At 31.7% G+C, this 258978-nt stretch overlaps 2 protein-coding genes across 7 annotated transcripts; both read right to left on the reverse strand.

Moving 5' to 3' along the window:
• Positions 1 to 1296: 1296 nt before the first annotated feature.
• On the reverse strand, positions 1297 to 2542 carry LOC108566936 (polyadenylate-binding protein 2-like). Its single transcript, XM_017927072.1, has 2 exons — positions 2456 to 2542; positions 1297 to 2394 (listed from the first exon to the last, which is right to left on the reverse strand). Exon 2 carries the CDS (start codon positions 2263 to 2265, stop codon positions 1309 to 1311), a length of 957 nt encoding a protein of 318 aa, XP_017782561.1. The 5' UTR covers positions 2266 to 2394; positions 2456 to 2542; the 3' UTR covers positions 1297 to 1308.
• Positions 2543 to 18623: 16081 nt separating this feature from the next.
• LOC108566946 (caskin-2) lies at positions 18624 to 228259 on the reverse strand. 6 transcript variants are annotated; one of them, XM_017927098.1, is made up of 10 exons: positions 65371 to 65826; positions 45113 to 45197; positions 24514 to 24684; positions 21505 to 21689; positions 21221 to 21442; positions 20931 to 21143; positions 20630 to 20869; positions 20210 to 20374; positions 19390 to 20082; positions 18624 to 19317 (listed from the first exon to the last, which is right to left on the reverse strand). In XM_017927098.1, the coding sequence occupies exons 2-10, from the start codon at positions 45129 to 45131 to the stop codon at positions 19018 to 19020; spliced, it is 2208 nt and encodes a 735-aa protein (XP_017782587.1). In that variant the 5' UTR covers positions 45132 to 45197; positions 65371 to 65826; the 3' UTR covers positions 18624 to 19017. The 6 variants fall into 6 exon arrangements, with proteins under 6 accessions (XP_017782587.1, XP_017782584.1, XP_017782588.1 ...); XM_017927095.1 differs by lacking the exons at positions 45113 to 45197; positions 65371 to 65826 and adding exons at positions 33257 to 33754; positions 39584 to 39830; XM_017927099.1 differs by lacking the exons at positions 45113 to 45197; positions 65371 to 65826 and adding an exon at positions 227837 to 228259.
• Positions 228260 to 258978: the final 30719 nt, after the last annotated feature.

Raw genomic sequence — 258978 nt, forward strand, 5'->3', positions numbered from 1 at the left:
ATATTTTTATTTTGTTTATTCCTGCTATTTTGTATGTGATATTGCAATGTCCTTTTACGCAGAACACAAAAAAGTATCGTGTAGATTCACTTATTTATGTAGATAGACGAAATAAAAATATACAACTGGTCCTGTTAAATTGCGAAACGAGCAGGTGTTTGTTTGCATGGAATGCGAGCAATTTAAAATTGCTCCGCTCTTTCCGCAAATGGCCAATAATTTAATTGTCCGATCACGAAACGTGCACCCGATACATTTGAATATTGGCCCCATCCGTTTCTTCCCTCGAATTTGAATTTCCGAAATGCCCAGATTAGGTCGTTCCCGTCGAGTTATGTAACGGGCCGCGGAGGTGGTGCTATTAATAACGCCGATGATATAGAATTTAATAACACGGCACATAATTCCGATGGTGTAGTGTAAAGGGCAAAGTTATACGCGCGGAACGATAGTAAATTCTATTAAATGTATAATTTGTGGATAACAATGGCAGTCATATGAGCCGCAGCTTGAGCCTCCTCTGGTGGGAGTTGGTTGATGGTGAGTTTGCTGCGGGGAAGTTTGGTGAGAGCCTCGTCGTGGCGTAACTGAAATATTCGCCAACCCGTCGTGTTGTTATGTAATATCGAGCGGAGGCTCAAGTCGTGGCGCTTCTATCGTCGTGGGAGAAGATCCAGAGAACAAATAGGCAAATTGGATATGTGATGAACATTTGTAGGCAGGGCGCAGCACGACCAAACACGCTTTGAAGTCAACCACTCGGCTGGAAGTTTGACCACTATGGGTTCCCCCCGTTGCGACGTTTCGTACAAATACAAATACTATACGGCAAACATTACACAGTTAGTTAAACTGTTACCAATGTCACGTTCAATTGAAATTTTCTACTCAATGTCCATTCAAATGCACGCTAACGAGTATTTCGTTTTACTTTTCACGTCCATTCGCAACATCTAATAATTAGTCTATGGCCCAAAACATTCCAACTGTTTGATGCTAAAATCTATACTCTATTTTAGTCGTCTGTAAAAATAATATAGACGCATTTAATTTTCCCATATTTCACTTTATGTTCATTTTCATAAACTTTCATCAAAATTAAAATCTCGAATAAAAACGGAAAAATGTTACTATTTTAGGAAGATACTCTTGAAAATCATCAGTGTAAAAAATCTTAATTAATTTACTTCTAAAATTATAATTATATAATAATAATTGAAAAAAAACATGTTAATTTTGTATTATAATTTGTATATATAAATATTATTTATATAAAAATAGTAATAAAATGACATTTACAATATATAATTAACATTTTTTTATATTAGCAGTCTTGGAACCACTGTGATTTTTACAAACATAATTGTCAAGCACTTTGGGTGTTTTTTTGACACATTCTTCATGTATTTTCCTGCTTTTGGAATGCACTGGTTCGAAAGATGTGCGATCGGTTATCGACATTCCAGGTTTATTTGTCCTCTTGTGCTTCACTTGGATCGGCTTACCTCTCAGTACAAAACCATTCATTTCGATGGCCTTCTCCACCGATTGTGACAAATCGAATTCAATGTATGCACAACCCTTAGGTTTTCTACTAATCGTGTTAACTGGAATGTAAATACGTTTTATTTTACCGCATTTAGAGAATATTTTTCCTAGTAACTGTGCGGTAGTCCCATAATCTACATTTCCAACAAACACAGTTCTACTATCTGCTTCAATCTTCTTTTTCAAATTCTCACCAATTTTTGTCAACAAGTTCTTTGTTAACAATTTCTTCATGTTCTCTAAACTTTTAATCTGTTCATCATTATTTTCACTTGAAACCTTAGATTTCCTCACAAGTTTTGTCGTGTTTTTGATAGTCAGCTTGTAAATATTTGTAGTATTAACTATATTACCTTTAGGTGAAAATGTATTATTTCTAATGACTTTGATCTTCTCTCCATTATTTCCATTTAAAACCATATTTTTCTCATTCTTATCGTGGCTTTTCTTCATGTATTTCAAAGTCAACTTAACGATCTTTTTGCCATTACCTGCATTACTTTTTAAAATATTTTTTCTATTATCCTTCTCGTCAATTGAAAATATATCTTTCAATTGTTGTTTTCCGTCCATCACCAGATGTATATTCAGGTTCCCAATAGTCAACTTTTTGAAGTTGGCCATCATTTCCTCAAACTGTAGATCCTCACTTTTATTATCATTTTTCAAAACAGTAATTTTGTTGTTGTTTTTTGTAGATACTTCAATTTCAGACATCGTGTTTAATATATAAAATTTTAATTAAAATTAAATTATAAATTCTAGAAAATCAAACCAACTTTTATTAATTTACAAATAATTCTTGAGATTGTTTTGAGATACTGAAGTGTTAAGACGGCGGTGCACCTTGAACATGGATATCATCACAATATTTTATAGTTAAGAGTAAAATTAATATACAGTATACCTGCATACAGCATAGTTGTAAGACAATCAATTCTTGGTGGGTAAATTCACTGCTGGTAGGCTCAACCGGAATGACAAATTCGGACTGCGAAGAGCACGTTCCATCCGAGCAAGGTGAAAAATGGAAGAGAGCGACAAAAACGAAACAAAAAATATACGCGGCAAAACGCTGCTATTTTGACTAAACTAATACATATTGGTAAGGAGAGTTGCAGCAAAAGTCCAGAATTTTTAAGAAATCTTGCAGAACTGGAAAAAAACAACAAATCCAAGAGATAATAAACTAAATATTAGTGAATAACCCTTATTTATTTCTAGCCAGTCTGCCGGACGGAAGAGTCCCAGCTTAAATACATACCATCTCCAAATTTAACACGAAAAACCATACCAAAAGTATTTCGATACCATCCATAATATCATAAATTGATAGCATACTAATCAAAGATAAAAGTATCCCTTGTCACTGGTACCAAATGAAAAGTGAACACTCATTTAAGATTGTACCTAATGGTCACACTATGAGAAATATAAGCAACATCAGAAGTAGGAAAGAATATCCTTTGAACAACCCATCAAAAGAAGGGAAATATTGCAGTGCGTTCCTTGTCAATGCTATGAACACACCTAGAACTACTGTTCTAAGAAGCCGCGTTACGTAAAATTCGGGCAAATGAATTTCATAGCTAATTGCCGGAGACACCGGAGATAGTAACTCAGAGCTGAGAGTGACTATATGAAGTTTGTTTCTATATTTAGCCTTTAAAGCAGCTACAGCAGAAAAATACATTTTTATAAAGATAAGTGGTGGAGAAAGGTACAGTGCAATTGATTTAATAAGAGAATAATTACAAGACAGTCCAGTCCAAAAAAATGTTGGGATTAGGGTGTTTTGGGTTACTTTCTTTTATATTTTTGTTTTATATTATCTAGGGAGAACAAAATTATTCAAGCAAAAAGTGGGCGCAATACGAAAAATTAAGAATCGCTAGACTAGGGTATCGTTTTAATTTAGTTTGAATTCACTAAATGCATAAAATAATTACAAAATTGTAAGCGTAATCATTTACATAAGATTTTCATGAAAAGTTGGATAGGACCCAACATACACCAGCCATGTATTTGCAAACATTAATAACGTACTTTGTCGGGGTTTCATTGTGGAAACACGTTAATATATATTTTTTATTAATATTACAATGTTGTCCGGGAGCACATCTGCTTTAATACAATTATTTCTATTTAATTATTTGTTTCGCGAAGCCGGAAGAAATGTAGTGTTCTCTCTTTTATTCTTTTTTTTTACCACGCTCAACTCGAGTGAATTTAGTATTTATTGTGAGTTAATTATAAATACTCCATTAACACAGAGCAGGAGGAGTTCAACACGAGAGAATCTAATTTGCGCAATTGTAGAAATAAATTCAGCTGCATATTGTAAGGAAGGTGTAGCATAGTGAGAGAAGGAATGGAGTAGACGATAATTATATTGAATCGGTTAATTTATATAAAGGTCGTGAGGTAATCCAAAAATAAATGAATAGATAACGTGTACACGGGTACAAATCTGCTGCCATATATCTTATACTACGTTTCAGGGTGGTCGTGGGTTTGGATTAGCCGCAAATTTGACCGAACTTATGAATTTTCCTCACTCTACTCAATTGCCGCCCCTCCGGAGGCAGACTCGTATTAATTATAATACATTTCTCTACTACCCTGTACACGTTCCAGGAGGGCGCTCCGAGAGAGCGGAATTCTGAGGGCGCCACTGAGCGTCGCGACGCTCTATCGGCACGGGTACCGACGCAGCTCAAATTGCAAAACATTAATATGAGTGGTATAAAGCGAACTCCTTCAATTACCTGAGACGTCACGATCATGGAATTATTAATGATCGAGTCGACTCGGCAGGAGGAAAAGCATGAGCGGAGCATCATCATCAGGACTAGGTCCTTTGCCCCAATGCTTCCATGAAGTCCTTACCCACCATCTCATCCTCCTCCTTCGCTCGTTCCCTTTTATCCTTAGAGCTATTCGTGAAATTGAGACGTCGCCGTTTCTATCCGTCCACGACGCAGCCACCCTGCATATCGCAGTTCATTATATTTAATGCCTTATTAATCTTTTCATATTTTCGCTAATTACGCCCGTTCGCATTTTATATCCAATCCTCCTTTATATTACCTTCTAATGAATTGCTATTATATAGCCATCTCAAGCATTATCCTTTATATACGCGTCTTATACGCTCAAGGCAATATTAATAAACTCTCATTGTTTGAGCTATCAATTAACACCTGTCAATATCTCAATCAAAAACTAGTAATCTTGGCTTTAAAAAATTGATAGAATAAAATTTAAATTTCTAGAAATCAGTTTTAGTTTTCATGATCATGATAATAATAATAAATTAAAAACATTGGCGTAAATAAATCTTAATAATCTACATTTAATTAATACTAATAAAAAAATATAATATTTACTATTAATCATTTTTTATTATTGAAAATTAGTTTTTCAATTCCTTAGTGCATAGTTTCCGAAACTTTCTTAATAGGTGTTCCGTTGAAACCTGAAATGAAATAATTACTGAATAAGTAATGAATGTTTTTTTTTTAAATTATATTGATTATGTGTTATTACCTGCCCTACAAAATAAACAATGTGTTCTGTGAAAATTTCAGGATTTACAAAGTGTTCCATTGCAGGAAAAGTTTGGTAAACCCTACCTTAGTGCATCGTTTTTATATATAGCAGTATATATTTTTTTTTATTATTATTAATGTGCTACAAAATTTAAAAACTTTGGGAACCCTTGTCCTATTTTTTTTTTTTGCTGAAAAGATTTTGAAGTAAAATATTTTTAAAATAATAAAGAAAGAACATTTTCTTTGTAAAAAAAAATGCACATATACAAGTTTTAAACGTATTTTATTTAGAGTAACCGAGGATGGATACATAAAGTGTTTGTCGTATGAATGCTGGCAGAAAATATACATAATTCAGCAGAGAACAGGACTTGTGTCCTGTCTGCGTCCCATATAATATCCGCAATTCCTCTGACGATTCTTCTTGTTCTCGAAGCTCGCTTCAATTTAAATATTCAATTGGGATTTATTTGTTAGCATAAGTCCCAAACCGGCCATCGCTTGGCAATTGCATTCATCTCCATAGAACGAATGCAACGGCGGTTTTCGATTATTTTACATGAATAAAATCCGGAAGATTCCTTAATACGCCTTCGGCGTCGGGCGTCGTCGCATAAATAATTCAAGCTACACTTCGACTCTTTGTTTTGCTACCAAAGTCTATATATATAGCATTACGCTCGAGTATTCACCACCTCTAATGCAACATTGGTTTATCGAATTTTTCATAAGCCTATAAACAGGTTTGCGACACAATGGGATTCATGCACACTTCAGAAAACTAATAATATTCCACAGTTCGTTTCTCCGTTGAGAATATTGAGAAGAAACGTTATTCGTGAATTTTCAGTTCGATTTTACATGGTCTAGTTTATTTCACGTCCTCTTTTCCTCAGCTGGTCTGCACGGACGGGTTAATTTATAAAGAAGAAAATTGATGTGGTTTTAGGAGGGAAGGAAGTGCGCCACTTTATAGTTGTAATTATACGAGGAACTTTTTAATGAGGATTAATGAAAACCCGCGACGGGGTTTTAAAATAAAATCGTTTTAAGTCTTTGTTGTTTCTTTCTTCTTTTTTATCTTGCATTCTTCTCTTTGTTTTTTTTTCTGTATAAAATTTCGCTTAAACGAAGGATGGAGTGGAGACTATCTGCTCTAAAGTTCTTCGGATCCACGCTGATTTGTAGCTTGCAAAGTTTATTATTCCTAAAGCTAGAGATTATACCTGTACTGCCTAAATTACCCTTATCTCGAATTCAAACTTCATAACACATACACACTCTGCCTTCCTCTCTAGCTACTAAATCTTTCCCAGTTATTATTAATCCCGTGATACCAATGTATCAATATTATTCCTTGTAAAGATATTAGAACTTCATAAGTTGCTTTCATCATGTAGTTATTACATAATCATATAAAATAGTTTCGATTATTCATTCTAAATAAATTATATTAATTAAAGTAATTTTAGATTAAATTGTACTTTTGGGTTATCAAACAAGTTATTCTACCAATTTATACTAAATTAGAGAAATAATATTACAGAAATAATTTTAAAATTTGCTTTTATTATGAAATTTTTATTTTGAACTATACAAAGATAAACCGAAATAAAAGTGACTTATAAATGTTTTACATAATTATTCCAATATGTATCACATTCATCTTGCATTTTTAAATTATTATTTGTGATATAATAGCTGTTGCATTGTAATTACATTAATAGTATAATGAAAGGAAAAAGTTTAATTTAATTAATACGTTCATTTTTTTTAGTTTATTTATTATCAGTCTAATATAAAATGTTTTATATTTATTTATTATTTAAAATATTTATTTTCCGCTAGTTTTATTTTATTGTTATGTACATTTCAAATGTTAAAATATATGCGGAAAGAACTATGATATGGTATTTTTTTATATGAATTTGTTCTATTTTGAAGCTTTGACAGTGAAATGAATGAGGTTCAGCATATGGACCTTCAACCAAGTCGATGGACAATGACAGTGTTAAGGATAGCAGCAGATTCACAATCAAAGGAAATAGTGGAATCGCAGAGCATCAATATACTACTAAAGTTTACCTACAAGACGACAGCCAACCAACAACAAAAACCTTTAACAAAAAAATAACCTTTAACTACTCGCGCACTGAAATTTATAAGAACTACTCGAGTGGTGTATTTTATACACTACATGTATTACAAAGTGCATAAATGATTGTACTACGACAAGAAAAACCTTTTTCAAGTTATCTAATGCATTTTTATTAGATACTTAACTATTTGTAATACATTTATAATAATTTCTGAATCAGAATTGTCATCATCTCGTCTGCTATTACACTAACACTGCAGAGCAAGAACGAACATACACAAAAACAACGTATTTGCATAGATTACGTAAAGTGTCATAAATGGGGGAAAGAAAATATAGACGGGTTATCCTTTCTTAGAAAATTGGTGTACCATTTACACCGGCGCGAATAGTTAAAGTTTAAAATAATTTAATAAATTTACCAAAATACATAAATGGTGGATGTGCGGGGATTCAACTTAGTTGGTACATTTTATGTACTTACTTTCAATTTAATAATTAAAAAAAATAGAAATTATTAAATTAAAATGTAATAAACATTAAAAAAAAGAAACATTTATCTCAAACGGTTATCACATGATCATCATTAATCGAAACTAATTGAATTTGGAACACAAACCCGGGAACCAGGAACAACAGCGATTATTTGTACCGATCCACCGCGTATAATGTCCGCAGATAATTAATGGGTCGAACTTAAATGAAAATGAAAATCTCGCAATTGAAAGTTAAATGATGTGGGTTTAGGGGAGTTTCGGTTCGGGTTTCGAACACGTTCCCCAACCCACGGCCACCCAGGCCACAAATCAGATATGAAAAGGGATGATAATAATCCCTAAACAAATTTATTTACGCATCGTAATTTCCGGTCGTTGCAAGTGAAAGAGGTTTGGAGGATGAGGAGGAAAAAGGATGAGTTGATGTGTTTCGTCTGTCGGTGCGAGCGAAACAAGGCGAAAGAGGGAAGAGCGCGAACACTTTGTGGTTCTTTTCACTGAAGCCGTTGTTGTTCTGGCAACTGTTGAGGGAAGAGTTTCCGAATTAATTGCTCTTTTAATAGTCTCCGACCCGCTTTTGCTCTAATGTTCTGCATTGAATAAATCCAATAAGTTGCATATGCTTTGACTCCGTTTCCGGATTTCGCGAACGGCATCCATTCAGATGAGGAACAAAAACACGGACAATTAAGTTTATGTACGCGTGTTTCAAGTTTTCGTATTGTTCTTTGTTTCATTTTTATTTCACTTCTTTCTTTCATTGTTCTTATTACTATTTTCGTTGCTGTTCTTTTTTTTTTCGCGCTACCGGATTGTATTTTGAATGGTGTTAATGTTGAAAGTTCCTCACGATCTAATTCTAATTTGGATTTTCATTGGGCCACCGGCCGAAGTTATGATTGCCCTAAGAAGCTTCTGCTTTTAGTATTTCACAGCTTCGCCGAATGGGTACTTAAAATAAATGGCACGACTTCATGAAAAAGCGGAACCCTCCGTCCATTGTGTGAGTGCTTACGTTATCTGCCTTGTAAAACTTTTCAAGGATATTTTGTACGTTCCTCCTTACACGTACGAATGACTCTCTCTTGCTGTAATAACACTAACACTTAGACAATGTTAACAGATTATTTTTCTTCTAAATTATAACTTAAGTTATATACTTATATATATAATGATATACAAGTATATACATGTACATATTTATATACATATAAGACTATATATATTAATACACAATTTGTGATTATCAAACCTTACAAAATCTGTTGATCCTAGAATTATTTGAATTTATTGTAATGTTTTTCATCTAAATTAGCAAATTAATCTATATTATAGAAGTTCCACTTTCTTACTTATTATTTAAGTGCTTTTTAGAATATATACTTTTAATTAAAAAGTAAAAGTGTTATATAATATATTTTCTATCCAAAGTATATACATTAATTAAAACAAAAGTCCTATTGTCAAAATTACCTCGATCAACGAATAGTATGCGCTTCACAAAAATACTTTGTTAATCAAAACTTTGTTTTCACAGGTACAGATATTATGATTAGTTTACGTTCTTTCATAAAGTTTTTTGTTTACAAAGAAAAGTGAATTTAAATAAACAGTTAACTTACATACAAAGTAAAATCACATTTTCAAATATGAGTCTACAAGTGATTTTTTGTGCTTTTTTCTTTTAAAATTATAATCATTTTTCGACAGGTTTTAATTTTATCTTCATTTTTATCTTCGTTTTGTCTTAAATTAATTGAACCATCTAGTTAACTTCATTCCTAATCTCGTGGCTATTTTTTTTCTCCATCTACTGCAACTTCGGGCTAGCATCGTTATCAAAAGTAATGTTAACCGAGGTACTCTATGAACAAATGTAAAATATTAGTACAAATATACCAATATTTTTAGTAAATATACAGTGGAACCTCTCTTAGCGACCACCACGCATAACAAGCATTTCGCTTAACGAGCACAATAAATTGTAATAAAAATGACTCCAAAATAGTTAGTTGTTTATATGGGAAAAATTGTTTCACTATACGAGTAAAAATCCTTAACTTTTGGAACGGATTACGCTCTTTAAGCAAGGTTCCACTGTATATATAATATTACATGATTACAAATTTATTATACATGTAAAAATAATGAAGTAAAAACTCTTCTCTCTGTTCACAATAACAATTTAATCAGTGGAATATATTTATCATGTATTAATGTAATAACAATGTTATAATTATATTGTTTGTCCAATTAAATCGATTTAAAAATTTAAACAAAAATTAAGACATTCTCTCATGAACTTTGGATAATTTAGTAGATATATTATTATAAATATACTTTTATCATGATATTCATTATTAAAATAAGTTAGTAAAATAAATAGTTTCAAAAATATATTTTCATGATTGTATTTCAATAGATAAAACACAAATAGTATAAATACATAATATGAGAAGAGATTTTACTAAAATATTTTTACTATGCGGAAATGGTAATATATCATAGCACGTGTAAAATATGTGTTTAAAAATGGGTATTGATTAGCTCTAATGTCGGCTTTAAGTATGATGGAGATGTGGGAGCGACTAGCATTACATGAAAAATTGGCACCGCAGACGACCCTCAATGACACACTGCTGCTACAGTAATCATCTTCGGACATATTTTTAGAAATCTGCGTTATATAACTTAACTAATACTTGCTAATATACTCTTAATTTGTGCAAACTAATTAAAAATATTGAAAATTATATAAATAATTATATTAACACAGTAATTATTGAATAATTATAGACAAAATGTTTGAAATAGAAACTTTATGCAAAATTGTCATTAATATATAATTATCTTATATTTTATACAAATAAAGGTATTCGCAATCCTCTTCAGCAGAATTTATCCATTATCAAGCAGAAAATTTCAAAACTCACGTTCTCACTATCCGTCAGCAAATATTAAATTAATTCTGAATTTCTCACATGCTCCGTTATTTTATAATTCCTCTTTAATAAATTTCTATTAACAAATAGATAAACTATAATTATATTGGTAATTATTTTTATTATAAAATATTTAAATCCTAAAATTTGAAATTAGTAAATTTGTATTAATTTGAATGTTTAGTATAATTTGCAAATATATGAATTATATTTTTTTTTCGATCTATAATTTACTAAAATAAAGAAAGTTTAGGTTATAATACATATACATTGTTTTGACTAAACATGCATCTAATTATTAGAAATTTTACATTCGTTTTATTTACTAAAAAAATAGAAAGTGTTTATTGTAATCACTTACTTTATTTATATTGTACCATGTTATTTTAACTAAGCAAATTATATAAATATATAACATATAACAAATATATTGTAAATCTGTAATGCGATTACACAACCCAGATTAGTTTAGCAGGTGGCGGTTTTCCTGATCCTCGATTTTAGATTTGGGATCGTGGCTATTGGGGGAGAAATTGATTCATTTAATTAACGTCAGATCGGTGAAAATAGATTTATTGTTAAACTAATACAAGTTACATTTGCTACCATCAGTAATAAATCCATCATAAGTAATACTAATCATATAATATTTTTAATAGTTACATTTCATCAAAATAAAAATATATAAAATATTTTTTTTACTAAATGATGCTGTTCTCTGATTATCAGCAGCTTTAATAAACTTTTAATGTGATACTGTAATGACAAGTGTAATATTAAGAACTGAATAGAAAATTGCAGAGAAAATAGAAAACATGTAACATGAATAGCAGATGCATCGTGATTAAAGTACAATTGAATATGGCATCCCACAAAGCATCCGTACTACAATAATTACATAAACAACATGGAGGAACTTGATGTACAATGAGAACAATACATGTATGCGGCTGATACGTGTCCACCACATGTCATTGAGAAAATGAAAAAATAATAATTGTAGTCTTTTGCTTTACATGCAATTGAGTTTATTTCTATAGATTTAATACAACTAATCAAACGAAATCAAATGTAAAAATAAGAATTATTATAAGATTGAAATATTTATATTTAATCAAATAAAACATATAATTCTAGTAAAATAGTAATAACAAAATATATTTATAATTACTCATATTTTAAAGAAATATTAATTATAAATTATTGTGCAGGTTAAAATTTTAAATTAATTAATAAAATAATATATTAATTTTGAAATTACTGCAACGTACTCTTTTACATGTAGCAAATATGCACAAATTGTAATTAAATTAATTAATTTAAAAATTAAAGATAAAAAAAAATGAAAATATTTTTGCTGCTGGACTGTTTGAAATCAAAGACTTTAAAACCACATTAAAATAAACCGCACAAAATACAAAAAAGCAATAGATTTTAGTATTTATTTTTAATTGACCAATTAAACTTTAGTTTTTTTTTTTTAATTTTTTAAACCGGGCAATATTGAATCTGGACTGATAGAAAACGCACCATGCGAAAATATTGCTGTATATAACTTAATTATAGAAATAATAGTATAATATTGTAATGAATTTTTATTTTTTTTTTGTTATAAATTTAATAGGTTTTTATATTAATAATCTTTTGCGAAAACCAAAGAAAAATGAGTTGCAATTGAATTTGATGTAAACATGTATGTTGTAACCGGAGAGAGCAGTTCTCTTCTTTGTTATTGTTTTAATGTGAAACATTAATTCTCGGTGCGACGAAAATATAGTGGAAGAACTTTATTTTATAGCTTTATTATTTTCTTGTGTGATATATAAACCGAGCGAAATCTTACTTTTCCTTTTTGTCCGCTTCTTCCTTCCTCGTTCTATCCCTTTCTTTCGTTTCCTGCATAACAGCAAAAAACTTTTGAAAACTTGCGGAGAGATTTATACATTATTACGACCGTTATTATCAATCTTGGCGAGTTAGCGACGCCGTAAATTTAGTTACTCGTGCAAGCAAGCAAAGAGGGATGGCGAGTGGGTAGGATTGGGGGTTGGTTGGTGCTGCTGGTGGTCTGAAGGAAGGAAGGAAAAAAAAGAGGAGTTTTCCTAGCAGCCGGTCAAGTTACACTTAATCCCCCTAGTCGATTCCTGCGGGGAAATTCGTTGTAATGGGGCGCAATGTGGCAGGCTCCAGGGAGCGGCCTGCATGTATGCGGTGTCAGCAACTGGAGGATAGGAGATTACAGCTTGTCCCGTGGTCTGCTCTGGTCCTCCTTCTCATCCTCCTCCTCATCCACCTCCATCCATATATACCTGCCAGAGCGGCGAAAACCGAGGTCGCCTCGATTGGGCCTTCCACCTATTGTATCTCATCACGTCCAAGCCGTTGTTAATATCCTCAACGAGACTATTGTGTTCCGAGGATAATAAATGTATTATGCTCCATCCAACAGTTTATGGGCCCGCACGCCGGTGCTGGCTTAGTTTTGAATACAAATACAAATTTACCAACTTCAAATCCCTCAACTGCTCCGCACCCCAAACACTCAAAGCTAATATTTTAATACTCCGCATTAAAGTTCGTTTCGCGCCGGGGAAATTCTTATCTCGCATCCATACTGCAATTTATCTCGCATTCCGCTTCCTTGTTTCCTTCGTCCTTCCTCCCTGCATTATTCCTTTACTTCCTTTCTTTTTCTATCCTGTTTCAGTATTGGAACATCAATACACACGCTCACTTGCTCATTCACTCACACGTACACTTTGGAACGGTTGCGCTAAATTGAATGTTGGAACTTTTTAAACGAGGGTAGGAAATCCGCAAACCGCCGAGGCTTAAAGCAGGGCTTAAAACTAAAAGGCCTTTCCGCAGTAAAACCTGCCTTTAGGTTTATGACGGATGGTATTTGCTTAAGAAAGTTCGTGTATCCCATCAGTTGACCACCCGAAAAACGAATACATTTTAATCATGTATGTATCTTTTAAAAGTAAACAACAGACATGTCCAACCATTCTAATTATTTACATTACAAACAATTATAATCAGACATCAATACAATAAAATTTACAAGCATTAAGTATGGAAATCTTGCCTAATTTGAATCGTTAAAAAACATTCACTTCTCTAATAAATATGCAAACATCAACATAAATAAAAATGGTTGGTTCCATTTTGAAAACTGTTCATTATAATAGATAATAATAGATCTATCTATTAGACACATAATCATTAGATACTAATAGTTAAATAGCTTCTAAGATGAACTATCTATTTTCTGATTACAAATACAAATCTTTTGAACTCTTTTTATAATATTGTTGAATTTTGGACATGAAATCTGATTTTCACTTATTAATAAAAAAAAAAAGGACAAGAGACAAAAAAATATGAAAAACACTGTTTTTGTTTTTATAGATTAAAATTTGTATTTTGAAATAAAATTGTATACATTTTATATTAAAAATGTATATAGTGATTCTTATATTATAAAATAATTATATTATAAAAGCATAGCAAATATTTTTCTATTGTGTCGTATAAAAATTTATTTAAAAAGTTCATCCGAAATATGGAACAAATGTAAATTATGTTTCAGTACAAAGTAACGAGCTTCCGCCTTTATTTGTTTAGTTTTCCGCTTTTTTGTGTTTTAACTGTTGTTCGGAGGGAAAGGCTTAGGGTTTTATAAGAACATTCAGGAACAACAACAAAAAAAATGTATACAGCGGACGCAAGTGAGTAGGAGATATATTTATGTGCGAGTTGTGTATAGTACACAAAAGAAAACTGTTTTGCATTCGTACAATGGTTAGCAATTTCTAGGATGTAAGCAGCCCCAGAGAACACTCGACTCGTTTACGGATTGTAAAGTTCATAAACGTATGCTAATAAAGCTGATCAAATTTATGTCTCCTATAAAACTTTACATGAAAAACTTTCTCACCCCAATGGCGAACTCCCGGGACTTTAACACTTTTCCACTTTATTCTTTTCTCGCTATTCCGTTTGCATATTTACTGTTCATTTGGTGCAACCAAGATTGGAAAACGATTTTTCCCTTTCTCTCTCACACGCGTACTCCCGTTGCGGTAGCTGATAAAATTTCATAAAAAAGGAAAGTATTGTGTTATGATAATAAATGTGTCTCCAGTGAAGACAGGCAGAACATCAAAAATGCTTTCGCCTCGGATCCTCCTCATCTTCTTCCTCTTCTCTTTTTTTACGGCAGCATAAAAATGTGTTGAGTAATTTATTTACGAGGTCGAATGGAGAGTGTGTGTTTTCATCCCTTGGGAACAAACAAAAGCCCGTTTTACTTTCTTCCTACGCTAGATTATTATATTTTGCACATACACACTTTATGCAGTGTACGGACCTCATTCAATAACGTACAGCCTTTCTCCCTTTTTACACGCCCACCCTAAGCGTTCACTTTGTTTTGTTCAAAAAGTTGATGGAGTGTTCAAACGCATATCCGTGTACAACTTGTAGTTAGCGACTCAAAGATTAATGGTTTGTATTTGTTGCTAAATTCATATTAAAATTTCGGTTCACGCCGCATTAACTTCTGCCGCATTCGCTGATTCTGCTCCGATGGCCTTTGCAATATTTTCCTACCCCCAGGAAAATCCACCGGAATTTTATGCTTTATACGCCAGCACCAACTTCTAGCAATGCGCAGAAGAGATTTTCCTTCTGGTCGAATAACTATAATCGTTATTATCGCTACTTTCCTAAATATTTATTATCTTCGGATAAAACTCGTGTCATTTATAACTGGAAACTTTCTCAAAAATTGAAAAGATAAAGAAAAATCAAATATATATTTTATATGAACAACTAGTGTATTCTAAACTTTGGTATTTATAAATTGATCTGACCAAACTAATTGATTTCAACAAATAAAGAAATATTCTAACGATAATAAAAGTATCTAATATCTACAATTTTTTACTCATTTACCTTAAACCCTATTTTAACCATCTGCTCTTGCTTATTGTTGGTTAAAGCCTATTATGTACAAGAATCTTCTTATTAGCTTGCATTCACGTAACATAAACGATTAAGAACTATCTGAATTTGCTTATTTATTCTTCACACGTTTATTCAATGACCCGTTTTTAATTAAACTTTAATCAGTTCATATTTATTACATGAGGTCAGTGATGGCTAACCTAGGATACACGTGACAGTGTTGATACTGCGAGACATTTTGGGTAACAGGCCAAAAAAAATGTAGTGTTCATCACACACAAAAAATATTGGAATTCAAACTCTCCGACATCATCTATGTCAGGGTCTACGAAACTATTGCCTACCACACAAAATAAGCAATGCATGCTACATTCCGCCAAACAACGAGTTTTCATATGCATCTCCTGAATCTATTTTATCTATTATAGTTTTCGAGACAATCAATCAAATGTGAAAACACTATTTTTTGGAGTGTTAACTTTGGACGCGAATTGCAACCATTGTATTCATCAGAGATTCCCAAACTATGTTAAGTTAATGTATTCCGTGAAAAACTGGAATGAAATAATTACTAAATAAATATCTAACCCACAAAATTAATTTCAGGATTTACAAAGTGTTCCGTTGCAGGAAAATTTTGGGAAACACTAATCTATGTATCCAAGTGGCACTGCACCCGAGTTATGTTACGTGTTTTTCGAATTTTGATACAAAAAACAAGATACGTTATCTAATAAAACTTTTAATGTATATGGTGTAATTATAAAACTAATTTTTAACAATATATTGAAACTACTATTAGTACATTATTAGAAAAAAAGTAGATAATACTTTGTACAAATTTGTACAAAAGACAAGCTGAGTTTTGTTACAATTACTATAAATTGTAAATGTTTCTAAATAAAATGTATGAATCTTAAGAACATATATTATTAGATTCTACTATATTGAGCAAAAATAATAAGAGCTATAAATAATTTGTGTTTTTACTAACCGTGCAACAGAAGAAAAAAGATAATTAGGTTTTCATAATATACCAACTCAATATCTCTAGAATATGAAATTTATCAATAAATTATAACAATAGAAAATAAAATGCATTAGATTTCATAAATATATTTATATATAAAACATCTTTACAGTAGAATAACATAAGAAAGATTAGAAAAATCAGTCGTAATATGTGTGAATGTACAACAAAAATAATTATTGGCTGAAAGAATCAATTATATGAAAAATGTCAGAAGGTATTAAAAGAAATATACAAAATATATTTTCATTTATTTATTTATTCTATTTTCATAATCATTGTTAACAAATATAATTAAACAAATATAATAGAAATTAAATGGACATTGTAATAACGGCTATGAATGCAGGAAATGTCTTACTTTTAAAAATATATAATATATAATATTAAGTAGTTTTATTAAACAATTAGGCTCCCAATGTTTTGTATGGCTTTTGTTTACTTTTGATTAAGTAGTTTAAATAATGGCTAATCATATTTGCACCAAGCTTCATACTGAAACGCATCATATTCGGCTTGAAGCAAATATTAATTAAATAATAGTAAAAAAATTGTACAAAATAACAACGAATAGGGTATTTATAATATTTTATGTATGTATAATATTAAACATAGTTATCGAAATAAAGTAATAATAAAAGAAAATAAGGACAGAAAACTTAAAATTAATGTTAATAAGCACTCAAAAGATTACCATATATTTTATATAAACAATAATGTCGAACACAGATCTTTAATGCTACGTAACACTTGCTTTAATTATCCCATGTATTTTTTATTTATTTTTTGTGTTTCTTTAATCATTCCATGTATGCACTAAAATATACCACCTTTACTTGTTTATTTATCTAAAAATGTATGTAAAAATTGGCTACACTTTACAAAAGTTTCCTCATACCCTCTTATACCTCATCACTCATGGTTTGCGTTTAATTTCCAATATTTTTTTTCACACCTTCCTCATCTTTATATATATTATATATAAAAAGTTCTTGTTGCATATGGCACAAAAATAAAGTATGAAATAAAAGAAAGCATACATGTCAAATTAGAGTTAAATTTCAGATAAAAAATCCAACTACCAGTCTTTTGTGTTCATTTGTTTTTCCCTATCAAACCAACAAATGACTAAATCTTGTTGCCAAGGCGTCTTCAAACATTCACGAACCAACGAAACGGAAAATTGATTATAAGCGACGACACATATTTCACATATTTATAGAAGAAATGAGACGTTTCTGTAATTAGTTTGGAAAACGGTTTTTTTTGGGCACCGAATGTGATGTATTTTACATATGCTCTAAAACGCCCTAACTAATTCATATTGTTTCCACGTCTTCCTTCTTCTGTATTCCGTATACTAAACTTGGCTTTGTACAAAAATTCATCTGTTATCCGAATATTCCCAATTAGTTTTCTTTCCCTATGCAAAATAATAAAACTAAATTCTACAGAAATTATAAATGTAAAATTAAAATTAGTTGTTTTTTTATTTATAATATATACTCAACCTATATACACGTAGATAACGCTAAAAATGGCCGATATCGTTCTCCCATCTAATAGATACCATTTAAAATTTCCAAACAAAAAATAAAATATATTATATAGAGCCTATCACCTAAAGAATTGCTGCAAACCCTGACTATACATACATAGTTCGAAACGATGATAAGAAACATTTACAAAATAATAGAAATTTTACAGTTTTTTTTTCAGACAAAGATTACAGTATTATTTAAATAGAAAAATCAAAGAGATTTTTTTTCCTATCAATATAATATCATAATCTTTGGTTTAGGCTCAATGTGCAAATCTTCCTAAGTACCCCTAAGCACTTAATTGTAATTAAATAGAAAAGATTTTTATTTCAATTTGAAAACATAAAATAAAATAAGATTAAAAACAATTAAAGGATATCACAAATATGTTTTTCTTTTTCATCAGCAATACGTCTACTTTAACTAATAAAATTTGATTTTTCAGAGATCTATGATAGATAATAAATAAATAGAATTTATCGAAAAATAAACAAAGAAACAATTAATCCAGACATGGACCTTCTCCAGTTGTCAGCCACTCTCTTCAAAACTTACAAAAAGGTTAATGAAGAATTTCCGAAGACAAACGAAAAACAATAAGTAGTTAAGTTACTGGAAAGGCTTAAATTGTTACAAACTATGTTTGTAAATGAAGTTTAATTTCCGTTATCTTTTCCTTTTTTTTTCTTTATATACATATAAAAATAAACGAAATTAAAAGAGAGAATAAAGTGATTTGAACCGAAGTGTCTGTTGAAGAATGTAAAGAGAAGTAGAAAACGGGACCACCAGGACCACGATTTGTTCTTACGTTCCTTTTGTGTTTTGTATCAGTCTTATTCGCAACATGACTGTTGCTGTTGTTCTAATCTCTCTTCCTCCAGCATGGCGTCCAATTCGTGTGTTAAATTGGTGAGCATATTGCCAATGTCGTTGAGCACGTCGACGGACTCCGTTCTTTGAGGGCGGCTGGCGGACGGAGGTTGCCTGTTTGGTGTCGGGGACGGATGTGGAGGCAACCCTGAACGTGGTTTCGCAGGAGAGAATTCGACGCCTCTGCTTCCAGCCCTCGTCCTTATCGTGCCGGCATTTTCATTCGCGAATGGCAGTGAATCTGATTCTGTGCTTGAACTCGACTAAAACCATAAGAAAATAAATAAATTTAGAAAATAAAGAACAAACTTTTGATGATTTTTAGTTTAACATACCTTAAAACTAGCATCAGAGCCGTTTCTGTGCTGCAACGCCAATGTGTTGATAAGCTCCTGTTCTTCAGCGCCCCACGATCTGGAAGAATTCATTTTTGGTGCTCCGGGAGGTGTGCCGGGAGCAGGTGGTGGCGGAAGCGGAAGATCGCCTTGAGCCTCCAAAGATATACTCAGACTATCGGAGCTGGGATAAGCCGGCAACGGTAACGGACTGGAAGTCTGGACGTGGTGGATCTCCACCGTTGTCGTCGTCTCGCCGCCCTCGCTGCACGAATCTAAACGCTTCGGTGGATTCGGTGGCATCTTCTTGCCCATAAGCGGACTTCCGTATTGCATCTGATACTTCGTGCCATCGATTATATCTCGCGCCAATGTTTTATATGGAGATTGCGGGGCCGTGTTAAATTGCGGCTTCTCAAAGTCCGGGAAGGATTCGCGAGCTTTCGCCTGTATTTTCGCTATCGGTCTAGGTCTGATGACACCTCGTGGTCGTGGTAAGGTGCCGCCGCCTTCGTACAACAATCCCGACTCGTTTGTGGGTGTTATATCACCGTCATCGTAGGATCTACGCCACGGCATCGTTTGTGGATAGTACATCTGTTGGGTTTGCGCGTTGTCCACGCTAAATGTGTGATGGGTTCTCTCGGTTGGATCCTCCAGCGACTCTAAAGACTTGCCTCTGCCTGTTCTAATCTGTAACAAACATTTGATATAAATATATAAGCCGGGCAATGAGGAGCAACTTGGACATCGATTACACATTTACACATATAGAGAAGTAGAGTAATAAGTGTAGGTTTAACTAAAGTGTATATTATACCTTGATGGGAACAATGTCAGTGCAAAACTGTATGTAGTGCGTGCCGGCGCCGGCAAGTTGTCGCGTTTGGTCCAATTCCCAAGGTTGGTGGAATGAGCGGAAGGTGCTGTGGACGTTCGGAACACCGGGCGATGACGGACCCAGGGGTGCGTGCACCACGACATCCTTTACAACAACAAACATGCAGCATAAGCGACTAGTCCTTACGTTTTTACATTTCGGTAATAACACTATGAACAGTCTCCGGAGTCTCAATTGCGATTACCACAAAATAATAATAACATAAATCATAAATAGAAAACCATGCGCTTCGGGGAGCGTGGGTGGAGATATACAAATAGATAAATACATAGATAGATAGAGAGACAGAGACAGAGAAAGGTAGATGATGAATATAATGTAAATCTAGTTTTGGTTTACCTGTTGAGTGTAAGATCTGTTCATTTCCGCCGTATTGAAACGTTTTCCCGCCCGAATGTCCTTAATCCTCTTAATCGCCAATATGATTTTTTTCTGATGGCCCAACTTCACTATACCAAACTCCTCCAAATCCTCCCATGTAAGCTGTGCTACATCGTCAACAGTGTGGTAGCCTTGATCCAAAAATGCAGGCTGATACTCCTCTAATCGCAACAATCTCAACCATTCTTCCAATGATCCCTGTAAACAGAAAAGAGTCAATTACGATATCGAACCAACGAATATTAATTGAACTACATACTGGTATATAATCGGGTAAATTGTCCGGCAAGTTGAGAGTCGCAATCTCGGACTTTAGGCGCTTGCGATGGTTAGGTTTCTTGATACCTATCGCCGTTAAATCCTCCGGAGTCATCCTGCCAATGGTGGGAAGATCGTAGCCAGCCTGTAGAAACAGCTGGATATATTCCTCGAACTGCAGCTCGACCAGCCAAGCGTGGATTATTTCTTGATCCTATCGTGGAACATCACCAAAAGCAAAACGTAATCAGCATATTGTCTAAATATTCAATCGAACGAGCGCTAACTTACCGAAACACCTTGCAGAATCATCCGTTCGATCCGACCCTGATCGGAACCAATCGAACACGAACTTAATGAGCACCTGGGGCTATTGGCCGATCCTATCGTGCTGCGCCCAGCCGTACTCAAAGGGTGGTAAGATGCCCTTCCGCTGTCCAAAGACGCCGTGCTATGTCTCGATCCCGAACCTGCACTGCCACTCGATGATCCGGGACTATCTCTTCCTGGAGACTGAAGAAGTACAAGTCATATTAGCATAACTATATTAAAAATACCACAGGCTAGTCTCTTACTTGGGTCATATCAATTCCTTGGTCTTCTTGGAGACTAAGCTGGTGGTGATAGTAGACTGCTGCCTTGTGGGTGAGGACAGCTCCCGAATGCGTTGTCGGAAAGGTGAACGAAGGCGGTGGGAAGACCGGTCCCGGAGATTTTCCGGTGCTTCCACTAACTGTGCTCCCATAATCCGAGTGATCATCTGTAAATAACCGTAAATACCATTTATAAAATGCAAAATATTTAGATTAGATTTGTTATTTTTCTAAAATCCAAATCGAGCTTTGACTACGCCCATCAATGGTAAATTTATGGTAGCTCAATCGATGACCGAATCATTTATGGTGAACAGACCCGTGAGAAACATGAGAATTCCTCGAATTATCGATCGCAACAACATAGGAGTAAAAGTTGAATAAATGTGCAGGTTAAATAACCTTCGATTTTCAATTATATCGTGAGAGTGAAAGCAGAGGAAATTGGCATTTCGTTAACCTTAATTAGGAAATGATGGGACATTAGCAAAATAGTTCGCATAACCAGGAAGCGAAGTCAAGAGAACAAAGGAGATGGGGCGAGCATGAATAAGCAAAGACTGCAAAACCGATGGTAAGGGATTTCATAAAAATACCTAACCGTCGTCTTCTCGTTGTCAACATTTAACAGCGCATCCAGAAATGGCAAAGTCAAGTCGAGGTTGCTATTGCCTTTCGCGGCGCCGTACAACTAAAACCATCCGCAAGAAGAATGCCGGCATTTATTTCTTTCGCTTTTTTTTTTCATTCCCTCTTCTGCTTCTTATTGCAATTCGTTCCTTTTTCATTCTGATCGCATCAAGTATTGCTCCGCTTCACTAAGGTCAGTGATGCAATAATTTCAGTGAATTGTAACGCGATACGCAATTACCACTCATCCATCAATTCATCTTGAGTTGGATATTTTTCTTTCTTTAGGAAATGCGAAAGATAGTGAGAAGTTAATCATCTTAATCAAAGACGCAGCTGAATGGATAAGGAAATTTCTAGTTATTTCTGAGGCTCTCCCGACCAAAAGACACGAACACACAAAGTTAGTAATTTAAGGAAAGTATGAGCTCGGATGATGAATGCGCGCCGCCTCGCAGTGACACTAATAAATTAAAATATGCAGATATCCGCCGCAGAGCGAAAACATGAAGAAGTCGTTTGAAATGATGAAGTGTTAAATGTAAATATGTATTGCAGTTGCCGTAAGTAAAGTGTGTGCTATGTACCAGAGCGAAAGAAAGAGAGACGAAGAGAGGAGAGATCGATTGAATGGGAGTGATTGAACTCCTAAAATTCCAATCAATAAATATATAACGAACGAACCAGTTTGACGCGTCTGCTGTAAGCGGCCATCTCCATACTTGGAAGGTCGTACCGTTAACATCTTTTTAACAATACAAAGAGTGCACCTGATTTCATTCACTCCCCTCTGAAAACCACCGCCTCATGTGTGTTGTAATTTGCGAAATTAACATCAAGCCATTTTTCGTCAGATTTACTACTCCTATAAATCAGAAGGAAATTAATTTTGAAAAAAAAACAAGGAAACAAAGTGACCATCCTTAAGAGGCAAACACTGAACGAGCATGCAAAATAAATCTTCTTATTATTGAAATTGCAAAATTAAAGGGTAGAAAGAACATTCTCTTTTCACAAAAATACGAGCGGAAAATAAATTGGCTGTAAATTTGCGATTGCAATAAATTTCCCTCGAAGAGTGCTTTTTTTCCTGGTGAACGGTAGCGTGACCATTAAGTCGCTTTAAACACGTCCTCCTTAACGAAACGAGAGAAAGAGTTTTGCCCTGCGGAAAGAGGAAAGTTCGCAACCTTGATTGGTTGAAGAAGAACACGAATGAAGGGGTCTCCATTCTTAATGAACACATCTATTAAAAATATTGATTTATTTTTATAGTGTCTGAAAGCTCGGAGCGACGCCGGAATACTAGAAAGCAAGGTAAATAATGAGCACTAAACGTTATCTCTACACGAAATCGATTCGATCGGAGTAAACATAAAATTTCAATTTCATCATCGGGTTAGGAGATAGTGGATTCGAGCCCACCGATCAAAGTGTCACAAATAAAAAAAATTCCTAACGATTGTCATTTTCGTCCCTTTCCTAGTCTCTCTTTTCTCTCCTTCGACATACTCACTGGTATTTTTTTATATTCAGGCGCCAAGGAAGATGCTTTATCTCCTTTTGGAATCACGTACTTGTGCGATTTTTTATTCTCAGACGTAGACGGTGTTATTAATTATTGAGCAGTCTCCGGGAAAATCATTTATTTTTCATCGCACAAGGGAAGGGAGTGCGAGGGCAGTGAACAGAAGACGATCAACCTTTTCAGGATTAGACAAATAGCCCAGTATCGCAGGCCATCGCTCTTTCACACTGCAATGGTGATTGATAATCGACCATTTCCATCGGACGTGTTGTTAGTTGAGCAGCAGCAGCAAAAGCACAGGCAGTCAGCCATCCAATCCAGGCAGGCCAGTTGCTTGCTTTCCACAAAATCTATTTACGAGCTTAAAGCCAGACTGACTGAATGCAGTGCACATTTTTTTAAATCAAGTGCGCACACACTCCGCCACCAAATAAATCACGTTCGAAGGAGGAGACGGGAATTCCTCCTCGATGTTTCAAATCTCTATCAATTCGAGACGATGAAATAAACCAATTGCATTAAACGCTTCTTCTTTTTTGCTGTATATACTTAACATTTTTTCAACATTACAACTACACTTATAAATCGTTGAAAGCAATTTAGTTTTTTTTTAAATAATATGTAATATCTTTCTAGTTTATTATATCAATCTTGATATTGATTTATAAGATATAGTAGAAGCTACGCTTGAAATTACTGTTAATACTCATAAGAACATGACTACTAAATATTGATTTGTCTAGAATATTCACGAAACTGAACTAGTGTGATAATCATTGTTCAATTTTTAGTATCGTTTAAATTTATATAAAAAAAATGTTTAATTAACTTACCTCTTGGCACTCCTGGTGGTTCAGAGGGAGCGAGGAATCCTGCGTCCTCTGAGGAAGCGTAACCAGCAGATCCGAAGGAACTTCCGGAATGCCTGAACTCGTGGGGTACGGCCGGCGGTGCGACCTTCTTGGCTGTAGCCGCCGGCTTAGGGGGCCGCGACATGCCGCCAACTGTAAAGATAGGAAAGAAACAAAGAACATTATTCACGTGCAACGATAATAGTGCAATTCATCGTACTTTATCCGCACCAAATTGCAGATCTTAGTCTTAGCAGCACCGAATGACTGATGGAAATACCCTCCCAAAAACATTCGAACAAACATATACGCAAAGCCAGCCCCAGGATAAGGTAATTCTGGGGCGTTGCTCGCCGTTCGCTCACACTCATACATTCGATCAATCATTCCGCATTTAAGCGATCAGGCGTGCATTTAAACCGGATTTGTTTATGTTTTGACTGCGCCTTGACACATTCCCGTCGAGTAAAATAAACCCCGAATTGTTATGGTTTAAGGTTCAAAACCTTACATTGTGTATTTATTTTTCGGGCACAATCCGAATTCATATATGCGAATATATCTGAATTATCGCAAGATATTACAAACAAAACGCGAAATCCATAAAAGAATTATCTAAATTTTAATAGATTGTGATTATTACAAGGGGCCATCAATCAAGTTTTGTATTGTTTGAATGTACATGAACTAGATATTCTAGCAAATCGTCTACGATCAACAAGTGTACCATACAAGTTGATGAAATCATAACATTTCATGCAGATATGACGTCTGGATTGTTGCAAGTGACAGGACATGAGAACTCGTTGGAATCCTTCGAGGAAGTAGCCAACAGGCGCTAATTAATGCGGGTTCGAGTTGAAAAAGTGCAGGTAATGGTGAGTGCAGTTCGGTAAACAAATTTATGAGCAATTGCGCGACAATTCCCCTGCGGTGCAATAAAGTCCAAGTGTCTTTTCGGTACACACAATGGGATAATTGCGAGAGGCGCCAGACACCGGTCTTAGATTTATTTACCTTTCACCGTCAGGTGTTAAGAGTGTCGGAATTTTCAATTTGACGGTCGCAGCAGCAACAGCAACGTCTGGTGCACGTGACGCAAGAGATGCTCGCCCACATTTGGTGGCTGGCGCCAATTTTACTTTCGATTTTGCTGGAAAAACTCGGCTCACGCTCACCAAGAGACTCGAGCATAAATAATACGCGTTGCATATCCATTATGAATATGTAACACGAAAAAATGCACAATGTGTGTGCATGTGTCTGTGCGCGAATCAGGTACGTGTGTTATGTATTTGTTTTAAAATGAAAGGTTGATGTCCATTTGCATATTATCGAACATATGGTTTTGAAATAATTCACTTCCTTTTTTGCTCTGTCCTTCTCTTCCAGCCCGGATCAGGTATAGCCCACACACACGGTAAGCCCAGAATTTACGTTCCCTTAAGCGCGCTGATAAAAATCCAACTTGATTACGATAACCGAATAACGAACATGTTGCATACAAGTCACTTGACTATTGCCTCTCTAAAACAAACTGCTTATGGTGTTGCAATTCCTGAGAGCAGATGAGAGTAACAGGAGCGTAGGTTGAGGATGTTTTCGGTCCGAGATTACTGCCAATAAAAGTCCTCATTAATTTAAGAAGGAAATTACCGATTTTATAAATTCTCAGCGTAGCTCGGTGGGCGTAAACGCTAAATTTACATATTTAATTAGAGCCACGTCTGCAGCGACAAATAAAAATAAAGGGTGGCCTCCTTACAGGAATATTAAATCCTTATGGTCGTCGTCGAAGGAAGAAATCCAAGGCAAGTACTTCGAATAAATCAATTAGACGAAACGCCATCCACCCACCCAAAAGCCTGCCAATCAACGGGATTACCTTGTTTAAACAATTAAAAACAGAGCGTCGCGACAAAAACGAAATTAATAAAGTTTTTAATTGCACTTATATACATATTTTTTTTATTGTATTACAAAGTCTCAAGTCGAAGGGGTTTTACGAAATTTAATTTCGGCGAGTTATGAACTGTGAACTAACTAAAATTTACAGTTAAAAAAGTAATTGATTTTATGGTAAAGTTGTTGGAACTTTACAACGAAGGACTCCAGGCGTCAATATAAATTATTAACTTTTTCAAAGCTTTATTGCCAATCCGTACAGCCATCAAAAGCTTTATTTTCTTGCATTCAATTTATACACTATGTTGTTTACGCAACAGCAACTCTAACGGATCATAAAATATTGAAGATTAATAATAGTTAATAGACATCTCCAAGAGATGGACATTCCTCTTGAAAATATAAAATAAGTCAGACCTATTAATTTACTATTACGTTTACAACTATATTTAAATATAATAATTATTTGTGATAATAATATTGAATATTATGTCGGATATAATGATAAAGGGACACGGATATAATGATTAATGCAATTTATATCAATTTATATTAACAACGGTCTGAAACATAAATATTAAATAAATATGAACATGGATAAAATGATTTAACTAATAATCCATTTTAAATTGTAATGAAAATTTATAAATCGGTATAAATGCATGGTTTTAATTATTGAATGGGTAAATGTTTGCATTTATATATAACAAAACTAATTTCAGCAATTAATATGGCTTTTAAACAATTGTTGTAATAGTATTTTTAATATATACTTATTTATTCTTGGTAGAACAAAATTTCAAAATATAAAATTTGGTGTGTTTGAACTACATTCACACCTTTAAACCAGGTAATCAATTTAAAGTGATATCATTAAAATATTGAATGTGTAATTAATACGATTTACTGATGAATTATGTAGTGCGTTATCTATTGATATGAGTAGCATTGAATATCAGGGTTTTTTTTTGAAAGAGTGATCATAATGTGTATATTGGCACGGTGAGCATTGTCGGAGGTAATTTATGTCCGGCAGTCGACCGAACAAGGAAGCCGTTCGCAGTTTCTTTCACCTCTCTTCTTTTATTTTCGTTCCAGTCCAAACTGGGGACCGCGTATAATATATTAATTAAATCTGGCTCCCTCTCGAAACCGTCATACCGGAATGATTAATTAGAGTAGCTGAACATGTAAATTGTTCCCTCTTATCGGTACATGCCTGCACGTATTCATTACAGCCGCTAACACCTCCGTGTACGCATTCCAGCAATTGACTCCTGCGGCTGGAGAAGCCAACCATGGCGCGATACCATACATTATGCAAATCCCATAACCCATTCCAGCTGAAAAAGTAAGAAGTGCCATATTGATTTATCTATGCGCATGCCATATTGGTGCATGTATGCTCAATAAATAGCATGATCATATTTCTATGCTCTCTCTATCTCTCTCCTGTTGCGCCACGGATAATATTCGGGAATTTGTTTGGAATGAGAATGGCAACAAGGATGCGTGTCTGCAATATGTCTTAAACACATGTCAGAAACAAATGGGAATTAATTAAAATGTTTAATGCAAGAAGGGAGGAGGTCGTGACTGTAATTCCATTAATGTAGGTGGGCGCCCGTTGATGCAGAGAGCAACAGAAGTACAAAACATAAACATGGCATAATCGCAGAAACAACGTTTCTCGATGAATATGCATTATTGCTAATAGCCCCTTCTTCCCCAGCTCGAGCCTAATTTGAATCCGTAACGATCGCAACGACCCCGAAAATGAACAAAACTCAAGCGAGACACGCACACACCTCCAATAATCGTTTAAAACGAAAATAATTCGCTCTCGGATGGAATTTAATCTCGATTCGAGAGGGGCCCAAATCCCTGCGCGCCCAACTAAATTCAGCTTATGTAACTGCTAATTACCCGGCGCAATAATACTAAAAACCAATTGACTTGTTCCTTCCCTCCGCCTACTATGAGAAACAGAAAAGTGTTGAAAATACCAAAGAGAAAACGGAAAAAATGAAAACGAATACAAACGGACAAGGTAAAAATTGCGCAAGCTATAAATACTCGGTCAGGGATCTACAGTGGGCCGATGCCTGACTAGATAGGAGGCATTGGTGCCTACGTTATATTTCCTTAATAGTAGACCATTTCATTAGCATTTCATTCATAAATAAGTTTATTGATAAAACGCATTTATATGTATCCCAGCCTCATTCCATTCAGTCTGAGCGCTAGAAAAGTGAGCAGCTAAAGGAAAGGGTAATAACGAAAATGAATGAGATGGGCGCCTCTCGCGTTTCTTCAGAAATCCAGACTAATTACATTTTTTAAAAAACAAAACCGGTATTCCTCATGTGAATCCATTACATATTCGGACACACACACAAAACGTTTACAGAAAATAATTGCCACAATTAAATGGGTTATTTATTTGTTTACGTCATGTCCATTTCGCATTACGAACAAAAACATGAACTGGTTTAGAACATAATCACACATGATTGCTCCAATATTAAGTACAAGAAAGACCTCTTTTCATTATTAGTCTCCTCAACAATTCTAAAAACTCTAACAGATAGATACATTAATATAATCAACATCCTCTTAAAGAATATTACATCATTTACTACTAATCGATTACTAAAAATGAAAATATCCGCCAATTAGATAATTAGAAAGTAAACAGATATTCATATTTCTTGGATAAATCAAGCAAAGAGTCGTGATAACCTCTACGAAACAGTTATTCCAAAGTTAACATTTCATTCAATATCTGGAAAGTACGTAAGAAAGTAACAAATACAAAAGAAATAATAGTTGATCATATTTCTAATAATCTCTATCATTTCAATTAAATCGATATTTTAATGTCATATCTACAAAAATAGAATCAACAAAAACAAAATATATTCACTTTCAATATGACCATTTAAAGAATATTACATAATTTGTCAGAAATTATCCGATGACATTTTGAATGTAAACAGAAGTTACAAATGTATTTTTTTTTGTCTAGAAATCGTATAATTTGTCGTTGTGGCCTTTACAATAAAAATAATTATACATAAAATAATTTTCCTCAATTATTCTTAGCTTAACATTTCCCGGAGAAAAATAATAAATGCAATAAAGAAATCTTAATGCCACGTCCACAAAAGTAGAATCAACTCGGATTTCCTGGAACCACAATTCCAGTAAAAGCGAAACATTGCGTGATCACCATTACACCCACAAAACTTTCCAAGATGAATGAACATGAATGTACCCGATTACAATTTTTTGTGTGTATATTTTAATTAGATCTGCACATTGACTTCATCTACAACGTTAATATCTTAGATTTCCCATTAGATGCGCATCGGACTTTATGGTGAAACACCCTCCTTTTGCGAGTTCTAGCGCAATCCGATATATTTTATAGAATCCCAAAAGGATGGTACCCTCGGCCCGTTATTTATTGTTTCATTATGTTTTTATTGTTATGAACCTCCTAAAATCCTTTTTAATCTAAACCATTATATTTTATGGAGGCTCGGTTGATGTCTGTGTTATCAAAAAAAAATGCACGAGTATAAATTTTCTAACAAAAAAAAACGAAGAAACCAAAACTACAAGCTATTAAATATCATATAATGGCTTCGGCCGCAATAAATACTTTGGCCCCCCCATTTAAAAAAAATCGCAGGTATACAACAAAAGAACCTTGGGAAACGTTGGTGGTTTCTTTTAGTTGTATTTTTTTTTTGCTTTTAGGTCTCCGAATTTAGAGAATGAAACCTTATATCCTTATTGAACTTTGAATAATGGTTGGAGCGATATATTGTTTTCGTATTTGTAAACATCATTAGCTGGAGCGCAAAAGCAGGCATTGGTAACAACTCGGTGTTACGCAAGACACACAGCAATGACATAACAAGCTATGATACTAAACTTGACCTATATGCATCGAGCATACATTTAACGTTGCCTCCTGTGTGCGTGTGCTGCAGTGCAGAAACGATAGATTCAGACCATATGGAAATCGAAATCACGATCAAAAGTAGATGGACGGAAAGTAAAAGTTAACGACTACACAAAATTAATCTAATTGTAAAACGAAATTAGTTATTAGTTTATTAACCTCTTCGAAACTTTGTTTTGTTATTTCTGATGCGTCATCGGTAACAAATATTTACGAAATGTAATATTTTGTGCTGACAGGAAATTGCTCAAATTGCCAAGTCATAGATCATACATATATGTGAGAGCCGAATTGTATTGGATCCATTAAGCGACTCCTCTACGTTATTATTTTGTAATAGAGGGATAACTGTGTAGCTGTGCGAAGTGCGAAACGGAACGGTTTTCCATTACGTGGAATCGATAATGGAATCATCATTGGAAAACGAAACGGCGGCGGCGGCGTCGCCCCGTTTTGCAACACATAACCAGTGGAACCATAGCACGAGAGGCGGAGAAGAGCTCTATTCCCTCTTATCCCTTTTTGCATCCGCATCACAATTGTGTTTGTTATCATTCGTGCACACAATAACATCACAATGATGAATGGGATATGGTGTCTAGACTCGTTCACTTTCCCCTGAATGCACGTAAATTCATTAAAATAATACAACACTATTTGCTGACTACGGTATACTCTTATACTACAGCAGACGAAATGAGTAAATCACCATCTCATTCTGCTACCCCAAGTCCATTGTTTACTATTAATTCCGCACCCCCTTGATTTCGTTATTTGCGCACGCAAAATATGTTTTCATCCGCTCCCCTTGCGTTACGAAAAATTTTACGAAGAGCAACGTTTTCCCTAATTAATGAATGGAATATTAATGACATCGAACCGAAGCTCAGTTCCAAAAATACGAACTCATTTTTTCAGAAACCTATTCATCAAGCTGCATATCTTATATCATTCACTAATGATACACAATCTGCATGTTTTTGAAATATCAATTTGAGATGTTGAAAAAAAAACGTCATGTTACTTATTAATCTAACAAGTTTTAAATTCTGAAATGAAAATCTTATATACGCTGTAACTCGATTCATAGTTAATCTAAATTATATAAGTGAATGAAAATTAAATTGATACGTTAAGCATCCTTAATTCTATCCACAGACCTTCTTTTATGGCATTATAAACGCGATCCTTGAATTTCATCGAAGAAGACCTATATAGATGTATGTATGTAGGCAGGGAGTAGTGTATGAAGAAGAAAGTGCAGCTTCGCCAAATCCAATAACTTTATATAGCTTTCCTGTCGAGCGTGCAGAACGCTAACTGAATTCATTTACTGTTCAAGAGCACACCACTTTAAAGAACGATAAAAAGAAAGAACCTCAACTTGCTGCTGCTGCTCGCTTGCTGCAGCACCGCCCATAGCAAACTGAACTCTAATTCTTCAAATGAAGGCCGCCGTAGTATGGGCTTGCAGTCAAGCACCTTGTACGCATATCCATCCATACACACACACACTCCATCCAACTAACTACATATTGTATTATGGAATAGGAAAACAAGAACAGATTGCCCAACAACTCCCAATGCTCTCCTCTACTTCTTCTTGTTCTTTTAATTACAAATACCTGTCGGGTTATTTAAACAACCCAATTAATAATGCATCATTAAAAAAACTTTCGACTATTTGGTTAGCTTCCAATTTAATGACTGCCATCAAAGCGAAGCCATCCAAAGAAGCGTTTGCATTCAAACACCGGTTTTACATTATTTAGCACTCGAGCAAAGGTTTATTTTTTTCGGTGTAAAATTAAAGTTGGAAAGGGACTTTTTAACACAACAATCACGAACATCTCAAGTCAATTTGCTGCTGCTGCGAAGGTGATGTCGGGACATTAACGGTGTTACTTTTCACACACATGCACATTCGTTTTAACACACCACTCTCTTCTCTCCTGCAGACACTAAACTCTCGTTTACCATCCATTCTGTTTATCCAAGTCTCGCATTTGTGCAAGACCGAAGAGGTTTATGTAAAGTTGAATCGTTGCCAATATTATATATTAAGGAACTGGCAAGAAGAGGGTCGTGCACCGGGCAGAACAACACCAGCTGGATGGAAACAATTTTACGATTCCGCTAAAAGACGACAGGACGAGGAGAATGGCGAAAAAATGTTCCATGCAAAGTAATAATTCAGTTTTCTACAGATTGGCTAGATATTATATAAAATACTTAAACAATAACTAGGTATTACGACTAGGTAATGTATCATTAATATTTATTGTTAACAATTATACAAAATGAATATCAATCAGAAATGGTTTCAAGGTAATGATTTAAAAGGCTCGTTTTAAGACAATGCCCAGCCCTGTGCCGCTCTGTAATTATTCTTTCTCGAAGGGTAAGATGATATGTCTTCTAATAACGTCTTGCCATGCTGACATATACCACACGGGATTTATACCCCTTTAACTACTATAATTAATATTTTTGTTAATAGATCTTTTCCAATTACCATATAATTAATTTGGTTGTTTGAAATGGGTTGTGGCTAGAATGAGATCGGTGTCAGCATTAATTTAGACTGCTGGACATCCCAGGAAGTAAGTAAACTACAGTCGCCTGGAAGTGACGGCAATCCTATTATTTCACGAGGAGAAAACGTTTATAATAGTATATAGTACAAACTCTGTATACGGTTTGTCGCATGGGATTTTCTTATCGAAAAAGGCTAATGTATATCGCGAGAACTTTGTACCAGCAACAACGCCTCTTTTACCATAAAGAAAGAGCAATCAATTTGGATTAGCGCGTGACTGAAACAAAAGAGAAATATGTAACACTCACGATTCAGCAGATTTTTCCAGCTTCCGCTGATAACCTTGATGTATCTATTGATGGTCATCGGAGCGTTGGAGTTTATCCTGCCGCTCTTATCCAGATTCCCATCGGAGTGGCTTCGTATCAGAGAAACTTTCCCGTTCCTGCACCTCCGCAAAGAGCCCGTCACCGTTCGCGCACTTTCCTTTGCCTTCCTGCACGGATCTTCCGTTAGCAGGATGACGATCTCGTCCTCAGAAGGATCCCGGAAGCTGTGATAGGTCGACGAAAGCAAACTCTGGCTGTGCTTGCGGTTCCTTTGCTGCTGCGACGCCCCCGACAGCAAAGACTTCTTGTTCGGAGGCAAAGGCGGCGGACCGAAGCAAATTGTCGCCATTGTTTATCTCTAAAACACTCCTCTCTACTTGCTGCCTCTTGACTTTCAGTAATCCAAAAAAGGAAAGGATTTGATTACAGTCTTAGGACATGACACTTTCAGTAACTTTGTTGCTTAACGAAGCGAATCTAAAAGAATACGATTGAGTTGTGTAAGAATTATTTTTGCTTTTTTTTAATTCATCTGCAAGTATTTCCACGTGTGGCTGCGCTTATTAAAAGAAGATTAAGTTATAAACATCCTTTCCGTGCAGTCATTACAGACGCTTCGGGAATTTGTCTTTTTCATACCTAATTTTCTACCAAATTATGATGGACTGCGATTGTCATTTACTGGAACCTCATTAAAATATTACCCTAATGACATTTGAGGGATGAGGTTTAAAATAAAACCGCCCATTTTTAAAATAAATGCTCTTCATCTTCGAAAGTAGTTTCAGTTTCATCTCCTCTATCTTCGTTTACTTTTTTACATCCTTTTTTTGTCCCGTATTTTGACGGAGGCGAAGAGCGGAAAGAGACTATTTTTAATCCACCAGAAAGGTTGGCGGCTGACTTGCCGCATGATGAATATACAATTTATGACAAGCCCATTCCAAAACGAACGTTAATTTGCGATCGAAAACAAATTCCCTGTTCCAATTATCCGCAAAACATCACTCATCCGCAAATTGATAACGAAATAAGCGCTGACCGCATTAATCAACCCAAAAAACCTGCGTGCATTTCGTGTTCACCTCCTGTTTGGGTTTTTATTTATACCAATTGCACAGCAATCGCGCTCGATCAGCAGAAATAACGGTATTTATTGCATCATTGATTCTTCTATTTCCATAAAATCAATTAATAATAGTTTCCATCCAACATTATTTACGATAATCTAGATAATGTCAAAATGACATCCAAACCTATGTTTGATCGAATGACCTAAATAGTTACAATTCTCTCAATGCATATGCGCTTTGAAAAATAATCCATCATTGTTCACAAAGTTGGGTAAGCGCTGTTAGTTTGTGACTCAAGGAAGATGTGAAGTAATATTCGTTTGTTGGGCGGAAATTATGCGAAAATCTCCAACAAGGCTAGGTGATGTTTATGATAATATACACTTGACTACTAATATATTTAGTTCCTCGTACAATTGACAATTTAAATATTCAGCAATCATTGTGTGCCGGCCGGCAAAAGAAAAATCTAAGCATCGACACTTTACCATATTAAATGCTGCGTTTTAAAGCTTAAAAGAAGTAAGAAATTTATAACCATTCTATCATTTCAATATAAGTATATGCGATTATGTAAGCTACCGGTAGTCGGATACCATAAAGTAGAAATTATGAAACACCACATTAAACTATTCAGGCACCATATGTTAACAATATTCGACCATTGATAAATCCATGCATTTCTGTTGTTTTGGTCCGTCTATTTTTACGGGGAAATAAGGGTAAACAGAATACAACAAGGTTTAGCTCTGAAATTACAGGAAGTAAGTGCTCTCTTAAAATATTACTAATTGGTTTCTAAATATATAAGCGGCCGTCTCTAGGAAACATGTGTAGTAATTTACGAGGATGCGCTGTGAAAAGAGAGGATAATGCGTCGGGCGACGTTTTGTGTGGTCTCTTGATGGCACCACCCTCGCACTCGTACTACGCCCAAACATCCCTCAAGTTACTACCTATTGTTCCAGAGGGTTCATTTCTGCCCAATTTCGGTCGTTATCAAATTGTTGATAACGCGCAATACAAGCGCAGTTGTAATTAATATTCACAATTTAAAAGCTGCTGTGTTCGGTCGCAGCAGCAGCAACCACCGCCGCTCCTGCGGCCGCCGCCGCCACTCTTCAACGGCCCACACGCAAACAACGCGTACACAATTTACATCACAATGATACAATGGGGACTCTGAACAAAACACTATTAAATCAGCGTGTAGTTTAATTTATTGCCTGAAATTATTTTAATATTTATTAAAGGAAAGAAATCTATTACCAGATGAACGAAAGAATCGTGGTTAATTGAAATTTCACGGTACAACGTGACCATCCCACGCGTGAAACATCTGTGCTTTATTGATACTAAATGGTAATCTTTGTATTTCGAATCAGAAACAATCGACTTATTTAACAATTTAAAAATAAACTCCTACAATTGTTTTTTTTTAATAATATTGTAGATTTTTGGAAATCTATTAATATAAATGATTATAAAACTTTAGCATAAATTTAAATAGAACTTGAAAATAGAAGAAATATTGAAATTCTCAGTAAATAAAATAGAAATTCTGATTCAATTACAAAGCGTTAACATTCTTGAAACTTAAAGAAAAATAAACTTGTAATCTATTAATTTTAATAATAATTCAATTATGATTATAGTAAAAATGTAATTAGGAATCTCCTTACAAAAACAAACTTAGTTATTATTTTAAGTAGAAACTTTTCATTTACCAGTTAAAAAATAAATAAATAATATGAATTAAATTTCATGGACCACCTTGGAACGCACACGCAGAAGGTTAAGAACCTATAATTTCTTGAAACAGTTCACTTGGATTGTATAATTAAAATGTAATGGTCCATCAAGAATACCCACGTTCGATCTTATTATTTAAGTTTCCAGAGACTTGCATATTTTATTAAATGAAATAATTTAAAAACAAATTTTAATTAAATTATTTACTATATAGAATTGCGTGTGCAGTTGAACTTGAATTCTATTAATACTACTCTTATCTTCCATTTATTGCATCTTCTGTTTATACGAAAATGAAACATTTTGCGTGTTGATTGAATTTTAATGGTTTTAAATTTTACATTTTGGTTGCAATTTACGACCGAAGATATACGAGTTTTCATCAACGCACTAAATTCGTTAACCGTATATCCAGACATAAATTTGTTTTTTTTTTGTAGCAGTTAAGTTGGATACTTAACATTACTGAATCCTGATGATATTAGTTTTTAAATAAATCAAAGGATCTGATATAAATTAAAGAATAGTAGGTCTTACACTGAAACTTGTATTAACACAAGTAGATTATAATAGTATTATTATGAAATTTATTTGTTCAATTATGTTGACGTGATATGGAAATATATAAATATGTCTGTTAGGTGTACAAACTACTACTGTAATTAGTAGTACTGTCAATAATTGTTAATTATAGTTTAAATATAGTAATTTAGTGTAAATGGTAAAACAAAATAATTGTGGGTGGGTTTGCTGATAATGTAATGGCGATTTCACGGGGGTTGGGCGCGTTAATAAATTAAATGGAGAATTTTAACGTCTGGCGCGTGAAGCCGGCGGTGATTTATTGCCTTTTATGATTGATTAAAGGAAAAGACTCCCCGATGGGCGAGCGAGGTGTTCCTGAGCCACCCGCGCCGCCCCTTCGTCTTCTCCACGCAATATCTTGGACGACCCATTTCCGATAGAAACTTTAATCAAGTATAAATAGAGAGGCGGTCTTCCACGGGTGAATTTATTTAAATGCGCAGCAGCCGTCGTTCTCCTCCAAAAGGGCTGGGACCTCTAAATTTAGCGCAGCCACAGCACGTGTTTAAAAGTTCAACAAGGTAAATTAACCAAACCGTCGGCCATTTTTTTTTCGTTTGTTTTCGTTTTGCTCGCTTTGTGTTTTCTTGTTCTGTATGCTTCCTTCGTCCCCTTACCATTGCGGTCTTATATTTCTGGAGATGTTAATGAGCGTTATTTCAACGGCGTCTCTTGAGGCAGACAAATTTATGGTCCGACTGTTTTTTCGTCTCTTTCTCTCGCTTAAGAGCTGGATATCAAAAAGAAAAAACAATATACGAGACACACCTACACTCGAACGAGGGAGAACAATAAAAGGGGCACTTAGGGATCGCACAAGGGTGGCGAAACTTCGCGGTGGGTTTATTGCCGGGGTCGTGCACAGTTTAGGGGTGGTAGGTGGTTGTGATTTTTTGGCGCTCAGGTGCAAATTGGGGTGGAACGTTCATCTGGCGTCGCGGCCGCGACTATTGTAAAATGCGGCCCGAGCCAAGATATGAGTTGGTATCCCGAAACCCACGTGAATTGCAAAGCAACAAGACGAATACTGAAGGAATTCGCCCACCTGTTAACTCTCTCTTGGTTGGGCGCGCGCCTTCATTTCTCTCTCTTCTCTCTCTCCGTCCCAGGAAAATAAGAAAAAAGCCATCACCACCACCGACCACAGCAAGAAAATTAAGTAAAGATTGCGGAGAAGAAAAAAACTTCGGTTCTGCTAATGCTTATTACCATCCAACTTGATTGAAAAGCATTGGGTTTTTTGCGATGGGATGGGAGTCGCGCGAAGCACCCACGCGGACAATCAGGGAGAATAATTATTTAACAAGCCCGACAACACAGTTCACATCAAAACCAGATTGCAAATCGAACAAACTTAAAAATAGCCGCACTTTCATAATCACTCCACTTTCCAGAATCCTTCGATCCGGCAAACCCAGACGCAAGAAGCGCAATTGGGTTGTACAAATACTCTTTATTTTACTATAAAAAAAATTGTTCGCTCTTCGTATAATATTTATAGAATTTAACTGCCTGCGTTTTCGCTATTTACACGAAGCCGAAGTATTTACTTTCTGGGATTTATTTTCAGGCACCTGTGTTTATGTATTGCACAAAACCGCAGCGCCTGAAACCGGAACGTCGAGCTCCTTCCTTTTCTATGCATTTTCGTACGCAACTGCAACAACAATTTACCTCAACTAATGAAATGTAAATCACATGATTCATATAGCCGGAACGCATCATCATGATCCATCGGCTTTCGCACAGTAAAACACAGTGTCAGGTTTATAATCAGAAATATTACTAATCTCCCGGCGACGCCTCTCGCATTAATATGCATGATTTAACAAACGCGATGCATTTTGAAACTTCCTCCCACAATTCCGAATGCGCATTGCGAAAAGCGAAACGTTTCCGTTCATAAATTTCATCCTGCATAACCACCCATACAACATCAACAAACAATAATTACAAAGCGTTTCTTTTCTTTTCTTTTCTTCTCTTCTTAACCCTTCCCAAATCGCGTGTGCAAGCGCACTCCGAAAAAGGCGAAAAGACAATTAAAATCAGCAACGCAGCCTTCTGCTCTGCACCGTTGCATAATGGACCTTCAGTTTAATTAGTCCAATTCGACTGAAATATTTCAATTTCACTTCGAGTGAAAGCCAGCCCGGAATCGAAAGAGAAAATGAAACTGCGCGAAAAAATGCTGATAAAAATAATTACATGTATGTGTAATGTTTACCCTGTGAATAAGGAAATAATTAATTGAAAAGCTCTACTCGTCACGAGTAAATGCAAAATCTAAATTTAAATGACTAACTCTATGAAATCTAATTTTAACTGCAAGCAACGTTTTGGTGCAGAAACTTAGATTTAAAACTTAAAATCTGTGTGTATTATTTCTTAGGAATTATTTTATGTAACGACAATAAATAGCAGCGAAGTACCTAAGGTCGATAACCTATACGAACATGCGTATGAATAGAATTAATTTCATTTATACATTCACATCTTGAATTGCTGTTTATAGTGTTTTTCTATAATTGAATTTATTTTATTACTTTCGTTTGAGAAATAAAATATATTTTATAGTTATTATATTATAAGATAATATTAAGTCATTTATGGTTGAATATATATTTCAAAAATAGTTTATTTAAATGATTCTAGGATTACTGTTTTATGGCTATTGATTTGCAATTGGTATGGAAATATGAAACTTCTTTCATCTGCGTCATAAATTTAATTATTGCTGAGCAGAAATGTATATTATGTTAATTAGGTATTTGGGCAGCCAAATAATTTCCAATTAAAGTTCCACAGCGCACGATGAACTTTAATTGATGTAACAAGATGTGAAACCACACGTGGAAATAACTTAATGTTCTCAGATACTGATGAAAGCAATTACCACGAGTGAAAATTAGCGTTTTCCTTGGGTCTGGGTGGTTGGGAAAAGTACCATTTCAATATTTCCAATGTATCGATGGTACGTATTGATTGGATGCGTTGATTCAAGTTCCGATTTTCAGGTCATCCAGGTGGAAATGCACAGATGTGTGTATACAAATATACAAAGCGCGAGCTACGAAGACGTGAAGCACGAGAGCACCACGCGAAAGGAGAGGCGCGACTGAACTGCTCTTGCTGCACTAAAGTCTCCGCCGTCTCGTTGAAACGCGCACCAAACAAAACGCCAAGAGGCCAGTGCTGCTGGCAATTAAAGGTTACACAATGGCTCTGTATGATTCACACTAGTCGCTCTGCTACTACTTTACTCTTCCAGACGGATTGAGAGTGTCCTGGATGGCAGGGGATTAGGGGAAAAATCTAAGAGTTTGCCATTCGACTGAAACGCTAATCGGTGGGGAGGAAGTTGCCGCATACTGACTGACATGGCGTATTACCATGAATGTATTTCTATATTTACGAGATCACATAAAACTGCATAGATCAATCAAAAACATTACGCGCTCATTTTTATAGGATACAATGAGTCATGCGAGGAAAGAATTGCGTACTTTCACCAATTTCCACGGGAATCAATTTCACCGAATTCAGCGCAAAGACAAAAGAAGACTATTGTGATAGAGTGGTTTTCGGTGTGGGTTGATTGCAATCTTATAAAGAGCCAATTGAGGTGCATGCATCCCATTCCCGCAAAGTAGACAGTAACATCTTTATATGCATATATGTGAGCACTTTCTACAGCGTCCTCTCTTCTTCTGCCTTTTGTGCAATCCCCGAGATTATACCATTAATCAAATAAGATTGCAGCTTACGTATAAATCCTGTAACCTTCGTAGTCTCTCCTCTCCTCTTTCAGCCGTCGTCGTCCTTTTAACCCGAGAGAAATCTACTTTGCTAAATGAAAGCGAAGTATTGAAGAACAGAATAAAATAAAAGGCGAGGACTGAAAGAAAGAAGATGCGACCACCCACAATGATACTTTTTATTTATATGAATATATAACCAATAACTATTGAATGATCAGCGACGTATCAATTTCAAGTTTTGTAATTGAGCGAAAGGAGAAACAAAAAGGCTTTCTCCTCGCTAATTCTTTAGAGACGCAGTAAACGTATCTCACTCCTGGTGTTGCGAATGAAAACGTGTGTATGCGTATTTACCAGTGCGATATATAAATAATATTACGGTGCTCGAAAACTTAAAGGTCATTGCATTGTACACAAACGTTATTTTCCCGGGGCCTTAAATCAACAGAAAGGTCAGAGCCCCTGAAATGATACTGAAAAAAAATATGCTATATATGTCAATTGAAAAGTCAAACGCTCGCTTTTCCTCACTCTACCTGGGGATGGCCTCTCCATGTGGAGGATAGGATAGCACGAGCTGCTCTCCATTCTCGGTAAAGATTCGGTTGTGATATCACAATCTAAATAAAACCGCGCGCGATAAAAGGGAGCGTTTTACGTGCTGCAGGTGAGGTGTACGACAGCCATTTTGTGTGAGATTAGATTCCCGGAAACCTGCATTCGTTTCATCACCCGACTGCGGCGCAGAAGAAGAGATCACTCTTTCTTCTCTCTTTGTTCATTTCGAACGGGCTAAAAAACTGGTTATGAAATGCAACTGAAAAAGAACGCACTAGGCTGGCGTGCATGCCTGCATGTGAAGAGCGGATTGCGCAACCGAAGAACGCTCACTCAAATTTCGATCACGTTCAGGTGTTGTTAATTTGAATAACCAACAACGATGCATTTCTCAAATAGTAGTACCTAGACGGCACGGTGTAGTGTACAGTATGTTACAAACGCTAAGCCGACAAACGGATTCATAAACCACAAAATCTAGCAACAATAAGCAGATGGCGTTTAACGTAAACATATCTCGTTATCTAAAGTAGCAGATATTTCTATATAATCTAGACGTTACACTCATTTAATCTATGTTTATTATGTTCAAATCCATTTGTATTTTAAGTGGACTGTTCTCCAAACATTGATGACAATTTACTAATAATAGAAACATTCAGTTATATGCTACTTAAGCAAAAATAAATTCAGTTCAAGACATTATTTCCAACGAAAATGGTATTCAATCTATGTGAGAAAATCACATTATATATTTTTATTTATATTGAAATGAAATATTTTTAATAATAATATGTAGTAAACATTACAATAGTAAAAACAATAACAATATAATCGGTGACATTTGCAAAAATATATTTTGATATCTACATTATAAAAAATAATTATAATTTCAGGAGAAGAACTACATAAAATAAAACTATTGTATAGTCCTTTTTGGTCGACAAGGGTTCAAGCATATCCCACAGCTGACCCTATTGAAGAGTTATTTATGATGCTGAGTAGGAAGGGTCAGAGAAGGTCCTTCGATATTATAATAAATAGTTGTGCAAAACTCATCTCACAAATACTAATTGGTAAAGCAAACTCGTCTAATTAATCTAGCACATTCGGTCTGTAGTAATATTCAGTTACGACGGAGAAAATACATAAATTAATGATAGAAGTAAAGCAGATGAAGCAATTGTGCCTCAATGCTAATAAAGCGATCATTGATGCATCTCTGATGGTTTCATCAAGGAAGGAAATTAAATTTAATGAATATAATCTATTTGGGGAGCCATATGGCATCCTAACAGGTGCGCGCGACTTCTCGTGAATCTAATTTCCGCGTCTCGTCTCGGTTTCGGATGATATGAAGAAGCTGATATGAACACGTTTAGTGTGTAGAAACACTAAATAACACAATGTCTAACATGTCGAGGAGAAGAAGAGGATGAGAGACCAGGTCCCGTCGTCTCGGTCACGGCATCCAACAAATGCTTGCAAACATGGTCTGCTGACGGATTGCGACGCGAAAACGAGAAATGTCGGAATCCTTCCTCTCCATTGGAACGTGGAGACAAGATGAATAAAAGATGCCCGTGTATTGAAAAGGTGCACACTCGCTCTCATTAAACATTTATTGGAGATAATTGACCGTTTGCAGCGGTTGTTGCACTCTGCGAACGCCGCGATGCAACCGTTTCAAGAAAATCCTAAAATGTCCACAGCTTCTAAACTGCTCGACGCGATGCAATGATGCAAAAACCACTGTTAAAATATTGTCCCCTCCTGTGTAACTGGACTAAATTATGGACGATATGGGGCTTCACCCACTTGAATTTTAACGAGTAATTACGACCATGAAATATGGGGAGACGCGAATATAAATAAAATGTTGAAACGTCGTGACCGTAAATTATATATAATATCACCCATATAATCCGCCAATTACCGATTCCCAGGCGATGCTTTGGTTATTTTTTTTTGATTCGACAAAAAATGGCGGTGCTGGTCCAAATGTAACACCATAAAATATTTTATAGCAATGGGAGTTTAACAATAAACGAGGGACCAGAGCGATGCGAATAACAAATATGTGCAACTAGCATAGAATATTTACAGCCTCTATTATTACAGCCACTCCTCGCTTTACGTACTTTTACTCTTCTTTTTGGTAATACGATTTAAATGCTCTTTTATATATTTTTGTTATTTACATTGAACACATTTGAAACAAATTTAATCTTTAAGATAAATTATAATTAAAGACTCGTCTAATTTAATAACATATTTGCAAATATATTTCATGTTAAGAAGTTAGAAAATACTATAAATCGAAATGTACATTTTAGAATGTCTAATTAAAATTATATAATGTTTAATTTATTGTTGATTTGAGACATATCAACAGAAATATTTAACTTTCTACAAGACTACTATGGATACTCAATAGTCAATTAACAGATTTATATGAAATATTCGATCCGAAGTTAGGGTAGTTTGTTAAAATGAGTTCAGTTGATAACTAAGTGTTATTGAGAGAAAGTCTGAGTGAAACCTGAACGAAATCGAAACCATTTATTGAAACATGAAATTGCTCTGGCTTCCTCTTGAAAGGATTTCTTTGAAATATTAAATTAAACGCGCGCTAAATGTATGGAGGGAGCAGGAGGAGAGGGTATGGCTTAGTATCCGGAGCTTTTCCGGACTTCCGGTGCACGTTTTGACTCGACCCGGAATACGAAATGTTTCCGTGCGAATATGAAATATTCATCGTCGGAGTCGGTGCATGATTTAGCGGCCGCAACCAATCCCCTAATGTGCCGACCAAAAGGAGGGGTGAAACGTCAACAGGAAAAAAAAAGTGTTATGCAAAAGGCTGACCAACCCTTGTAACGAAATTAAAAAAAAACATATATACAAGGACAAGAGAATGTGTTACAAAAATGACCAATACACATTCTTATCGCTTATTCATAATAGCAGGGAGTTAAAAAGAATCCACTTATGAGGGTGGACTAAGTTAGGATCTCGTCATGGTGTATATATTATATGCACGTGCTCGACATCATCGGAGGGGTGGCAAAATGTGCTGAGTGTCGGGTGGATCCTTCAATATTGACGAAGCAGAGCAACGGTTTTCACACCACCCCCCGTAATATCTAATAACCGAGTTAGTAATTTATAATTTACGTCGCTCGTCGATGATATCTTGCTGCTTCCTGGATTTGCGAGATGACTGCCGTCCCATAACCTACCCTCCCATCCCGCAGTACCCCCCTTTGATGTTCGCCTAATGAAAATTTAATAATATTCGATCCGAAACGGGCGACCTCCCCCACCGGATGTTACTTATTCCAAATTAATTTCAATGCTAATTCAACTAACCCGAGAGCCCGAGGCTTGAATATCCCGAAAACCCAAATTACGTTTCCTCCTTCACGCATATTTTTTTTATCTACAGTAAGATACACAAATATTTCAGCGCTGAAATATTCCCCCTTTTTTTATTCTTATTTCGATGTTTGTACGCGAATGTGATATAGTGTTTTCCGCGACAAGAATAATGCCTCTGCCAAAACGGCCGAATCGGTAAATATGTTACTGTCAATTTTGAAATTACACCGGAAACGTCGCCGGAGGAGGATGTCTCGTCACAAGCCGTTTAATAAAGTCCATAAATTTCGAGCGAGACTCAAACAAAAACTTGTCTATTTGCGTCGTCGGAATAATCGTTTCCAATACAAAGCGATCTGTTTCTTCGCGCAGTTCCAGAGATTTAATAATAGGTGGTGGAAACTTTCCCAAACTAAACTTAGGCATCCCATCCCGATTTCCGGCCCATTGTGTCAAACCGAATGCAAACTGTACAGCATCGAGATGGTGAAATAATAATAATAACTGCGGGAAATCCATTTTCCTGTTGAGGGGAAGCAACAAAGTTTCATTGCGCGAATATAAAACTTTTGATGGTGGCTAAAAGCGTAGAAGATAACATAAACACGCAATGTTTTTCATCATAATAAAAAGGGATTGTAAACGGCCGGGTTTATGTATTTACGAAATATCGACCGACTGCAAAATACGAATGGAACAGAAGAAAAAAAGGAAGTTTCACTTACGATTCATGCGGAATTTCATTGTTTACAGGGTGCTCTGCTGAGGGGGTGTTTTTTTGGTGACTTTTGCCAATTATGCTTCACTTACCTAGAACAAAGAGAAAGAAATACATTTAAAGATTTGTTTACTTTTTGTGTCGGAGGGTTGTTTTGAATCCCTTCAGACGCAGAGGAAAAAGATGTTTGCTTTCTTTGTTTCCATTGTATTATTTTAATTAATTTTTGGATAAGAGGTCCTTTTTTACGAGTGCGCGTCTGTTGCGGACGTGCGCTTAATTAAGCCCTCCGTAGCAAATCACCGGAAGGAGCAATAAAAAAGCTGCACTTCCGCAAAGACCACTTCGCAAACTAACTTTTTTTTACAACTTTCCGAACGCAATCCATTTATTTTCGCTCCATCAAAGTATTATTATGTATGCTGTATAATAATGTAATTGAATGTAGGTGCCCGGTCTTGATGTGGGCGAGATGGAGGAGATTTTTTCCGGCTTCCGGTTTGGTACCGTTGATCATAGACAAACACGATCTTGCCGATGGAGATAAATATAAATCTGCCACTAACACCACTCGACACCAATGTGTGTATGATATAGTGACTCTGTCTGCTCCAAACAACCTTATATCCGCCACAATAAATAAGATCTATATATACGTGTAACACTTGACTTAAAATATAACCCCTAGGATTTCCGCTATTACTACTGAAGTAGCTGGAGAAATGGATACCCCCTCGGCTGTGTTTAATGGGTTAAAGTGTATCAAGTCGGCTAGAATGCAGTTCCACTTACGGGCAAAAACTCATGTCGATTATATTGGTAACGACACCTTCCAACTACTCGAACGTACTGAGGCCCAATATTACTGATTATGGGTCAAACCACTCTTCGTCTCTATTTTTTTCCGAGTAATAAATGTGATAAGATTGTTTATTCGGGCTTTCCTCGCTGCATCACACAGTTTTATCTCGCGTTTCACCATACAAAAGCAAACAACTGATACGCACATTATTTACTCGCTTTCTTCTTCCAAAAAGCAAGAAGAAGAAAAAACAACTCAGGAGAACGCGAGCATCCATAAATGAAACTTATTTTTATCCACAATGTGAAACTGTAATCCGCCCGTGCTCTGCTAAAGTACAGCAATTCGGTAGGGCTCTATGTGTATGTGGAAGCAAGAGAAAAGTTATTTCTGCACCGTGGATTTTGATAATCCAACCTTTCAAGATTCCTTCCGAACGCCGATGATCATCGGATTGCTATAAAATTGCTCAGAATGGAAAAGTAATCCGGCCAATTTCCGAATGCATTACGACTGTATCAATTTCACTTCACCCTCCAGAGACTGATATTTCAATGTTCTTTCTCGTCATCGTTACATGGATGATGAGGAACCTCACCAAGTTTCTGGTCTTGGCCTTGGCGCGCGCGTCCATCGACTCTCCTCCGGGGATTTTATGCAAATCCTGCGCAAAAAATAATAACCAGCTCTTCGCATAGGAACAACAGGTTCGTATATTCAATGCCGGCCAATAATTATTAACTCCGATTAGGAGATAATCTATGCCTGTGCAGCAGCACACCATACCACAGAACAACACAACACTGCACCACTCTATTTGTTCCTTCCTTACGAAATCCTCTCGCTCTCCGTGATCACAACTCCTCTCTTTCTATCGCGTATAGACTTAGGCTCTGTTCGTGCAAAATTGAGCGAGTTTCCACAATTCCTTATCTAGCTCACTTCTTTTCCAAGCAGACAGGCTCGTGCATACTCCATGCATCTGCGATAACTAAGGCCGGCCACGCCGCCATGTGCAACCTAGCGTAATAAATACGCCTCTATCTTCGCAATAATCAGACGCATGTACTTATAATTAATTATATTTCAGAGTTCCCCGGCATGGAAAAAAAAATCGCATTTCCCTTTACCTTGCGATTGTCTTCCAAGGTTCTCCTTACATAACATTCGTTCGACGCCTATCAAACGCGATAACAGCATCTTAATTTCTCACGTCATAATGTAGCAAGTAATTGTCCGACAACTATCTAATCTCGTTTCTTCCGATTTGAAAGAATGCTTCACCACGCTTACATCTGTAGAAGCAGTTGATCTCTACGGCATATACACATTTTCATTTCTTTATAAAGTAATTATATTTGTTAAAGATTTTCTCTCAATTTATCTGAAGTCTTCACATAATAATAACTACTGCTTTAATAATTTTGTATATGCAAATTAAGTTTAAAATAGATCGGGTTTTTCATTATGACAAGCTTTCTGTTAGGAAAACATTATGCACAAGTAGTACTAAAATAACTCAAGGGTGGTCTGAAAATGTTACCGAAATGATACCATAAAATTTGCAAAGCGTAGCATTTTCTGAACATATTAACACATCCATTTTCGTTACTTGATACAACCCCGCCTTACGTCGGGCGCCAGATGTAGGAGATCTGTCAGGTTCTATAGCCAGGATAAATGTACAATAGTGGTCAGCGAATTACCGACAACTGCTGCTTTTGACTGTAAATGGATACGACAAGCTTTGAGTTTACTAAGATATTTGATGAATACATTATTTCGATTAATGGTTTATGTGACAATATAGAGACAGTAAATTCTTTGTTAATAAATATATTTTCTGCATGATATGTAAAGAACAAACATAGTGAAACAAGGTAATAAAACATTATAGTTGCTGTTAAGCTTGTTTATTAAATATATCATAATAATGTACTAACAAAGATCAGGAAAATCACGAAATTCTGGTGCCAGTATTACAAATTTCAGGTAGGATCAATAAATTGGGATTTAATATCCGGTAGTAAACCAGATGTTCGTTGTCGTGCATGCGAGTTGCGGTTAATGGAATGATGGCTCAGGATTTCCCGAATATTTCAGGACTTCAGGTGGATCGATTATGAATGCCAGAACAAATATGTATTTTGACGATCATGGATAAAGGTGGGGCTGCTGAAAGATTGGGAATCGCCGCTTCGAAAATCGACGGTGAGTGACCCTATTAGGGTAGCCCTATATAACCTGGTAACTATTAGACGCGCCTATCGGAAATTGCCAATTAGTTGCTCTGCCCGAATACACTTTGTATGTCACGTCTCTATATTGAATGTAAAACTGTCAATATCTCGGCTAGCGTCACTTCTTTACACGAGTATATGTATAGGTCGTATCTATGTATAGCTGTACACATCCACACATGCGAGTGATGTGTATGTGTGTGAACACGTTGCTGTGCGCCAATGGAGGATTTTACGATGTTAGGAATAAATTGCTGCTACTACACAAGAAGCTACTGGCGTCGGGAATTGCTGCAGTCGCTTAAATTGTTGATTCCGCTGTCGACTTTTCCTCTCTATCTCTCGCACAGGCACACTTTTACTTCCTGCAGTATTCGACGTTTACTTCAGCATAAAAACAATAAGATCGAATTCGAAAGCACTACAGCCTCAAAGCTCATTTTCCACATGAAATTTTTACAACGAGCGATTCCTAATATCGCCGATTGAGACACGTAAAGCGCATAAAAATCCGGTCATCAATTATTAATGCCTTTGAGATTGCAACTAAAATTCTTTGAAATGAAACTTTTATTTCATTACAATTGGAAAAGTGAAAATACTAGTGTATATTTTTGAAAGAAAAGATGTTCTATATAATGCCAACGAATTAAATTTATTATATTTATTTCTTACTTTTTAAATTTGTAGTACTCGTTTTCCTTTATCTTTGTCTGTATTTTTCCTATCCGAAAAACTAATATTCCATATCTCTAAAATTGATGCAATCATTGCTTTTCTTTATCTAATTTTCAAATGATTCATTAATAAACCACGTTATAACAAAAAGATAGAAAGTGAAATAATAGCTAAATAATCTTTATATATCCACAACATTAAATCTACAATATCAATACTCTCAAACTAAAAATGACCCTAACGTTGAGTATCAACTAACTTAAGAATTCATACTCTTGTCAGCCGGAAATGTGTAAAATCAAGATTAACATCGTCAAAGTAATTATTTAAGTTATACTGATTTATAAGTAGTTGGACGAAATGAAAAACTGGCATTAACAAAGATGAATATGAATTGTGAAGTTTTTAAGCTTGTAAACTTCACGCTGTAATTCATAAATTACGAAGGGAGGAAAATAACAGAAGAAGAGCTGCAAAAAGAAAAACGAAAAACAGTGGCGAATTTTTCAATTTCTAATTTTCCGCATCCGAACGAGGGGTTGCACTTGCGGGGGTGGCTGGTGAGAAGATTAAAGCCCGGTGGTAGGCGACAGGCCCTTTAATCTTAATATTTCACCAGAGCTTTTGTTCCTCTCCTGTGCGCCAGGAGCACTCTTCCTATTATTATTATTTTTCAAGTGCACTGTTTTGCGGGGCGGACGTACACTGAACCGTAATTCTTAAATACTGGCAGCACTTGAAACTCCCCCACACTCCAGGGGCGGCGGTTCCTCTCACTCTCTCTGTACACAACCTTCTCCACCCCTCATCCTCGTACATTTCCATACGCATTTCCTAATTAATCCCGGACGAGACAGGATTTTTTCATCACAACCATTGTGGATCTCCTTTTTTTGTTGGCCATTAGGGAAAATTCAGAGAAATCCCATAATTAGATCGTATTTTATCAATCGGATGACGCGACGGTTTGGCACGTGGTGGAAATTATGAGCGACGAGGGATGTCGGACGTGATAACCGTAAAGAACTCGCCCCTTCGGTTGTAAAGGATCTCCTCCTCTGCTGCTCGTCTAGGAGGGTTAAAATCGCATGGTTGCAGAGGCGTTAGAGAGCGAAAGCGCGCTTCATTGCATTAGTAGATTTGATCACTCAAAAGCAAATTGAAAAAGTTACAAATTCGATAAATCACATGAAACTTGTTAATAAACAGGCCAAACCGCCCCTACCACCATAGATCCGGGACAATTTTATATTAAATTTCCAATCTGAGCAGGCAAACGTGGCGCGTAACCCTCGCGAGGGATGCGAATAAAGAAAAAGGGAGAAAACTTTTTTGATGAATAAATATATATATATATTTGGAAAAGGTTATCCTTCCTCATTCGTATTCCCTTCAATTTACGGGAAGAATTCAACTTTTACTACCACTTTCACCCAAGGAAATAACTCGATGAGAGGAACTCATCCCTCTTTTCCGTCGAGATATTGCAATTAATAAGGCAAATATTTTGATTCCTCACTACTTGCAGCCTCCTGCTTTTTGCCTTCCATCATCGATTTATAAACTTACCTGCAACAAACAAAAAAGCAAACAATGTAAACACAATCGCTTTTTAACTCGCAGAGATACAGTAAAAGTTTACAGCTCCATTATCTAGGAGAAAACGCAATAAGGGTGAGTAAAAATAGAACGTTAACGATGTTACGAAATCCGAAAGAGTTAATTACAACTGAAGCAAAGCACAAAACAAGAGACATTATTCCACGCGGAAATGATTAAATCTGGAAAACGCTGAATGTATCCAACGTGAGTGTGTTTGTATTTTGGCAACTTGAACAAACGGATATTCGTAGACACTTGAAACTAATTAACACACGGGTATTGGATGTCGGAAATAATTGCAGCAGCACGTTTTTCGCGTTCCCCCTACTTGTGTACTTTTCAACAAAAATTGAATTGTTTCGCTTGATAAATGCGAAAAATGGTAGAATTAAAGCGCTAATGTCAATGTCGGTTGATGTAACTTTTAATTAGAAGTTCGCATGCAGCGGAAAGTGGCAGCGACGTTTATTAATTTTCCTAAAACAATACACGATGTAAATGCGACAGGAGTGGAACGGAACATTGATGAATTACAACTGCTTTTTTTTCTTATTCTCCTCATTCACGAGTTCTTCTTTCTGCCCTTCCTCATTTTCTGAATTGGGGGACAAAATTATTGTTATTTTCTATCATTTTCGCCCTTGTGAACACACAGGTTTCGTTTTTAATTAGTCTGGTGGAGGTGCCGGGTATGCTTTATTCTTGCGACGTAAGGGGAACTCGAACGACTTAGTTTTCACACCATCTGCCGCCGCATGGTTTTGGGTTCTTCCCCTAACAGGAATCAATATTTCCTCTGTTTCTCCATCTCAGGCATCTCTCACATTTTTTCGCTGTTCTTCAGTCGCAAGGGCTTTCTCGCCCGGTGTGTCGAATGATCAAAAGGAAACTATACTGCCGACCACCCTCCTCCTACCCTTTAAGGCTCACCTTGATTGGATTTTTCTCGAAGGCAGTGACTTCAAAAGGAAAAAAATATGTAGAGGGAATATTTTCGCAAGCTGCCTTTAAACTGCGCGACTCGTGTATTCTCCCCGCACAAAAAGACAGAAGGAGAATAAAAGCAGGGAAGAGGTAAATTAAAAACCGGGCAAGTAGTCGAATACAAATGTCGTGCGGCTATGTGCATATAGATTCCTAGCAGCTCTCACCTTGTTATTGTGCGAAAAACATGAATAAAATATCCGGCGGTTTTACAGCTCCAGGATATTTTGTGTCAAAGTGGGTTCGTTCTCGACAGAGGGGCGAAAGAGCGGGTCGGATGTAGTATAATAAGGGTAGTTCGTTCACTTCTTTTTTTCCTTCTTCTTCTTTTATAACCACCGGAGCAGCACAGGTTCTTCTCCCCACACTTTTTTATGCATGAACTGCGCACACCGTGATTTAGAATATATTGCCCGAGGAAATATAAGATAAACGACATTCTCTCTATCAATTTCCATTACAATATGCCACCCCTCAACGCCCGCATTTCATCGCCCAAATATGTTTCCATGAAAATTTAACGATGAACCCACAACATTTTTACTACATTATTTTTTTTAACAACATTTTTTCGAACAAAGAAAAAATTCGATATTTATTAACGTTGTATAATATTTCTAAATTTAATTCATTGAACGTAATTTAAAATATTCCTATAAAATAAAATGACGGTAATTGAATATGAAACGTTAAGTTTACACAACTCATGTCGTTAAATACATATTAGTACTTGTGATATAATTATATATGATCAATGTCAATTTATTGCAAATAGCAACGAATAAAATTAACACATGTTTAAAATAAATCTTACTAATAACATAGCTATCTAATGTAATTTAATTTGAAGTGGTTTTAGGAAGAAGAATATATGTAACGCCACTCAATTGATAGTAAACGTGCCGGAAGATTTATTGATTGAAGTCGGTATGTTTTTATATAGAAATCGAGCGCGTATTTATGTATACGAAACCTAGGAGTGTTTCAACATTCTTTCCATTATCGGTAAGCAGAGAGACAAGTATGAAATAGGTTTTTTCTCTCTGAAATTTATAGACGTAGGAGAACAATTAAGCGATAGCGGCTTTAAAACAGTGCGGGCTGTTGTTGTTGCTGTTATAAAAGCTCTTGGGGTGTGGCAAGTCTCTCGCCTTGTGCGAGCTGCACAAGGATGGGTAGTTGCTTGTTGATTTTCGTTTTAATATAAAAGGACGATAATGAGTTGTTGCATAGGTGTGGAAGTATTGATGTGTATATGGCGTGCATAAATATGGGTCACTTCAAAACACACAACAGTTAACCGACGAACCGTGTTGAACGGCTGAAGAGTGTGACGGAGAAAGAAAGCTCAAGAAACAAAAAGATGTATGTGAGAGCGGCGAGAAATAAGTAGGAGACGAAAAAGCAACAAAGTCAAGGAACGAAATTACAAAATGATGTTGTGTAAATTATACTGTTATATTCAGAAAGAGGAGGCGTGAGCAGGCTTTTCCCAATCGATGCGTTGTGTGGGTCATTAAAAGCCTTTATTTTTACGGTGCAGAGAAGTTTTAATCCAGTCTAGACGCATATACAATCAGCTTTAAATTGGAAATCCATTATCGCTGCTTATTTATATGTATATATAGAAATATACTAACGAACGAAATTGTTGCTGTTACCTTGTACTCTTAATGTTTGCATTTACATTTAGAGGTCCCGCAACTTTCGACCAGACAAGTCGGTGCCCGTGCAATAATTGGCAAACGAAACGAAAATTGTTGATGTTGGTCGGAGTGAGTTGCCAAGAATATCAATAACCAAACCCAACCCCGTCACGTTCTTAGGTAGCGTAGGAGGAGTAGGCATGTATGCTTCAGTCAATATTCCTGCCTACGCGACACCACCCGCGCCTCCATCGTCGTCATCGCCTTCTTCTTCGGCTTCTTCCACCCTCAAAATTGGCAATTGATGCACGTAACGTTCTCTCTTAATATACACCCAGGACATAATATCCTCACGCAATAGGATTATGGGAAGCCACCCATCAGCGCGGCGAAGTAAAAAAATACAACATACATCAAAGGCATTAGCCAAGCTCGAAGAACCAAATTGGACTCCCACTTAATGGATCTGCACATTAGGACTACGCTTCACGTTGCCTTTATACAAATAAACACGCAACATCTTTTTTTCCCAAACCCAAATCCAAAGGAATAAAGAAAAAAGCACACAATCAATAGGCTTCCTTCCCCAACAGATGTGCCACCGAAACATTTGAAACGGTCACAAAATTTAAATATCCATTCAGCGAGAATCATCAGATGTTCCATTCTTCCTTTCCGATTCGTCACAATAGAATTTAACTAAGAATACGAGAAGCACACATATTTCTACCTAATATATATAAGTTGACTCTCGATACGCGTAGATGTTCTGTGTAATTGTAGATAGTTTTATTTGTAACAACATTCCACGTTTCACAAAATTTCATATAACCACTAGGCATTGTACATAATGACTTGAGTATTCTTCAGAATACTAATGTATACTCTTTATCTATAATATACATAAAAAAAGACGTTGCTATGAAAAAAATACATTAGACTGTCATCAGTAAATGGAATGTCTAGCATATAATTTCAATCCTCAAGCAGATTCCATTTGAAGAATGAGTATGTCTGTATAAAGTCGACATGGGAAAGAGGAAGAAGAAAAAAGTGTAATTTGAATCTTCCGAACGGCTTAGGATTGGATTGATAGCGGACTATTTATTTTCGTGAAGTTTTTCGCTCCTTCGTCTTTTGATGGATTTTTATGATGATTACACATAACGAGTCCATTAGGAGGAGCAAAAGCCCTGGACGATAACGACGACACTGTCTGTATACACGCATATGCAACAGTCAATTTAATCCCCCTCCCATGAGGAAGAAACACAAATTTCTGTTTGTTGTGGGAAGAGGGTCGAGATAGGGTGAAAAAAAGAAAACGTGGAATATATATATGAAATATCTCTAGCATTCGTAACAAGCGACGTAACGAGAGAGAGTAGCTGTCAAGAGCAGACCGAGGTCTTGGTTTACGTACCCTCCCTTTTTCCACCCACCCCAAACGTTGTTGCTAGCTACTTTCCACCCTCAAGTTCCGTCGTAGGATGGGTCGACGAAAACGGAGGGAGCTGAATCTCCGAGATCAGGGATTATTTCGCGGATTTGGGCTTCGTCTATCTTTTCATTTAAGTTACGACTACGGTGCGTTTCCATTAGCGAACTTTAATCTTATAAGGATCCAAAGGTAAATGACTTATAAACAAAACTCCCTTTCCCTTTCTAGACCTTCACCGATAACGATCAATTCAGATCCACAAAGTGAAACTTCTTCTGTGCCCTTCACGACAACCAGTGAGAACTCACCCCACGCGCACACCGAAACAGAGAAAGCAGACGCAACATCAAAGAAACATCCTAACGAAATATAATTTGAATGCAAATGTTATTATTTTTCTTTCAGCGAGTCCATCTCGCGAAGGCCGCCCACGCAATCACGGATGATCATAATTCACGATATCCAATTTGCATTTCGTACACCTACATTCGCACTTTGGGGGGTTTGGATATATATACGTGCATGTGTGTAAATGTATGACCCTTAATCCGGAGAGCAGATTTATACACAAAGACCAAATTTCGCGCAAACCGCTACAAAGAGCCGACGGTTTCAAGGGCTCGTGTGATCCCTTATTCATCACTTAAAAGTTAATTAACAAATAATTAAAGCTAGATTGCTCCGAGTAAGCAGCATTGTGTAATAATTTTCGATATCTCGCTACGAATGTATACATTAATTTCATCTGCGTTTCAACAGATCCCAATCCCACTTGGCTCAAGATCAAAGTTCACAAATTAAAATTTCGCAAATTTCCCGTGCATGGGTTCCTCGGGCAACGTAGATCAAAGGTCCTGATGAATAGATTAATTTCATGCTTTTGTTTATGAATACACATTTTTTGAGGGGAAAATCAAATGGATGTTCGTATTACACGTGCGGGTGTTGCGATAAACGTTTGTATGAGTTCATGTATTAAAATTAGCGCATGATATAATCTATGAATTCAATAAGAGAATCGTGTGTAATTGCATCGGTTGATTCAATCGGCAAGGCGAGCACGACTGCATGATGATGATTATGGTGAGGCCGATGATGATGTCAGGGAGATTGGAGATTTTCAAGTTGATTGAGAGGTGCAAATCGCCGAATGGGCCAATTTGGGAGTTGATGACTGTAACGCCCAGGACTTATTGGGCCCGCGGCTTGTCAAGTGGCCCTCTCCGTCGGGGCTGCAAATTGAACATTATTACCAAATTGGATTCGGGAGGGGGAATCCCTGCACGGCACTCGTTTTAGTTCATTTTTTTTTGTAATTCAAACTGTAAACGCTTTAGGTGGGTAAAATTTGAAACGCGCTCTCTACGGATCGATGCGGGCCTTGCGGTGCGTTTCTGTTTGTTTGCATTCGCAGTTTGATGGGAAAAAGTTTTCCCCGACACAAAAATAATATTGTGGAAGTGGTATATTGTGGCCACATGTCTGCGATGCAAATATAAATACACACGTCAAATTTCATAAAAACAGATGTCGTTAGTGGCAGATGTGCCGTGCGTAAACCGCCCTCATGGTGAATGAATCGGACCATGAGGATAAGAGGACATATGTCTCCTCCCAACTTCCTGAACGCCTTCGCCGAAGAAGAGTCGTATTAATAAATGCAAATTGAATAAACCTCGTGGGTAATTATATTTAGCTTGAAACTGTGTGCTACGGTATAATTGAATTACCCGCGCTAATGCATCGAGTCGAGGGAGAAGGTGAAGGAGGAAGGAAAAAGTCGCGAACAGCGAGAGAAGAACAAAAAAAACAGCAGTCTCGTTGCATAATTCAGAAACTAGGACTTGAGTTTTCAGTCTTTTTTTTTTTTGCAGAAATCATTAAAATTATAGTTGCATGTCTCCATCCCTCCGGAGTCTGCACTAATTAAAACTTTCCTACATGTATGCAACCCAAGACAAACATTGTACGGAATTGCCTCCTCCATTATTCACATCCCACCTGATTACAATTTTCTTTATTTCGGTAGAGTACAATTGCTCCCATCCAGAGATTCCATTAGTTGCGCGCAGCCTCGTGTTTCGCTTTCGTACACAATGCTTTCATCAATAGCAGCGCCTCGCCCTAATTTCTAATCAAAAATTCATATCCTCCCTCGACTCTTCGATAATGTAATCTACCCCAGGTGTTTTTCAAAACTCACCAAAACTCCGGCCTGTCCCTCAATAAGTAATAAACGTTCGCAAACTCCCTTATCTCCGTACTGTACATATTAAAAAGGTTACTTTATCATCATGGAACTTTCACAGATAATAGAATACATACAGAGCAGATAATGTCAACGATGTCGCAAAGTATTTTATCCTTCATTAAACACCGTTTGTTATTTTTTCATTGAGAAACACAAACAATTTGAACTCAGGTTTCTCAACTGTGGATGAAATTTAAAAATAGTGTTTTGTACATTCTACTTCATATTAGCCTTTATAAAAAATGGGCTTGGAGAAAAAGAAGCACAAAAAAAAACTAATTTCTAGCCTATAATATAACCAACGATAATTCGGTGGAACGAGGGTTTTGAACTAAAGTAGGCAATTGTGAGAGGGTAAATAATGCTAGGGCTAGTGGTTAAGTTCCGTTAGGGCCGTTCTCATTATTATTTCGAAGGGGGCTGAGCTGTGTGCAAGGCTTCGTATATGGAAAAGGGAGATCAGGGACTTAAGAGTAAATAAAAGATTAACCAAAATTGAGGGTTGATGCCTCGAAGTCCACCAGAAATATGAAAATCAATACTAAATACCTAAGATGATTTTGAGTAGGTTTTCCTTAACCATAAGTAAATAGTGCAATTGTATCGATATTTGAGTAGAAATGAAAAGGAAATACGTAAATAAATAACTAAGAAAAAACAACATTTCCAAAATAATTAACGCAAGAGATATAAGTTAATTATAAGATTTTTCAACTTTTTATCCACGGTGTATAAAAGGACACGTAACTAAACTATTGCACTTAAACTGTATAATCAGCAAGGCTGTATAATGAAGCAGAGAGAAGTACGCAGTTCGTTGCGTTTGTTTGTAGAAATAAAACGAAATGCTGGTGGAACAATAAAACTCGGAGTCCTTGCCTTCTGTGAACCGAAAGAGAACAATGCAAGGCTTAGAGCAACGGTGAGCAAAGCATGTTAAGGAAAGAAGCCAAATGTAAATTACGCTCACCTCGCAATCATTTTATTACACACGGTCTTCGCGATGCAATTTCCCCAGGAATAATTGAATTATTGGGAACACGATAAAAACCGAAACGAAATCTTCTCGTTAAGTGGACACAAAGCCGAGTTACGCAAGGCGCACGCTAATTTCTTCAAACTGTTACACAAACAACGCGCGGCGTGTATTTGCTCGCGTTTTTTTCTATGTATTTATTTATTTTATTTTTACTTGTAGAGCAAACATCGAGTTAAAATAAAACTCGTACAGTGTATTGCTACATATTACTTTTACATACACTCAAGGCAAACGGAAACTTTCCTTTTATCTCGTTTCAAAGAAGAGCGCGTTTGAAAAAAAAAAAGAAAATCAAAGTTACGAAAATCCTATTGAAAATATTAATTAAATTTAACAAACGATCTATAACGCGCAGATCATTAAAATTGTTAGGATTTCGTCAGGATTGAAATTACAGTTGATGGGCAAATGCAGATTCACATCACGATTACAAAAATAAGTGCTTTTTGTGAAGTGCAATTTTTTCTTATAGCTGTTATTTCTTGTTGTTTGCCTGTCCTTCATAATCAACATCATCCAGAAAGCGAGATCAAAAGATTATGCGTATGCAGATGCGGTTTGGACATTTGGAGGGCAGTTTAGTACATGTAATATGTCATCGTGCATGCGAAATGTATATTCGCTCAAATCTCAGCCCCATAAAAGATCCCCCGGGAGAGGAGCGCCACCGTCTGACAAGTCGTTATGGCAACGGCGTCTCCTGGGCGTCTCTAGGCATCTTCAATCCCTCCTTTAAGCCCGAAAACCACACGGATTCCTCGAGCATTACCTACAGCCATATTACATATTCCAGCATATAATCATAATTCGCCATAAAAAGATTCTCCGAATGCCATACACATCTCATCAAATTACATTTTTTTTGTTTGCATGTTTCTCCTTGTTTTATCACCGTGCCTTTTCCTCGTAATATAAAGATCGTTTCTTCACTTTCATAAATACAGCTTTTGCTTCAAAATATATACAAATAAATATTTGTTTATAAATACTATTCAATTTACATATACAAAATAACAAATCAAACATTGTAATCAAATTGTAATCGTTAAGTCAATTAAAATATAAATAATTATATCAAATTTGTTTAGCTTAATATATAATGCTATAATACATATTTGCACTTCTGACATTTATTTCATGATTTATAACACTGTCATAATTACAGCAAAGATTGTTTTACTCAAATCAACGTTACAACATTTCATACATACACGTATTACTAATGTCTTTAATTATATGTATTACATAAACGTTTCCTTCTACTTAGTTTTGATTTTATTTTAACATATTTATTGGTCATAAATTGTCTTTTCGCCCTTTCTATTTAATTTTATGCCATTTCTTAATTGTAATAAAAATTTCGAATTAGTTTCAATAATTATTTTTATTTTCAATAACAAACTAATTTATATATCATTAATATGTTAATGTAATCATTACATAATCAATAAATTCAGTAAATATAAGTATATTAGAAATATATTCTATATCTTATCTTATAATATATTCAATATGTATTTAAATAAATTTGTATTAGTTGCATGAAATTCTTGCTAAAACAACCTATTCAATGGCATCCGCAAACGCGCGTTGCATAACACATGCCGTCTTGTAATTTCGTTAGCAGATCCATAAATAACGAAAACTGGAAATACCGAAAATGACTCAGCCGACCAAAAAGCTGTATCTCTTCTGTAAGCCCGGTTTCTCGCTGCTCGTTCCTCTTTATCCGCCTGTCATAAAATAAATATCCTCTGTTGCATAAAACCGTCTTCTCCAAGAAGAGACAAGGCAAAATTTTTACAACCCATATTTATGGTTTTTGATTGGTTCGGGAAAAGAAACAGATTTTCAACCGGAAATTTCTCAAGATAAATCTCACAGAATAGAGAGAGAAAAAGAATGAACGAAATTTGGCAGTCGTCTGATCGTTACGTCATCTGGGAGGAACGGAGAAGTCAAGGCTTTCGAATCACATTATTCGCGGAATATAAATAAAAAACAGAAACGGGAAAATTGTAAACATACATATTTAATATCAGTCGTTTTGTCAATAAATTAAACCATCTTTATCTAAACACAGGCAGACAAGAGGCGAAGGAACGATAAATCATTCAACCAATATCTCAAGGATTCCTTACGGACGTTTCAATGTATATTATTCGATATTCTTCTCGAGCGCTGAGTTTATATGCTGAAGAAAGATCTTTATTAGAATAAAATGCCGGAGAGTAATTCCGGTTAGTTTTCAAGATAAACGCTGAAATAATAAAGATAAATTTCGAAAGTATTAATTGCTTCTTTAATCTTAACAGCTTCAGAGCTGCACGCACTTTATCATTGACGCGAAGTTCGGGCAATAAAAACTGAGAAAGAAAACCGGAGAGGGTGGAATTGCTTTAAAAAAACTCAAAGAGGAACATAAGTTGAGAAAATGTACGAAAGAAAAAGAGAGAGCGTTTAAAGACATATTCAAATTTGTCGAGGGTCCATCTGGAAGACATCCAATTTGTACGTGATTACGTAACTGCGACGGCGGTTTGTTTTTCTGAAGGTTTTCTCAGAGTAAATTCAGAATTCGTGCATATGACGAATTTGATATTCAGTCAGCGCAGAGAGCGACCAGAAACTGAATTAACATATAAAATAAAATTTAAATGCATTTACAAACAATAGTCCTCTTCTGTATGTGTAATGTTGAAAGTGCATCTTTAAAAAGTCCTAGCAATTGAGCCGAAGAGTAGATGGCTTAGGTGAGAGAAGGAAAGAAACATAACGCAAACACAGCAGTGAATTATTAAATGGTAATTTGATTCCTTAATTGCCACCCAAAAGGATGATAAATATTAAACAGTTTCCATGCACGTACCAAACATAAAACGAATTTGCATTACCAATTTTCATATTAATAACTCGATACTACATCAAATAAAGCACTTGTCTATGACCACATTTCAAAAACTTCACTAGTAGATTAATGTTAACTTAGAAGAAGAACCAAGTTATATTTAAATGATACATATTATTCATTAAATTATAATTCGAAAGTTCCTTACAAAATGGAAAAATGTTTGTACAATTATTAAAAACGGAATAATTTATAACTTATTTCGTTAAACTATAATAAAATTTAAAAATGAATGTCTTCGTGATAGTAACTTCGTAATAAGTACTATTAAAATATTCATTAAACAATATACCATTTCTCAAACTTTACTCGTTGTAACATATAATTGTAATATCATATGTTTTATTTATGTGTCCTAAATCCGGAAATTACTTTTTCACACCTGTAGAGAATCATTCCGTCGCGCTTCGTTGAAAATTAAATATTCAAGGATTTGCACCAATTAGCAACACTAAAAATACATCAAGGTTGACATTTATCAAATTTGATATTAAAAATAAATTGCTTAACTTTGATAGCTATCTAGCTATGACTTTAAAACAAACGAACAGCGTTACTAACTCCTAGTTACCTTATTTAAGCAATGGATGTCGCTACTCGTCTTTAGTAACTTGTTTATATAAGCAATACAGGTATCTGTTCCATAGCTGTTATAGACAATTGTTATTTAGCGATAACTATGCGACCTTTCCTGGAACGAATATACGATAACTTCAAAATCGTGTCAGCAAAAAGAGGATTATCGTAATTGCAATTATTTTTTAGCAATGCAAAGTTGTTTGCTAAAAAAATATAATAATAACAAACTAGTTCTATTGTTTATTCAGTGAATGGGAACTGCACTTCAACCTTGACTTAGAAAGTGAATCGAATGTTACGTTGATCCCGCGCATTCTATATTTTTCTCCCCGTCGATCGCAGTTTCATTCCTCTCACACAGCATTCGTCCTGTTGCATGATTACGCAACGACGAACGAAAGTAACTTCCTCCGTGCCATAATTCTCTCGCACTCACCATAGGTGCGCGTCATTGCTCGTGTTACGTAACCACGTTGTATATTTATGTTAATCCGCGTGGAGCCATATCCATTTTTATTGTCATAAGAACACGGGTCTGGAGCGCGCGTCTCTAGGATTTATTCGGTGTGCCCTGCGTATTAGCATAATCTAAATTTCTAATGCCCTCAACATACACCAAATCATTTACGAATCTATTAGAGGATTTGAAATTTAAATGAATACCCCCTAGTTGCGCCACAGAACAGAGATGTACCAACACTAGAACGGAGGATGAGGATGATGTTTCGATCCGGGGTTGATGGCTTTAATTTTTATTAATCGTAAAAAGTGTAGATATGTAAACAATCTTTCAATGTTTGTACAGATGTTAGCGTGGCTTCCCGATTCCCACAAAAGGAGGAGGACCAAACAAGTCATAATAAGTACGCACCATACTTTTCGGCCCCGATTCCAAATATTTGTTTACAATAAGCGAGAATTACGTGAGCGTTCTCGAAAGACGCAATCCAGAGAGAGCGGAGATATCAACCAGAAAAGGTTATCACTCGTTGACTAACGGAACGAAGGCGGAGAGAAAAAAATATGAGATAACATGTAAATATTATGTTTTCAGAGTTATAATCACCCGACAAGCGAATGGTAATATAAACAAACATTCAGTAATTAAACTTTTCAACTTGTCATCAATTTATATTATTTTCGTTTCGCGCGGATATCCATTAAATCTACAAAAATCCATAATAATATAGATGCGATATTCTCACGACACACTTACTAAGAAGGTATTTAAAATGCATTATAAGATTATAACTGTTCAAGTCAAAGTCGATCTCGTCCTCTTCATATACACATGGATTTATTCGCTTTTACAATGTGATTTTCATTCACGTGTGCGCCTTTTATCTATAATGGGTTTTTGGATCTCGCCTCTAAACTTATTACATTTACCTATTGTTATTGCCGAAACCTAATTATCCAAAAGAAGAGAGATTTTACAAATTGCTACGAGCAGAGCAGAATGAAAACTTTCGCTAAATAAATTCGGTAAATAAAAATATTTATCTTCCGAGTCCAATTATCGTTAATTAACAGTGCCGCACGGAGGACCGTCATAAACTTAGCTCCGATCAGACCATTAAAACAAACTACACACAGCAAGTCGGTCGGTCAATTATGTAGCCTTTGTGAAAATTAGAACTTGGCCTCAAAACTGGAATTGAAACGTCGCCTCGTTCGAAGTATAACAAGGAATCCGTATTAATAATATTTGGAAACTCTAGAGATTCACCTTTATCGTCAACACGTCGGACCCATCCAAATTTATTGACCATTATTTTAATAAGATTCACTCACATAAAAATCGTTTATGTTTTATTTAAATGCATCGATGATAAATTCCAAGGAATATGTTTATTTGGTGTTATATAATCCCAGTTGCATGAGCTACGGCAGTATCTGTTTATTACCTGCAGCGTTTATTTTTAAGTAGTATTTCTACCCTATATAAAAAAACTTTACACCCTGGTATAAACATCTCAAACTGCTCAATTTGAAGTTTAACTAGACATACAAAAACTTTCCTCTAAAAAATGTATTTGGAAGAATTAAATTGCAAATATAAGATTCATGAATATTTAATGAGAGAAATAAAGTAAATAGAAATTTTTATAAATAAATGTGGAGACGACACATCACACAATTCGATTCTAGGCCATCGTTTTTAATCTGAAACGGGAAAGTTAAAAAGGAAACGATTTGTTCGACGAATAGTTACAAATATGTTATCCGAACATCCTGTTCCCATCGACCAATAAAAGATTACCGAATTCCTAATGCGATATCCAATATGTTCCAATCATTCTAAGATTAAGAGGTGCTCCCTGCGTCTTCTCCCGGTATTTACGTTGCATCCAATTTACATATTCAAAACAAGCTCTCTGCATACGCGATTGAACTAAAGACCATTAGCCTAAAACCATCATCAATAATCGAAATTCAATTAACGCGAGATTTTATTATTTGTAAAATTATCTAAATTCAATTATAACATACTTCTTCGAATGCATGTTTATTAAAGAAATAATCCATGATATGCGTGTCAATCAATCACATCCATGTAACCATAAGTTAAGTCGATATGATAAATGTACTTTTCTTCGATTTTTTTATTTATTCTTATTATGATTTCCTTTTTTTTTCCACTGAAAGATTAGAATCTATTTGAATAGAAACGTCTCTATCGGAACGCAACCTGAATAAATATTAGATATTTATTCTGTTTAAAGTCTAATCTGAATCAAAGGTAAACCGTTTTGAAGCATGAACGTGCGAAGTGAAAGAAGAAGAAATTATGAAACGCGTCCCATTTGTATCTCCCATTTTTTTCGTATTTATTTGAAAGCTTTTCCTGTTTGTGGGAATGAGGAAGCGAGTAGTTTTTTTTTCACGCTCTCCGTATTTCTAGAACATCTGCACGAACACCCCAGTACGTTACAATTCTATCCATTCAACCGTTTTTTTATTCTGCCCTCCTTTCCAAAATATTATACAAAAACTCGAACAAATGTTTACCACAGGAAAAGGGTAGTTCCGTAACCCAACACTCCTGTGGAACGTTTGCAGCAATTATAGTATTTAAACCAGAATACCTTAATGCTACTTTCGCAAAGAAATCCGGTATTCTGACTATCTTTATAATTTCACTCAAGGTGCAAATGTAAAATGTGAATAAATATTATGCACAATGAATATGAATGAAAAATTGTAGTTTATGAAAATTATATTTATTAATAACAGCAAACTATATTACTCCAACGATATAAGATAAAATAAGCCAGATAACAAAATCAATAAAATATAATTAAAAATGTTAGATATGACTACTCTACGATACATGAAGTTAATATACAATACGTAAAATCAATGGAATTATATTCTAGAACATGTATTCTGATCAATTGTTAGTATAAATATTGCTTATATTGCATTTATTTGATAATACATGTTATTTGATGAGAGTATATATAAAGCTTCAAACTAAGAATATATTCAATGATTTGCATAGATTTTAAATACAATGTGTTAACTTTAAATTTATATACAATCAAAATGTAATTATAAATCAAATTGTATTATATTGAATAGGTTTCTTATGATTTGTATGCATATCTTCAATTTAATGTGGCGTGGTTCTATATCCATGTTTCTGAAATATAACATAATTCGCAAAAAGTCATAAATGCTGAAGTATGAAAACGTAGGTTGAACATGTAGTTTGTGACAGGAACAAACATTTACAAGACGCGTACAGAACTAGGCGAGCGATTAAAAAGAAACCATCAGGCTGTATTTGATAGCCTTTAGCAACAGTTGCAATCGTGAATAAAATGCTATTGTTGAAATGTTAGTAGAAAACTGTATATATAATAACGCATCTGAGGACGAAGCAGAAGAAACTGCCAACGAGTTGTAATTAAATAATTCCACTTCCTGTCTGCACGTTTCGCTTACTTGGATATTTTGTGTGTAATGTACAATTATATTTAACTCGATGTAATGATTTAATGTGTATACATGATTCGAAAAAGTGCGGTCATGCGGGTTTCAAAGTACTACCAATAAATAAATGCACGTAGATATGTATAATATACTAACCATGCTTGGCTAAAAGCACCATTCGAGCACCACAAACAAGAACACAGTTAGTTTAAACAAATTTTCGAAGTATCTGCAGATCAATCACTGGACTTTTTCTCTTTTTATCCCAAGTCACTGAAAAGCACTTCGCTAAATCATTATTTAGTGTATAACTGAAGCTGGTAAACAAAAATCACTGGTGGGTATATATCTGCAGCACAGGATGGATGGAATCCAGGCTGATAAAACCTTTATCAAAATATGTGTAAACAACACCCACAAGCACCCACGAGTTGATAGTAGTACGCGCGTTTTATTTTATTATTTTCTCTTCCTTTTTGCTCCTTTTATTTATGCGACGACTGTACGAAGGAGAGAGTAGAGTATGGTATAGTATGCGTCTCCGTTGTACACGTGTACAGACGATCCAAGTATGGCGGCTGGTGGTAGCGAACTAACCGGAGGATCAGAGTAGGCTGACTCGGCCGAGCAACTCGCCGGCCGTGGAGTAGAGGGAGAGAGCGAAAACGAGCGAGAGAGGATTGAACTCCTGCCGACTGGATAAGGTAACTAAACCGTATCCTCGGAAGGTCGTCGGACGGGCCTTAGGTAGAAAAAGCATCAGAAGAGGCCTCCGGGGACTTCAGATTAGGCTCTCTCTTCGCCGACTCCTCTTGCACACAACTCAGTTTTAAATTCACATAACGATCAATTTTTATGTTTTAGGCCTTATCGATTACACGCGGACAGCCCGGACAATCTGCTTTCCATATCTCGCCTTTCGGACCCAGAAAACCAAACAGCGGACAGTGGAGTGTGAAAAAAGGATGGTGTATACGAAATTCTCGTGTAAATGATAGCATTAAAATCACATCTTACCAACTCCTCGCAGTATCCGATTACCATGAGAGATAGGCACAGGACATTCCAGCTTTTCGCTTTTTCCAAATGAATAACTTAATTGGCTAATTAACAGAATTATCTAAAGGACTAACCTAAATTGGACCAACAACTAAAATGTCTTTGGTCTGGTTTGTTCGTCTCACACTTTTTGTGAAATACCTATCATATTTTATATTTTGAATCCTTAATTGGATAAGAAACCGAGATAACCTAAATTTGATCAAAAACAGAATTATCTGGTGCTCCGATTATTTCAACTTTCATTCCCCGAGAAAAACTAATAATATTTGACAATGTAATATATGTAATGAAATAAATCAAATATAATATAATTTATATTAATGTTTTCATATTAAAAATTTATCATTTTCATTCATATTGTAAATAAATAAAGAAATACATTAAGATATTTTTAGTGTTAAATTACGTAATACTGGTCTGCCCTACTCCATAGAATATATTTACCACTCAAATGGTATAAGTAACTATATTTACATATATGATGCCACAAGTACTTGTACAAGCTTTCAAATAAATGTACTTTGTAACTTATACAAGTAATTACAATGTGAGACAATGTAAATACTCGCCATGTCATCCAGTTTGACAATTTACAGTTTAATTAATCATCCAACAATGAAGATTATCATTTGTATTATATAGAAACTATTTTAATTATTTACTTTATCTATAATAAAATAATGTGTGTAATAAACTATGGTGCTTAGATAACAATACGCTTTTATATGAATGACCTATATTAACTTCCAGTTCAGCTAGACGTAAATAATAGTTTATAATTTCAACATTTAATAAAAATAATCTTATTTTTTACTGTTCTTGAGAACTTTAAACACCTAAAACTGTCAAGGTCACACATAATTGGTTATATAAGAGAAATAATAAAAAAATGGTTATTTTAATTATTCGCTTATTAAAAACATCTCCATAATTGAAAATACTTTATTCAATAAAACAGTTGTATGTGGAAAGACTTTGGAACTTGTATATTTTTATTTAATGACTTACGTATGATAATTGTTTTTCAACACAATTATTTCTATAATAGTTGTATAATTAAATTGAATTACCTTTCATATTTCTACTTTATTCTTTTTTTAGCAGTATTAATAATTATTCTATTATTTTCAAATATAAAATAAAATCGGTCACTCAAATGTTGCTTAACTATATAATATCTATTAATACGGTTTCACATATCATAAATCGATCGCCGTTTTGTAAACTTATTATTTTGAGTATTTTATGTAAAACAACTTTCATGGATAAAATACTTTTTTTAACAAGAATCTACATTATTCTTCTAAAACTTTTCATATGCGCTGACACTTTCTAGTTGTTAAATGTCTATATTTGACTGGAGTGCCATTCTATTGGATAGTAAACAGGAATGGGTACAGGTGGTGACTGGTGGCATTTGAGTAATATATCGATACGTTTTATGTAACTTTTGCAACCTATTCAATACAATCTATTTTTATCACTAAATGAATTAAAACGGTCGATTCCAATCACAATGGATAATAAATAAAGCCAGATTGTTGTCAATAGAAATGAAAACTAATATTCTGATAAATATATACAAAAACTTAATGAACTTATTAATCAATTTAACAAAGCAATTAAAAATATAATGTGGAAAATAATTAGTAACTCAGTTACATAATCTTTTTAATATTTATATTATTTATAGTAAAATGATGAATATTTAATTGATTATCATATTTATTTCCTGTGTTTTCGTTTTACTAATTTGAAGAATAACTTTTGTATTGAATGAACTCTCATTCACTCATTAAAAAGAATGGCATTATAAATATGTCATTCAGCTATTCAGACATTATGGTATAAATATAAATACACAATCTATTTGTTTTAGAATATGTAAAATTTATTTAAAATTGTTATAGAAATAACTACAATTAGTAGAAACATTTATTTTCATTAATAACAAATAAGCACGTATCTCGTTTATTTACATTTAGTTTGTTATGTTTTTATAATTGTATTTATGTCTAGCAATAAAATCTTGTATATTTTTTTTTGTATTTATACTCACGCGATATTTTCATATAATGGTACCATATATAATAAGGTTCACAATTTGGCCATAAAAGCATTAATCCAGATTTTCATATAAAAATATTTTTTTGGTTCTGTTACATAAAAAAATCAATTTAGACAGATAAACAACAACCTTAAAACAATGGGTTGTCTTTCTTATAGATTCGTTTTAATTTAAAAGCCGTAAATGGAAGTCAATTATTTTTGGAAATAGAACAGATAAAAAGGTAGTTTTAATACGAGAATATACCAAATTTAATTGCATCTAACCCGCTGGCGTTTCACGCAGTAAATAAACCACCTATCAGAATCACTTATGCATCTTCTCCTAAACATGTTAATCTCTAAGATTTTTTCATCTCCAATTTACTGAAGTGAAAAACGACGTTCCGAGCGTTTACTTTCCTAGAAACCAGTTGCAGCCCTATTACATCTAATACCTAATATTCCCCTTCGAGAAATTAAAATCTTCGAACGATAAAGACCTTTAACACACTCCGCTTTTTTTTCTTCTTTCTCTGCTTACATGTGGTGGCATATACGGTTCAGCCGTTAAATATAAAATACCTCGTGTCACGATATGAATCAGTCTTCAATTAAGAGCCGTCTAGGTTTTGGATAAGGCGATCACAACAACGGCGACACAAGTGCCATAGGGAGGAGAGAGCAGAAAGAATGGCTAAAGAAAAGAGTAGAATAACATAATACATATATATTGAAGACTCAATTGGTTGTTGGCTGCTAGTGTTGTTCGGTTTTCAATTTCAGTTAATCCATTGTGTCCGACTATCGAGGCCGATCCAGATATATATGAAGCCCGGCGCGTTGTTTGGCTTAATTAAATTCTATTTAGCAAATTGTTATTTTCATTAATTCCAAAAACCGGTATTATTAGTGTGTAATGCTAATGAACACACATAGAAACATCGTCTAGCCCCAAAACGCAGATTGATTGAATTTTAGCCTGAATTAAATTTTGCAATAATGAAGGCCGTATAGCCCCAAGTTCCTTCAACTCGTCTCCAATCGCGTGTCAGTTGATTGAATACTGCTATCCTATGCCAATGGACGTTTTATTCTACAGTCCATTACCTTCATCATTACATGCGTTTCATTTAGCGAAAAACTTCCACGCAAATAGGAAACGCGAAACGAACAAAAAGCAGAGCACAACTGAGATGTATAATTTGTACAAGCTAATAGTGAAATTTGCATCCGGTGTATTCCCACCAAATGTTTCTCAGCATGAAACGTATGTATTCCTATTTTGTTTCTTCACTAATAATCTTCTCGAATTATTTCAATAGGGTTTAAAAACCGGTATTTTTTTTGGACAAATTAATAAAATTCTAAAACCGGTTTTGACACTTACATAAAAACAAACTAAAACTAAGAAATATAATATCTAGAAAGAAGGTAATTTGCATACATAGTCTTCTCATCAATAACTTCTCAATATGAAACTTATTTATTCATATTTTTTTTATTTTTCTCTAATAATCTTCTTGCATTATTTGTAATAAAGTTTATCGGTTTTTAAGAACCGGAATTTTTGAACAAATATTTAAAATTCCAAAAACATTTTCTGTAGTAATCTTCATGCAATGTTTCTATAGGATTTTTATAAATTTATAAAATTTGGTTTTTAACATTTACAAAAAAATAAATAAAAAACAGATCACAACTAAAAATGAAATTGGCATCAAAATAATTTTTTGTTGTTGATCTTCGCAGTACGAAACATTATTTATTCATATATATATTTTTTAATAATCTTCTTGAATTCTTTCCACATCCTTTTCTGATGCACTAAAATCGCGATTTGCATACTTATTACATTCATTCCGATAGACCATCAATCATTTTTTTTACAACTTCAGATGCTGTAATATATGATCACATACGAATGGGATGGTCGCTTTTGTTTTGCAAATCTCGTCCTCCGCCCCCGAACGTCGGTCGCCAGGTAGGAATTTCCTGTGGAATATTTTCACAGGTGCCCCTGATGAATATAGAAGGGTCTCCAATCTCTCCCCTTTTCCCACATCCTAAAACCTCGTGTAGGTTTTCGATTCAAGAAAAATGTTAGTCTACGAAATTTTATGAAAATATTTATTTAATTCCACATGTCCTTTGCATTTTCTTCAGAAACTCGAGGAAAAATATATATAAGCGATGACTTTGATTTTATTTGCTTTTCTTTATATTGCAGACGTGTACAGCACTCTTTACAGTTGTATTAATAGACATCGACATGTTTTCACTGCCAATGGAAATATCTATCATTGTTTCTCCAATCGAAGATTCAATCTTAAGATTAATCGATACTGCAATTGTAAATTATTGGACTGGATAGAATCTACAAATTAGTTACTATTGTACTAAACATATTTCCAACTAATTGTAATAAATAAACTATACAATAAATTATAAAATAATATTTTATTTTTATTTAAGAAGTACATAATAATACTTTTGATATCTATAATTATATAACCACTACTAATAAATGTTGTTCAAACTAAAATTAAAGTATTTTCATAGTAATGACAATATTAGAATTATTAGTAATTACCTAGTGTCCCCTAATTTTCCTATTTCATATGGTTGATTGGAACATACGCAAAGGGGTTTGTGGTTGGATAACAGATCAGCAATTAGTATACCCCTCCATGCATTGCAGCAGAGAACCCTCTGATATTATCGGACAGTTGAGTCTTGGTGTTATTAAATGGTAATATCATGAACATAACTTTTTGTAATTTCATATTGTAACCAACATAACATGAAAATATAACTAGAAAATGAAGGAAATATTGAATTCAGTTAATGTTAAAAGAAATTTGTAATGCAATTTGATTCCTCAAGAATAAGACGCTCCCATATATTAGACGCACCTAAAGCGCAAAATGCAAGTAGAAAATCACTGTATAAGACGTACGAAAGTGTACCTCTTATTAAAACAATGTATAGTAGGGATTGATAATTGAATCTCTTAACATATTCATGTTTCTGTTCGAATTGTAATTATTTTGAATGAAATTCAATAAATAATTTAAAGAAACATAAGAAATTGAAAAATCTGAAGTACTATGGTAGATAGGTTTAAAGAGTTGATTACTATTTCCATGAAAGTGTAGTTCATAGCCTAGTGTTGCATTTAAAAAATACTTATACTTATTAGTGCTTAACAACATATTGAATTCTGCACAATGGTAGTAATTTATAATGGAAAAAATGCCAGCAGCAACTTGAATAATGAACGCGATAAAATAAACATCAGGTTACAGAAGTGAGTTCAAACGTTTCGATTAAGCAATCAGTATTTGAATAAGGAGAAGGAGAAGGAGAGAGATCCCAGTAATTCGGGCAATAAATTAGCTCGTGGTAAAATCGAATAACTCCCGTATAATAACGGGACGACTCATAACTCCGTGAAGGTAAATTCAACTTTCGGTCCAATTAGAGTTAGTTGTGCATCCGAAGGGATATCAAATTTGTCACGAGAGGTTGAGTTTTAGCGTCGGGTCGAATGTGTGTGTGTATGTCTGTGCGTATTGTGTAATACATACAAACACTCACACACACCAAAACACGTGCAAGAGCGTCGACGTGTATGTATACTAACGTTGATTATCTCATTCTGAATTTAATAGGATCTCCGTAGGTTAATTTCAAAATTGGGTTGCTATCCTCCCTTTCTGTCTCTACCACCCCAAGCCATTTTATGAGCGTGCAAATAAAGCTTTAATTTATTCCGCAAGAGACGCATCTCTCTCACTCTTACTCATGCACTCATCGCGTTTGTCCAAGCACTGGGAGATAGATAGATTATTCTCCCATCAATCCCATCCAATCTTCTAGTAAAAATAAAATGAAATTAGATAACACAAGGATTGTCTCAGACATCAATCATTATTTGTAATAAACGAGAATACTGGTACTGCATACGGGCAAAGAAGTAAACGATACAATCAAATTATCTCTAGACTCGCAATTCTTGAAATATTAGGGAAACTGGGTTTTCCTTAAATTATTCTCTCAATATATTAAATTTATATGTAATTGATAATTTTCTTTAGAATTCAATGCTACAGGAAAAACTGCGGTCAATAGCTCAAATAGCATTGTAGATTATTATTTTGTTGAAACTTCAAAACTTAAATATTGCTGTTATTGTTATTCATATATATTCTTCATCTCATGTTCTAAAATCCTATTTGAGTGATTTTTTAAATGAATACGTGAGGACACTTGTAACTCTCATACATACAATTATTATTATAAAATTAATGAGATTGTTGTGTTATATTCATATTTATTTTACAGGTATTCTCTATATGCAACATCATTGCTTTTATTACATCTCACTTTAATTAAACGGGAACCTGACATTTTCGTTAATTGTTAATTAATTGAATCGTGGTCGTTCTTTCCAACCTCCTGCATAAACCATATCTCTCTATCTGCATGCTTCCGTCCTTGTCTTTCCCAGAAAGGCAATTACAATTGCAACTATTCCAAACCCGTTCCAAGCGCAGCGAATTATATTTGAAACTTGAAACTTGAGCATTTAATATGCACGGAGGAATGCTTTTCTCTCGCTCCACCTCACTCTCGAAACTCTCTTCTTCAGCAGCCTCTGCTCATATTTTTCGTGCGTCTCTTCTCCTTCATTTCATTTTTTTCGCTCATTCTCCTCGTTCCTCCGTTTTACGAAAGATAAAAAGAATGTTTATGTTTGTACTGTTTATCATTCCGACGTTTCGTGAATTGTAAACTTTGAAGAGCTTTTCCTGTTCCTCCCGTGTGTTTGTGCGGACGTATGCATGCGTTTCAGGTAACTCGAGCATCTTCTTTTTTTTTTCTCTAACGTCTTGCAATTGTAATCCTTTAAGCCATAGCACATAGTTTCGCGCAATTTCTATTTACTTTGCAGAATGTTTGCATTGCACAAAAGTCGAGATGTAATTGTATTTGAGGGCGGCGTAATCCTGTAATCCCGTACACGCCCATAACTTCCGAAAGTCTACGGGGGTGGGACATACATTTTAACTTATTCAAATATTTGTGATGGCGCTTTATCTGCGAAATTATTCGAACCCCGCTGCTTCGTGCTTTTTTTTATGCTTTTTTGTGTGGTTGTTGTTGCTTTTCCCTTATCACTTTACATGCTTTTACTTTCAAGCTGGGTGCAATTACTCGTTGATATCTTTATTACATTTCCCGCAACAAAAACCAAGTTAATTTGTTTATGTTTAATTTTTGTGAGTTTTTTGTTTAACAAGTGATTACTTACTTCTATGTGTTATCTACTATTGACGTCAATACACTTCATTAACTAACACTTGATAAGGTATAATAATAATTGATTATCGGAGTCGAATGACAATGAAACAAATTTTGCAGATATCGCCATTTGGTACAACAACAAAAATGTCACTATATTTAGTTACTGTTGTTTTCCTAACCATTATTAACTTTATCGTTCAAATTGGAAAATATTTGTTTCGTCTTTAAATATAATATAAATTTAAATTATAAATACTCAAATTTAGATATAAAATTATATCTAAATTATTATTTATTATCCTTGGAACTTTGTGCTTCTCTGTTGTAAAGAAATGATGATTTAGATTTCTTATTTTTTGTTTGTTAAATTAATACAGTTACAATTTTCGAGAGAGTTATGTAATCATCGCGAATAAGTGTGTATTTAAAATAAATTGTTTATTGTTCGCAGTGCAAATGATACCGAGACGTGGAGGCAGCAATTTGCGAGGATCGGAGTGGATTGTAATTACGGTTACGGTTTGTGCAATTTTTTATAACAGCTTTTCGCTTTTAGAGCTCGCACACTTATTATTCGCACTTATAATTTGCGCGGTGGAAGAGGCATTGGTTGGCCGGCCGAGTAGGATGGAGGTTGCCAAGGGTTTTGTGTGCGATGAGGGTGCTCCAGGCTACATTGTTTTAACTCGAGAATTCTGCACTGCAAAGCACATCTGATACACCAAGTTTCCGCTACTCAAACATCAAAAACACACATAGTAGCTTATACATGTAGCTTCTTCAGTGAGTTGTTCGGAGTCGAGGAAAGTAAAGAAATGAAGCCAACAACAGCACCAACAATAACAAAAATATATATATAATCATAATAAGTTATTATAAAAGGACAGGGTATAATAATTTCCAGAGTCGTCTTCATTCCGAATATTTACACGGTCGTAAAGTGCGCCCCGTCTGGAAGCTGCCGCTGCGTATTGCGTAAGGCCTACCTCCGATCATTATTCAGAATAAGAGGAAGAAAAAAAAGTTGTACACGAGGAGATAGAGAATTATCCATTGTCCTGGTATGGAACGATCGTAAAGAAAATATTTATATGTGCCATCATTTCAAACGGAGTAATTTTACGTCCGTAAAAATGATGAGTTACGAGGCAAGAGTCACGGAAGATGGAGGAGAGCGAAGGACGGTTGGAGAGGAAAAGGAAGAGAAGAGATGAGGAGAAGCAAGCACATTCTGCTTGTTCTTAAACGCCATTATAAATATGATTTATTCCATTATTGCAAGCGCATACGTTTCGATTTCCCGAATACCATTCATTCTAATATGCCTTTCGATAATTTGGTTAAATTACTCTCGAATTTTCGAATTTAATATCAACAAACTTAAAACCAAAAGTTTTAGAATTTTACTATGTCAAAAAAATATAAAGTCTTCGATTAGAACGGTTTCAATTACCAATTACCCGCACTATGCGAGGTATTGCTACTTCATAATAATAATAATAATTTATAAATTATTGTTGCATTTGTAAATTTGAGTTAAAAAATTAAAAATAAAGTAGCTTTATTATAGATGCAAAAAAAAATGTAACTCTTTGAAGAGTGAGAATTTAGGAATATCTGGGTAATTCCTAAATTTCTAGACCCAGTATATTTCTAGACAACTACGTCAACTGAATCAAAATCGGATGGTATGGCCAATCAAGATTCATCCTTTGAAATACCAACCAAATTAAAGTATAATTCCTCTTTCCTGGACATTTCCTAGAAAATTATAATAATACCTCACTAGGCATGTTCAAAAGGCGGTAAGTTGTCTGTATCAAAGAGTTAAGCAACTAAACTATTAACATTGATGGCAAATCTATGACAAGTGTGTCATTGGTGACACGGCGATACATTTTGGGTGACACGTCAAAAAATATTATAAGTATCTAAAACCGGTTTTCGGTTAATGCAAAATTATATTTAAAAAACGGTTATTAAACATCAAGACATCACCAATAAAAGTATGAGCAAATAAATCGTTTCGCAAGGCGCACTTGACCTCCGTTTAGATACGATAAAATACTATAAAACCGCAAATACAATATTTGATAAAAAAAAAGCGCGTAATGTGCGCAGTATGTACATGGACTTGGTCACGTATAGCGAAATTGTTGGGTTTCGTAAGTCGTAACTGGACGTCGTCAGCAATGAATAGGTGTAATTTAATATGAAATTGTATTAAATTCGCACCGAGTGTAATAATAATACTCAAGTATTTCCGTATAAATCAATAATGACCAATTAACGTCGGCTGAAATTCGATGCCTTAATGCCTTATCCCCCCCCCTGTGATGTAATGGAATGGTAATTATTGACGCGTTTCGGATCGACATCTCACGAAGTCCAACTTTTCTGCTGGAGGTGGTCCCGAGGCCTAATTGCATTCTATATTATTAACAGATTCCATAGTCATAACAAAACCATCCTCATCATTCCTGACTTCCTCACATTCTTTTTTATTGATAAACGGCGACGATTCGCATAATCGTTAAACCGAATAATTTACAATTAAATTAATTGAGCAAAATTGCAATCGACCGGATTTTCTTGGGCATTCAAAATCACCTATAAAGTATTCCTATTAATAAAACTTTATTACTTTAAAGCAACGATTTAAGATTCTTAATTTCAGAGAACAAGACTACAAAGAAGATGATATACAGCTTCTCTGAACTCGTTGCTTCTGCTGCTGCAGCAACTTAGCACTTACTAATTTCAGCCATAATTCAATACTTCTGAAATATTGGGCGCATGTTCTAGCAATTAGAGAGATTTAATCGATCGTTTATTTGCAAGAACAACGTCGGAAATTACAGGAAAACAGTAATTTCCGGAGACGATCCTAGTTACATAAATATATGTATAAGTTTTCGTATTACATGTTTTCAATGCAATGATTCAATTTTATCATTACTTTTTCCCTTTAATGATTTTCAACTATCAGGATGATTCATTACAAATTATTTCTTAAATACTGACTTTTGTGCTTTCCCACAATTTTCTTTGAACAATTTGATTACGTAACTTTCATACAAATGTCTTTAAAATCTTATAACTACTTTCAATCTCCAAGTGCTTGTAAAATATTTATAGTTATTTGTCAATGATATATACATATATAGAGAAGACACAATTAGTTTTAAGGTGGAATAAATGAATGACGTGGGTAATTACAAACAGTAATCAATTATTTAAGTAGCGAAGAACGTTAAACAATTCTCATATATTCTGAAAGGCAATTATCTTTTCTCACATAAAATCGCAATTAACATTAACGTAATTAATGTTAGCTCACAAGAAAAGTGACTTAAATAAGTAAATATAATTACTATTTCAGTTCAAAATGCAGTTTTTTAAACCTTCTTTTCATATTTATTTCTCTGTAAAATCTGTACTGAATCTTTAATTGCAAAAAATATACCAAATTAATGAATTATGTTAAGTGTATTTTTTTTATTATGAAAAAAATAATTACTTAATTTAGTTTTACCAATTATATTTAAAGCTAGATTAAATGATACAAATACGGAAACTTTCATATATCATATACATTTAAAAAAGTAATAAAAACTACTTTCCTCAGATTACTTAAAATTACAAAATGTGCTTAAAAACAACTGTTTAGTAGCTCAAATATCCCAAACAAATTACTTCCTGATACTTTTACTTTCACCTTTAAAACCACTTTTTCTCTATAAATTCATCATCATTAATTTCTACCTGAATATTTTGACGTCCTGAGGAGACAAATGACCGTGACCATTTATATTTATTTTGTCACTGTACGTGCCCCCAAAAAAAGAAAGAAAATAAACGATTTGTGACACTAACTAATTACAGACCCTAAACAGTTTAACTTCTACTAATCCATCTCAGTTTATTGCATTTAAATTATGTTTGTTTTTTCTTTCTAGACGAGCTTTAGCATTTCCATGAACTCAGGTAATAATGAAAATAAAACGAAAAACGTTTCAATTCGAAACACGTGAGAGCATCGGCTCCGAATTGAAATACAAGATTAATTTGGTATTGTTTAGGATGAGAACGGAGCTGTTGTTTATAGACGAAACTGTTTCGTGATTCGACCCTCCTCCAACTCCAAGAACTTTTTATTACTTCTACCTTTTCTGTTGCTGCAGTCTGCTCTTTTCGTGGTATTTATTAAGACCGCAATTTTCTGATTAATATCAATCAAAATCGATTCGATTGTAATTGGTCGTCGGGGGAGACGTTAAAAAAGGGACAAGTTTAGTGGGTTTCTCGGAAAACGGTAGACGTAATGGTTAATGTAAAACACACCGTCCGATCTCGGTGGTCGTAAAATTAGAGTTGCGTAGGTGTGTTTTACGTGCAGTAAAGTTGCAACCATCAACATTGAAATTCAATTTAGAATTGAACTTAATATTGATAACATAATTATATCATGAGCCTTCACTTCAACGATTTACAACACAGATTCTGACACGGACATTTGCATGTCCTCCTCCTTCTGTTTATGGTATCACTATCGCATGTAAATAGAGTCGTTCCAACAGAGTCGTCGTATTCAATCCATATAGTATTATGGTAGGGTCAATTTCGCGCTGGAATCCAGAATTCTATTTATTGGAAAAGCAAAGTGAGAATCTAGGTTACAAGCTCATGATTAATCAGCAGCGGGACCGTCTGATCATCAAACGTGACTTTACACATTAAGTATTACTTATTGACGAAAGTCAATTCCTCTCGATATTTATGCTCCTTTTTATGGATGGAGAAGAAGATGCAAAAACGAAGGTATGCACATTACACGCGCATAATTTTATCCAAAGGTTAATTGGTACCTTAATATTTATTGCCGTACAGCAAACCTACCTTCATTAACATAAAGAAGTTGCACATATAATAATACGTCTGCCCGATGCGACTATAACGTTTAAACGCTTATCTCAATATCTTTACGTCTACATCAAAAATGATATCGTTATGTTCAACTCTAAACATGTAGACAGATTTTTTTTCTCCAGTTGAGTTTGATTCATTCTACTTATCCCAGACGTCTCAAACTGGATCTTCTGTCATCCGGAAAACAATTAAATTCTCTCGCATCGCATCCTACAACCAAGCTATATCTTACCTAACAATGTAAACAATATATACAACTCCAAACACAATATGTACCTGACACTTGATAAACATGTACCAGTTATTAGTCTATGGCTTAAAAACTCAACTACACATTACGATAAGCCCTCCATTGTTTGTTATAAAAGCATATTTACAATGTAGTATAATACAGTACAAAAATTAATGAAAGGCCAATATGAATAAATCAGAGCTGAAATATTACCTTTGAATATTTTAAATATAAGTACTGTAATCATCTTATATAAACGAAATAATTGAAACATAAAATAATTATTAATACTTCTCTTTCAAAATATTAACAAATATATATGAGAGCATTGAAACCTAAAACATTTTTTTTTTAAATTATTAATTAAGATGGCGTAATGATCTATGATTAACTTTTATTATGACTTCATAAATATTAATAATTATATATTTATCAAAACTGTTAACATTAATAATTATAATATTGAGTTTGTTCATAACATACTTTTTACTTGTCAAATATTGTGTTATTACTTCGGTATGTACATAATCTACATGAACACATTAAGCATAAGTACTTGTAAAGTTACTGATAAAAAAAACGCATAACAATGAATAATATAAATGTAGACATAATTAATTAAAATATTCGTAAAGTGATTCGTACCATGATTTTATTTAGAATGTAAAGTGATTAACAATGTTTCTTTCAAATATTCAATTGAGTTGGTCGACGCTTTTTTGCCGGTCTTTAAACCATTTTCCCTGGGGTGTGCAAATGCGAAACTCTCACAGCTCTGACCATTCTATTATCAATGTTAAATGAGGCAAGGAATCAAATATTCAGGTGGAAAAAAGGGTCTCTACACATTCGAACGCATGCGGCGAAAGTGAAACGATCTTTTGACAGATCGAGACGAAAAGGTACAAATCGTTTTATTCGGTCCATGTTTGAGGGTGAATAAGTCCATTACAATAGTGATAATTGAATATATTATATTCATGATCGATTTAATATAAAAAGAAAATATTTGTATATTATAATACTATTTTTAAACTTATTCTTTAATTTCCAATTTTGTATTAAGAACACATATATTTTATACTTCTATAACTTTCTGAATTAGTTATATCCTAAAGTATTTTCATGCAAATTCCAAATATTAGTTTTAAACAAAATATTCCTTATTTTCATATCCTTAATTCCTTATTTCCAATTTATTAGATTTTTAAATTAAAGTGTATCTAAAGTCATTACAAATTAAGGTATATAAATGTAAATGTATATACTAACATATTTGTTACATAATTATCCCAGACTGATTTGATTTGACTTAATAAAGGAAACATATCAAATTAAAAAAAAAATATATTTTGCTGAAATTACTTTTAGTTTGTTTTGAAATTTTCAAACTAAGTTTCTTAGCTTTGAGCAGTCCCTTTACACTATACTTCTGTTTGATTTGTTGCTGCATTTGTAATTAACTTTTAAAATTGTTGTTACGTTTTTTATGTGGGGAAATAAATATGTTTTTTAATGAAAACATTAATTTAATTTAACGTTAATATTTGCAGGCAAAATTTAATATAAAATAATATGCTGTATCAATTTTTCGTCCGGAGGCTCGACGTGTGTATTAGATAATAAAACCTGGTCACAATTACTATAAATTCGGGAAAATAATTTCCCCAGGGGGCCCACGAGCCCTCGGTAATTTCATCCCTTCGCCTGTCGCATAGCCTTTCCACATACCCCACACGCTCGCATTGAAGCAAAAAAAAAAACCACACACACACAACTCTTGCATAACTTATCGGAAAGCCCGATTGAAACTGAATGTTCGAGCGCAACAACAAATATTTCTATCGGACCCCATAAATTTACTACATTCCTTTTAGAAATATTTATAGTCACAGATCGTTTCCGATATGGAAAGAGTGAATGAAAAAAAAAAGCAGATACACGTTACAAAAAAAAAGTGTAGAACCCTTCCATGCATTAGCCTTTTATAGGGATTAATTAATAGTGTTGGGGAGGACGAGAGGAAAACACAGGGAGCAAAAGGAGGGCTTTTCGATAGTCCAGTGATTAATTAAAAGCAAACAAGGAAGGGTTGATAATTTTAATGAACTGTTATTTACTGCATGTACGTGTTGCGCCGCGTCAGTATCCTGAGTTTAATGAAATTAAAGCCCCAGATGAGACAATGGAAGAAGAAAGGGATCCGTTTCTATCTTTCTTTCCTCCTTCATTACCTCCGGTCTCGAATGTGTGTATGTATGTATATATATATATATGGCCGTGGGCAATTATTTAAATTGGGTCGAGTTATTCGACTTGTCTCGCATCCAGCCTCTGCCCACCGGATATTTCTATTTTTCTTATCGTTCTTAATTGTATAAATAAACAATACGTAATTAGTTTCGTTTCGGCAAAAGGAAACGTGAGCCTGCCAATGCAATGATCATTAATAAAAGCAGAGAGAAAGTATTCACGTATGTGTACCGAATCGTGGGTATTGTGATATTAATAATAAGATATCTGCGGTTAAAGTGATCCACCAATTATCTGTTCGAACTCGAACAACGATTAATTATAATTATGTTTCAATAGTTATGTTTTCATTTATTAGTTCTTATTAATATATCGTACTACTTGTGGATAGCAATAGATTGTTTAAAAGTAATTTTTAATGCACGGAATTGTGGGTGGATTGCCTTCCGTTTTCGTTTTCTATTTATGATATACAACATAACATGAAAGTTTAATTGCTATAAATACAAGTTTCGATATAACGTAGACTATAAACTATACTAATTTGTGTAACTTTTTAGACCATATATTTGGTTGCGATTGCGTATTTTAAATAAGAAGGAAAATTACAAATTTTTGCCAAGCTATTTTAATTTTTTTTGTATGCATGTTTGCAATACATTGAGCTGTAATCTCATACGTTGTGCTATGACTATCTGAATCGATAGTGGCCTTGATATAGGTCTCATCAACTTCAACTGAACTGCGCATTATTCAGTGAAAAATAACCAGAACGAAATTTGTCAAACCTATTTTGACACTGCCTTTCTTTCAAGGCAAATAATACAATAAAATATGTTTGAAATGCGCGTCTTGTTCAAAATCCGCAATCACCTAGTTGCCAACCCAATATATACAACTTATTAGGTACATTTTATTACAATATATAGCATTTGTTATGAAAATTATACCTTTAATTAATGATAGAACATATAGGCTTCATTATTACTATACATATACTGATAACAATATTTCAAAAATTTAATAGCCTGAAAAGTTTACCAATCATGCAAGCAGCTGTGTTAAAGCAAAACTTTGTTCTGTTTTGATCTGGAAGTTATATTAATGAGTTTAATCCTCCTGCAGACGTTGGCGTCTCAAAGTCGAGACGAAGAAATCGAAGCAATTGTCTAAAGATTCAATTACAGTTTATGACTAAACAAAATTAATTAAAAAAAACAAAAACAACATTTTGCTGCAACAATAAATAACTAGGCACGATCGTTTTGTTTCAAAGATAACAAACACAAGCGATTTTATTTATTGGTTAAAGATCGGAATGAAATCATCACGCCCTTTCATCAAGGCGTAGGCGATCGCAATTTGCGGTGCTCGGTAAAATTACTATATTTTTTTACGCTCGTTTTTTTTTGTATTTCGATATTGGGGGCTCGACTAATTGATTACCTTTTGATTTAGGGCCCTGCGTAAAAAAGGGTATATCGGAATCGGTAATAAAATACGGAAAGCATTAATACGAAAGGTTGCAATCGACGTGATTGGAGCGAACGTAACTAAAAGTGAAACAAACACAAAGGAACGAAAGCAAAAATAAAATTAAATGGCCCGCGGTTATTTTCAGATCGGGCATTATTTGTGGCCCCCATTGTGTGTTCACTCGTTTAGTTTTTTTTTTCCAATTTTATTCGCCGGCCTTTGTATATTATTCGTACCACCCCGATTCACGAAATGCTACTGTTATACACTGATACATTTCCAGTGAAATTTGTTTGCGATTCTTTTGTTCCAGTTTGATTAAGCACCTCTAAATACAGTAGTCCCACTTGGGAAAACAATGTTATGACTATAAACTGCATTTGCAGTGCGGAAATAATTATATACCTTATCCTTTTGAAGTTCTCGCAAAAGCTTTTGAGAAAACGTATAGAAAGTTGTAATAACATATTAAATAGATAGGATATTTTGTTGCATAAATATATACATTACATCTCAAGAAAATACCTGAAATGTACGTGAATCTATTATATTTGCTTTATCAACATGGTACAATAATACTACAAACCTATTTTTTCTTAGATAAACTTAGAACTAATTTTTACATATTTTTTGTTTAGAATCTAATTTTGTTAATTAAAAGATCATTTTATTATTTATTTGTAATATGGAAACATAATTAACAGAAATATTTTTTTTAAAAAAAGTTCAGAAGTACAGCGGAATTAATAAGTTGGACTAAGCGATAGATTTATATAGAATGCAACACTAATATCCTCGTATAATAATTTAGAAACGTCTATGCGAATCTAGTTATGTAGAATACTGGATCACGCGAATTTATACTGAACAAACCAAATCATCTTATGACAACTTAATGATGAAGAAAAAGACGTGCCCTACTTTATTAGTAATAGGTAAATAAATATGACAGACATATAATGTTATTTATGTAGGCATTCATCTCACTTAGAAATATATCAAGTCAAATGTAAAGTTAGTCAACATTCTGTATTGGTTGCTAGAATAAACTGCTTAGAAATGCTTTATTGACCATTTCTAAAATGGTACTTACCAAGTAACTTGTCAAATAATGCGTAGTACTTATACTTGTATAAAAAAACACAGTTGTTTTTTTTTTCATGACCTTTTATATTTATTGGCAAATCCACATGTTATTGTCTCATTGTTTTAATTCACAATTGCATTTGCAATACTCACAGTATTATTGTTTATCTTTCAACTAACATATTTCATGGGACTTACATAATAATGCATTCACTATTTGCGCAACAAAATAATTGTGTGTTTCTGGAAGTAATCTGTAATTAATCGCTACTGTACACTTCTCTCATGCAAATATAATTATTTTTAATTAAATGAAAAGGCTAAAAACTGTGTGTGGGTATTTTTTAAATTCCAATTTGAAATAATAAAAAAAAACGAAATTGTATAACGGAAAGAAGAAAAAGGCATTTTTTCAAACTGTCGCCGTCGGCAATTTACATTTTCTAAGTATTCTGAAATAAAATTTATTAAAAAAGTTATCCGGTGTGGCATTTCCTCGAGAGCTTACAAGCCTCAGTCTAATATGCATAAAAGAGAAGAGAACTAAGAGGATTTTCGGGAAGGGAGAATATCCGAAAATTATTTATGAAACAGCTCACTTATTCTTTTTGATTTCGGTAAGGCAAAGTGGTTTTGGAATAACTGTGTATCGTGGAGATTAGGGCACCTGTTTTGTGAATATCCTTTATACAGACTCGCCTTTGTCACCTAATTTATAGTTTTCACACATCTATCTGATTCTGGTGGAGGGAATGAATAAGGATAAAAAGAGCCCCTTTTGATTTTCGATAAAAAAATAAATAAATCGAAGGCCCCACACACAATGGGCGCTCAGGATTTAAGGAGGCAACGCGAATACCCCCGAAGGTATATTCCATGCTAAATCCAATTCCCGTCAAACGGCCTTTCATATTTACGACAGTTCCATTTTAGCCCCGGTCTCAGTTGAGGCAAAAGACGTGATTAATAATGAAGGAATTATGCATAAGTTCCATGGGTTAATTAATTTGCCCGCTTCGAAAAGTGAACGATGAGCGCCCTTGGTGCATTTCACACACGTATATTCACATTCCGTTACTTAATTGCAAATCGTGGACCTGTTGAAATACAGTCGAAGGAACTAATTTGATTAGCCGCTTTGGTGCACAGGTCTATGTCTGATTTGAATTAGTTCCGATAGGCTGTATCCAGTGCGCGCGGTAATGGCAGACAGTTACCGACAATTTCTGATGACGCAATTGCAATTAAATGGGCCGAAATCAATGAGAGTCGAAATGCGCCGCATCGCCTGTTATTAAATTCGTAATTTATGTGGCCTCGTTTTTTTCTGTGCTCTCGTTATTATTGTTATTATTTTCTTTGGCATAATTAAGATAAGCGTCGAAGAAGAAAAACGACGATGCTCACAGACTTATCAGCTCGCATGTAGGGATCTTCAGCCGAGACCGATTGATCTTCGACCTATGAAATTCACAGGTCAAATGTAAATGAATTCCGAATGTATTCATCGCACCAAATTCAATTTTAGTCAAGTCAATTTAATATTTTCCATTTCAAAACATTAATTGGATTACTTTTGGGATTATATATAATTAATTTGTCTACTTCGCTTTTATTATAAATTTAATAAAATTGTCCTATTGTAGCCTTCAACTAAAATTGTAATATATAGAAGACATATAATAGAGCCTCAAGGTACACCAATGTAGAAGTACTTTTTTAAACTCAAATTTTAATAATTCATTCTAACAAATACTTTTATTTGAGAAGTACTATGAGAATTTACAAAATGAAGCTATGCTATTATTTAATTTTCAGTAGTTACATAGATTTAATATTCAATTAAAATAATATAAATAGACTTATTAGTATTATTTTTTATGTTGTATAAGAGCCAGTTAACTCATTTAATTAAATATTTTAACATACATAATTAAAGTAAACATTAACACATTAATGCATGCTAAATAAAAACATACTCGAGGCAGAAACTAGAATCCATAAGACATAAGATCAATAAATATTAGTTGAGTTTGTATTTGTTTGATAAATTTTAAAGATTAAAATGTTTTGAAATTAAGATTTTAGGTAAGAAAAGGTTTAACAAAGTAAAAAACTAATGTAATACAATGTGGAACAGAAATATATAAATCGAATCCGTATTTATTGAATCCGCACAGGAAGATCCGAAGAAGAGGATCTTATCGAAAGGATTTTTATGCTTTTTCAATAAAATACGTGTCCCGGTTGCGTCGATCACGGAACGGACGTTTTTCATTGTCCATAAACATTTTATTACGTATCCTATGTAGTGTGCGGGAGGCAGCGACGATAAAGCGAGGGTAAAACTAAATAATAAAATCGATCCCTGTCGAAGACAAATAAAAACCGGAAAAAGGCACTTGATTTACTGCGGGAATTACTTCTCGTCTTACTTGCTTTGTTTTGGTCTTTCCTTGTTTCCTCTTCTTGTTTTTTATTTATTTATTTTTGTTTCGGTTTATTTTAGTTGATAAGTTTATACCGTCTGCGAGAGATATCTATAACACGGACGCCACTGGGCGAATGACTTTTTATAATCCACCTCTTGTTTTGCCATCCACAGAATGGTTGTATTGTTGGAACGCAGCGTGAGCACCTCCAGTTCCGAGAAGGCTCTTAAATACCCTGCAGCCAGGTAAAAAAAAGTGGAGAAGGATTTCGTCCATTGGAGAGAGGAGCGAGGGACACTCACACGTACAGAGAGTTATGTAAAACCGTGAGTGTGTGTGCATCGAAATGAAGAAACACCCACCGCATAGAGGCTTCTTCTTTGACAAAGAGAAATACCCGTGGCAAGTGGAGAATAAGGGAACGATGTGGGGGTGGATAGAGGGAGGAGGTTTTCGGGATAATTTTACCTATTATGGCTTTCGAATGGGACTGCACGCGGAGTTGACGCTAATAACTTTCAGTACTTTACAGCTTGACAAAAAACTTTTGCGCCTCTCGACGGTCGACGAAAAGATATGTGCGAGAAGAGGACGAACCATCGAGATATCGACGCAAAGATAAGCGTTCAAAAAAGAACCCGTTTTCAAAATTTATTTGAATACGGCGAGAAGAGGTAGATCTACGTTTCGCATCGCAAATGGGTTTAATTAGATTCATGAATTCCTATAGTTCGTGTTCCAAAGCCCCAGGTCTTGAAATCAAGCCAATTTTTCGGGATCCATTGTCCTCCGGTGGTTGTGTGAATGCGGAGGACAATACTATCGGTGGTAGGTGGTTCTATGGTAATGAGGCAGTTTCATTTTAGGTGGAAGCTTTTTCCACGCTATTGGGTTTTCGTTGTTGTATATAGGTGGGAGCTTTACGATGGGACTCTCTCCTCCGTCGTCCTTTTGCCCGTATGTTTCCAACGGGGAATAATTGAAAATAAATCAGGACCGTGCGCTGGAGCTCGCAGAGTGGTAATTTACGGGGGTCATTCTGGTAATGACCCCCAGAGCCCCGGCTCTCGACTCCGAGTTAATTAACCCACAATACCGGCCTCCCTCGCCATTATACATATCACTCACTCTTTTAACTAATCACTAATACCGAATGAACAAAAAAAAAACGAATAGGCAACAGGAAAATAAATAACCTATTATACTCTTTTCTTTTAATTACGTGTTTTAAGTAACAGTAAATAAAAAGCGTATACTGGTACATGGAAACTAATTCTCTACTACTTCTATGAACATAATTAGTTGTAGTAGAAACCCAACAATTAAACATATACATACACCTCAATAAACGTACATAGTATAATAGTAAGAATAATTACGAAACAAAAAATAGTATGTTTCCTTCTAATGTCTTCATTACAATTTTTATTAGTTATCCTAAACTATAATTAGTGTGTGTACCATCTAGTACTTGAATATTCATTGTCTTTCATTACTTGATAAAATGGTATAACATTTTTTATTTCAATTTGTCCACAATTATTTATCTAATTTCATTGTTGTTTAATTAATTTTATTATTATTAAGATATAATTAAAAATACCATTATTTATTTCAAAAATATACATCAATTTTTACAATTCTACTTTTTCATCAGTATTTTTGCCAGTAAAATAAAATTTATAGTTAAATTTAATAAAATATAGATTATTTTACACAGCAACATAATACAATTAATGAAAAATATAAGATAATATAATAAAAATAAACTTTTCACATTGGATTGTATTGAATTGATTTAGTATTTGAATGAATAATTTGCAAAATATAAGTATATAAATATTAAAAACACGTTAATAAAGATAAATGGTACATAAACATTGATTGCTTAGGAAGTACTTAAAGCACATTTGTTAAGAAGTTAATATAAGGTGTTTATGGTAATTGCATTTAAGTGAGTATTATTATAAATTATATAGTTTATATGTACAAATAATAACTTGCTACAAAAATAATAGTAACTACTTCTTAACATATTTATGATTGGATTACAATGAAGATGCAACAATGTATTAATTGTTGCTTCTTCGTTGTCATATTTATATTTTGTTTGAACTAATTAAGTAGTTGTTTTTTTTATTTCTAAGAAAGGGTATGAGAAATCAAAAAATAACTTGTAATTAAATTTTAATTTAATTCTTATTCTGACTTCATCTGACTTTCCATTATTGATATACATATAAAATATGGAAACAAAATATAGAACTATATTAAAATTATATGGTACGCCACTGATATGGATTCTCGATCTTTTTGTAGGAAGACCTCTGGTAGTATGGATATTAATATGGATGAGCTGATCTGGTTCCTTTTCTCACTACTTTTCCATTATATATATTTTTTCGTTGAATTGTGACAATAAAACATGTCATGTAAATTCCAAAGAAGTCCACGTTAATGGAAAAGGGTTAACTTATTTAAAAAAAGGTGAAGTATTTCTTCACAAAATGCAGTGGTAATATTACTAATACACGGTCAAAGTTTAGAATGTGAAAGTTGTTTTTTTCTTCTTCATTCGTTTACATTCAGCGTTTTGATGGGAGCGTAAGGTAGTCATGATATGGACAAATGGGAGCCTCGTCTGCTGAGCAAACATTAAATATTTCACATCGCACAGAAGCACCTGCCTAAATTACAGTTACACTACTTCACGTGGACCTCCTCTTGTGGACGGGAGACGGAAGAGAGCTCTGCTTAATATTTATCAAGCCTCTCGGTCTCTCCCTTCTAGTAATAAAATTGCATTAAAAGGGTTGAAACTGAAAATGCACTCGGACGATAGCATCGGACCCATTTCCACAAACAATGGACCAGCGCCACCACTACCACTACCATTTAGACCCTCCTCTCGTTTTTAGTTTTATTGGGGAGCTTTATGTGACCGTGGTCCTGCGTGGCTACGCATACATTTATGGTTTGCTACTCTCCGGAGACCGCAGACCATGAACAATGGACACACATATATACACGCGAGCATGGAACGACCTCGCAGCAAATCAACATTATGTCCACTCAATCAAACACCCCGAAAATCACAGACAACTTCATTCAAAACGGGAACGATATCCATCATCAATCTGAAAAATCATCAATCCCGATATGGACGATAATCCTGGGTGGTCGGTAAAGCGTAACCGATAACCATAACACAACACTCGCATTCAGTTATATACAGTAATACCTTGCTTAGCACGATTTTTAACTTTATATATTTAGCTACATCATTTTTTGATAATAATACGCACTTTTACAAAGGAAAATCGACTTCAAATTAGCGTGTCTTTAAAAAAAAATGGGAAGCGGCTTATTGTCTAGTGCATTCTCATATTAATATTGCTCTTAAAAGACCAGAGAATCCAAATCCATAAATTGTTTTACAAAATAGTTAATCAGTAAAAAACATGTAATACGTGTGAAAGTATACGAGCATATAAATAAAATACAAAAGTAAAGTGTATGGATGGAATGTGTGTATATAATGGCTGTCATGTAGAAACAAAAGCCGTCACCAGTTGAAAGCCAAAGCAATTTCGACTTTGATCATTTTAAATCTGACAGCTCTTCTGATAGAGAAGAAAATCAAAATGTAACGGATTAATATCATATTTTGTATTAGATAATAATTTCTTCTGGTATAACATCTAGATAATATTAAAGTTGTTTACAAACAAAACAAGATCAATGAGTTATTTTTTGACAATGAATTTGCGAATGTATTTATACAGTTTTGTACTTGAAATACTTCATATAATAAAAATAGCAGTTTTTTTTTTAGTTTGAGGAATAAATTTTATTTCTGCATTATTTGTTTAAGTTTCGAATTTACTACACTATTAAATTTGTATTGTTAATTATAAATTTTCTCATAGATGGCGTCCTTAATTTTTGAATAATTTACTTTTTTAGAATGCTTTATCTTTGTGGCTATTATTTCTAGAGTCAGCTGGTGTTACAGAATTAATCCATATTCACACACACGCAATCTCCATTGAAGTGACTATTCCATTTCTCCATTTGAAGTGAAATGGGAAAAGTTTGACTGAACTGAATTGGAGAAGTACAATTTGGCAGAGGTAACGTGTAGCTAGCTGGTGGAGAGACAGGCAGCATAAAGAGGAATAGGGGAAGAGAGAAAACGAGAAAGGAAAACAACATGTAATCATGAAAGTAGGAAGAACTTATTTCGAAGGGAAAATATTCCAAAGGTGCGCAAAGGCGTGTATGAATATTTAGCAGAATTCGAGTGTACGGGCATGAGTGTGTGTATGATATGCAGACACAAAAAGCGACCGTGGATAAAAAATGTAATGGCGTGGCCGTATTCCCCAGCACATTTGTCATCCAATACCGGGGCCCGGAAAAAAGGAAGCCCGAAAGATAACACAGTGTCTGGTAAAAAGTTTTTAAAAACATTTTCCTCCCCTTCGCACAACGAGAACGCGAACGCAAGGAGGAGCAAACGTGAGCGAGATGCAAGGAGTGTTGAACCAACAGCGGAGGTGGCGGTAATATTTATATTTCGTCTGGTTTTCCGTCTACCTCTCGGAGGTGCAATTTATAACGCGGTTCCTATAATGCAAAGCGTTTGCTATTAATAAATTGTCCGGTCCACGCGACTGCATCCAAATAGAAAGATCTCAGGTGGAAAATCTCTCAAAGATCTTCTCATAAATGTGCATGACTCAGCAGAAATGTCTCCATCTAATAATGAATGATCTCCTTTAGATTTCTGTTGGAAAAGGACAAAAATAAATATCGAAGATATAAATTCGTGGTAGCGACATGTGATGATCTAACTGATAAAGAACTGTTAGCCTTATAATTGAATTAAGTGACTACCAAAATTAATCATTTGATAACTAGCTACGCCTTAACACAACATTTTTTTATAAATGGAAGAACTATGTACACCCCTATTTCTGCCCCAAACTGAGGCTTTTATCGTCCCAACAACGAAATGTCAGACAATTTCATTTTATTATTAATAATACGTTAAAAAGAATCTAACTAATAAGCAGACTATGTTAAGATTTAAAACATTTACGTTTGTGTAACATATTATTAATAACAAAGTTGAGTTTGAAAACATAACAATTTATAGATTAAGTTATGTGATAAATGACAAAAAATGACTCTTGGAAAAAAGTAAAAACTTTGGGACTTTTAATAGACTATTGCAAATATTTATATAAATTGATAATATCAATAATAAAAATTATCCATTTTATATCTAATTATATAAACGTAATGAAGTTTTAGTTTGTGAGTTCGCAGTTGCCATGTAAAATGTAAAACAGAGTTTCTCTTGTTCTCGGCGTTAAAATTAGATCGATGTCAATTCTATCGGTTATTCTTGGTAAGAAAGAAAGTGTGTATTTCGCTAAGCACTTAATAGAGAGGCGTCTTTCTGTCTTTTGCAAATAAAGGCACTGAAATAAATCTGCCTGAAACCTTATCGCTTAATTACCATAAATCCATATCGAGAGTAAGAACGGAGTGGAACCGGGGCGACGATTTATCAATTGAGTCGGTAGGCAAGAAACAGTGGTGGCGGCGGTGGCGACTGAGATGGAGGAGGGCGAACGTGGGGCGGCGGAAAGCCGAGGGCGGAGGCTGAGACGGTGGCCCCACGCGACACCTCGAACTCAGACCGCCGCTACCGATGCCCGTCGATAAGTTAATATCCCGCCGTCAGACGCAGAACTTCGAGCTGTCTGATAACACATGGGGTTGGGTAGATCAACGGGGCGTTAAACCTACGGTGCCCATGACACGTGCAATAATAATATTGGATCCCGATTTGCATCTCGGTTATAAATTTCTTGCCATTTGCGAAAACACATATTGACAAATTCGAGAACAACCTACACACTCGAATACCGAACAGAGAGAACCAGTCTCTCGGCTGCCATTCCTTCTACATTGCCCAAATTTATTAATTAAATATATGGTTTGGAATGTTCGCGATAATAAAAAGCAAATATTAAGTGCATATGAATGAACCATTACGTTGGCTAAATTATTGACGAAATATGATTAACATTTTTATTTCATGCTGTAAAAATTATGGATATATTATACAGTTACCACTTTACGAATAGTATACATTATACTTGTATTTTTACTTTACGAACGCAAAAAAACTACTTGAAATATAGAAAAAAAACTGCTGTCGTATATTCGAATAGTTAATTTCAATCAAGGGAAAATAAAATAATTTAATCAAATTATATAAAATAGTAATAATTTATGTTAGTAACAAAATGTATTTTAATGTTGTAGTTAAATGTGGCTAATGTTTTCCAAGAAATTTCAATTGTAATAAAAATCAACAATTTTAATGTTTTAACTATAACTACGATAATGGAACCATAATCAACCTTCTGAAAGATAACTTTTATGAAGTTTTGGACTTAGGGATTCCTGTCTACAAACATTTTTAAAAGCTTTTACTCTCTCTCTCTCTATTTCTTTCTTTACGTTTCTATTTCGATCTGTTGTTTACCAATTCGATGGGAAACTTATTCTTTATTAGATAAGCTTCTATTGGTTCTTCAATTAGTTTTGTCAATATATCTTGTAAAACACGCTTCAATTATACTCGACCGATTGAAAAGGTTGTATAAATATTGAAATCCTGCAACGCCTAGCAAAAAGAAATGCATATATAAATATAAGAAAAATAAAAAAGCTGTTTATGAATGCGTTCACACGATGCGCAAATACCCAATTTCTCGGAAAAGAAAAGGAAGCAGTGAAATAGAGAAAAAACAAACGTAATCTGTTACGAAGGTTGAGGTAAAGGTCGACACGTGAATTACACGAGATGACAAAAGCAGTCTTGTCAATAAATCCTGCAAACCTGCATAAACAAACCAAAAAAAAGGAGAATAGAAGGATGAACGCAGTGGGGGCTGCGGCAAGTGCAGCTCGTTTTAATGCCGCCAATATATTATCAACCCCTTTTACTTTTCGCGCATATATTTTTCCACCCGCTCCCTGTTTTCATCAATTTTCATTATAGTCGGAAACAAAAGGGAGAGTTCCAAGGTGAAACGAAAAATAATAGAATCCTCGGGGAAGAAATAAATAAAAAAAAAAAAACAAAATGAAAAAAAAACATGCGAACAACGCCGCAATTATCTCCTATTAAAACAAAATGCTCACGCAATTATTCAGCGCTTTTAGTATTGCAATTACCAAACGAATGGATGAGGTGTGCTACTAAGAGAGAGAGAGAGGCAACACTTGAAGTTTTGCCAGGCATACACAATTTATATTATTTGCCTGTTGGTTCTTGTTCTCGCGATCTCGAATAATTGGTCTCGCTTCTGCCTTTGTGTATGTACCAAACGCAACACGATGAAGACCTTTTCGGCCGTGCTCATGGTTCCAGGTTTTAATTAAGTCCAGATAATACGCTTCCTGTATTTTAACAATTTACAAGACCCCCTTCGCCGCCATTCCAGTTCATCCAACCAACCCCCTCCCACCGCAAATGATAATCGCTCCAATTACACATCCTTGAGCGTGGTCTCCCTCGTTCTATCTGTCTGGTCATAAAGGAATATTAATTCGGACACAACGTGCATAGCAAATTATACAAATTCAAGCCGAAACGATCAATATAACTCGAGCAGCGGGTGGGTCCTAATCATAGGATCTTCCTCTACTAGAGGATTGAGTCTATTCAATGACATTAACTTGTTATGTTTGTCAGACTTCCAAAGATTTTGAACGCATTTTAAATAATTTCTTGTGTCTTTTAATAATTATATTGTTTTTTTTATAATTTGATGTATTTAATTAATACCATTGTGTAAAAAATTAAATAGGCTTTTTAATCCTAGGCAGACATTGAAGATAAATCTCTATCAAATACGTTTTTACGGTATGTTGGTAAGAAACTGTCCTTGCATGAAAAATCAATTTGTTTTGGTGTGTATGATATAGTAATTAATTTACATTTTCATTTTATAAAATGGAAATATGAACTCATAATAAAGAAACTTTTTGAATAAATTAAGCAACTCGCTACTTGTGAGGAAAAACTTCGTGTAATATGACACCGTGTCCAAGGATGGTGAAAACAAAAGAACAAGTTTGGGGTAGCAGCGCCGGAGCACCCCCCGCCTACGCCATCGCATTTTCACCGTCTACTGATGCACCGTTTAAGGCTACTGCACTTTACACCCCCAACCGAGTGGGTCAAGGAACAACTACAACAAATTCTTTCCACGTAGAGACTATAAAAACGAGTCATATGTAAAATAATCCTCGCCTTAAAATTTGGATCGCAACCATCCTTGTAATTAAATCTCCCTTCCAAATTTGTAGATGTAGAATGAGCTGTGATATTTTTCCATCTTTCCCTCTTTCGGTATTTTTTTAGGGCGCTCGTTGTTGAAGGGGGACATACATATTTATCGTCGTACCGAATTAGCCTTTAATCCTGGCGCGTTCACTGATTAAGTCCTTTAGTCATCCGAGACTTGACCCTTTTAAATATGCATGCATCTATTTACATACTTCTGTAGAATCTCAGATTAGTCGCACGCGGGTCCGAGCTGTACAAAACGAAAAAGCACACCCCGGTGAATACAAAACACTTGTCCCGCTCGTATTGTTCTTCTGCTTATTTTCATTTTGTACATCTCCTTTCTCACTTCCAGTATTCCACCTCTAAATTGTGATAGGGCTTGAATAATTAACGTTCGACTCGTTTTTGGGACAATTGAATATTAATTGTCCCGAGGTGGATTTCGTGGATTTCGGGCAAACAATGGGAAGGTGATCACGCCATGTTCTTAGGTGGATGGACGATGCACAATGATAAATAAATCTTGCGAGAGGAGCGAAGTATTTAAAGGGGACGTCTATTAACACGAAAATCATTGTGGCGGTCATTAATTTCGTCGATGCGAGATGCCCGTATGAAAAGCGAATGAATTATGAACGGTGATGGTCCCTCTTTCCCCGAGCGCTGGGGGCCCTCTTCAGGGACCCCATTGTGTGGTACTGATTTGTATCTTTCTGATCCACTAGGACGGAGTGCACGAGAGAGAAAGCGAGGGCGACGGGAGGCAAAAGGGGGGAGGAGGAGTGAGATGGCGTGCCATGGTCGATGGAAAGACGGAATTGTAAATGCACTCGAAGAGGGCTGTAGTCAAAGTTCAAGTGGCCACGGAGAAATGGAGATGAGAGACACTTGTATTGATCTTGCTCCAATGAGCACGGGGAGAAAATACATATGACACTCACCGAAACACAAATAATAACGAGCGAGGGAGGAAGCAGAAGATCTCTCTGCTCTCCCAAAAAACCCATTTCGTGTCTGAAGAATCTTTGAGACACTCACCTGAAATAAGAAACAAAAGGAATACATTAGTCAAGTCAAAAACATCAAAATATCATTGTTATTTTATATCATCCATCCAGTGACTTAACAAGTGTTGTAAGTATTTGTTTTCTTTTACAATGGTATTCATATTTAATTTTTTAAATTTGAATAAAAAAATACCAAAAGTCTACCCTTATTCGACATGTAAAAGAAAAACTATAGTTTTAGTAAATATGAAGAGTTGTGTGATTATTATTGATTTTTATCTTTAATTTGAAAATAATTATATAATCGTTTATGTTGATAACAAACAAATTATAAATAACACAGTTTCAAATTTAAAAAGCACATATTAAGAAAATTCTATTATTTTAAATTGAATCTGTAAAATTAGGTTGGTTGTAAGAAAGTAGCCTCATTAGGCTAACAAAAACTTAATAATAGAGAACGTTATAATCTCACATGGTCAATATGATTTATGGACGTTTACTATATAATTTGCGAAATCTTTGTGTGTTTAATGATATCTGAGATGCCATTTTTCATATAATTTGCTCCGCTAAATATAGCCAATAATAAGGTTTTCGGAGACCATTTTTTTTAATACTATTAATAATTTTCAATTCTAATTTAATTGAATTAAGCATTGAGAGAAAAACATACAAGAAACCTTGACTTTGCTTTTTACATCGCAGTTAATTGATATTTTGCGAATAACAGACGGAATACAAATGTACAAGGTTACACGAAAACACATTAATCCAATTATTTTTTTTACAGACATAAAAGGAATAAAAGTAATCAACATCTGTTGATCTTAAACCAAAATAAATATTAATATAAAATAAGCATAGCTGTTGACACATTTATTACATGAAATGTTTAAAATCAAACAACACTTTCGGTTTCTTAAATTTGTGTAAATTAATGGGGAAAAAAGCTATTTTACTAATTGTAAGTACACATTCTTTAATTTTAAATCTGAACTGAACCGAGGACTAACAAAGATAGGTGTGTTAGAAAATAACGATCGAATTCAGTGTGGCTCAAAGTAATTGGCTTTCGGAATTGATGTAAACTGAATACAACTTTGGAATATTATTCTTCTTTTTTTCTTCTCTCTCTCTTTCTATCTTCTCTCTTGGTTTATCTTTCACAAAACCGTAGCCGTCAGAATGTTTGTTGATTATTCGTGTGGGTTTCGGTTCGTTAGGAGTGCATGTATTTGTTAGTAAACTAAAATAATAAATTCTTGGTATTTGAGTTTGTATGTGTATGCATTCGATACGAGTCGTACAAGATGTAAACTAGCCTAATATGCATATTCATGGCGACGTTTGACATGCACTTATGCTCACCGAGTTTAAATAATTAGCCCAACAAACGATCGCTGAGCCGATGCCACGTAGCAGCCATAAACAACATCTTGAGATATCTCACCGACGACTGTATGTTTACCTTTAATAAATAATACCAATTCTTGACTCTTGTGTGTACTCAAATTTCCCGATGCTTTCGAATTGCATTCAGCCATGTGACAGCCCAAAAAGTATTTCAATTGCATTCCGAATTCTTATGTAGTTACGTATAAGAGAAAATTATTTTTAATTAACAGTGTAAAGTACAGAACCTCTCTTAACGAGATTAAAGCGTTTCAAAATTTCCGGAATTTTACTCGTATAGTGAAACATATTCAAAATTACACATAATATGTGTACACAAGTTTTAAAAATGATGTAGCGGGCGCGCAATCCTGGACTTCTTTTCAACGTCACTCGTTATGCGAAACGTACCTCGTTAAGCGAGTCATTTTTCTTAAGCTCGTTAAGCGAAATGTTCGTTATGCAAGGTTCCACTGTAATCACCATAAGGGAAGTCAATAATATAAATGAAATCTAAAATCAATATGCGAGGTGTATTGTCTTTTGATATAATATTATATAATCTGATTGATATAGTCTTTTATAATTTAGATCAGGGGTTCCCAAACTTTTTCAGTTTCCGGCGATCTTAATACATCAGAATTTTTCCGCGGCGCTCAAGTCAAAACATTAGTCTACCTCAGAACAAATTTTATGCTTGGGAACAGTTTGGAAACCCCTGCTTTAGATGATCAAAACCAAAATAATCGTATTTTGTAATTTATGAAATTCAATAGCTTCTGTATCTATATTATGTCTTAAGTATTAAATGTCTGCTAAGTATACCAACTCAGTACATAAAACATCAACACTATCCATAACATATGTGAACCAACTCCGAAGTATTGTACCTGTTTTTTCAACTGACAGTTTGCTTTTACTTTCATCGGTTTTCATAATAACTAAATTTATATATAACGTTAATACAACATATTCAAAATAAATATCCATTATCTTAAACATGAATCTATTTCATAATATTTTTGTATTATATAAATCATATAGCAAAGTTTTTATTCACACAATATTCAAAATTAGATAACAAAGTTTTATATGTGGCATATAAAACATCAAATGAAATGCGAATACTAAAAGGCTGTGAAATAGGTTATAAGTTTAACACGTAGATATAATAATAGCAGGTAATTGTAGGTAAATCCATGTATGGATATTTTTATTTTGATGAACGTTCGGATTAATGTACATCTTCACTCACCGAAAGAAAGATTCCACTCCCACAAAATGAAATGAGATTCATACAGATATGGTTAAAAGTAAGGAGTACCAAAAGCGCATCTACGGATATGTTCATAAATCACGACAAACGTGTCGTTTTTAGTTGAATTCATCATGAGGTCAGATGGTAGCGTCGATTTAGAAATAAGAAGACATAGCAAAAATATGTTCTTTTCTGTGTAATTTTTATATTCTATAATTCATCTAGTTATTTCATATAATAGCAGTTGTTTAAAGTGTGTAATGAAATATCAGTATAGAATAATATTTTCTGTTTATTTCAGCTAAAGTAATTAAAAATTTGAAAGACAAGAAATAGAGACAATAACTAAATCTTTTTTTTGTAATTTGTAAAAATATGAGTTTAACATAATAAAGGATTTGAATTTAAAGTTAGTACAGGTTTTATAATATTTAATAAATATTCACATTAAAGGGATTAGTTAAAATTATTGTTTTTTTTTTCATATTGTAATAATTTTGTCATTTCATGATATTACAATCTGCTTCAATCATAATAAAACTTTGAATTTAACTCGGCTTATAATTTTTAATGAACCTTTAATTTAAAGGGATAATTAAATTTTCTCTAAATTGGCTTTAGTACTGCGTAAGAGATTATTGAGCTTTAAGTATCTAAGGTTGAAAGATTTCCAACCGCAGTTTCTATGATTATATATTTCATGCACCAGTTGTACGACTGGAGGAGTCTGGGGCCCCTGTACAAAGTAAAGTTCGACCATCACAGCCAGCCAGCACAATTCCCATGTGTTTCGGTGATTGCTTTCGACTCGTAAAGTTTGCTTTAAATCTCCAACGTTTGAATCTAAATGGAGTTTTGGGACTTGTTCAATGACTTTCTGTCTTTTGAATATTTGATTTTTCCTCGTGTTTCACCAGAAACTTCCACGGCATACAACATATATATTTTTTTCAGTCCTCGAGGCCGTCGAACTACGAACCTATTGCGTGCATCCAGCACTTTCTTCCTTTCCATCATTTTTCGTCTTTGCGTCACCAATTATTTAATGGAAACGAATTATTTCTGGCACGCGGTTGTTGGATGAAAAAGGGAAAGGAAACCCCGGGATAAATGTAGTGGAAGCGAGATTGCAATTCAAACGGAGCGTAATATTTCCTGCTATTGATTGCCGAACTCCTTCCTTCCTCGTACTTCCCTTACTCTCCTCACTGTGTGTGATGGGAGATGAAGAGAAAGAGGGAAAAAGGTCACCGATAACAATGCGTGATCTATGGGTGGGTGAGCTGATTGCTGGTTGCTGTTCTGAACAGCAGGAGCAAATGATCTACCGTGCCAACGAACTATTTCAAACGGCTCAAGGACCTGGACTTCAGCAACGAGCAGCAAAAGTCCTCCCCCCACCTAATCCTTGCAAGGACACGCACGTACTAGCAACTCGCCCTATGCTCTCTGCTCTTTCGACTAGTGTATAATAAGGACGCCTATTACGACCCACAACGCAATTCAACGTTTATTGCCTGTAAATACCATCCTCAGGATACGCATTAATATTAAAACCGCAACGCTGTGGAAAAAGAATATGAAACGGGAATATAAAAAATAAAATAAATAGAAAAATGATGTGGAAAGAGACTTGACTAATGGACAAACGTACGGAGGACATCTAGCACGCTCTGAAGAGATTCCCTATTCACTTTCATATTCTTGACAACAATTTATCATTTTCTTGCTTTATTTTTACTTATCTTTAATACAGACAACATTAATAATAATTTGTATCACTCACTCAATTATTTGCGTTTATTAAAATAATTCCTACATGAAAATGAGTGTTAACCATCATTTGTTAAAAAAAATACTTCTAAAACATATTTCATGATATATGAACATCGCACTTGTAACAAGTAACATTATTTTAACAACTTATTTAACTTTATGACATCTAATTTTCTTTCCAAAACTTTATTCTAAATAATAATAATAATCTTTATTGCAACAGTTACGTAAAAAAAAAAGATTTCCACTTAATAACAATGAAAAATAAACAAATGAACTGCTGTAAAATGCTATTGACCTTTCCGTCCGTTTTTTCTTTTAACGATTTTTTTTAATGTATAATTTTTATTATATTTTTTTAAATTCAATTAATACGAAATGTACAAATAATACTAGACTATTAATAACGGTTGGATTTAGTAATATGTGTAAGTCTTATTCAATTAATGTTTCCCAATTCCTAATAAAATTAGGTAAAAAACATTCACAAAAAAATGTATCCTTTATAATTAACTAAATTTGTTTAAATTTATGTTGAAGTTGATTCTAGTATATATCACATTTTGAGGTTAAAGACACTTTTGGTATTATTCCTTATAGTTTGATCTAACATACATAATCAATGATGCGTTTTATTTTGAAATTCCTAAAATATATTGTTTGAAGCGATGCTTTCAATAATAATTCTTTCTTAAAATAAACCAACAATTAGTAAGTTTTTATAATCTTTGTCTTCAAAGTTTTATGCTTTATGAATTTATTTAATGAATGCGGTTGAAGTCTTTTTTGCTATAGAGTTTTAGTCTAATGTTATTTTATTGTTATTCTTTAAATTACAGAAAATTTATTTCTATTACATAATACTTGTATTTACTTCTATTATTGTTTTTATATTGTAATATTCAAGAATTAAATAATTGTAAGATAAATCACAAACAATAGTAATAATTCATACCATGAATACATGCATGAGATATGTTTTAACACACCGAGAGAAATAGCTATATCATAAAACATGAATGCTATTTATAGTAGTAAATTATGCATGTTCGAAATGGGTTTAGACCTCACCATACAATTAACTTTTCAACGAGTTTAATATATATATTTTCATTCTCGGAATCATAAAAAAAATATTATATGTATACAAGCATAATATTTTAATCGGGAATCTCTATTAATATATACACATATTTCGAATGGTTCATTTGTTTGTACATATTTTTTCATATAAACATATAATTTGGGGATATTTATTACGGAGGGGAGGAATGAAATTAAAATGTTATTAATGTAAGTTCTGATGTGAGGCGCATACTTTACATGAAAGAGTTCAATGTTCCTCTTCATTAAGGACATTTAACGAAACCAGATGTACGCTTAGACACCGAATATCTGTGGGGATCGGAGAGAATGCTGGAATTTACTCGTGATATATGAAGGTTGCAGACCATTCAAACAACCCATAACCACTTACACGGAACGCACATCCCTAATCCCAAGCAATTAAATCTAAATCCACTTCCATCGATTCGATGCGAATTACTCCTTACATAACGATAATAGCACCTAATACCGATTGTTACTCTATATTCCAAACGATTTGTAACATTGACGTTAAAATTGCAAATAACATGTCGAAACGTTATCAAACCTTCGAATATAAATAATTTCTAGCTACAATAAATCACGAATCGATTTGTAATCACTAATAATATAATAGCCTTAGTTCGCAATAATCTGCAAGTATTATTCACCGTGTATAAATAAATAAAAGTGATTGAACAACAACACAATAAGACGTTAGAAAATATGTGTACACTTGTTGAATGCAGCAAAACGTAACAATCGATAAATAAGCAATTGTTATCGTACAGGATTTAACAATATACCAGTCAATCAATTAAATAATTTAGCGAGCTGTCATTATCAATCACGATCGACTTACGGTACGTCGGAATTAATTTCCATCGTGAACTCGTTTCGTTAATCGGCTACAAGGAAGACGAATAAAGAAAAAATAAAATGGTCAGCTTCACCGAATTCTACGTGTGAGAAAAAAATATCGAACACTAAAAATAAGAGAGACAAAAATAAACAGTTATGTATCCGTCAAAAATAGGTTGGGTTTTGTTCTTTATTCTTTTTTAGCTTGTAATTAATTAATATCCTCTTAATTCGCGGAGAGTTCGTGGATCTTATTGCTCCATTAACCAAGTCGATGCAAATTTATTGCAGCAATTATACCACAGCATGAATCCATCATATGTGAATCGATGTAGCTATACCTAATAATTAATAATCAAGGAAACATTCCGTGCTATTATATTGTGCCCACATTTAGATCTCAAGTGAAACAAACATTCGCAGTTTGTGCAGCAAGAATTTTAATTTATGCATGGACCATTAGCATTTCTTTTTTCCTGGATTGATCGAAAGTAGATTGCACCGAACATTCCAGTGGTAACGATCATTCTCTTTATATATATATATATATAAATAAATATACGTAAATCGACGTAATTTTATCTTTATTATATTGAAAGCAGTTTAAAGCGTTCCAACATAAATACCAGAAAATACGAGCCGTCGATATTGGGAATAGCCATTTTCGATTGTGTTTCGAAAGGCTATTATGACATTTCGTTTTCCCATACGATCATTCCATATGAGATTGATGTGGAGTTCAGGGGAATCGGAAAGTCGTTTTAACTTCGTTGTTTACGTGACTGTTTCTTTTTTATATATATATATATATGAATCCCCCCATCATCGCCCAGGACCACCCATGGTTATTTATTTGAAATTTATATAATAAATTCCTAATTATTATCTGCCCGGACAGCCAATTGCTTGTATCATCTGGTCATTTGAGATTCACTAGAGCTTGAATTATTAGATAGAGTTTTTAACATAACAATATAAAAAATAAAATGGATATTTCCATAAAATTAATTTGACGGAATTTACATAAAACAATAAATGTGTGCAAGAGGAATAAAACCAAATATAATCAGGAAATAATATTGAATTCTTAAAGTGTTAACGGGTTAACAGAAAAGAAATGCACAGAGTCCTGAGGCAAAGTATTCCATGCTTCAACGATTCGATTAACCAAGGTCTGCTTCCGATGGTTTATCCGTTTTTTTTTTCCCTTGAAAAGTGATCTCATAAACGCGCATTTTAAACTTAAATCATAATATAAATAGACTCTATTTTATACAAAATCTAAATGTATCTTTTATTTTTTTCATTGATCAATATTGTCATTGGGAAAGCTATCTCGAATTGCGGGTTTGTGCATTATCTTATAGTGACCAGTTTATCGTCGGACAGTCGCCACATCCGTCACAATATCTACATTTCCATTCCGATACCCGTACGCAATGACCATTGTTCAACTACTATTATCGGTTTGTTATCGCCAGTCTTCGTTAATACTAGGTAGTCTCTGCATATTCCAGTTCTTGTACTTCTACTATTCTCATTATGTATTCTGGACCCTTTTCGGATCCTGACTTTATAATCGCCCTATCTCTTACATTCAAAACCAACCCTATAAAACATTGCTACCTTATTATGCATTCTCGCTGCTTCTTAAAGCGCTTTTAGATTTGTAGACACTGAACAAACCATACAATATGTTCAAGTTATACTCACTAAGTTAAGCACAGTTTAATTACATACAGGGCCGTCTCCTTTATTAGAAACTTGAAGCCTAGGACACAAAAGATTTTTTAAGATCTATGGAAAAATAAATTGGAATTAGGATTCAACATATTTTATTGTAAGTTTTAATTTACAGAGATGTCGAGGGGTGGAAGTTCTGGAGTCTAAAACCTACGCCAATCTTAATAAAGATCGGGGCCACATACATACTTAATTCAATTATTTAAACCCAATTAACATTCAAAATGCCATAACTGAACATGACTTAAAATAGTAATAAAATATAATAAAAAAGTAATTATTCACGTTTAACGACCCATGCTAGTTGGTATATTTCAAGGTTATTTATCTAAGGTAGACATAATAATCTCTGTTTGCGTTATGCATAAGATATACTTGTTTATCATTACGAACATAAATATTTGAAGAATGTAATTTATCTATCTATTTTTCATAAGTGATAAAAAATGAGCTCTTACCAAACACGTAATTATTTATACGATCATACATATTTAAAATTTTTGTATTATTATAAGAAATTTCACATTTTAAATAATAAAAGTATTAAACTTTGTATTTATTCTAATATTAGTACATCAAGAACAAAGATATAAATAAAATGGTATGAAAGTACTAAAGTCCATAATCTCCATCACCACTATAACTTTCTGTACAAATAATAGTACAACATTGGGCAATAATAAACCTTCTCCATACCAAATTTAAGTCTTTTTCTCATTTTTTTCTTCTTCTATATATTTTAAATATTTTATTTCATACTTTTATCTGAAATTATTTATGTGATTGTATGTAATTGCATTTATTAATAAATTAATATTAATAGTATTAAATATATAATTAATTGTAACATTAAAGACAAGTATAGAAACAAATCGAGTAATTGTGATTTCAAATGAAGTAGGTTGAAAGGCAATTTCGAAATCAAACCGATTGCATCTGAGATGCGGCGTTCGACAAGAGCAATTTCAGTAGGTGTAAATGCAATTAACAAATTAGAAAGAATTGATTTGATAAAGAGTTGGGTGGATCGGCTGAAAAGGAAATGTTACATCGCGGATGTACAGACGATTAGTTTCATGTTTCGGAGTATAAACGGCATGTATACGGTGTAATTTAACAAACGGTCGGAGTGAAAGCGTGAATTAAGATGAAATCGATCCGGAGTAATTGAACTATTATTTATCTGTACTAGTTTATTTATTTATCTCTGCGTGTTTGTGTTTATATTTGTATAGGTGTATATGTATGCCTGTGTGTATGTAAATGTGTGTGTCGAGTACGAGTAGAGAGAAAATTTATATTTATGAGAGAAGAGTGATCGATATAAGCTGATGACCATTTCTTCTTGGGCACACCATATTTTTTTCATTACGCGAAATTGTCCGTGGGCGGAGAAGTTCGCGTGTTGTTGAACAACGCGCGGTATAACCTGGCTTAAGAGAGGAGCGAGAAGAGCACGACGACAACGAGAGCCAGTCGCGCAACTTTTAACCTACATTCCAACCATCCACATGCTACTATCGTTTAGGTTTTCCGCCCTTTGCACGATCTCAGAGTGGTTCCGATTACTACCAAAGATCAGGGGCTGCATAAAATTTCATTTTGACGTAGATTAGAAGCCGGATGTCGTCAACGGAAGTGATGGTCCACCTCGCATATGTCACCTGAATGCGCGAGAGATGCACATCGCTGAGAGAAAAGAAAATGCGCTCTGGGGCCCCGCAAAAGGCAGGAAACGATTCCGTACGCCTTCGACTGACCCGATTTACCTATTTCGAAAATACCGTGGGGGGAGACTTTCTGTGTTCTCTTAAACACCACTTTACGAACATTATTGGGTTCCAATTCTCAATGAATTTCTCGAATTAACATTGTCTCTTATCCAATCATCAAATTCCAATAGCCTGGGAATGTAGATGTTTCGACGCACAGATATCAGATCCATCGCTCCTTCTTCCGCCTTCCTCTTTCTTTCACTTCCAGCGATTTGTTTTGACCTTAATTGACGTCATTCATACCACCACTAATTCTCGCATGGATACGCCTTGAATAAATGGCGTTCAAGTAATTCAGGAGTCACGTTTCCTCTTCAAACGCTCAAAGCGGAGTGTCTTCGAACCCACCTCAAAAATCGTACATTAATGATACTTCACTCTCTATTACTTAGCTTCATAATATTACAACATTAACACGTGATATGTACATAAATCATAACGATAATCTCTTACAATTAAATAATCTCAATGTATTTAAAACTTATTTCATATAATTATCCAAAAATCTCCTTATTCACAGCTTCGTCTTTTCTAAAATGCCCATTTTGTTTTCAATTTTTTAAATCGAAATAGTAAATAAGTATTTTTATTACTAAACTTTAACGAGCATCTCTCGTATAACAAACATTTCGCTTAACGAGCAAAATAGATTGTAACAAAACTCGCTTAACGAGTGGCGAGAAGTCTCAGTTTGTGCACCTGCTACATAATTTTCCAAACTTTAGTTCATACATATTATGTGTATTTTGCGTTTAGAGTTTAAATATGTTAATCATCTATGGTACCATATATGGGAAAAAATGTTTCGCTTAGTGAGTAAGGAATCCTGAAATATTGCTCGTTAATAGAGGTTCCACTTTATATATTATTGCATAAATAAGTACAGTCCTTTATTCTACTGTCCTCTCATTTAGATTTATTATTTTGTCATTTTTGTCATTTATTTTACAAATTGATTAAAAAAAGTTATTGCGAAAAATTATCTAAATTATTATTTTTTGAAAATATAATTATTTAAAATTTGTTAATATATTGTAATAATGATTATAAAGCTTTTTAGTAATAACAATTAAAAGTAACCTACTTTTTGTTATTATAAAATAATTTCTGATATTTTCCCTAAAGAAATATGACAGACATAAGCGGTTTTTTATATGTGCATTGCGGTTTTAAATTTCAAGTTTTATTTTTAAAGAGCTTTCGCTATTCAATTTCACATTTCACTTTTTTAACCGCTTTAAGCTCCACTTTTTCATTCGCGGTTTGTATATGTACAATGTAGATACTCTCTCCATTCATAATCAAACCGACGATCATTTCCAGAATTAAGTTATGATCAGCTTTCTGCATTACATTATATCATGTAAAAAAAAATGTAAAATATGTATATATACATGTTTATTACTTTCCTTTCATGCAAAATTACAGTTATTATAATCACTGTACATTATTATTATATCTCAGATTAAGGAAAGAGATTTTATTAACTAATTAATAATTTCCTTAATTATAATTATATACAATTGTAATGAGAGAAGAAAATGAAGAGACATTAAACTAATGAAACGTAAAGAAAACAAATATATCTGAATGTTAGTCAACAATTATTAAAATATTTAGTTATTATTTAGAAGAGGAATACAACTATGTTAATATATTAATAATCCGGTGATCCATAAAGAATTGAAATATTATGCTTTGAGAGTCGCAAGTGGCCCGCGGGCCACTAGTATATACCTCTGGTTTACATAACACATTAATGCGACAGATTATATAAGAAGATACATACAATTATTTAACTTTATTAAGTTGTTTCTTAAAGGATGGCGATGAAATAAATGATTTAATTTGTTAATTATTATAGTATTTATTTAATATTTTATATTAATAGAATTACATTTTATAAGATCATAAAGTGTTCAATATTAATAAAATATGATTATCTATATAACAAAACATTTACCACATAAATTACGAAACGATTATCAATCATTACTAATTTCAAGGTAATCAGAAAAACTAATTGATATAACACTTTGAAGAATTTCTTCTGACGATTACTACAACACCTTCACCACTAGATCCAGTCGTCTTCTGAGATTAATGACGCACACTGCGAAGAGGCCCAAAGGCTTGTTAAAACTTTTTTTTCTACTTTTATCTCAATTCGATTCTATTGTTGGGGTCCTATTAATCTTCGCGTGCGTGCATCAAATATCCGAAACACAAAAATGTTATTTGTAGAATTTACATACAAAAATATATCAAGTTTGGAATGTCCGACAACTACGATTTTTTTTACCACGCTCGTTTATCTATGGAAAAAAACGTACCACAATCTACGTTCATTATGTAAACATGGATTTGCTCCGTACACACAAGTGCATTCGATTCTCGCTTTATCTCTTTGCGTTTACCCAACGCATACACGCATTTATTGATTTCTCTCCAGTTTGATAAAACTCGTTCCATATATATAAATATATATGGAAAAAAAATCAATTATGCTTTGCTCTCCTGTCCCCACGAGTTTGTTTATATGGAGAGTCTCTGAATGTTTGCATTACAACCAATATCTGTTGCTCCTTTCTTTTTTAACGCTCACGATAAATTACCTTTTGCCATATCGGAATTGCTCATTTACAGACGGAGCCGTCGATAGCCGGCAATTTATTAAATCGAATATTTAGAATACTTCGGGATATTTCCAATATTCCATATTTTGCTTGGGTGTGGTCTTATTGCCAATCCGTTATAGCATTCTTCAGTTTCACTAAGATACTTAATATTTAGATACAATCTTCTCGATTTTTTTCCTATTGATATTGTAATAAACGATAACTGAATACCTAGGAACTATTTATATTGAATCCTTGAAGTATTTCAATACAGGATTTGCTGTCTACATTTACCAATTTACATGTTTCCAAGACGACAAGTACAAAACTAATGTAACATTTAGAATATAGTAAAAAGGGAAATTTAGATCTTTTCTTGACTTCGAGTAGACCGCATTATATCGAATCAATGTTAACTAAGCAAGCGTTAAACGATGTACTTACTGTAATTGGATTTATGTCATCATCGGTAGTTTCATGTTGGATCATATTTCGATTTGATTCCCACCATTATTTCGTAGTTGCATAACATTTTTATATATTAAAATATAATATAAACTTAATCTTTACAACTTAACATATAACTTAAGAAACCAATTTGGCCCAAGTCCATTATTTTTAAAACTTAACTTATTGATATTTATGACATAAAAAAATAAAATCTAGTAGTAGTACAATAATTATGACAAGTCGTTTCCATGCAATATGAATATAATAGAGATATCGTAAATTACTTATTTATGATTTTACTATGTGTAATTACATAATATATTGAATAATTTTGATTGAGATTTTAATTAAACATTGATGGGAGCTGACATGCCCAAAAATGGTGAGTGGATTTAATAAATATACCATGAGTATTAAATTATCGATCATAACATTCTTGAAGACGATGAATAATAATGAGACTTTCAATGAAAGTACACTTCATATACACAATTGTTTATCTAAAATACAAATTTCAAATAAATTGTGAATTTATATGTATATAGAAATACAGGTAAATTTACAAAAATACAGGCATCGAGTAAAATGCGTTATATCGAGGTTATAGAAGGTCCTATAGTAAAACATTATGAGCAATATTTTGTTTTCTGAATTATACTAAGAGATATTCAATTAATAGGTGTAAAGTACAAACTTCTTTTTTGTCAATTTTTATTCACAATTTGAACGTTTATCAAATCAGTTCGCTGTTGACATTAGGAAGTTTGTACCCAGTGGCACCATTCCATGACGTTTGTATATAATATTGATTTATTTATTCTTTACTTAAATCTAAATTCAAGATCCAGGGGCTTGAAGAGCTTTAATCTTCTTGTTGTCACGCCGTTGTCGAGAAGGTTGACCGCCATGCGGGTTCGTATGCGAGAAGTCTTTGGCAACATCTTCCACTGCATTTATACCAAAGTCCTGGTGCAGTCTCTTATTGGTGATGTACCATGGTGCACCCGAAATTCTTCTAATACATTTAGATTGGAATACTTGATTTCTTTAATATTAGTTAAGCTTGCTGTTTCCCATAATTGGATACCGTATGTCCAAACTGGTTTTAATATAACTTTGTACACCAGCAACTTGTTCTCCAAAGTCAACTGCGAATTTACGCGCAGCAATCAATACAGCTTTCTGAATTTTATTTCTAGTTATTCGCGCTTTGTCTGAATATAGTATTTCCAAGTTAGCAGTGAGTCTAGGTGCATTCCCAAGTATCTCACCCTTTAAGATGCTGAAACTACCTTTGATGTTGAGTTTGACTGGAGACCAGGTGTCTCGTTTGAAGGAGAAAGTAACATGCACCGATTATCTCGAGCAGATTAAGTTCTTCTTGAAGATGTCGAGATACAATTATGGGACTTTTGTCTGATGTCATGATTGCTGTGTCATCTGCAAATGTTGCTATGTTTGTTTTATCTCTTGTTGGTGTATCTGCAGTGTATATGTGATATAAAATTGGACCCAAGACACTACCTTGTGAAACGCCCGATTCGATGGGACTCAGCTTAGTGTTTCCTCAAATTTAATAAAAAAAAATCGGTCATTTATGTAGGATAAATAAAAATTATGTGGATGTTTCATTTTCATCTTGTAGAGCAAATCTGTATGCTAAACTTTATCGAAAGCCTGTGACATATCAAAGAATAGAGCTGAATATTTGATAAAATTTACTTCACATTCTACAATCATATCTAACTGCTAGTTACTTTTTACTAATATTTGTATTACGAACAAAGCAAGATGTATTTTCTGTAATGCCAACATTTATTTAAATAATAATATGGATAAATAGAATGAAGAAAGTAACTTTTTTAACATAGAAATAAAAATAGTACTTTAATATGAATTGACTTATTATTATATCTTGTAATTGAAATATTACATAAGTAATCATTTGTACTATTTGTTAAAGCAGATTAAATGTGTACATAAGAACATTAATGCAAAGATTATCTGTCCATAACAAGACTATTACATATAAAGAATGCAATGCTCGACATACACATTCTGCTCTGAATAACAATATCGAATTATTATTGAACTAGATTTACAACATAAAATTTATTAAATAAAAATTATCAGTTAATAAGAATTGTGCGCCTTATGAATAACTACTAACGTCAACATCTTTTTCACAGTTAAATCGTAACATAAGAAAATATACTATTCATGCACTAAATATAAATGACTTCATTTAAACAGTCAAACTGATTATACTTTTAAGTAGAAATTAAGTTTTTAGCTCGTTTCATTTGCTGCTTCGAAAATCATTAAAACCCCCAGTACAATTGCAGTTATCTTCCTTGTTACCGATTTTTACGTTACGTTTTCGCATTTTAATGTATTGCAATAATCGTTAAAATCTTACCGCCGCCATTAAAATCTGTTGTAATTATCTAGAATTTTCTAAAATAATTCACGCTTTTATTGATATTAATATTGTTATGATTTTTGCATCTACTTACCAACTGAACTCCTTTACATGATCGTATTCAAAGCTATTAGAGTGAATCATCCTCTAGATTGGTTTCTGTTAGAATACAAAGTATGAAGCGGATGTATAAATAACAATTAGACGGGATCGTGAATATCATATGGAGATCATTAAATATTCTTCATCTACAGTTTAGCTGCGCATAACAGCGTCATTAATATAATTAAAAAATAATAATCATATTAATTGAACACGAAGATTCCTAATTTAAATTGTATCTGTTAGTTTTGACTTGAAAGCAATTTATATCTCACGGTAAGCTTATTAATTATCAACTCGTCAGTCATATTATTATCTCTCTTTTTTTTCGATTAACGTTTAGGTTTCTTTTTTAAATTGCTAATTTCAAATCGCATGTTCACTCCCACCAATTAACGCCTAATTAAAAATTAATAAGCCTATTAGATTTTTTTGTTAATAATAGAAGATCGAGGTTTCGTCGATTATCTAATTTATTAAATTTTTCAATAACATCAATTTGATATGTCGAAAACAAAAGTTCACTTCTAGATGGAAAGAATATAAATCATTAACGTAAAGATATATAAACCATATACAGCACACCTCAATTAACGAATAGGATAAATTTCATATAATTACTTCATTATGCAAAATTTATATTTTAGAGATAAGGGCATAATGGAGATAAGTTAATTTATAAAGAACTTTTTTTCGAACAAAGAAAATTATATTTAACTATCAACTTACATACAAAGTGAAATATTCAAGAACTATCGATATTTTAAAATCCAAATGATTGAACTATCTGGATAACTTTATTTCTGAACAGTACAACTTCTGAAATTTTGTTGCATTTGAATGGTGACTTTATTATAAGAAGTAACGTTATCCGAGGTATTACTGTATTACTAGCAATAACCTTAATTAAATTGTTTCAATAGTTGATAGTTCATCTTCAGTTTTTATTTTGTTCTCTACGTTCAGTGAATGAGCCTGCAGATGTATTTAAGATGTTCCTATGAATAAGCAAATTGATATATAAATTTACTCTGAAGTTACAAACGTGCTACATTTGTTGCAGTGCCATCGCTTTATCAAAGAGACGCATTATCAAAAAAACTATCTTGTATTGCCCATAGGTAGTTGCAGCTAGTTATAGGTATATTGATTGGTTTTGTTTGGAATGTCTAAGGTACTGGCGTTATATAAATCTGCGGTATTTATGTTTGCAATAAACGTGAATAATCGAACGCATTTGTTAAAAGCGAAACGCAAATGACGGCGTACACGGCTTGAACTATCATCGGTAGATGATTAATATCGCAATGTTTAATGAATGAAATAGCTCCAGTGACACGCGGAATAGCGAAACGGACAAGAACAAATCGTGACATACCACTTCGATCGGCTTTGAAGCAGCCACGAATAGTTTTATTATCAGAATACAATGCGACGACAAATAACACACATATCCCAATAAAATAGTAGATTCTTTCCGTCGCCTATGCGAGGAAGAGATCGACGAGGTGTGGTCTCCTGGTTGTATACACAGCACACAGTACTGCAGTCAGTGTTTCGAACAATCATGTTGTGGGACTTTAATCCCACACTCGCCATAAATTAGGATCTAAACATAGAGAGGAAAATATTTCACTTTCTTTAATCGTCGGGCTTCATCGTGCGGTAATTGAAAATACATAAACCAGGAAGTCGTTCTGAGCATACACAATTACGTGTATTCCTTTTGTGCGAATCCAATTCAACTACGAATACTCGTGTATTTAGCATCTATCAAAATGGTACTGCGTTTCTGCACAGCGATGCGAATCACTTGTTGTGGTTTCACCATTTTTGTACAGATCTTCTTGAAAATTACTACCACTTACTGTTGATTCTCATACCAAATTATGAGCTGAACAGCATAGGTTTTACATCTGCGTGCGAGTTAACTCCGCACTACCATCAAATACTACATATGTATAAACGAAAATACTTTTTAAAATCTAAAATAATTATGGAGTTATTAGTAAAGATGCAGATTTAAGTAAGTATAGTATCGTAGATAAAAGATCTTAAACATTTATTTATACATAAATAATCCTACAAATTACCTAATGACTATTCGTAACTGAAGTGACTCGAATGTATCATAAATAAATACTAGGTAATGCAGAAACTTTAAAATTAATATTTGTATCCACTATATTTAATTTGATAATTTTTTTATCGTTGCACTATAAAACTATTTTATCACATTTTTATAAGAAATAAAAATACTTTTAATTTTATATTATAAAATGCTGTTTTTAATAAAAAATTGATACATGTAACATTTTATTTTTATCTCAGTTTTAGTAGTAGTCGGCATATTAAATATAGGTTAAATATAAGTTTATATTTTATAGGTTTAGTTGAATGGAGAATAATAATTTACGATTGTTTTAATAATGAAATTTAAGTATGTCACGTAGAATAATATAAACAAAAATGTGGGTCTCCAAGTTACAGCTATAAATCTCTCGAAAGGACTAAACAACGTATGTACTTATGTCGAATCAGGACGTTAGATCTTCAAGTTAAAGTTTTGTATTTCTATGATATCGCATTGAATTCAAACATCGCCTTCAGAATTCAATTATGTACAAAGAGAGAAAGAGCAGGAGATCAAACGATTGCCATGCAATATATGACCATACTCCTTTTGCATCTTTTTTTCTTCCTGGAGTTCAAACAATTGCGATATAAAATGTTACTAAATACAAGTAAGTTTCGTATTGCGAATTCTAGATTGTCTGTATAAGGGGATAAAAGAACGGGATATATGTTTGTGTGCAGAGACGAGGTATAGGCAATGAGGCGCCCGTCTACCTCACGGCCTAATAAAACATATATAACGGTAGACGAACAGGTATTGAATGGCTCCTATCAAACGTCACCGAGAGAGCTTCCACAAGACATGTCCCATGCAAATGCAAGTGTTGGATAACAACATGATTGCATTCAATTTCCAACCGAATCCGCGCTTCTGCAGATGCATCTTCGCACAGCTACCAACAATTTTGAGCGTATTCCCAAACGATAATTCACGCCACTCCTGACCTTAACATTCCTTACCTTGCCCAGATGCGTTGCAGATTACCCGTTCCTACTTACATAATAGTTCATTACCCTAGTAAAGTTGTTTTATTTATTTCTATAGAAACGTTTAATTTTATAAAATACAATTACCTTTTCTTTTTCGAAATTAAATAAATGCACAACTAAGTTATTCACCGCAACGAATCAACAATGACGCAACTCCATTTGTAATGCATTGACAGATGAGCTTGCTTTCATTCAACAGCTGCAACATGTTATTACGCACACTTTTTCTTTATTTTTTTTTTATTTTTAATTGATGACGGTGAAGTTCAATGGCATTTCCTTTCATTCCTTTTTGCCTTCGCGATTCATTTAAAAGTCATGTAAGTTTCCGTGCGTGGTAATTTGCATGTTCACATTAACAAATCAGCAATAATTAGTAATAATTCTATTATGGACGTGATTTGCATAATTAAGATTAATCTAATTAATTCGACGTTTAGAAGTGCGGAGTGAAACCTAATAATGTCAGGCTTTGTAAATTGTGGACAGTGCGGAAAGTTAGGGCATTATGAAAGGCGTTATTCGAGATTGCAACGTTTTACGGATTTAATTTGTGTTTCATGAAATGGTTTAGCTCTAGTTTTGAAAATATTATACGTGACTTTGATTTATGTATGCTGCAGGATTATATGCGGCGGTAATAAAAATGCAGGTGATAAAATGCGAATGATTATGCAACGCGATCAAATGTGCGAGAATATTAAAAATAATCATTTACGAAGTGAAAAGCAATAAATTATATGTTCTTTCATTCAACTAATAACTTTTTAAATATATTTTTTTATATTATACTGCTTACAAATATTAGGCATAATTATAAAATTAAACTTTTTGACATAAAATTCCAAAAAAATCTATAATAAAATTTAGAACTAATAGAAGCAATATATAACTTTTTTGTACAACATCGAAATTGCAATAATGGAAACCTTTGCGAATACAATGAAATAGTACAATTAAGGGTAGCAATTTATTGACGGGGTGCAGTTATCGGCGATGGCGTTTCCACGTCGGACTGCGGAAATAAAAATCCGGACAATACAATAAAACCGTACAAAGGGGACAAAATGTAAACGATAAAAATTGCTCATGTAAGCGAGTAATTAAACAATTGATTTACGAGTATAACGAAGGGTAGTACAGAATCGTCGTACTTTTTACGATCGCAATTTCGACCATTGGTCATGAGAAGTAGAAAATGGCGTCGGGGATTACGTTCCATTTCGTTTCATTCATTTCGGATGGTTACGGATGGACGTGGAATCGCTTTCCTTGATTAGCATTACTGTTACAAATCTGGTATAAATTCATAAAACGTGATCATGATCTATTGTAATCGGCAATTATAATTGATATATAGCAGTCTACTTCAGTCACGATACTCTCCTAAAGCCAACCTCCATGTATATTTATATTTACACATAGAACAGAGGTCATCATCTGCATTAGATGTATCCTTTTTTACGAACATCTTTTCACCAATGATTAATTCTGTTTACAGCATGCCTTCATTCCAGTTCCTCTTTTCTCACTCATTCTTCTTCCTCTCCTTTTTCCACATTACTTTTCGGTTTCAGCATGTGTATATGTGCATACAAACTTATCTTCAGTATTCGTGAGAAGCGAGCATCCATCAACGACGCTGTTTGTTTTCTTGAATGCATAAGCAATCACTTCTTTTGCGTGCCTTCTTTTAGGTTAATTATTGGCTCACACCCACGACCCAGTTTCACTCGGAAAATGCCAATTAACCAGATTAACCTCTCGATTAAAATGCGGTTGCTCTTACATTTTGCACACCTATGGAATATACAGTGTTTATATCAACATTTATTAATTGCGGATGGCGCTCGGAGCACGGAAGCGTAAATAGCTGGAGGAATTCACTTAAGCCTCAAGTGGACCAGAAGATAGCCTTCAAGTGTTCAATTTTGGATTTACGAGAGTGCGTTATTAGAAACCATTTAGACATTTCTCCTAATCTCTCTATAAGTCCGACGTTTTTTGTCTCCGACAATTCTTCTATTATCTTACTTATGGTGTAACGGTAGTCTTAAGTATCGGGGCGTGTGTTTCTTTTCTGGTAAGGATTTCCACGGATGAGGAGGAGGAGAAAGAAATAAAAAAAAGGTTATGAAATCATCTCGAGTAGAACTATCTGCGATCGCTCTTCGACCGAAATGCACAATTTCTCGAATGCAACTCCTTATTAAATTACAAACCGAGTTTCTACTTAAAATCATTTTCAGAATCAATTATAACTTCAACTCCAGTTTCACGTTACATTATCTCCGCTGTTTATCCGAAGGAGGCTTTACGACCCCAATAAAACTAACAAACGAAACTCGTCGATTGGGAAAACAAATGATAAATTATTGAAATTTAACGGGATACCGATACTCTTCTTTCACATCTCCTTAAATCATAAGTGATAAAACAATTTAATTAGGTTAAGGATTCCTTTGTGCTCGGGGAAACGCGGATGATGGGAGTTTTCGAGGTCTAAATTATCCGGCGTTTAGTGAATACCAAAACAGGTTAGCATGGAGAGTGTTCAATTTAAGAACAAACCGGAGCAATTTAAAGAGTACAACCTCCTTATAAGCAGAGCACGATGCAAATGGAAAATAAATACGAGGACGATATTCGCGAGATGTGCTAAGTGCATTTAGAAATTCACGGAATGGGAAGTGTAGTCCTGAAATTGTTTAGCGACAATTTAACGGCCACAGTTGAAGTGGCTAATGAATGCCATATTCGGACGCATTGTCATTATTTCGACTCGTACACGGCTCACAATTAATTTGTTTCGGTTGCAATTGCAGTTCCCGTTTTGTTTATGGTCCTGTGGTGTTTATTTTATTGCCCCTAATGCTTTGGCGGTCATAAAATGGCGAACGCATTTATTATTAGATAAAGTCGTTCTAGCATTGTCGATCAATTTAAAAAAAAAAACTATATCCCGCATAGATAGGATTTCTATGAATTCTAAAAATAAAACGAATACCAATTCATTAACAATTAGAATACTTTCCATTGACAATTAATTAAAATAACATATACAGTAGCAAAATCAGTTCCAAAATTTCCGGATTTTTACTCGTATAGTGAAACAATTTTCCCCATATAAACTAATGTCATTTTTCTTAGTAATTATTTCGCTCGTTAAGCGAGGTTCTACTATACTATTACAAATATTAAATAAATAATATACAATTCCATAGATAATGCATATTTTTTAATACCTTAAAAATCACATCTTTTTTTAATTGGAACAAATTCGGGCCAATCAAAATTAGTAAATAAATCACAAAATTAGTTTTATTTACTAATTTTGATTGGCCCTAATTTGTACCAAAGTTACGACCAGAGACTTTTCCCTCAATTTTTTATTATTTACAATATATAATAGAAGTAATTTAAGGCATCAGATATAAAAACCCCACCTCCCCCAAGATTCCATTACTTAACTTAACAACAAAATATTTATTCTTGAATCTGATTCTAGCATTTTTTTCGTGATCCCAAAAAATTATCTTAGGCCTAATATACAAAGAAATAAATATACAAATATATAAATAATATATATCGTCCAAATAAAAATAAATAGAGTCTTAAATACTATAGAATTAGACGAAAATGGTCATTTGTATACTAAATACAAACGCCATAAATTTAAATTACAGATTTAAGTACCATCAAGTATAATTAACACACAACTCTTTTTCTGTTGACATTGTCTGTTTCAAGGACAGTGTAGAAAGAATACATAAAATATATTAACAAAAAATAGAAGAAATAAAATAAAGTTGAAACGACAAATTTATGATACTCTTTCTTTTCAAAGTCACTAAATTGGTAATACAAAATATATAATATAAGAACTAGATATATGCAACAGGATCGACTTCTCTAATAGCTAATACGCCAAAGTGGCTAGGACCCACCAGGTTTTTAGGGACCCACGTAACTTTTTCTGGATCCCGAAAAATAGTTGAATTAAAATTCAAGAATACTTATTTTGTTATTATGCTACTAATATATGGATATTTTGTTTCATGGGCCACAATAAGCAATTCAAAATTTATTATATGGGCATTTTTGTATATATAATTAAAAAGGAAATATTATTTTTTTTTTGTTGCTAAAATTATTATGTAAAGTATCTATTAACTTGTTTTGTGCAAATGAACTATGTAAAATATTTTAAAGTAATAATAGTTCAGGAAATTGGTAAAGGAAACCATTGATATAGCAGGGAGCAGCCTCCGATAGATTCTAACAAACTGTAACTTTGTAGTTAAATTTGCTGCTTACTGAAACATCCGGTCTCGGAAACTTTATGGTGCACTCAAAACCATACACAACAAACTGAAACTGGCTTAATTGGAGATGTTACTGCATGTACGGTTGTTTAGCTCCAGTAGAGACGCTCATCGAGAGATCATTCCTAGTTAATAAATTGTTAGTTTCATTTGCCAGAATTTGTATTAACTTATTGTTATTATTATTATTTCGTCCATGCGGAATTTGCATTCCCGCAATAAAACCACATCAATTTATTAATATTAATTTGCTTATCTGCGTATGGCAGGTTGTGCAAGCGGCTCAAAACTATTGAAAGTAGAACTTACGAAGCCGATGATTTATGACTACTCTATATATAGAGGAGAGCTTTCGAGAGCTTACTTTTGTAGACCACTCCAGACGCATTCTTGAGAAACTTAATTTACTACCCCGCATTTTGCATTGTATCCATTGGCAAATAACACTTCCAGCGCGGTGAATATTAAAGGTTTTGATTCATCCAGTTGGATTTTCCAATACGAGTAGCTTTCAACGAAAAGCCATACCAAAAAGAAGAACACAACCGAAGAGTTTCCAGCAGAGGTGGAATTCCCAGGAGAACTATAAACTTGTCGGAAACTTACCTGAAAATAAAGAAAACAAACGTTATTAGTTATTTAACACCGGAGAACGCAAACAAGAGATGGGGCAAAAAAAAGTGGAGACTCGTTAGCGTATTTGCATAGTGAGCAATTGAGAAAAATCCGTGGATTTTCAGCGAGCGATAAAATGGGTGGAAATAAGTAAACGGGAAGTGCAGTGGATGGAGGTAGAACAAAAAGAAAATGCGAAGAGGAAGTCGCAAAAGGAAAATCGATCTTTAATCCGTGCATGCAACGTCGAAAGAGAGTGTATTTGCACATTTATATGCATAACGATCGTTCGCCCCATTGAAAAGTATCAATTAAGCTGCAATCATACTAAATCATACAAAAGCAGGCCATAAATTCATCTCATTATCGGCGCTTTATAAATCGCGAAGCCAGAACGACGCACGGTTACATATTTGTACATATATTATATATGTATATATTTGTACGTTTATATTTACTATTAAAGGCGTTTATCAATCGATTCAATTCATGTCATTGCTTTTCAAGTGACAAACATTAACAAGTAATATTTTACTACAATAGACAAAAAAAACTTCTAAATTACTTCTTTTGTAATTTTTAGAACAATGGAAAAAATCAGAATCTCATGTGTTGATAAAACATTGCTTTATGATGGGAAAAAATACCGTACAAGTAAAGCAATGGCTTGATAAGTGTTATGAGGAGACTTCTCCGTCGAGACAAATGGTAGAGAAGTGATTTGCTGATTTTAAACGAAGTCGTACAGATACAAATGATGTAAAACGCTTTGGTCGCCTAAATTCGGCAATTGTTGCACAAAACATAAAAGAAGTCCACAAAATGTGTTTGGCCGATAGTAAATTGAAGTTACGTGAGTTTGTTGACACCCTGAAGATATCAGAAGGTAGTGTATTTACAATTTTGTATAAACATTTGATCATGAGAAAGCGTTGGAATGAAGGAATCACTCTTGACAGAGACTATGTTGACGAATAAAGTCGAATATTGAACAAATGTTGTTGTTTTATTAGTACGAACGTATTGAGTAAGGTGTTGTATAAAAATATTTCAAATTATAACACAAAATACTTAATTTTACTACAAATAAAAAATCTTTTTGTTTATATTATACTGTTAGATGTACTGATTGTAAAATTACTTGCTTCCGTGTTTTCTAAATTTAAATATTTAAACGATCAAGAATTTTAGATTATTTTGTTTTTAATTGAATAGAGAAAAATGTAAACAACTGTAAACACAATAATATCGTGTGGTCTTTATGGTTGTTAATAGCTATAATTAAATTATAAATTATAGTGTCTGTTTTTTATTGCATATCAAAATATTGCCGACTAAACGTACAATACATAAACTATAGAAAATACGTTTTTTATATTATTTTGCTAAATTAATTACAATCTCTAATAATAGAATAACTTAGGTTTCATTTCTTGTTATTTTCAATAAAATGATAGCATCTAATTGGAAATTCAATTTAGATTGTTTTGACATTGATTCTTCAAAGCACTTGACCTATTTTTCGGGGCCGTGTGACAAAATTTACCATCAAACATGACTTCTTTAAATACTATATAATTTGTAACATTCATGTTAAAAATACAAATACTATTCGTGTTACCGTTAATAATTAAGTATTGTTAAAATTCCAATTCGATACAAAACATATTATTTATTATTACTATAAAAAATAATAATATTTAATGCAATAATTATAAAATTAAGTAAATAATTATAAATAAAAAACATTAATGATTATTGTTTTCGAGTAACAAAATTAAGATAATATCTTTATCTGATATAAGTAAATATATGTAATTTCAAGATTTCAAAAGTTTAATTTCTTATTACTAATTATACATGGAAGCAACAAGAAGTAAGTAATGTTAAAGATGATTCAGAGAAGTACTTCCAAGAAAGACCGAACATCCATCACGCTATAAAACGTGTATTTTCCACCGCTCCAGGCGTCGGTATTAATTTTATATTATTTCCTAAAATGAAACAATCATAGTATTATTATTATACTCGGAAAAGCAGCACCTGTCTATAAAAATACAATTATAAACCGCGTACAAAAGATTTCCATTAAAGCAACAACTGAAAGGTAAACGAAAAAAAAAAACGTACATAATACTAGACAACATAAATATAACTATTCAAGTTCTAAATTAAGACTTTTCTAAGAATCATCTTCATGTTGATTGTAACAAATTTATAATTTTCTTAAAACTATATTCCAATATTGTAATATTTCATCGACTCCAATAGAAAACGCTGACAATATTATTAAATCGCCATGTTAAGAACTGTTTGTTCTTAGCAATGAAGGTAAAATAAGGAAAATTGTGAATCAAACTTTAGTTATAAATAATTTTAATTTTCTTGTTATTCAATAATTAACAAGGAGGTAAACTATAATTGAGTAAATAACTTGATAAATATCTAAAGCTCTACATTATGTTGTTTGCACAAGACTTTAATCATTTAAATTGTGAAATGAGAAACAATCAACACCGAGAAAATGCACACACACACACACATTTTATCTCCTCTTTCCACACACCGTTTTTGCATAAAAATTTCTGTATCGGGAATGCTGTTGAAATGTGCACAATGTTAAAATTATATGTTCCGAGAGTTACACAGCATTTTTATGCAATAAATAAAATTGTTATCGTTTTATCAATGCATATAAACTGCAATAACCTTTAATGTAAACTTGCATTGAAGTGGTATAGAGAGATATGGAGAAGGTGCACTACACCACTATACACTATGTGGAAAAGAGTTTATGCATACAGCAAATATTTTTATTCGCCGTATAAATACGAATTGCACGAGCGTAAATTGCTGCGTATCTGAAGGTACGGAAAGTGCATTTTTTGGACAAACTTTGATGTTCTTGATGAAGGTCGATGTTACGTTCACCAAAACAAAATCTTTAAGATAAATATTATGCTAATTATTAAAATGCACTGGATTATTTCCAAAAACAAATTTCGAGTTGTAAATATTTATGAAACACTTAAATACATCTCTTTAGTCAATTTCAAAATACTTCGGTAAAAATTTTTAACACATTTTACAGTTTTCTGCATTTTTATGGAAATTTACTGAATTTTCTTATTCAAGGGTTTATTCTAGTGGTTTCAAAGTTTTCAATCTTTAATTTATGAATTGTTGTAGATAATAATGTAGAAATGCACAGAATGATTTTAACACTACTATGTTTTCTGTTTTTGACTTTATGAGTTTTAGAATTCGATGTTATCTTATTGCAATATTATTTTGGTGGTCACTGGTGGTGGTCCTTTTTAATTATGAATATGATATAGTTTAATAAATCCCAATACACAACCATTTGAGTAATTACTATATTAAATTTAGAATTTTTAATTCACTTATAGGACGTATTATGGTTGTACCATTAGCAATTATACTTTTAATGATTAAAAAAAATATATTTATCAATATTTTGTTGAAAATTAAGTCTCAGCTATTTTTTTTTCTTTTGATGTAAAACTATTTAGTTGAAATTTATATTTTCAGTTTAGAATAATTTAATAAAAAAAGCAATATTAATTTCCACAAATTATGTAAAAGTGATTTTTTGGGGGTAATGAGGAGGTTCAGCAATTAAAATTCTATATATTCATGAAAAAATATTGGAATTCATCATCAATGTCCATGAAAAATATTGGTATTCAAAGTAATATCCCGACTTAATGGTGTAATGCATCGTAAATGAATATATTTTGGGGTTATAGGTAAAAAAGTTTCCCAACACTATAGCCGTTTGGCTTACATAGGACATGATTATTAAAAATGTATGTACAGTATAACCTCGCTTAATGAACGTTCCAAAATTTCTGGATTTTTACTCGTATAGTGAAACAATTTTCCCCATATAAACTAATGTAAAATAAAACAATGCGTTTCATTTTTTGAGTCATTTTTCTTACAATTTATTTTGCTCGTTAAGCGAAATGCTCATAATGCGAAGTTCCACTGTATTTAGAGATCAAACTTTTTCAATTATATATTATACTTTTTCTAAAAATTATTAAAAAAAAAACAAAGTGTGATGCAAACACGTTGTACAGTAACTGTTGTATTTATGATACTTTTAATTTTTTTTTGTTTTATAGGATAAATGTAAACCACGAGTTGGTAAAATCTGGGAAAACTGTGTCTAGATTGCACAAGCTAAATTGAAGCAAAGTAGTGGAAATAAAAAGTATTATGGCAATTTCCTGCGGTTGTGCTAGAGCCAAATGTCTTTTTTATAGGAAGAAAACTTATATAATTGTTGCATAATATATGCGTTTTAACAGAAAACTTATTTATAAATCAGAAGAAAACATTTGTTAAGAAATAATCAGAATCAACTTTAATAGATGATTTGAACGAAAATAAAAAATAAATAAAAATAACACTTGAGTTAAGAGTAATTGCATATCATAATTGTGAACATGGATTGATGGATGCTGGCACCGTGGACGTTCTAAAAGCGGATACAATACAGTACATTTCCTGTCTGCATTGCTGTATTTTTATTACATCCTCCATCTCTCTTCTTCTGTCTTCTTCCTTTCGCTCGGCCCCTCCGTCGCCGGTCCCATTACAATCTATTCCTCCCAAGTATCGAATATCAATTATATTTGACAAGTCTGCAATAAGTCTTGAGTTACCTGTTTTTTTTTGCAAGCATTATTAGAAAGACCACCAACCCTCGATGTAGAAGAAAACAGTAATTGCACAGACGATTGGAACAGTCTTCAGTAAAGTCTAATAATAGATTTCATTATTTTTCCCTCGAAATCACGTTCATTTGCAATTCGTTTGCTCCGCTCGTTAACCGAACAATAAATATTATTTTTAACAATTTACCTCTGCTCCAGGCCAGACGTTTTTCAGAGTAAATCTATTTAAGATTTACTGTTAATATATTATAACACCGTATAATGCACGGAACCCTTTTCCTCTGTGTCGTGTGAGATTTAATAACGCATTAATCGTTTATTCGTTACGCTATCGCCGCATAACAAAGAGGAGAAGGAGCCGAAGTGTAGTGTAGGATAATGCGAGGACGAAAAAAAGAAGAAGGATGGTTAGAACGCTGCAACAATTTCAATTTCAAGAAAAAGGCCTCTAAGCTCCTTTCTTTACTGCCACGAAGAGCGAGCACCGTTAGGACTTCGTTAATATTGTGTTACGTGAGTAAATTAGATCAGCAGAATGACGAGAAAAAGTAGGTGAGCTTCCATTAAAATTCATCGGAGCGGACCCCTTCTTCCTGCAGGTTTAGGGATTTATCCTAATTGACTGTTAATTATTGCCGTTTAATTAAAAGCGCTGCGAGCGGTGATAACTTATGTCTGTTAGTTTAATCAATTGATTCTGGAGTTTTTTTTTGTTTGTTACAGTTTGTTTTTCTCTTTTACTTTTCGTTTCACTATTACGGATTGGAGTTACATGCTGTTTCGATTACTAAATGATTGCACAAACAGCAGAACCTAATTACGTTTAATAATAAATGTTGACTTTGTAACGCAGGTCTGACTTCCTATTTACCTGAAATCCAATACCTTGCATTGAAATTCAAATGGTGTACTAAGAATTGTTTTATACAGTTGTAACTACATTCACTTTTATTAAAATAAGTAAAGCAATATCCGCACTATAGATTCAATTAGTTCGGTTTGAAAATATCAAAATACTTTAGTTAATTATTTTATAGCAAACATTATTATGAGAATGTAATGTAATTTAAAAAAATATATGTGTTTTTTAAAAATTTATTTCTACAATTTTGAAGCAATTGAATGAGTTATTAATTTATTAAATAATAATTATTGCAAATAAACAGATACAATAGAAATGTGTAAATAAATAATAATTATTGAAAATATTCATCTGTCAAGTATAACTTCAACAACAAAAAAAACAATAGTATGACCTTGATTTTCAACGTCATTTATGCGTCCATCCATGAAACTTTCATAATATGAGATTCCTGGAGAACTATGCAACCATTTACATATCCAGACCAAGGGCGTTTTATGAAATACTCTTGCACGAACTATTTTTTCACCTCATTTCTTTCCCATTCAAATAATCCCTAGTATTGCTTACATGTCTCACCTATATTGCATAATTAACTAATATGGAGACGCAGCTTATTTTATTGGCAATATACACAAACAATATATCAAGTAGGATATACATATTAAAGCAATTAATTATATTTTATATCTAATTATAAATAAATTATATTGTAATATAATTTGCACAATTATTTAAACTTTTGTACGAATTTCTAAATTATATTTTCTATTGTGCAATTTTTGTATTATTGCAAATATAAGTAAAGAATTTTGAGATAATTATAACATTAAATGGCTTTGTTCTGTAAGGTAATTCGATATAACAGGCCAATGCGAGCGAAAATAACCAATTTTCCACAAATTATCCAGCTTTCAAAAACGTTTATTCCCTTCACTTCTGAAAACCTAATATTACACGTTATTTTTCCCCATAATTTTCTATTGTTGTATACCGACAACATGTCTATTCCGGCACACTATTTTACTCCAAAAAAAAAACTCTCAGACATACACAGCATTTTGCAATTTATGTAATTTTAAAAGCCGGTGGGCGAAGGCTCTTGCAAGTGGTTTAATTACACAATACGTCGAATAGTCCTATACACTGCATGGCCAATTCGATTCAATAAAGTTTGTGGATAATTCTTTGGAAATAATTGGAGTACAATTATTTCAATCACACTTAACGCCAACAACAAAGTAACGACTGACACATCGAACGCGCGTGTGTGTGTATGCTTGAAATTTGTGTCAAGGGAAAGGAATTATTGATATTCGTTTTTAAAAGAAACGCGAAACGATTAACAATGGCCATTTACCCATGGATTTCTGATACGATCTCTCGCTGAGCACAGTTAAACAATATTATTAACGAGCTCGATCGTGGACATTTTATCTTTCACGCACGTATAAACCTCGCATTAACACCCCTCGTTTTCCAAACAAACAGCGTTGGAAAACGCTAATAGGAAGCTGGAAAATGTATTTATTGCCCATTAGATCAATCGGATTAGGATTAGAATGTTACCGGTTTTTTCGAAGATTGTCGTTAACTATTGCACAGTTTCTTCAGCACGGAGGTGTACTTCAAATTCGTTTAATTAAACAGTGCAAAATGTAGGATTCAAATTACAGCTCGATTTATTTCAGGAATGTTTTTAAACGCACCAAATCATACGGATTAGTTACGAATCGATCAAACACAGCAGTGAATTATGGTGTAATTGATGGAGGAGTTTAAATGTTTTCTTGGAAATCGGGTAATTTGCACCGTTTTAATTGTACTTAATTTTGAAGTACTCGCGCGATTTTCTATGCAATCACCGCTGCGAGGAACGCTTGCGTAATCGCTACTCCATTCTATGCGAATTGCTTCATTTTTAAAAGGAACTTGCATCTAAATGTATGAACGCCTGAACGTTTGCAATAGTTCAATAGGAGGTTCTTACAGAATTTAGTTAAATATCGCTGCTTATATAAACTTATCTTTCACTTATTGGAAAAGTGTTTAGAATAAACTATATTATTATTGAATAGTTCAACTAACTCACTTTCCAACTAATTTAATGCTAAATCCACAATATGCGTAAAGCAAGTTCTCTCAGGTGTACCAACTAGTATTGATTATGATATCAAATTATATTGAAACTGTCATAGTTGGTACACCTGACAGATATCTATATTTTATGTCATGCAAAGTAAATGCTATATATGTTTTTTTTTATGTCGTGTAATTTTATTCACAATCTGTTCATCAATGCGAACATTGAGCAATTTTAAGATCGCGGTAGGTAATCTTTCCCGGTGGACAGTTACCATTATGATGATTTTTTATTTTCGTCTTTTAGGTTAACTTCAGTACTATATTGATGCTCTGCGATTCCACTAATCATTTGTGTTGCCATATGGACATATATTTGCATTGTTATTTGATTTTTAAAATGCTCTGACATCTGCAGCTAAATGTTAACTTCATGATGAATATAACTAAAAACGGCACGTCTGTCGTGATTTATGAACATATATGTAGATACATTTTTGTGTACTCCGTACTTCTAACCATATCTGTTAGAATCTCATTACATTTTGTGGGAGTAGAATTTTTCTTTCGGCGAATGAAGATGAACGTTCATCAAAATAAAAATAACCATACTTGGATTTTCCTTATATATGTCTACTATTGTAATCTCTACGTGCAAAGCTAACAACCTATTTTCCACATCATTAAATTCTATTTAGTAGAAGAATTTTATTTGATGAAATTAGGCCAATAGGTTTCATCCACTATGATTTAAAATAAATGATATGATATAAACAAAATTATCTGATGAAATTACCATGTAATGGAAGAAATAAAAATAAATTAAAGAAATAGAAAGTTGACTTAAAATACACTCAGTACTTAAATATTGATTATCATGGAAATGGATGACAATGATATTGAATTGGAACCTACACTGTGCTATAATGTATTGATTGGTAATTCTGACGTACACTTACATTTCATATCATGCATAGTGTGTATGCAACAATATATAAAACTATAGAGATAATTAGTTTTGATAGTTTTCTTTGAGAAACATGAAATTCTTAACAAGGATGCGAGTTAATTGAATATAAGAAGCAGAACAAGTTTATAGTATTAAAAACGTTGATTTACCGAGCTTATACATAAAGATATCTTTTTTGTGAATGTGTGCATGTATGTGTCTGCTTTTTAAGCAACCGTAACTCTCGTTGCATAACTGAATATCACGCTCGTCCTTGGCTGGTACAGAAAATAATTGTCGAGGAAAATAAAAGAGGAGCAATAAATAAATCCACGTGATGCAATAACTCATATCTGCTATGCGGTTATCATAATTATCATCTACATAGCACAATGGTGAAAAGAATTGGATGAAGTATGCGTGTCGCAGGCAAATAGTTATTTCAGGAAAATAGCCTTTTTAACTAGATTAATAATATATACACTTGGGCAAATAACTGTAAGTATTAATTAATTTATAATTGACTATGCTAATAGTAATTAACACAAAATTTATATAAATAAATCGCTTGCAAAAACTTTATATCGACGCGCTTGACATAATAGGGTTAAATAAAATTTGAGTACAATGGAATTCCAAAAACTGTACGAAAACCAACTGCTTTCCAATTTGTCTGCTAAAGAATCAAACATTAATTCTGAAATAGTTAAGTATGGGTTGGTTTTAAGTTCGGGAACTGAATTATTCAAGAAGGAAGATGTACAAGTACCGAGGTTCCATTATATTAGAAAGTTATTTACTCAGGCATGTACTATTTGAATGGTAATACGATATTTTCTCAAATAATTATTTGCTTATGAAATTCTCCTGATTCTAGATATTATAAATAGTTGAAAGAAAAGAATTTAAAAAATTCAAACGGAAATACACATGCCAACTATGCTTTGCAACGGAGCAGAGAGGCCAATTACAGAATCAATTAAAGCAAATGAAATTACACGTTATAGCCTTCGAATTAATTGTGATTGATTCCAATCAACATCGGTTTAGAGCAAATCGTCCAACACTCCGGGCCAATCCGTCCATGCATAAATGCATACATGTGCAGGGGTAGACTGAGGTATTACAGAGGACAAGTTCGAAATAAATCATGCGATTGATCCGCTAGAACAATGCAATTACACTAAATGTCCTGTTGGTGAACAACAACCGAGGCGGTTGCATTCGCGGAACAATCGCCGTGGTACTACTACCATTCAAAGGAGGCTCTGAACATAATACATACGCATACACACATACATACACAAACACAGGCCAGTAATCATTGCCCTCCTCGCTAATAATAATACCAGTGAGCAGCTCTTGTATACGAGCAGGCTCGTTCTGCTGGTCCGAGTTTCTGTAATGAAATTCCTTTTCCTGTGTTGTTCGTGAAGGACGGGCTGCCCAGGATATCATTCTTACACGCGCTGCTGTTCTGCTTTTTTTATTCTTCTTAAAATTTTAATTAAGCCTCTCTCATCTTTATTAATGACCGTCATTAAAGCAGGTCAACTAATTACAATTATTCTAAATAATGGAATCATGTTTGTGCTATTCAAGCAATGTAACAAACATGTTTTGTATTTTGGAATAAGAATAATGTATTGAGTTAATTACAAATTATCTAATCAACAGAATCCCGCATATTTCTAAATCTTTATTACAGTTTCATATATTTGTAAAAAAAAAATCATCTTTATTGACAAACTAATTTACAGAATATTCTGTATATCTTTCATTAACTTTATAATATGAAAATAACCATCAACATTTTATTTCTTATATTACAAAAATGATATAGCTGACGTGTACAATTTCTAAAGTTTCTTTTTGTATTTTTTATCAATGTTTTCATTGTGTATTAAAATTCAGTATTTGTGACGTTCAGATAAATTTTTCCATTCGCATTATTTTACTACACGTTGTGACTTTGAAAAACGAATTCTCGACGTGATGCGAAGTTTGAGAGCTATTGTTCATATTATTGAATATTCGAATATCTTTAAAACGTTAAAATTTTGTATTTAATCAAATAAAATATTATATGACTAATAATTATATGTTTCTTGTTGTTGATTAAATATGATGAATGCGTTTCATTCCCAAATGCAACAATACTTCAAGTTTTAATGTTACATGATCTACCCGGAATTACTTGGTTATAATATAGTAAAAGTTATAACATTGGTATTTCCAAAAGATAAACGGATGATGAAGATGTAGGTTTAGAAAGTTTAAGAATCTTGTTCATTAAATTTGAATAAATAAAACAAATATCATCATAAAATAGAATTAAATTTACTTCGTTATTTTGTTTTTGTAACTTATGGTAAGCTGGATTTCTTTTAACAAATACCATTAAACGAATTCGTGATCCATTATTTACAAAAGAAGTTACGTCATGTTATAGTCACCATCACTATCATTAGGTGTATTCAAATATATTATTTTATAGTTAATTATAAGTAAAATCATTATTTATATGATAATTAAAATTAATTACAGTTTTTTTTCATTTGAACGAATGCAAAAAGTACATAAAAGCACTATGAATGAAAATTAAAGAGATATGTAAAGCGAATTGTGTTGTTTTCGACGCAACTTGCATACAAATTATTTACATTTTTGAATAAAATAACTCTTAAGTCCCCAACAGCAATTTCCATTAATGCCATTCCTACAGCATACATCGATTTTAAGTATAGTGCGTGCAAAAAGAAACAAAGTAAACACGTTTCGATTGTCCAAAGAACATTATTGTCCTTCGTTTCTTATACACTGCGCGATTCGGGTGGTTAAGTAATGTCGTTGTTATGTCTTTAAAATTGTTGTGCAATTCGGGTTCTTAGGAAAAAGTGTTGCTTTCGGGTTCCAAGAAACATCAGCAGTGAATAAAACACACACGGCTGCGTGCAGAAAGTCAAGAAAAATTGTATAGGAATGAGAAGCTTGGTGAAGAGGAAATTCGCTACGCAAGGATCTCAGGGATTTAATACTTCCAGTTTCGACTTTCCGCTAATTGAGAACGGGATTCGTGCGAATTTTGCCGAGACCATGTTTATACTTTCGTGGCCGACTGTTGTTGGCGATGGTCAAGGCCGAGATGACCTGTTGCATCGGATGACATCTTAACACCGAGTCACGTACTTGCTGCAAATGCAATTAAGACTTTTATAAACGTTCTGGTATATACAACTAACATTAATAATAAAGAGAACCGACTTCGGCAAAACAGCGAAAACACCGATTGCATAATTAATGCCAATATTAATGGGCAATATTTATACCAGTTAATGACTTACTTCGAATCGTCCTTATAATCCATGCGATGCATAACCACAGACTAATTAGTAAAATTACATTCGTTATATAAATAACGATTTTTATTATATATTAATAATTATTGAAACATTTATATTATATTAAATAAAATCAGTAAATAAAACAACATAAGCTATACAACCATGGCCAAGCATTCGGTATTTGTATTTATATTAAGAAAAATATAAATAATGTAAAAATAATTACAAGTTATAAAATATTTTAATCATATCAATTTTTACGTAATTCAAATCAAGATTTCCTCGTCCTTTATATATTTTTTTTATCAACAAAAAAAAGTTTCGGATAATTGAAATGTGTCCCGTGCATTTTTTTTTTCCAAAAAATATAGAACATATTTATGAAGTAAATTTATTTCCAATATCTATAAATAAATATTAATAACGTTAATTCTACTTAACTACTATGAACAGATATTAGAGTTTATGACTATGTTGTTAATTGCTTAACTCATCAGTAAAGTAAATAAAGTCGAGTCACTGTTTTCAATGGTTGTCTGGTAGTCAGTAAAAATATTTATAAGTGATGAGCGTCTGAAATTGAAAATTAAATTGAAAAAGAAATCAGTGTCCTTAATAAAAAATCATATTGATGCTTCATGTTTAGTGTTTATTTATGATCCTGGCCAATTTACAGCATTCAGCCTCTAATCAAAACATTCGATTCATAAGCCGTGAGTCGAGAGGCCCGACTCTGAGGTATATGCAAGGAGGCAATCGTGCGATTGCGATTTCATGCCAGTTTATTCTCGAAGTGGCGTTTCGGTTAATTTAACACGTACCAACAATAAACTTTTAGGGATATTCCTTTCCGACTGTTTCTCCTCGTTTTCTACTTCTTCTTCTACAACTAACTCCTTTTACTTCTACGCACGCTTCATTAAAAATGGTAATTAGGCCTATCCGAAAACATTACGAATCCACCCTATATATTTACTTATAACATAAGGCAACGAATACCCCGCAGTCAAACCACAAATCAAGCAACGTCAAAAAACGTACTAAAATTTGATAGGAATCAACGTTACGTTATTAGATTACTTGTGTATATAAATAGAATGCAATGTATAGTTTTGTAGAATTAGACTAATTGGCATTAAATATTGATGATGGTTATGTAATTGATTATTTTTTGTAGATTTATATTACAATTAAATGTAGATTTCTATTAATTAAACTAAATTAGATATAATTAGGCCCAAAGTCGATGATCCTTTAGTTCAAATGGAATAAGAAATATTTACAAATTTAAAAACAAATCAATGAGAAAAGAATTTTTCATCCATTTGATTGGAATTAACTTTGTAATTTATTGAGTAGAAAATAAAAAGATGTATTAATACTTGGGCAAACCTAAAATTAGCAAGGTGCACTAACTCGAAGATTGACTTCCGGCGGGCCAAAAACACTTCAAAGAAACGTCGTTTAAATTTACCACTTAAAACCGCACCCGCCCACATGGATTAAGTCATTACCATCGCGCCGGAACAATTTAATATATAAAATCATTAAGAACGAATCTCTAATAGTTTTCCCTGCCTTTATTTACCTTTGTTCTTTCTTATTCCTCTTCGTTGTTGCACCTTTGCCATTGTCTCATTGTGCGCGCCCGTTGACAGTTCCCTTTTGCGCTGTGTCAATAGTACCCGGATAAAAGTGCAATTGCAATTTGCATTTGCAGAACGCATTACTTATGCAATTTTCTCTGTGTTTCGGTTGTTATTTTGTTTGGCGGCTCCCCTACTCCTTCATTCTTTCTTCCTCCTGCTCACTTTGGTTGTGGTTTCTTTCTTTCTTTAATAAATCGCATGGACATCCATTGTTCACTTAATAAGGTTAACCTTTTGCCGGTCGCCCAGTGTACATTTGTTACGTTCGGCCCGAACAATATGTACCAACCACGCAACTCACAATGCAATTCCTTATTAGCCAACGACAACTATAATACCGATATATTCTGAAATTGTTAGCTGGAAAGACGGAAAAATTAACGGACGAAAAACACGCCATCGTTATATGGAAGAGATAATTTACTGGACATGGCATGCAAATAATAGCACTTGTAACTGCCTTAATGTTCTTTCAGATTGAAAATTAAGAAACGTTAAATAATGACTTGTTCTGTTGATAGCTACAATAATTTATTTACAAGAATCGTGTTTTCCTGAAACGATAACATCATTTTTTATTATTAATGGATGAATATAAAAAATACGGTCTAGAAGTACAGACAGCGCTCAGATAACGTACAGAATTGCAGTACGCTAAGCGAATATACTTTAATCGTGAATTTCCATATAAATGCATCTACTATTTTGTGGTATAAAAGTGTCTGTATCTTAGTTCGCACAAACGTCGAATCATATTAATGCATATCCAACGATTAGTCTGTTTAATATTACTGTACGTTCGTGCGAATATTTGTACATTACTTCGTTTAGAAAGACTAAAATTATCATGTACGTAATATTGAAATATGTAGATATAATAACAATATTAAACTATTTGAAAATAATAAATATAATTTATTACTTATATACTCCATAGGGCAGAATGAGGGTATCATAAGAGGTACATATAATGATTATTATCTTATATATAAAATTAATATATAGTACTCATTCATTTAAATATTTCGAAAAGTAGGATTTTCTAAATTTCTAAAATTTTTGATGTGTATAATACTATTACATGATTTTAATCTACATTATAAAGAAGTTAGTAATTTCAACAAATATTCCGTTTTGGTCTAAAAAAATGTAAGTATTTGTGTATAATCATATAGAGAATCTAAATAGCATTTAAAGTACATTCTTCCAATATCATTAATATTATATGAATAAACAGTTACTTATATGAATAACAAGTTACTAAATCGTAGTATTTCTAAAATATATGTATTTGAGATGTTTTTTATTTACAAAATTGAATTTTCCAATCCAAATTTAAATTGTTGCATTTTTAGCATTGATAGCCATTTGGTTAATTATATAGAATTGTTATTTTTGTATACTTTTTTTATGTTTTAAAGTTTATATATTTTTTGGATTAATTAATAAATTGTTATTTAAATGGATAATAAAAATGTTAATAAAGTAGAAAATGTAAAAAAACAGTTTATAAATTAATTATAGATAAAAATCAAGAAGTGAAATTTGTCTATAAATGATTTTAAGGAAAACCTGTAGAATCTCTAATAATATTAATTCTAAATCAACTGTTAAAATATATCCGGCATAATGGAAAGTGGCCCGTTTTGTAGTAATTCCTAATCCTGGGAAACCTGCAGAAGTAAAATCCCATAGTCCAATCAGTTAATTACATAAAGTTTTCTACGGACACAAATTATCCATATCCTTTTAGAAAATAACATCACAATATGTTATATTAAATTAAAAAAAAATATATAGTCTATAACACTATATTTAACTCAATTTATCTTTTTTAATTATATACATAGTAATTCTATCACCTAATATAATTTGGTTATAAATAAACATGAATGTTATACAATTTTTTTTTTGATATGTAGGACCGAAAATGCTATACACTATTAAATATTGTGAGTTAATACTTTTTTTATTTCATGCTTCTACAAGTTTTACTGTACTAACTATTTTAAGGATTATTGCTTCCGAAGTTTTATGGCTTAATTTAGGTACTTTGTATTTGATATATTAACGTCATTTTTATATCGCCCCTACTAAAATGAATAATCTCAATTTTTATAGCTTGAACCTTATTATAGATACAGTATTTTTAGTTTTTATACGACCCATGTGTACTTCGTCGTATAAAAACAATTTGTATAATTATAGATTTCATAATTAATAAAAACAACTATTTAATTATCTATAACTATATTTCTTTAGTATTTTCTTGAATTAAAATATAGTGAAACTGTATATTTCAAACATTAAAAGAATTAATTTCAATTTTCCATTCCCAATTTATAATAAATGCAAAACGAGTTAACTTTTATTCTTTTGTAAACGTGTCGATTTACGTGATTTAATTGCAAATAAAACGTTAGGCTCTAACGTTAAATCCTATTGGAAAGCAAACAAAGTCGATAACTCAGGATTTGCCGTTTCCTTTTTTTAATGCGTCAATAAAAAACATTCTTAAAATCGAAGAGAAATAAATTTTCCACACTCGTAAATGCCCACATGTATGTACACAAAGGACCACCTGAAAAATAAAATTAAAAAAAAAAAGAAAAGAACGGAAGAGTGAGAGGATAGTAAAAAAAGTGACCGCAGGAACAACGGAGGAATGCCTTGGAGTGTTTTGAACTTTGACACGGAATTATGTAAAGTCTTATTTACTGTTCAGATTATAATACTATTTTCCACGCGAGATATCTGTTCCATTACTATTTTCGGATTGAATGATGTTGTTGAACTAAACGGCGCACAATGGGAATGTATGGGTTTTTAACATAACGAGCGTCTGAAATATGTATGATAGGTGGTTGTTACGGTCAAGGACGGTAACTTCTACTACACTTTTTTTTTGTCTATATACTCTACTTAATAAACACAATAATTAAAAACTAATTCAAATTCATAGATTCAGTTTTCTATTGAATTAAAAACTCTATTGCCGTCACGAGGCGCGAAGAAATTATTAAATGAAATTAAAATTATAAACGCCTAATTATAATAATATTAGCTAAACAATAATAATTCGATTTTAATTTGATCCAAGATTTATCAAGGTAACCAAATACGCTCGTATAGCTTTCGTAGCGCGGTGGTTTATGTAATAACTACGAAAGCTTGTTTTTTTTTTGTATTAAATATTATTTATATCTCTTTTGATCTCTGACTAAGCAAGGTAAGGTAATATAAGTACTTCATTTCCTTTATTTTTATATCGAGTTGAAATAGTACCGAAGCATACGAAAGTAAATTTATTTAATTGTAATTTAAAGTTGAACATTCCTCATGCCATTTGTATTATGAGTAGGAAAAATAAGCACGCGACGTATCTCTAATCTAAAGTATAAGAAATAAATAGAAAGCTCACATGTCTTCTCCTCTTTATCTCGGATAAATAATTCATTATGCATTTTATATAGAGGAAATTCTTGGAATAATCATCTGCACAAATCTAATTAATCGGATTAACAATCTTTTCCCAGTAACTGGCAGCCTAAATAAATCTATCTGATTGTAGAGAATCGAGCAAAACCGCTAATACGGGGTATCTTCATTTTTTTTTTGTTGTAATTCACAAAGAATTCCATGTAGAAATTATTTTAGTGACATTAGAGAAAAACCCGTTGCTTTTCTAGTTAGGAGAGGAACAATTAGATTCTGTATCGATAATTTTCTTTATTGAATTGATCGTTTCTAGATTATGGGATAATCGGATTTATATTATTGCTATATCCTAAGATGTTTGATTGAAATTTAACTGATTTGGTAGATTGCTGTGATTAACTTGATTTGAAGATACATTGATTTACGATGAAATCAACGCTGGTATATATTGATTTATTATTTTTCACTTTGTGAATTTCCAGTCATTCATATTATAAGTAACAATAAATGTAAATATTGCATGTTGATGGAAAAATTGTTTCAGAAAATAAACTAAAATTGAAATAACAACTATCGAATTCTAAATTATTATAAAACCTCGAACAGTTTAGGTATGTTTTCTTAAATTTTTGTTATGTTTAGATTAAATAAAATTTTCTAATACAAGAATATACATGAAGAATAGAAATCAGCAAAAAGATGATTTTATTATTTCCAATAATAATAATCATATTTATTGAAACAAAAAATTACAAAATTAACAACTCAAAACAATAATATAAATATCATAAACCAAAAATGTCAATTGCTTCAAAGGGCTATTGACCATAGGACTTTCCACCCTATTATTTCTATTTGCATAAGATTGTCGTTTAAGCGCAGCAACAGCAGAGAGTCGAATCGAAATTAATTTCGCTCTGATTTACGGTTAAATAAATGTTCATCATTCCAGCCAGCTTCGGTTTCGGTTTGACTAAAAATTTCGCTTCAGTTTCGGTTTTTCAATTGAGCAATTTTACGTTCCGGTTACAGTTCCCGTTCTATTAAAAAATCCGGTTTTCGGTTCAGTTCCGGTTTGACTCTGGTTAACAATGGGAACACTGCGCGTCCTGAAGTTGGCTAGAAAAGGTAGCTTTGGAGAAATAAGAATGGAAAAGAGGATAGTATTAAGTAGTGCATATTAAGATGGTAGTGTAAAGGATTACTTCTAATTCACCAGCGAAACCTGGTCCTTTATCCAAAATAATGGTACTTTTTCAAATATTTTGTTCGTCGGCCCTACAAATTCTTGTGGAACTTAAACAGTGGCTACTGGATAAGACAGATAATCTTCATTCATTGAAGGCTCGACGATTTAATCAGACTGTTGTTAATTAATATAATTGTTTCAATACTACAAACATTCATTATATAAACAAAAAGTGTCCCTGACATCATCATATCAATTGATTTAATTAATTAAATGGAAAATTTTGGACATCCACAAGTAGCTCTTACAAGCGACGATTGTGCAATAAGGATGCCATTGTTTTTAGGACGGAATACTCGGACTGACCTAATGATCTTTAATGCTTTTCTTTATTGATAAAATGATGATTAATACTCAGACTTGAATGAAAAAAAAATGAATAAATAAAACAAGCGACATGGATTATAGAGATTTCTACGCGCGATCCCTTTTGGCGCTAATCATGTTTATTATAATATGAAGCCTAATCTACCAGTCTAAAACAGGGCTCCCCTTAATTTAAGTTCAGTACGAAAGTTACGCTGCTCCACGTAATTGGGTTACAACTTCCAATTCCGGCAGTTTGTTAATAACACGCGATTCGTAACTCAGTAATCCAGAAATACGCTTTCCTTCGTTAATTGTTTCTTTGCGCCTATTTACATTTGTAATCAACACATTTCATTAATTGTATTTACATGTTCTGCATTAATTGAAGGACGCCACTCTGAAAACCGTATTATTATTCCGATTAATTTTCTCGTGTCACTGTTGAAAGAAATAAAACATGGATATCTCTATACTCGGAACTGATTATCCAAGAATCTATACTAATAAACTAGTTTCAATGTATGACATATAATGATGTATTCTATTTATAGACAAATTGCAATGATCAAAGAATAAATTATCACCATACCTCGTTTAGTTCTATTTAGGTAGTTTTATTTTGATTTACTATAATTGATATTGCATCAAATGTAAAATACTAACTCTAATATAAGAATGTTATGAATAGTTCAACTTAGACAACGCAGAGTTATTTGAAATATGTATACCAGAATATATAGTAATAACTCGTATAGTCCGGATAATCGCTTCAACAATTATTTCGGATTGTTTGAAATTGAAAATAAACCGGACCTCTGTAAAGGTAAAAACAAGTAATTTCTTATAAAAGAAATAATTTTGTGAACTATTCTAATCTATTTTTATTTTCATCAATTATAAATTTAGTTTGTCCTGAAAATTTCAAACCGTATTGGCTTGAACCAGACTATGCGAGGTATTGCTTGTATTGATAAACTTTTAGAAGATATTTCAATAAAATATATAACAAAATTTGTTACTACAAAATTATGTAAGAATTATTATTCTGATTAGTTTTCTCACGTCAATGTAAAAAGTAATGCATGACTCATATCTTTATATATTTACTATACTCAGAACTGCTTATACTGGAATTACAGACAAAAGAAATTGTACTATGCGGGGATTTTTTAAAAACTGTAATCCATTTAAACAAATAAATTAGTTTCAATGTAATTATTTCCATGATACAACATTGTATTGCCTGTCATAGCTAAAAAAAAAGCATCAAGTGCATACGTAGCGATCATCGCTATAAATACACGAGACTTTAATTGTTTCAAATCGCTGCATTTGATTGCCATGCATCGATTCGCCGTCGGCGATAAATTACGAAAACTTTATGGCGTACAAACAATTTACATAATGAAAAATTTATTGCTGAATCCAAACTGAAATATTCGTTGGGTGTAAATTTAATGTGTGTTTCCTGCGCATAATCCCATACAGTTTATTTATATACCCGAAATTGAAGGTCTTATGCAACTCGCTTTTGTTTTATGGTCTGTGTATTCATGCATCAATTGATTTATTTTTATTTATTTCATATACTATGCGGGTGGTTCATTTGTATTCAATATTTAGTTACATTGTGCGTTAACAAATAATCTCTTTCATTTAATATACAGGTAGTTTCAGCTTTAACGATTTAATTCGCTACAATTACTATTTTGTAAAATGAAAATTCGTAATATAGATTACAATTTTATTATTTTTATTTTTTTTACTATTTTTTCCAGAAAAATAAGACAATAGGACTAATTTCCAATTTTAATTGGGAGTAATGAGGACGTTCAGCTGTTAAAATTTTATGTATCCATGAAGAAATATTTTATCATCATCTAAGTATCGCTGAAAAATACTCGAATACGACCGCTCTCACGAAAAAATTCAGACGAAAAAAATATATTTTGGAGTAATATGTTAAAAAATTCCTCAACCTCTGTACCAAATAATCAAAAAATTAATTATGTCATTTTCTTAAGATTTTTTTAGTGATTTTCTTTAAAAAAAAATCAAAATTCAAATAAATTTTCTACCTATAGGTTTTCTTCTAACAATTGTGATTTTTTTGTTATTTCGGTAGGAATTTAATTTTAATTTTCTTTTAATGTTTAAATCATCTTACAAAAGTCACGAACTTTTGTTCTACGAGTGATCTAACAAAAGTTCGCTAGGCTGGTATTAATTCATTTGTATTCATTTGATATTTCATATCAAATTTCAAGAAGATCGGTAAGAATTGATAGGAGAAAATGCAAGATTAGTGATGATAGGTTTGTAGAAATTCCACCACCAATACAGCAGAAAATTGTTTTGTCATTCTCTACGAATTACGACGTCACCTTAAGCCTATGCAAACTTTCCAGGAATGCTATGTGGACTATTTCCAAGTGGTTTCAAAAATTTGAGACCGGACATTTTTCTGTGGAGATGAACCTCGTGAAGGTTGCCCGAAATCTTCGATCGATGATACAAATGTAGCCCCGGTGAAGGCAAGAAATGGTAGTTGATGAAATGGACTTGACTTCCATGGCTTTGTCGCAAATATTAAATCATCACTTGCGATTTTTAATTCATTTTTCAAATGGAATTTTGAAAATGGAGAGTTTAGTACCTTTAGGAAAAGCTGATGAATCTTGATTCTATAAGTACACGCAAGCAGCAGTCCATGGTAAGGAGCGCAGAAAACAAAAATCAGCAACAAAAGTGATGATGTCGATTTGCTTTACCAGTGCAAAAGTGGTAGCTGCTATCTGGAAATTAGTCAAACTGTAACTGCTAAATAATACACAGAAACTAGCTTATCACAAGTCACAAGTCAAAAAAAACGGGAACTTTGTCGCAACTTTTTACATCACAATCATGCGCCCACACTACTGAAATAACCAACTTTCTTGCGCTCTCTGGCAGTAATATGCTACCAAACAGCGTCTTGTGATTTCAGGCTGTTTTCGAAAATTAAAAAATGAAAGAAAGAGTCTTCAATTCCAATGAAGAGATCATAATGTAAAACTTGTAAAGCTCCAAAAAGCCAATTTTGAGAAATATAGTGGCTCTACTGACTTATGAAATGTAATGAAATTATGTAGAGAAATTACAAAAGGATGAAAATTAAAAATATTAAAATAAAATTGTTTTTATTTTGTTTTTTCCAGCCAACTTAGCGTACTTTTGTTAGACCCTACGTAATATCATATCATATTCAAAATTATTCAAAATTCCAAAGAAAAGAAAGAATAACGAAAACTAACTGAACATTAATAATAGTTTGAACAAAAATTAATCAAATAGTTTCGAAAATGTGATAAAAAAATTATTTTGCATTGCATTCATTATAAATTTCATTAATTAAATTAATAATAATGTAGACTAGACCTCAAGAACATAATGTTTTGATATAATTAAATTATTCTATAAACATTTAGGGCGGATCCTCGGGCAACGGAAATCCAATACCTAAATCGAGCATTAACTAATTTAATTACTTTCAACATTATTTATAATTCACCGTGCAATCTATTTCAGTTTACTCGGAAGTTTGACCCCGATTAGTGGATCATTATTTATTAAAATGATCCGACGATGGCAGCAACCCAAAAGGGAAACTATAATTTAGAAATTTATTAGATGGATCTCACTTCTGGCTAAACCATAAATCATGAAACCGTCAATACATATAGAAAATAATAATAATATACTTAGACATGATTTACGTTTCTCACATCTTCCGAAATATTTGATATCAACGAAATAAAAAATAAAAACATTAAGATGAAATTCTATAGTTGTTAGAAAGTTTCCATTATTGGTTATCGATTACTCTCTCGTATTTTCTATACGTGCATATGTGGTATATAAACTTATTATACTGGCAAATCATTTCCGCTTTACTAGAGTGCTATTCAGTGTTTATTCCAGAAGGTGCATTTGCTACTGCTTGTTTTTTTTTATTATATGAAGCAAGCACTTAACATGTCAGTGCTTCTTATGAAAAATAAAGAGGAGTATACGAATTTATCTTAATTCAAATAGCAAAAGTCAGAAAACATATAGCAGCAATTCTAGTTTAAATCACTTAAAATATTGAGACACTTGGAATTATTTGTAAAAGCATATTTTATTATATTACAAGAAATTTGATAATGTTAAATGCATTTTCTTGTAATAAATATCATACCAATACAATTGCTTCTTCTATTTAATCCTTATATTTTAATGCGAGCTGTAGGATAGTCTATTTCGATAAGTCGGGAATCATTATAATCTGCTTAAAAAACTTCAAAAGATACTAAAATTTAATCCAGAAATATAAAAATGCGTTCTTAATAAATACACAAAATTGTATGATAAATGATATATTTCTCCTCTATACCAGTGGTCGGTTAACCTGTGTAAATTACCCCAAATGGAGTTTGCAGAACGTTTAGCAATTAAAATTATATGTATCTATAAAAAATATTGGAATTCACTTCATTATTTCGTGTATTAATGGGTAATGTAGGGTACTAAATGAAAAAAAAGTTTCTCCACCCCTGCTTTATTCCTTGATTAATTCGGTTTCAAAAAGTCTGCGATATTTGAGGAACCGATTACCCGGACTATTCGAGGTACTGTTTTATCGGATTTTCATTGTATTGACTTGTATTTAGAAAAATAACATATGATCACTTCAAAATGCAATAGGTAATTGGAAATATATTAAACATTTACGTCACGTTACTATAATTGTTGATGCATGAACAGTGATAATTGACGTACGATTACAACGTACATTTTTTTTTATTAATAAACAAACTAGTAATAGTGAATTGACGTAACGTTACTTGTCCGTATCGTGACGTTGACGTTTTTTACAGTGTTAATCGCCCTTCATGTTTAGAAACAATATAACTTTGAAAAATTATTTATAATAGTTACTATAAATAACAATTAACTTACAATCAATTTTTCAAAGATAATAAACTATTACATTTCAAAATTACGAAAAAAAAAAATATATTTCAAAACCTTTTCTCTATTTGTAATACATATTTGTATTGTGTATAGTTTTAGCAGTTTAGGATTGTAATATACTAGAGAACTTTACATGTAACCTACATAGTAATCTATGCAAGCTTCACACGCAGTTAGTTAACAATAACGAATGATACGGAAAGATTTCTAAAACAATTTACATATTCCAATCGAGTGCGCAGTTAAAACATTAATTAATTGTACAATTGTACTCAATCGCAGATACGTTCAATACGATAATAATGGATTGATTAAATTACAAGAGAAAACTTACGGATCCAAACATGGGGATCGCGACTCCGCGCATTATCTCAGCAATGTTCGCAATGGAATTTAATTATTTTACCGAGTGAAAAGAGTCCCGGGAATAACGCGCGCAGAAGGTTAAAGTTCTCCATCGCGCTCTTTTTATTCACCTCCTTCATCATCATCCTCATCTCCATTTGATATTTTTGATTGTTAGTAGGTTGCGCACGGCATTAAGGTCGCATACACATTGTGAGAAAACAATTAACTTTATCGCCGCACGAAATTGTTATAAATCAAGACGGCTAATTTACGAGTCAATTGTTAAAGACGGTGCGAAGACAGCGAAGGGAGGTATATGCCATAACGTAGTAACATTTTCTAGAAATGAATTGTTAGAGATGACATAAAATTTAAACTATAAATTCTCGAGTTTACGCATATATATACAAAGAGTTTATATTATGTAATCTGCATAAAGCTTAGGTTGTATTCATCTTCGATAAAAACATGATTATTTCTATATAACCGAATTAACGTACAATATCCGCACTAACGTACATATATCTATTCTAATACATAATGTTAGACGGTAACATGCTCGGTATATTTATATTGTTTTTGACTTAAGTGTTTACATGCATATGTTTATATTAAGAATTACAGATTTTGCAATCATTATTCGTGAGATAATAAAGATTGTATTATTAAAGTCAACACTTACTTTGTGTTCATTTATACGTTCGATAATACGTACTTGATTATTTACAACCCTATAACAGAATGAACGCATAAATATCCGTTCGAACGTACAATGATGTCTGTCTGATCAGTCGGAAAAGTACATGAAATATTGATATTTAATATATGATCTAGTCAGATTTAGATTTAAGAAAAAAAGTATCATCGTACTTAATTATAATTGAAATTTGTCATACAGTAAAGTGTACGTTCGTATGAACATAAGAATGTAATTTTACGAAAAGAAAATTATAAATGAACATTTCAATAGAAATTCCGGGTTTGATTAACGTAATATTTACGTATTAAAATGGAAATCGATACGCAAATAAGTGGGGTTATAGTGGCTGATATTCCCCAAAATGGTTACATCATAGAAACGTGAGGTTATTCAAAAATAAATATTGTCCTTATTGAAGATACGTTCCTATGAATATCGAGTATGAACAAGTTTAACAAAAAAATCATAAATGCTTGCATTTATATAGAAATTCACCATCTGATTAACAATTAACATTCGTTTAACGTACGCTAATTTGTATATGCACCATGTACGTTAATTGAATACCGACTGTAAAGGTTCACACTTTACAAGCCGTTATTGCGATTCTTCGTTGATTACTTTGGAATAAGTCTTTTCATTATGGAAACGAGACCAATAATATCGAAAGGTTGTTGTCGTGTTTTAGTAATTTTATGGAGTACCGCTTAGAAACCAGCCTCGGCGTAAATTATTCGAGCTCTTTGAGTAGGCGTATGTGACATCTCTTTAACTTGCTTCCAACACGAAGACAGATCCAATCCCGTTTTCCATTTTTTAACCATCTCTAACCGTCTCCTTCCAATTGTTTATGTATTTACGCTCTGCTTTATTGTAATTCACAGATACTCCGTCAATAAGATTCGAATGGTAATTTGAGAATTATATAATAAATTAAAGTTGTTCATCAAGATGGACGATAAAGTTAAGGTGTTGTAAACTGCATGCGTTTACCTTATATTTAGTCTTCTTATTTTCCCTATCACTTCGGTTGTTCTTGCTGTAAATTAGACGACACTTAAGAGATACAGAGATGAGATAATTCCAAAGATAATGGTATGTAGTCCGATCGCTCTGGAATCGGAAGATGCATGTACATAGATAAGGCCCCAAATTAAAACAGAAAAGTAGTTGGGGAACTTCTTTATCCAAACCGAATTCCTCACTTTCACTACTCAACTATAAATTATTAATTATCATATTATTATAATATTTTACATTGACCTTCGGAACATATTAATAGTATAAATATACGTTATTATAAGCGTTGAATATGTATTTTTTTACGCTCCCATTCACTTTGGTAAAAAAGATTAATGAATGAAAATACAAAAAAAAATATAGATGTTAGACTAATATACAAAAACTACTTAGACTAATACATTATGTAATGTATAATAACACATAATAACACCACAAAGAAGTTTTTGTTACAAATTAGTTGTTATTATTATTTTATATTATTTATTGGGCAATTTTTAATTGCTTATATTCAATTGCACATAACTAGTTCTGGAATTTTAATTTTAGTTATTACTGTCAGATGTTACAAGTTTCAAAAATTATGTTCCATGACTGTTATGTTTCCATGACAAAGAAATACCTTTCTCTATTTTCTTCTTCTTCAAATTATTAAAGCTTGGGAATATTAAATGAAGATACTCCAGGTATAGATTAAATTTATATGAAAACAATAGAAATCAACGTAGCGGTATACTAATGACTTAATAGGCCTTAACAACTACACAGAGCAAACTACAGCACATTACGTTTGCTTATGATCTGGTTTCATAATAATTCATGCCGTTTATAAGATCAAAATCACATTTGGTAACCTATGATTTAGTTTTAAGCCTTTGGCTTCTATTATTTTTACTTCAATAAATCGATAAAAGTAATAAAATTACATATTTTTTTCATAGAATATTCAAGATGCTTCGTTCAATTACCTTTACACATATTTTCATTACAAATAGTAATAATTTTATTGACCTACAATAAAATATTTCAAAAATACACAAAGGATTTTAAGGATTTTTGTGTTTTACTTTCAAATGATTATATTCTATTATTTTTATATCTTAAGACAGCAATATCTCACATAGTGCTGCTTCGTTCAGTGCGGATTCATAGTAGTAACTATTGAGAAAAATAAAAATAATTTGCGTCTCTATTTGTGTTGTTTATTTTTATGCGATTTTACAGTCATCGATTAGTCCGCTTTATATAAAATAAGCTTCATTTATTTCATTCTCTATTATTTTACAACTTTCGTATAGAATTTTGTTTATTTTTTCTTATGTAAAACATTATTTAAAAGTAGAATTGTTACTACATAATGATACTTTTTGTTCATTTATTCATTATTATGCAATTATAGGTCTATAACTGTAGTTACAATTTTAATGAGTATTTTACTAACTAAAAGAAATTATAAATGTATAAATGAACATATTTAGTTTATACAGACAGCAATGAAAGTGTTCTTTAAAAAATCTCTTTTAAATATTTAGCTTGGTTGCATATAGAAAATGATGCTTTTCGAGTACGTTTTCAGTACAAGTACTTAGCGTGGTGAATGTAAAAAAATAGTGAAGAGAAACATGTAAGAATACAAAAAGAAGCGATGAAGAAGTAGAGTTTCCATTTTATTTGGGTTTCGGTTTCCGTGTGGAATGGAACAGGAGTGTAAAGGAAAGTGTAATAACTCCCGAGCTCTCCTTCATCTTAATTAAAATCTAGATGCTTGCTTGCCGGGTTCCGTCGGTTGTGTGCAGGCTGCTCATGATTTGAATGGCTTTAGAAAATTTTCGAAAACTATCAATCTCTGCAGACGACAGGATTATTTTCACTAGATACTATGGATAATTAGTAGATAACTTTCGCCGTGTCGTTGGTTGCTGCGGAGAGAAAGAGCATTCTGCGTTGAGCACACAATGAAAGTGCAATTGCACGAGACTCCAATTATAATCCATACGTACTCTCCTGGGTATCCTGCGCATTTGCATACGTACTGTACAGTGTGTTTACCGCTCATTAAAAACAGAGAAAGAACATTTTCGTATCGAATTACTGTAATTATTGCAAAAGCGATCCTTTAGCTATTGTATTAACACTTTTACGTGTGATATTTTATTAACACAATTATTTATTGTTATTAAGCTAACGATTTACCATTAGGGAAATTATTATGCACGAGCTACATTATACAAAATAGGAGAAAGATTTCAATAAGATTATACATTATATGTAAACAATTAGGTGCTAAATATACAGTCTATTCTCGAAACAAAGAGATTTGATCATTATATATGAATTATTTTTTTCATTAACTCTAAAACATTATTTTATTGACATATATATAAGTGTTTCAGCCCCATATATTGAGGGGCTGAAACACCTATGGTCAACAGCATTTTGCAGCAATTGAATTAAATTAAATTTGTATTATTATATTCAGTTTTTTTGTAACTTATGTAAATATTATTATAAATATGTAATTTATGAAACAAATCAATTTTTCGGCAATTTTAGTTTAGAATAAAAATAAAACAGTAGAAGCATTATTAATACATGTGATATTAAATATATCACTTACATTAAATTCTAAAAAAATGAGGTTATCGAGGAATATGAAAATGGTTGTCAATTATCTCAATTATTGCTTGGAAAAAATAATTGTAATTAAACTATTTCTCGTCATCTATTATATATTTCTTTGTTTATTAAAAAAATATTATATAATAAATCCTAGTAGTATCATAAATAATTTTTAAATTTATAAATATTTTGCTAATATAATTTGTATTATAAATTAAGGAATAACAAAATTTTAATCTTATCTGTAAAAAAGAAAAAATTTTGAAATATTAACTGAATATGTTTTCGGCTAAAAAGATTTATGTAGAGATTTACAAAAAATCAATAATAAGCTCATTTTTTTCTGTTAATCTATTAATTAATTACTTAATTAGTTTGTTATTTTTGATGCAATCACAAATAATTCAATCAATTCTGGACATATAGTAATTGAATACAAAAATATTAAAATTTCAATAAAGGTTGCTTTTTGTGAATAAGAAAGCAAATTGTCAACTTTGTACATACAATAAATTATGATAAAATAAAATAAATCATGTATTATGATTTTTCAAACAAGAAAAAACTGTGATCGATTTTCTTGGTCTGTGCTATTTGTAAATCATGTAAAATGAAAGTTGAAAACATAAATCCTGTATTTTCTGAGATAGATGAATTAAAATTTGAATCTACTTAACATATATAACTTTGAACGATCAAGATTCAATTGGATTTTTTTAAAGGTCACATAATTTGTATCCATTTTCATTTATTTTTATATAAATTTCTAAATATTCAAAACTTTCGGTTTATAAAATTGCTTTTCACAAATATATGAATAAATATAAGTAATACAGACAAATTGAAATTTAAAAAAAACTACATAGAAAAATATTCTTAATCTAGTAAATAATTTATAACGTTGAACTTTATAATATAAACTAAATACTAAACCACAGAGTATCCCTATAATAGTCATAACAGTTGATGCCACTTAGGCCTACTTAGGCTAAATTATTCGAAAACTTTAGTAATGCATCCATTAAAACCCATTGCAATACGTGAACAAATAGACTTAGGGTGGGTATAATTTACTAGCAGAATATTAAGATCTTTTAACTTAATCGAAAAATAAGCCAAGATAACAAAAGTCTTGATTAACTATAGTAAATAATTAACAAATACTTATATAAAGAAAAATATATTCAACATTCTATTTCTACATCTAAATTATAGAATACAAACTTATTTGTTGCTGATTTTTTTCCCTATTAACTTAATTCAGTTTTGTAAAGTTCTATAAAAATGTAAATAGGTTAACCAGTAGATAACCCGATTGGTGCAATATTATGTATAAAAATGGTTTAAATCAAATCTTTACTTAACCTGATTCTTGATTTATAAAGTGCAGCACTCAATAAACGTACTAAACTATCGAGGCTAGTCGATATCTTTCTGTTATTTATTTCTATTTAGTTGAAATTTCTATTGAAGCATTGAATCACTGAAGGTATCTAAAATATACAGTAACATTAGTTTCACATGAGAAAATCAATAGTTGCTTGGACATAATTTTATTTATAATTTTAAATCAAATAATTCAAATTACACATATTTACTGCAAAAGTTATATAAAAATAAAATTATACTACAATAAAAAAATAATTATCTGTTATAAAGTCAATTTCTATTTCTATATTATACAATTTTTGTTTACCCATTTTGGACCATTATTTCTACCCAATTTTTGTATATACTCTCTAAATGCAGAGCGCATCTTCAATTTTGAATTTAATCAATACCGATAAATTAGCATTAAAGGAAGAGTAGATTTATAGGCGTAGTTGGAAACGAATCCATTTCCACTCTGAGCCGTTTCGTAATCACATCAAAATGCCAGTGATTAATTACCACCGCATTTGTGAGTGATTAAGGAGTCGACTGAAATTTTGACGAAATCTCGTATGGCTTCATTAATAAAGGAAAACAAAGTGATTCGGTCTGCGCCACAAAAGGCGCTTAAAGAGGAACCCCAAAAGCCTGACATTTCATTAATTTAATCTACATATAAACGCGCAATGGAACCCACTTAAAAACCCTGAGACTAATCGTATGCAGATGATTTCGAAGTATTTAATTACATTTGATAAATCTATCCCAAATCATCAAAGCTCTATTTAATTGTTAAAAGTATTCAACTTGATCATCATTTGAAGTTTCTGAGAGTATATAGTAATAGTAAAGAGTGATTTCATTTAATAGTTGGGCTTATTAAAAAAAACGAGGGATGGTAGAAAATCCTTTCTTTTAATTTTTTTTCTCGGGGCGTCAATTTGTGTGTGAGAGTGTGCAGGTTTAGCCGTTTAGTTCACCAGCCACGTGATAAATAGTTGTGTCAGGTGCACGGAATTACTACGGCTATTTAGAGCTTTATATCTACTTGAAAGGAAACCTCAGAAGGATTTATTGTACTTATGGGACTAGCGAGAACGCATCCTTCCTTTCATACATATAAGAGTTTTATTTATTAAAATATTAAAAATTTAATGCACTGCAATATAATCCTAGCAAAAAATATATATAAAAATGTTTCATGTCAGCATCTTGAATATTATAGTTTCATTCAAAAACATCAAACTATAAGCTGATATGAAGATATAACCATTTCACTGTTATATAATACTAAATATGTTGAGTTAAGTTCCTTAAAACCTAATAATTAAGATAATTAACGACCATCTTATAAATTGAATAATATATAATAATATAGAAATCATAAGTCTTTTCGCACTTTCAGGGCCGGATCCAATAAGTACGAGGCACCATTGAATTTTTTATATTTAAACATTTATTTAAAATAAAATCTAAAATACAATTATAGAAATTAAAAGGTAAACAAATTTCGACATTAAAAACAATGAATATAACTGAATTTTATTGAATATAAACCTATAAAGATATGTTTTATATGTTCCAAAGTTTTTGTTCTGAAAAATCTTCTAAAATAGTATCAAAATCCAACTGGATTGCTTCTTGACTCTCAATAGACATGATCGCTAAACGGTTTAATCATTGTCAATCTAGTTTTAATCTAGAAAATGAACTCTTTCCAGAAACAACGCTCACTGTATTGTTAAATATATTCGAAAAGCAATTTGGAAATGCCGTAGCCCTGTCCTTTTGAGATAAAAATTGAACCATTTTAAATGGATGTACTATTTTTAAATATATAAATTTCGTTATGCTGTGGGCCCCTACAAGCGCCCTTTTTTATAATATTTTTATATAAACTAATACAATTAATTTTACTAGGCCACAAAAAACGTTAAATAATAAGTTTCATTCATAATTGCACATTTCGACTTCATATAAATCTGTAATCATTAGATTCCTATATATGTATTTAAGAAATAATTTAAGTTACGATTTTATAAAATTAATGATAGGTTTACATCTCTAATATCCCGGACTGATTGAAACCGGATTAATCGAGAAACTTAAGATCGCACAAAAAGAAATATAGGAAAAATAGATATTCAGGAATTATCAATTTGCTCAATTAAAATTGAGTTTGTTTTGAACTTATCAAACCGGACTATACTAAATCCAGACTACTAATTGAAGCTGGATTACGCGTAGGTATTTCTGTATTTAAAATGCACTTAGTTTGTACTTGTGTATTAATTTCTGCGTAGCTTTAAAGAAACGTTTAATGTGAATGAGAAGCCGGATGAAAAAGTAGATCCTTATTATGGTATGCTACACACATTTGTTGAACATCCTGTGCCGTGTGTATGTTAATAACCTGTTTAACACGACATCTCCTCATAACACTTCATTCGCTTTAACATTTCGCTATAAATGTTAGTGCATGTTCTACATCGTAAATATTTTATAAAATATTTGACAAAGACGACCTTTCGTAAATGATCTCATAAAATCGTTTGGCCGTAATTCTGTATACATTTTCTAATAAAGTAAAAAAAAAACGAAATAATAATGTATAATAAAAGGGCAAAAGGGAACGAAATAGTTTCCAATTTAGCTTCGAGGAAATAAAAAAAAATGTTATTGCGAGTAATTTACTTAGCAAATGGATTTAGCTTATGATGTATTCGCGTGATAAATGTCCTATAGAAACATGCCAAAAATAAATATATACTGTATATATTATACATATATATCGGGCGATTCGACTACAGTTGAATGCATGTAATTTACAAATGATAAACATCTATTTTACTTTACATAATTTATTTTATAAAATACATAAGCTATTATTTAAATTACATTTGAAGGTTATTCAAAACTAAAATTAGACTTCGCAAAACATCAATTTTAAAATGTATTCAGCTAGTAGAAAAAAAATTAACAAATTCACTTTATAATTTCCATTTAAACAAATAAATTTTACAATATAAAGATAAAATACAAATAATTTTATAAGCAATCAAATTGAACATCTGTATTTTAATTAATATTAACATCTAGAAGTTCTCAAATAGATTTGTTAAAAGACATATAGATAAACTACGTAAACACTTTAAATAAACGAAAAAAAGTGTTAGAATTAATAAGAAAAAAAAGCTAAATGTATAAACTTTATTCTTTTATTTCTGAATTTAAATTAATAGTTAATTGGGAATTAATAGACTGAATATTTAAATTAAACAGATTGCCAATGTAATATATTGCAAGGAGAATTACTTGTTTTTTAGTTGGCTTTTAAATAATTTAATATAACATGAGGTGAACGTGGATAATATTTATACACGTTTTGCGTGTTTGATCCTTTTGCGAATTAGCAATGCTCGAGAGACGAAGTAATTAATTCCGGTGAATTTTGCCTACGGACGCAATGCGAAAATAATAATATTCATTAATAGGCGAACCACACAAAAAATAAATATATAGTAAGAACGACGTATTACATTAATTACACTTACAGAGCGAAACGAATTCACAAACTCGAACACGAGCAAACTAACTCACTTCATATACATTGTATAAGAACAGTTATAAATTATAGCGATTAATTGAAATAGTGGACTGGTTAAATTAAAATATCAAAGGATTAACAATCCCAGTGCTAATAGTAATATAATTGGAATAAAATATGATATTGCATGTCTACTACACTACACAAATATTGCGCAGAGCAAAAACTATTAAATAGATGCATTCTATATAATTAACCTCAATGTTCTTTTGAAACATTAGAGAGAATTTTATAATTCTATCAAAAGTATAATTATATTTCAATTATATTGTCTTCTTGTTATTACAGGCGTTGAAACTTCTACTTTCTATAATTATATTAATTTTGCCTTTTTTAACATTACCTATTTATAGTTTTCATCAACTTATCCAAGATAACTCAAAATTTTATAAATTAATAACTTTGATACCAATTGCTTCTCATATTGCATCAAAAGTTACAATATATTGTTCACTAAACGTACACTATTTTAAATTGGTTCGACAATACGCACATGAATTGATTGATTAACATTAAATATCCGTACACACGTACAATAAAATCAGTTATTTTTTTTGTTTTCAGAAAAAAAAAACATGGTATATTAAAATATGAGCGCATATATAAACAAATGATGCCCTGGCAAAATGTACGTTCCTGCGATTGAAGAGACACATGTGTACCAAAACATCAATTATGCAATTTATGTATTATTTACGTTCTTATATTTACATTTTACAATAAATAAATTACATTAATATATGTATATTACATTTTCTTCTTAAAATGAATATAATAACTTAATATAAATTGCGTGTAATATTATGTCTAAATGAAATTAGTATGAATACAGTGGAAACATTTTCTGAATCTGACTGGCTTCAATTTGCTTAATTAGTGCTTATATGCGAACAGTTAATTTAGAGAACGGAAATTATGTAATAAATTCGTGGTGATTCCTCTCCGTTTGTTTATGCTTCAAAGTGGAATGTACGTACATGCAGACACACACTTGCAAAGTATGTAAAAGGTCTTTGACTTCCACCCAGCAATAACAACAGATGATTGTGTGTGCGATGGAGCGCCTCCTCCTCGTGTGTTCGCTTCAGTTTTCATCCTCCTCCATCTCCAGCTCCTTCCGCGATCATCGTCATCGTTTTACATAACGAAATCGCGCACACATAAATTTTGACGTTGAAAGGGTGGAGTCCTCGGAACAACCGGGGGGAGGGTTTTCCAGATGATGATAATGGGGGGATGTTTGCGCCCGACCGGAAGGTACATTCTGGAATCTGGCAGACAGCCCACGCCATCTTACTCCACCTCCCAAAATCCGAGGCGCGTCGTCGGCTGCAAATTCCACCCTCTTCTTCAACCCGAAAATTCAGAATCTTCACTCTGTGCCGACAAATTTATGATTGCGTATATCTGGGCCGAAGTAACTCTATTATCGCATGCACGGCTGCCCCAATAAAACTTTTGACGTTGTTTCGCGAACTTTTATGTTTCATTTTCTGACACCCTTAGAAGATATAGAGGGATAGATATATAAGTAATATTATTTTCTTACGAATCGGTCCGGAACCGATGGATGCGATTTATGGTGTTATTTACACTTGAATAATTTCCATGTGCGCATTCTCATTACAAAACTGAAAGAGAATTTGTTTTACTTAAGCACGTACAAGTTCCTCATCATCAATAAAGTATTCATAAATTCACTCACATATAACATTGTAAACATTTACAAAAACTGTTTGCAGTAGAAATTTATATAGTATACATCGAACCGTAACTTCTATATACTATTACCTGGAGAAATTTACTTAGAATTGGGTGAGTCTTATGGTCTTTTTAATATTTTTTCTTATAAATTTGGATTATAATCCAGTGCGTGAAATCAACTTTCTTGGAGATTAAGGAATTCTATTTATGCATTGCTCCACCATACAAAGGACAATAAAAAAAATCAACATTTTATTACCTAATTTCTACGACATATTTCCTTTTGTTTCAGATAAACATTAAATTGCGAGACTATTTTTATTGGAACTCAACCAAACCCAATTAATCAATGGTATAAAAATCATTAGAATATAGACTAAAGTTATTTGATATAGAATTACAGATTAAAATAAACTGTTGCAATATAGATTTAAATACATATAAGAATTATTTGTTTCGTTTGTTTTTATATTTGTTAAAATAATTTAAATTAAGTTCATGTGCAAATGAGATTATTAACTTGGAAGTATTTTATGATAATAATTTATCGAAATCAATGTGTTATATAGAAGATATTAGATAATGTACTTCAAAACAATAAATATAAATATGGTATGTTCTTACAGATATTTATGATGGATTTAGTCTTGTCGCCAAGATAGTATGCTTGATGAACGTCCCTCGGTTATGGGTTGTTATTGTAGTAGTTCGCAAAAAAGTAAAACTAGAGCGAAATAAATCGCATATAAAGAATGGAGAAACACTATATGGGGCAATATTTTTCGCAGCGTGGCAATTTGCCAAACAGCATTCCGTTTCTTTCGTCAATTTATTACGGATGTTCCACATACACACAGCGAAGTCAAGAAGCTAAGAAAGATTTGTTTATAACTGCTATTGCACTGCGTATTTCGTGATAATGAAATCTCCTGAGTACGTATACACGACCTTGCATATATTTGTTAACTCGAATGGATACACTAAAGTTTAATATTCTTGGCGCAGCGGAGCGCTCCGCAAAACAATAACATTTAATTTGAACATTGCAGGAAGCGAATTACATAACGATAGTTACAAGGCGGAAATAGTTTTCCTTTTTTGCTTCTTCTTGGGGATGACGGGGACAAAGTCTGTCTTCCTCCTTGATACTTAATTATTTTTAAGTGCTTTAATTCGGAACTAACTCCTCTTACTTTTTTTTCTCTCATCCCTTCGTCCTTTTTATCTTCCCTCTTTTTTTCTTGAGCCGTCCCATCAAGACCATTCTCTTTACGATTGTCGTTTGCAGCAGACATCTCCGACGACCTTTCGACTCGCCCTTAATTTTTTCTCCCACTTTCCCTTTGCGCCCTCCCACGCATTTTCGCCCCCCTTACGGCCGTCTTAATCAGTTTGGATCCATCTCCTTTGTTCATCCGTAACTCGAGAGCCGTCACTTTTCTGTTTCTTTTTTTCTTATTCTTGTTCCTCCTCTTCTTCCTCATCCTTCTTCCTTTTTATTGTTGCGACTGTATGAATTCCCGTAAATTGCAAACGAAACGAATTTTATTACGCGGGCGGAGGGAGGCGGGAATTTACTACCAGGAACCGAGGATTTCTGGGGGAATTGAAATGAATATATGGAGATGACGGGAAAAGTCAATTGGGACAAAGTGTTTCAAAATTTCTGCATAAAAACGTGTATAGAAAAACCCCTCCGCCTACGCTCATATAAAACATTCATGTGAGAAAGAATTCATTTATTCCTTCGTTTATTTCTATTTATTTTCCTCGTTCTCGGCTTTCATAGAATCACATAAAATATAAATTTTCACATAATCTCAATTTGCTTTACATATTTTGTATTTTTATCGACAAATATCATGTATTATGCATTTTTTTTCTATATTATTCATATTCAGATATTTTTAATAAATAACATAACTTCATTTAATTTAATCCTCAATACCTCTTCTAGCTAAAAATATCCAAAATTAAAATAATTACTCAATAAGTCAATTATATCAAATTAATTTAGAAAACTACTAGTGAAATGAATCAATTTCATCCTGAAAATCAATCCTATCTTCGAAATCTTATAAATTATGACAAATTTTGAATAATGCAATGAAATATACTTCCATAAGCAATTAATCATTTGTTTTCCTAAAATAAGAAAAATATTAATATTAATTTTATTATATAAAATGAAATCAACAAAATTTTCTGTTTAGATTTAATAATATAAATAATTGTGAGAAAAGTACTAAACTTAAGACTTAGTTATTAATCTTCAAGATAATAATTGTTTGTAATATTCTCATAGCAAGAGAATGCAAGTAAAAATAAACTTCAGTAATTGAAATAAAGTAATCAATGAATAATTATTACTGCACGCAATAAATAATTAAATTGTACAAATGACGCAATCAAAAATTTAATTTACTATGAAGTAAATACTGATTTGTGCATAATAGAGTTTCTTTGACTAACTAGTTTTTGTCTTAGTAAAATTTTAATGGCAACAATATGATACGAAATTCTTCAGATGTTTTTAAAGATTCGTAGAAATATCTTATTGAAGTATTTCTATAATTAATAATTTTATTAAATAATACTAATAAATAGATGTTGGGGATTATTGATACAATGGAATCTTGCTTGACGAGTTTAATCCGTTCCAAATTTTCCAGACTCGCATACTGAAATACTCGTATAGTGAAACATATTCAAAAATACACATAATATGTGTACACAAGTTTTAATAATGATGTAGTAGGCGTGCATTCCCAGGGACTCCTCTTCTCATCGTCACTCGTTATGCAAAACGTCGTTCGTTAAACGAGTCATTTTTCTTACAATTAATTTTGCTCGTTAATCGAAATGCTCGTTATGCGAGGTGCTCATTAAGCGAGGTTCCACTGTGGAATAATAAATCATAATTTCGGTTTAAAGATATTGAAAAATCGTCATCGAAATTGCTCTAAAACTTTAAATAAAAAAATTTAATTGGTATACTGACAGAAGGCGAATCTAGCTGTATTCAGCATTTTTCCTTTAACGTTTTCAATTAACCAGTTATAGTGTTCGGTTCTATTGTTAGAAATGATCTTTTCTAAGCTCATTAACTAATTAAGGAAAATATGTTTATACTGTTAGATGCTTCATAGAATTTACTAAATACCATAATAACTCGTAGTAAATGTGCTCGGCAACCTAAGAGTGTACAACAATTTTAATTAATCAATTTGATTGGAATTTTAAGATTAGATTCGTCTGAAAGTAAACGTTATAAAGTATTAACATTTTAATTGGATATAGATGAACAAATGTTAGAGTTAATTTATTTATTTATTATTATATTTCAAAATATTATAGAAAATTTATCAAAAGTATAATTAAAAATATTTTCCCAAAAATTCATCAACAAACTAATTTTATTATTTTTATTACAAAAAACATATTAAACTCCAAATTAAGGCAACATTTTCCCTATTACTTGGATCATATTAGTTTACAGAACTAATCCTTGACCAAAAATGGATTTTTTTAACTATTTTCGCCACGAACGTTTCTAATCTTTGGATTAGTAACTTCCTCTGCTACACTTAAATAATGTTCTGATAAAAAAAACATTAAATAAATATATTATCAGATTTCATCAGATTGTAAATATATAAATGAACAAGTGTGCCCATTTATCGTAGTAAAACGTTCCCACAATGAATATTCATGAAAATACAATCGATGGTAATACGAATTCCCATAAAAATGCTCTGCATTAATTCACGTTTAATTAAGAAATCAATTCGTCGATTTCCTCAATCGTAATAAAACTACCAGACACCTTATTTTCCGCATCGTTATAAATAAAACTGTCTGCATTTTATTAGAAAACCATTGTAACCTACATTTTCATCGAAACTATTGATGTAATTATCATTTCAATTTATTTCTTCACAAAAAATATATTGCTCTTATAAATTGTCCATTTATTATTTAATTTGTGTCATGACACTTTAATTTGTCAAGATTACATTCTATTACTTATTGAAACCAAAACATAGTAGTTGGTACACTCGATATACATTTATATCTCTTGTTATGGTTTCTATGAATTAAGCTATACTTTTAGTAAATTTTGTTGTATATAATACAAACCTAATTTTAGAGCGTCAGGTGTATATTTTTGTTATGTAAATATGATCGATTGATTACGTACAAAATAACTTACTTACTAGGTTGATAGTGTTTGTATTACTTATTTAGTTTACATGCTCCGTTATACGATACTTGGATAACAGTCGTATCCATTTGATGCATACTTCAGACCTAATACTGTGGTGATCAATAACATTTCCCTTATTTATTTTGGAGTCAAATTCAGTCACCTATAATATTACATATTCAAACCCAGAATAAAAGCCTACTTTTCAATGCAAGTATCGAATGTAGATTTTCTAATAGAATGAAACACGAATTTTATGTTGGCCTTAGTAACAATTAAAAAATTGTCTATGTATATTAATAAACAACAATAATTGTTGTCTTTAGTTTGCATTTATAGACTTTATATAATAGCGTTTCTTAACCGATGGGACGTGTTAAATTTTTCTTCTTCTTCCTTCCACCAGCCTTCATATTTAGCTTGTGCCGCGCACAATTTCGCCAGTTTCCACCGCGTGATCAGTAGGAACTAAATGTAACATAGGGTGGTAATATAAACAATTTCCATGTTAAATTTTTAATAGGTCACGAAATAAGAACTGTCACTAGCGACGAAGTAGTGAAATACTCTTAATAAATGAGTAGTAGTACAACTACATATAAATATATTGGGTCGTGTAGCAAAAAACGCTGATTTATAATTTATTATTTGTTATGCTTACACCACCTTTTAGAAACTTTCTTCTAGAAACTTTCTAACTTTGACGAGTTCATAAAAATATAACATGCAAAAGAAACAAATTTGTTCATTATAGGTGATTAACATATGAATTTGATTTCTGATAAAAATTTAAGTTAATCAATATCTTGATAGTCTCTAGTACAGCTAAGAGGTAAACCAGGATTAGGTAATAAAGATTATTATTAGTCGTAAATTCGCGGCTTGTAATAATAAATTTATTTAGCGGGGAAGAAACTCAAGCTGGAAAATTCCTCACATCAATAAATTCGAAGATATTATTTCCGGTTCGATGGTACGATTGTTATAAATCTTAATAGAGTTTAGCAGGACCTCGTTAGCAGAGTGGGAGATCCCGAAACGAGGAGTGTCCATTGCGCGACGATTTACTGCGAAATTTACGACGCGCGTTCGCGTTATTAAGATATTAATTGGCATTACATAATTTATACATTATGGTTTATGGCGATATGGCGTATTGTTGCTGCTCAATTAAAGTAATCCCACGTGGTCCTGAGAATCTGAACATACCTCCGATAAACAAAAGCAGATGAACTAAAAATACGTTATTTATATTCAAGTCAGTCAAAAGGGGAACAACCCACGACGACAGAGGAGAAGACCAAACGAAAAATAAAGAATAAGAAGATCAAATGGTGTTTGGTGGTGTACGCGTTGCAGAAGAAGTACATCAAAAGTACCGCCGTTTTACTGTGTTTCTAGATAAAAGTCATTAAAAGACTATTTTTATATACTCCGCAGTTTACAGCGTTATTACTTCCTTATTTATTATTTTTATACGCAGACTGTTTTGAAATAATATTTTTGTTAGTTAAAAAAAAACATTGATTCCTCTTTTTATTGTAATATAAAGAATTTGTAATCTTCCAGAATTTACAATTCTCCAAATATTTCAGTATTATTGACATTGGTTTGGCCGAACGTTTCGCACATTTTTTCTATTATTGATTTTTCTTTATGCTATTTGTTGCATTAGTTTAAATGGCTCAAAAAATGCACACACCTTCATACCGACTTACGGTTTTTGTCGGCATGACTTTACAACTTTATGTAAACGCACCTGCTGTATCTAATTTACTTACATTATGCAGTGTCCACAAAGTACATTATTCTTACCAAAGCCGCGTGTAAAAAGAAAAAAAGATATTTTCTAATTGAATTGACATGCATATAAATTACATTATAAGAATGTCGTTTTTAATTAATTGTCCGTTAATTTAATAAGTTTGCTAATTAATTAATTTAATTATAATACAATCAACCGTAAACATAATTCTTTCATTTTAATTATTACACAATAACAAACTAACTGCAATTATAGTTTACAACATTTCATTAACTAATTTTTTGTTGTACATAGAGAAAGTTCATTTTAACAATGTATACAAGAAATTGTGTTAACCTGGAAAATGCTGCATACAAGAGAAGAGGGAACAACTTGAAATTAAGTTTATGAAACTTTACTGCCTCTTACATGAATACTCGAAAGTTTTGTAGAAAGACAAACTGTTAATAAATAAAGTCATTCTAAAATCTATCTACGACTATGGTATAACATTATAGAGAATCCTAAGACAGGTCATTGCTGTTACGTAATATATCATAAACAAGATGATACACGATGACCTCCAATATCAAAATACTAGAGAAAGCTATTAAAGAAACAGTAGCAGATAATAATATAGGTTTGGAAGCCATAATTTTTAATTTGTTTTTATTGGATCTATTTTATTGTTCAATTTATTATAATTGGATTTAAATTATATTTAATCTTTTCATACATCTAACTTTAACAATTAAATGATAGAAAATAAGTTGAATGTAAATATACTAAATAAATAAACTTTCTAAGGAAAATAATTATTGCAACAATTATACAACATTAACAAATACAAATAAATTATTTGTATATCTTTTTAGATTAGTGTAATATAGACACATTATTTGTTACTATAGATCAGGGGTCGGCAACCCGCGGCTCCAAAGCAGCATGCAACGCTTTTTATAAGAAATTGCGGCTCTCCGCTCTATTAGCTATGATGGCTATGTTAGAAAATTATTTTCACTAGTAAAAATAGTGATAAAAGGGCAGTATCTTAAAAATGACTCTTTATTCCAAAAAGGTTGCAAATTCCTGCTATATTTTGAAGAATATTCTGGATTTACTACTTAATTTAAATAAACTTAATTCAGTAAAATTTTAATTTATACTTTGATTTCTTTGTAAACTACATGCATATAATTAAATAATATATGAGTATATGGGTCGTTTGTAATTAATTTCTTTTGCATTAAGTTTAACTATGTATGAGGAATTGAACACTGATCCATTTGAAAAGCTCTCTGCTAATTACTTAAATTTGGGAATAAAATTTCTCTATGCAAATGAGAGTAAAACTGAATATTAGTAATATATTCACAAATTATATATAATTATCGAAATAAACAAGTCGTCTTTCCAAGCTTTCATTACATAATATTCAAATTGGAAATAATGCATACATGTTATGCAATGAAATACGCGACTCGGCATCGTGCGTATAGAGATAGGACATTAAAATTCGCCCAATAATTCAAATGGTACAAATCGCTATGCGGCAGTAAATAAAAAAAATAGCAAAATGAATTATCGATGTAAATCAAGCGAGTCGTAATTTAACCACTTAATTAAAAGCCCGACGTAAAATTTTCCAATTAAACGGTGCGCCGATAAATTACGTCTGAAGGCCCGGGGAACGGAAAGGAAGAAGAAAAAAAGGGATAAAAACCTAGTTCCAATAATGATAAGTTAATTAAAATCGTGTTGATTTTCATAAAATATCAGCAATTTCCGACCGCCTTTTTCCGTGTAACTTGCTAAGTGATCCTGGCTCCGGAGCTACATTATAACCGCAATATTGACAATGTAATTGCATAATTTGTTGCATGCGCAAGCATTATTAGCGTGGTGTGGATATGGGAACATGCGGAAGGATATTGGGACAAAAAATGCAGTTGTCGGACATGAGGTTTTGTCGATCATTTAAAATAACAAGCAATTAATTTCAATTAAAACGGTTTGCAACCGTCCATTATCTTATTAGAAAATTGAGCGTTGGATATAGATTATGGAGGCCTTTCGGTCTGCGAAACGTTGCATAACATACACGGCGACGTGGCATATTCTTCGGTAAGAAATTGGCGCCAGCCGCGTATGTAAATGGTTATTTGTTTAGAAACGGTCGTAATTTCTAGCATTATTAATAGGCCAGACGAGGAATGAGAAGAAGAAAAAATAAAATTCTATGCAAATAAACGAACGAAACGTTTTAAATTGAAGAATGAATTAAAGAACGGAACACACTCGAATCGGCCCAATAAGTGTATGTGTGTAGGATGCACGAACGATTTCCTTTTTAACAGTGCCACAGCCAATCCGACCAATTATTAATCATTAGAATCGAACCGATTTATACATATAGACGTATATATCTACTTGCACACAGTATTAAATCTATCCTACTTACACCTCCACTCGCATTTACAGTATATTAATAACGTACATATCTCTAGGAAAATGTGTTCCGCGAGTTTTATTATGATGAAACGCGCCGGTTAATTAAATTGAAAGTTTGCATAAATTTCATTCGGATTACACGGAGAGCGTAGGCTGGAAATTGAATATCTCTGATTCTGTTGGGATCCATTATCTTTCGTATATCTCAACGAAATACAAAGTCATTTTACATTGCAATCAGGTTAATGCAATGATTTAAATGTAATTTGTACATGCCCTATGCTTATTAGAGGGTAATGAATTTGTTATGCAAATATTCCTAAAATTATGTAAGCTATATAGGTTTTTCGTCTTATATGATTTACAATCTATTCTTAGTGAATATTTAGTAAATTATAATTGCAGTTAAAGTGGGTGTCAATCAAATATTAATAATAGATTTGAAATAGTTCAGTAGTTTGGTTTTCAAGCCACATTTGTATTCATATTTGTATTCAGGTTCTAATTTATCATCTTTTTGGAGATTTTACATTAAAAAATACTTTTTATTTATTATATTATAAAAATGGAGCCTAATTAATAATAATTCCATCGTTTTCTTCATAAAAATGTTTTTTGTTTTCAATTTATATTTTCTAATAAGAATTACATTGAAAAATATATTTTTTTCAATATGTATAAAAGTGTATTTTTTTTATTTCACCATTTTTTTATAGTGATTTAATTGACAAAATGTTTCAACATAATAAAGAATAGATTATAAAAAAATGCATTAACAGTTTCATTTCTTTCGAAACTTACGAGTATCACGTAGCAGACAATAAAGTTTCATAAACTTAATTTCAAGTTATTCTCTCCTCGTGCAAATTAAATATTTCTAGGTCAATCTTCTGTTGAGGAAAATTCCAAAAAAACTGGTGAACACAAGATCAATTTCACGATAATCCTCTGCTTTCATTTAATTAGATGTGTTATTTAGTTATATTCAAGTAGTAAATTAGTGTGTATCATAATAATTATAATAACAATTAATAACAATAATATTGCAAAAAAAAAGTTAATTTTAATTAATATTTTGTGTAACTAATGCAATAATAATTGTTATTAGGGCAGAAAGACCTATGATCAATAGCCCTTTGAAGCAGTTGACTTTTTTTTATTTATATTAGTGTATTGAATTTTTATTTTGTAATTTTCTGTTTCAATAAATATTATTGTTATTAATTTAATTAAAATATTGATGAAGGAACGGTATTAATAATTATCCAATGTTGAAAAAAAAAACAATATAGTTTCATCTAGCATTAGAAAGGATAAGATAAATATGTGCTCAGTTACTTTGTGTGTTTATTTTGATTAATTGCATTTTGGTCTGTAATTATTGATAATATGTTAGACGGAATGATTAACTGCGTTGGAAGTATATTACATGCTTTATCAATAGCAATATTGCCTAATAGCATTCAAGTCAATAGGATAAGCAAACCTACTCATTCTTTTTATTTTGATTGCGTGTCGAACTGTATCGAATTCACCGTTGTTTTTTTCATATCTCACATCAGTTATTAAAGTTTGGATTCTTTTAAATATACTAAATATTATATAAAAAAAAAACATTGTAAATCTTTATAATTAACGAATATAATGCGTACCATGAAATTAATTCGTTTAGCGAAACTTCGTTTTTAGAATGGGGATATGTTTATAAGTAAAGAAAATGAAAAGGTTTTGTCGCACAAAATGTTATTAAATAAATAGTCAATTTACATACAAAGTAAAATCACTATATTTGAGACAATACAAAGTTTTTTCAATAATAATTCTTCCAAAATCAGGATCTTTTTCACTAATAGAAAGTTTTCAATGTCATTTAAGAATTTTTAAATCGTTGGTCGTTATTAGTTTTTCGGCAGAAACATCTTTAATTTCGTCTTCATTTTTACAGAAAAACCAACATTTTACCATCCTCTTCATCCACATTCGAAATTTGGATAACATCAATAAATTCCTAGTATTATGCGTTTTTTATTTTGCTGAAAATTGCATTTCGTTATTAGAAGTTAACCGAGGTATGACCACTTTTAAGTGATTATAATATCAGTTCGGATTTCATTAAATGTTTTGTTATTACAAATACATTATTTATAACAAAAAAGTTGCTTTAACTTTAACTTATAGCTATTAAAGTTAAGATTCATTCAGTTTTTATTCGCTAAAATCTAATATGTTATTCTTGTGTAGTACACAAATCTTTCATTCTACCTCGAAATAAGTGAAGACAATACTACCCCAACTTTTGCATATTTGGTTTCAAAAAATACGCACATCAAGATATAAATTTGCAAATTACATTAATATTAAAAAAAAACTTTAAAATAAATAATAATATTAACAAATTAGAACAATGAATTTCCTATAACTTAGACTTAATAAATTTTACTTTTTTACAAACAATCAAATTAATGTTAAGAGTCCCACCTTTTCTATAAAAATCATTACGTTATGATGCAGAGAAAACCATTTTTTAAAATAAAAATTCTGATTTTCTGGTCACCCTATTAAGATTTTAAAATTCTATGTAATTATTTATACCATTTAAAAAATTATATATTTTAATTGTGAATCAGAATACCAGAGAAAAGCCTAGAAGTGAAACAGGAAGGAAATAAACAGAATGTATATATAGATATAAAACAACTTTGGGATTAAATACCCATTTAGAAATCAAATGTTTATGTATGAAACAAGCTGTGATGCAACGTTATTTAACATGCATGAGATTTCTGGTGGCGAATTTTTGTTACTTCTTTCATTCCCGTTTTGCTCAGCGCAGAGGAGATGGAATTGTGCATTCGGTCTAATTTCGTTTCGCCCTTGTTTACGATGCAATCGGAAATGGGATTTGAGAGTTGCAGAAAAAAAAAACTAAAAATAAACGTAAACCAGAAGAGCGCAGAACGACTGCATTTAAAAAGAAATATATATATCCATCCGCGATTATTTTTTTTTGCGCCCCGGCAATTACTTTCTAATCGGATTCGATACGTGGCCCAATGTAATGCCGTTGCGTAACAACCGCAGCAACGGCTGCCGTCGTTCCGCTGTCATCGTCAATCGCCACGAATATTGCATATGTTACATGTTTTACATATTTCCCAATACCCTATGTGGAATTGGTAAAAAACACATACACACACTCAAGACACAATCGACGAATCTAAAAGAAGAATTGCAGAAAATCGAGAGTGTTTGCCTTTTTCAGAGTGGACTCTGGTTCGTTTTATTGATACAAGCTCGATGAAGTAATGTTAATGGCACTGTCTGTAATCTAAACAATCCGTACATAAAATAGAATTCCCAACTCAGGTTCATTGCAATTAATTGATTGGTACTGCTCACAATAATTAACAACGTTCAGAGAATCGATTTTATCAGCTCTAACTTATTTTATAGTTTGAATGTATGTTAGAACATCAAAATATGAACAATATCCATCATTCCAGAATATATTGGGCTTGTAAAAATGAGCTGGTCAAGTTTTTTACCAATAGCGACGAGGATTCATTCAATCGCAAAATTATGAAATTTCCTTCAAAATGGACAAAAGTTATCGAACAAAACGGCGCATATTTGATCTAAATCCAAAAATTCTAACTTTGTTAATTTCATCGTCGAAATAAAGAGAAAAAAGGCTCAAAACTTGTTACTTCACCCAATAGTTCAATTCTCAATAAGTTCGACTTTTGAATTAATCTTCCCCAGAAGTGAATAAAATCCGCCAAAATTTACCCAATGTAAAATATTTTAAAGATCTTTTAAGTATTTATAATAGTAAATACATTAAAAAATATTATATAATAATCAATCAATAATATTAGTAGAAAGTATATTGTTACTCACTAGAAGATTAATTATCCTTGTTTCATTTCTAATTCACCAGCTGAGAGTTGAATATTAATATAATATAATATTGATTTTGGAGAAAGGTCATTTGCTTAATTCTATTGTTTTTAGTTTTCATTACATTATTTGATACTGTTGTTCTTACCTGTTTCTAAACAAGGAGAGATACATAATGTAACAATATTCGACTTTCGAGCTTTTTTTTCATGTTTCAAAACCGAATTTTCGTTTCTTGTTCGTTTTCCGAATTGTTCAAACAATTAAACAGTTCTAAATTTAAGAATCCATTGTACTGTATATGGGAGTTGAATAAAAGTACGTAATTAAATTGTCGTTTGACGTGAATTAAGTCCATTTATATTGAAACCCTTATTAAATCCGAGAGAGGAAATACAGAACAAAAAGAAAGTCGTATATCGAAATTCTTACATAATGAAAATGCCTGCGAGAGCAAAAAAAAAACTAATATGAAGATTATCGAGGCAATCTTAAAAGTACACAAAACTAATTTGAATAGTTAATTGAAATTATGTAAAATGTTTAAAAGTGGCTTGCGTTTTAATTTCAATTCCCATATGCATCTCATATCTTATCAGTTGAAAGTGTCAGCCAATCAACATAAAATATATAATTATAAGTAAACATTTAAAAAAAAAACTTCTAGTTCAATTAAATTAGATTATGCAAAGCGCGTTAAGAGCTACGTAAAATCATCAGAAAAGCGCACTCTATTAATTACGAGATAAAGTGAATAACTATTTGAAATTATTGTATCGAATTGCGGTTATGCAAGTTCGTGCGAATTATTGGTATTTTAAAGGCCAGGTGGTCTCTGTGCATCGAGATATGTTCGTGTTAATCAAATTAAGTAACGTGGAATTCCGCCGTTATGAATTGGGTCGCGATGAAGAGGAGCAAAGGATGATTGGGATAAGGATCTTTACGACAATGTGCATCGCGGGGAACTGCGATAGATTACTTTGCGAGGCAGCAGCACTATAAAATGTAACATAAACTCGGTGCAATTCCAAGCAGACAAATTGACAATGCCAGTACCTCATCCGCAGTTATCATATTATTCTATTGCTTCGAGATGAGTGCCATAAGTTTACCACTCGGAAATCCCATATTATGTGTCTGTTTGTCTTATGTTGCACACATGAATTTATTAATAGAAACGTAATTGTATGCTGTACCAACAAATTTATTAGCAGCAAAATGTAATTAAGGAAACTTATGTTATATTTTTCTTATTGATCTCTAAATAAAATTATATATGGTTATATAATTGATGATAATATTGTCTTATGGTCCAATTTTTCTATGTAAAATGAACCTTGTCTTATGGTCGAGGAACTACGGTAATTACATTCAATAACTTTATAATAGTTAAGCAACTTGTGGCATAAATTGGTGATTAGAATATAAATAGGATACTTGTCAATTTATTAATGTAATATAAAGATTTGTCTCCATAATTTGTCTCATTTAAAATATCTGTGGACGCCCATATTAACAGAATTAACACAGGTCTTTTTCATTTATCTAAAACACATTTCAAAATTGATCCATGATTAGAAAACAATGTTTTATTAATTTCTAAAACATAATTAGTTCAAATAATAATTGTGAATAATATAGAACACGTTTTTACATACATCCAAGTATTTTTTTGATAAAAAAACAACTTGATAAAAACAATGATAAAAAAAATACAGTTATCCTTTGCAATAAAACTTCATCAATTAACTGCTACTAATAATCATTTAGTTTAATTTCTTTCTGTAATTAAATTACGATTGAAATAGAAGTGTCATTAATGAAACGTTACTGGTTCACTTTGTCGACATTTCGTTTCTGTTGAGATTATGTTAAATTTTATTTGACACTTGTAAACTTCTGCAATTAAATTTAATATAAAGTCTAAAATAAATTATAATATTGTTTTTAATTATACAATATTTAATTATCATAATTATTCCAAAACACTAATTATTATTTTTTTATTATACATTCTAATAATATCTAGTTGTGAATATTTCCAATAATTTAATTATTTTATTGAATTGGCTTGTATTAAAAATAATTATATTAATAGAATACAAAATGATTTTTTCTTAACTAGAGTACAAGAACATTATTGAACTATTTTTTAATTAAGAAAGAGTCATTGTCGTAACAATAGTAATAATAGAGTTGTACGAGGATTAATCAATCTTTAATTAATTTGAGTAGTTGCGATAGGGGACAAGTCGTTCTTTTATTATGCCTCGTTTTTTTTTTATTTCTCTTGGTGGATAATAATTACAGATAGCCCAGTTCTTTCATTCCGTGCGATAAATTAATATCTCAACACAATAAATTAGATAAGGATAATGACCAATAAATGATTAGATTGGTAAGTACATGCAGTTCCTCTGCAATTAATCATTTCAACGCACATCGCATACTTCTTGAAAAAGAATACAGACAGGCTGAATTAAGTTCAAGACCGATCTTATTTCTTTACATTTCAACAGATTTCACCAAAACAAATAAAATATGATAGCATGCTGTTTTTCCAAGTCGCAATGTATACTAATTAATGAGCAAACAAATATGTTAATCAATACATTTGTTTTAGTTACGTCCACCATTCTGAACATATGGACAAATTTAAACAAAAGATTTACTGTTCTGACATTTTATACTTGACATGTGTAAACCACATTAAAACTGTTTTAACAAATTGAAATTTATTTATTTCGAACGGTTTATAATATTATTTATTAACTGTTTCATTGAAGTTGACAAATAAAACGTTTTAAGTAATTTAATTCCTCGGATAAATTCCAATTATATAATCTAGATCAGCGTTTCCCAAACCAAGTGTCAAATTTTTGAAAAGTTTGGGAATATCTAATCTACATGTTTTTTATTATATATTTATTTTATATTTATTGTGTATTTATTTAAGTCAACGTTACCTATTTGATTTGGAAAGGGAGAAATCATAGAGAAATTTGGATATCCAATTAATTTCTGTATTTTGTTTTTATGTTCATTAGAGTGTAAAATCTTTAAGAAAGCTACTTTTTTACTGAAATTTTGTACTAATTTGAAAGCCTTTTCAGTTCTTGACATCTAATATTTAAATATCCTCGTTACCCCCAAGAATTTCATATTTACCCTATTTTGCTTTCGTGTCGACCTGTGTTAATATGACTTCGTCGTTATTATGCGTTAAAACAGGACTTACTGTATATTCTATAGTAAATTACATAAATAAGAATTAACATGTGTGTTCATTCTAGACAAATTTAGTTCCTGGAATAAGGAGGAAAAGAGTAACGTTGGCTTGAACTAACGACCGATGAAATAGTGAACCTCTGCAGAGATAAGAGCGATAAAATTACTTTGTTGTTGACACCTGGAGGAGAGCCTCAGAATAGAAATTGCACGGCGCAATGGAGATAAACTGAAAGATTAGAACCCGTTATAGTTCTGCAATCACAAAAGGTTCTGGGGATTTTAATTCAGTCCATACGAACACGACATTATTTAAATACAATGTAATAGTAAAAAAAATACATATGTAAGTAGAGCAAACCGCAAGATTATTGGGTGTATTATTGTATCCTGTCACCGAGACGTAAGTAAACACTTTCTAAATTAAAATTTATTTACTCTTGCAAAAGTATTATAAAGATTTAAGATGAATTGAAAATTTAATTACTGGAATATTTATAAAAGTAGTTTATTTTATTAAAAATAATTATTAAATTTAATTAAAATCATGATCATTTTGGTTTGTGATAGGAAAACTATACGAAACTTCTACTTGATTACCTAACGTTAACTATTTCATCAGCATTTGCTTGACTTGCCTGATATAGAATTAATCGTACAGAAATGTAATCCGATATATTAGCAGTATAAATGAGATAAATACATGGGAGAGTTATCTGGTTTACTACGGGAGGTAGAATATGTAATTGCGACCTTACTTCCTATTAAATTTAACAATATATATGAGAACGCGTATAATTTTAGACAAGTAATTAGTTGGAATTCGAATGAATTCATTATATTTGTCACAAGTGCAAATTGCAAATTAATTAGTGAGCAAGATAAATTATATAAAAGAAAACTACAGTTACCTACTCATTGCTACGTAATATTTGCATTTTCATACATCATTGAATATACATATAATAATATTATTTATAGTAGTAATAAATATATAATATTAAAATAACTTCGAACAATTTGCTTAAACCTGTAACTAAATTATATAAGAAATTTCTTTACAAACTGAGCTTTAAACTTATATATTTACACTAATTTATTACAATTACAATTGACCCTAATTTTGACAAAAATCTCTCTGTCGATTAACTAAAATAGTATATCAATAGTATTTTTTTTTTTTGGTAAAATTACTTTGAAAACAAACTAAGCCAATTTTAAACCACTATAGACATCAGTAAATACAAGGTACTTGTAGCTTTGAAAAATAGGCTGTAAAATAAATTATACAGTCATGCTTTGATTAATGAATAGGACATAGTCCATAAAATTGCTTCATTAAATAAAAAAGTTAATCATGTATCTAATAAATAATCTAATTAGAAATTGAATTTATTTTACTGAAGAAAATATCACTAAGTTTACATATATAATTTTCAATAATTTAATTACTTAGTTAGCAATTATGTTTAATAAACATTGGACTGGTTTTATTTTCTGCAACAAATAATTTCTAATCAGTTAATTGAAAATGTTATAGTAAATATTGTTATAGTGTTGCATTCCAAAACCGACGTAATAACTCTCGACGTAATTAGATTTCAATATTATTGCTGGTATAATTAGTTGTTAAGTTTGAAAGGATTTATAGCTTTCTGAACGTTGATCTACAAACGCTTTCGCAGCAAATTCATATAAACGCATGAATTTTCCAGAGTACAGTGTTGAAAATGGAAGAGATGAGAGAACATTTAAACTCGCTTCCTTTTGTTCGTTTTTTTTAATTAACGAGCTTTCATCTATCGTCTGCAGATAAATCTGGAGCTTCCATAAAGCAACTGTGAAAAGTTGGGTGCGTATTTACACATGTGTACATCCTAGGTATACATATATATATAAATAGTAACCGCATGCCATTATTTAGCAATTAATCGCGCTCTGTCGACGAATCATAATTCCAAAACAAATTGCGGAAGTCGAAATGCGGGAAACACGGAATTTGCAAAGAACCGTCCGCTCGGATCAAACGCAATTAACTTTATATAACCCATCAAGAAAATGCAAGTAATGCTGGATGTAATTAAATTACCCACACCCAATAAATACGGGACGATCGTGCATCCATTTTTACATGGATAAATCATATTCCTGTGCGATTGCAATCTCGTGATTTATACGACCCGGACGTGATTTTCAGTTGCAAAGTAAAATAATCCTCGATCCTCGTTTAACCTTAATGATGCGCAGCATGGAAGTAACTAATTTTAGGTTGTTGTAATTACACGTAATTTACGTAAAAATAAATAAAATAAAAATGATTATTAACTTAATGACTATTTGTACAGGAGAAGCTAATTACGGATTGACCATTATTTTCCTCCGCGTTTCCTAATATTTATCTTAGGTTTTCTTCAAAGGCACGTGCGTCTGCTAATTTTTTCATCTTGTTTTCCCTTTCCGGATTTTATCCGACGGTTCACTGAACTGGATATTATTTTCGGTGTAATGGCATTTCGAAATCCGATGTTTATTTTTAATCATAGGCTTACGGAAAGAAAAACTGTTTATGTACACACAGAGACTCAAGTAGCGAAATGATTTATACGAGACGAAACAATAATATCTTGGCCCCTGCTTTTCTTATACTGCATTTTGTTTTCTTCAATTCGCTTTATACTTTTTGTTTTTTGCTTTCAGTCCCTTCCATAAAACTAATTTGAATATGATTACCGGTTAAAACAATAGGCCAACTTTGTGATGCAAATGCGTTGGTTGGCAGCGAAGAGCATTACGGACACGTGCTGTCTGCTGGATGGCATAGGCTTTTTTGTCTTTTCTTTTCGTGTGCTTTATATACATGTATCGAATATCCGAATGAGTTGCATTGTGTGTATACCTCATATGAATTTTTGGGCGCAGACGGACGCCCACATCGACCAATTTTCTTCCGCGAGAAAGTGGAAGATGAGAGAAAGACAATGGCCTAAGGTTCCCTTGCTGCCAGCCGCCCACGTAGCCCTTTTTTTCATCTTCCTCCGCTAATGCAATAAAGAAAACGACTGGAGGAAAACCCTTTGCAGCCGTAGTATTTAGTGCCTATTAAGTTTTATTTCCTGCACTTCAGACCATTGTCTGGCCGCCCTTCCCTAGCAATAACCACGAATTAATACAAGCTGAATTTGAATTAACAAATTTAAATTTAAATCGAAACCATGATAATCCAAACATTACAATACTTATAAATGAATTTCAAGTAATCCCGTTTAAACCAGTTAAATTATGTCTAACTTTTCTGATACTTAAAATCTATTACAAATTAAATATATAATAATTAGATTGTAATTTATATAAATCATAATTATAATTTTAAATATTCATATTTCTATATTATAGAACTTTAATAAAACAATTATCTATATGTTTTATATAATAAAAAAAAATACTAATTAAAGTTTTATACAAAAAATATCCAGACTTGATTTTACTTCCATATATTTAATTTTTTTACATCGTATAATTTTATTCACAATCTGTTCATCAATGTGAACATTGAGTAAATTTAAGATCGCGGTTGACATTAAATGGATAATCTTTCCCGGTGGATAGTTACAATTATGATGATTCAGTAGTATATTGATGCTCTGCGATTCCACTATTTCATTTGACTGTGAATCTGCTGCTATCATTAACACTGTCATTGTCCATCGACTTAGCTGAAGCTTCATATGCCGAACCTCATTCATTTCACTGTCCATCTGTGATGAACGATGGCCCTATTTCTGCAAGCACCGAGATGGCTCACAAAGGGCCTGGCTTGACCAAGATTCGAACCGGCGACCACGAAATCGTGGGTAGGGCGACTTAACCATTCGGCTATTAGTCGTCCTAACTATACTTTTTCTAAATAACTTTATATATATTAATTTGTTCAAAGAAGTACACAAAATTTTGTATATATTAATTACAATAAGTAATTAAGGCAGAAAGACCTATGGTCAATAGACCTTTATAATAGTTTTGTTTATATATCTACTTAATTTTTAGTTTTTGCTTACTTTTTGTTACTATTATTACTTAATAAGAAACATTACTTCTGGTTTTAAGTATTATTATATTACTTCTACTTTTTAAATATGCAATCAAAATCACTTAAAAATTATAGCTTATTGATCATATTGACATATGGATATGATCTTTTCCAGTTAAAGATGACTCAATATGCATAAAATGCTGAACAAAGTATTCGATTCACGTGGTTATATCGAGTTTACATTTATTGGTACATTCATAAATAAGTCATTTATTTGCGATACATCCAATATAAATGATATAAACTTTATTAATTCATTTTGATTACCACCGTTCCATTGGCATTTATCGTTTATATATTTCATCAATTAATTGTATATCACTAATGAATTTCTCATTGTGATAACTTTTTGATAGCAATTAAATGATTATTGTAATTATTTATATTAACTCTATCGATGGTTGTAAATGTACGGCGGTAATTTACAAATACGCATCCCACAACTTTGATATAATCTGCGTTTATATACAGATTAACGCTAACGTTATTTATAGTATAATATGTTTGATATACGCACTTGTATTGATAGTGTTCATATAATATTTAAAAGATTGTTTAAATTTAGAGATACTCTTCATAACTTTTGTCCAATTCCGAATATGTCGTATAGAAATATTTTAGATTATTCAATTTTATTGAATTTGACTTATGTTACATTTGAAATAATAGATCAAAGCTATTTAATTTGGTTTAATATTTTACTTAAAATATCTAAATTTTACAATATTATTATAAACCCACAAACTCTTTAAATTACAGTTTTTTCTGCACTTTGTATAAGATTAATTCAACAAAAATATTTCATTATATACTTTTTTGATCAATTTGATCGTTAAGGGGGCATAAGAATTTTAGAAAGGCTCTGGTGAGACATGGCATAAAGAAAGTTGGGAATCACTGATATAGAACAGTGTTTCTCAAACTTTTTGGTTCTACTTAAAGAACCCCTTTGGGTATGTAGAACATTTTTTCTGCTATCTGAGATAGAGTATACTATATTAAAATATTTCGAACTTTAATGATTTGTAATAGAAACAACATATTAATAATAATTTCTTACTAGTTTTATTGACCTTACAAATATAATCCGCTTGCAATACAAAATATGCTATGTTCATTTTTAATATATTCTAAAAGGAATTAAAAGTAAACCCGATTAATATATTGATTTCATAATTAACGAAACTGCTTTGATCTAATAAAAAAATATAGAAATAATCCCATAATCCGATATAAATTCCTTTAAATCCGAATTAAACCATAAGTTTCATTTGAAAAATGATGCACAGACAGAAAGCAGTCAATCTCTGTTACATGTTATTTTCCCTCCTTCCGATTTAAATAAAGAGATTTTTATCGGCTGTAACCTGAGGATTTTTAATTTACTTTACCAGCACAAGAGACAAGTGAAAAAAAATGTGGAGAAGAAAAATAGAGACGTTTTTCACAGCAGGGGCGGACACGTCCGTTCGGAATTTAATCAGCGGATTGAAGAAAACGCGTATAAGTTGGATACAACTATTAATTCACGTCGCATTGTGCTAATGCAATCAACCATTATACAACATTAGTTCGATAAGCCGTTCGTAAAATGCGATAAATTGCTTATTAGAAATGATATTTGAATTCGAATGCTGTGCGCACACATCCATCCATGCGGTAATTTGCAAGGTGGAAAAATGAGAATAAATCGTGTTGGCTGCTCTGCAATTTGCATGCCATTAATTATGAAATCCTGGAAAAGTCGACGGACAAAAGGAAATAGCTTCGCATTAGCTCACCGTGCAAATCTAGTTGACGTTAATTGATTCCACAATGAACTCACCTGAAACAAAAAAAGAAACAAAAAATTCAGTAATTTTCATCTTTAACTATGTGTTTTCTAGTATATAATTAGATATTATTTATGTTTCTCGCAACTTCTATAAATAATATTCTAAACAAGATATAAATCAAAGATTTTTTTTAAATAATATTTTTTTTATACCATTGATTTATGAATATTATTTAAAAAATAGATTATCACAAAATTATATTATTACAAAGAACAAACTTTTATTAAAAATGATAAAAAAAGCTCTAATATATCACCATGTGAATATCATTAACTATGGGGGCTAATAGTGTTTGAGGGCCCTCAGCTTGAAATGCTTGGAAGGTTAATACTGTTTGGAACACTTGAGTACAACTTTGGGTTAGCCAGGGGTTAACTTCGGAGATCTGGGCTAACAAACTGGGCATCCTGAACTAACACTAATTGAGGGCCCTGTACTTTGGGTTAGTTGCTATAGGTTCCGACAATTAAGGGAACCTCGAACAGTGATAGTTGAGGCTCCACTCCATATTTGTGCCCGAGTATTAAAATTCAAAATGCTTGTGTTTATTTATATTTCTTAGACCGTGGGCCCTTTGATAGAATGGCAGTAACCCATAAAAAAACATGCCTAACTCTGCACCTATTGAAAATTAAGTATTATTAGTAAATATTACTTTTATTTCTTTAATAAACAGAAACGCCAGACATCAAAAATAATTATTAGATTTCTTAATAAAATGAATTAAATCTTGAATATTTTACAAAATTTATATTCAATCTATACTCTGCCATAAAACTTTTCACAATGACAATAGGAAGTCCAAATAAGACTACTACTACATTAAGCAATAAATTTAATAATTATGTAAAAATCAGTTGGAAAACTTAAGTCCATTCCAGGATTATTAAACTTTCCTGGATCATCTAAGAAATAAATAGATTTGAAAAGATTTTTTAATGTTTTATTTACAGTTTTTTAAATTAATAATTGAAGATTTGATTACCTTGTACAATGTACATATAAATAAGTAAAATATATATGCGACGAAGCACTTTGATGTACAAAGTGAGTTATCCGAAACAAATTAAGCAACATTATTTACGTAAGAAACATTATTACCGAATATGCAAATATGTACATGTAATGTATAATTTTTACGTTCCTTTTTGCAATCAATATTCATATGCAAATGTGAAAACAACTTTTTCAAATTTTGTCACAATAACGGGACGCAATTGCCTTTAATTAGCATTCTAGTAATTAAATTAGCTATTTATGGAATTTATCGAGCAAATATGTAGAAAAAGCAACATGATATAAATCCAGCTTTTCTTCGAGACTAAACTAATATGCTTATAAATATAATGGAAAATCATAAAACAAGATGATGATGTCCTATGTTTTACGCTTAATTATAGTCAAAAGTAACGCACATTATGTAAATCTGCAGTGATTTGTGTTAATCTATTTTTATGGAAAGCCTAATGACCTAAGAACAAAATATGAATCGAATTTCCGTTAGAGCCAGGAAAATAATGATTCGTGGAGGTTCACCAAAGCCCGAAGTTATTTTGTTCCAATAACGAAAACACGCGCTCTCGCAGGAATTTACGGTAATTTGCGAGCCTCTCGACTACGTAGATATGTCGACTATGCAGGGATTTCGAAATACCAGAATCATTAAGAGTAACCCGAAGATTAAGTGTAACTTAATCGGATTCGTCTTGGACTTCTGTAAAAGTGTTGCAGTGATAGTAGGAATAAAAAAATAACGCGTATGGCGAATGCACGGAATTTAATGATAATGATATTTTCAAATCGCGTTAGTTAGGCTTAGTTATGCATGAAATTAATTGAGCCTGCCTTGTCCGGATCGAACAGCCTGACCAGAGTCTCTCTTCGAGCAAAAATAAAAAAAGGTCGAGACGGTGATTCGAGCTAATGATAAAACCTGTGCATGTGTATATTATATGGCTATGGTAATGAGGTCATTGCGTATTATTAACGCGATTCCGCGTGGGTTATAAAATACGCCACCTTTATTATTATTCAAAAAATAATTATAATTGCGATTTAATTACACGCCGTGCTTTATTTTATGTTCTTTTCTTTTCAAAAAAGTCGTGAATATGAAAAGTAACAAAAAGAAAACTGTCCAACGAAGAACTTTCTTTTCGTAGGTGGAGACATACCGCACAAAAAAAAAATCATTAATCTTCCTCAAAGGTTTTGATCCTATCAACGGCACTGCATAGGTATGCTGTTTTATCCTAAAGTCATTAGGATTCTATTATCCGGAGACAAAGCGATGTTACTTCTCGTTTTTTTTTTATATGTCGAGGAGAAAGAGAAAGAAGGATCATAAAAAAAAAGAGATGATTCGAGAATGGTGAAAGAGAGTTCCGCCTTTGATTGTCGGAGGGACTTTCCTAAATGCGGCCGGTCGGTGTAATCAAGCCGTCGAAATGAAAACGAGAATCGCATTTTTGCGACACGCCACTTCCTGAAATCCTCCTCGTATCTGCATCTGCAGTCAGGACGACCAAAAAGTGGGTCTCAAGTCAAAAATAATGAGTTAATAATCACTTGCTCGGCACGTTATTGAAATAAATTGAAACCTGAAAGTACCGTCTCACTTCTTATAATTTTGATCGGGTGACCCAGCTCAACACCCAATTCTGGATATCATACCATCACATTTTTGTTTTTAAATTATACTGTATACATTTCTTCTTTTACTTCTACGTAGCTTATAATCCAATAAATTTCAATACAATTTATATAAATAATACAACTATTATATATTTATATGATCTTCATTAATTATATTTAATTAATAAGATGTTTTTAGATACATATGTTTAATTTTTCATTTATGTATGATAATTTCAAAAATTAATGTAGAAGTTTTAATAACAAAAGATACTGTCGAGATTTTGATACAGTCGGGATTTTGATGCAGTTGAAATTTTGATACAATCAGGTTTATGGTTGTAGGGATTACGGATGTCGGGAATTTGATTGACGGGATTTCAATATAGAGTCCTTTCTTTCCATATTTATCATATTTGTACCTGTCAAATTAAAGAAAGTACTCTGTTTCATATATTACAGAATTTCAGCAAAATTTATGTCTTTGGTAAATGTGTATATAAATATTATAGATACGTTTTCAAATTAAGTTAAATACATAAGCCGAAATTGGTATGAAGTTATGCGTATGGCTTTTCAAGCTGTACTTGAAGTGCATAAGTAGATTGATAAGTAAATGAAGCGAAGGTACATAAACTTTTATCAGAGCCCTTCAGTCCTGAAGTACAGCTAATAAAGTTGAAAGAGACCGCGCGACGTCTATACGGGCATGGAAGGCGTTTCAATAAAATTTTGATTTATCATTTCGTCTCGATACACACAAGAAAAATCCACCCTCAATTTTCGTGTCTGGCGAGTCTCTCTCCACCTTCCTTTTAACTTTATTAAAAGCGATCCTCCTACCCTCAAACCACCTCCTCGCCCAACTCCTTCATTTTTCTCCTTGATATATACACACGCTCCTCTAGAATCTTGTTCTAATGCCTTGCTCCAGCTCTCTGGAATATTGAAGCTAATTCGAGGATACCGCTCGTTCAGTATTCCGGGGATTTATCTTGCTCTTTGCATAATTCAATATCGCAACGGGCACGAAATATTCCGGCCAGTTGAGGAAATCGATCAAATGCAACAGAAGCAAACGAGGCGTGACGATGTTGAAATGTCAGGTAATCATGGGAAGCACGGAATAACGCAAGTACTGTCCAAGTCTTACATCGACTTTTTTATTACTGCTTTTCTTCTTTTTTTTTTTGTAAGATATATTGCTTCGATGCATTTATAAAATGCTTCACTTATTTATTAGTCTCGCTTCTAATATTTCCAATCCAACATTTTCATTTTTCTTTTCGTTTTGCATCGAACTCTGGTGTTTCGCAAAACAATGGATATGTGGAGCTTGGCCTTTCTTCCCATGGGACTCTTTCAAAACCATAAAACATCGTTTTTCAATAGTTACCTTGACGCGAAAACAACACGAAATTATGAAGTCATAAAGATAGTTTTACAGCCAGTTCACGGTATTGCTTCGTTACAGTTATTACCACACATTATTTTTGCTCCTTTCATCTCTTCCTAATCCAATTCCGGCGAAAAGAAAACCGACCTGTAATTTAATATTCAGCAAACTAAGTGCTGTTTCTTGCATATTTTTTTTTCATTCTATTATTCCTTATTGTGATTATTCCATCTAATGAACGCGAGGCTCGGTAATCATTTTTTAATTGAGAAATAACATGACAAAGGTGTGTTAGGGCTTATATCACAATATTTAGCTTCTCGTGCCGCCGTTCTTCATCTGCGCTTCAAGCATTTCTTCGCATTTGCAATGCATATAGATTAGTTAATTAGAATTTGTGAGCTATAAACTACGGTTAAGTTCCGCGCTTACGGAAGATTTACTTAACATTAGTAATTCATTAATGCATTCAATTTACCGCTCTGTTACTTTGCACGTTATTAAAAATATGGTTTATAGGTAAACATCCTAGATACCAAATATTTACTTTTTAATATACGAAACTCAAATTGTGCTTTAATCTTGCAAATTGAACACTCGAGGTTAAAGGTCCAGATCCCGCATATTAACGAATTTCTGGATATTGATAAACTGAGCTTTAGATATGCACGTGCCCACTACAATTATCACAATTTATGAATTACAGAATGTAAAAATATTAAAAATAATGAGAAAACAGTTACATCTTATTATAATCAGTCTATAATTAATTTAACATTAGATATGTAATTAAAACTTTACTTATTATATGGAAGTTATTACAATGCGAACGTATTATATGGAAACTCGCAGAAAGAAGTACAAGTCATTATCTTCTTTATTTGCAAAATTTCAATTATTAATTATAAACAATAATCTTAAATCTTATAAGGTCTGGAAATTTAATAATATGGAAATTATGTATATGGAAAGATTTTTTGAAAAGATTGAAAAGAGAATGTGAATATATGTGAATGTTTCCTATTTTGCAGATAAATTGTCAAACAAAGAAAAGTAATGATGACTATATTGACCATTAGAAAGTTCCTTCCTTCTTTACAATTTATTTCCAATAAATGGATTCAAAAATTGGAAACGTGACTTGATTTATATACAAAATATTGATTTATATATTGAAAATATACAAAAAAAAGAAGAAAATTTAACATTTCTATATAAAGAAAATATTAATGATTAAATTGATATTTAACTTATTGAAATTTCATAGCATTATATAAGGACCTCAATGTTATTAATCCACTTCACAATCAAATAATATGTGATTAAAACCTTCGATGGATCAGAAAATGACACTTTTTCTATGATTATCAACTAAAAAAATAATTTAAGAATTTTTAATTTTAATATTTTACCAATTAAAAATCAGTACATAAATTTTCAGTTGAAGCAAAAATTGAATTATTCGAGAGAATACTCAAATTAAATTAAGTCATTCAGTAATGTTATTGGAGATTGTAAATACCATAAGACCTCGCATAGTGCGGGATGCCAGTTTCGTCAATATCTCGCACTGTTTGAAACTAGACTATTCGAAGATTTAAAACTGCACAAATGTAAGAGTATATTTTTTTTTAAATATTTGTATTTTTCTGAATTAAACTTTTATTTGTTTCTAAATTTTTTATACAGTACCGCACTTATTGAAACCGTACTATGCGAGGTACTGTAGGGTTGAAACACAAACAAATTTATATAATTTTACGAGTTTTGTATGATGCAAAACAGCATAAATAAATTGTACGAAAGGCAACAAAAAATTAGTTTCAATTTCCTAAAAATGTTGTTGGATGGATCGTTTCCAGTTGAAATTTATGGGGAGGCCATCAAAAAGTGTGTAAATAATTCGAGGCTCGTTAAAAACGTGCCGCGGTAATTTATAGCGGCCACACAAATTCACTCGCTTTTTCCTTCTTTCGACCCGTTTTTTTTTTGTATGCATTCATACAACCTCCTCTTCTACTGGTTATTAATATCTAGGCATTAATCAAATGCGTTTTGAGCTCGTATTAATACCCCATTCATACACAATTTATGTTTTTTCCCAAAAAAAAAGCGAACCATACGCAACCAAAGACTGCTCTTCCTCACTGCTGTCTTCAGCAAATAATGCCAGATATGAATTAACGTTTTTTCGCTCTGACAATTAGTTTAATTATTCCGGTTTGGTGCGGATCGTTAATAAAAGAAAAAAATAACACGCGCGCGCGTTTACACATAAAATGAAAGAGTACATGTGTTTCTAAACGCGATCTCACGGGATTGTATACAACACAAATTCTTCCTAGTCATGCAATAATTGAATAAAATACTGTAGTATGTAAGTAAACGCAGCAGTTAGTGGGACACACAACAGCGCTCGGAGGATAATTAATCAAATTTTTGCTATGGGAAAAAAAATAATGTTGGAGTGAATACTGAAATTGAGTTTCATGAATATTTCGGCTAAATACATATTCATACAAGGTGAAGTTATTACAATGCGAACGTAATTAAATTATAAATGATAATATGCAGATGGAAAATAAAAATGCGGAGTCAGAAAAATTAAATTAATTGAGTTATTTGATTTCCAAGGTGACTGGAACATTTTCTACAAATTTAATTCAAACATTTATAAATGGGATTATATAAATGCATTGAGTTCACCTTTTATAATGATTACCATCACTTTATTTTTTGTTTAAATAAATTGTAAATTATGTTAACATAAATCTAATAGTTCAAGGTACAATGGCGATAATTCATTTCATAATTTCAAAAACATAAGATATTATCGCAAAAGGTATTATTTTCTTGCAAAAATGAATGGAAGATCTATAAGAACATATAATATAAGTAAAAGATTCGTATCAAAGCTAAAAACTACGAACAAAAAATCTCTCACAAATTTCGGTTTGAAAAAGACATTACAAAGCCAATTTGACCTATATTATAACAATATGGAAATTGTCCATAAAAGAATAAAAAAAGTAAGTGTCATCACAATAAAACTATGCATTATCATATATTAAAAAATACATGAGTACCTTCAAATGGAAAAAATAGAAAGATACAGCAACTAATGCTAAAATTGACCATATAGATATAATTTAACAACAATTTACAAAAAAAAACATAGTTCATATGTTAAATTCAATAAGTACTGACATTATTAAATTTACCTGATAATTGCATAATTCTTAATATGTTTTTGTTTCTCTTAAATTATTTACTTAAATTTAAGTGAAAAAAACATCTGTTTTCAGAAACGTTTAACGAAATAGTAATAATTATTATTTTTTTGTTACAACATACAATTAAGCAGTAATTACATTAGCAAATTAAATTTTATATGGTACTTTTTAGTGTTTGCAAGCAATTTGTGATATAAAAATATCCAACTTTACTGCGAGACCTGACTATTGTGTTTTCATGCCAGACAAAAGACATGCCGTTTTTTTTTTGCTCGGTCATTTAAATTGCTTATCCCAACAATGCACCATAGCTCCTTGTGCAAGGCAATCATTAATAAACTCTTCTCTAATTAATTACTGCTACATTTTTCTATTAATCTATTAATTGCAATTTATCATGCATTGTATTATTATTAGTTAATTGTTTTCAATCAATGACAATAACAAACGCGCAGCAAAAGGTCAATGCACTTCCTTTTTCCTACGCAAATAAAACAGTTTCCTCTCATCAAAATCGTCAATTTCTTTTTATTTCGAAATGTGTATTATTTTGTTTGTATCAATTATACGAAAATTGATGTAAATTACAAAAAATGAATATACAATTATAAATTTGTATCTAAATTAATCAATGTTACATGCATTACTAAAACAATTAATATTGTGAATTGTAAACGTTTAGTTTATGTTTTAAGTATACATTTAGAGTAAAATCAACATAAGATGTAATCTAATTCCACGTAGAATTAATGACCGACTTAGTGAAACTAGTATTTCCTTTTAGTTAGAATATTTATTACAACGTACACTGTGACCTTTATCATCGACCGTTGACTAAACATTTTGGACCGGAGCCAATTTGTTCCTAACGTATCATTATCCCAGAGAAAGTTCCATTCTCATAATCAAAATACATTTGTTATATTCGGAGTAAATGAAAAATGAAATATGCTTAACGGTAATTCTGAAACGTCTGGAAGATTTGGTGTCTGGCCAATGCGTTCTTATTTATTCTCCAAGTACGCATAAATTCGATATTCTGTAAATAATGAAGGCGAGTCGAAATGGACTTACGACATATTTACAAACCAGCGTGACCTTTGCGTCCGTAAATTTCCGCGATTTTTTGAGGTATCAATGAACTTTCTTCCACCAACGTCCAATTGACTGGTAGGCAACAACGGTAAGTGTAAAAGAAAAGCAGACATACCTTATATGGCCTTACCAGATGACCTTAAATTATCTTTCTTTGTACATAAAATATACACGCACTGCACTTACACACAAACGCACACATTTATATACATACATACGAGGATCTTGCATATATGTGTGGTCAGGCATTCGCGAGAAGAGCTGTAATGTAAACCAGCCCAGATGTACGCTGCAAGAAGTATGAGAAGGAGGAAACGTCTCGGACTGTAAGCGCGATATGTGGGATGGAAGAGGCTGATTGCGTTTCCCTAAAAGGTTGCACACCTCGAAGAAATCTTTAGCACCGACGAGAAGCTGTGAGCAATCCGCTCGAAGGAAGCGTCGAGGATCTTGTAAATACTGAAACCAATGACATTGAGTTGGTAGGAATGCCCGATACGTTCCGGCTTGCACAATTCAATGTTCATATTGTGTTTATGAATAAATGGAAATGAATACTTCTGGTGGATGGTTGCGGCGATAAAGGCGAGGGCAAGCAGTAAATATGATAAAATAAAATAAAGAAAGGAATCCAGCGATGGAAACAAACGCCTGGAAACATTGCCGGTCGTGGTGTTCTTTCTCTCTGTTTCAGGGAATTTGATAAGGCTTCGAACTGAAAGTAAAGTGGAAAATGGCTTATGTGTGTGTGTATGTATGCGCTTAGTACGAGGTCAACAGCTGTTCAGTTTTGTATCCAAGAGAGTTTGCTTGGGATTCACTGCCCCCTATTTATTTACCAAGACTTGGTAGCCTCCAGATAACATCGTGACGACATGCACTCTCATTACTATCATAATACGAATTGATTGCTTTGCGTTTACGCAGCGTATTTTCTTCCCTTTATTAATGGCGTAAGAAGGCTTGTCTCGCTCTACCACGATCCCCAACTTTTAATTACTACCAATTTAAATATATGATACACAAAATTAAGGACACGCACCAATTTGGTATGTTTATATTATCCATGCATTTGTAAGATCATCAAATATCATAAGTTTTTTTTGGAAAACTAGTACAATTCTTAATATAAGCAGTACATGTAAATCCAACATAATGTAATATTACAAAAGATGCGGAAGTGAAACGGAAAATTACAAAAATCAATTTTTCAAGGAAATTACTATGGTTTTACGATTCATTATCACCATATTACTACGTACTTTATGTACTTTAAGTTTATAAATTCCTAAAAAAGCATTACATGAACTATAGAGTTTTTATAATCCAATATTTATAGTATTCAGTTTATTTAAACTTATATTTTTCTATACAATTTTCTATCATTTTTACCAAAAATAAACAATAATGATATAATTCAAGAAGAATAACTAAATTATAAAAGCTTGGTTATACTGCATGAAAGTAATTAAATTATATAACTAAGAAGACATTTAAAGATGAGATGTTACAAAATTATGAGTCATGTAATAGATTTATACTGACACATTCACTTCAAATACGATTAGAAAAACTATTTATTACGATTAGAGAAACTGACTCATATATAACAGGTCTATAAAGTATCTAAGCATTGAATCTATAAATGATAGCAGGTGATGAAAAGCAAATAACACTTAGACAGTTATTTTAAAAGTTACAATATAAATGACGTATAATAACAAATTCAAAAAATTACTCATGTTTGAGCTAATTATTCATTTAAAACATCTGATGAATAAGATTAAGCAAAAAAACTAAAGTCGAGAATCAAAAATTCAATATATTGAATCTCAAAATTCTTATAATTTGTAGAATAGATATTCAAAAATGCTAAAATGATGTTCAAAATATTGAAAATCACGGATTGGAATAATTTAAATAATCAAAAATTCAATGATTTTCACTAAAGTTATTTATTAAAAAGAAAAAAAATATGCATTCATCATACTAAGTATTAGTAACCACTAAAAAAGAGACGATTGACCATAGGTTTATACATTCGCAAAGTATGATTTATGTTCTATTCAAAATTATATTCACTTATCTGATATTTCTTAATTAAATAATAGCAAAGTTAATGAATCTAACATGAATAACAATAAGAGTTTGACAATTCGAATACAAATAATATTAAATTTTCAACAAAATAAATGATGGTGGTATATTGGAATTAGAAAAGCTCACCTATGATCATAGTTTAAGTACTTGTTTATTTCATCCAGAACATTCCACGATTGCGATCTTACGTTCACCATCTTCTAATGTTATTTGAGGTCACTATTATCCGATTAATAATAAAAATATTTAAAAGCACTATTCAATTCTGGACACGTGAAACTGACAGATCAGTTACAACTAATAATTGTTTAATTATAAATGGTGCTTTTATACAACTTGATCTGCTGCATTTAATAAAAATAATTAAATATAATTTATTGCATATATGCTATAGATCGCATTCTTTTTGACCTATGTGTAATATTATGTGAAATTTGTGATGGACATTATTCTTGAATTTGTGGCTATGATCAACTACTAATAAATTGCAATTAATAGCAGAAAAATATTTCAAATGTTTTAAGAAATATTACAACAAATAACTTAATTATATAGTTGTAAATGAAGACGTGAGATGAAATTACAACATAGTAATTAATAAATACTATTTCAAAGATATTGCCACAGATTAAACGAACAATTATTAATAATTTTGTACCAAAACTATAATTATTGCTCTCATTATAATTGATATGATTGAACAATTAATATTTAAAATTTAAGAAATATAATCGTTCAGTTTATAATATTCTCGAAGTATCGATTTAAACAAGTAGGAGTTCGTTTTTTATAACATTTATAAGTGACCGACCTTCGCCAAATTGCTCATAACGATCGATTCTTTACACTCTTGTTGCTATCGTAAATTGAAATCATAAATATTGTCTGCGGTTTCACACAGCTGATGATGATGATGGTATGAGGCGAACCCAAATATTTCCTCGATTCGCAACCAAGCAACAATACCAATTAAGTTCCACGCATTCGGTTTTATTACATTTAATAACACATCACTAAACAACAATAATATTTCAATCACTTCATCTTAATTATTTCCTTTCAGCATTTCTGATTATCGATTATATTAAATTACTTCTAAATGATCATGCTCTGTGTTTATAGTGAAGCACGTTTACGATCGTTTCGTACCTCCATTAAGTATACCAACTCACCCAGAACAATGCTAATAAAAAGGAAAACATACGCGCATTAAAGTATTGTTTACATTTACCTTTTTTGTGTTGGTTAATATGTACTAATAGAAGACTTTAACTAAAAAAATGATATCAGTAACCTATTTACTCTTGTAAAGCAACTGATTGATGGACGTCACAGTTTTCAAGTTTAAGGAAATAGTTCAAAATAATGATAGTCCTCCTAGGAAATTCGAGCGTTGTCAAAGTCATCCAAGAATATTACAACATTATTAGATAATTATCTAACCTTTTATATAAATAAAGTTACAATATGAGTCTTTTTTTAGACTAATGTTCAAAATATTCTCTATTTGAATGTTTTAGAGTTTCAAGCCTAATTATTTACACGTTATAAGCGTTGCAAATCATTTTGGTGTAATCTCCTTTTTTATTTGCTGTACAATGAAACCAATGTTTTCTCGACTCTTGATGCATGGCCTCCCTGAAGATGGTCTTCTTTTTACCGAAATCTATAAGACTTTTTGATAACGGGACTAGGAAGTTAAGGAATGGTATCTTCTTTTGGTGCTCGTTTTTATAAATGATTCAAGTATTTACTGCAATTATAATCAATTTATAGAAAACTTTCTTCAACCACTTCTCTGATTTTCGGTACTACAGCCCATATGCTTGTTATAAAATGCTATGATTTATGGGCAAGGTACTTCTATTTTCATCCCACTTTATTGTGTTCGTCTTACTGTTGTCAAAGTACATTCTATAAATAAATAAATGATAATAATAAAAATGGCTATCAATATTACAATAATAATATACAAATGAAAAACAAAAGAATGAGAAAAAAAAATAAATAGAAAAAAAGAACCTATAATCAATATTAATGATTGACTCTTAAATTGTTATATTTTTGATTTTGTACGATATTTGTATGTCGTCTGTATTTAATTTTTATTATTTACGTATAACTGACATGTTATTTGTATATACAGAAAACTACCATTAACTGAAATAAGATATGTTATTTTGTACAAATTTCAAGAAATAACCCCCATGAGTTGTACAAATTTCAAAATACACATTGATCATAGCTCATTAAGTCACAAAACGATATTTCCTTATATAATGAATGCAAATATAAGAAATTTCACTTTACAAAATAATTATTGAAACCAATTAATTTCTAACATTTGCTTTAATGAACCGTAAGTCTGTCATAATTTGTTATTGCAATCAAAACATATCTGCAAAATGATAAATACGTATGGTGCATGTAACATGTGAAATTAAATAAGAAAGTGTAAGTTTATGCAATTAAATAAAACAACATATGTTATTTACAAATTATTTAAAAACATAAAAACTTTTCATTTACAAACTTTTTTTACAAATAATTTTCTACATTTTCTTTTTGTTACTTTGTTTAAAAAAAATACACTTTTAATATTTTTTTTATAAAAGTTATAAACCATAAGAGAAAATAATTCCATATAACCTTTGATAGCTTCTAAATCTCGTTTTGAATCCTGATTGCATAGTTCCCTTGGCATTTTTGGTGTGTGCAATTAACGCTAATTCTATGTTTCCTTTATTTATTAGCTTGTATCTCAGTGAGTGTCGGTTAATTTAAACGTACAGGTACGGCAAAGTGAATAATTTTATGGTGCTTGCTTCACGCAGTGTTATGTTATCCTTATCTTGTTACTAGTAATATGCAACAGAAAAAATGGTGCTCGCCTGTTTTACATACATGCCGAACAAGCTGGACGTATCAATTGCAGAGCATATTTCAATTAGATTAATTTGCCTATGCAAAATTCCACTGAGATTTAGGTTTTGATAATGGACCATAAATATGTATTAGCATTATCATTATGGAAATGCGGGGAGTCATTATAATAAATTACAATGTCCGAATGGTCGTGGGTGCGAGGTTTGATAATTCTAGCATCCCTGCGTCTCCGTCGTCCTCGCCCGATCTTAATTTATTAATAAATTATAATAATCATTTTCTATGAATATCGTTAAAGGTGCTCGATCATGTTCCCGTTTGGGATGAAAAGGCTGGGTACAACAAAAGGAGAAGAGAGGTCAGGAAAGTGGACACCCCTGAGAAAGCGCGCCCCCGACCGGTCGGTAAATATCAACATTCCGCCCGCATTAGCGTCAGCCGTCGAACGCGAGGGCGCGTCTGGGCCGGATGATGTCCGAAGGGATGTTAACACATGACCACACAGGCCCTGACTACCCTAATCGATTCAGCACACCCCTACGATCTCATAAATTATTAAGACCAGACGTCCCATTGACGTCGTGTCAATGGCCAATTTTCCTACGGGATATTAATTAATCCCAACGACGACCCTCCGATTGTGATTACAGCACCATTAGACCGTGTTCCGGCCTTTAACGAAATGATTAAGTCGCATACCCACATAAGAACATTCCTTATCGCTTATAATTAACCATTGGACAAGCACGGACAGGCCTTTCTCACCTATTAGTCAATGTTAATCAACTTAGGCCAAACTGTACTCGTATATTAAGTATGCAAAACGGCTGTGACAAAGTTAAACTGCGGACAGGAAGAGCACGTATTAATTGGTACAATATTAAATTACTTCCGATTACTCACTTATCAATAAGCATTCATTATCTTTGGACATGTACTCAATAATTTCAATAAAATTACTTTACAAACTTGAACATTTTTTTTTTAATTATTAAAATTATTAAATGGAAATAAAATACGAAAATTATTATACATGTTAACATCGTTAATTAAAAGATTAAATATCAAACAAATAAATGTAATGTTCTTGTAAGTACTAAATTATATAACAATATCTAAATGCATACTTACATTACAAGATATCTTACGACGTTGATTACACTTATTTAAAAAAACATTTTTTTACTTAAATCATACCATATTTATCGGACCATAAGATGCACTTAGAAAAATTCATTTAGAATTTGGATGAAAATGTACTTTAACATTAAAAAAATATGTCAATTTGCTTAATCAATAAAATTATTAATTTTAAAGTTTTCTATTTACAATCTGCCACAACTCGGTATTTAAATATAAAAAATAATTCGAGATTCTATTAATAGTAAAGGATTAACCTGTTTTACATGTCAAACGAAATTACCAGTTAATTTCTTCAAATTATATTTGATAATAATACTTTTTAATTCTACAACATTACAAAGCGCTTCCCGGGAATATCGGTAATTTATCGGTTTTTACTTAAAATATTTACCGGTAAAAGAAACATTATGTCCAAATAAAATAATATGAAATTCTACGTATATATAAAATATTGTATGTAATTTATTATTACTAAATAAATTACTTACAACATTGCAATAAAATTATATAGTTCTTATTAATATGAAAATGTATATTAAATAGAACATACTGTTAAGGAATATTAATATTTACAAGTTACTTTTGACATGTAATAATTATATCATTTATTTATTCTTTATTGAGTGGGTGTTTCAGTATGATACAATGCGTATCGATTGACTTACATTAGTTTAAATGATAAATTATAACATTTAAATTCAGTCGGTGTATATATTGATATGTGCAGGGAATAAAACTGTCTTGATCGGTAACGTAAATGTCGCAATAAAAAAAATGTGAAACACATATTCAATATGCTAATAAATAGATTATATTCATATAGATATCAAACATGAAAATTCGATTAAACTTAACGAGAAAACCTATTTCGATATCTTAAATATTGAAGGATAAAGATATATAAATTACATTAACTTATTAGTTTTATTTAGATTGTTTATACTAACACTTCAGATAAATTCTAAATTGTATTATAAATTGAATTAAATCACAAAAAAAATATGTAAATTGTTTAAATTAACATTCCTTTTGCAAACTTGGATCAATAACAAGTTCTCCAATTATAATATGTTAATTTTATTGAATAAACTGTCGAAATATATTTAAATTTTACATTTTTCAACCATTTTAAAACCAAAATATTTAATTGTTACCGTTTTTTTTCTATTATTACATCACTTATTTTTTTCAATGATTTGTTTATATTTATATCTTAAAAAAATCGTAAATATAATTTCTTCACGACTTACATTTTTATATTATAATCAGTTATTATAGTTATTTATTTTTCTTTATAATTTCTCATAATATTTCTTCCTAATTAAAATTCGTAATTTTACTTTTTATATTTTAAATCCTGAACATTTTTCCAAATTATAAATAGTAAAGTATCCTTTCTTACTAATATAATCTACTGTCTATAGACAACAGTATGATCATTTTCAAATGTATTTTTTTATGACATTGATATTGTGATCAAGTATCAATGAAATATGTCAGAGAATTGAATTTCATGCCGAATGATTTGTGCAATCCGAATCCAGTATTTTGTTTGAACAAGCTGAGAAAAACAAGATACTGATGTTCATTGAAGCGGTAAACAAATATAATCGAGAAAGTATTCTAATTGCGATCGTCGTTCTAACTCTTCCGGTTTCAGGTTTCGTCCCCATATCGATTGAATTACATATGGGTGAGCACATTTGGTGTCATCGGGCGCGCGTATGCACCATAAACTATATGGAGGAGAAAAAAGGAAGGATAAAAATCCGTCTATGTGCCTGAACGGCCGGAAACAGTTTTATGGCATCACTAAAATGGAGACAGTAGCGGTGGTGTATTGCGAGAACGCAACAACTCCGATACTAACTGGAGTCATACTAGGAATAAAACATTCTTGTGAATGCGAATTCAAAGAGACTGCGTGACATCTGCATACGCGGCGATACGAGTAGCAAACCAAATAAAATGAAGAAGCTATGTGCCGAAGCGCACGGGACACGATCATAAGAAGCGGAGATGTCCCGTTTCCTCTTACCAACTTCCGTTTATGTTTCGCATTTATAAGATCGACGGCAAATACGCCGTTTCAGGAAACAAATTCCTTATGAGTGGATATGCGTGTTTTATTGACATAATCAAAATATTTCATTCCTTATAGCTAGTTGCATCAATTGCAATTACATCATAGATCTACGTTTATTCGTTTCGAGAATTTCCGTCTAAATGAAACGCATTTTGAAAGCTACAACTAAAATTACTCTATGTAAGGTGTAACATACAAAATTTTCATTTATCAAACTATATACACCTGTAATAGTAATTAGAACACCTCAAATACATTTATAACAATGTCCTTTTTAAAAACTAATGAAATGCAATGGATACTTTTTGTTAAGAAATCGTAAAAAATTGTGATTATCAATAAAACTATAGTTTATAAATTGCATTTAATGTATTTTGTAATACAAATTAACACTTTGAAAGGGGAAAACAACATGCTAAAAAATATGCTTATAGAATATGTACTTAACAACTTTTAAGTTATAGTTAGCTATAAAATTAAACAAACTCCTTATTTATTGTAATTTTCTTCACGGATTTATTATTGGACGCGCCTATTTCATCTTCAGTTACAAGAACCCATATATCAAGACAGAATAAGAATTGATAGCAACTAATTAATCCTTCACGATATAATCTGTCAGGCGTTTGTCCTGATAACAATGGGATCCTCTGGGCCGTAATTTGTAAATGAATACAAATTGGTGGCCGTCAATTTCGAAGGTCTTACATCAAATTACCATAATTTCAATTCAAATTGCATTATATAAAGAAAGAAAAAAAATCAATTCAAACTAAAAAAAATCGTGTCATCATTATTACACGAAATTCCTTGTGCTACATTTATTAATACAAAATTAATGTATGTTGTTCTCCGAACAACCAAGAAAAAAAATGGATTAACTTAAACGATTCGCAACAACCGTAAATTATTTAATGTTCTCGATAGATTAAGAGTATTGGAAATAAGGTAATGAGGAAACAACGGCAAGAATTATGTCCTGCAGGGATTGAATGACTGATTGGAACACTAAAAGCGTGTAACGATTAAGGGAACATTAAAAAAACAGAGAGAAACATACACATCGATGTAGCAATAATTTTATTCCCACGTTTCGCTTCGGTTTTATCTCGGAATCAATTGAATTCCAATCTACATGGTAATGAGGATTTTTCGATCGGAAATCGCCACTGGGCCCAAAGCCGAAACCCTGACTAAAAAACAGTAAATAATGAATAACAACAGGGACGAAGTGAGAGAGAGGGGAGACGAGCAAAACGAAAACAACGGAGAGGTGCCGAAAAATAAATTGTCGGAGTAAAAACGTCGTGTAATACTTTCGTAATTAATTTTCGTCGGCTGTGATAAAATAATAACATCACGCAGAAACATTTATTATTATTAATGTAACGTAATGTTCTCATATTTTATTTTTATTCTTTTCAGAATCATTTTCTTTTATGATGCTGCATCCACGTTACGTCTCTCATGTAATTTTTTTTTTTATATATTTTTAACATATGGTAGTAACAAAAATATAGTGACAGAAATGATTTAAGTTGGTAGATTTTCCAGTACAACTAGTTCTATGTATTATTTATTTAGATTAATTGTATATGTATTAATTCTAATTGTGACAAAAAAAACCTACTATTTTTGTACTTATTTCTTTTATTTGCAAATTAAAAAGTATAAGAAGCATAAAACAACGTTGCAAATATTTATTTTAAATTAATACATTTTGTAAAGTTTATATATAATTAAAAATATTAATTATACCTGAAATTAATTAAAGTAATTGAGCGTAGTCAAAATAATAACATAATTTCAAATAAGCTGAAGTATTATTAAAGACTAATAAAAATATTCCTTTATGAAGTTAGGAATTTTACTGTCAATTATTTCCTACATCTAAATTGTTGTATTTAAAGATATTGTGAAGAAAAATAAATATTGTCCTTATCGTTTTTCTTAAGAATCTCTAGAATGTTTCAATGTTGGAGTTTCTTGTTAGATCACATAACTGTATTGTGTATAACCACATTGCTTTGAACTTTGTAAATAAGAAGTTTAATATCCAATGATAGTTATATGTTTATTTATAGATGCGTTACTTGAGACACTTTAGTAAAGTTAACTTTATTGACAGATCTTTGATTATTGCTTCTCTATATAGCTTCTTTTTCTGTATATAGCTTTAACATATAATACATAACTTAACTTATTTCTTAAACAATATTTCATACTATTAAATACAATATTACATACAATTAAATACAAATGTTTGTAAATCAATTGTTATGTTAGTAGGTATGTAATTTGTATAGTTCATATATCATTCATAGTTTCCAATACAGTTTATCGAACTTTCCTTTTGTCCAGATGTGATTTTTCTTGTTTCATTTTTTTTTGCCGTGAGTGAAATTTGATAAATTTATTGTGGGAAAGTCGCCGAAACAAACGAGCTAAGAATGTGCGCGGTCAGTTTTAAGCGACAGCGCAGAATTTCGAAAATAAATTCAATACTTTATTGTAGCATAAAACGCAACGATTTACCGATCGTAAATACGCATTTGCGCGGAATACGCTTGACGTTATGCAACATCATAATAGCAGCAAAGACGTCGTTTAATTGGCCACCGAAAAAGGCTGTACAACTTAAATAAAAAATATATTTACAACAATGTAAATATCTTAATAATTCTGCATTTCAATTACGTATTATGCATTGCGAGCAACATCAACAAAAAAAAAACGAATGTACATATTTGCATACGTGTAGAAAATCATATGTGCAACATGTGCAGTGTTTAATTAAACAGCGTAAGGGCTGTGCGATAATTTAATAAAGAATGTGTTTGTTTCGATATGGAAATTGCGGCGCAGCATGCAAAAGTGGCCATTCCCAGGGGCTCACCGATTCCGTTGAATATTGCACATCTTTTGGTTTGCTTTTTCCTACCAACCAGGAAACACACAAAAAATACCTCGCTTTTACAGTGTTTAGTAACAAAATCAAGATATTTTAATTAAATTGTTGCTTAAATATAAACGTTAAATGTATTTTAACTCATATATTAAGTTATATAAAGTATATTACAATTGTTCAACAACTGCAGATATTTTTTCCAATATTGTTTTAAACCGGACTAATCGAGGATCTTAAAACCACATAAATATAAGCAGTACAAAAAGATAATTTTGTCTACTATTTTGTTTTATTTAATTTTCATTTATATGGAAATTAGTTTGTTTTCAAATTTTCAAACCGGAATGATAGAAACCGGACTATGCGAGTTATTGTTGTATTATAAAAAAAATCGTTAAACATTGGTTAATAACAATTTGTTATGTTATTTGTAATGAAGATCTCTTAATGAAACAAATTACATCAATCATGTTCTTTTTTCAGCATGAAATGAATGTGCGATAACGCAGATGTTATTGTCCGAAGAAAAATATTACATTGGCACTTCCGTATGGCGGAAAATAGATGGCTTTCATGTTTGTTTTCAAACAAGCCAAACATTCATTCAATATGTCTAAGAGGCAGGTTCGAACGTACGTTTACGTTCCACCTCTAGAATTCAACTAATCCCAATCACATCTAAGTAAACGTTTAGGTAACAATTTATTTTCGATTTCTGTTTGCTTTACTTATCACACTGTCAGCAGCTAATTAATCTAATTCCATATATAAACCATAAATTAATTCATTTTTGTATTTAAAATTGAATTATTTCTTCTATTAATATAATCGTTCAAATAATTCTGTATTATTTTTTAGTAAAAATATTCTACTAAAAATAGATTTGTATAGAAAAATGAATGATTTTTATTATAAACTATATTTGGGTTTAAATGTTCTAAATTAAAGCCAGAAAATGTTTAAATAAATCGAATAATTATTTTTACTTAATCATGAAAATCAACTTGAAACTAAGATAAAATACTAAAAATTTTCTAAATTACTTTTTATTAATTAGATTTGTTCTTACAAATTTAATTAACCAAAATGAAATAGTATAAATTATTTCATATTCATATTATTTATTTTGTTAATAATTGCTTTTATTAAAATATTTGAGTATACTTTATTATAAAAAAGTAATATGTTACTTCTTACTATTGTCCGTATTACTTTTATTAATTTGATCTTACAAATTTACTTAATCGAAATAAAATACTTTATTCAATATTGAAATATACGAAAACTATTAATAAAGCTTCATATTTTAAGTGGAGTATAAATCATGTTTAATCGATGTAAAATTAAAAATGCTTGCATGAAAAACCATAAATTATAGAAAGTCAAAGAAAAAAATGAAAGCATCAATTGGAGCGGAAGTGTTTACTACTAGTACTACTCGAAGTTGAAGCTTCTGGTACTACAAAAACCAACCTCTTCTCCTCTTTCTTTTTCATGTTCCGTACGCGTGCAATAAATAAAGCAAACGAAGGAATACATCAGCATCCAGAAACGCACTCGCCTCGACCATCTGCTTTTAATCTGCAGAAGAGGCACACAACTGCACATTCTGCTTGGGCACTTTTCACATTTCAATGACTTGACCCAAATTTTTGGAAAGAATGCACCGCGCGCCAACTGCACGTTGCAAATAATAAAGGAGAGGAAAAGGAAAACGTATACGAAAATAAAGTAAAGGAAGAATAAGAAGAAAAACGCTGCAAGGGAGGACAAAAAGTGGATAAAGAGCGAGAGGAATGCCGTCTGTATAAATCACCCTGATAACAATCGCCTGATATTATTGTTATCTTACATCAACGTTTGTTACTTAACTATAATTTATACTTCGCCCATAATTGATATAAATGCTATTCACGAATGATTAATCTCGTATGAATGTCAGGTCCTGTATTTATTTTTCTCTCTTTATTATAGCCTTTACACGTTCATATTTCATTCTCGCTAAATATTTTCTAACAATCCTTAAAATTATATCGATCTCTTTTTTTTCAACTTCCCAGCACTTACCACATGTTTATATAATACGGCACTTTTGATTTATTTCTAAATACTTTAACTAGTGATTCGATATATTATCTAGTTATTATATAAAACAACATAATTCTATAATATCTTAATTTAACTTAATAACATACTTTGTACAAATTTCAACAATTATTTCATAAAGTAATTACATGCATTTGTAATAGATATTCTATGAAATAACTATCTATTCGCTTTAGCGGTAACATATATACTTTTTACTATTCAGAAAGTACGAGTTACATGATAATAGCTTAGTTTCCTAAATGACCATGAACCTCGAGCTCTTTCAGAGAAGTGCTTTTGCATCAAGTTGTTGCTCTCGCAAACGTTTTACTACGAGGAGTTTTTTACAACTTGACTACTGTAATAACTACCAACATTATATAGGCAGCAAATTTTTAGTTAAAAAAACTTACCCTATTAAAAATTACTTTTAGTTAAAAGTTTTATTTCTACTATTTATTGTGTTTTAAAATACTACAAAACAAAAACCATATTTCTGAAGCTAATTGTTTCGTTAATTTCAAAGCTTTCGTTTAAATTGTACAAAACAAAGATCTTACATTTATTTGTTGTGTACAGTTTGAAACCTACAGATAACCCGAAGGTAAAGAAAGGAGCAGTGTTCGAGCGTTTCGCTGAAAGCTCTAACAAAAAAATAAGAACTCAATCAATGCGATTTATGCAGTTTACAACTTAGCTATAATGTATAGAATGCCACAATGCAAATTGACTCCAGATTTAACAGCTGCGGCGTTACAGTTCAACAGGATAATCTAGTAGCAGCAGAAGAGAATTTTCCGCTCACCTTATATAATTGCAGTTGCGCAATCCGCATGGAAATATGCGGCGAAAAGAGTTGAATAAAAATTGCACGTTTCGATATTCGAAGAATTTTCTGTACGTGTAAAACGGACAAAGGAAATCTCACGCTAAAATTAATATCTGGCGAATATCCGTTGCACAAAAAAAAAAAATGGTGAGCTGGTTGGAAAATATTTCAGGAATTTCGTGTTCGCACACTATATTTCAAATGATCAAAAGTGTGAATTCACTCGGCCTTTTTGGGTTGGTAGCTTAATACAAGGAAATATTTCCATGGAATTTCTTATTGATTGAATAGTTTCTTATGGATTGGAATAATGTTACATTTACAGAAAATATAAATTATAAAATATAGTTTCAGCTTAATTGACACATTATTTTTTTGTAATAATTACAGTTTTAAATTGTTATTTTCAACAACAATTTACAACTAATAGAAATACACAGTAATATTTATAGTATATACAAAATATTTTTTTGTATAATACTTAATTTATATGAATATTTATGAATGATATGTACATCTACATCATGATTTTAGTTACTACTTTAATTAATACCTTTGAAAATGTGTATCTTCGAATCTTCCATTCATTCTTTACATGTAAGTTCACCGTTTTACAGTACCACAGGTGGTGAATTAATTACACCTTTATCTTATATTCAAAAAGTCCAATTGTGTCCACAAAATTAGTATTAATCTGAGTGCACCTGGCAACAAATTCTTCTGAATTAACGACTTTTAACGGTTTTAATTATTCTTTAATATTTATTTAATGTAGTATTAATTAAAATGAGAATGAAAAGTGACTAAATGTTGATTTTATAATTATGAAGAAAGCTAATATAAAAAGTACAGCAAACAAAGCAAATATTTAATTGAATTTGCGTATATTCAATGTTAAATTGAAGATTCCTTGACAAAATCCAAGAAAATGTAAATAGAATTCTCCTCTTTTCGAACGTTTAATTAAGAAGAGCGATTCAGGCAGAGGATGAAGTAAAAATTTTGCTTTAATTTAATTTGTTTTTAAATTGAGTCTTGCGGGGGAGAGAAAATCCGCCTAGAAATTGGTTGCATTTGCATAATTGCAGATGGAAAAAAAAGAGAGAGGGAGAATTGATTTCTGCGGCTGCGAAATTTGAAAGTTCGCGGAATTCGTGTCCTTAAAATGATGATCGAATCTGCATCGATGTAGATCCTAATCCTCAATTTGTATGACAGCTGTTGAACAGGAATTGGAGTGATATCGGAAGCTGTGATCAATGCAATCCCCAAGGGTGGAAATGGCTGCCGTTGTTGTTGTTGTGGAGTCCCAGGTCGACAATTTTGGGTGAAAGTTAATCTATATATGTGTGTTATGTCGGAGACAGCTGAAGACTGGGCGGGCGGGCGCGTGCCCTTCTGAACAGCTGTGTTTAAGTACAGTCTGGTGGATGAGGGAAACTAGGGTTTATACAACTAACCGACATTTGAAAATAATGATTTACAAATTTCAATGTTTTCAAAATAAAATTGATTTGTAATTTTGACAAAATAAATGGTGTGTAAAATAAATGCTAAAGATTACATAAATTGTTGAAGTAAAAAAAAGTTTGAAAAAAAAAATCATGAAAAATACAAAGTCCCATTGATCGTATAATAAATATTTTAATAGTTTGGAACTACAAATTGTTAGGTTTTGTTTAGATAAAATATTTTTTTTCATTTTTTCAGTTTATTTAATATGTATGTATGAAAATACGGAAATATAAAAAAATATAATATAGTCAATCCAATAGCAAATCAAAACAAATTAAATTACTAAAAAATATAACTTGTAATTTTTTATCCAATCAGTATATTGGAAATATGATATACAAATTGAGTAAAGGTATATTGCTAAATCTTTTCTTCTTCTAGATACAACAGTATATGAAATGTTTTGAAACTCTACTTCAAGTTTTGGCAATCGTTTTCTAAGGTCTAAATTTCTTTTATGATTTTTTAGTATTCGAAGTATCTTCAAATTTGAAATATTTCTTAAATTTATTACAATATGCAAATAGCAATTAACTCTAATAATATAAACGCTTTAAATTATATAAATAATTAATTTTTTATATTAATTTGAGTAGTTAATACCGGTTTAATAAGATATAAATACCGGTTTTTTTAAATAGCCATAATGAAAACAGGAACAACACACCAAAATAAAAATATATATAAACACAGTGTATCCACCGGAATTTCCAATTTAACGCTTCATAATTTATACGCTGTTGATATAGTCTAATTAAAATTATAAATAGCCCATTATTGCCGCCCCCTGAACCCCTATTTGCATCATTTATTACCGGCTTTTGTTGCATCCGCAAACCACGAAAATTGGTATAAATTATGTAGACCGAGGATGAGATAATTGATGACCGGAGATAAACAATTCGGTATTTTAAAAGCGATTTCCCCATCATCGGCAGTTGATCGTATCCGGGAAGCCGGATTGATTGTCCCAGATTTTGTCCACAAATATTGAAAGAATAGGACATCGTGTCCAACAATAGTACGTGGGGCCATTATTAATAATTCGACGTGGCGATTTATTTGACGTGCACGCAACACGCACTCGGGGGTCCATGTGATGTAATTCAAAACTTTTCATCTGTAATGAATGGATGACTCCTGGATATGACATATAATCAGGGATCAATAACCGAGGTTCTGCACCAGTCACATGACACTCGATGTAATCCGCCCGTCGGTGCGACCATTTTTCTAAAGCCGGATCGACTAATTACGAACATAGTTGAGCTCTCTCTCTAACTTTGTTGTTTTTTTATTTGGAATTCCGGATTGCTATTAATAACGGCATCGATATTATTTGTCTAGTGAACGTGCGCGATTTGATTTTGATTGATGTAGATTGGGTAGAAAAAGGTGTTCGAAACCGATCACGATAAATCAACTTTCATTGATTCCCGCAAAATAAACAAGTACAAATACAGTGTTGGAAAAAAAGTGTGTATACCGCACGAATACAGCGGTATCGATGCTGCCTACACACTCACAAAACGTAATTCAATCAGCGTCGATAATTCGAAGCTTTCGAAAATCTGAACGTTTAATTGCTCCATCCAAAAGCGATTAAATGAAATGGTACGATACAAAAAAAAATGAAAAGAGTGAAGCCTAGAATTAGTACAAATTGTTTTGTTTTCATTTGTTTTTGTATTTTCAATCAACAAACAAATTGTTACCATAACAAGTCAACCAACAAACAAGAGTATGTTACCATAACGATTGGTTTGTTATAATCTTTAATCATATTATCAAATGTTATTATAAAGACCAATCTTTAAAATTACTTCATGTCTGAAGTAATTTCATTTCTTTAGATAATTCTACCTAAATTTCTAATAAGTTAGTACAGTTATCCCCCGATTTACAAACTCCCGGACTTACAAACAAAATTCTAAAAGCTGTAACTAGTTAGAAAGTGATAAAAATGAACTGTTCAAACAATAATTGATAATTTCTTTAATAAAATATAATATTTTTGGAAGATGTACTATCTCCTTTGTTGCATTTGTTTCTTTTGTCGTTTTTTATTAAATAATTGCGTTGCCAACATGGAAAGGTATTTGTAAGTAAGTATTTTGTTTATTTTAATTTATGTTTTCAAATTTATGCAGTCAGTAATACGGATTTTAACATATATAAAAGTAAAAACCATCATAATCTATATATTTTTAAATTACCTGCACTGAACAATCCATACAAACAGTGCATACAAGCTTACTTAAAGTTATATAGAAAATCTTCCGCAGCACACTTAAATTACAATTTTGATATATGAACTTATTGTGTAATAATTTCAGTAATGATCATTTTAATATGAAATGACACATCTATATGATCTTACTGTACAACGGTTAAAAATCACTAATTTAATGTATAGATATCAACAAATATTTTCATTTCAAATAAGTACCATGGTACAAATACTCAAAGTTGAACATTTTTCTTATTTATTTATTACCAAAAATATATTTTTATAATAATTATTAGTTATATGTTAAAAATTCAGCACAAAACAATTATTAAACTCATATAAATTCTTAATAAAATTATACATAATATAAGACTTATGAATATATTGTTTATATTTATTTTGGAAAACACAAAATCTTTCAAGATTGATTGATAAAGTGAAAACTTATCAATTTTAATCTAAAAACTGGCCAAAAAATCAATTAAATATAATATATCATAAAATAAATTGATTTTAAAATATTCTTTGACAAGTCATTAAATATATAAATAAGAAAACAATATATTTTCAAATTTCAGAAACAAATATTTATCAATAAAATCATACAAAACATTATGTATATATCTTCAATTATAAAACTTTAATATTTAATAATAAAAAAATTAATTTCAATAATTAATATTAATAATTACAATATTATTCGCTGGATTTATGATTTATAAACTGACAGAAAATTATAATTTAGATTTTAACAAACAAAGATATATCTTTTTGGAGCAATATCAGAGTTGCAAATAGTATATTCCCGAAGCTTTATTTATTCCCGAGAAATGTAAAGAAATTACAATTATTTTCTTATATCAATGTAATTTTTGTAAAGTAAACTTATTTATTATATATTTAGATATATTCAAAGTAATTATACCAATTTAAAGATGATTGTATTAAGATGTATCTATTTTAAGCTGTAAATCTGGTGAGCAAATGACCTATGAACATATTAAGCAATTACCCCTATTATAGTTCATATGACATATGTAAATGTACTTAAAAATATAAATGTACACATTTCGGGTGAATAAATTGGGGGACATTTGTCATGGAAATACCGGAACGATATTTCAGTCTGGTGGTGCCACGAGCTTAACGATTTGCAAAACTCCCCGACTGCAGCAGCGAGCGGAGTTACGCAATTTAAGTGAGATTTATCCCGTAGCGGGGCGGCACGTAATTAGCGTTTTGCGTTTAATATTATTAATATAAATGAACACTTTGCAGCGAGAGAGGAGTGAGCCGTTGCTTTGTCTATCCGCCTCTCCAGTAGTCATCTTCCATCCGCGGTGAGATTCCGCCTGGCACAACAATTATTACAGTATACTACGGCATTACATCTCTCGCATACTTAATTAATTCGCCTTGTAATAACGCTACTATATTATACAACAATTGTTGAAGTTAAATGACGTGTCAGAAAATTAAACGTACTCCTAAATCAGGAAGTAATATATTCCACCGAATGCAAACATGTCAAGGACTTGATGTAGAGCCTCTCCCATCCTCCCAGCGCAGGACCACCCCATCCATGCCTCTGATACAGACTCTATCTGTATATGCGTGTTGTGTACCACCCCCAATCTCCACCTATCTCACTCGCATACATCCACTCTGCATCCCTTGTTCTCTGCACCAGTAGAACCCATTATTTCCAGGATGGATTAAAATCTATTTCATTTAAATTCCCCGAAATTCAATTAACTTTAAATTTCGCCCAACTGAAGAATAGAGAGAGATAGAATATAAACGGGCAGAACCGCAAGTGGAGATTTTAATTAATTTTTGCATTAAAACGCACAAACGAAAACCCTGATCCTCCTAGACTTAAACGATCATTACGCTCTTTATACGGAGCGCGAAATGCACTTGTTTTAATTAAGTTCGGGAATGCATATAAAAAACAGCAATCTTTTGCGGGCATTATTGTAATTTAATAGTCAAACTGCTGCAAATCCAGCTTAAGTCTATAGAAGCGGCATATTTTCGAAGGTCATTACGTGAGATTTATTATACAAATGTTAACCCTTTAATGGTTATGTACTTCATAATGTATACACTGCTCAAAGTTCATTGAAACATTTTGAAATGCCAATTTTGTATAGTTTTTATAATGATACATTGAAATATAATCTTTTAACATAAAAAACAAACAACATAAACTAGTTGTTTGTTTTTCTTCATACACATAGAGACACCTATTTAGTAGTTAGTAAATTTAGTTAAGCAACGTTGGTAGAGGACCACACTTGGATGGATGGTGAATAGAATTAATTAACATTTATTATCTACATCCTTGAAAAAGATTAATTAAGTACTCTTAAAATATCATTCAAATTAATAAGAATCAAAACGAAAAGAAACAATTTATCACGAAAGCGTTTGATTTTTTAGTCTTCTTCATATTTAGTTAAGCAACGTTCATCGTGGGTAATAGTTGGATAGGTGATATTTTATAAATATATTTTAAATTATTTACAAATTTATCACTGTGTATATTATTCAGATTACTTAAAGACACGGATAGAAAGTTATGAGGTATTTTATTTATTTTTTATTAATTATTGAACTACTTCATAAATATGAACTATTATTATAATTAAAATAAAATAAAGACATAAAACTTAAATTCCTCTAAAATTATTCAACTATTTTGCATATTCAATACATAAATACCTACACCGACACATTTACTATTTACAAAATGTACCCACGTGCAATTAGTCCTTACATAAATCAAATAAAACATTATTAATATTATTTAAAAAAAAAATAGAATAATAATAAAGTAAAATAAGATATATTCACATTTATTTCTAATTTTTCAAATTAAAAAGGGACTTCAGCTGTCGGATAATTGTGTGCTGCAGCTTTGGAATTTTTTTCATTAAACGACCTTGGAAAGAAATCTTACCACCTTTAACGTGTACTATGATTTTATTATAAAACGTAGAAAGGAGGGTTCTCAAATCTTTGGATATTACTTATCCACGTGCGCCTCAATTGTACAGCTGCCGAGAACAGCTGATAGAAAAAAATTGTAAACCGAAACACGCCCTGCCGAATGGCATGTGCAGGCAATTTTCATGCGAATTATCCTTAATTTAGAGTTGTAAATTACACGAATCTGCATAATACTTAATTATATATCCATCAAACCCGGAAAAAAACAGAACCAAAGGGCAATTTTAGTTAATGTAACACTACTGAAAAGTTACGATTATCTAAAGATAAATACAGTAAGATTTCGTTTAGCGCTGTCTCGATTTGCTATAACGCGGTTTGCTGGAAATCTTAAAACAAACCTAAAAAATTGTCAGGATTCAAATTATCGCGGTATTGATTCGTATATGATACCATTATTCCCGTACACGTAGCGCTGTGTTTCCCCAGAATCTATGCTTGTTCGGGATGTAGATGAGCAGGATATTAAGGACCTTCACGAACTGACAGAACTAGGACGAAGAACGCGAAAATAGTGATCATGAAGACGATAAACAAAAATAACTTGCTACAGATAATCTTAGAAAATGTTTAGAAACAATAACCAAAATCGTTGATCAAATTGTAGCGAATGATCCAAGAGGAGTTTTGGGTACTATCGCCTGCTACTAATTTTTTATTAATGATAGAAAAAGAAAGTAACAAATTACTCTAGACGATTTTATAGCCAAAAAAATCAAAAATATCAGAATATTTGTGTTATATAAAACATATAATATAAAGTAAATGACTATAAATACAACATAAAATTAAAGTAAAATGTGTTTATTTTTGGTCGCGTTTTCCCGTTTCCCAATTTGCTATGTGTTAAAATGACCTCCTATAACGTTGTTTCGTTTAGCGCTCTGTCTTCAGAAACGCATCTAAAGCGCTAAATGAGGTCTTACTGTAACTTTTTATATATATGATGTATTATAGAAAAGTACCAATCAAAAATCTTATGAAAATCATCAAAATAAATAACAGAAATAATGTTTTAAAAATTACGAGAAAAAATATTTCTATTTAAAAAACTAGGTCAATAGAATTAGTAGTTAATAAATTAGTATAAAAGTATTCAACCTATATGTAATGTTTATGTTTGTAATATATAATAATTACATTAAATCAAAATATTCAGTTTTATATATTTATTATTAATATCATCAGTCCAAGCTTCATGTTGGTTCATATTATATAAGTTTTTGATATGTTACATGGCAAGTACCAGTTATTTTAGTCACCATAATAAAATTCATTCGACTAAAACATAATATTATTACAATATTATTTAAAGAAATTGCACTTTCTTACTGTTGTAAAAGATAATTTATGGTTTGCTAACGAAATAGAAAAAAAAAAGTATCAATCAAAAATTATAATTTATAATGAGGGTAGGATCCTGTGTTGTGTTAAGATTAAATATTTCCCGCTGAAATGAATCGCATAATTTATACAATACTATGATTTATGGCTTAGCAAAGAATTGTGGCCTGGGATTAAGTGGAACTGTCCACGTGAAATTAATATTTTATAATATTTAAATAATTAATTAAAAGAAAATAAATATGTCCATATGCGCATTTAATGAGAGATGTTTGTATATTTCATATTTTTTTTTAAATTTATATTTTATATTTTTTTTTTCGGAGGAGACAAAGAGCGGATGCAACATAAATTAACTTGTAGCACCATCAAATGAACGGCCATTAATCAGATAGACATCGCTTTCATTAATTCACGTAATTAATTAAAAAGGGAATTCCTCCTGAAAGCATAAAACCCAAAACGCGTCGGAACACGAGGAGAGGGGAAGGGATGATGCGCACTCATTTTCTTCATTAATTAATAATATATTAGTGGGATAGATGGATTTATTGTTTCGCGAATGCGTGATTTATGTAACAGATCGTGCAACGATCGTAATTAATTGGGGAGGGCGAAAATCCCGCAAATAATCGCGTCGACGGAACGAGCGAGATCCTTTTTAATCGCGCATACTTATTAATGCAGAAATCCTGTTCGCATTTATTAAAACGTAATTACGTGAAAATTTCGCTGCTTAATTGCCTTTTACGCATTTGTCAGGTCCCGGTAAATAAGAATTCAGGAAAGAGATGGAGAAACGGGTCGAACTGTTAAAAAAAAAATCTTATACATATACACGGTGCTTCATTTTATGTAATCACTACAAGATTCAATGATTTTTTTCGGCAAGACAACTTGAAAAAGTTGATTAAATGATGTACCATATTTGCTCAAGATAGTCAGTGTTTTATGTAATACGTAATAATACAAATGAGGGGCCACAAAATTTAGATATGTCTAGAAATAGAAGAACTTTATTTGTTTCCAAACAAGAAAGTTCCTAATTTCAAAACTAATATTTCATATTAGTCTATAAACAAATTAAATGATGTTTCTTATTCAAGTATATCGTTTAAAATATATGACGTAAGATATAATAATATATATAATAATTTTAATTACTGATGATTCTTTTTATATTTGTTGTGATTTTGGTATCAGTTTAATCTATGTTGTTTGAATGCTATAATACAAAATTTCAATACAAATTTGATTCTTTGATGTTATACAAAGTTTACATTAAAGAGTAACTGAAAATCAGATTCATATAAAATGGACCACCCTGTATATAACTTCTACTTAAAATATTCTCTTGGATAAGAAACGGGTACGTTTAAATTAATTAACAGTCGAATTAGAATGCATGCAGTAACAAAGTTTCGACATTTTTATCGATTATTAAAGCTCTGACCGTCATGGTTTTCATTTTGGAAATATTTTTATTAAATCTTTGACTACAAGCACGCGATTTCTTATGCTTCTTACATAAGAATGTTAAAAGATATCTCAGCGGAAATTTTCAATAATTTATTGAGTGATAATATATTTCTATATAGAATTATAAGTTTAAATGATTTCCAGTTGACAAATCTTGTGTAAAATTATAATAATTGTAAAAGATATGTAAGAATTGCATATTAGTAATTACATTGTTGCTCAATAATGTAAAAATAAATGTCTTTGCGTCAAATTACACTGACCTTAATTATGTACAATAATTATCTTATTCAGTATCAAATAATTAACATAAACAACTGTAAGTACACATTACTACAATTATGTTTTATTGTTATTATTTGTATTAAAGTTCTTAATAATTGTGGTTCTTTATTTTCATAAGAATGCAATTATTGTTGATGTAAGCTTTTATACTAAATAGAAGCATAATACAAAATTGTCAAATAAGAGATAATCTCAATAAGAGCTGTGTATAACTGTATAAATTGTTATTTTATTTATTTATTTTTAATTGTAAGATAATTTAAATAAAACGTAATTCTTAATCTAATAACATTTATAATTAAAATTCAGGATTTGTAGCGGTTTAAGCAGATTATCATCAAATTAAACTGTATATTTTAATTTATAAAAAAAGAAAAATTGTGAGCAAAAGTTCTAACTAAATATAATTATAAAAAGTCAAAGATGGTTATAATGCAATTAATAATTAAGTTAAAGTTAAAAACAACAGGTAAGTTGAAGAAAAATAATCCTACTCATATAAAATTCGAAGAGAAAGGCATAATTATAGGAGACAACTAAACCTTAACATTCGTGTTTAATACATAAGTAGCAAAAAGATTGTAATTATAAGAGCACTAATTAAAAATGAGTGAAGTAGGTAATTTTATAGAAAATAGAGTTTAAACCCAAGAAATATGTTTTGCATATCGTGATAATGATATATTGATTGAGTCAAATAGAAAATATATAATATAAGTAAGATAATTATTAGAGACAATTAAAATTTAATATGGTGAGAAATGGAACATTCTCTATATAAACTTGGAAGATTGAAATAATAAATTAATTGATAAATAAAGAATTCCAATATATCTTTTAAACATGAAAAATACATGTTTGTATTTACTTCTGTAGGTGTATTCAAATTTAAGGTATTTTTTATATTGTAAAATATGTTGTGGATCAACTTTGAAGTTACAGACAGATAAAGTATAAAATAACAATTTTATGATGATGATGAATATAAACTCATTGACCATAGGTTATTAATTGGATATTATTAAAAAAATATTTATTTCACGACAGATAAAATTGGAAGAATAAATTAATATTTTCTTTGGCTATATATCCCGACAGCCGAAATCCCGTCAATCGAAATCCTGACAGTATCAAAATCCCGACTGTATCAAAATTCCCACCCTCTCAAAATCCTGACAGTATCTTAACAAATGAATTTAAAAATGAGTTTGAGGTGTCCATCCATTACTATTATAATTGTTATTGTTAATAGAGAAAAAAAAGGCTATGTATTTGCGAAGTGTCTTAGCCTATCTGTCTAGATACGTTTAGTTTAGATTTCGATTTCCACCGTTTTGTTTTACATGTAACAATTCATGTACTACATAGCAGGAACGCCTTTCAGAAATTCAAGCGCGAGTAAACCGCATTATTCGATATAAAGTGTTAATTGAGGTAATCGCTAAACTAATAATGAAATTGGGATATTCATATATATATAAATATACATTTACTAACAAAAGAATTTCATATTATATATGCAATATATTATTGAAATTATGTTAATACAAATATTATTTAAATTCTTAAAATCACAATGAAAGGTACATAAATATTAAATTATTAATGACTAATTAAGTCGAAGAAAATATCCGAAATATTAGCGAAGTAAATAATTCATACGCTCTGGCAAACGTATAAAAACATCCCTTATACATTATTAAACAACCTCCCAAGATCTTGTTCAATATTCAATCATATTATTCTTTCGTTCTGATTATTATTAGACTGACCCAAATCAAGTCTCCAAATCACGCCTGTCCATCCCTCATCGCCTTTTCCGTCTAATGAGGAACGACATTCATTTCCTTAATCAAAAACTCTATTATTCAGCATCGAAGGCCTCGCATATTTTAATCATACCAAAATTTGCATTCATAACAACATTATTATTACTATTTTAGCATAAAGCATTAATTAAAACATCTGAAACCCAAGCGATTTGCATACACTAGTAATTTTAATGAAACGAAAATAACATCATTTCAAAGACTCGAAAGTCATTAAATTAAATTCACTTCGTATTTTAGTTTTAATAAAATAAATAGTCGTAAGTCCGTTTTCGAATTTTATTGTTTTTTCTTTGCTGGCGAATTTTCCGCGAGGCTAATCCGGCTGAACGTCAGCGCGGAGATTATAATTCATCTAATAAGGAGGATTTGCATAAGAACGGCGAGAGGTTAATTAATTAATGAATGCGAAGCAGAGTAATTTTATTATTATTATGGGCAGCAGCGTTGATTGCAATTTGCATGAGGACATAAATAAACAGGCACGTACACACCTCGTATGTGATTGTTGTTAAATCGGTAATCCGTTTCCTTTCCGGAAACCGCACGCAAATGGAAATAATAATATTCATGGCATTATGTGCGGCACGTTATAAATATTGACTGATGGAGCGCAGGTGCCGAGACAGGTGTACTTAATCAGATCTACAAGTCATTATACATGGATTCATTACATTTGTGTTTATTATAATATAATATTCAAATTTAATTTTGGACGTGGCAGGACTATAGACAAATATTTTGAGACTAAATTGAAAAAAAAAAACATACGAATCTAAAATTTACCAAAAACCACAACGCTTTCAATTTAGTGCGGTTTCAATACAGCTTCGGTACACCGCAGTTTTGTAAATCCATGATTTTCACTCAATTTAGTTTCCAAATCCATTTGGAGATAGTTTTTTTTTTATTATACAGTGGAACCTCGCTTAACGAGCATTTCGGTTAACGGGAAAAAAATAATTTGTAAGAAAAGATGACTTGCAAAATGGAATGCATTATCGTATATTGCATTAATTTATATGGGGAAAATTGTTTCACTATACGAGTAAAGATTCGAGGTTCCACTGTAGTTTCATTTTAATCTACGCATATTATAAACAACGATAATTGTAACTAATATATAAGTTCTAGATAAAGTCTAACTTACATAACATAATATAATTTTGTCCAATTTTAAACTTTGTGTAATTGTATTTCATACTAGCATAAATATAAATAATACATATGTTGTAGCTAAAGAATAACCCTTGAATATTTAAAAATAACATAACCTAACCACTAAATTAGTCAAAAGATATATCAAAGTAAATTAAATGCTTCAATGAGAAACGTCTCGTGGAAACCATTTCCAACTTCAAGTTAAGTTTCATAAAATGTATTAAATGTTATCAAAAATTATTAAGTGTTGAAATAAATGAATGATTACTTAATATTATTATAAATCTATAAAATTACCAAATAAAAAATACTACTGATATTTTGTGGTATAACACAAACAAGGATTCTGAAGACTTCCAAATAAAATTATTAGTAGTAGAAGTTATAAAAGTAAATTTCAGTGAAACTATGTATTACATCAAAAACAACAGGATTCACTCACAAGTGTTTCCAAATGCAAATAAAGTTATCAATATTACAAATTTAATAAATTTAGCAAGAACTATCTTTAGAATTATCACCTGCAAGATAATTTACTAAATATTTTTCGATATTTTATAAATAAAACCAAATATGTGCAATTTATTCGTATACTATGATAAAATAATGTGATTCAACTAATACGAAATGTTAAAGATTATATATTATGTAGAATGTCTAATAATTGTCTTAATCATAGCGTATATTATTGACAAAACAAGGATTTATTCATGAAAACTTTCAAATAAAAATAGTAATAAACTTTTGAATATATACTACTATTGGATCGAAAAAAGAACCTTGTGAAACTATGTATTACATCAGAAACAACAGGATTCAATCACAAGTACTTCCAAAAGAAAATATAAGGTATCAATATTACAAATTTAATAAATTTAACAGCATCTATCTTTAGAATTATCACCTACAAGATAATTAATTTAGTAATAAATGTTGTTAATAGTTTTCAATATTTTGTGAATGAAACCAAATATGTGCAATTTACTCGTTTACTATGATGGAGTAATGTGATTTAACTAATACGAAATGTTAAAGCTTATATATTAAATAGAATGTCTAATAATTGTCTTAATTATAGCGCACATTATTGACAAAATAATTTCATACAATCATACTCAAATATGATAAATGCTTTGAATTAATTAAAGGTGACATGGTAAACTATTAGAAATAATATACATTTAGAGACAATTACTTCAGTCGCGGGTCATGACAATATTATCATGCAGGTTCAGTAGGTTAATCTTCATTTAATTCTATTTACCAAATTCCCTTACTATTGTTTCGCAATTTTTCGGTTTACGGTTAGGTTCCGGTTCGACTCTCTGCTTAGCAATGAATAATTTATTTTAATGTTTATTATGTGTTCTTTATAAATATGTTAACTAATGAAGTTTTTAGGGTCTACAATTCAAAATAATTGAAATGTTTCAAAGCTACTAAATCTGTCATTAATTTCACTAATTATTTAGTCGCAGTCTTCTTTAGCATTTTCAATCAGTATAAATAAATAATATTTTATGAGACCTGAGTTCAATGATGTTTAGATCAGTGATTCCCAACCTTTTTCGGCTCCGGCCCCTATACTATACAAAATATGTTTGAGTGGAGACAACTACAAAATAAATCTAATAAATGTTGACCATTTCATTATTTCTTGCACAATCATGAATCATCCTTAGCTCATAATAGGAAATGATCAATATTAAATATGATCTGCTTAGATTAATAAATATTATTATAATTCATTCAAGTACGTATTTGTATATTCATTATTTGTCGGAAATGGTTATCTCAATGTCAAATATAACATACATATTTGTTTATCGCTCTGAAACGTTAATTACAAAAGAAACAGAATACGATTCTCGTATATTTTTTCAATTATAAACATGTCATTCGCATCGCCTCGGAGGAAATTTAGGAGGACTATAAAAGCGTTCGGAATGAATTTTAGAAACATTCGAGCATTCCACATGGAAATAAAATAACTTAATTAAAAACACTGAAATTGTGTATATGTGTGTATTCATGGCGACGGTGATAAACGTCCCTGCATCCAATGGAGAACGAATTTCGAAATTCCCACCAATATCCAACTGTGTGAGCGTCGAAATGAAAATATGCCCCCAGGAGTCCAAATTTTATTGTAAACTTTTCCTCCTTCTTGGCTCTTTGTCGTCGTTCCCATACGCCGTTTAATGAGTGTGTAATTAAGTCGATAACTCATTGCGCATAATAAACGCACGTTTTAATGTCGATTATTAGCTACGCTTATTATTTTATACACGTATACTTTACTTCTTTTTTTTTGTCACCTAACAAATATACTCAATAACACGCCTTCTGATCGATACTACATATGTTTCTTCCTCTTTTTTTTAATCTTCCAATCTCTTAAAGAAATTTCGATAGAAACCTCGAGGCTTTTCAATATATCTACACACAAAAATAATCCTATTTTATTTGCATAATTCTTATATGGCCTTGCGTCATTGAATCATTAGTTACACACATCATCGCTATGAAATTGATTGAGCCTTTAAACACGCTGATAAGCGGCAACGTATCGTTTCAATGGAAATTATACGTTAGTCAGGAAGTTGGCACGTTCAGGACGCATTAAGATATTCAGAATCAGAATGCTAATAATATAAAAAAAAAAATATTTAAAAAAATAAAACTTAACTCTAATGACTGGTTTCCAGTGCGACCGATTTAGAAAGTTAACGTATTCCAATTCCTAATATTATTTACGATTTATGCTAATCCACTGTAATTCTTTACTCGAGATGATTGTAGTGTGGAAATATGTACTCTGTAATTCAGATCACAAATATCTATATATAATTTATTTTTTGATTATTGGAGCAAAAAAATACTTTATAGGATATGGAAAAAATAAACTTATAACAACTCGCGATTATGCAATAATTAACAAAGTACTTGGCAATTAACGAGTAGACTTTAGATAAACTGAACCAAATACAAGGCTTGAACAGTACTTGAAAAGTACTTCGAGAAAGAAAAGTACTTCGCAAATCAAAGTTATTTATCAAGTTTACCTAAAATCTTTACTTAGCTCATAGTTTGTACAAATCCTTAAACAGATTTTGGAATTAATAAAATTGTTAATGTTACCTTACAACACAGTGCATTAGTAAGTTGATTTTTCCGTATCAAAAGAAGTAAAAATATAGTATTTACTAATAAAAAAAATACATCATACAAGTATGTATCATGTTTGAAAATATGGAAACAATCAAATATTAATAGAATTGCGCTAATCTAAATTACGTATCTAAATAGGATTGTTTCAAGGATTATTTACAAAACAAACTATACAGTATCATGATATGACACATAATATCAATATTATTTAAATACATACATTATTTTGACAATAAATATACAGTTATACCTCAATTAACGAATACGATGCGTTCCACGAAATTACTTCGTTAACTGAAACTTCGATTCCACAGTTAGAAATACTATTATTGGAATAGAACAATTAAACTATTACATTTTTATTGAAAAGAAGAAAAACATCTTTATATTTGAATCTAAGTTGACTGTTTAAACTCTAAACTTTTATTTAACTCTAAACTTTTTGTCAGTAGGAAATTCATTTTCTTTGGCATCCTTACTAACAAGATTTTTCTTATACTTGTATTGAAAAACAATCAGTTTCTGCATTTAATACACTTCTAATCTCTTCATTTCTAACCTCTTCAGTGGATTTTTTCTAGAACAGAAATACCAGCTTCGATTAGTGCGGATTCACTATTGTGCAAAATATAAACAAATTCTAACAAAATATTTTATTATACACAAATTATCAATTTATTTAGACAAGTCTTTTTTTGTGTCGTTTTAAAGTCCTCGATTACGGTTTCAACTAGTGCGGAAGCAATTACCCGCGACGGTATTCCTGTATACACAAAATTAATAGACATCAAGATGCATTATTTCGCCTCGTTTCATTAATTGAAACTACCTTAATTTATTATCATTTAAATTAAGAATGTTTTCGTCTCTGATCCAAAGTCATTGACATCGATGAGCAGCTTTTTGTCGTCTGCTTCTTTTTCGTGGGTTTAATGATTTAATACGTTAAGTATCGCGTGGTTTAACGTCAGCCAGGAATTTAAAAGAGCTTTTAATTAAGTCAATTAACCAGGTGAAAAATGCAAAAGTGCAGATAACACACCTGAATGCATTTGCGCGCCGGTAAGCCGTGGGAATGTTCCATATTATACACAATTGAACATGGAATCGAACACTTGAACTTGACTTCGAGTATTTTCTCCTGGTGTTGCAGCTTTTGAACACACTCGCATATAATGCAATTTACTCGAGCCAACCAGCTGTTGACTTCCTATGTATATGTGTAAATATATATATATGTATGTGCATATATGTGCGTACGTGTGTTTGCATATGAGTGTGTGTATATGTACCACAAGCCTCACTCAATCTCGCATCTAATTTATATTCACCAGACTAATTAACGAATACACTCATAGACACACGCAAACCAGACCGGAAAGGTCAATGTCAGAGTTCTCGAAGTTAAATGCAAAAAGAACTTCTTAACAAATTAAAATTAATAGGATTATTTATTTTAATGGAATAAAAATGGTTTCCAGAAAATGGTTCATCGCCCTGCAGAGATAACATTAAATATTTACTACTGTAAATTATTTCTCGGAATAAAATCGTTGTATTTATTATTATGGGAACAAGTATTTAAATTTTCTAGAGTAAAGTTAGTTAATTATCACCGATTAACAATCACCATCTTACACTGAGAATAAAGTAATTTTGCAAATGAATTTATATTGGCTTATACATTTTAAGTTTGCAAGAGTTCGAAAAGAAAAGTGCTCTTTAAAATTAAACACATAAAAAATATACATCATTTTAAGATTCAGACTTTCATCTACATATTAAAAATTAATCTTCGTTTTTCAATGTAATCAATCATGTTTATAATTTTAATATAAATAACGTAAATCGAGATATGAATGTTTACAGTTCTTGGTAATGTAGTAGTTATAAGCAAATTATTAGTTAAACACGTTATTTTTTACTGATAAGCAATCACTATCTTAAACAGTAATAACTCACATAGTACGGGTTGCGAAAATATCTCGGACTAATCAAATAATTTTGTGTACTAATTTATTTATATTTTGCATTATAATGAATCCGGACTGGTCGAATACGGACTATATGAGATATTGCCCAATATAGTGCTATAATTAAAAATTCTACAAGTATAAAATCAATCAATTTACGATAATTTATGTAGAAATTATTTTGTCTAATTATTTTTGTTTTGTCATTAGTGGGCGACTAATTGCCGAATGGTTAAGTCAGCCTACCCACGAGCTAGTGGGAGCAGGTTCAAATCCTATGGACCTTCAGACAAGTCGATGGACAATGACAGTATTAAGGACAGCAGCATATGCACAGGCAAAGGAAATAGTGGAATCGCAGAGCATCAATATACTACTGAAGTTAACCAACAAGGCGACAGCCAACCAACAAATTAAAAATCTAATCATCATTGGTAACTATCCACCGGGAAAGATTTTACTCAATGTACACATTGATGAACAGATTGTGAATAAAATTACAAGACATAAAAAAAATGTCGTTTAAAATAGTTTATTTTAAAATCTTGAAAAATCCGGACTGATTGACATAGCACTATGTCAGATATTGCTATATATTTTAATTACAACATTTGTTGGTGGTCGAAATATCACCTTTTTAAAAGAAAAATTGGGAAGCGTCTTTTTTATATTTGATTTATAAAAATATCACAATACGTTAATATACTCCACTTAATATATACACACTAATGATTATAAAACATTAATCATAATGGCACTAAAACACATGTTTTTACCGGGAGAATTGAAGACTTGTGTTTTCTATAAAAAAAAATATAAAAAATATCTTAAAATTTTGATATACTTGACTTAATATATAAAAAAAAATAATGCTCATATGAATTAATTTTTATAATTATATTACGTTATTGAAAAGGTATCAAATTAATCAATAATCCAATACCATAAAATTAGAACCTCGTGTCAAATATCAAAACCACAGTCTAATTTCCATACATCTGCTATTAGTCATGTCGAACAAGAAAAACATTAGCATTTCAGTCTTAAAGATGACAGCACTATCGATGAAGCAGATCAATTCAGTGTTATTTTCAATTCAGATTCATTTTACATTCGTAAGAAACCATATAAAAAATCATGATTAATATGTTTTACTTTCAATATATAATATACAAAAAACATACAAAGTGCGGTTTGCGTGCTCGAAAACAGTACAAATAAATTATATGTAATTGTTTAATAAATATTATGTGGCACAGGTAAAATCGAGATAATAATACAGGCTGATTAATTTACGATTACTTTGCATCATTATCCCCGCTAATGTTCGATATGTAAAAGTACTGCAAGAAAGCGTATGATTTATACATTGCTTTATTTGCAAGTAATTAGTTGCAAAAATGATTACACGCTGTTCAAATTACAATATTACGTACGTTTTATAAATGCGAACCGCATTGATACGATCGTAATACGTGTCGACTTTTATATGCATGAGAAACAAATAACAATGCTGCAATAAAATGTTATTTTATTTATTCTGTTATAACATTAGTTTAACAGACAATAATTTGCTTAGTTTGTTACCTTAACTTTTTGTAGTAAATACTGAAATTATTCTTATTTAGGAATATCAATATAAAAAGGTGTGTTTAATTATCAGAGAAATGATGTAATTAAAATAAATACATAGTGCGGCTTCGATTAGTCCGGATTTTGTATGTAGTTCCTGGATTAATCCGGTTTCTTCTTTGAAACAATAAAATATTCCACATTTAATTAAAATTTGCTAGAGTTATAAAATCAAACAAGTTAGATAATACAAATCATAATTAATCACATCACATAGTCCGGTTTCCATCAGTCCTTATTTAGTACATCGAAAACTAAGTTGAATCTCAATCTGCCTGTCTTGCGAGGAATTTATATAACAAGAATTCAATTAAATTAACACAAGTTAAAAAATACTAATTAGAGATTTTCTTTAAATAGTTATCATTCAACACATTCTTATTAGTCGTTCCAAAATAAATCAAAATTTAATTAATTAAAGCAAACTTTGTACGTTTTTACAAGAATTAAACATAATAGAGACATTAGAAACCTTTTATTCTTTAATAAATATTAAAATTATTCAAATTTATAGTTAGGTAAAATAATAATAATAAAACAGGAAGACAAATAAAGCTAATCGATTATAATTCTTGTAGAATGAAACAAATCATTTATTATTAAGACACTAATAGCAGTGATGCGAAAATATATCTGGTATATAATTATATATTTCTAAGAGAAGGTCATCATCACATCGACTGGTTTAAGTGAGGAAACTGAAATTACCGATGGGCAATAATAAAAGCGCATCAAGTTAAATTAAAATATTCATAAATGCGAACAAAGCTCTCGTCGCTAAATAATTTTAAATAAATTTCGATATAATCACAACGCTGCTAATTAACATACATTTTTTTTCGTACAGTGAATGTATTAATTAATGTGTATTTATAGCATACATAAAACGCAGGATGCTGCAACAACGCGCTCATTATTTGCCAAATAATTATAATATTCGAAATTAATTCCAATACAATGCAACATATATAACGAGCGTATAGGAAGCATCATTATATTGTTGATAATTGGACATTAATACATGATATTCAAAATTGGGGTACTAATCAATACAAATTTTATCTTCAAATTAATATTTCATTCAAATAAATAAAAATAATTATGCAATTCTAGAATAATATTTTATATTATTTTTAGTAAAAATTGATTTAATATGTAAAAATGACATTATTTGAATAACAAATGTTCAGTTTATGCAAAATATTATTGCAAAATTTGTCGTGTGGAAAGAATTAAAGAAAGTTTCCATAGCAATCATATTCTTGCACAGTTCATATTTACAAACAATAAGAGTGAATATGAGTTGAATTTGTCAAGAATTAAATATTATGACATAATTCCGTTGACAAAGTAAGATTTATGTTGTTTAGTATTGCTGATTTCAACATAATTTCAAATATTCCAGACAATCTGTATCAAAATAAGTTTTCAATCGACCTCTAAGTGTTTTATATTGTAATGCAGATATAAATAAACCAATTTTAGAGCAAAATGTAGATATAACGGATTGTACTTCGACAATATTCACATTTTTCCTAATAATTTTATTCTAATATGCTTTCTTGATTCAATTAATTTTGTTGCCATATATTTATCAATTACCAAAAGGAACTATGTTATAGATTTATAGATTTCAATGAAATGCTGCAAACCATTGCTTTTTGACAACCAACGAACTTCTGTTTGGAAAGCTAATTATTATAGATTAATCATTATATTCGCACAATTGCACAAAAATGTATATCATATTTATTATATTTATACATATTAAAACTATTGTTATAATTATCGACATCCCTGAATTCTATAGATCATTTGCAAACTCCATAGGCCTCGTTGGTATCACTGTATCACTGTACTAAATATTAAAATCCAGATTGAATGAAGCCGAACTATATATTGTCCGTATATTTGTAATTATACTCATTCAAAATGAATAGAGATATTAATAAATGAGAAATTTCTAACGTTAGTCAAACTAATGAAAAACAATAATTTTCCATATATAATTATGAAATGCCATATTCTGCATCTAATAATTGTTTTTAAACATGAATATTAAATTACATTTCTTTTTTTGGAAAAATTTCCATTGGAAGTTTTTACCATTATATTCTTCTTTTAATTTGTTGGTTGGCTGTCGTCTTGTAGGTTGACTTCAGTAGTATATTGATGCTTTGAGATTCCACTATTCCCTTTGCCTTTGTATTTGCTGCTATCCTTAACACTGTCATGACTTGGCTGAAGGTCCATATGCAGAGCTTCATTCATTTGACTGTCCATTCATGATGAAGGATGGCCCTATTTCCACAAGCACCTAGAGGGCTCACAAAGGGCCTGGCTTGACCAGGATTCAAACCGACGTCCATGGAATCGTGGATAGGAAGACTTCACCATTTGCTATTAGTCGAATTTAGTAAATAAACAAATAGTAAAAGTTCAATTACTTTCACAAAACGTATATATTTCAAACAGCTGTTTAGTAATTATATTTTCCAATATCAAAATATGTGTGCTCTTTTCGTATTCAATTTGTAAAGAACGTTATTAAAACGACCTTGAAAGTGTTCATCTTTGCTCCTCACGGAATTACAAACTTGTAGCTAAGACCAAGTTGTTAATAGTATGACAATTATAGTTATAAACAGAAACGAAATAAATAATAACAATATTCGACCTTGCTGCATTTATATTCACTGAGAATTTCACAAAGCGGACATTTATTTATATTTTAAATGCAAATACGAGTGAACCGAATGAAGGCACGAAGCGTTGCGAAGTGAAAAGGTAATCGAATTTCCTTAGCAAATAACAAGCAAACGCGTCGATGACGTAACACCTAAACGCAGTAGTCCGAGTATTGAAAGAAAAAACAACATATAAACGAGCGTCAGGATCGTTATGCAAGCTCATAAAAATATTTTTTAACCATATGTCAAAGCGATTTCGTGCATAATCGTTTACCGAAGAAAAGAAATAAGTAAAAATTCCAATACTGAGAAATTTGATTCGATTAGATTTCTCCATTTTTATGCAGTCACAATAACGTTGCACAGCTATTCAATCCGATTGCAAAGTTTCAATTACTTATTGTTCGATTACTTCCTTGAAGAAACAAGGCCGAAGTTATCTTTGTCAAGTAAGCTAATCAAATTAAAATATTTTTAACATGGACAAACGAGAAACACCTTTTCATTTATTATAATTAAAAAAAAATCTTGATAAAGCATTGGAAATAATCAAACGTAATAGAAAATATATGGCCATTGTTTCAAAATATTGTTGTTCATTTGTATAAGCATTGGCATTTGTTTTGTTTAAATAACACAATGTAAATAAACTAATGGGAAACAAAGGTGGCATGTGTGAAACAATGGAGAAGTTTATCAATTATCGTGGCATATATGTAATTTCGTACTTTCAAGTTCTTACAGCTTCTAAAATATAGACTGTTCATGTATTATTCATACATATTAAAGTATTTTACTCATTGCAAAAACAGATGAATAATAAAGATATTCACATAAAACAAAATTTAGGAAATCATATTACTTTTTTAATTCATTGAACTGAATAAACTACAACAATACGAGGTATAAAGAAACTTGATTGTAAAATGGAAAAAAAAAAAACGATAATTTTAAAAATTATTTTTCATTCACTATATTGAATCCGCACTGATCAAAGCCGGACTATGCGATGTATTGCTGTATATATAAAATAAAACTAGAAATTAGAAAATAAAGTACAAAATTTACTAATCTTCATCTGAAGACACATTAATAATTTTTCTGTATGTAAATTGTTTGGACTTATGGTCAATAGCCCTTTTCAATAGTTAACTTTCTACTTTAATTATTGTATTAATAATGTTTGGATTAGTGAAAGGTGTATTTCTAATTGATATTAAACAGAATTAAACGGCTAAATTTGGTATATCTCTATAATCTAAATGTTATGCTAATGTTTATCACAATTTATAATTTATGTTTGTGGCCTTTAGAAAAAGATACAATTTATAACTACTACTATTACAACACAAGCATCAACAATGAATGCTCTGAAATGGCGACGCTAGGCAACGGCATAAATTCGTCTTACATAATAAGTATAACGTTGGCAAAAAAATATGATCCAAGAAACATGACCTAACGAAACTATTATAAACTCCAATATCAGATGTGGTAATTGAAGTCGCATGAACAAAAATGATCGCAACAGTTATTATTGGAATCATACACCAGTCGGATGCATTAAATATCGATTTACAAATGGCACAAAGACCTTGAAATAATTATACCAAAACCGTCTATGAAATAAAAAAAATACCGTTTTATTACAGTGAATCAAATATGGACGATTATCATTTAAATGTATAAAGAAAATAATCAAATTGAAATTTGCTTACTTGGAAAATTGCTCAAGGAGGGAATTATGAATAAGTATCAATATTATACGAAGATCAAGTTTAGACCGAAATGGCAGATAAAGAGTCCAGTTTGTTTGGAGGCTTAATAATCAAGCAAAGCCACTCTAAGAGCTTGAATAGCCTTGGGCAATTATGTTAAACGCACAATTTTTCTTTTACCTCGCATGAAAATGGCTTATTGCAAAAAACAAGTTAAAAGTAAGCCCATCCACCCGAGGCAGTAATGTAAAATCCGTACATAATATATCGGTAATGTAATTCAAAACCTTGAATCGCTGTTCCGTCCTTTACACGCATTTTTATATAGAAATTTTAGAAGTGAAAAAAATATTATGTATACACGCGTTGCGTAAAACTAAGTGTAACTTGATTCCGAAATGTACCACGTTAGTAAAACATTTCCATATCCCGAGATTTCGACGTAGATCAAGATGCAGTACAGCTTGGATGCCTTTGATTATCTGGGCGACGTTCTTTATTTGCTTTCTGATATATTGGTGTCACCTAATTCAACTGGAGAGAGACATGGTGTGATGCGGGTTTACAAATGATATTGGTGTTAATTATTTTTAGATTGCAAGAACGGATATCGGATATCTACGAGAGTCGAAATAAAGCGTGAAGTCATTCGGTGTGAAGGTCGTCGGTTTTAAATTGCTTATGAAATATTTATGTTTTGTTTCGAAGCGGATAAATAAAATATGCTTTATCGGTCGACGTTTCAGCAAAGCACAATGCGAAACGATTCGAAAAATGTTCAATTTGCAATTTTAAACATTCAACGTATTGATTCTCTGTTTCTTGAGTTGGGGGGGAATACCAATCGAGATCTTTGCGTAACCGCGTAATTACTTAATCGTAAGCACGAGTCGACGAATGAAAGAGCCATTAAAGAAAGAACTCGCACGATGAAATCATTACTATTAATACCAATATATATTTATTTGCATTGAACAACAACTTTTACTTGCATCTACTGAGCCCTGAACACGGCATTGTCGGCCTTATCCGGACGTTTCGATATTAAATTAAACGTATCTGCTTCGGAGTGAAAAAGGAAAATGTGGGAATGATATATTAAGAACTCCTTATATACAGAGCAATAAATATTTACATTGAGATAGCACAAAACCATTGTTGAGTACAACAATTGTGACGGTCTCGAACAGAAGGTTTCTTGATAAAGCCTACCAACGTGCAAAAGATATGCGATAGAAACGAACAATCCTGGCTTACTTATTGATCTAAAATTACTAAATTACAATCTAAAATCTCAACAATAAATGTTAATTTCCTCTAATTTTGAAAAAGAGTACCTTTCTCATGAATACATACAACCTTAAGTTGTAAGGTCACAAACTTCTTCTAAACGTAAGAAAAAATTGTTTTTACAAATATTTTTCCATATCTTACTTACTAGCTAATTCCATATTTTTCTCAACAATATTTATTGCAACAATCTTAATAATTAGATTATTATATAAAAAAAAAACATGAAACATAATAGCAACTATAAATTTATAGATGACATATACAAAACTTAATATATAATAATTAAAAGTAAAAATATTCATTCAATAATTATTATATTATCTTTTACAGCTATTATTAAATTAATAACTTTCTTTAAATTTAAATTAACTTGTAGTCTGATTGAGGTTACAATGACATAAATATTAATTGTTAATCAATCCATTAATAATTTCCAATGAATGACCAAACACAATTTAGTTAGTTAATATTACCTAACGAAATTACTATAATAAAATTGTTAATGATAGTTGCTTAGTATGCACATTTGATAGAATAACATTGATACATTTATTACATTCGCTGTTATAGCAATGCCATTAGATATTAGTTTGTAATAATTATATATTTATAGATTAGATTAATGTAGTGTTTGTAAATAGAAATAAATAATACAAAGGATTCGAGTAATTTAGATTGATATGTGTTTCATTTGAATTTTTTTTTCAACGTGATGTCACATTAATTATTTGATATTGGGATAAATTAAGATTTCTATAAAAGCGTTTTAAAATAATGTATTTTTCCAAATGAATAATTAAGATACAAACTTAATGCAAATCAAAGATTGTAACGTTGTTTGTGATCCTTTATATAACATCATAAGTTGTAATTGTTTGTATAATTTGTACATGGTTATGTTGATATGTAATAATTAGAACAACATTAATGGCTTAAAAGTAAACAGGCCTGTCTTATTTGTTATTATTTAAATAGATGATCGATATTATTCATCTCAAGTCTAGTAATAATATCTGTATCAGCGTTTCTCAATATAAGACAACTGTCAAATTTAACGCATGGTGACAGCTATCAAAATTTATGTTATAATTTATTAGGTCATAGTTCATCTATGTTCTGTCTTTCTATAAAGTTAAGCAATTAATTCCTAGATATTATTTGAATAGATGATTATATGATAATTATATCTATACCAGCGTTTCTCAACATATGACTGCTGTCAACTTTAACGTTAGGTAACAGCTATCAAAAAAAATATGTTAGAATCTATAAGGTCGTAGTTCATCTATGTTGTGTCTCGTGGCAAAAAAAAGGTTGAGAAACGCTGTTCTATACGAGGATGTTATATTCGCTTACTCAATTCGATATAACCCGGTATAATCGAACCCTCAAAAAGGTTTCAATTTAAGTATTTACCATTTACGTTAAAGTGACATCGATTGATGATGTTTCGATTAGCGCTAAACTGTACCATTAAATTTCAATTAGAGTTAACACTTTATATTGACAAATGATGCAATTCGTTGACATTTATAGATGCATTTATTTATTATAATATTTTTTTTAAGTTGATTACATTTTGCAATGTTTCTTCGAGACGGAAAGGGTGGCCGAAATACGTCTGCAGTAATTCGGGGTTGTCGTAAAATGCTACTAAAAGGGTTGCAAGGGAGAGAAAGACAAATCGCATTTCACCCTTTTCGGATGCATTAGGCCCCGGCTTGCTAAATACAAACGCTCCGGAAGATTTGCATCTTAGGGTTACAGTGACATCCCTGTCTCCTAAATAAAGAGGAACTTTCATCATAAAACTTTAACGACCTAAATTTAATTAAAATTATCATAGACTCAAAAGAGTCAAAAGAATGAGTGAGAGGGAGACGGATAAATAAAAAGGCCTAACACGCAACGTACGGAATAATTGACGTTATCTATAATTAATTACAAGAACATATTTTATTCAGCGACAAAAATCGAATCCATTAGAAGACGAATATGTAAATGAGTCAGGGTCCGGCCACTAATCATTTCCAAACAAATTAATCAACTTCGTTGGATGACTTATTACAGCCTTAGACGTTTATAATAGGAGATATGTTTATGGCTTTCTGCAAATAATAAGTGTTATTTGTCATAAACTCCTATTTATATTTTGAACGAAAGCCAATTTCATCACAAAAAAAAACACATATTCTCTAGAACAAATACAGGTAGTTAAGTTAATTCATCAACAGTAGTCGCAAACAAATTAAAAGCAAATGCTAATAAAATCAAGAAACATATAATTATTGAAAAGACATTACGAAATTGTAATAATTATTTTTAATTTAATAAGGTGGATGGAATATAAATGAACAACATACGTCCAATCATTATGACATAAATCTATTCCGAATGCGTGAGAGTTATTAATAAACGGAACACACATGCTGTGTCATAGTTTTGCAACTTCCTCTCGAAGCCAGACTTTTTTGTTGGCCCGCACAGTCTGATTCTCTGAGATTTACACAAAACTCTGTTTCGTTTTTAGTGCTTTTCCTCAATTTAAGAATTAAAAATAGACGAGCTTTTATCCCGATCAATTAAATGCCATCCGATAGTTGTAAACACGATCTGAAAAGCTTTCTTTCCTCTGTTGATTTATTTAGCTTACACATCGTCTCGGCTTAAGAAGAATGCGGAGATACAGCAGAATAAGAAAGAAGAAAACGGCACGTACTGTTTTTACGCAATCGAGAGGATTACGCAACGGAGAATCGGATCAATGCATCGATTCTGTTATTACTTCATTATTAATGGGTTGTTCGATTCTATTAGTTGTATTTTCACCTCTCTGATTCGTTGTAAGCTATAGACCAACTGCGAGGCTCTTGTATACCGAAATAATTGTATTAAATTCCATTGAATCGTGCAAAAAGACCGCAAACATTCCTGATTTATTTGACATTTGAAAATTGAAAGCTTAGGAAGGTCGTGTTGATGATTTCACAAGCTAGCAATATTTACTTACATTCTTAAAACATTTTATTTAGCTTATTATTAAAAATTGAAATTGCAAGAAATGAATGAATACAGTTAATATAGACATTTAATTATATTATTTTAGTTAGATTTAGTATTTCGTACATTGACACTAAGATTTTTTTTAAATATATATTATTCAGTATACATGGAGATTTTAGTCATCATAAATTATCAAGTGTCAATATCAAATCGCATTTTTTTGACACTAAATGTAATAGTAACGTGGCATATTTAATATATTTTTAGGATAGTAAAGTTAAGGTTAGGTTATACGAGTTTGTGTTATTACATTATAAGTTATAGATACATAAAGTTAAAGTGTTATATTTCTTATTATTTTTTGTTTAAAAGAAAATTAAGAGCTTTTACATTGAAACTTCATTTTTATTTTTTAATGTATAAATGTATTAAAGATAATGTCTGTTACATTGGGTGAGACGGATAATCTCTTATTTTTTTAATGCATAATGTCAAGATGTCAAATTAATTCCACTACATTTTTATAATTTAATTCTGGAAAGCATAACTTTAATTAAGTATACAATAGTAAGAATGCAATGAAAAGCATAATAATATTCAAGACGATTGTTTTTGTCGTGTCCCTTTAATTAAATAAAGACAGTGTTGCGCTCAAAGGTTAAAGCACGCACAATACTTGAATAAGTAGGCAGTTCTCGCAAAAACCAGTATTTCTTGCATACAGAAATAAAACAACAATTATCAAGGTCAGGAATATAAAATTAAAAAAAAAAAACTATTGTATGCAACACAAGGCAGTTGTTTTACATGTTTGTATTTAATTTGACTTTCTTAACTTTAAGTAACTGTAAGGATTTTGTTACAATATTTTGTTATATAATAGTTAGTTTAGATTGAGATTAAAATATTCAGTTAAGTTATTCATATGTAAGAGTTGATTTAAATTGAAATCTTTAATTAGATTTTCATAAATTCTATAACAAAATCCATACTATAAGGATAATCTTGTTTATAATCTTTTGATTAGATTAACATGAAAATCATGATGAAATTATTAATATTGTTTAGACATGTAAGATCTTACTTACGTGTAGGTACAAAATAATCAGATTTAAGGAATTGAATAATACTAAAAATTTAGACAGGTAAAGTTGATGCAAATTCTTTATTTTCAACAAAATAAATAATTTAACAAATTGATGTAATTAAAATAAAAATTTAGAAAAAAAAAACATAAGTGTCTGTAACAAACAAATCAAGAAATGTTAGCAATATAAATGTATTTGACATTTGGAAATGGAAAGTCGTGCGAGAAGATTTTGAAAAGTAGCCAATTGTTGTAATGGATTTATGAATGTGTGATTTCGCAATCGGTCTTGAACCTCGGATCCCGCCTAATGACCGGGGGTTTAGCGAGTCGCCTTGGATTTTAATGACCGTCTTCGGGGGCTTAATTCATCTTATTCGCCTATTGGGCCGGATTAACGTGGGCTCAAATTACCTACAAGACCGGCACCTATACATCTAAATAATGACACTTTAATCCGTCCACGGATTACTGACCTCTCCCACTGTACCTATTTCTGAAGAAAGCTGATGAATCCGGTCTGTGTATGTGTATATGTACAGCAGACCTCGAGTGCAAATATTGAACAATGCTTTTGATAACGCTCTCAGAATTGGAGCAATAACCGATTGCATCTGAACTTACCACTAATCCTCCGCATAATAGTGTGTATCAAACCAACAGGTAGTTAGTGCATTGGCAGGTAAATCCCAATAGCAAACAGTTCCTCCTGCGATTCACTAAGAAAACACGCGATTGAAGTTAAATGTGTTCAGGTGGTGATTAGACAGATTTGATTGAATGACAGGACACTGGCCTTCCTGATGGAAGGGCTAAACTTTAGCACTCGGGGATGGTACCGAAGAGTTTCTGGTAACTACGATGAGAACAATCACATAATCAGAGGGCTTTTGCTTTCGGTGAATGTGCAGTACTGTAGTTTTAGGAAAACTTGTTTCGGTATTCGCAAATCACGTCGCTGAAGAGTGCGATGTCGTGCTGCAAGGAATCGAGCACTACGTGTTCCACCGACGAGACCGGAGTGTCTCCGGATTTTCGGGGGGAGCGCACGGTGGATCCTGCTTCGCTCATTGGAGACAGCGCGGTTGCGAGGTTGCGTTACATTCCCCCTTTTCCGACGCGAACGCAGACCGATTTTGCGCCTCGCGCGTATACAGCCCGTTTAACTCGACGCTGCAGGACGCAAACAACGGATCCTGCAGACTACTAAGCTATACCTGTGATCAACAATGTCCTGAAATAAATTCACATTAATTTAATATATTATAATTCCTAATATAATATAAAATTTTGAATTTGGGAAAATGTAGTATTCTGAACACCTAAACATTTCTTAATTGTAAAAATTAAAAGAAATATTTAAGAAAAAAAGGAAGTGGACGAACCAATAGTTACTATTTATACCAAATATGTATTTTTTTAAATTAAAAATCAAATATTTCACAATTACATTTTTTAAATTTTACTCTCATTCTAGCACATTATATTGACATTTTATGCTATATCGAGTCGTTTACTCATAAAATACATACATGATACATATATACAAGGTAAATGCGTAAACAAAACTTGAATAAATCTTTTAAAAATATTGCTTCAAATACACCACTCTTTGATCATAGTTTAATAAGCCTTGAAACAATATCATTATACAGTTAAATTTAACATTGTTTTCTTGAATTTGGTTCTGGGAATTCAATTCAAGATAGAATATTTCACAAAACTCTAATTACGAACTATATTATTCAAACTGTAATAGAAAATCGTAGTTAAATTAGTGTATTTTGTGAAGCTGTAATGACATATTTACCTACATGCTTTAGGGCAGTAATAATATTTTGCAATGGGGACAAATATGTAGTTTAAGAAGAAATGTAGCTCACTACTACAATATCTATTAAAAGTAAGTGTCGATGTAGTGTAATACAATGATCCTCAAAGTGTGGATTTTGAAAATTACTTGAAGAGTTGCAAAAAACTGATAAAAATTCTTCGGGACGTCTTTTAAATTTTTTAAGTGTAAAAGGGGATTGCGCACCAAAAAGTTTGAGAAACACTGGTGTAATACACTAATGAACACATTAATCACAGTTGAAAGTTATCAAATTTGACAGTTAGCAAATAAATTAGCTCAATAATAATTTAAATGTTTTAGCACTGTTACTCAATTAATATTTATTTATTTCTTATAATACTAATCTAGCCATGTTGTACAGATGTTTTATAATGTATGCAGTATAGTTTTGTCTGCAAGATTCTTACAACGGTTGTCAATATATAATGTAATGTTAAAATTCTCACGATTTTTTTTTAATTGATTAATAACCAATCAACGTATAACATTATTATTTATATAACTATTAATTATAAAAAAAAAGTAAATATAAATATTAACATCGTCAGAGATAGAGACAATCAACCATTACAGTTTTGTCTGTTTCATTTGTTCTTGACGGTTGGTCAAATGCGCTCGACGTAGTACTTTCTATGTTATACCTTATTCAGATTACGCAATTATATGCTTGAAAGACTCGCATCACGGCTGTAGATACGACCAGTCCTCGAGTTGTGTCGCTTTGCGGATGGAAGAGCAGAGCGGGAACGAAAAATATTAGCCCTAATGATTATTATCCCAGATAGCGTATCTTATTAACCCTGACGCGAGGAAAATGCGTTAATAAAAGTGGCACGCACATTTAGCTGACGGTTCGGAGGGATGAAGACCGTGACGCTGAGGTCGAGATACCAGCAAACCCTAAAGAGAAATATAACGAGCTACCAGATTAAGCGCCTTAAACCGTGTCATATATTACTTTGTTATTTTTTTCTCTTCTACTACTTTCGGTTTCACTTTCGTAACTTCACATTTATTAAATCGTGAACTGATGGCAGTCATTACCATCCTCCGAAAACATGCTAACATTGCCATATTCATCTTCCGTTTACGCATTTATTACAAACATTTGAAGTGAATATGTAACTGTTGTTAATAAAATGATAATACATAAGCAAAATATATTTATTTTAGTTATTTAACACGTTAATCATATTCATTTTTAAACGCATCCTTATTTAGTCATCGATATAAAAGATAAAACTATAATTTTAATTTTTACATTAATTACCGAACCATTACCGTTCTATTTTGGACTCACTTTTCTTACAATTTATTTTGCTCGTTAAGTTCTCATTAAGCGAGATAAATATTTTTTGAATTAAAACCAAATTTTAACTAACGAAAATATTTTTATGAGAATATTTATTTCAACAATTAAGTCATAACACAAATAAGTACTTTAATTACTAATTACATAATATTAAAATTATTTATTCCATTTGCTTTTCAATTTCTCAAATCCATGATTATATTGAACAACTAATTTAGATTGAAGTGAAGATATTAAAATAAATTATTTCTATTATAAGTAATTTATTAACTCATTAATACTGACTTTCATAAATTCAGATCTCAATTTATTTCCTAAAAAAAGCCAAATATTAAGATTAAAATAAAGATAAAAGGTTTCTTCTCAGTAAAGTTGCATAAAGTAATAATTAACTCTATCAACTTGTTGTGTTCTTCAAGATAAATTATCGTTTATAGCTTCATACTTATTAATGACTTCTCTCCTAGGTTATTCAGTGTCAAATCGTGTAGTTTTCACAGCAGTAATGAATCTTGCGAAAGGCGTAAAACGAACGAACTGAGAGAGCCCGGCTCAAAAACGTCGTTTCCTGCACAATTTTGCACGCTGTTTAAATACTCGATCGAAGCACTTAACATCATTATTACCATTAGTATCATAATATCGTCGATAATCCGTACCGATCGATATTTCGCATGACGAAATTCGCGCATTTTACGGCCGCATTAACATACCCAAAGGTTATATGTTAACGCTATGCATAAAACATAAACTCAATGTTCAATACTAGTTACACTCTCGAAAAGGCCAATGGAAATCAAAACGTGCTCAGGGTTTTTGAGAGAAAAGACCTCAGACTATATTTCGTGTCGCATTTTTTTTTCGCCTCTCATCGTATGTTCATTCCCATATAGTCAGTCACTCAGAATGTTTAGCATTCAATCTTTGATTTGTTAAATCGAAACGTACACCATTTCCACGATGAACGTTTTTAAAATACTACTCAATCGAAGAAAATGTAAAGGATTGAAAGACAATAAAAAAGCAGTAAATAACGAAAATAAGTAGTTTAAATAAATAACACGTTTTGTTTTACAAACATTGCGGAAAGGATAATTCACGTTGTTTGAACTACCGAAAACATCTACTGATCTTTTAATGATACAAAGATGTCCTAATGCAAACAGGAAATATTAAATTAAACTACTATTAATAGGATCGAGGAGGCACGAAAACAGCAACTTCCATTGCACTCGATGCACCTGTTTCTTTGAGTTTATTTTAATTCCGTATGGACTTGATAATATCTCTTGGAAATTTTATAACCAAAAGCGTTGAGTGCATTTGATGATCCACAAGCTCACTTATAATTGTCTCGATGTCCTTTATAGCGTGCACCAAATACGTCAGATCAGAGGATTCCGAAAGGTCCCGTTGGGAATTACATGCTTCGCAATATGACTCAATTAATATATCACATGTCATATACGTACTGTCATGCAAAAGGAACAAAAATACATTAACCATAACGAGTGAATCTAAAAAATACTTACGCATCTTGCAATATGATAATTTTTTTTTATTTAAGTACATTTTTATTACAATGTATCAAATTTCAGAGACATAATTATTTAACTTTTATATAATATATAGCTTTTAGCAAAGAATATATTTATCAAAATTATTTAGTAACATCACAATAAACAATTAAAATTACAACATACATAATTTATACAAATAATTATATCATTTTGTACATCAATTTGTTTAATTTATAAACTGATTTTGTATAATATTATGAGAATTTTTACATTTTAGAAATTATTTAAAACTATTATATTCTATATTTCATAAAGGTCTTAAATTATTTCATGAAAGTTTTGTTTGTTGGTATATTACTTTTACTAAATCAAGTTAGTAGAGAAAGTATAAGTTAAAACTTGTTACTTAAATAAATCTTCTCCATTCAATAAAAATACAATTTTGTTTTATTTCGTAACCATGTTCTAATTACTGATCAAAATACAATTTTTCTTGTAAGTATTATTATTGTTTTATTTCTATCTTTAAATATTTTTATAAACAAATATTTAATGAGGATAGAACTGAAATCTCCTAATTTTTATTTTTTGAATTAGATTTGGATTTATCAAAAATGTAATTAGTTTGCGGGTCAAATAAGAACAAATAAGATTATTGCAAATATGATTCGCATCTGCAACTAAATGTTTATTACTCTCTTATCTAGTATTCAAAACTCACTCGTTTCGTGGCCCAATTATTACAGTTGAAATATAATATCATATTATCAAATAGAATCAAATATAAATAATCAAAAATAGTAAGTAGAAGTAAGCACGAGCTTACATTTTTGCTGAAGATATTTGAATTTGAATTGCTTTTCTTATGTTTCCAACATTTGTTTTTCTTTACAGCAATCTTGATTCCGTAGACTTCTGTTTATATTTGATTGCTTTTTTTTTCTAAACGTTCTGCACTGATAAATACATTTGTCTGTTCCCAAACTAAATTGCACAATTTAATAAAAAAATTATAATTACGACTTGAAAAAAGAATTAGAATATATTTTCATCATGATAACTGATAATTATAACACAAGAAATTAATAATTATTATTATCTTTATTGCATGAATAAATTAGCAGATTAATACCGTAAAATACATAAAATAAAAGCCGTATAAAAATAATATTATATATAAACAATTCTAATTACTCATAATTATTGTATTGGAAGCGATTAAATGAAAAATATTATTTTTTGCTTCTAGAAGTAATAATATATAATTTATAATAGAGATTAATTTTCATGTTTGATATGAATAAAAATATAGTAGTTACAAAACTTGATTGATTCTTAACTAAAAATAATGTGGTATGGTTTGTGGTTTCATAATAATATATAAGAAAAAAGAAATAAATTTAAGTATTTTTTTATTAACAAAAAAAAATATATATGTTTCAACAGGAAAAATATATTACATCAAAATAAATAGTTCATGCGTTGAAGTTACTCTTATACTTTCTTTACCTCCTCGGCATCATTTCTCAAAGGATTGCAGCATACCCTCATGCTTTCCTGAGCTAGAGCTTTGATTTAAATTCACCTAAACTCATCGGGGAGTTCCATTCTGAATTGCATAAGGTTGTAGCATACCTCATGGTTCTCTGGGTTACATCTTAGATTCAGATTCTCTTGATTGAATATACGATCATGATAATGACTTTCCTCATCCTCTACCTTTACAGGGTTATAGCCTACATCATGCCTATATAGAACACCACTTAGATTCATATCATCTCGATCGAAAATATGCTCATAGGTGTTATCCTGTTGATTATCCTCTTCCTCTACCTTTACATGGTTGTGCCCTACATCATGCCACCAAGGAACACCACTTATATTCATATTGTCTTGATCGAAAATATGATCATAGACATTATACTCTTGATTATCCTCTTCCTCTACTTTTACAGGGTTGTAGCCTTCATCATGCCTCCAATGGACACCACTTACATTAATATTATCTTGATCGACAATATGTTCAAAGACGGATTTCGGATAATGTAAAGATCTAAATAAAAAATTTAATTTAATCAGAAAATAAGATTCTACAATTGTTGCAAACTTTATATAGATCCACTTCATTATTTTCTACTTATAATAATATTATGTTTTATCACAGTAATTTAATACTTGTAGTATGTTTTTTTTTTCCTGTAATTATTGAAATTTAAATAATATTTTATTTTTCAAAATATAGAAAAGAGTTTTGGTATTGTTCTGGAAGTTTATATTTAACATTGTAAGCAGAATATAATAAGTAACCATAATATTTTTGAACTTGAATTTTAGATGTTCCAATATTATAATATCCTCTTAAAATGTAATCATTGATTTATTTTTGTTAAAAATATAAATTTTAGACTTTCTGATTTCAAGTTTGTTCTATTTTAATCGGTACAAATATAATTACTACATTTAATTCTGGATAGAAGTTAATTGCTTTAGAATAATTGTATTGATTTTGTGGAATTTGCGCCATATTAATAGTTCATACCGCACGAACATAAATCAAATAAAGCAAACACAGTATGATAAAATATAAACTATATTGAAAATAAATAACCCTCTCTAATCTTTTTGGGTTTTGACTTAAAGGTTATCAGCTCACAAAATAAATCACACCGAGTGCGAGTCGGTTGTCGGCAGATTAGTATAAACCAGAGTCCTTTTATCTGATCCCGCCGCAGCGTTAGCAATTCAAAACAATGGCGAAGCCATGGAACAAGAACAGGGCAATATACAAATAAAAATAAAAGAAGAGAAGGAAGGACAATGAGGTGAGAAGGATGAGGATCTTCTTAGGAACGTCTCTGCATATCGGTGCTAATGAACGTCCGCACGAATTATTACTGCCGATTGGAAATTCATTAAACCCACGACCGTGTTCAACTTTAACCCGTACAATATCAGGGATGAACAGGAGAAAAAGAAAAAAAAACGGGAAGACGAATTGACATTATTAATCCACTTTTTACGTTACTCTCTATAAATGCAAAGCTCTGTGGAATCGAATTAATTGGCCGCTCGAGTGATTAATAATTTACGCTTTATTTAACCGCGATTGAAGTGCCAAGTGTTTCTTTAATTGCGCGAATTACGTAATATCACTTATTGCCGCCGATGAGGAACGGGCGCCGCTGGGTGCCTCTGTAATTGTACGAATGTTTTTTACTGCCATTATTAATGGTTGTTCAATTTGCTGATTTTTTTTGTTGTAATCTTTAAGCATTTATGACCCAATCAAATGTTTATTTCATTTACCGACTGAAATGGTTATATGCAATGACAATATTGAATTTCATTAACATAAATTACGTAAGACTTTATATAAGGTCCTGCTTCATAATTATTTCATTTTGCAGTTATAGTAAGTTGCAAAAATATTCTTAGTACTTTTTTTTATTTTGTATGAAGTTCGATAGAAGCTCTGTCGTAGTTCCAATTATCTGGCATTACATAAGATAGTGTGTTTGTACATATTTACATTTGGAGATGTTATAAAACTTATTTATTTACATAACAATATACAGCAGCGTTTCTCAATCTTCTTGCCGTGAAACTCAACATATTTGTTTGTAGTTGTACAATTGCTGCCAGTTCCTCGCTTTGACACAAGGTGACAGCTGTCATTTCGCGACTCACTAAAAATTTAACGCAACCCATAGGTTGAGAAATATTTCAGTTAAGAATAATTAATTAAATCTTTAAATTTTTGATTCAAATGAATTTTTTGTATACATACTTAGAATTTTACTTTACCTACAATTATATACAGTAGGACCTTGTTTAGCTCTTAGGTTGCGTTTCTATATTGAATATAATATTAAATAGTTATCACAAACATACACAGTTAATTCATGGATTAACCGGAAAGTTCGTGCTGAATTATTACGAAATATTTATATATATATTGATATATACTTTTATAATCCATGAACACACCAACCATGCTACAAAAAAAATACTCGCGGACGGTTATTTTTGATATATCTGTTTATTCTTGATCAATGTCTTGATTTCGGGTCTATATCGAAAGCTCGACAACCGAAATCCCGACGTTCAAAATTCTGACTGTATCAGAATCCCGACAACCATAATACCGACTATATTAATTTTTATTATTAAGAACAATACATTATTACAATACATAATTACAATTAGATTAATTGTTGTTATTTATTATTAATAACAATTTAAAAGTGACTACGCTCCGGAATAATTTCAAAATGTTATTGTAGACATTCTCGATATAGTCAGAATTTTGATACAGTCGGGATTATGGTTGTCGGGATTTTAATATACTCGGGATTATAGTTGTCGGGATTTCGATACAGTCGGGATTTCGAACATCGGGATTTTGATTGACGGAATTTCGGTTGTCGGGCATTAGATTGCCACCGCTCCATTTCATCATTATTATTAACAGACTTTTATTACTGAACTGACAAAATTAATTTTATCCGAAAGAAGCTTTTTTATAAAGACGATTGAAATGTCACCTTTCAGAATACATACATTGTGTACATATTCTGAAAGGTGACAATTGTTTTTAACAATGGAATTTATAGGAAATCGAACTTTTCTGATAAATTAATATTAATGGCTTATTTCATTGAATAATCCTTTCATGTCATCTTATTTTATTACGTTATTTTACGTTTTAGACAAAATATTAGATACATAATAAGTTAGATATCCAGTCTTAATAGTTATGTTTTTTCTTGATAAACTTATTTCGAAGCTGTTTGTGGCATCCCCCAAGGAAATGTATTTGAATTTTGTATCTATACAATAGTTATACACACATCATACGAATCCCTTTGTAAAGATAAACTTATTGAGACTTAATTAAACATACTTCCAAATATCTATAAAAACATTCTCAATTACGAGTAGAATAAAGTTTGTTTGAAATGTGTATGTGCTGTTTTATGATTTATTGCTACAAATTAGGCACATTATAAAAATAAACCTTCTAAAATTTATCTATTACATTAAGATGTCAACTAGTTTTTAAAAGGAAAAAAACATGGACTTATCTATGACCAAGATAAATAATTGTTAGCAAACTCATTTGTAACATTACCCAACCCACGAAAGGTTGAAAACGGTCTTCATTAAACCGAATTTGAATATAATGGCCGATAGAGAGCGTTCCCTTTATTCCTTTCTTTGCGTTTGCATAAATATGTAAATCTGAAGTGTATTTCTTAATGCACTTTCCTAATCGTCGAACTGGATCTCGGCATAATTATTACGACTAAAAATCTTTAATCATTGGCCAACGCGTATAATTAATGAGAGCCTTTTAAAACTGTCTGCGAGGTGTCATACATAATGATTGGCTTTTACAAACGGCACAAAAATCGTCGTCTCGATTGTTATAGTTCTTGGCGTGCAAAGTGTATCTGTAATTTATAAAATTTCACACGAATGAGCGAGGATTTCGTAAGCTCAAGCTTGCGGAGTACAAAAAGTAATGCACGTAGTAAATACGAAGTAAACAAAAAACAGCGGTCAAATTGCAATAATCAGAGCTGAAGTTGCGAAACAATTAACGAACGACGAGATAAGTATTTTCCTGCTCGTGGGTGGAAAGTCGAAGGTTGCTTTGGCATTTAAGAACTGCCGTTTCGAGATTCATCCCTCGATTAAAATAGATTTATTTAATCGCCATGTCAAATATTTATTAACTATCGATGCGCGTACGATTTTTTTGGCTTTCGAAATTGCGGTCACGAAGCGTGAAGATGAGCCTTTCGCATTTCCTACGCGTTCGACGGAGACATCCAAAGAGAAATTGCGGTAGAAAGAGACAGGGTTATTATATTAATGATAAATAATAATTAAGGTTGAATATAATGGTATATAAATTTCATTCCTCGAACACGCCTGTTCGCAACAAACATATATACACATACAAACACGGAACGGCATTATGCAAATTGCGAGATTTGTTTTGTTTTGCTGTGCTGAATTCAGGACGAGTGATTATTTTAATAGTTCCATTTTATATTAATTACGCCTCCCCAATGTAGTCTAATTTCGCAGTCAATTAGAAAAATAAGATGTTGTTTGAATGTAAATGCAGCTTATGGTGTGTAATTAAATGGTAAAAGGTGAAAAATACTGGACCTCACACATTGTCTTAAGCTCTATTGTATTCTGATTGCTTTAACTATATTTCCGCATGGGAATTCATTTGAATCGCTCATTTGGTCGCTTTGGATTGTACGAAAAAATGTTAAATACAATTTATTAAACCAACGCTAATTTGATGTATTTTTTTCATAATTTAATATTACCTCGCTTAACGAGCAAAATAAATTGTAAGAAAAATGACTCGCTTGCCGAGCGACGTTTCGCATAACGAGTGATGATGAAAAGTCGCGGATTGCGCACCTGCTACATCATTTTTCAAACTCGTGTACACAAATTATGTGTATTTTTGAATATATTAACCATCTTCGATATAAACACACTTCACCGTGTGTGAGTTGGAAATCAGTTCCTGGTGTTAGTGGTCATTCTAGTTGCATCTTAGTGTTGTCTGTGATCACAAAATTTCCAAACTTGTGTTCAGACATGTTATTTGTGTTTTTTTTTGTGCAAAATTTAATAACACTTGCATGTCTCCAAATAAAAAGAACCATATATATGAAAAAAAGTCATTGAAAATCGAGACCATCGAGTTATACTTTTTTTTTCCGGGAAGGAACGTGTTTCACTACACAAGTATTTCACTATACGAGTATAAATCCGGAAACTTTGGAACGGATTAAACTCGTTAAGCAAGGTTCCACTGTAATTATATTTGTACCGCTTAAATTAGAACAACCTTGAAATCAGAAAGTCTACAATTGAAATTTTTAATAACAATAAATAAAAATGAATCAATGCTTACATTTTAAGAGTATATTATGCAAAAAACAATTGGAACAACTAAAATTCAAGTTCAAAAATGCTATGATTACTTAAACCAGTTAAATACAATTATATTCTGTCAACAATGTTAAATATAAACATTCTGGACAATAGCAAAACTCTTATTAATATTATTTAAATTTCTATAATTTCAAGAAAAAAAAACCATACCACAAGTAATAATTATTGTCATAAAGCATAATTTTAGAAGTAGAAAATAATAACGTAGAGCTATATAAAGTTTGCAACAATATAAACTGCTTTTCATATTATTTTCTCATTAAATTAAATGAAGAAGAATATCAGTCTCATAACGCCTTTGAACATATTGTCGATCAAGATAATATAATTCTAAGTGGTGTCACATGGAGGAATGATGTAGGCTACAGCCCCCTGAAGATCGAAGAAGAGGAATATCAGAACTATGACGTCTTTAAACATATTTTTGATCAAGACAATATGAATATAAGTGGTGTCCCTTGGAGGCATGATGAAGGCTACAACCCTGTAAAAGTAGAGGAAGAGGATAATCAACAGTATAATGTCTATGATCATATTGTCGATCAAGATAATATAAATGTAAGTGGTGTTCCTTGGTGGCATGATGTAGGGCACAACCCTGTAAAGGAAGAGGAAAATCATCATCATAATGTCTATGATCATATTTTTTATGAAGATAATATGAATGTAATTGGTGTCCCTTGGAGGCATGGTGAAGGCTACAACCCTGTAAAGGTAGAGGATAATCAACAGCATAACACCTATGAGCATATTTTCGATCGAGATAATATGAATCTAAGTGGGGTCCCTTGGCGGCGCGATGTAGGCCACACCCATGTAGAGGAAGATCAACAGCATAACGCCTATGAGCATATATTACATCAAAATTATATGAATGTCAATGATGTCCCATGGCAGCCGGGAGGCCCTGGGGGGGTTGACCAGAAGGTGCTTCGGCTTCCGAATAGGGTCCCTCATCTCACCCCGGCATGGGCAGATTCCTGTAAGTGGATGCAATCGTAGTTGGCAGTGGTGGCCCAACATCGCGGGCAAGTGAGGTCATTTGCGACCCTGCGGCGTGGTGTTGCGAGAGCAGGTACCTCCTTCTGAGGTCTCTTCCTGCGCCGACACATGCACTCAAGATCTTTACTTGAGGAGGCGGGTAGATAGCGACCATAGTCGTTTCTCATGGCTGCGTTTGGGGATATCTACCCCGCGCGAACTTGATTAGGCTCGCAAACTTCTTCGGGGCTTTGCGGCGGGGTCTTTTGTTGGGGCCCCGGCCAGGCAAGGCTTAATTGCGACCAGGTGCTACGAGAGGGATCCCTTTAGGAGACCGATCACCAACCAAAGACTGATGTCCCATGGCATGATGTAGGCTATAACCTCGTAAAGATAGAAGAGAAATATCAGCCTCATAACGTCTATGAACACATTTTCGATCAAAATAATATGAATGTTAGTAATATCCCATGGCATGATGTAGGTTACAACCCCCTAAAAATAGAAAAGGAATATCAGAACTATGACGCCTTTGGACATATTTTAGTTCAAGATAATATGAATTTAAGTGGTGTTGGATGTAGGCATTATGTAGACTATAATCCCGTAGAGGAAGAGGAAAGTCAAAACCATAACGCCTATGATCGTATATTCAATCAAGATAATGAAACCTGTAACCCAGGCACCCATAGGTATGGAATTCAGGATGGAAATTCCCGAAGAGTTTAGGAGAATTTAAATAGAAGCTGCATCTCAGGAAAGACTGAGGGTATGCTACATCCTTTGGGAAATGTTATGGAAATGCCCGAGGAGGTAAAGAAAGTGCTAGAGGAACTTCAACGCATTAACTATTTATTTTGACGTAACATTTTTTCCTGTTGAAACATATTTAATTTTAAAATACTTTTGTAAATAACAAATACTTATTATAAAACCACAAATCATACCACATTATTACTAGTTAAAAATCAATCGAGTTTTGTAACTACTTTATTTTTATTCATATCAAATATGAAAATGTATCTCTATTTCAAATTGTATTTTATTATTTCTAGAGGCAAAAAATTATATTTTTCTAATATATTTTCATTTAATAGCTTCCAATACAATAATTATGAGTAACTATAATTTCGTATAAATAATATTATTTTTATACGGCTTTTATTTTATGTATTTTACGGTATTAACAGCTATTATAAAATAATATAATTGATGAATTTAGTACTGCTAATTTATTGCATGCAATATCGAGATTCATGCATTTCCTAATTAATAGTTTGATTACCGCGTTTGCAATAACTGTGCCGTACATTACCTTAAGCTATATGGGTAACACTACTGCATTTTGCACATTGTTCTTACTACTTATATTAATTGCTATTCAAAATGCAAATATTAATAATGCAAGCATTTAAATTTATATAAACATTTTCATATTTAAACCTACATAATGAAAATAAAACGAGAACAAATATCATTTACTACTTAAAATGCAATTTTCTATAGAAAATTACATTTTACAAAAATCAAAAATATAATATATAGAGAACAATAATTAATTAATAAAATGTACAACACAACTAAAGTTTTTAAGATTTAAAAATTGAGATGAAATTTAAATGAATTCATAGCAGAAAATATATTTTTTTAAATTAAGTCTATCGCGTTTAATTTCATTCAAAGTTCGTGGGAAAACTGCAATTATGAATGAAATTGTTTTTTTTAATTTTATTTCTTTTTATTACGCTATGTGAACTGTCGGAGGCCGAAAGCCTCACAGCAATGACACTGAAAAGCATTTTGCAAATGACGACCTTACGTTTAGTGATAAAGAGAAAAAATATACAGTATCCTCCGTTAGATATAATTTGTGTACAGTATTTTCTTCACGGATGAGCTCGTTTACAAATTAACTCATTTGCAGCATTTTCCTTTACGTAATATTTCGCTTCAATGATAATTTGTTCGTCACGAGAAATAAACTTGATTATTCCTTTTATCATATATACATATATTAATTTGTGTGGTCTTATATAATTGTTGATAATGTACTCATTTACATATAAAACATTAAACTTAATGACCGGAAAACTATTGATTTTGTACAACTGTTTTAAACCTAAATATTTTTGCATATTAAAACCTAATAATCTAAATTTATTAAATCAATGTTTATAATCTTTATATTTAATATTTTAAAACATTTAAACCTAATAAGCAAAAGGCTATTATATGTTTTTCCGTATATGTTTGTAATCAACTTATATAAATGATGAAATATTAAAACCTAATCACCGAAAGGATTTTAACCCAAACTTTGTTAATATTTTTCAGTCTCTGTTTGTAATCGTCTTTCGTGCAAGTTAAGAAATTGGAACATTAAAATCTAATAATCGATAAGCGTTTTACATGTTTTTCTGTCTTTGTTACTACTTGACTTATTTACAAGTTGAAACATTGAAACATAAAAATTACTTATTTAAGTTAAAACGTAACAAGCAAAAATCTATTAACTCAGTTTTTTTGTAAATGTTTATAATCTTCATATTTAAAAGTTGAAACATTTAAACCTAATAAGCAATATGCTATGAAATAACTATGTTTGTAATCAACTTATTTTAATCTTGAAACTTTGTATATATTTTTCTATCTATGCTTGTAATGGTTGTAACATGACGGATGAAATCGAAAACGAAAACAAATTAACAAAATCTTTTACGCCGGCTGGGCGTGAGTCCCTGGCGTTGGAAGGTTTTGGGCTCAACTTCCTTCTCTTGAGTGCAGATTCTTCTCCTCCTATGGTTGCCTTGGCTGTTGCCTGTTGGTGTTATTCAACACCGTCTTCTTGGAGCACATTAATATGTTCTCTACCTGAGACTAAAAATCAATACCTTCTACTCTTCCTTCTATTTCGTTTGCCGTTGGTGTTGACTTAAATACTCTTTCTTCCATCTGGTTTTCACATAAAACTTTCTTTTCCCACCATTTCCAAAAATGTTCTTCTTCATCCTTTTTTTAGTGGAAGTCTTTTGTTTAACTTCTTCATTCTTTGAATTATATTTTTTTCGCTTTTTTTTCATCTTTTCTATCTTGGCTTTATAACTTTCATCAACTTATTTTCTTTCTAGACTTTATATTTCTCTTCTTCTTCTTCAACATCAGAACTATATGTTTTCCGCTTTTCATTTTTCTCTTCTTGCACCTCTTCATAATTTTATCTGAATAGTAGTAGAGCAAGATCTAACACTCCTGCTTTTAAACAACTCATCTGAACCCTCAAAACAATTTACATATTCAGTATCATCCACTACCTGTATGTTTTGCTAAAGACAACTTTCTCCGTTGTCTTCGTAAACTCTTCTATATCAACTTTTTGAACTTCGTGCTCCTCAGATTCAATTTTCTTTGTGCATGATTCAAATCGTGTATACAAAGGTATATTTTCTTCAATTCCTTCATCTTCAAACCTTTATTCCAATTTAGGTACATCTTTGAATTGGGATAAAATGTAGTTGCTGGTAGTTGAAATATTTGAATTCTTTCTATAGCTATAATTTTCTTCTTTTATAACTATTTTGTCATCAACAGAGTTCTTGCTTTTGAATTTTTACTCGATTTATTTACAAGTTGAAATATTGAAACATTAAAATCATGTTAAATCATTAAAACTTGATAAATATAAGCCTATTGACCCATACCTTCCTCATGCTTTTCCATCAATTGAAGTCCCGAATTTACGCGCATGCCCTACAGCACTATAAATTGTAGCTTATTTGATTCTACATGTTAGGGACGTGTCAGAATTAACATGACTTTATTGGACGTCGTGCGATCGTAATTCCAACTCATGTTTCGTAATTTACGAGGAATACCCAATGTTTATAAATAAAGCAACCACTGAAAAGGTCAATGTTACTATTTAGACAGTCCGACAGCAGATCCGTTTTAAAAATAGACGTATCATTTTATTTTTTGGTTTCGCTTATTGGTCCAATTACACCATATATCATTTTTATCAAATGCGTTCGCCCAATTGAACCCAATGAAGATGAGCGTGAATTATTGTGCTATTTAATGTCTCTCTCGTTTATTCGGTTATTTGTGTACTACTTTTTTTTTGGTGTATTTTTTACACGACTGTTGCATTAGAAACTGAACGTTTGCGAACGCTTAATTTCATAAAATTTATGATTAATGTGTGAAATTATAATAACAGATTTATATCCGTTCCATTTACTTCGATTTCAAAGTACATTCCGAAACGCAATTACGTATATACAAGGAAACGATATTTCCTCCAGCTAAGGCTTCGGATATTTTAAGTACCAGATGAATTATAAACATTGAATCGTTTAATAGTTTGTACCAATTCCATACTTGCGCATTTATCAACCACTAGAGAAGAGGCATTTTTACATTAATTTTAAATATTCTAAACTTCTTATAATGTTATATCCTTTGAAATAAATGACGGTCGTACTTTGAATAACTAAAATTGAGTCTTTTCAATCGTAGTGTTATTTAAAAAGAGTATTATTAAAATACAAATACAGGCGTCTCTGAATTTCCATTCCACATGGATTTTTATTGTCGCAAATGAAAATCGGAACTAAAACCTAGTATAAGTTTTAAAAATTCATTTTTATTTCATATAGCTTAACACAAAATAATTATGACATTTCAATAAACAAATTAAATAAAGTAAATTTTATTCGATGTCATGAAATAAAATTTTCATTTTAATTGGTACATCATCTTCTCATCTTCAACGTAATTTTTTTCGGATCACCTTTTGCTACAACATTTCGTTAAATTTTGACGAAATGGTTACGTTACTTATTTATATTTTCTGACCGTGTAAAAAAAATCGCGTATAAAAAGTACCGCGGTGTGTTCGGATTTTCGCGTAAAAAAACTCTTTCAAAAAGGCAAATCTTCTGTTATACAATATTTTCTCAGAATTTTTTTTATAGTTCAAATATGAAAATAATATGAAATGATTTAAAAATCTCTGAATGTAATTGAAATTCTAATTAATGTGAGTATTAATAAAATGTGTATTTTTATTATATATTAACAATACTTGTAAAGGTATTAAAAATAAATAGTCATATTTAGATTCTATAATATATTTGAGTAAAATATTTAACATATATAAAGTCCTTATTATTTTTGAAACTATAGTCTGCTGTAATAGTAAATTATTTATATGATAATAATTACAAGGAACAAAATTTAGGCAATAAAATATGAAAACAATAATTAATCTAGTTCTAGAAGTGAAGTTGTCAGTTCTGGATTATACATTAAGTACCTGCTGTTACAATCTCTAGTAATAATTTGGATAAGCTGATATACAATTATAATATATAACATTGATATCTGAGGTGTATATTTAGTTTGGATTTTAATATTGTTGGCAGCACCTACTTACATAGTATAATGTACTTATTTAGGTGCCCACGCCCACGCAGTCTCGAAGCTGATGGATCTAATGGGCTCCATCCATTGTCAGTCATAAATTCAATAAGACAAGGACGAGATATGGACACGTTGTAATTACAGAATTATACGATTTCATGAAAATTTCACGGCTGGCAGATCGATCAAACGTGATCGATGGTAACGATATTAGGGAACCCCTTTTGCGTTTCCTTTCTTTGTTTGCCAGTGAATTGTAGATCATATTTCCGCCTGCATTCGTGGGCAGGAAACTACCAACAAAGAAAATGTTATGAATAAATCGGCGATGTGTGAAACGCGCAATAAATATTGGCGTCGGCAGTGTAATATGTAATATGTTCCACGGAACATATGAAGTTGGCGAGAATGAGAATTCGGGGTAAAAATCCTAAGGCAACAAACCATCCCCCCTTTATACTCTCACCCCGTTCGTGTAAATCACGCGATTTTCTCACATCATCGTGTCGCGATAAATCACCGTCGTATTTACTTATGTCACGGGTAGGTGTAAACTAATATTCCTAACGGCCTGCAACAATCGATACCGGCCCGACAGACACTCCACTACACCTAGGTAAGGCGCTTGCAAAAATCGACGTAAATATAAATTAAACGTTCGCGCTCGAAGGCGATTCGCACACACATGCGAATTACCGCAAATGCATAATTCGCACAATACATCACATTTATTGGTTGTTCCCTTGACCTTTCGGTAATCGAAAGGGTCGTCGTTACTCTCAGGCCAACGCCGCTTCTCCACCAACCATCCTTCCTTCCATACATCCAACAACCGCCCATAGATATAAACAAAGAAGAAAATCCTATACCATGAGAACATATCCAACAACTAGCAGTCATCAATTAACACCTCTAAAAAATAATCGGTATTTATTTAATGTTTGAAATCTACGGTAGTTTGTTAAATTTGCGGTGACTTTGTATGTTTGAAAATTACTATAATTTTGGAATTTTTAACAGTTTTTTTTAATTAGGTGAGTTTTTTCATTTTTAAAAGTTTCTTTATTGAATAACATTGTTGCCTTTAGGTTATTTACAAGAATAATTTATAAGAATAATTTAATACGGACATAATTCAATGAAATTATAAGAACAACATACAATGTTTTTTTTAATTGCTCCTAGAATTAATTACGTTTATCTTCTCGTCTCCCTGGTCTAAAAACCATTTCGGTTTACGTCGCCCTAAATACATTAGAAACATTGGAAACATTGGTCTATCTCAGGGCAAACTTTATGTTAATAATAGTTCTTCTTCGACGCCCAGTTTGGGATCACCTGGTCTAGACCAGAGCCGGAGTTTTCTATACATCTATCGTTAGCGAGAAACGTTAGCGTTTTTTTGCAGAATTCCTTTACACTCGTCTATCATATTATTTTTGTCACATTTATTTTGAATCAATTAATGCACATTTTTTAAAATAAATGTTACCAAAATTCCCTTTTTTCAATTAAAATTTCATGTTACATATTAAAAGTTAGTTAAACGTTTTATAACTTCTATTTAATTACGAAATGTAAAGTGGGCAATTTCACATAACATTCATACAAATAAGATAGTAAAAAGTGTCATAAAATATTTTATTTATTTTAAATCTGTAGTATTTATTTCCATAAATGAACGTTATTTCGTTAAATAAAATCGTAATTTATTGAAAACACAAACATTATAATTTAATTATGCGACAGTATTTATTTAAATTAAATGTATTTATTGGTCACCATTCAGGCCAAAGATCTATTAACCTAGTTTTTTCTGCCAAATTTGTTTATATGTTATACAAAATTAAATGAGTAACTTGATTATTAACACTTAAAAGTTATTGTGTTAATTATATCATAAACAAATTCATATCATAATTAAACTATTGAAGCATTGTTTCGTAAATATGTATGATTCTAAATAAATACAAATCACTGAAAAAAGATATTATGTTTGCTTTATTTTTTGTAGTTATATGACTTAATTCATTTTAATCTTGACATTTAGGTCACATAATTAGAATGGCTGTAATAATCTATAGCTAGATTGTTTAGAAGATGTTAATAATACGACTAGAACGTTGACATATAACGTGCAATTAGATGAAGGTGGAGTTTAATTACTTTGCCACCATGAACTATACATCGTCAATCTTTGGCCATTTTTGTATGCTACAAGCTACATGCAGCGCCCTCTTTTATGTAGTATAATAACTTAAAATAAATACTAATGTAACAATTGAGCAAGAAAAAGAAATGCTCTAAACCAAACATAACGTCCTTTTTTAGGAGTATTGATTTCATTTATGATCTTTTGTGATATACAGTTAAATAGTAAAATTGTAACATTCCACTTCCTACATGTTTTTATCTCTTTTATTGATATTGCGCATACATTTTACTTTACTAAATTATTAATTTTACATGAATTATGCTATGTAGTTGTATCAATTAAAGAAAAAATATATAATAAAATACATATATTGACTTAATCCTTCCAAGAATAAAAATCAATATTTGAATACCTCCAGTGGCGTAGCTGCTAGCGGCACACTTAAGCACTTATTGTGCTTTAGACTTCATAGAAAATACAATGAAACCTCGCTTAACGAAAACATTCTAGATTCACAGAAATTTGTGTTTCCGTCATCGTATAAAGCAATTTTGAAAACAATGGCCAATTTTGTTATTACTCTCTCATCATACCCAAATAAGGCGATTTTTTAAATAATCAATTACCTAACTTTTATTGCTAACGCGCAAATTTTATGTTCAATTTATATAAATTCAAATGTACTAATTGATTATAAATACAAGAAATTATTTATAATTACTATTAATTAATTTATAATTGGAATGTTAATAGTTTCTTATTCTTTTAAAGTATTTATTTTTATATATGCTATCCGATTTACAAGTGAATTATATAAAAGCTTAAATGTTTATAAATTATGAATTAAAATGTGAATATTTGATCTGATAATTACATATGATCAATGATTTAATTATACTGTGTATCAGGATGTTCACGACATTTAAATTATGCAAACTACATCAAGTAAACGAACGACTTCCAGGAATGAAATAAGTGTGAAATCGATTGAACAAAAAATAACAGAAAGAAAAAGGATTTTGAAGTTATCTATACGTTTGTACTTAGTAAATGTCGCGGATTCAATCCGGATTGAGATATAGTCCAGGATCTAAACACGTCCTAACCATTAACGAATCATTCGTGCCATTTAATTAAATAGAAAATCTACACGTTGTCTTTGTATATATATAAATTCCACGAAGAAATGCATGCACGGTTGATGCTCTCGTTACGAGCGTGTGATTTATGAGAAACAGAAAAAAATATGGTACACACACGCGTTTTCCATAGATTCGTTAATTAATTTTCAGAACAGATTTTCCTACCCAAGGATATACAAAAAAAAATGTTTGTGTATAATATGATTACGCACTTTACGAATATGTTGAAATACTCGTAATATAAAATAAGGGTAATTTTTTTTACTTTCACCGAAACGATATAAATAGGTAGCATTTGCGAGTTGTTTTTAGAAGCAAGTAGGTATGCATTATTACACTCACAAAAGTGGTAGTCGATTTCAAAATGTGGCATTACAAGGGTCTATTAAATAAAGTACCGCCATTCCCCAGTAACAGCGTAAAGATGCCAACGTTTTAATATTATATGTGTATGCCATATATACATCACCTATATATGCATATTTTATGACTTCTACATGGCGGATGATGCACGGTGCCTTGAAATGCACCTGACAGGGTAATTGCAAACAGGCTGAGCTCGAGTTCTCTCGGTTTATCTGATCCTCCCTGCACTTCGCTACAAATTTCTTCAAATTTTAGCCGTTCATATATCGCGCTTAGAACTGTTACATCTATTCCATCTGTCTTGTATAATTAATATTTAATTAAGTACGACTTCGTAGGCGGTTTACTTATTAGTTGTCGAAACGGTGCGATTCGCGTTCCGCTCTGGATGCGAAACGGGAACAAAGATCCTCCCTGTTCCCAAATAGATTATAGTTAACAGATTCGCAAATCCTGTTCGCAAACTAATCCGAAGCTGAACACAATTAAAACTATTTCGTTTCATATTCAATATGTGTTGCATTGAATTATGGCAGAAATTTAGTCTATACATTATTGAAATGCTACACTAAGCTCAAAGTTCATCGAAAGCTTAATAGTTGAATAAATACATTTTCATAACTTACTTAATACTTCTCAAAAATATTAAAGAATTTGTTATATATTTAACAAATTTAATATTACGTTTGTGATCAGAACTAATTTTTCGGATTAAACGAGGTTTTACATAAATAATACTTAATTATTTATTTATATCAAATACAAATAACAATGAAACTTATATTAAAATTTAGATTTTTATTGAACATTATTATACAATTTTCCTTACTATATCAATAATTTTACAATAATCGGTATGAGAGAAAATGTAATTTTTAAATGAAATTACAGCAATACCTCGCATAGTGCCGGTAATCGATTCCTTACTGTCTGTAACCGGACTAATGGAGGAACTAAATAGATACAAGACTAAACCACACAAAAAGAAACTTGACTGTATAAATGGGGAAAACTATTTTTAAATTTATTCTTATTTTCATTAATGCAAATTTAGTTTTTATTGAAATTTTTACCGGACTATAGTGAATCCAGAATGATCATAACTGCACTATGCAATAGGTTATGTTTACAGTTTATATTGGCTCCATTTTGACCCAAAGACTATTGACTCCTAATAATCTTTATATTATTGATTTTACAAAAATTAAGTGTTTAGAACAAGTATCTATTTTTGTGTATAATCAATGCATATAAGAATTCACAATTTTATCGAAAGTAATGATACGGACAATTCGAGGTATTTTATATTATTATGTGTTCTAAAACTTTTTTAATCTACGTCTCGGTAGACATTTGTAATTTAATGTTTCTTATAGTGATTTAGTAAAAAAAGTCTTACAACATTACGAACTCACAAACACATTTAGATAATATCATCAAAATAACATAGTAAAGTTAACAAAACAAATTGTATCCAAGTAGAACAATGTTTTTATAAAATGCTATATTTAATCAAATCCACGTATGAAACTATTAAGTTTTCCACCTTAAATTTCAAAATAGTCTTCAACTAGTTAAAAATTCTATAATTAATGTACAGTGGAACCTCCATTAACGAACAATTCGCTTAACGTGCAAAATGAATTGAAAAAAAATGACTCGCATAAAGAGTGAAGATGAGAAGAGAAGTCCCGGATTGCGCGCTTGCTACTTCATTTTTAAAACTTGTGTACACATATTATGTGTTTTTCTGAACATGTTTCACTGTATTTAACTATACGAGTACAAATCCGGAAATTTTGGAACGGATTAAACTCGTTAAGCGAGGTTCCACTGTACTTTCATTTCTACGTCACTAAAAATGTTATGCAATAACTTAATTATTTAATTATTTCATACAGACTAATAAATTAAAAGGATTTAACTTACAATATGAATTTATTTATAAATTAATTAATTACAAATAAAATATTTCTTGACATGATATTATCATTTCCACAGAATTATGATATTTCAATATAAATTTATGTTTTGTATTAGTAATTTAATTCAAAATAGTTATGAGACAATAATTACGAAGCACACAACATAAATTATAAATTATATTGCAACTATGGAGATAACAGAAGAAATAAATTTGCACTCGTTAAAAAATGTATCCATTAATAGACTAGGATCAATGATTAGCACTTAAGAGAATATAGATGAAGCATATTCATAGAAATTTAACTACAACAAAAAATAATAAAGTATGATTCTAATTACAATTTCATAAAATGTAATCATTACTCAATAAGTTCGTAGAATGACCAATAAAACAACAACTTTTGGGCAATATTCGATTTCATTCATGAATTTCAAGTTCAAGAGTGACACATTCATACCAGCGCTTCTCTAACATTTCAATACCTTCAAAATACGGCTTTCATCCTGTTTATTGATAACAGATTTGACTCTTGTGTAGTGGTGGATTCAGGTTTATCCATTGTTACATACCCCATGAAAATTCCTTTCTATTTTACTTGAACAGCTTGACGCGGTACCCATTTCAAAAAAAGCTTTCTCATGATCAAATGTTCATGCAAAATGGTGAATACACTGCCTTCAGATATCTTTAGGATGTAAACTATCTCACGGAACATCAATTTGCGATCGGCCAACAATGTTTTCTGCAACAATTGCCGAATTTGGGTGACTAGAGCGTCATTTGTGTCTGTACGACCGCGTTTAAAATCAGCAAACCACGTCTCCACCATTTGTCTCTACGGAGAAGAGTATAACACTTATCAAGTTGCTTTGCTTCAACGATATTTTTTCCAATCATGTTTTATCAACACACAAAATTCAGATTTTCCATTGATTTGAAAATTACAAAAGAAGCGTTACTAAAACCATTGTAACTTGTGAAGTAAACTTCAGATTGTCATGAAATTTTGAAAGGCGACGTTTGAAGGTTGGTACTTCCTAAAAATCATATGGATTTTTCGATAGAGGCTCCATGTATATGTCATCCTACGAACTTATTAAATGAGGTTGCTCAGTTACATTTCATTTTTGTTCTTTGTATTATTTAAAAAATTGTTATTTTATTTTGTTCATTATATAGAGTTATTTTTTCCTTTTCAACGTTTATAATTTTATGTAATTTTGCAATAAAACGTGATTCCTAAATAAATGTAAATCATAATTAAGCTTAAGCAAGTAAATATTATTGTTCATGATATGTTTTTATATAAGTTTTTATTTTTTTGTAAAAATATATGAGTACAAATATTCAATTAACATAGTACAGTGGAACCTCGCTTAACGAGCACCTTGCATAACAAGTATTACGCAAAATAAATTGATTAAAAATGATTCGCTTAACGACCGACGTTTCGCATAATGAGTGACGCCTGTTACATCATTTTCAAAACTTGTGTTCACATATTCGTATTTTTATATGATATTTGTGTTTTTTTTGTGAAAAATTATTAAATTATTAAATAGATATGAAAAGCAAAATCAATATCGTATGTTACAGTTTATATGGGGAAAATTGTTGCAATATACGAGTATTTCATTATACAAGTAAAAATCCAGAAATTCTGGAACGGATTATGCTTGTTAAGAGAAGTTCCACTGTATTAGTTTGCATTCAATTGCATAAGAAATATTGCATATTTAACATATGTTTAAAAATATTATAACATTATTTAAGAAATATTAATATTTCTTCCAATAAATAAACTAGCTGTTATCAAACGCATCGAAGCATTGAATTTGCAATTTCCTATTAATTAGTTATTAAGGTGATAAAGGATATTGCAAATTGTAATTTTAATGGATAGCTGTCTTCGAGTAATAAATTGCAATAACTGTCAACTGTGAGTTAATTTGCGGAATGTCCGCATATATCGGATAGTACATACATAATGTTGACAAAATAATATATTATATAACGTTATAAATAATTGAGACGCAATTTTAAAATGTTCAACGTGGATTTGCGAAATTCGAATACATCTTATTTCCCCCTCACAATATTATTTGTTGGCGAGGTAAGGTTGAAAGAGCATTTATGCAAAATTCGTGTCTATAAATAGAATGCAATTTAGCATTTCTAGAAAATATCAACCATCCGTCCATTATTAATGATCACGCATATTTCTATTTTCTCTTGTTTCTTCATCTTTTTGCGTCAATTTCTTTTTGCTCGTCACCGGTTAGTGTATAAATTATGTATAAGTAGAATTTGCATAGGAGCATGTTAATGTTTATGCAAATAGGACAAGTTCAAATTTTTCCTACACTAAATTAGTTGACGGCTCGCGACGGCGTAACGGGTAAAATTGAGATCGCAAACGAAAACAAATTGGAAACTGCTCTAAGCCAAGGATGTTTCAACTTTTTTTTATTAGAGTAAAAATGTAGTCGCTGCAGGAAGAGCAGCAGTAAAAAAATCATCTGCTTGTAACAAAGTCAGCATATTTGGATAGATGTGCAGCGTGGACAGATTAATGCTATTTCAGTAGTCATGTTGTAAACTAGTAGGTGCAGTACTTCTAACTGAACCAGACACGAGCAGGGTCAAAGGCCGGTTTATAAAATAATGAGAATGTTAACAAACTGTGACTTATTAATGTATTCCATTCCGTCCGCACACAGTAAAAACGCATTCATAAAAAAATGATCGAAAGAAAGCCGCGACATGAATATACCTCCATTATAATCGTGTAATTGAAGCGTTCCCAAGCTTCCCTGGTCGTAGGAAATTACAATTCAAATAGGTTTGCATTTCTATATTAGTATAATAAGACAACAAAAAGACGACACTACCAACATTTCAATTACATTATATAAGAAGGAAAAGTTGTTACATAAATCTTATGTAAGTTTCATGTTTTTATATCAAAATTTGTAAGTGTTATAAATTGCATAAAATATTTTATATATTATAATATGAACTCATCATGTTAATTCCCAGTTGAAAATAATGCACATCATAACTTTATCACCTTGATCAGTCCGGATTCACTATAGTCCGGTTTGAAAATTTCACAACACAAATAAATTCTTAAAAAAAAGCACAAATTCATGTGTATTAATCATGTTTTCACCTTTTATACAGTCCTCCTTTGTCCGGTTTATCCGGTAGTATAGTTTTGAAATCCTCAATTAGTCCGGACAGAACCGATTATCCGCACTGTGCAAGGTATTGCTGTATATATTATAGTAATTATTTCATTAAAAATTCGCAAGTTTCTATTGTTAAAAGAAATTACAAATACAATTAAATTTTGAAAATAATATCATTTAAATTTAGATTATTCCTATTTTTACTGCCATCATCCAACATTTCTTCGTAATTGTTATAACCCATAAACAATAAAATTATTCTACTAACAATCAAATTAATTACACTCATCAAGATATGAACTATATGAGAAAGTAACACATGTATAGGATAAATGATTAACCTGAAAGGCAAGAAATAAGAGAAGTGGAAAAAAACTTGAAATTAAGTTTAGCAAACTCTATTGCCTGTTACGTGAAAACTTATAAGTATCGAAAGAAAACAAACTGCTCACGTATAAAGTTATTCTAAAACGTAAAAAAAAGATCATTGGTGTTCAAATAAAAACAGTCAAAGAAGTTACCAAAAAAATATAACATATTGACAAAAGTTTTCTGTTCTTGCTCTTATTATTTGAATACATTTGAAAACGTTTTATTTGTCCTATTAAACTAAATAATTTAAAGAAATGTATATAATATGTGAATTCGATCCGATTTGAAATTTTTATAACAAACTAAATTTTAATGAAAGAAAATAGTTAACACAATTATTTGTTTTATACATAAATTACCAGTTTATATAATAAAGTAGTTTTGGAGTTTATTTCTCTTTTATTTAGTTCCTCGATTAGTCCGGTTTCAAAATACTAACAAAACAGATTACTGATTGAATTTTCTGCGTAATCTAAGAGATTATTATATGGATTTATTGTTATTAGTTATTCAATCAAATGTCATCAATCGTTAGATTGATTTCCTTGGAAACTAGATTAATAAATAGTAACGTTAATTTAATATACATTCAAACCTCTGAAGAAACTCTGATATGATAATCAATCATGAAATAAAGTGGATTAAGTTCCAAGGAATAGAATGATTTGAATATAAATATAAATTAACATTAAGTTTGCATTGCAAAACGATAAATCATTAAGTCGTTAGATTAGCAACAATATATTTCCATGTAAATATGTACTTTCTTGCTATAATAATTATTATTATTACCCAAGCGACTTGTGACTTGCATGATTTACTTTTCCAGCGAAACATGTTCTTTTTTGTACAAGGAAAATACTCGGAAGGGACAATATATACTAGATGCTTCAGTTCTGACCATTTATATTTATTGTATGTACACATTTAATCCTTTCTTCACAAAGCATTTCAATCATGTATGCCACATTCCTTTATGTTACAATTCTCATGTAGAACTATAAAAAGTTCAATGAAATTCTCAATGATCACGTCTATGAAATGTATTGGTCTTACTTAATAGGAACTCAGCTCACCTGAAACAAAAAAGTGATATGTAAATATTTCGCATTTAATAACAAACAAGAATATAAGAAAATTACAAGAGAGATATTTGAGCTATCACCGATTACTTATAATTCACATTTATTCATGTATTCATAGCTTCCAACGACGACAATAGAATGTTACATTACAAACATGAGGAGGGCGGTGAAAAAAAATGAACTGAGACGAACCTGAAAGAGAACGACTGCAAAAATATTAGCATCAGAGTTGCGTAATGTCGGTTATTAACTATAAATATCTATGCAGATTATGAGGTATAAATAGGCGATGCTGTCATTACCGGCATTTTGTTCGTTTCCTCTTCGGCCGTTGCTTTCGTTTCTTTCATTTTGAAATTCCCGATTTCTTACGCTCGTAAAATTATTTGAATTAATACTCGTACATTATTCAAATTGCTCATTGTCTGCCGTCAACAATTTTTCATTCTTAATTGAATTTTATTTATACTTTTTACGACTTCACCGCAAAGAACCGCAATGACCACGACAACTGCAAACAACAAAAGAACTGTGTATGAGTTATGTTCGTAATTCTTTGCATTTCTATATACAGGAAAACCTCGCATAGTGCTAATAGTTTTCGCTAATATCCCGCACTGCTTGAAAGCAGACTAATCGAAGACTTTAAAACTGCATAAAAACCGCACAAATAAGAATTAACTGTATAAAAGAACAAAACCTATAATGTATAAGAAAATTGAAATTTTTAACTATAGTGAATCCGCATTGAAGTCACATTATACGAGGTATTGCTGTATTTAGTAAACGTTTGTTTTATAATTGTATATCCAAACTTACACTTTATCAAATTATCGTACTGTAATTATAATTTTCTTAAGTCTTAAGCCTCTTCTTAAATCGATAATTGTTTAAAAAAAAATTCTACCCGACATGTTCTTTAAAATTATCTTAATAAAAAAGTGTATTAAAATATTATGCGGTTATAATTGCAGATGAATGTATTTCTGCTGAAATGTAATGTTCCAAACAAGAATCCTCATGAATTATTTACCGATTGAGCACGAGTTTTTCTGCTTCAACAGAAATCAGTTGAAAACATAAAATGTATTACATGTGAAAAGGCGTGTAGCATTTAGTCGCGTTTTTCAACTGAAACGTTCGGTGCACCTGGGAATTGGTATTGTAAAAGGCGACGCTTTAAAAAAAAGTGTTAAAACTTATTTGCAGAGATTTCAATTCGTTAATAGAGCCTTTGCGGTGCGTTTCACTCGTAAATGCGATTGTGTTTACACGAACTGTTAAAAAGCAGTTAGCATAATTAATATAGTACGCGCTTTGGGTTCCAGAAAACCGCGATTACGGAGTGGCGTGTTTGCATACATCTTAACAAACATGTGTAAGTGTTATTTCATTTAATTAAACGCTGATGTTTGTATGTATATGTGTATATATGTTTGTGACTGTGAGTATGCATGCATGTACGTGGAACAAAGGTCGGCTCGACTCTAAGTAAAGAGTCTGCGGCTTGGGAATAATTAGTGGAATGCATTTAACCGGATGAAAAGGGGTTTTGTTCGGTGGCAGAGCGCGAAGAGCCCGAGGACACCTAAGGGAACGATGGGGCCTAGGCAATCCATCATGTGTTGTTCTAATTAAAACAAGAAGCCGAACGCATTGAAGAACTAATGGTCGGTTTTAGGGGATGGGCGATGGAGGTCGCCGGTGGTGGATGATGATGATGATCCACCACCACGGGCGGCGGCAACAGTTCGCCTGTTTTGTTTTCCGAAACTGGATTGATGGAGCGGCCTAAACTTTCAAACCTAACCCCGAAAACCAACAACAACCTCCTCTTCATCCTACACCCGACTGGATGGAAAGAGGCGATAAATTCAGGGACCGCAGTTATTAGAGCCAATTCATAAAACAGATGCTGCTGGGCCCTAATTTGTATACGGTTTTGATTGACTTTTAATGCTGACCAAAAACCCCTCCCTTTTACCCACATTGTCTCTCTTCGTCCCTTTCGGGTTCAGATATGATACGCAACGTTTACTCCCATTTGCATACATGAATATTATTCCAGTTAACTCGAACAAGAGTCCTATATTCTGTTCAGTTTTGTATCGTATACTAAAAACAGCACAAACACCAATTTCATCGAAACAGATAAAACAAAATGTACAATTCATTTGAAATGAATATTCTCAAGACTTTCATAAATGTTCTCATTCAAAAAGGAACTTACTATGATAGTAAAATAAATTACATGCCTTATCTTCGTCATTGAAATTTTAAAAATCCCTTGTGCAAACAAGGCTACTAAACATATCAAGAACAAGAAACACGCATATATTATATTAGTTATTAACACTGTACCACAGTGGTGCCAAACCTTTAAAGTTTGGGGCGTGCTACAATTTTAGACATGTATAACTAACAAGCAATAAAAATGTATAATATCATAATGAAAATATACTATATATATTTTTGGATATATTTTTTTAACTTTTTCTCCGTTTTTGGAAATATTGTGTCACAGTCATTATTGGGTCATAAATATATATCGGACAAACTGGTTACTGGTTCTTCTTTTAATCGACCATACTTCTCACTTATTAACCTATGACACAATTTCGCCAGTTTCCGCAGAGTAATCAAATATAATTAAGGTACAGAAAACACATGGCTAGAGCAAAAATAAACAATAATCTGCGGTTCCGAAGTTAGACTGGGATAAGTCTCGAATTGACTGTTATTGGTTAAAATTTCAATGCCATTTCTGTGTGAATTGTAGTTGGTACACCTGACAAACATTATTATTTAATGTAACGGATAGAACTTATCGATTACAACAAATTTATTGTTTTTATTAATATTGACGTAATTCTGGTCAATTGGAAAAATTAATTAAATATGGACGTGTGGAAAATTTAGAATATATAGTCAATGTGGATACGACCTAAAGGATCACCTCTATTAAAAATAAATAAATATTTGAATGAACAAGAGTTGTGTGAAATACCTAAGCTACTTGTTTGCCGCAGACGGTTCAAATAGGGCAAATGCCAAGTATGTCACAAAAGAGGCCGCAGCAGCAGTGTAGAATGTATGAGAAGGTTTTATGAATGGAAGCTTCGGAGTAATAGAATATTATATAACATCTATATGGAGATCTGGTCATTTAAAAGAAGAATATAAATGGAAAATGTTTATGTTGAAATGTTAGATGATTAGTTTGAAAAATATCAAAGTAAGTTGCTATACAGCAAGTCTAATGGAAAGTGATGATGAAGCAATGAGGTAACTCGGTGAATAAATATGGGGGTATGAAAGGGAACTAACAAATTTTAGTTAGGATGATCTTTCAATAGATACTTGATAGTTTCTGAATTGATCTGGTAACTAGTTCGAAAAAGATTAGTTACAGTGTTATGTGTGTTATTGTTTATATTATGTTAGCCCTT

The sequence above is a fragment of the Nicrophorus vespilloides genome, unplaced genomic scaffold, assembly GCF_001412225.1.
Source record: "Nicrophorus vespilloides isolate i.1.1-1 unplaced genomic scaffold, Nicve_v1.0, whole genome shotgun sequence".
NCBI classification, from domain to species: Eukaryota; Metazoa; Arthropoda; class Insecta; order Coleoptera; family Silphidae; genus Nicrophorus; species Nicrophorus vespilloides.

Bases quoted from the DNA above. Each gene is read 5' to 3' on its own strand.
- LOC108566936 (XM_017927072.1), bottom strand. From the start codon at position 2,265: ATGTCTGAAATTGAAGTATCTACAAAAAACAACAACAAAATTACTGTT.
- LOC108566946 (XM_017927095.1), bottom strand. From the start codon at position 33,626: ATGGCGACAATTTGCTTCGGTCCGCCGCCTTTGCCTCCGAACAAGAAG. The intron at 21,144-21,220 runs GTAAGTTAGCGC...GTTCCACGATAG, and splicing joins TGATTCTGCAAGGTGTTTCG to GATCAAGAAATAATCCACGC. The intron at 19,318-19,389 runs GTATGTTAAACT...TTATGGTTTTAG, and splicing joins GCTCTGATGCTAGTTTTAAG to TCGAGTTCAAGCACAGAATC.